Below are 230,792 nucleotides of genomic sequence, written 5' to 3'. Positions count from 1 at the left end.
ATACTGCATATGGATGGTACTACAGCAGGTAGCTATATATACATACAGTCAGAATATGGAAGTATCTTTCCTTCTTGCAGGTTGTCAGGAAAATGACTGTCATACCTTCAACACAAGAACTACAGGCAGTGCAGTAACACATGGCACAGGACAGATGCTAGGCACTTCCCGTGATGCACAATGCCTGATGGCAAGGAATCCTGGTGGGCCAAGGACAGGAGGCTCTTGTTCCCCCTCTGATTTCCCCTTACAGCTTTAGATTAAACTGGTGCTGACAGCTTGCCCAGTGTCCATTTGCCCAGCCAATAGCTGTGGGCAGTACTTCTGGCCATGAAGCACCTCCTGAGAAAGGAGATAACCTCCCTGTTTGAGAGCATCTTTGCCTCTGGCATTTTTTAAATAGAAAACAACCCTGATTTTCTCCTCACTTGCCTCACATAATCTCAAGATATAACACTCCTATGAATTTAGAGTGAATGGGAGGGGTTTGCAAATGCAACAAAAGGCTACAGGGTTTATACAGGATGTGATTTGTGCTTCAGTGACAAGACCATAAAAATCACCCTGTAGTCACCTCTCACTGATGCATGGCTCATTTTGGAGCACTGACACTGGAATACCGAAAGATACTTTTTAGACACCCAGGAGATGCCTGTTTCAGAGAATTCCAGGCTGCTGTGCTGGGACTGATCACAAGGAACAAATCCCAAAGCAGTTGAGGGATGTCCCAAATATCACAACTCGATACGATGTGTGTGCTCTGGGTTGCATAATGAAGGAACAGCCCAAGCAGCTGGCCCCTTCCCAATGGCCACACTCCACCCCAGATATTTTCTGGGATGAGAAAATTATCCTTTGGCTATTTTTCAGCCTGCTTTTCTTAGCATGTATTTGACACGTCCTCTGCGTTGAGAACGACAGGACACCTCGTGAGCGGGTGCTGTGCTGGCCTTTGCAAGCAGGCGCGAGAGCTGGCAAGCAGCAGAAACCCATCAGGAACTGGAACCGTGACCAGGAATGTCAAAACTGCAGCCTGTGCAGCGTGGCTGTGATGAAGGTTAATGTGTGTTGCCACCACCTTTGAGGTCAGCACTGGGCTCACTTTAGCAGTCCCAGAAATAGATGTTCAAGTTTGACTGAGAAGAGGGTTTGGCTCTGATAGATCTTGTTTAGCATTCCCAGGAGAGGAAGGCAGATTCTTTCCTTTTTTCTCTTCCTGCCTCTAACCTTGAGTTGGTTTCTGTGGGAAACATTAGTGGCATTTGCCAAAAGAGCTGCCACGGTGAGCCAGATGTCCTGCTGCGTCACAGAAGCCATACATACATGTTTCTTCAACCTGCAAACCCAGACCTAATTCCAGCAAAGATGGAATTCCTCACTGGCAAAACTAGGGAAAAAGCCCAAACAAACCCCGAGTCGAATTGCTTGAAAACAGTAGGACACCTAGTGGATTTATAGGGAATATCTTTAGCATTATGAGCAACATTTTGCTATTGGCAGAACCAACCATGAATATATTTATAGAGGAATCATTGAAATATCAGGGTTTCTATTTAATAAATTGATCTTGTTATAATTGGTACAGCCTCCAGATTGCCTGAAGGACTTATTGCACCCTATGAAAAAACAATGAGTATTGTCTGAATGACTTGAAAACAAATGATTCTGGGGAACTGAATGGATCCCAATGTCTGGGAACAGGACAAAGGGTATTCTGCCAGATCAAAGCCATTCCAGTTGTTCCATCTGACAGCTGTTTAATGATCTTAATGAGCAAAGTTTTATAGTCTCAGCCTGACTCCCTGGAGGATTGTACAGCTTCACATCGAGCATCACCATGCTGAGCACAGCCAGCCCCTCCGCTGGATATCTGAGAAATGAATGAATTGGCCTCAGAATTCAGACTGCCTTCTTCATTCCCCAGGGCTGATCTTCTGGATTCAAATTAGAAGATGATGGGATGAGCAATGCTTGCACTGCTGTTGTTGACATTGTATTTGTCTGGTGGTGATACCAACATCAAGCAGATTTTGACCCTAGACTGGAAATAAAACCCTGTGTCAGGGTGTGGTAAAAGGAAGAAGATTTTGAGCCATGTCTCAGAAATTATGTATCTTGGCCAGCACTTATCCTGGAACTGCCAGTATTATCTTGATAATATGTCTCTGGAGGCAGCAGATGCAGACAAGGAGATGTGTGTTGAGTCCAAAATGGATGCAGGAAACTGATGACTTCATTTTGACAGTCATCGCAAGAATCACCAAGTCATCAAGTCTGTTATATTCGATTCCTGTTCCCAAAGCTTGCTGAAAACTTCCCTTCCTTTCTGCTGACCATAATAGTGTCCTACAGAAAAAATGTCTCCAGAGGATAGTTAATTTTGCTGGAGCTGCTCCCCTCCCACTCTTCCTTCAGTGCTGCAGAGATCCCTAGAGAACAGAAAACTGGGATGAGATTTGATTTTGGATAGGTCCCCATTCAGAGCCAGGTCCTTTTTGATTCCAACTCCAGGGTTAGGAAAGAAAAGGTTGATAGAGAAAATCAGTTTAATTGGGTCCATTCCTTCTTACACATTCTTTTCTTTTTAGAGCTGTAGAAAAATAATATAGTGGATGCTGGAATCCAAGTGAGTTATCAACAGAAAAATTCCTATCGACTCTGTGCATTTGCATTACTCTTACCTCTGGCTAGAATTACCTGACAAGAAAAACTCCCTGTACACCACAGACCTTTTAATTTGGTTCAGGGTTTGGGCTTTTTTCATATCAGCAGATGGATTTTATATCTGAAGGGGTTTTTCTTCTGAGTGACATGTCAAACTGGGGGTAGCGAGTGCTCTGCTTTTCTCCAATTTAGCAGCTGGATTGGAAAGCTTGAATTATCTCTGCATAATTGCAATGATTCATGGATTGTTAGAAAATTGCAAAGTATTGATTGGATTTCCCCCTGAGGATATATTTCTCCTTTGATAAAGTAGGTTCTGGGGCTTCACATTTGTCCTTTCTGCCTTCTGCCCCTGGGGAAGCCAGTGGCTCCTTTCATCTGGGAAACAGGAATTTGGGTCAATGGCCACTCAAGGACAATTTTGAGTTATTGTGATTGCCATTTCCTAATCTTTCCCTGAGTTTCGAAAGGTGATGGGCTTTACAAAGGGTGAACAGGGATTTCAGAGCCAGAAAAGCAGGAGCCAGCAGCAAATACTGCCCAACTCTGGTTTACGTGCTTCTGTTTCTGTATCAGATACCACTGGTGTGTTCTGGAAAGAGACATTGACCTTGTTGTGGGAATGCTACAGCCATCAAGGATGGTGGCACATTTCCCCCTTTATTAGGCTGGGATTTCCCTTGGGGTCTCAGGAGTTGGTGGCAGGAGAGAAAGGGGAGAATAAAGTGAGAATCAGGGATGGGGAGAGCCTGATGCACAGCCCCTGGGGCTGAGCAGCGCGTTGCTGATAGCCCTGACACACATCTGCACACTAATGGTGCTGCTGAGGCAGAAACTGGGACCTTCTTGGCAGCTGCTCCAGAACAGCCCCATAAATATGCAGTTATGAGTGTGACCTCTGCTTCTTTTCTTCGCTAAATTGAACATCCAAGGACCAGCTGAGTATCATTCCTTCTGTATGCTCCAGTTGCTTGGAATGTGCTGCCTCCATGAATAGCTGTCTAAGTGCAAACTGAGGAATTACAAGAGAGCGCTAATTCAAGGTTTGCAATGAATTTAGTGTTCCTGCAAGGATGACACTAATGGCAATTAATGCAGCAGAAATGCCAGTGCTGAATGATGGTTCTCACATTAAAAGCTGCCAGTCGAAGAGCACACAGCCCTCTGTTATTTCAGGCCTGACCTCTGCTTTTGGTCATGTCTCATACACATGGCAGGTGTCCCAGACCATCCCATAATCACAGCAGCACACACCAGGAGAAGACACAAAGAAAGAGCAGAGCTGCCAAAATCAGTCTGCACTGACAGTGACATTTCCTGATGGTTTGCATATTCTCATCTGGGGCTTGCTAGAACAGGAGCAAAATTAACCTAGGACTGAGCAGAATATAAAACTTTATAGAATCACAGAGTGGCTTAGGTTGGAAGGGACGTTAAAGCTCATCCAGCTCCAACCCCTGCCACGGGCAGGGACCCCTTCCACTGGAGCAGCTGCTCCAAGCCCTGTGTCCAACCTGGCCTTGAACACTGCCAGGGATGGGGCAGCCACAGCTTCTCTGGGCACCCTGTGCCAGCACAGGGAAGAGCTTCTTAATATCTCATCTAAATCTCCCCTCTTTCAGCTTAAAGCCATTCCCCTTGTCCTGTCCCTACATATCCTTGTAAAAAGCCCCTCTTCAGATTTCTATTAGGCCCCTTTATGTACTGGAAGCCTGTTAAAAGCTCCCTGCTAGCTCAACACTACCTGCGTGTCCTGCTGCCTGTTGATTCTTGTTTAGATGCAAAACTCTTTCTGCTGTTTCAGTTTTCACCATGAAGAACCTGATTATAAACAATCAAATGTGTTCAAACAGGCTTAGCTAGAAATAACCCCTGCTGCTGCTGCTGCTCATCTGTGTGCCAATCTGCAGAAATATTTTGTTATGATGTATGCTTGGTAAAAATGTCTCTGCTGGGTAATGTCTTAAGTCCAACAAGTGTTAGTGCTACAGCAATGTAGGGGTCTTGGTTTTTAGCTCAGCCAGAAAAGCCTCTGTCCTCACTTCATGCCCTAAAGTCTTGCATAGGACAACCCAGTTCCAGATGAAGAACAATTTGGTGCAAGAGGAAGTAACACTTACACACATGAAAAGTATGAATAACGGGGGTTTTCAAGCTCACAAAAAAGTCCAGCCCACAAAGGGGTGAAGAGCTCTTACAGAAAAATGACCAAAAATACTTTGCTTGGGTTATTTTAATATTTTCTAGCACCAACAGCAATTCTGGAGGATGAAACCAGGCCTCAGAAACATCAAGTGAAAATGAACAGCTTTTAACAACAAAGCTCAATGGAGAACTGTATGTGGGATGCGAGATGGACAACTTAACTACAGAGTTAGAAATACACCCCAGCCTCCACACATACAATGTCCATTATCAATTTTAATGCCCTACTCAATGCAGAAGGATTGAGAAGGGGAACAGGAACAGGATGAGCTTTTTCAGACCCAAGATTTTGGGTGTTCTGGGTTCATCTGGGGATAAAAAGAATGAACCCAAAGATGACTCAGACTCCTACACATCTCTCTGCTACACTAGGAGGTTTGTGCTCCTGCAAAGTCTGGCCTTGCATTGACCCTAGGGAACTGGCACATGCAGTTATTCCCATGGGACACGTGGGACAGGGTCCTGGGGGTGCGAAGCTATGAATGGTCAGTGGGTTTTGTGCACCTACAAGAAGCTGAAGGTGCACAATCTGCCTGGGCACACCAGAGGCTGGTGGCAGGACATGAGCCTAGACCCTGATGCTCCAACCTCACCTGTGTGCTCCTGGTGACACTGTGTTCCTGTGCTATAACACACTGTGACATCACATGTCTTCTAGTGCTTTGTTTTCCCTGCTCAGAAGCTCTGAGGCAGTGTGAACTATGTATTTCTAAGCGCAGAGGATCATGTTATAGCCTGTTATTGCTCTGGCAGATGGTAACTGATGCACAGTGCTGCTGCTGGAGCTCGGGGGTTACTTTCCATGCACAGGAATGATACAACAGACACTGACTGCAGAGATGGTGAATGTACTGCTGCTGCTAACAGCAAGGTGGTGGAAAAAGAGCCGTTTTATGGGCTTTGGTTTAATCATCTGGACACAAGTGCTATTTTTATCCTCTTCTATTTAGGTCTCTAACCTGTGCCAAGGGAAGCTGATGACAAAGCTGGTGTCTCCCACAGCACAGGGGCAGATGAGGAGAACTGCCTCTGGGGAAGGGAGAATGGGGGTGGCAGCAGTGTGATGGTGGGGAGGGGGCCTGCACTTGTAGCCCGTTTGCACCTTATGAGCTGGAGAATCCCAGGTTGGAAGGGACCTCAAGAATCACCTGGTCCGTTTTGTTAGGCAAAGCCTGACCTAGACTAGATGTGCAGCCAGACCTTAAAAGTACCCAGCATTGTGGAAATTACCACTTACCCGAGGAGATTATTCCAAAGGCTGATCCTTCTCATTGTGAAAACTGCTCAATGGCATCTCCGACACCTCCACCACGAGCTCCGCACACCCTCTCAGCCCAGTTCCCAGGATGGATCTGTCTGACTGGGAAGCTTCCCACCAACCTGCCCAAGCTCACTGTGGCTGTGGGCAGCTGGGTAGAACCATCACTGATCTGTGCAGGTGGAAGGGCACCCGTGTTGTGGCTGGGGATAGGGCTGGTGGGAGCAAAGTAAAAGCAGAGGCGAGGGGTGATTTCCGTACCTGTGGTGGCAGAAACCTGGGAGCGTGTCCGGTCGTAATTAGCGCAGAAGACTCCAAAACCAGACGGACGAAAAGGATTAGGTTCCACCGAGATTTGAACTCGGATCGCTGGATTCAGAGTCCAGAGTGCTAACCATTACACCATGGAACCGCTCTGCCACCACCTCCTCCGGGCCGCCACTAATCCCTTGGCAGGGGCTCTGCCGCAGCCAGCGCACCCATGGGGCCGTGACCCCCAGGGGACGGGGTCCTTTAGGGTCCGCAACCCCACCGGAGCCTGCCCGGGGCTCCGGTACCCCCGGTGCGGGCCCTTTAAACCGGGGTGGGCGGGACAGCAGCTCTAACCCCTCCCTTCCTCCCTCCCTCCCCCGGAAGCAGTTTTGTACCGGAGCCTCCCCGTCCCGGAAGCACCTGCCGGGGGGCGGGCAGAGCGCGGGGGGCGGAAGCGTTGCGGCGGCTGCAGGAGGGTCTGTCTCCCGGTCCGCACCATGGGCACCCGCGATGATGAGTACGATTATCTGTTCAAAGGTAACGGCAGCTCCGTCCCGGTGCAGCCGGAGGGGTCACCTTCCGTTGGGGGCCCGGCCTCCTCACGGCTTGACCTTCCCTGCGGTGTGGGTGGGGTTGGGAGCTCCCCCGCCGCTTCAGCCGGTTCCTACGGGGAACGGGTCCCGGTTGCTGCTTGCTGAGGCCGTGGAAAGGCCCCTGGCAGCTCTCGCCACAGCGAGGAGGGGCTGCGCTTCCGCGGCCGTCAGCGGGCACTGATCGGGTGTCCGCGGGGAGCCGCTGGGCCCGGCAGTGTCAGATCGGGGCAGGTTTTCCTCGCCCTGATCTGCCTTGTCCAGGGCTCTGTGTTGTGACAGAGGCGATGCCAGCCTGCTGGGGTGGCGAGCACAGCGTTTGTGAGGGGGCAGAAGGACTAATTCCATCTCTAGCTATTCAACGGGGCTGTAAAGTGAGTTATGGACGCAGCGTTGGTAGATGATGCAGCTAATTTATTAACGTAGCGTTATTCACTGCTTGCTGTATTCCAAGCCCTTTGCGAGGGGGGGATGTAACTGCTGTTTCACACCCAGCAATGCTGCGTCCTGTCCTGGGTGCCCAGCAGAGAGGGGCAGGAATTCCTTATTTTCCAGGACTGATGCTCCTCCAGCCTGCATCCAGCTGGGTTAAAGTGTTGCAGGTTGTAGTTAACTACTCAGGTCTGGCTCCCTGCAGAGTAAAGTGCCAGGCTGCCGTGCTGGTTCCTAAAGCATGCTGTGAAATGTGTATGGAACAGCAGCTGTGTTGAAGTTGACTATCCAGTTTTGGAAACCCTACTGCAAAAGCAAGCAAATTATTGCTAAAAAAGGTGGTTTATTGTGGTGTGGTTATATGTTTGAATTTAGGACCTTAGGAGTAGTGCTCATTACATTGCAGTAGTGAGAGACTCTGTGGTTGTCATTGTGCAAACAACAGAAAACATCTGTGGGGTTTTTTTCCATACTTCAACTCCTGTAATAACTTTGAGGAATTAATTGTTTCCTTTTGCCTCTTTCATCCAATTGCCATGTGGAAGGTGGTGTTATTCCTAACAATAAATCAGTCATCCGTACGGCTGTTAAAATCAAATCAGGAAGTACCACAGGCCAAGCTTTTCGGCTTGCAGCATTGGCAGCGGCCTTCCTGACCACTGGTTTACTCACATTGAGCAATCTTATTGTAGGTACTTATGAGTTATCAAAACCATTGCAGCACTTTTACTGGTTCATACCATTCTGTCAGGATGCTTATAATTAATGTTTGGCTGTCAAGGCCTGGGAATGTTGGTGATGCAGTTTGTTGGGAGAGGTCCTGGCTTTCATTAGACCTGCTTCCTTATAGAATTAGAAAATAATACAGCTGGGATCCAGTTTTATAGAAGCATTCAAAGCTAGTTTAATATATTGCCCCTTCTAAAGCTTTTTCTGCTTAAAGTAGTTTATAGAAGCCTTTGGGAGCACAGGGAATGCTGTAAAAATGGTGTTGTGAAGATGAGGGATTTGGGTTTTGCAAAGCTAAAGTAGACTGCAGGAAGTTGATGCAATGTCACATCACTGGGATTAATAGGACAGCTGAAATAACATAACTGCAAGAATAATACAAATCCTGGAAACTTTTGTAGCTTCCCAGAGGTTCTAAACAAGCTGTCAGCACTCTGGAATGCTGTTAAAATTATTGAGAGTAGGTCTCTGAAATGAATGTCCCCTCAGCCAGGCTCTGGTCACAAAGGTGAGAGGTAGGTGAGAACTCTTGGAAAAGGAAACGAGAACTCAAGGTAATGAATAATTATTAAGCTGATGTTTGAATGGGCATATCCATTTTGACCTGGATATTGTAGATTTAGAAGATGGAGAAGAGAAAATAATATTGTGATAAATAATAAGGTGACACAACTTTATAAAAATTAAACCAGTGAGTGATAAGGGCAAATAGGGGAAAAGTCTACTGTTTGTCATAATTTCCATGGATGTCTGTAATACTGCTTTTACCGAGCAGCCGGCAAAACCAAAAGGACATAAATTCCTACAGATATATATGCAAATTCTGGAGCAGTGCATTGCCATAAATACTATAAATGGGTCTGAAAGACTGTGCAAGTTTAGAGAGGAAGAAAAATGGCTGTTGGGGTGTTTCAGTGTGATGGATAGAGTGGCAGTTGTGAAGGTATTGCATGTTTCAAGATCAAAGGGCCTGCATCTAGACAGATGCAATGATTAACCTGTTGTGTTACACATAATATTTCTCAGACATCAGTTCTTGACAGTCAGATGGGATATTGGTCTATAAGGACATTAAACCCAGTGGGACAGTTCTTCTGGGTTTATGAACTCGAAGGGACATGGTAGGTTGGTGGGACTGAGTTCAGAGCCTGATTTGATTTAAAGTAACTGGGTGATATTTTCTAGTCTAGCTGTCCGTTACTACTCTCGAGTTGAACTGCCATGCATCTGTTTAGGTGAGAGCTCTGGTTTTGTCCTGACAGCAGCTGTGTGTCACAATCTGGCTGGTGGGTGTAAGCTGAACCCACCTTTGCTACTTGTATGATAAAATCACAGCTCCTGTTACAAAATACCCCTCTCCTGACCCTGTTGCCACACTTCAGCACGTGCTCAAGCCTAAGCCTAGCTCGTAAAAAGACAGCTCCTCATAAATTATTCTTGTCTAGCTACACGTCTTTGTATTCTTCCATGCTTTTGGGGTTTAGCTGAGAGCAGTGCCCACTGTTCCCAGCACTGCACTTGAGGAAATACAAGACCTATGAAGCCCAGTTTGAGGAAAGATAATTTTAAGGATTTTACTTTATTACTTAATAAGTTAAGCCTGGCTTAAATGCAGGAACTTTTTATACTTTTTGATTTCTATACTTTCAGTAGATGAGTAGTTATTAAAGTAACCCTCACTTTGAGAAAGTGTCTTGTGTTTTCTATAGACTAAAGCCAGAGAGGGTTATGTCTGCACCGTGACCATCTGGAACTCTGGACCTGAGATCAGACTTCTCATTTCTGAATGCAGACCTGACTTGTGCTGACATTCAGCTTACAGTTAGGGAAAGCACCAGTGTCAGCTGTTTGCTTCCTACTTTGCATCATGTTAATTTCTCCAGCTTTTCCCTTTGAGATTGAGGAAATGCTTTGAAACTGGACTTGTTGGTTTGGGATTTTGAAATCCTTTTGATGTGTTTTGTTTAGAGAAATTTGTGGGGAAAAGCGCTTGCAAGACACCTATTGGCTTTTACAATGGTAGCAAGCCTTTTGCTCTCACTTTTGTGCTATAATAAACCTCTCAGCTTGGCCATTTTACTACAGAGGTGTTTAGAGGCCCAGTTTTGTGTTATGTATAGCCTGTACAGATAACAAACAACCCCTACCCAAAGTGAATTTGAGATGCTCGTTCCCTCTATGACAAGAAAAACAGGGGAGCACATGAGAGGAGGGAGGTTAATGGTTTACCACCATCACAAGGTGCAGAACCAGGTCATCTTATTCACATTTCCTTTAAACTCCAACTGAAGTGGGCAGGAGGAGATGTCCATCAGCAGATTCTGCATGGAGATGTGTCCAGGCTCTTTATTAATATGCCTTTTAACAGCAGAGCTCAGCACAGAGACAATTGGTTTTAGGCATTTAATTCTCTAGCACTGATGTACTTGTTTTAAATTGGGTAATATATGACTTGTATAATAACTTGTACCAATGACAATACAAGCTACTGACAGTGGACTTCCTATTTTCAACCTGATTAGGTTGGAAGTACCATATTTCATGGGATAATTAAAGTATTTTCTAAAAATGTCAAGTAAGTTGGAGGTTTAACAGAAATTAGAATGGGGTGAATGAGATGGAGTGTTGGTGAAAAATTAATCATCCTTTCTTGACATAGTTATCAATGGCTTTTCAGGGAAGTTAGGAAATTGAGTTCTTATTTTGGTCTACAGAAATAAACTGGAATTACAGAAGGAAATTCAGACAGTAGCATGGACTCTTTATGCTCTTATTCTATTTCTCTCCACCAAATCCTTGTCTTAAACCTCTGGGGTGGTGAATGCTATAGTCAAATGCATAAAATTAAAGAACATGGGTCAGTTCAATACTTGCAAACATCACTAAACCAATAAGAATTACCTGCCTGGTAGTAGTCTCTCAGGGCAGGGAGATACTTTCCATGACTTTTGGGATGTGCCAATGCAAGTCTCTGCGAAGCTTCCTAAGGTGCTGCTCCTGTAAGGGAGGTGCTGGTCCAAAGCAGGTTACTGATGGAAGCTTTCAAGGCTGTGTCTTGTGGCTGAACTTGCTTAAGTATTTCCTCTGACCCTTCTTCCTCTGCTGATGTAGTGAAGGATTTTGCTGACGAGGAAGGTTAGAGCACAGCCCTGGAAGGGCTGAGTGCTGATGAGAACTGTGATCCTCCAAAAGGGCTGGGGTTCAGGATGTAAAGCTTTCTGCCTGGGGATTTATGGCAGTTTGGTAAAGTAGGCATTTGCCAACTTAAAGCTAGAAGAGTTAGGTCTGATCACAGGGAGACTGAGCCATCAAGGTGATATGGTCAGGAAAAGGTGATTCCAGATCCAGGTATACCTAGTAGAGATGCAAATATGAAAGTCTCTGTATACGTTACAGTTAGAATGATGTGTGCAGTTCTTTTCACTGTGTGAAAAAGAAACTGAAAAACTTGTAGGGTAAATGTTTTGGGAAATGGACAGTCTGTTTATAAGGAATCATTTGAGCTTATTCAGCTCGTAGAACAAAGCCCAGAGATGTGGCTGCTTTCTGTAAATACCCCAGCATTAACACCTTAGGGAGAATAAACTAATAAGCTAATGGACAGTGCTGGCACATGAACACTGCCATGAGCTGACCACTAATTTCTGCTGAAAATTAGGAGGCAGTTTCTAACCATTAGGAGTGAGTTTTTGGAAGAAAAGCCCAATAAAAGTGTGTGTGCAGGAACAATTAGCTTTAACCTGGAACTAGATAACATAATTTCCCTCGCAGAAACTGAGTGCTTGAGATAGGCTGGGACTCAGTCATCCAGGATCATTCCTACTGTGTTTCTATGCTAAGAATGTAATGCATGGGAACACTGGATAGTATAATTTATCAAAATGAGGTGGTTTGATAAGGAAAGCAAGATTAAAATTAATAATACAGTCTGAGTTAGGCTGTGATATTTGCTCAGACTGGCAGGAGACTTGGGTACCTGCTGACATTGCAAACTGTTCTTGTCCCTGTTCAAGAGGAACTGCAGTGGCCCAATTCAGTAGAGGAAATAGCTGACTCCAAAGTGGAAAGTCTAATACTTTCCCCTTTTAACTGGGGACATATTAATCTGGTGCTGGAAACCATTGAGAACATAAGCAGCATGGGATTCAGACAAGGTAAGGAAAAAAGAGGAATTAAAATAATCTATTGTTAAATATGAAATATACACTGAACAACTTAACAGGTATATGATGCTTCCTGTGGGAAAAGGAGATTATGTATGTCGGTTGCTTTTCTTGTTCAGAGAAGTTTCTGGCTGCTGTCAAGAACTAATGCTGGTGATAGCAGGACTGCAGTATGCAAAGGGAGTTGGTAACTTTTGCCTCTAAGGAACTTGTTGTTTCTAACACCTTGCAGTGAATATAAATATGATGTTGCCTAAACCTGCCAAAATAGTCTTGGAGAACTTATTTGTCAATGAGAGAGGAAAGCAGTGGCAGTTTGCCAGGTGGGGATGATGCAGTTAGATGCCTTGTCCCTGCACTAAGTTTATTACTGTTTAGCATCTTATGTGCCAGCAAAGCTGTTCAGCTGTGTGAGGGCAGCCAACAGTGCTGACCTGTCACACAGGACAGCAGAATCCTATTGGCGTTCAGCATACCTGCTTGCCACCTACCTGCACTTATGATCTTCATAAACAGAAGTGGTTAGCAGAGCCACTTGGGGGTTTATGCAACCTCTATATCTTGGCCAGCTGTGTGCTGAGTCAGCTGGCAGAGGAAGATCTTTATTGTGATGAAGTGTTCTCCACAAGGCCATGTTTGAAGTGAGCATTTGCTGCAATTCTCATTTTAGAGAGGGTGTTTAAAAGGTGCTGCTCTGCCCTTGCAGTCAGAGAACAGCCCATTTGCCAGAACTGGTCTGCATTGTTTAAACAGAAGATGCTGTTTGAAGGCTGCTGTGTGGCACAGCAGCAGATGGGAGTATTTGCAGTGCTAGACTAAAGCTCTGTGTGAAGGTTTCTCAGGTGATTGAGGACTCATTTCTCTGTTGTACCACACAGTCTTTAACACTGTGTTGCAGTGACTTAACTGCTACGTGCTGGGTGTAATGGAGCAAGTATTCCTGTTGGGTTTTTCCAGACTGGCATAGCCACAATGTGTTTTCTGTCAGCTGGGTGAGCACTTGTTTGCTTGGACTGGTGTTGATTCACTGCTGAATTCAAGTTATCAGCCTATCTTCTCAAGGATTTTACTTGTCCTTTTATTACCTTTCATTACTGGTTTGCTTACCTTATCTTTAAGGGCATGAGATCATCCTGAGAGGCTCCTGCTGGTGTGACTCAGGGTTGTGAATGTCTTTCATCCAGTGGCCTGCATCTTGGTAATGAGTTTTAAGTTGCACTTAAACTTGCATCTTTCAACTCCACATTACAGGATATTGCAGTGAGCCCTCATGATGCTTTCCTTCCTTGTAGGAGCTGGACTTTAAACCTGTCAGTCTCTCGTCAAGCACAGCTGAATCCTTCCAATTAGTTTGATTGGCAGTGGTGCTGTGATGAGTCAGACTGAAGTGGATGTGGATGGTGGCTCTAATTCTGAGGCCCAGCAATACCCTGGCAGCATTTTAGAGCAGTTCAGGCTGGCCTGAAGCAGGCAGGAGTTGCAGCAGCAGTGATGGACTGCAGAAGGGTAGAGCGCTGTGGCTAACACTGTAACCTGGCCATTGGGGTGATGGTGATCTTGTGATTTTAGGGGTTTGGTTCTTCTATTCACAAGTTTTTCTGCCCTACAGGGGAGCTTCTCTTCTGCAAAGGTGTGAAGAGAGTAAAAGGAAGGCAGAGGCTGCTGCTTGCCCTGGGTTTTGGACTTCTTCAGCAAAACAGATTGCAGTTGTGTGGTGTGGAGTTGTTTTGTCTTTTAGTTCTAGTGTTAAGATGTGAAATTCAAACAGTCCCTGACTGTTGCAGTGACAGCCGTGTATGCTCTTCCCAGAGGAGCAATGTTCTTCCATGCTGGGTGAAGGAGGCTGGAATGTCACAAAGAAAAATCAAGTCTAATGTCTGTTCAAAATGCTGGTGAATGTGGCAGCTCTGGTTCTCTAGAAATATCAAGACTTGGACAGCAGATCCATGACGGGGGTGGTGGTTTTGCCATGATTTTCCTTTGTGTTTCATTCAGGAAAATGAATGTTTATTGCAGGTGATTGTCAGTGGCTTACCTACATCTGGAATCTGATTCTTATGTCATTTTTGTCTTGTAGTTGTACTTATTGGAGACTCTGGAGTAGGCAAGAGTAACCTTCTGTCTCGGTTCACTCGCAATGAGTTTAACTTGGAAAGCAAAAGCACCATTGGAGTAGAGTTTGCAACAAGAAGCATTCAAGTTGATGGGAAGACAATAAAGGCTCAGATATGGGACACAGCAGGACAGGAGCGATACCGAGCGATCACATCAGCGTAAGTGACACCTTGTGTGGCTGAAGAGAAGCTTTTGCTGAGGAGGGTGATTTTGAGCCTTTCTGATTCTTCAAACTGCAAGCAGGGGATGTTTGTGTTTTATTGTGTGATACCCACAACCTGTGGTGGAAGGAAGGTTAAATATTATACGGATCATAAACTTGATATAGTGTGTCCCTGCACAAACTGATTCATTTCTCGGTGCTCTCATGATTTGTAACTGGAGGCATTTCAAGTCTAGAATGTAAGAGTTTGAGGGACTCATTTCAATGCAAGCAGTTGATAAGGTGGTGTCAGTGTTCACCAAGGTTTTATCAGTGGTAACCTAAGACCAGAAACTCTCCTGTAGCACCGAGGAAAGACTGCTCACTTTGTGTGCTTCTTTGACTGGAATAAGCCAGCATAGCAAAAGCTGGATTTAGGTAAAGGTGGAGGTAGTTGTGGGGTGGGAAATACAGCATGTTTCTTTTTGAATGATAACTGTGCCTCTCTCTGGTCTGAAAGGAGACCAGCCATGGCCTTTTGTAAAGGGAATAGATCACATTGGCATTTTTATGATCCAGTGAGTCATTCTGAAGTCTCACTATGGGCTGTGCCTGTACTGCTCCCACAGCAATGGGTGGGGAGACTTTTCAGGAGTGGCTCAGAGGTTAGAGGTGATAGTAGCTCCCTAGAGATTCCAGAGCTTCATTTTGGGATGCAGGGTTCTCCTCACAAACGTGTGGTTTGGCTTGCCCCCAGACGGTGAGCTCTCCTGGCTGCACTGGTGGTACTGTGGCATAACCCCACTTGGAATGCTCTGCTGCACTCTTTCAAGTCCCACATAGCCTGTATCTGGATATTTTTTTGTATAGCTGTCTTAGTAACAGCTATTTTCCATTGTTGCACAGTAACTTGTCTGACTTGTCACTTTGAATCATGATGTTTCTTGCTGGTTCTCTAACACATCTCTTCGCCCACAGGTACTATCGCGGAGCTGTAGGGGCATTACTGGTGTATGACATCGCCAAGCACCTCACCTATGAGAATGTAGAGCGATGGTTGAAAGAGCTGAGGGACCATGCTGACAGCAATATTGTAATCATGCTTGTGGGAAACAAGAGTGACCTGCGCCACCTGAGAGCAGTGCCTACAGACGAGGCCAGAGCTTTTGCAGGTCAGTGAACTCAAAGCAATTTCCTACTGCAAACTATCTGGGAATCTTAGATATGCCAGTGTGCTGGTAGGAGGAAAAAGTGCTGCTGGTGATGTTCCTCAGTTCACAGGCTGGGGTTTGCCTCTTGAATTCCATCAAAAAGAAGCCTTGTAAAACATCCATGCTGATGTTACAAGAATCAGCCAGAGGCACTTTAAGATTTTATAACATCCCTATAAAGAAAGGATGCCTGCAGGTGGAGCATTGTCATTCCCCCATAGGGCTATTACTGTTAAATAGCTGCCATCAGATGCTAGCAGGTGGGAGGTGGAGGAACTTGATGAGGTTAAAGGAAATCCAGGAATCTTCCTCACTTAATTCTTGGAAGTGCAACAATTCTCACTTTCAGTGATGCAGGAAGATGTGCACCAAAGTAACACAGCACTGGGCTGATCCCTGTTGGTGTTGGGTGCTGTTGCTTTCAGAGCATGTAAGGAGGAAAACCCCATGACTTCTTATACACTACGAATGTAATCTGGTACAGAGGTTTTTCAGATGAGAAACAGATATGTGCTGTACCCCTCTAATTATAGTGTTTCTGTCCACACAGAGAAGAATGGTTTGTCATTTATTGAGACGTCTGCTTTAGACTCTACAAATGTGGAAGCAGCTTTCCAGACTATTCTGACAGGTGAGTCATCTCCTGCCTTGTGTTTCAAGGGGGAAGGGCAGAAGGCTGCTCAGGATGCAAATAGGCAATTCTTTGCCTATGAAGTGTTTAAAATTTTGCTGCTCATTCTTCACAGCTGTAGGATTTCAAGCCCAGTTTCAAGTCACAGTTAAAATGCCAGCCTTGAACTCGGGAATGGATCCTTGTTCACTTTGATCTGCCCCAGGTTTCTAGTCAGCCTCAGCCTAGCTTACCTTTCAGTTTCCCATTTGTGTATGGTAAGGGAGTGCCCACAGGAGGGACTTGTCTCATGCAAGCAAAACACCCATTGTTTATCAGAGGAGAAGCCAGTCTAGTTTGTTTCCACCTTTAATGGTGGTCATAGCATCTGGCACTGGAAAAGGGATGAAAGAGTAGAGATCCTCCCTTTGAACAATGCTGCTACTGGTAGTATGAGACATAGCGACTCCTGAGCTGCAGGGTAGTTGCTGTCATTCCATTAGTAGTCCTGGCTGGACTTTTGGCCTCTGTAACATGTGATAGCAGGGAGTGCTGTGTCATTTATGGTTTGTGGATAAAAGTACTTCCTTTCTGTTTAAACCCTTAAACATTTTCTTAAGGACACACCAAAAAGGACTTTTGAGCCATACTGGAACATGCAGTGAGGAGACACCTAGGAAGTTATTTACTGTAATAAAAGTATAAATTCTCTAGCATTTCCTGAAATGCTTTATGAACAATCTAACAGTGGAGAGAGTTGTTAGGCTGCTGGAATATTACCTGCCTGTGTGCATCTCTTTCTTGTCTTATCTTAGTTGTAAGAGTCCTCTGCTAGGTTCTGGTTCTACTTTGGTTTTTACAGTGGGTTCCTAAGCAGTAGTGCTCCTGTCCATACGCTGGCAAAAAAGTGTATGTTAGATGAATAAACAGTATGCAGGGGTGTTTGTCATCTTGCTGCTTCATCCAGTGCTGGGACTAGAACTAGAGCTTGAGTTGGTTTCCTCCTTAGCTGATCCATGTGGTTCCCTTTTAACTGCAGCATTGTCATTTGGCTGTAATTCAACATTGCACAAGTTTATAAAGGAAAAAAGGAGAAGTTATGGTGGCTTACACATTTACTCCCTGTATGACTAACCACTAATGCCATCAGAGGGTGGATGGCTAAGGAGTGGCTCAGTGTGATGGTATCTGGGATGCCTTTCTTGCTTTCTTTACCTGCCTAAAGTCAGCCCTATCAGAAATGCCTGTGAATTTGAGCATAGGGATTTTTTTCTCAGGACAAAAGGCATTTTTGTTGCTTATATATAACTGCTAAAACCTGAAACTTCTTCCTTTATGCATGTGCCCTTTGCTGCCCCTCTCCTCTCATTAGCACCTGGACTGTGCTTTGAGGTCAGATTCTGGCTGAAAGCGCTGTGTGTAATGTAAAACAGCCTTGCTGCTTGCTCTTAAAGTTTTCGGAGCAGATCAGAGCTCTTGGATGAAGGTTTGTGAATTAACTCATACTTGTTCAGCACCAGCACTAATAAAACAGAACTGGAAATGTATCACCTCCTAAGGCAGCTGGCAGGCTGCCCTAGTCAGTAGGAGCTGGTCACCTAATTGCCTCATCCCCTCTTGGGCTGTTCTGTTCTCTAACAGTGATGCTGAAGAGGTGGAAAGTTTCCTGCATGCCCAGGGCTGTGTGTTACTTCCATAGAGCTGTGTGAGGATCAGATGATACGCTGTGGTTGCCATGGGGAAGCAGTTCACCTCTTGGGCACAGGCTAGGCTGTTTCTTTATCTCTCCTCCCATGCATCCAATTGTACTTTTTATTCACAAGTTATTTTGGATTCTAATGGGTTTTTTCCTGGTTTAGTTTTCCTGTAAGGGAGGGCAGTCTGCAATGGGAGAACAAGCCATTAAAACTTGCCCTTGGTGGACTCTGACAGATGTTGAGGCCGTTGCTGTTCCACAAACACCAGTGTTCCCTGCATGTTGCTGTGATGGCATTTTGGGTAAAGAGCTCTTGGGCATGTGGACAGGCTTCTTGTTGAGGAGGGGCTGGCTCAACCGTGCTGGAAGAAACACTCCTGCTGATTAGTGGGCATGTGGCTCGCTCCAGACAGGAGCTCCTGTTTCAGGGAGATAAAGACCAAGTAAATAATGCATTAGCAGCAGGTTGGCTCCATCTGGGCTGTGACTGGCATGTTAAGGACGAATGTTCTGCCAGTAAACTTCTTGATAACACTTCACAGCTGGCTTTCCTCTGTTAATGATTTGTTTTGAAGGAAAGAGGGGAGCAGTCATCTGAGGAATGTGGGTTTCAGAGTGACCCTGCGGAATCCTGGATAGCCTGTATTTGGCAAGGCTGCCTCCAAGCATAGTGCCTGCGGGTGGAACACTTGCTGTCCTTTGAAGAAGGAAGCTGGTAAAGCCATCAGGCTTTGCCACAGGCTGCACAGAGGTGGCTGACAGAAGGGGCAGGGCATGCTGCTGCACCAGCTCTGCTGGTATTTGCAGTGCTGGGAACTGCACTGCAGAGATATCCCATGCTGCTCCTAATGCCCTGCACGCAGCTCCCTGGGTCTCATGAGCAGGGTGTTGTAACTAAGGTCTGTAGCAAAACTCCTTTCTTCTGCAGCCCTACTGAAGCTGGTCTGGTTGGGTCAGTGTTGGAAACTTGCAGGAGGAGTTCCCTTGGAGGTTTAGTGTGGTCTGTGTTAGGCTTATCCACACCTCTGTTCTCAGACTAAACCACTCTGAATAGATGGCTTTGGGCGTGGGAAGTAGGAATCCCTTCTAGTTAGCACAGCTCAAGTACGTGATCTGCTGCTGTTAGAGAGGAAGAATGGGGAGAAAGCTTTTCTTTCCTCTCCCTGTACTATAGAGGACTTTTAGAGGGGAGTACATCTTGCATCCATTGGGCTTCTGTGGGACATGAGCCTCCAGATGAAGGTTTGGGGACGTTTTCCTTCTGTGACTTAGAGTAATGGTCCCTATCCAAATTCTCCTGTTACAAGATGTCTAGACTTCAAGGGCTGATTGCTGTGTACACAAAGCTGCTTTGTATCATCTGGCAAATAGGAGAGACTGGTGTTATAATCCCAAGCACTCCGAGCATTCACAGCAGGATAAAGCATCCTTAAAGTAAACTGGAGTCTGCCTCTGTTCCCTGCCTGGCTCTGTGCTGTGTGTTCCAGTGCTGGATTGTGCTGCTTTTTCATCTCTAAGGAATCCCATCTCCAAGGAGACAACATCACAGAGCATTAACATAAAAAAATCTAGGGATTTCCTCTTTGTTACCTGGAAATGAGTGAAATGCTAACGCAGGCTGAGCAGACAGGGGCTGGGCAAGCTCCTCCTAGGCAGCAGTGGCACTTTTTCCCAGCCCTCTTTCAGGGCAAGGCCTGTCTCACACAGTTACCAATTATGCAGTGATGCATTCTGCTGAATGTACTCTTAATAAGGTCTCATTCATTTACTGAGCAGAGCATAAAGTGTAGTGTCTTCATTAAAAAGCACATGTCTTCATTAGCCTGGCATTCCTCTGTACAGGCTGGTTTCAGTGTAGGCTTTGCTGCTGGGCATTTTGCCTCCGCAAGCGGAGGTTTGAGCTGTTCCCACCTCCCTTTTCACACCATCCCAGCTGTGTGTGGTGAAAGGGAGTGCAGCTGATGCAGGGAAGGGCAGGTTTTAGCCATTAAGGCTTTCATCTGTGTGGCTGCACACAGGTTTGTGCTGCAGAGGAGGGACAAGCAACACTGAGCAGCGAACTTGGGGCTGATGGAAGCTGATGGAAGCAGCATGGCTGTGGAATTTCCCTGCAGGACAGTTGGGGAAGTGGGGATCATGGAGGTAGTTCCCAGAGTCAGAAGGGACAGACCCTTTATGAGCAGAGCATCAGCACTGTTAAGATTGGTTTTGAGGCTTCATGGTTGTTTGCTGCAGGTCTTTGCTGTAAGGTGAGGGTGTTACACAGAGTTGTAAGTCCTTGCTTTACAGGAGAGGAGGAATGTGTGACAGCTTCTGTTAGGGACTAGTATGAGCTTGCTCAGGAAGTTCTCTGGAAAACGGAGATTTGTTGCTGCTGCAAGTGCTGCTTGGGATTTCCCAGTAACACAAAAGTGACAAGAGCCTCCTGATGAATAGGAACTGGCAGATTCTCCACCTGGAGCTAAGTCAGGTGTCTGCCTTGAGCTGGGGCAGGGTGGTGGCACAGGGAAACTTGTCCTGAGGAATGCAGAGCAGATCCCTTTGGCTGTGCTCCTCCCACCTCTGCACACAGGCACTCTGCTCAGCTCAGGGCCAAGCTGATCTTTATCTGTGGATTCCCACATGGGCTTTTGCAGGTGGCTTTAAAGACCTGGTTTCATGGGATTCACTTTAGCTGTGGAGTTGTTTGTGTCTAAGGCTGTTGGAGAGAAGAGTGAACTTAAAAAGGGTGAAACCAGCAAAGCCTTTTACATGTGCAGGGCTTGTCTGGTTGCCTCAGTGACTTGATCTGTATCTGGATGTGTGTGTAAAACCCATTTTTCTGGACTGTTTATCCCTGTCTGAGCTGTCAGCTGGGAGGCCCAACAGGCAGATTCTTTCTAAGTGACACTTGCCGAGGTTAATGTTATTTGTAGAGCCCATGGATACAGCACAGTACCAGAGAGATGTGTTTTGCCATGTGTGCAGCCCTGTTCTTACTCTTCCTGGGGAGCTCTTAGCCTCTCTTTATTGGCAGCTTAAATCAGTGCAGGCTGATTGTGTCAAGGGCAAGGTTTTGAAGCCTTGCTTGTCAGGGACTCTTTTTAGCCATCTCTTCCCCTTGTAAAAGCAGGTGCTCAGCTGTGTGATCAGCTCTTGGCAGCAAGGAGGATCTCTGCACCAGGTTGCTCAACTTCCACTACTGAAATGATGTCAAGATGTGCACTAAGCAGCAGCTCATCAACATTCTGAGCAAAAACAACTCTTAAATGACAAATTCCTGGTGGAAAAGATGTGTTTTGGTGCATAGTCCAGCAGGGTGTGTGTTTGGGTGGTCATTATCCAGCTGATAAGAGACTTCAGACCTCCAAAAGCACTTGGACCTTTGCTTTGTCTTGCCAGAGTTGTTTGTGCTCTGTGCTCTTCCCTGCTCTGCAGCAGTGAAGTGCTGACACCCTTGTCAGCAGCCTGGGCTTATCTGAAAGCTGTGACACTGAGCTGGAGCGTGCAGACAGGGAGCAGGCATCGACTCCCAACTGCAGGGTTCTGCTGCAGGCACTGCTGATGCACCAGCTGCCAGCACCCCTGTCTGGTGTGCCAAGAACCAGATGTGATGCTGTCAGTTCGGGGCTGTCTTTTTGCTGAATCTGAGTCACTTTCAATCTCTTCCATTAAACTGAGGCTCAGCAAGCTTTTATTTTTTTAAACTTTAGTGGTTTTAAGACTCAAATTCACAAGTGAGTTCCCCGTGTTCTATTTTTGGTGTCCCTTTATTTCCTTTACGGGGGTGAAGTGCTACGCACGCCGTACTCTTTCTTCTGTGCAGCTGAAATGAGTGCTGTCGTAGCTGCTCCGAGTTTCTGTTCAGCACAACAAATCCCAGGAAACAGGGCAAGGCTTTCAGTGCAGGTGTGCAGAGCTCCCCATGTGCTGGGAAAGGCGCAGGAGTTTAACCCCTGCTCCCTGATTTATGCTGGACTCTCTTCATCCGGAACCCATGCTTCTTCTCCATAGATTTGAAGTTCAGCTACACCAATGCAGTGAGTGTGTGGCTGCTGGAGGGGCTGAGTCTCCTCTTTTGGGCCTCAATCAACCCTTTCTATACACTTAAAGCTGCTTGGATAACAGGGGAGGTATTGTATGTGATAGGCATGCTGAGAGAGAAGAAACTGCCCTTGCAGTCCTAGCAGGGAGGGAAGTTACGAGTGGTTCTATTTAATCCTGTTTATGGATATATCCGCAAACGTGGCCACTGTCCTCAGAGCCTTCCGAGCTATGAGGAGGAATTGCTGGGGCACAGGTTCTGGTTTGTAGCAAAGAAGTTTGTGAATTCTGGCTCTTATCAAAAGGGAATTACAAAAGGGAGTTGTTGAAAAACTCGGTTCTTCTGCAAGAATACGTTTTTCTAGCCATATAGCATCACAATTGAGCTTCCTGTGCCAGCTCCCGTGCGTTACCTGTATAGGGCCAAAACTATAGGAAACCCTTCTACATTTTCTGCCTGCTTTCCCCCGAGCTGACTTCCTGCTGGTGTCTGCCTGGTGTGTGTGTGCAGTGACTGCCTCTTTCTCATCCTCCAGAGATCTATCGTATCGTGTCCCAGAAGCAAATGTCGGACAGACGCGAGAACGACATGTCTCCAAGCAACAACGTGGTTCCCATTCACGTCCCTCCAACCACCGAAAACAAACCAAAGATGCAGTGCTGTCAGAATATATAGAATGGCTGGTTCTTTCCTAACAGGCTGTGTATATTCCCCAGGTCCAAGATTTAAATATATTTGTAATTCTTGTGGTTCCTTTCCTGTGTTTAGTTACTGCTTATTCCTTCTCAATTTCTTCATGTCTTAAACACTCCGATTTCAGTGTTTATAAATCTCTTACTTCTATGTGGCTGCAGTATTTTCCCAACACCGACTTGTCGGTTTGGGGTCAGTGAATAGTTTGGAGCTGAGCTGATCTCTTTCCACCATGATGCCCGCTAGTCAGAGCACAGACACCTTTAGTGAGCACTAGAAGATGTTATTCTGCTCCTCCCAAAGCGATTGCTGTCAGGTTAGCTGGGGAAGTATCTCTGAGCAGGATCATCTTTCCTTGACTTAAGGTGTTGCATACTGCATCTAAAGCTTGGTGAAACGCCCGTTGCTCTGAAGTGCAATTTTAATGTAAGTTAAATGTTTTTGGCTACATCTTCAGATAGTCAAATTAAGGATATGTGTTGTTTTTTGTTTTAATAGAATATTATGGGGGAGAAAAGAGAATTTCTTGCCAAAAAGCAGCAGGGTTCTCACTACCTGTGAATGAGCTTTTGTGGTTTGGCACCTGCTGCAGAGGAGGTTGTGATGTGAGGCAGAGCTGTGGGAGCCTGGTGGGAAGAACGTGGAAGTACAAGCTGTGTAATGGATTAAGGGTCAGGCCAACACTGGAACTTGCAGTGTGGTTTTGTGCTGCCCAAGACTTGGCCTCCACAGTGCTGGTGGTGTCAGGATTTGAGGATGCCTTTTTTGTCTTTCATGGAACTTGAAGGATGTTGTCACATTATTACATGTCACATTTATTGATACATGCCACATAGATTAGTATAGTCAGTGCTTGATTAACTTGCACAACCAGGTCTGAGTTTTCAGTTCTGTTTCACCCAATATTTCCAAATTATCCCAGTGGTTTCATTCATGTTCTTTGACAGAAACATCCAGAGTAGTTTCCTTGCTGGATGGCTTCCCTCTGTGGTCAGTGGCTCAGTACAAATCATCTATTGGATCAGCTTGTTCAGGGATATGTGAACTGTGCCTTCTGTCGCTGCACTTGCTGCATCTCGCTCCATACGTGCTCTTCCTTAAACATGCCATTAATCCTGAGATTTGGGGGCTATGGGCACTGGCTTTCTCCAGGGTTTAAAAGAACAGTTTGTTGTATAAATGCCTGTAGTTATTTATACAATCATGGGAAGTGTAAGTGGCTAGAGGGGACATTTCTCAAGCTCTGATAGGACCCGCTTGGAGCATCCCAGTCTGGGTAGGCACTACCAGCTGCGTTCCGTACCCAACCTTTCTGTCTCGCGGTGCTCATGATGTGTAAGGCACACGGAAGGCATTGCTGTAGTCGGTCACTTGTGTTTTTTTAAATCCACTTCTCCTCCTGGTATTAGTTCTGAAGATGCTGGTTTGATCTGTTTGTAAATTACTTTGTATTTTATGCATGTACTGTACCTTGATCCAATATTATTATTATTTTTTTTTAGATTGATTTAAAATATATTCGTTATGATTCTAATAAAGAATTACAGGGGACGACTCAGTACAGTGTTGGGTGCACTTTGTGGGAGAGCTGGGATTTAACCTGTTGCTTTTTACTTACTGGGAGCTAGTAAGCTGCTTGGAACAGGCTGTGAGAAGACTCTGAAGACGCTTCCTTCTGCAGCAAACGCAACTGCAACGGAGCCTGTGGGAGCACAGATCCCTGTTGGAGGCTGGGTGTAAATGCTGTTTCCTTCACCTCACAGCCCTGGGCAGCTGTGAAACGGCTGCAGGAGCTGTTAGACAAAGTAAGAACTCTATTTTACTCTGTATTCCCCCCACCAGAACTTTAGACTTAACCATAAACCAGGCCTTAGACAGGTTTTGCTGTGCAAACCCTCTTGCAGCACTTAGGAACTGCTGCAGCGTGGACCATTACATTTTCAGGCAATGGTTTGTAAAGCCTTCCTAAGCCATCGACTTCCAAAGCAAAGTCAAATGGTGTGTACAGAGCTGTAAGTCCTCACCTGTTAAAAGCTTCACCCTTGTGCTCTGGGGTTCTGTGCTGCCTTTTCCTGACCAAGCGGTGCTGTGGTGGTGGGTCCAGGGACACTGCTGGCACATAAAGATGCTTCACAAAGAGCTTTGGGAGAGACAGGGCAAGACATTATTCCATCTGAACACTGACCCAGCAGGGAGTTGTTTGTGTTCAGCTGCTGATTAATCATCCCTTTCCATAATACTGGCATTACTTCTGTACTAAAGTGTCTCTTTGCTAATAGGAGACAACCAATTATAACAGAAAATGCTTTGGGGCCCTGGAATGAGCTTTGTGAGTTTCTGGGAACTCTGTATAATGCTGTAACATTGGCTTTACCTGCCAAAAGCTTTTGCTATCATTGACGCATTTGGAAGTCCCAACCTTCACTGTTATGAAGCTGTTCAGTGAGTGTCAGTGGTGCTGGTGTTTGATGGGAGTTGAGGTTCTGCCTCTTAAGCAGAAAGGACATGTTATTGTTCTGATTTAAAGACATTTTCATTCAGCTACAGCTGCTGATTCTATCAGGTCAAACCTGATGAATTTCCAGCCTCAAACAGCTTATCGAGTGTGGCTTGTCAAATCAGGAGGAGATTACATGCTGGCCTTTAGTTAACAAGGTTTCTAGAAATATGAAGTACAAATATTGGAAGGGCTTCAATGGGTGGCAGTGCTCAGGGCTGCCTGGCATCCTTAACTGAAGCTGTTCTGCTGCAGTTCTGTGCTCCGGAGGCATTGATGAGGCTCCCTGGCAGCGCTGTCAGACCTGCCACGGTGACTGCTGGTGTCCTGCCTCATCCCTGCTGTGGGCAGGACAGTGACTGTGCTGGTCTGTATCCTCCTGAAGGCACAACCTGATAGTGCCACAGAGCACTGGAAACCAGAGCCCTGGTGCTCTGGTAGGTATGCAGGAGCTTGGCTGGGTTTGTGCATTGCTGGCGTGTCTTGCTCAGCCCCACTGAGGTTAAACTGCTGAGGAACTGTAACAAAGATAGAGGCAGAGCCAGTTTCCTTTTGTTTTAAGGCTAGAATTAAGGTCCAAGCTGCAGCTGAGTCACAGCACTGTGGTTTCTGAGCAATCCTGTCTCTTCTGGGTGAGAAACCTGGTCCTGGGGGTGCTTCCATTGAGGGTGGCAGCCCCTTTGTGACCAGTCACATCTGGAGCACTCAGACCTGAACAGGAAGCTTCAGTCTGCAAAGGAGGATGTTGGAGAAGTACACACTGAGAGAAATCCCATTTATTTTGTACAAGGTGGGATACCTTTGCACAGTGAACAAATATATTACAAATCTGTCTTGCCTTAAAAAAGTATTGCCATTTCGGTGCCTGTTCGAAGCTAATGCTCATGGACTAGGTGCTGGGTTTGTTGTCCTCCTGTTAAGCTCTATGCACATCATTGCATTTGGTGTGAAAATCCAGCTTGGAAAAAATAATGGAGCACAATCCTGCTCCCTGGAATCTCATTGTGAACTTTACAGCACTGCAGAGCTGGTGACCAGGCAGCAGCTTGGGCTGCTTGTGCTTGCTGTTGGGTCTCTACCAAGAGAGCTCCTTTGCAAACTGCCTTTTCTCGGGATACATCTGAGGTAAGTCTTTCTATTCCTGTACATAAACTATATCCCTACTGGCCCCACAGAAGAATTGTCTGCTCACATCTCAAATAAGGCTTTCCTGGAAAACAAAATCACTATTGCTGCTCAGTCATTGCCCCCATGCACACATGCAGCATTCAGGTAACTACGTATGCATTATCCTGCAGGATGAAGAGCTGCTGCTCTGGAGGGGTCCAGAGCCCACACAGCCCCATCATTGGGGCTCCCCATGCCCTGATGGGAGCGTGTTGTGCCAGGGCTTCCATCCCCACCAGGGTGCTCTGAGTGATCCAGCACTTGATCCTGCTGTGGCTCGGAGCTGGGATCACGTCGTTGCTCCAAGCTGGAAGTCTCTGACCAATCCCCCAGGCCAGCAGGAGGTTACACCAGTGGTCATGCTTTGAGCAAACTGAGTGGTGCTGGTTTGGGGCTCTTCTGCTTCCATCAGACTGGCGACTGTGCAATGATGGTGTGGTTTCTACTTCAGAGGCAATTAACTTGCTACTTCTGCGTTTGCCTAATCAAATTACATACTGAGAGTTGATACTACTTCATGCTCAAAATCTACAAGGAACTGCTTAACAGCAAGGGTTCTACTTCCTAGGTCAATAAAGATAGAAAATATACTCATGGTGCCTTAGTCCAAAACTTCACCATGGCCAACCCCTTGATAATCCCTTCCCAAACAGCTGCTGAAACACAAACCCCAGTTTCAGCTCAATTTAATGACATTTCAGGTAGAATCATCAGCAGATAAAGATGCACTACATGGTAATGCACATCAAAGTAAAGAGGGTCAGAAATGGCATGCTGTAAGGGAAGCGTGGTGAGATGGTTGGTAATGATGGGCTGGAGGAGGGGATGTGGCTTCGCTTTAGGAAAGGAAACCAAACCAGGGTTAGTCTGTGCAAACCTGCAGTGTCCCAGGGCAGGAAATGCAGGTGCATCAGTCTGCACTGCCTGCCACCTCTGGTGGCTTTATCTGACAAAATCAAAGCTGTACAAGGGAAATTAAAGCCTATTTGTGCCAATTGGAGGATTTTATACCTTGTTAAATCTGTGGTAAGCTGGGTGTGAGCCCATTGTTGAATCCCAAGTCGTTAGCAAAGACCAGTGGATATTTGCCAAACTGTTACATTTTAGAACGTGCACAGACAGTGTCTGTGTTAATGTTCCTCAGCTCAAATACCCTGGTACTGAATAGAAAGATAAAAATCTCCGTGCTAGTTACCAAGCATGATCTGCACAGGTTGCACATGAACATGGCAGCAAATGGGGTTTTCAGACAGTGAAATGACAAAGTTCCCTGCTTTCATTCAGAAAAACGTCCATTTCCATGACAAAGAAGTAAAATATATCCCAGTGTGTTCCAAGTCACTTTGTTCCCACCAGTAAAAGGGTTCTTGATGTAGTTGGTAGAAATGTACATCTCTATGTCCTTCTACTCAGCATGGGTGTGTGTTTATTGTACAGCAAAGCCAGGGTTAGGATACACGCCACGGAGAGTTTCTGCCTGGAGCACGTAGACACCTTCCTGGGGTGCTGGACTCCAGTCACGTGTGGAGGAAGTTCTCATTAGGTCCTGTTACCCATATAAAAATGTCTTTATAAATAACATCATGCAGCAGCAGTTGGCCCAAGCTGATGTTGTGTTACGTTAGGTCCTTGTGTAAGACAGTCTGAAGTCCCATCAGCATCCTGCAGCGCAGAAAAGGATTGTCTTCTCTTTTGCTTCCCCAGTTTGTGATTGCAGCACAGTGCACCAGTGAAGTTCATCCTTTTAAGACTGCTTGTCCCAAGATGGCCCGTGCGTTGGGCTGTGCCTTACGGGGAGGAGGTCATAGTGACCAGGAATGTGACTGTTCCTAGGCAGGTCGTATGGATTCTGGAGGTAACTGGCACTCCGACCACGGGCGTCTTGGACCACGCTGACAGTGGGCTCTGGGGAAGCAAGGAAAGTGGGGTTATGGTAACCTGTAGCACTCCCAAGGCTAGTTACTCATGTGTTTTCTCACTCAGCTTCCCAAATCATCTCATCTCCTCCAGCACATGGAGCAGACCAGGGAGGAAAACACCAGAGCCAAGGGCAGGTGGTTCCCAAAGCCCTGCAGACGATGGCTTCAGAACACCAACACTTCTGCTCTTGCAGTGTCCTGCAGCTGGACTGCAGCAGTTTAAAACAGAAACGTGACAAGGAGTGGTACCACACTTACATCCCCCAGCCTTGCACAAGCCCCTATCCAGGTTTAACACAAGAAGGCACAGGGCTTCTCCCATGGCCGGCACCTCCCTGCACTGTGCCATATCCATGTTAGGAAAAGGGGAAAGGAAACACACCAGCATTTGCAATGAACACCCCAACAGCCCCTCTGCCTCCTGCCCCTCTTACCAACTTCATAGATGTTCTTATTGGCGGTCGATGAAGTTGGCATTTCTGAATATGGGGACTCCCTGTGCCCAGGCGATTTCATTTCCACGTAGCTGCTCTCGGAGTGTTTGCATGTTAAAATGGGGGGGTCTTTGATGGTGGCGTAGGGGTTTTCGCTGCTGTTCAGGGAACAAGTGCTGGAGCTGCACACAGATTCTTTCATATAATCTGCAAAACAAGAGGGGAGTGGCAGTGTTAGTGCCATGAGCTTCCTTAGGTTAATTCAACCTCTGCACAAGTGTGGGGGGGACAAGGGGGCCAGGGGGTAAGGAAGATCCTCGAAGCATCCAGCACAGGCACCCGACGCGTGTGCTCGGGGTGGATCCAGACCATTGCATCCACACTCACTAGCAGGAGAGAAATCAAAGCCTCAGTTTTCCTGTAAAAGGTTCTAGTTGTCATTTACTGCAGCATGGAATTGGAGCTGGCATCCTTCCCTCCCTCCCACTAATGCCTAAGGAGTTCTAACCCCGCTCCACATGGCTGTGGTATGTCGGTTCTGCCAGCAGCACCTTCTGCTGCTCCCTGGCCTGTTGGGCCAGCTACAGGGTTGGTGTCCGGGGCCTTGGGTCAACATCCAATGCCATAGGTTTGAATACAGAACATTTCCAGCAGGCTTAGAACTGCATCAGTGCAGTGCGTGTCCCCTGAGAGCTCTGGTTTCTGGGGCTATCCAGCACCAGGAAAAGCCAACTTCACATTCCCACTGCCATTAAGACTGGGAGGAGGCTGCTCCTGCTAGTGGGGAACACTTGGGTTTCCACAAGGGGAACAAGCCTCCATCTGAGCCTTGCTTTTGCTTTGCCTTTTACTTCCCCCCCTTGCTGTCCATAATCTACTGCTCCTCTCCCCTCGGCTGGAGAGAACAGGAGATGGTGACAGAGGAGGCACTACATGGGGAGAACAGGGTTGGTGTGAGAGCTGTAACCACGGTCTCTGAGTGCCCCTGGCCTGGCCATGCCAGCCTGCTGCAGGGTACAGTGCCAGTCCTGCTTTAAACATAAAAAACAAGAGAGAATAAATGGACATTCAAGAACGTGCCATTGCTGCCGTGTGCATCCTGCTGGGCAGTGCCAGTAATTTAGAATTAGAGCGATGCAATGAAAGATGAGGCATTTTCTTGTGCTGGGTTACAGTACAAAGGCAGATCCTGGTATATATGAAATACTCCCGGTGAAATAGCGGGACTTGCAAAATAGCTGCAATCCCAGCTGCCCCCGCTGTCTAGTATGGGAGACAAAAAGAGAAATGCAGGTTAAGAAATAGACAGACAATAAGATATCGCTTCTCCTTTACAACCCTCACCTCTGCGCCTGTGCTCCCCGACCTCCTCACTCACTCCTTGGCTTTGCTTCACTCCTTGCTGTGTTCTCCCTCCCTCAGCTCAGGGGTTGTGTCTGTGTGTCCATCATCACCCCAGGCCTGGTGCCCTTTGCCTTGGCTCAGCACTGAGCAGGCACCCAGAGCAAGGTGTCAGGTCATGTCCTGCATGAGCTATTGAGTTTCTGTGCTCTGATTTCAGTGATGGGAGCGAATCCTGTGAGCCCTCAGCAATGAGGGTGAGTGAAACCAGCTGTGGGAAGCTCCACCTCAAAGCAAACCAGCTGCACCATGTGGGACCATCAGGGACGTGAGGGTCCTGGCACCAGTGCAGTGTTTATGGAGCTATAAACTCCTCCCTTGAGCTCAGCCTGGGTGACATGAGCTGTGCCTTTGCTTCAGAGTTCGGTAGAGCACAGGAGACAAGAACCAAAGCCACACAAACATTCCCAGGCTGCAGGCACTAGGGTTGGGCCCTCCAGCTTTCCCAACCCCATCCCAGTATAGGCACGTCAGTGGAAAGCTGTCCCATCCTGTCCTTCTATTGAGCAATGGAGCAACCTAACAAGACCAAAGGCTTGTGCACATGGATGAGCTCAGCGGTAGCAGCTTTTCCTAGGTATGTAACTTAAAGGAAGGTGCTGCACAGTCCGGGCTTGGTTGGTGTTTAAAGGTGAGCAGACAATAGGTGAAGATTAACAAATGCTATCATAAAATGCAAGTCTTTAGGCTAAAAATGCCTGCATGGATGGGGCTGTTCCTGAGTGCCTGGGAAGGCTGCACTGCGGCTGAATGGTTCATGCAGGTGAGGAGCTGAGAGCTGCTGGTGCTGCCGGAGGCTGGAGCAGGAGCAGCTCCAGGGACACGGCCCAGAGACAGACTCAGCCCTGAGGCTTCTGTTCTGAGACAAGGAAAGGCTCAGCTCTACCTGAGGTCACAGCTTCTGCTGGTTACTGCAGGTAGGAGAGCATGGGCAGCCTGGGATAAACCAGCTCTCAATTCTGGGGTGTGAGGACAGCAAAAGGGAAGAGAAGGCTCCTGAAGGGGAGACCTGAGAGCAGCTCCAGTGCCTAAAGGGGCTGCAGGAAACCTGGAGAGGGGCTTGGGACAAGGGATGTAGGGACAGGCCAAGGGGAATGGCTTGAACCTGCCCGAGGGGAGACTGAGCTGAGCTCTTAGGCAGAAGCTCTTCCCTGTGAGGGTGCTGAGGTGCTGGCACAGGGTGCCCAGAGAAGCTGTGGCTGCCCCATCCCTGGCAGTGCTCAAGGCCAGGTTGGACACAGGGGCTTGGAGCTCAAAACAGAGCTGAGCCCTGATTCATTAAATGTAGTTTATAAACCACCATTGGCTGCTACAGCGACAGGGGGATGGTGACACATCCTGCTCCTGCAGTGCTGCAGGTTAGTGGCTGTGTGGGTCAGTACTCATCTGTTCATGGAAGTGGGGACCCCAGAGCTGGCCTAGGCAAAAATCCCAGCACATCCTGCACTTTAGTAAGTCCAGCTCAGCTGCTTCTATCTCCCTAAGGTAAAATGCACCTGCAGTGCTGCTGGGGCTGACATCACCTCCCAGGCAGCTGCCCTGGGCTGGAGCCACAGCACCAGCACTTCCCTTCCCAGAGGAGACCAGTGAAATCCCCCTTGGGCTGCACAGACTCATTTGGCCTCTCCTAAGAGCTGCTTTTTCCCAGAAGATACTGGGAAACAGCACGTCAATTCCCACTGACGTAAATGGGAATTCTGTGTCCAACTGGGGACTAGACCCTTTGCTCTGCATGCAATATAACTTCAGAGCACCAGTGGGTGTGTGCCAGTGCTCTATACACCAGGGAGCCCTTAGCCACAAGATGTGTTATGTGCAAGATCACAGAGAATTTAACCCTCAAGGATGTAGAAGTGCCTGAGTTACTTTGTTATGGAGGGGGTTTGGGGGTAATTAAGAAGTCTGGCATCAATTTAACCCAGAACAAATGGATTTAGGAAGCCTCAGCTCAATCACCCTGTAGGACTCGTGTCCATGCTGCCTCATTGTCCCCCTGTGTATTGAGCTCTTGTGGTGGTGCCAGAGCACTCGCTGTGAGCACCCCATCAGCTGGACACACTAGAGAAATATGGGGAAATACGGATATGGGGAATAGACTCTACTTTTGAAGTCCCTGTCTCTGTGTTGCTGGATACCAATCACCAGACCCTTGAAGGTTTTAGTATTGATACCAGGGACTGGAAATGTACTCGTTCCTCCCACAGACCAGGTTCCTCTCTGATAATCCCCTGGCATCCTGATGCCCAGCCTTGGTACCTACAGCCATGTTTGAAGTGCTAAGGCACTATGATGCATGCAGGTGAAACACGTTCTCCTACTGTTTAATCCCATGCATGGGTGTCATTCAGGGTAGCGTGCCTTGCTGGCTGCTGTCATTAACCTGGCTAACCTCAGCTGCTCTAGGACACCAACACAGCAACATAGTGCTGCTTTCTGGAGTGTGACACAGCTGTGACACATTCCTGTCCACCAAACAAATGAACCACACTGAACCAAGCCCTGCATCTCTGAGGCAAGTGCACCAGTGTTTTGAATGGCTGGGACTTTGCTGGCTATCATGCAAAGCCTGAGGCTGCTTCAATCCACCAGTGCATCAGCCCTGGGACCCACCATGTGCCCTGCTGGCAGAGCATCCCATGCAATGCTCTTGGCTGGGGTCAGCACCAAACACCATTTTCAACTGCAGGGCAAGCTTTCTCCAGTGAGACCTAGCAGATACTGATGGGAAAAGACATCATCTTTAAACTGCATTAAAGTAAGTAACAAAGCACCTGCCTGCCAAGTGTTCTTACTGACAGAATCCAATTGTTTGGGACTGGGAGTTTGTTTCATGTGAATGACCCAGCTTAGAAGATACCTTCTCTCTATCCTTCATATGAATTTAGCTAGGCAGGGCCAACACAAGACCTCGCAAGGGCAAGGAGAGCTGCACACTGAACATGGGGCCCATCACCCAGCTCCTCCTGGCTGCCTGAACCCAGAGCCTGCCCTTCAAACCCAGCTGCTGGAAGCCTGTAGCCATCCAGGGGCAAATGCTCCTGAGACATCTCTGCCAACTGCCTGCAGGTGAGGTTCAGAACCCCCTGGGATGTCAGGTGTGTTCCTGTGTCCCCAGCACCCTGCCCCTGACACATCAGCCTCCCTGACACGGCTTCCAGGCCCAAGTGTTCAATGTACAAGTGATAAACATGTAAAGAAAGTGGCTCAGATCCTAAATAATGATCAGATTGTGCAGCAGCAGGAAACACATTTCACAGTTTGCTGTTGCTGTGGTTCCTTTTCTCCCATTCTCACTGGGGTGCCCTGTGCTGTGTGACTGTGTCTCTGGATGGGGACTCCTCCTGCATGTGTTCAAAGCAGCTTTTTGACTTTTTAAGCACAGGAATTTAGTTGAAGCTAATCTTGAAGTGCATAGTTCCATGGAAAGAGAACAACCTGCCTGACTAGAATAAGAAGAAGAGAATCATTGAAGGAGTTGAAACCAGTGGCCTGAATCAAATCTACATACATAATCTGGTTTTATCGGGAAGGACTTTGCCATGGATCAGTGGTTTCCTCTAGCAAGCCTGGGTGTTAAGGTGATGTTTTAGCAGTATTATGCCACTTTATCTTGTAAACAGCAGCTACAAAGTAGTGTTCTCTAAGCCTGGCTATAAGCTGCTCATTGCTTTTTATGTGCACTTTCAATGTCCCTTGTTAGCTCAGGTAAAGGTCTTGCTCAGTAACACCTTGGCCATAGCAAACCAGTGAGTGCCTTGACACCAGCCCTGTGTGGAGGCACCATTTCCCCTATTACCTAGCTGATACCAGCTCAAGGACATTGTGCAGTGTTTACCTGCTGGGCTGAGGGAGGGACATTCCCAGCTGGTGTGTGCAGACACAACAATCTGGGATTCAGATCCAGGACTTCAGCCTGAAACCTGCATGTTCTGAGGGAGACAGGCTCCTTGCTCCATCTCCTGTACCACAAGCTCAGTGTGCCAAACCCAGCCCAGACTATCAGGAGCTCGTGGGGACCACTGTGCCAAGTGGCCTTGAAGTCCATACCAAGCTGGAGTATGCTGAATGTAAACCTGGAGGACAACTGAAACGTAAAACCACTGGGCCTTGTGCTTGTGACTCATCTACAAGCCCTTTTTAGAGCTGCCCTGGAGTCAATGCCCATTAACTGCTGCGTGCCGGCGTGACTGGTTAATGTTCTGAGTGAGGTCTTTTCTCAAGCTCTGCTATAAATCTCTTTCAGCAAGGCCATGCAGCAGGGTCAGCCTGTTTTCTATGGCTTTGTTTAAGCTCTGGAGAGCCAAGAGCCTTACGGAGCCACAGCTTAGGCAAATGCACCAGTCTGTCATCAGCACCTGCCACCAGGAAGCCCTGTCCATGACTAATGGGTCCTAAAAGAGCTTCCCCTGGCCAGACAGCTCCACCTGCACCTCCAGTCCCTGCAGCAGAGCCCTCCCTTTATGTCTCCTGCTGCTTTGCTGAGGCAGGAGCCTCCAGCCTAGTGAAGACTTGAATCCATAATTCATGGGCCCCAGACATCTGGCTTGGAGTCAGCAGTGCTGCCAGCTGAGTGTGTGCTGTAGGTAATGGCTCTGTCCCTTCCTGCCTCTGCATGGCCCCACTCCCGGGTGCTCAGGTCTCTCCTATCTCACCTCTTCTACGACACCCTCCTCAAACTCTTTGCCAGGGTGGCTGCAGGCACTGGATACCATACCTTTGAAGCTTTTTTCCATTATGTATGTGTTCTGACGTCTATCCATCCCACAAGCACCTGCATGGAAATGATATATAATGGAAAACAAATAAATATTTATGTAAATTGGATTGCGTTGACGACTGAGCAGCATATATTCTTTCCCCTAAATTGTACATCAAGGCCCTCCTTTAGGGAGGCTCTTAAGCACATCCTCAGCTGTAAGCATGCACTCAGTGCAGTGGGGATTCTGTGCATGCCTACAATTATGCATATGCTTAAGAGCTTCCCTGGAAGGGAGGGCTTTCCTGATGCAGGGCACTGCTCTTTATCAGAGCTACCCATCAGGAGAACAGCAAGAAAACACCATCTGCTGGGATGTTCATTACTGAAACACTGGGTTGGATTAGTAGGAGGCTAAACCATCTCCTTCCAAACTTGAGTCTGCAGGTTCTGTTACATTACCCTGTGGCCAGTTCTAGGCTTTGCTTCATTGTGGGTAGTATGGTATTTAATTCAGTCTTAGATTCTAAGGTGTGCACCATCCTTCTCTATTACCTACTATGGTTTGCTTATCAATATGCACAGTTCAAGAACTGATGTGACCACAGTCCCCAAGTGACTACAGAGGCCTGAAAATGCAGTAACTGAGAACAGAGCTGACAGCAAAGACTTCTGCCTCATGCAACTTTGTCCCTTACAGAAGCAAAGATAGAAGGGGATGGGAACCTCCACTGCAAATGATCCTGGATATCAATCAAAAGGCAAATCTAATGGAAGCCTTTAAATCTTTTTAACTATAGAGTCTGCTATTTCTTACTGACTAGCAAAATCAACACAAATTTGGTTACAGAGATAGAAATGTCCTTGTGGCTTATGGGATTCCCAATCAAGTAACTAAGTTATGCTGGTAAAAGAGCCCTGCAAAGAGCATGTCCCAGAGGTCTCCCAGCTCTTTGTCCTTGCATGTCCCCTGGTCTCTATAGAAGAAGCTGTCACCACCACTGGCAATGCTGTACCGGTCCCCTTTTCACAGCACCTTTGCTTTTGTTAAATAAGGAAAATCACTACATTAGACAATAAATGTGTTACTGGCACATCAAAGCCACCCCCTTACAGAGTGTCCACCCCTGAGCACAGCAAAAGGGGCTGTGGTTCACAACTGGCTCTCTCTGATGGGGCTCTTGCATTTCTAGCCAAGAGTGACTGCCCAAAGCTTTGGAGCACCTTCTGCTTTGTTTTCCATCGCTTGTCCTGAGCCAATTCCCAGACCCACTCTGTAAAAGCAGCAGCAGAGGGCAAGGCTGACTGGGTGGTTTGGGCACAATGGGGAAGCTCTTTCACACAGCAGTATTTGCTGTGTGCTTTTCTTCTCTCCTGCATTCTCTAGGGCAGGGTCCTGAGTGAAGAGGATGGAGCTGATTCATCCTTTGGCTCACATCCACAACGCTGGTGCTCTCTTTCCCAGCAGTGGTGCTCCCAAAGGCCATTCCTGGTGATCACACATCCTCCTGGCAGGGCTGAGCAAACCCCCATTGACAGAACACCCAAATAGGGCAGCTTCACTGGAGCCTCTGGTAAGCAGCAGCTCACACCACACAGCAAGGCTGGAGTGTTGGTGGGCACACAAATGGGCTCAGAGGGTGAAAGGGGCTGTATCCACAAAGAGAAAGCAGCAGCAAGGAAATAAAGGAAACCCAGACTGACCCATGGGAAGGTGCATGGGACACAGCATTGCTCAAATAGAGCAACAGCAACATGGGAAAGACCTTCTGGCTTTGGAAGGCTGGGATGGATAACTTTGCTCAAGATCATGAACTTTAAAACACTGACCAGCCATTTCAGAGTTAGAGACAAAGCAAGGAGCAAAACACACTGGTGTATCCTGTAGGACAATGTCCTAACTGCTGGGGATTAATTTGATGCTTAGAATAAGGACCATGAGGAACAGGTGATTTATGGAAACAGGTTACCCAGGGAATGGTTACTTGTGCTCACTGCACAGTGCAGCCCTATACAAGAATGTTGCATCTGTTCTGAGCATCCTCATGAGATCTTTACAGGAATGATCCCACTGTGACCATGAATACCCAGATGAAGGCTGGAGCCTTGGGGCTGCTGTGAGGCCTTAGCGATATCAACCAGCACTTTTGGTGGCTTGGAGAGGAAGGACTCCACCTTCTGAGCATGTTTTGTCAGCTCAGCTCCCTGTGAGCTCCTGCCAGCCCTGTTGCAGATGTCAGACACGTATGTAAGGGCTCCTGCAGCCACAGACACAGTGATGTCTGCTCTGAGTCAGCCCAGACTCAGACCCTGCCGGAGGGCAGGTGCTGTGTGAACACAGGCTTCAGCTGAGTGAACCTGACTGCTGGTTCTGAGCTGGGCAGTCCTTGCTCACCCCGAGCTCACTTCAGTGTAGCTGTAGAAAACTGAGAATCCTTCCTATGGGAGGATGGCTCAGAGAAGCTGGGATGCACCTGCTAGAAAAGATAGATACAGGCAGGGTTGGTGCTGCCTTGGGAGGGCTGCACAACCTCTCAAAGCCCTTCCCAGCCTGTTCCCTGTAATTCTGCCTTTAGTCTTCTTCTATGTCTTATAATTCTGTGGGTTTATGACCCATTTTTGCCTATTCATTGCATTCCTCAGGAGGTGAAATGAATAATAGATACGTTACTTTTTAAACTGCAAAAGCAATTAATGTGGAAAGGGCCTGACCAGGGCAGGAATCTGGCTCTTCAGGAAAAGCCAGGTTTAAATCTGGAGTTAAATTATGTGTGTGGTGAAATCACAGTCTTGCTTGGAAATATTTTCCCCACCTTTTTGGCTTTGAGAAGGATGCAAAGTCAGGTCTGACCCAAACTTTGAGTCACTCGGGATGTGCTGCAAATCACACTCCAGGCTCTGCTCTGAGCACTGCTGTTAGGAAAACACTACAGATAAAACCAGTTTTGTCTGCAGCCCGCTGAGCCCAGCACTGCAACTAATGAGCATAACAACCTTTTCTGAACTCAGTGGGTGGTTTAGGACATTTGACTTGCTTGGAAGAGGAGCTGGAAGATGGACTCTGTAGTTGTGTAATGCAGGCTGGGCTGGAGGAGAGAGGTTAGTCACAGGGCAAACAATTCCGGTTCTGCAACAAGAGACAGTGAATAGGAAATGCAAAGACATGGCATTCCTTGAAATTAGTAGGACTAAGCTGCATTGAACACGTAGTGACACATGGCAAAGGTGACAAAGCTGCCTTTCCTTGGCACCACAGATACCCCAAACCCTGGTATCTCAAACACTGATCCATGAGAATCACTTGTGCAATGTGCTCATCACCAGACTCCATTTAACAGGTATGATTCTCTCTCTGACAAAGCCTGATATTTGAAGCTCCCAAGGAAATGTGCCAGCAGTAAAAATACAGGTTTTGTTCTGCTCCTTGCATTTCCCAGTTGGGAAGAACCCAAACCTGGCAACCGAAGTCCTGTAAAACAGGTAAGATACCCCCTTGGTGCGAGCAGCCCTTTCTCTGCTCCCTCAGAGAGCATCTTTCTTTCTTCCTTTCCCTTTCCAAATGAAACATCCAAGGGATGACTCCTGGCTGAGCAAAAGCCAATGATGCAAACTGGGAGCAATCAAAAGGTGATTTCCAAAGCTGTAAAAGCACAGCCTGCAAGAGTGAGGAGAGCAAAGAGGGGTTAATAAAAGCATTCATGTGCCTGTTACCTGTGGGATTGCCCTTATGAGATACACAAGCAAAGAAGAAGTACGTGGTGTTTCCAGAAAGCATCCTGTTGACCCTCTTATAGACACACAACTAAAGACACATCGCTTGGAAGTGAAGAGCTGTGGTGCTAAGCACACAGAAGAGGGCACAATACCCCCCATCAGCTGAGCAGCAGGGCTCTGCTTCTGTTAGAAACAGTCTCCTGAGCTGCCAGCCCTGCTCCTGAGTGAGTAGCTTGGGAGTAAACTGCTTCTCCTGCTCTTGAAGATCAAAGTGGATCCAGCATGGAATGGAGAAGCAAGTTTGTCCCCATGAAAAGAGTCCCTGAATCCTTATATCCAGTCTGAGCACAGCCATGACCCTGCGAAGTGAAGGTGTGCTGCAGATCAAAATACAGAAGGCGTCAGCCTGGGATAGGTCTGGACCACATCCAACCTTGAGCACAGATCTGATCAGAAATGCCTTGCAGAGGTAAAGGGACTTAAGAAAACTCCTTGTGCTTGCAGGTTTTAGCAGATGAGTGGTTCAGGTAATTTTCACACAGATATTCTGATGATTTCCTTTCCCCCAGCTCTAATTCATAGTTATGACACTTGCAATTCCTAGCAAGCCTATAGACATTCCTGTGAGCCGGCTTCATCCAAAGATCCTGTTCTTTGGCACCACTGCCTCAGCCAGGGGAGCTGCTGGCTGAAGAACCAGGCAGGTGAGCTCAGGGCTTCCCATCCGCTCCCAACTTGTGCACATCTCTCTATAATATTGCATGGGGTCACAGCAGAGGAGCTGTCCACTTCCATTTTAACTGTTTTAACTGAATCCAGCTGCTATCCCAGCTGGAGCATCACTAGCATAAAAGCTAAGGCTAACAGTGGGATGAGAAGGTGCTTCCTCTAACTCTTCAGTACCTCCATGCATGATGCAGCTTAAAGGTTGAGATCCCCCATGTGAACTTAGTAGGCTTCACTGGTATTACCTGTTTACAATTCAAAATCAAAGTTTTTAGCTTTCTTCTGAAATCTGCACACGTCAGTGGAATCTGCAGCATTTATTTCTGTGGGATTACCATGAAATGAAAACATTTCACAGTGAAAATGAGCAAGAATTCAGCATTGTCGAAGTCAGCACAAGTGATTTTCATACTGAAAGGGAAGAAAAAAATCTCTCATTGTTACCAATGAGTGTGAAAAGAACATTTCGGAAGAAGAAAACAAGGAAAAAATGAATCTGGGATGCAAAATGCAATGGAAAAATCAGTGACTGTTTTGCTTAACTGAAGTATTTATCACTTCTACGTCATTCTTACAGCAAAGGCACTTAGCATCACTTCTGCTACTGAAAGAAAATGCATGAATGCAGGACAAATCTGGCACTCAGGGAGTTCCGGATACTGCAAGATAAGAATGAAGCCAGTGAGCAAAGCAGTAGAATGGGAAAAAGAAAATGAACTTGATTTGAGGAGCATTTGGAAATCCTCACTCCCCCCAGCTCTCCATGGTACATACAGAGCAACACAACAGCAGTTCTGCAGCTTGTTGTACAGAAGAAAACACTAATGGTTGATAATGATGGAAAAGGTTTTGCACTGAAGCTCGACAGGTTTGTGATTTTCCTGATGCAGGGATCTTTGGAGCTAGGCATGGTGTGTGACCAAAAGAGCAGTGACAAGATGTGATGCATGGTGATGCCCTGGCTTAATTCTTTTGCCATGTGAGCTGTGAGATAGTTGATGTTAACAATCCCATAATACCAGTTAATACTGCACTTTCCATACTGCAAATTGTCAGTAAGGTATTAGTAATCCCAGTAAAGGAAAGGGCAAATGCTTTCTGCCACTGACAAGCTAAACTCCAAGCGCTTAGATAGGAAAACAAATAGCATCCAAAGCACCAAGTCTGGATGGGTTTGAGACAAGAGCTGCTAAAAACCCTGTTAAAACTGAAGCCAGGGAGAATGAACTCAGAAGGGGCAATTAAACTTCACTCTTGGCTTGTTTGCACTGGCTGGGCATTCAAAATTGCCTGGAAAATGGCCACTCTGTGATTAACTGGGAGATAACAGGGTGTATTGCATGCTCCAGCTCCCACAGAGGCTCTGGGTTTATGGACACGCCAGTATGTGGTGCTGGACTTTATTAAGCATGGAAGGGAAAAAATAATGCCAAATTTGAATTTTTAATGTCCTAAGTTAGTCCTTATAAAACCATTTATAGAGTAGTTGATAGTGATTACACAGAGCAACTGAGGGAGGGAGATTAGAATGAATATTGGCTCTTCTTTCCCAACATGTGGTTTGTGGTAAAAGAAACCATTTTCAATACTTCATCTTTCACTATTGGCAGTTCTGACTGTGAGATAAAGAAAACACCAATATTGGTCATTATGGTTAATGCCTTTATGAAAGGCTGACTTGGGTTTGGAATCGCTCTAAAGTCTACTAAAGTGATTAGATTGTTTAAACGTTACTGACCTAGTTCATTCAGATAGCTGTAGGGTCTCCAGTCTGCAGTTTCTCTGTCAAGGGGTTTGTTACTGAGCTGTTCAAAAAGTATGATAATGGGTTAATGCTGAAATAAAGACCGTTCCCACCCAAAACTACAGCCCGAGGATGGCATGAATCAAAATGGGAGATGACTGTTACCTTTGGCCTCACCATTTCGGTTCTTTAGCTGTATGAATCTGACAGTTGTTCACTAGCATTAGGGAAAATCACAAAGGAAAGTCACTTCACCAAGCAATGAACATAAGCATGCTGGAAAACAGATTTCCTTCAGCATCCAGGGATCACGACTGGAATGCTTGTGAGCATGGAGTGACAAGCTGGCAGTTTCAAGACAACTAATGGAGATGGATGGATCAAAACCACCTACATAAGCATGCAGATAGGAGCTGTTTGGAACAAAGGGGATTTGCTAATACATCTGTGTATTTATTTAGGGAAAAGAGACATAATGGCTACAAGATTTCTCTCAATTCAAGGAAAATAACATTGGCAATAAGGAAGCATGAAGCCCAGTGCAGATCTGCCAGCAAAAGTGGAGAGAAGTCCAGGGCTGCCATCCAGATGCTGCTGCTGGAAGAACACCTCTTGCCATGTGGCAGCTGGGACTGTGTGTGTGCCAGCGTGGCAGTGCCATTGGAGGAGGTGGCACTTGTATTAAGCACATGTGTCAATGTGCTCTTCAATTTCCTGCCCGTTATAGGAGTCTCACTTGAGCCAGGTAATGCTCAAGCACAAGAGCAGAGGCAAGGGCAGTGTCAGCCTCAGGGATGGGGACTTGGGGTGAGCTCGCTGGAGCATTTCCTATGGTGGTCAGCACAGGGAGAGGGGCTGCTCTTTGGGGTGTGTGGCTCCACTAGACTGGGGCACCACAAGGCGTATGGAGAGGGGCTTTTTACAAGGACATGTAGGGACAGGCCAAGGGGCAATGGCTTTAACCTGGCAGTAGGGAGGTTTACATTAGATCCTAGGCACAAGTTCTTCCCTGTGAGGATGCTGAGGCACAGGGTGCCCAGAGAAGCTGTGGCTGCCCCATCCCTGGCAGTGCTCAAGCCCAGGTTGGACACAGGGGCTTGGAGCAAGCCAAGTGGAAGATTGGCACTGGATGGTCTTTAAGGTCCCTTCCAATCCAACCCAATATGTGATTCTGTGTGATCGGGTGAGTCCCAGCAAGCAGGGCCTGTGAATCACTGTCGTTGCTGAGTTTTCCACCTCAGCATTTTCTCCTCAAAACCCACATGTGCTGGTCCTGAGGATGTGTCAGTTCAAGAGCTAATCCCAACCCTGTCTCTAAAAAATTCAAGTTATGAAGCCATCAGTGCTCTCCTGGGTCTGCTTCCAAACTGGAAAGCTCCTGCCTCTGTTTCAGAGGGCTCAACCCTGCTATTTTACTGTATTTATAAGTAAATGAATAACAGTAAAGGCAGTTAACATTGAAACAAAGCATTCAAAATTACCAAACCATTTCATTTTTCCTGATGTCTCATTAATTTTTGCTTAGCTTTCATAGTAGGTTTTAAGACCCACTGATGTACTGAAGTCTATTGGTATATAAAATCCCAGCTGGTTCCTAGGGTGGGAAGCACTATGCAGGATGCTGTGCAAAGAGCCCAGAGACCTGCCTAAAGGAAACACAGCCAGGGAGGGATAAAGGGGCTGTCCCATGTAGGAGCTAGGTAAGCTGCTCTGTGCCACCATAGCTAAAGTGGTTTAGCCAGTTGAGTGCTGCAAGGAGCACACCACAGGGAGTAACCGTGTCATGGGAGGTGGAGAAATGCAGCAGGGAGGAGAAATGCTGGACCCAAAGAGGGGAGGAGGGCAGGGGCTGGGCAGCCATGCAGCTCCTCTGCCCCTTGGTTTAGGCAGTGACCACACTGGGGAGTGCTTAGGGTCAGGGTATCTCCTCTGGTAAAAACTCCACTATAAATAAGGCAATGGGGACCAGCAGGATCCTCCCAACCAGCTGCAGAGGTCTGAAGCCTCTCCCTTATCTCCAGGGAAAGCATCTGCAAATACTCCTGTCTTCCAGGAACACCACATTTAGGACAACTACACTACACATTACAAACTGGCCACTGACATTTAGAAGCTTTTATCTGATCACAGAAACTGGGTTTCATCTGGGTGAAGGTTTGTAACAACCAGAGGCAAACCCCTGCCCTCACTGACTGGATCCTGCTGATTGAATTCCCTTGACTCAGGATGCAGGCAGTGGTCTGGGGTGTTTTTACACCAAATGTTATCTGCCCTGGCTTAAACAGACACAGGAGAAACCATGGTGTGAGCACAGCAGGAGACAGCACAGGTAGAAAAGACTGTGCACATACACACACACACAGAGTGTTGGGTCTCTACAAGCACCTGCACAGTATTTTTAGAGCTATTCAACTGAAGATGTACACAAATAGGATTCATCATTTGTAAACCATGTAACTGTGCTCCAAATAGGCTGAACTTCAGCCTGGAAGAAAGATTCCAGACACACAATCAGTGCAAATACACCAACCATACACACACAGATGTGTGCATATATATACATATATATAAACATATAGGTATACACACAGGTACACACAGAGACAGATTAATGCCAGCAGACTGAAGGAACCCATTTCAAACCCATGTGAAAGCCTGGCTCCGGCTGAAAGAAACCCTGCTGCTGCAGAGCCACCGGCACTGCCCTTGAAAGAAGTGGTTCTGTGCCCTGCAATGTGTGGGGAGTGAAGCCAAATGATCACATCAGTCCCTTGTGGCCCCATAGCCCTTGAATCTCACATCAGACTGCAGCAGCAGAGCAGTTACATCTTAGTCCCTCATCCTGTTCCTTCTCATTTTCTGTCTCCATCTATTCCCAGTAAGGTAACGTGTCATCAGCTCATGGGGCACCTTTGCACCAGCCACTGTCCGCAAGGACATGCCCAGAACAGAAAGTGGATAAAGCTGGTTGCCTGCAGCATTTCTGGGGCAATCCTTGCCTGAGAGCAGTGGCTGTGATTGCACATCCTTGCCCCTGGCATGGACTGTGCATCCGGCGTCTCCCAGTTGACAACACAGGAGTCATTCCTTCATCATCCAGCAGTTCCTTGTACTTCCCCAAAGCTGGGAACACAAACACTGACACCAGATACATGGGATGGGTGGATGAGGCAGTCAGAGCAAACAAGGAATGGGAGCGTGAGGAAAAACAGATGGGTTTGTAACGTGGTTATGGGGGAATGAAGCTGAAGTTCCTGGCCCAACACCCAGTCCCTATAAATCAGTGCAGCCCCACGAAGGGCACTGGCAGTTTCCATCAGCAGAGCCCACAGCCTTGGTCTTCATTTCCAGACCTCTGGAAATCCACAGACACTGATTTCCAATCCAGCTGCACCACTTAAATCACATCTATTAAAGTCTTGGGGTTTCTATTAAAAGCTGTAGCTTTGCAGGATTTATAAATCAGCTCACAAACCCAACATTTGGCATGAAGAGCTATGGGCTAGAATTGATTCTTTTAATGAAATGATTTGGGGACATTTCTAAGTTTTTCAGAATGCAGTCATTAGGAAGATATGTGATTATAGCTGTCTCTTTGTGCTACCATCATTTCTTAACACACTATAATTTGTTAACATATTTTTTTTTACGATACAAGATACTTCCATTTTTAGTGTGAAGCAAAATTGCTTTTTCTGGAGGAAAAAATACTTCATAGTAAATTTATCCACTAAAAATCCTAGCTTTTAATTTTAGCAGTTTGGTTAAAACTACCTCATATCTGGCAACTCTGCCTTTAAGATCAACGAGATGCTAGCATGAGTAAAGCCAAATCATTACCTGCCCGTCTGAAACAGCCGGATGGATCCCAGTGACAAGCTGGTCACCAACGTGCCATTTGTCAATGCTTGGGTTTTTAAAGAGGTGATTAGGTAAAGAAGTGCTGGCAGGAACTCCATCCTCCTTTATCCTCCAGGACAGCGATCGATAAGAGTTTTACCATCAATTTCCTGACTACTGACTTCAGGTTTCCATGGTCCAAGCCCCTGTTTCTCAGTGTTAGATGGGCATCCTGAACACTCTGCAGCAATTCTGTATTTGCAGTCTTTTCTCCTTGGACAAGTTTTAGTTAAAGGTACTTTAATGATACTTTCTGTGGCTGAATTCCTTTTTATTAGCTGGGTGACATCCAGTCAGACCATATCCAACGACCTCTGTTTTGCAGCTTCTAATTTTATGTGAAGTCTTTGGTAGAATTTAGAACTTCTTTTAATAGATGGGGATCTGCTGGCTTTAAACATTCAGGACATCTAATAGCAATTGAATTTTATGATGTCTGTAGAAGCCAGCAACACCTGAGCTGTAGCTGTGATGCTGTTCTCCTTCAGCAGGGAGTGAGGGTGGAATTAAAAGCTCTGCAAAGGCACAGAGTGAGAATTCTCCATTTGCTTGTGACACACCAGGGCAGCAGCCTCATGCTTTAGACAGAGTATTCTTCACAAGCTTTGGCAGCCCTTTGTAGAAGTGAGATATGTGCTTATGTTCATGCACAATTAGAATCTCAAACACAGAGCTGGCATTGAAGCATGGGGAGCGGTTCTGTGAATGGTCCCACTGACCCCTCTTGGATCAAAACAGGTTCTCAGCATCTGAAAATCTGGTCTCCAACTCAAACAATGAGAGCTCTGATGTGAAGACAGGTATGGAGTGAGTGTGAATCTCTATTTATCTGCTTTGGAAAATTTTGGTGCAGTAATTCCGTGGCACAGTTTCACTTGAGTTCATGTATGATGCTCTTTGCAGTGTCATTATTACTTGCACATGGCATAAGAATAAAAGCCAAAGCTACTTGCAGGAGCTAATAAATAAATGCCAGATTTTGGCTTCACTTAAACTGATAGTAAAACATTGACTTCGGCAGGGCCAGCATTTCACCCAAGCTGCCTTTGCAAGCTCACTCACATGGAAAAAGCCTTTACTTGTAGTGAGGTGCTGCTAGTTAAAACTTGCCTCTGCCTCCTCCTTAACTCCAGTGACAGTTCTGTTGGACCTTACACAGAGACAAAGCTCAGCCCTGCAAACTCCTGCTGGCAGCTGGAGCAGGCTTTAGGGACATAAGGCTGGCAGGGCTTTGATCACAGAGTCCCTGTGTCCAGCCACCTTTTACTGCAAACACCAGGCACATAATCGCTTTGATGGCTGATCAAGCTCCATTTTAACTGTAATCCGATTTCTTTGTCCCATTAGGCTTACTGGGAAACTATTCCAAAATCTCACTGATCTGATGTTAGAAATCTAATTTCCAGCTTCGATGCATTCATGGCCAGTCCATCCTCATTTGTTCTCATGCCAGCTCTGTCATCTAGCTCAAATAGCTCTTCTCCCTCCTAGTGTTTACCTCTCCGTATTTATAGATGGCAATCAAACTCCCTCTCAGCATTCATGTTGCTGGATAAAAGAAGCCAAGCCTTTTTTAGTCTCTTCTCATACGCTCCCCCTTATCCTCCCACTTGCTTTTTTGCCTGCATGTGTTCCAGTCTGAGCACTCCACTAGCACAACTAACCAGCCCTGTATACACCAGGAGGGTTTTAATGCCTCCACTCACACTTGTCTCTCAGCAACTTCAAAGATTTTACCTTCAGGACATGCGTAGGGTCCTGAGCAGTGGCCAAAAGTCTGTCTGGCACAGGGGAAAAGAGGAGGTGAGATACCTCCCACTGGTCCTAGAAGAGACGCAGGGAGGCTTGGCACTGCTCCCTTCCTATGAAGACAAATCCGTCTCCCCAAACTGTGGTCCTCAGTGCTATGCTGGACCTTTTGGCTCCTGCTATCTGCCATCCTCACTCATCTCGCTTCCCCAGTGAGGTACACACAAAGGAACAGAAGAAAAAACCCCACAAAGAATAACAGAGTGGGTAGGACACCAAGGGAAGAGGAGAGAAAGGGCAAAATAAGACACAGAAAGAGAGGACAAGAAGGGCAGGGGGAGCACATGAGAGAAAAAGCCTTCTCACACTGGAGCATGGCTGCATCTCCCACTGCCCTGTCTTTGTCCCTTGTTCAAGCTGTCTCTCTGAAAGAAGTGATAGAGGAATGGCTCCAGTCCATTGCCTCAAGGCATGATCTCCTTTGAGCATAGGGAGGAAAACACATCCAGGGCTCTGGCTCAGCAGTTCAGAGATTCCTCATCCTGCATCTGTGCTGGTTCCTTTGTGACCCCAGCTGGCACTAGAAAGAAATGAATCCTCCAAGTACAACTTGTGCACATTTCCCTGAGAAAGTGGGAATGGCACCAGGCAAACTGATTTGGAAATGAAACTCGTTAAGGCAGCCATTAGGGGCTTTATGTGCTCTTTTGTCTTACTTGGCTGGAGAACTGCATAGACAGAAGCAGCTTATTTTTGGCCATCCTCAGCTGTTCAGTACTGTAAAGCATTCTCATGAATAAGTAAGATGGTGGGAGATCTACAGGAAATATCAGGCCATATATTTTGGTAAGTGCCCTGAAAATACCACACCAGGACAACCTGATCTGACTGACTGCTGGTAACAGTACTACAGCAGGGTGAGCAGCCTCCAGGCTCGTCCAAATGCACCACTTGGGTTTTAAACCTTTTCTGCAGCTTAATATTGGAAGTAGCTCTGTGACAAGAGGGCACTGCAGGCTGGGAAACCAGGATAGGTGCTTGCTTTGACCTTTCCTGAATTCATCTAATTGCTGCCACAGGATTAGTGGTCCAGATCCACACTCCTGGTGTTCATCCTAAATCTGACATTATGAACGTTTGCACTTCCAATTTGGGGAACAAAACTGCACGATGCAAGGGGACCACCTACACTGGAAAACGTATTTACACACCTGTCTAAACTTCCCTTGAGAAATCTCTGGAGCCAGCCTTTTTATTACATTTTAATGAGTTTTTCTTTTAATAACCAAGGAATGACTTATAGGAGCACATGGAGAAATATTTTTGCATTCCCTGTCTCATACAATAGTCTTTTTTCCTTTGCATTAATCTTGTTCTCATGGCTTTCCAGTTAACAGAGCTACACGTGGATTAAGGTGACACAGCCTGCAAGTACCATCAGTTTTAAAGCTGACAACCTTGATGGGATCAAATGCATTTTCTTTTTCCTCTGCTCCCTACCCTTTGCCCCACCTTGGCTTATTAAGGCTCTAAAAGGAAGAGCTGTCTTACTACTTCCCATATCTGAATCTATTGCTAACATGGTGAATCGAGTGACAGTGCTGTCCATGAATGGTCCTAAGGAATCAATAGATACATGAGGTAAGTAACTCCTGGATGTTTGAGCAATACAGTCTGAATAGCTCTCAGAATGTCCCTGGATGAGAACAGTGCTCAGAAGCACCCTAGGTACCTTCTTGCATCTATCTACTTGTCTGTGTCTGCAGGGAATTTGTGTGTCTACCAATGTGGGAAACAAAGCAAAGTTAGATTTACTGACTTAATGCTGCATTGATTTACTTTTGTTACGTTAATGCTAATTACTCTAGTTATTTATCTTCTCTGAGAAGCAAACATACCTTACAGTTGCTAGACACCTAGCACTATTGACCCAGACAGGCATGTGCTGAACTCCAGTTACCACGCAAAGGGATCATCAAGACACACAGAAAGCAGACATTTTTGTGTCTGTTAGAGCTCCCATGTCAGGAGCTGCTACACTGGGGTTTGAAATGCTGGCAGACCAGAAGATCCAACAGGCATTGCTTTGCTTGATTTCCTTGAACTGATAAGAACATTGCTACAGTGGGGTGAGATGATATCTACCTTACTGGAGCTGTTTCCATCCAGATTACTGGTAAAGAAGCGTGAAGTCACACCACATGAGAGAGTGTGGTAGCTTGGATTGGAAAAGCAATGTACACTGCCGCTACCTTGAGATACATCTGGGGAGAAAACAAGTCATCACAAAGTATTTTGGAAGCCATTATGATTCTTAAGAAACTGAAAGCATGGTAGAGATGATCTAGTTTAGAACAATTTGTTAAGCACTGGCTGTTACTGCACATCTGCAGATGAAATCTACCCTGCATTACCATGGTGTGAATCTCGACTATTAACATTACTATAAGACAAGAAAAAGCAAATTATTTAATTAATACAGTGTTATCTTTTTGAAGGTCTTAAAAAGTCATTCCTGGCAGTCCAGCTGCTTTGCCAGGTGAGGGAAGCAATGCAAAACTCAGGAAATGCACAGTCTGCAACACAGTTTCTTGCTTAAACACATATAAGAGCTACTGTTGTGAATAACCCTTGGAGTTGTGAAACAATTAGTTTGCTATAAAAAAGGTAGTTAATGTTAGAAATTCAGGTGCTATAACCATACCAAGGAGTCCAAACCATTTTACTTAGCTTTTTGTGCACTGAAAGGCAAACCTGGGCAGTTACAGTGTTATGCTTAGAGACATTTCATCTGTTTCCTCACTTTAACTTACCAACACATTACCAAAGAAAGTAATTTATCAAGAAAGGCATCATATTTACACTGGCACCTCTAATGAAAACATCAATCCCAATCAGGTTCCAGCTTAATAACGAATCAATAAATAACAAACTGATAAATATTTCAAGGTACCATCAGAAGAAAGGATGAGAAGCAGCATCATTTGAATAGCCAAGCCCTGTAAGAAGTAAACCACCAGGTTTAATAAACCATGGGCTTAAACTGTAGGTGGAAAGGTTAGTTACAGGAAACACCTTCACATAGAAAGGGTAAGGAGGTGCTGGGGTGGCTGCTTGTACCCATCACCAGTGATGTCTGACGGAGGCTGGCAGCAGATGGGTGAGGAAGGACATGGACCTGGCTGGCACTGCCTGCGGGAGTCACCATCAGCATCTCCTTGCTCTCTGCGTTTGCATTCCTGTGAGCATGCACTTTGCTTTGCTGACATCTTGTGGAGATCTAGATTTAGCTTAATTTACTGCAAAATATCCCGTTTTGAATAAGTGGTTTTATCTGCAGGGTGTCTGTTCCAGAACTGCTCTGGCACAGAGCTGAGAGGACACTGCCCAGGCACATCCATATCTGACTGAGCATTTATTTTCTGCTGAAACATGCAGAGCCATTTCTGAGGTCAGCTCTATCTGGTACCAAGCGCAGAGCCTTTTAGTACTATTTTCTGAGACTGCTGCTAACAAAGTATCTCTGATTAGGATGTGATTCCAGAGCTACAGCCACTGCATTTAACTGCTTTTAGCTAGCCACTGGCCAGCACAGCAGCCAGGCTGCCAGGGCTCTGCCATCTCCCCTCACTATGACTGTGTGATATCTGCAGTAGAATTAACAAGAAACAGATATCTCTTGAAATAATGAGAACTGGGGCTGAAACCCAAACTCTGTGTGCCCATGGCAAACACAGCTGCTCACAAACAGCCTCGAACCTGCTAAGGAGGGCTTGGCAGCTCCCCAGGGGAGCAGAGCTCATCCATCCTTCTCACAACCTGCGCTCCCAGTTAAATATAGACACTTGAATCCATGTCTTTCTGCTTTGTAGGTGAGTGTTGATGGCTGAGTCACACCAGCTCTCAGCTCTGCCTTCCCCCTTCCCTTATCTGTCAATGCCCTCTCTCAGCTGCAGGCAAGAAGGACCAGCTCCAAGGAAGAGGCACAGTCCAATGCCTTTGCCGCAAGATAAGGGCACACATGGACAGTTCCCGTGAGGCAGCTGACACATTACAAGTTCACACCCAGCTTATCTGGCCCTAGCTTGTTTTGTGCACCTGAAATGAGCAGGAGAAGCATACCAGCCTGTCCTACTAGGTAGCACATCACTGAATTAATGAACCTGAGCTCGTACACAAGGCTGCATCACCAAAAATCTTTTCTTCCTTCATTGCATGCAGCACCATACACTCAGAATTACTCCTTCTACACAGTTCCATTTGGTCGATACTTAAGTACCTACCCAGGCTGATTTACCTTGATAGCACAGTCCATTTTCTACACATTTATTCATGAAGCTCTTATAACTGCTGGCTGGAAATACATCACATTCAAATCTAATGCTATCCCAGTTTAAAAAATAAAATAAAGCAACCCACAAAACCCTCTCTGTTCTCAAGGATGAGAATTTTATTCTGCTCTGAAGAGCAAGCAGAGACTTTAATGCTTAAGAGAAAGGAAATGATTTAAATTAAACCCAAAAAAGCCCAAAGGTTAATGTTAACATGGGGAGATCAGTCCTTGGAAGGGATCCATGATGTCTGTGAGCCCCTCAAGTCTGAGGCTGTGCTCCATGGAAGATCCAGGAGGTCTGGATGAAGGGCAGGACACTGCCACTTGAAAGACTGATCTGGTGCTCCTAGCAGGGCTGGAGGGTGACACCAAGAGCCCTGGTCCCCACCCTGCAGTAGCAGCAGGGCAGGGAGGTGTGGATATTGGGCACAAGGCCAGCCATGAAAACAGGGAATAAGTAAGCACCCTGCATGAAATACACACCCAGAGAGCTCGAGATGCAAAATGGAACTGTTTTCTTCTTCAGTATCTTCTCCATCCATACAGGGTGTAAGTGGGGTGGCCGAAGATTCCAAGCAGGAAGGTTTGCTGCCACATCCTACTATGCATCATATGCAGATCATTTCTGTAAACATCTTGTCTAGAGTGCAGGATCCATGATGCTCTATTTAGGTTTTGGCTCTCAGCATAGGCTGAGAGTTTAAGACTTCGGTAACACCTCAAGCATCACCTCAGCCCATAACCAAGTCTCTGTGAAAGTACTGAAATGCCTGCAGCTTTCCAGCACTGCTGCATAGTTTTCCCTTCTGTCCCCATCTCCTTGAATTAAACAACCTGCACTTTAAAACCTTTGGTTGGGTGCAGTGTACTGTTCTCGTGCTGGGGAGCACCATTTGATTTCAGGCTCATTTGGGAAGTCTGCTGTCAGATCCATGCACTGTGTGGTTGAGCTCTCCCAGTGTGGATGGTTTCTCTTTTCCACTGGCAGAGTGTTTGTTTTGCTGCCACATCATTCATCCGCAAACACAAAAGACTCTAAGGGCTGCCCAGGGGGTTCCTCTTCCTTATAATCTCTCTCACACACATGCATGGATTATCAGCATCAGAAGAGCTGAAGACGTAGAGACCAAAAACATCCTCCAGAAATAAATTAATGTGCTGGAAGAAATTACTGCCTCCAGGAGCCAGGGATCTCTGTATGTGACTCTATTCAGAAGCAACAATAATAACACTCCCCTAACAAGAGTAAACAAGCTAAAGAACAACAGTGATGGCTCAGGCTTGCCATAATGGTACAACCCATACAAGACTGGATACTGCAGTCTTTGCTTAGGTGGAATTCTGCTGAAGTCCATGGGTTTGCACGGGATTATATTAATTGGACAAGTACATCTTCATAGTATTCTGCCCTTAATCCACATAAGAAACTCCAGGTGAAGGTTGAAATTCCTGTTACCTCTGTGTAATTGCTACTGTCCTTCAGCATGGTCTGCAACCCACAAATGCACACATGCACTCATTTACACATGTTGTTGCCATCCACCCATGCTGTGAGCCTCTATTTCTTATCTGTGATCTTGTCTCAGTATCCATCTGCCCATTTGTTGATGGGGAAGATGCATGTCAGCACCTCTTCTGTCTTTCTGCTCTACAGAGGTGAAAGGCTGAAAACAGCTTAGGTAATGCCAAAGCTGGGAAGGTTACTGATGGGTAGAGTGTTTCAGTAGGGGAATGCACTGGAGAACAGTCAGAATGTGGCAGGGAGCTTTCAGAAACCCTTGTCTAGAAGCTGTAAATACCCTCATAAAACAGACCAAAACTTGAAACAATACTGATACCTGCAGACAATTTATAATGGGATGAAGAAGCAGCAGTGTGATTTCTAACTCAGTCTTCCTCTCCAAGATCTCATGACCTCCAGGGATGGCTGACCCTACTCAGCTGCAGCTTCCTGAGTGATAAAACTTCTATTGCTACAAGGACTGCACAGAGAAAGAAAGCAGAAAGAAAAGGCCCAGTCTCTGCATCCTCATCACTGACTGAGATGAAGAGGAAGGAGGCATTATCCAATTTCTTTCAAGAAAAGCCCATACAGCACCACTGACCTTGTGCTGTTCCAGACTGCAAGGACCTGGTTCTTTAGGTTTTTTATAAACTGAGCTGACACAGAGCAGCAATATCACAAGGGCAAGAATTAAATTCATTGTCGTTGCCTAAGGTCCATAAGAGATCCCATGATCAATGCAGCTGAAGGATGCGATCTCTCAGATACTTATGATATATCCAGGGATTCAGCCATCCCCAGATACCTGTTTTTTCCTCAAGTATTGAAGTATCAAGTGGCATCAGGAGCTCTGGGATAGGTGGCTGCACCTGAAAGGAATGTGAAGAACATTGTATAGGGAGATGCAATACCCACAAAGACAGAACCTGCAAGGACAGTCCTGGGCTGTCAGCATTTTCAAACGCAATGGCTTTTTCTCTGTGGCTGAGGAAGAAAGTCATTTCGCTATGATAGCTTCAAAGGATGAGAGAATCCTTCCTCAGCATTAACCCTTATTTGGACTTGTGCAGAGTGTTAGGCTGGGGTACCATCAGGTTGATGTGGAAGTCTCCATTCATGGTAAAACATGGAGATAAAACCACTGAGGGATTTGTCCTCCCTTGTCTGAAAGGAGGAGGTCAATTCCTGCAGTCAGGACCTCCCAGCAATATTCCTCTCCTTATTCTGCTATTTCGAAGTTGTGCCTCTGAAGCATGCTGGGTTACACATACATTAATGAGAAAAGCACAGCAATAAATGAGGTGTAGCAGGCTTTGTAAACAAATGGATACAGTGCCAATAGGAAAGGAATGGATCGCTGAGGAGTCCAGAGCATTTTTCCATGCCAGTGGCTGCGATCTGCTCTCGGAACTCGGAGCCTCGCCGCTGCTGAGATGTGCCACAGTTGCCTTTTGCATGTTCATGGTCTGGCTCTTCAAATGCTGTTGAAATGACAAATTTCAGGCCAAGCTGTGCTGGCAACTAGCCGAGGATCAGACAAGCCCTCTCTGGCAGCACTTGCATCTATTTCTTACCCAAATGGGCGGCTTAAGCAAGGGCCTGCAAAGCCCAAATTAAAAAGTAAGAGGCAATGGGAACAAGTCCAAGGTTGATCTTTTATCCCCATCTTGTAGCTCTCAGAAAAAAAAATGCTCTAGTATAGGCCTGAGTGGTCTAAATATGAGTTTAGTCAATGGTGTTCAGCAGAAAGCCCCCGATGTCCCCCAGCAGGGAGAGATCAGAGGAAACAGGAAGGAGGTGAAGCCATCTCATGGTCTGGCATCTTATCTGAGACCGGCCACAGAGGAATGAAGAGAATGACAGTGTTAAGATGGAGATCTTATCCTCCAAAGTTTACCCAATCTGCCAAGAAGAGCTGCCCTCCACAGCAGTACCAGAAGATAGAAAGAAGCAAGAAATGTGGTGTCAGTATGATTTTGTATGATCTTAAAGAGCCTTCCTCTTCTTCTTGCCTGCTTTCATCAGCTCCTGTGAAGAAAATCCACACCAGCTGCCTAGATGATGGGGATTGGGCTGCACACAGAAGGAAGTGACAGCAAATAGGATGCCTCAGATCACTAACTGCAACATAGACAAAAATAAAACCACGCGATTGACCCATTCAATTCCATTCCTCAAGCTAAAAAAGTCTTCTGAGGGTTTCACAAAGGGAAAACTTCTCTGTACTGCAACAGCAGCCCATTTAAAAAGTGGGGTTGATGTATTCCATGCAGTATATTTCTTACTTAAGTATATCCTGTATCAGATTAACTAGATTTTCATATATAAAGCAGTTATATTTGGTTTCCTGTCCCTGTTAAGTGTTAAATGATCACAGTATTCAGAAGAAGAACAGAAATATCATTTTTGAGGCTCTATAACGCATTTTATACATCACAGAAGCTTATATTTCTCCAACATACAGAAATGTGAGTCTATATTTGATTAACATAAAAAGACCCTTACCAGAAAGTGAGTAATCTGTATTAGTCATCCTCATGGCTGGAGTATAAGATACACTTGGCATGTCATGGCCCTTCTCCTTCTGTTTCCGTCGATACCACACAAACAGTGCCAGCAAGACCATAATAATTAGAAGGAGAATAATAATTCCAATGATTGCTCCCACTGAGTGCCTCTCTGATCCAAGAGCAGGGCTAATTTTAGTATAGGGGTTTAATTCTTCCATCATAAGAGCCGCTGTTAAAAGTAATTCATAACACACTGTAAATTGAATCATGCATTTCATCTGTGAAACACTATTTCTTTAAAGCAAGTACATCATTGGAAGGGGAGAGAGAGAAAAAGAGAGAGATTTTACAGGCAGAATTTCACTGTACCTTGGTCACATCGGATTCCTTTGAAGCCTGGACTGCAGTAGCATGTACCTGTGACATGGTCACACGTAGCATTATTCATGCATTCACATAGTTGTTTGCAACCATAACCAAATGTTCCTGGTGAGCACTCTGGGAAGCCAAAGAAAAGATTGGAAAGAATTCTATTTATTTCAGGAATGAGTGAAATGCTTGCCATGGAATATTCAGTACAGAAGTCTCCCTGGCTCCAGTGTCTCTAGGATCCTGGTGTTGGATTAGTAATCTTTTAAAGCAGGAGATAAATGTCCTTAGTGTACAATTTGGGGTATTACTTATTGAACTATAACTTCCTGCAAAAGTCATCCAAGACTTTACAAGGATGAAACCAATAATAGGTAGAGAAGCTTTAAAAGCCTAAAAAATATACATCACATGTACAGAATTTAACAGGGCAGGAGCTCAGAAGCTGTAGACAACATCTTGAAAGAGCATAGCATTCTGCACCAACCCTGTGTATTTGGGGGAGTTGGAAAGCAAAGTTTTAATGTACCTCTATGTGAACACAATAGACTTTTACCAAATAAATCTCACATGCTTTCATACTTATCCCTACTAGGGCTAGAAGGTGAATATAACATTGCAGGTAGAATTATAGAATTGAGAATCTGAATGGTGTGATTTGCTCCACTTCTGTATTAGGGTTCCTAATATAGGAGAAATTTCTATCCTGTCTTTGTATTTCTATCAAAGACAAAATGATTGAACGTCCAGCTGTGAAATTTATTCACACAGTTACCATGATGGGCTATTACAATAAATCTGTAGGCAGCTTACTATACTTCTTCAGGCACTGTTCAATAATAAATTGAAAGAAACAACTTCTGTCACATCCTACTTGCTTCTATGGAGAAGGCACATTACTGAATGCATGCACACTTCCAATGGTTCTTCTTTGTTTGTTTTAAGATGTGACTTCTTGTGTGTCACTGCAAATGGTTTGCATAGCATGATACCTTCCCAATGTCAGACTCCAAGTAACTTATAGCAGGCAAAATTTAATATTAAGTAATACACAGTAGCTAGTGTCTGTATAATGATTTGCAGTGTATTAAAGTGATGTCTCTTTGTTCCATCTGCAGGTCCTCAAACAAGGAAAAATAAAATTATTGCCATTAATGCTCACTTTAGTATTAGCCTGTAGCCTATTTAAAATGAATGAGGCCTAAATTTTTGGACTGCACCACAGAAATGATAGCTGCATTTAGGCATTTCATCTGCAATGCAGTGTGACTGCCCATTCAGCAGGATTCTGTGAAAGAAGGAGCCTTGATGAAGAGATGCTTCTAAATTAAATAGTAGAAGAACAAATAATTACATTTGCAGTATGGAGAGAAAACCTCAGGCTTTGTGCAAAGTCAAATTATAAATGGAGCTTCTTGTGTAAATTCAGCTACAATGCAAGTCTGCTGTGGAACTTTTTATCTTCCTGGTTTATTTCTGGTTGCAGTAAGGGTGCATGCAAATTCACAGTAAGTTGGGCACTTACAGAGTTACAGTGGTGCCAGATGTAACCCCCACATGAGCATGCAAACTTGGTCCTGAGACACATGCTTTGCTGCGTGCAAGTATGTGCAGAAGAAAAGATGATCATGAATTGGAACTGGATGACCTTTAAAGGTTCCTTCCAACCCAAACCATTCCAGGATTCTGGGATGCAGCTTACATTGTTCTATTCATTAGGTACAAGTTGTTTGGGAAGGCTACATCCAGTCAGCACTGAGTGCAGTCATCTGCTTTCACCTCACCTAACTTTAGGCTGGAATGGAAAGGCCTAATCTGCAGGGGATTCACTATATTTCTTTACTCTTGGACTGTGCAGCATTCAGGAGATGCTGCCTTCTCCCCATGGATTACATAAGGTGCTTGGGGCTGCTGCCTTGCTGACATCAACACCTCATTTACGAGCCTGTTTCTGCAAGGGATTCTGAAATACACCCTTCCCCCACTGGAGCAATAGAAAAATGAAGCCATGTTGCTACTCACTTTGCTCACATTGTTTGCCTGTAAATCCCGTCCTGCACGTGCACTGCCCAGTGATGTGGTCACAGTCTGCTCCGTTCTGACACTGACAAACATTGGCACAGTTCTTCCCATAAAAAGCAGCTGGGCAACCTTTCAGGAATCAGAATAAGGAAAGACTGAGAAAGAAGCTGAAACACCAACTCAGATGTGTTATCAGCACTAAATATGTAAGCCTATAAATCTACGGATGTTCAGCCTCTGTATATTTAATAACATTTATTTGATCATCTAAATGCAGATACTATGACAGCCAATATTCTTGAAGTAGTGTTTCTCATATCTTACAGAATTGCCTCTTAAATGTTTCAGAAGAACAAAAACTTGACCCATCTATACAAGCTGTTTTGAAGAACTGAGAGAAGATGGTTAAACAGAAACTCTGAAAGGCCAGAGATCACTCAATTACTTGCAAGTGAAAGAGCCTTCTTAAAAGGCTCACCTGAGTTTGATCTCTTTTGAACAGAGCTATGATTCTGTGATAATTTGGCTCTAATAGGATGAGAAACCTCAAACATTTTCCCAAATCAGACCACATATACGAGGATTTTAACAAGTAGAGACATTGACTGGGCAAATTCTGACAATGAATCAATAATCTAAATGGTTGGTGCCTCTTTTATCGAGTGCCAAAGGCATAAAACACCTTGGAGAGCTTCAGGACTATTTTTGTCGGGGTGATGTGAAGGTATCCCAAGTAAAAAGCAGGTGGTTTAACAGGGAAGACTGCAATACTTGGAAGAGACACGAGGTAGCAGCACATACTTTGACAGATACCCTGGCACAACAGTGTCTCTGAAAGGCTTACGCTGAGTGCAGTAGAGCCCCGTCCAACCATGAGTGCATCTACATTCTCCATCGTATGGGCTGCACATTGCTCCGTTGTGGCAGTTGCATGAATGAAAGCAATCAGGGCCCCAAAAACCAGTGGGACAAGCTATGAAAATAAAAAAGATTTGTCAGCTGACAAAGAAAGCAATGATAGTGTGTTAGTGCTGCGGAGGAACTACAGTAAAGGGAGGACCTGTGAGACACCAGCAAAGGCAGAACTTCGCATTGCAGAGCTTGGCACGGCTGCAGCAATTCCCTGATCATGACCAGTTCTTCCAAGCCAATGATTGCTTTGAAACCCAGGTGCAAACCTACACCTCACCCACACTGTCAAACCCTGGCACAAGGAATTCTTCCAGTAGGTTGAGGAAGGGGATTCTCCTCCTCTACCCCACTCTCATAGAACCCCTCCCTGCAAGTCCTACATTCCCTAACACACGAAGGATGTGGAGCTCTTGGAGAGAGCCCAGAGGAGGCCACGGAGATGCTGCAAGGGCTGGAGCAGCTCTGCTCTGAAGCCAGGAGAGAGCTGGGCTGGGGCAGCCTGGACAAGAGAAGGCTCCTCAAGGGGAGACCTGAGAGCAGCTCCAGTGCCTAAAGGGGCTGCAGGAAACCTGGAGAGGGGCTTGGGACAAGGGCCTGTAGGGACAGGCCAAGGGGAATGGCTTTAACCTGCCTGAGAGGAGACTGAGCTGAGCTCTTAGGCAGAAGCTCTTCCCTGGGAGGGTGCTGAGGCGCTGGCACAGGGTGCCCAGAGAAGCTGTGGCTGCCCCATCCCTGGCAGTGCTCAAGGCCAGGTTGGACACAGGGGCTTGGAGCAGCTGCTCTAGTGGAAGGGGTCCCTGCCTGTGGCAGGGGTTGGAGCTGGAGGAGCTTTAAGGTCCCTTCCAACACAAACCAATTTAGGATTCCCTGTGTAGGTCAGGTGACAGGATCAGCTCTTTGCTGTAGATGTGCTCTGAGAACTACTGAAACAGCAACCCTTGACACTACATTACTCTCTGTTCTCTATTCTTGCTGGCTTTATCTGTGAAGACAGTTTAGACAGGGTTTAAGATATGGAGGTAATTTAATTTTCTTTTTGATAGTCTGGAATTCTTGCATAATAAAGCACAGCTATTCAGGGTTTACTTTTGCTATGCCATCAACTACTAAAATGACCACATTCTGTTGAAGCATAGAGGGCTACTCAGGTAAAAATGTAAAGAAAACTTCTTACAGTACAAATTCCCATCCACCAAATCAGACTGCTTTTGTTGATGGGCCTAACACTAAATTAAAATCTCCAGGTCTATTATATACTTCAACAAGTACAATATTAATACATTTTCAAAAGTTATTTTAAGCCTCCCTCCAAAAGTGAATGCAGTAAGTTACAGTTATTAGCACCAGACTAAAAGATCTAAAATGATGATAACCCTTCAATATATAACAACTATATTTTTGCTTTAAAAAGCACTTCCCATTGCTTCCTATTAAAGACATGAATTAATAAGGCACTGTTCCCAGGAAACCTGAAAGTACAGAAATGGTGCCTATTTCCATGTATGCCATTGGCTCCAGTTCTGACAATAAACGCAAGTTTCTGGCGTATGACAGACATCTCTAAAGCCAGAATGAATAGAAAAAGCCCTGCCGTGATGTCAGTCAAACAAAAGGTCACTGAACTCACACGACGTAAAGCTGAACAGGGTTTGGCCTCAACTATTCATGCTATAAGCAACCAGAAATAGTTTTACAATGCCTTTGTAAGCCAGAGCTGCAGGGGCTGTTAGTGTCTCCACAACTGGCTCTGGAGTTGGAGCTAAAATTACCTCCTTCACAGCTCCGTCTCCCGGTCATTCCAGGTTAACTGGGATGGAGGGAGGTCTGACTGAAATAGCTCAGTAGTGGAGCCAGGTACGTGAGGCCAGGTGCTGGCAGGAGCCTGGTGTGAGGCCAGGTTCACGTTGGGAGATTTACTCTTTCTTTACAAGAAGGTAACTGAGGAAACAGCCAGGTTCCCACTTGAATCATCCAAAATACAAAGCAGCTATTGCCAGGTCCTTCCGCCTGCTAAACTGGAAATTGGTGCTGCTGAACTGGCCTGCCTCTCTCTGTAGGAAAAAACCATCCTTTTTCAAGGTTAACAGCACTAACAGTCATTTCCCAATTACATGGCTAAATATAATGAGGAATCTGTAGAGTTTTCTGTCTTTTTTTCACCCTTGTTTTTGAATGACAGCAATATTCTGCCTGTGGAAGACACACAATAAAAGCAAAATTACAGCCGTCTGTTTTTATCCGATTCCTACTTTATCACTTGGAGTTTAATATATTTTCCTCTGGAATGCTGTCTAATATGCTAGTTGTATCCAGAATATGAAGTAACATTTCTGAATGATAGGATATTGCTTCCCTCTGTGATCTATCTTCAATTAAGGGATGCTCTCAGGAAATGACACTTTGGGATCAGCAAATGCCAATCTTCTACCTGGGCAATTTTCTGGAAGAAATACTCCATCCCTCCAAGCCCACACTGACTTTTACAATTAAATTACGTTTAATAGAAATATTTTGGCTGCCTAATTTCTCTCTTCTGGGGGCCTGGTACATGAAAACATTTACTGGTTAATAATTTCTAATGTAATAGCTGAAAGAAAGTTCCTTCAAAAATAAATAAAAGAGAATTCAGCTAGAAATTAAAAGGGAGCATAGAGCTTTCTTCTCTGATAAGAGCTTGTGACCTCCCTTTCCTGCAATAGCAGCTAGTAACAGCTTCTGCAAATTCCAAATGCAGAAACTAACTCAAGCCAAAGCTAACTTAGATTAATTAAACGAAATAAGCCATAAAGAGAGTAAGGCACTGCCTGCTCTAATACTGCAGGGATTTCCCCAGAAGCTGTCTTTAACTTTCAGAAAACACTAAATGGGAAAATATGTTATTTTAAAAGTGGAGATAGAAAAATAACCCTTTGCTTACTCTGAGAACAGTCTGGCCCTATCCAGCCTGGAAAACACTGACATGCTCCATCAATCGGATTGCAGGTCCCGTTCTCGGTGCACTGACAGACCTCAGCACAGTTCTTCCCATATTTTCCACTGGGACAGACTGTGAAAATAAAAAGGCATTTTACTGAAGGTTCTTCATAATGAAGATGAGGAAGTCACAGGGCTTAACGTTAAGCAATTAGAGATAAAAGCAATCACAACATTTTTCTTTGCTGAAGCCAAATGGGCAAAGTTTGTCTGGAAAGAAGGAAAAGGCTTAAGGTGTTTAAGACTGTTTTGTTCGCTTACATGTCAGGCATAAAAACAATGGGAAAATGTCATCTTGAAATCCATTTTTCTGCTGGAAAACCAATCTAATATCATTAGGAGATTACAATTATTAAAGAGAATTATGGAAGCATGAAGAAAAGAGAGAAAAAATCAGAGAAAAGTGGTTATTAACAGAGGAAGAAAACAGCAAAGTTGAGGAGAGTTCAAGGCGCAGCAGCAAACACAGGGAACATGGCTGGAAGGGACTGATGTGGGCACTTGCCAAAGGATCCCTTAATTCCTGAAATAGGGTCCTAGGCTGGCCCAGAGGATTACAACCTCAGCAATAAGAAGTACGAAAGTAGGAAAGGAACATTTTACTCTCAGTATCAGCCTTGGGAAGAAGTCTCAAGAAGATGAAGAGTAACAGGGACTCCTACCTTCAGGTCTGTCACTAGAACCTATCTCCCTTGTATCGTACAACTGATAGTGCCAGCAGTAATGGACCAAAAGCTGCTGATACTACCACCCAGTGTGATGGCCAATGTCCAAGCCATGGGTATTGTCCTAGAAGCCCAGTGCCCATGAAATGGCTGATGTCAAGAAAAGGCTGAAAGAGCCATAGAACTGCAATACTGGGCATGCCAGACTGCCTAGCTCATCATGGTCCTGATTCCTTCTAGATCAAACAGCGGTGAGACCTGAAATTGCCTTTGGTAGTAAATACACTAGGCTTTGCTGAAGATCATCTTTCAGCAGTGCTGGTGGGAGGCAGGCTCCCAGCATCTCACAGATGCAAATCACGCTGCAGAGAGTAAACCAGGACTAAAGCTGCCTCTTCCAGAAGTATTTTTGCCATGTAAGTCTGGTGGAAGACTACTCCCACAAATACAGCACATATCCAGTTGCTGAAATGTCATGCTTGTCTATTGGCATCTGTTCACCTATTCCTCTCCAGCACCCATTGCTGCAGGAAGTGTTCAATTAGATTGTAGATGTGGTTTTCAAGGATATATATGTATTTGACTGACAGCTGTTATAGATGTGCTACACCCTAACAAAATCAGCATCTATTCCTGTTTGTCCACCTAGCTTACTCCTGAACTTGGAAGAAAAGTTTCTTGAGAGTCATCTTGTAACAGCCCAAGCACAGTGACATAAAATTAATAGACATGGAGATCTCCATCCTCCCACCAACTTACTGGAAATCTTTAACGCTAAAGTTGATGGAAAGCTCTGCTCAGTAATAAATGAAATGTTTAATTTCTGTGCTCTTATTGGCTCTGTTCCCTGACAGAAACAGATGTATTTTCAAAACAGGATAAAACATATAGTCCATCTTTGCAAAGGATGTAACAAATGGAACTGGACTTGTATCCTGGTAAGTAATAGTGATGTCAAAAAAGTGATTAAGGCACCTCCCTGAATTATGCAGCTGTTTTACCACTTCAGCCCCTCTCACTTCCTCATAAGTAGTCTCTGCAGGTGACCTCAATTTATCCTGACTATGAATCAGCCATAGATTGAAATCCTGAGCTGTGATTCATTTGCTTTTATACAATGTGCCATCCTCTACTCTTACTACGACAGAAACCTAAGAATGTGCACGCTGTTGTGTTCTGCGTGCATTTCTATATACTATGGCCTTATCTGTGGGAGTTGATAAAGTTGGTTTGGGCTTTTAAATGGTGTGCTAAACAGAACAGTTCTCTAACTGAAAAGAGATAAACCCAAACACAATATACAGATAAGAATGAAAAGAACAATACACAGACACAAAGAAAGAGAAGAAAAACCTCCATATCACAGGAAGAGCAAAAACTGAAATGATCCGGCAGCCTAGGTTCTCACATGTGCTACACCACTATTTACTTCCAAAGCTCTATATAAAGCAGTTCAATGCAATATTTTTATTGCATCTTTAAGATGGAGACAGATAACATCACTTACGTGAAGGCTGGATTTTTTTATATGTACAAAAGGAAATAGTTCTCAAAAGGCTTCCTTAAAATAGGAGCTGATTTGCACTGCAGCATGGAATGCTAATGAATCAGGGAAAGATTTGTGGTTCAAACACTGGTGCAACAGGCATACTTAGTAAAAGAAACACTGGCTCTGCACAGTGAGAGCTAGCAGAGGGGTTCCTATGTGTGAGCACCTCTTGTCTCAGTGATATAGTATGATGCTCTTCAGAATGTCAAGGCAGAAGGATTACAAAACCTGTCGTGCCAGAATGGTTGTTCTCATTAATTTCAGTACCCAGGCACATTGACTCTCTTCTAAGGAGGTGAGATCCAACCACAAGCACTTCTTCAAATGTCTCAAACATTTTTAAACAGAGCTGTAGAGTGAGGACTAATACCTCTTTCTTCAGGAGCAATCTGGTTGTACAATGCAGCTCGAGATGTTAATTAACTATAAAAGCCCAGAAGTGGGACTCCAAAAGTCCCCGTGGGATGTCAGGTGTGTTCTAGCAGCGATAAGAAGTTATTATCAACCCATCTTGCTACCTGATTGTGTAAGATATTCAGAAAACAGCTGCTTAGTTGTTTGCTGCTCAGAATCCTTAGCACAACCACCTCAAGCTGTACAATTTCAGAGGTTACACAGCCCTTGCACGCCTGTGCTGGTGATGGAAGAACGTCCCTGCTGCCAGAACAGAGACAGCACAAGGAGATGAACATTCAGAAGTGAAATCCTCCTTTCACATTTTTCTGATGGAAAACATTAATTAGCATTTTCCTCTCTCCAAAATAAAGTTACATGTTAACTCATTCTGACAAACTGCAACACAAATTGGTTTTAATTAGGACATGAATATTTTACAATTAATTTGGTGGCTAGATCAACATTTCAAAGGGAAACCAGAAGTGCTGAACATCTGAGCAAAAATAAAATAGTTTTCTTAAGAGGATAATTAGCCCTGGTTACGCTTTGAAATCTGGCTGACTTCTCCCAGAAAATGGACAAATTCACTGAAATATGTTCATTTTAACCAGTTAATTGCTACCATGTTTAGCTGGCTATGCAGCACGGGAAAAGGAAAACATGGTTATACTTAATCTGTGTTTAATGATTTTGTGTAAGTGCTGTCTGCAATTCCTACCTCAGTGAAAAGCAGGTCATTAAAAGGTGTTAGTTCGATCTTTACAGGGATGGTGACTTCACGAGGGCAGGAGCCATTACAAATCACCTCCCTTAAATCTGTACATAGGGAAGTCCTACAGCAGTGTGTAATGCAGAATACTGAAATGATTTTGGAGGCATTCTTAGGAGAAAACTGAACATAAAACTTATGGTTAAGAGCAGACTGACTTTCAAAGGCACAGAAAGGTGATGGGTATCAGGGGGACCTGAAGCTACTCTTCAGCTATGGAAATTAACTCACTTTCCCAACCTCATCCTGCACTTGTGTCTGGATGCATGTGATTTTAGCTCTTCCCAGTAAGGTCCTAGACAGCGTAAATAAGGTTCCATGCATTAACTGGGTGTTTGGGCTTGTGAATCTGTATTAAGCCTTTACCTTAAGTAGTATCTACACCTCTTACATAAAGATGTCATCAATACTTAGGATACAGTAGGCTGAGCAGAAAGGGAAATAAAACCATTGGATGGCTGATATATTTGCAGCAGGTGTCTCATTCCATATTCATTTCAATACAGAGCAGCAGACCTGTTTTATTTATGAAAGCAGGAGCACATCATATTTATGAAAGGATGACTAAGTAACTATTTGCATTTTCCCTCTGAAGTAAAGAATTTCTTATGATCTAAACTTCTGAAATAAGGAAAAAAGGCAGGGACCTTGTGGTTGGTCACAGATAGAGAAACCTGGGAAAGGAGGTGGCATGTGGGGGTCTGGGGTTCAGTACCTTGGTTGCAGAGAGCACCAAAGAATCCAGGCAAGCAGTCGCAGTGTCCTGACACGTGGTGACAAGGCCCGCTGCTGTGCACACACTGAGGGCAGGGCTGGCTGCAGTGGTGTCCAAAAAAGCCAGGGGGACAAACTGGGGACGACACAAAGTGATGAAGTGAGCCATCACAGGGTTTCACATTTCCCATTGCTAAGTGCTTCAGAATTCTCTCTCTTAATCCCAACCCAACGTTTCTTAATTTATAAAACCACAATTTTGTGAACAGCTGAGGTTAGGAATCTTGTTGGAGTATTCCATGTTAATAAAGTGTGAGCTCTGAGTAAAGCTCTCCTGTGGTTCAGACATTCACACCATTCTACCTCATGCAACTCCTTGGCTATTAAATAATACAGCAGAGCTCTCTTAGCAGCTTCTCCCTCTTGACACTAGTTTGAGTCTTTGCTCCAGCTAAACTCTTTTACAAAACACAGGAGTTTAAGATGTTCAAGACCTCACAGTCTACTGGCAGATATTGTTAATAACACATATTCCACAGCTTTTATGACAGGTAGGAAGACAAAGCCTCATACCTGTACAGACAACAGAAACCCAGAATGCCATTTCCTTTGGAAATTAAGCTAAGGAACCAGAGAAGGTGTTATTAAAACCTCAATATTTTATGTCTAAACAATTTGTCAAAGGCTGATTTCTAAACATATTAGGTTCAATGGTGTGTTAAACTGGGACAGTCAGTTTATACATGCCATTGCAGAGCACCATCCACCAGTGATGAACAGACTCTAAAAATGGTAATTACAGTAACAGCATACAAAATCACCTCATTTGCATCAGTAATCACACCGGATAGCTGACTAAACTTGTCATGAACTGTATGTTTAATTTGATTAAAACCTGGATTGAAATTATTATAGAATTTGTACATAAGGTATAGTGCTAAGATTATGGCTCACTCTCTCTTATAAACGCATATTGTTGCTTCAAAGCACATGTAGAATGAAAAACATTGACTGTCCAAACATTCACTGCAATACATAAGCTCAAAGGAATGTTAAATTGCTGTAAAGTGACTGTAAAAATGACTTTATATGTTTTTATTTTTCCTCCTGTCATTCTCTGTTACATAGAGGTTACTATATCATAGAGGTTCTATTTCTCCACCTAAGGAGAGTTTTTCTCTTGATCTGTCTCTTCACAGAGGGTGTCAGGTTCTTATGCTACTGCAGATTTCCAGCTGGAGCTTAGCTGACAGGCTTGTTGATGATGCACAAGCTGTAAAACAACCTGGGTCATTCCTGAAGACGTTTTTGAGTCCTAAGCAGTAGACTATCCTGGTGTCTCGTGTAATCCTGATTACAGACACAACAAGTTGGAGGAGCATCAGCTTCAGTCCTAAGTTATAGGCTAAATTCTGTTTCTGAAGAAATCTCCAAGAGGAAAATGTGACTCTGAAAACAAACTTAGGGAGTTAAAGCTACCTTCACCTACAGAGGTGTCCTCTTCACAAGGCAGTCTGGATCCTGTCTCCCTCAGAAGAGGTGGAAGGAAGCTGAATTCCCTGACTATATATTCACATAGAGGCATTCCAGCAACACAAGGCAAAAGCAGAAGCATCTACAGGACCTCTCTGTTGTCACTCCAGTGGGGAGGAAGATTTCTCCCCATTAGGTTCTCAGCAAATATGCCCATGGAGCAGCCTCATTACTGGAGTTGCAAACTAGGGACACACTTTGCCTCTTGTAGCCTCCATGCCATCAGCTGATAACACTAAGCTGGGTTTTTTCACCTCAGGAAGGTCAGAAACCATTAACTTCTGGAAGTTTTGCACTCTTAAGGTTGCAAATTTGTAAAACAATTTCTTCCCCAATTCCCTGAAGCTCTGAGCACCACATTTTAGCCTTGGAGAGACATTTTACAGCCATATAGATATGCTGAAGCACCTGGAAATTGGGGGTTATAATGGAAATGCTTATAGGCTATTAACTACAGCAGTGCTAGAGGTCATCGTTATAATGGCTTTAAATAAGAATTGTCAGCTACAAATTATTTTGAGAGATGAGTGTGTTTGACTGTCAAATGTAACTGGTGAAATCAAAGGGGATATTTGAACTGGGCATGCAGGATATCTCCCAGGAAGAACAAGAGCTGCTGCAGAACAGAAAGACAAACCCATTTCTTGTTTACACAGGAAGATGGTTGAGTGTAGTTTGCAGCAGTGATTAAGAGTCCCTAAGGGGAAAATACAGCTTCCCACATAGAGCAAATGATAGGATTTTTATCTCCTTGGCACATTTTAATATGTGACAGCAGAACATCAGACAGGAGCTATTTCAGGCTGATGTGTTTCTGGCCTACAAGAAAACATTGTCTTGCTATTTTGTCATTATGTGATGGGTCACAGCTAACTGTGTTTAACAGCTATTCTGTACTTCACCATAACTTAACTCTAAGTCTGGTTTTGCCCAGATCCTGCCAAGTTTGGTATGTGAAAGTATTCATCCTTGCTAGCTTTTGCCTTTAGGAAGCCCTGAGCTAAACCAGCTCAGAAACCTGTGTCTCTGTCTGGCATCACAAATGAGAACTTCTGCCTCTGCTTCTGCCACCACATCTGCTACAGTCTGCCCAGAGAAGCTGTGGCTGCCCCATCCCTGGCAGTGCTCAAGGCCAGGTTGGACAGAGGGGCTTGGAGCAGCTGCTCCAGTGGAAGGGGTCCCTGCCTGTGGCAGGGATTGGAGCTGGATGAGCTTTAAGATCCCTTCCAAGCCAAACAATCCTATAACTCTATGATCTATGGAAAATCTTACTTCTCTGGCACAAGGGTCCTCTGTATCCTGGTGCACACTCACAAGTGCCATCCTCTGGGGAGCAGGATCCCCCGTTCTCACAGTTACAGGAGATGGAGCAGTTTGGTCCCCAGCGGCCCTGGGTGCAGATATTGTCACAGTGGATGCCTGCAGATGTAAAGACACACATTAGGTTTCACACAGCTTAATCTGCTCATTGATCAAAGAAACATTTGGCTGGACTGATACTTCATAGTACATCACAGAGCAAACAAAGAAGCCCGGAAAGGAAATCATTATCCTTTTATCTGCTTAATAAAGTGAAAATTAAGAAAGTGCCAAAGAGGTGAATTCTGTTGGTGTTATTGGGCTCCTGCTCAGTCCTTAGCACCATTAAAGAAACTCTTCATGCCATCTGAGAGATGAAGGTCAGGAATTGCTTTAAAGTCACAAGATGCCTCAAAAAACTAGTCTGGAAATATGCAGTTGACTGAAGCCTGGTTACTTAACTGGTGAGTTGGAAGACCTAAAAAGAAAAATCAGGGTTCTGCAAAAACATGTCCAATATTTGGATTCTTGAACCTATTCAGTTCTGTGTTATGTATGATGCACTTCCCAACAGAAAGTGCTGTGGGTTGTTATGCACATACCCCACATCCACCCAGAGCTCTCTGAGTTCTGTTGTGAATGGAGTTCTGGTCTAGCAAACGGCTTTGTGTGGGCACAGGCTGATCATTTGCGTGTTAGATGGAGACTGAGACCTGACAATCAGCTCCCAGTGATTCCCAAGGTTGTTGTTTGATATTTATTATTATGAGAAGCAAAGCTTGGAAACACTGGAAGAAGCACACAGCCAGAAAGCTTAACAAGAAGATTATGGCATTGTTTCAACTGGCTTTAACTGGTGACTTTTAAAACCACCCTTGTGCCATGGCTTGTCACATACAGATGTATCCTAAGGATTTGACCTTGCGCACCATAATTTGTCCAAGAGGCTCTTACTCCACTGGGATAAGACAGCAGCAGTGCCTGCAATTAGCAGAGCTATTTGCATGATCAAGGGCTCCTTGGACTGAAAAAGCTTTGCAGATCATGAACTAGGAGAGACTTTCAGCAGTGCCAGCTGCAGGGAGTGGCAGCAGCAGCAGCAGCACACGGTAGATACTGATAACAACAGAAGAAGTGAATCACAGGCTGGCTTGAAAATCTTCCTAACAACATTACCACACCAGGTGCCTTACAACTGAAGCGCAGAGATTTGATGGCCTACACACACCCCAGCTAGGCTTTCAACATGAAGATGTTCTTTATCATCCATGCACATGTCCCCACTGCATAATGGGATAAATGCAGACAAGGGCTCCGAGAGCCCCAGCCTCAGCCAGAGGTTGGATTAGCGCCTTGCTAAGGAGAAATACAATCCCAAGTAATTTCCTCCACCTCTGATAACTTCATCTGGATGCTACAGGTAATGGACTGTATTTGTGAAGCTGTGATCTGTACAGCCACCAAACTTTGAGGATTATTAAATCAGCTAAAAGTCATTATAAACACACTTACAGTGCAGTTTCAAGTTAGTTTTATAAATCTCTGAAGTTAATACAGTAAGAAATACTGCAGAGCCAAAATTTCCCTTTTCTGAAGATTAATCACACAATTATAATGTCCCTTCCTAGAAAATCTTGACCAAGTCTGGCAAAAGTACAGTTTGAGATGGGGTTTCTAGTAGTACATGATCCTAGCTTTATTTATGAAAAGGCATGGTCCATGCTGTGGAGCTTAATAAAAACCACATTAAAATGCAGTAAAAACATAAAACAAGCTCAATCCCTTGATATCTAAGTAAAAAATTATGGGAAAAAAAAGTAATGAAGAAAGAGGCAAGGAACATTTGTGTTAGCAAAATGGAAAAAACCAATCATTTTAACACAGTTTTCCCCACTCCCTTTGAAATCAAACATATCCTTGGATTACTTAAACAGTAAATGCTTTGTGTGTACATTTATGTAATCCATCTACAGTACTCTGTAATTAAAAACTCATACAATAAATCGTCAATAAATAAGTGTGCTTGGTATTTATACAGCCATAGATGTGATCATTTACAGTTGTGAGAGTCTCAGCGTGAGCTCCCAGAAATGGAAGTGAGACACAAATGTAGAAAAATGTGCATCCTTTCCTCTTGACTGCAGCATTAAAGCCACAATTCTCTCATTGTCAATGGGCTATTTATACGTGGAGACAATTAAACAGCATTATTTCTTGTCTCTTCTGGCAAAGTTGGGGGAAGAATGACATTGGCTCCTTTCTCTTGAAAGGTAGCTGCATTAGAATGCTGTGGCTGTTCTGTGCAGCAGCAAAGTCCTTCCTTTAGTAATGAATAATGAGGGATGTCTTCCCGCTCCTAACGAAGGCAATGAGTCATTGTGAAGCCGATTGTTGTAAGGAAATGTAGAGGAGGGGGAAGAGGAAACCTTCCAGAAGACACTGATAGCCATTATAGCACTTATTTATTTGTACATTTTCAGAAGACAACCAAGAAGATGCCGCAATCAATTTTTATTACTTTGTATTACTTTAAGTTAATTCTCGTGGAAGACTTCATTTTTTGGAGGCTCCTACACACACTGAATAGCAAATATAAATGAGAAATTCAAATTGCATCTGGACATGCATATCCTAGGGAACTGTGCTAAAATAAAGCCCCTAACTTGAAGCATATGCATGGGGGGGGGTCTATCCCTCCCAGCTACTTTACAACTGGAGTCAGTGAAGCAGCAAGCAGCTTTAATGGAAAACTTTCATATTCACTTACAGAACTTGCTGATGAACATTTCTGATAAGCAATTAGTTTTCCAATGCCAGAAATACAAACAGATGCTGAAGTTGTCACATCTCTGTGGTCTCATGTTACAACCGTGGGTTTCTGACTTATGAACAAAATCCTTGTTTCACAAGCATGCTATAGAATTAGAAAGACAACTACCAGAAGAAGTCCTTGAAGCTGCAGGAAGCGGTTCTATACATAAACTCTATTGCCTAGATACCAGGAAATTATCTTACTGCCTCAGGCTGTAGTTCACAATTGTAGATACAAGCATAAAATTACACTTTCAAGACCTTAAACAATGTTCTGGGGGTGAATTGTAAATGAAATTCACATAACTGACATAAATTTATAGTTATCCACTGTACGTGGGCAAAGGACATTCACGCTCTCATGCAATAAGGCAGAGCAAAGGCAAGAGCTGAGTCTGCTGTGGGTTTTAACTCAGCCTGTGAGACGGCAGCCACAGAGCCTCCACATCCTGGTGTGGATTCAGGGTACTGGATTCCTGCAGACACTGTCTGCTCTGCAATAGGATTTCCACTGCTGCCCTTTGGACTGCTCTGTACATGGAATGTAGCAGGCAGAGCCAGGAGTGGCTTCACTCCCCAGTCCCTACACTGTCATACTTGGCTCACACATCGGGTAGGAAAAGCAACACAAAGTGCCTCAATTGCTGTTGTGTATATTATGAAAAACCCAATCTGGAATGAACTGAACCCACCAGAACAGTCATGACTCCTTTATGGGACAACTACATGGGAGAGCTGTTCCAAGACCTTTCTCCTTAAGGGCCCTTCCAGGACTTTTTTGCCTTTTACTACCAAGTGGTGAAGCAGCTGCTGTCTGGGATATCAGGAATACCTGGAGTACCTCTAACCCAGACTTCCCGAGGGTGAGGCAATCAGGTTATGCAGGTATCTCCCAATGGAGAGCTGAAGATTGTACCTTGAAAAGGAAAGCAGCAGGGATAGAGGCAGAGGAGGAAGCGGGTCTGGCAAGAGCACTGGCTGATGGAGACTCCTCAAGTCACGTATGCTTTATGGTAGTAATATATAGCATATATTGTAGTCCAGTTCTGCTGCACAGAGGCCAGAGGTATGTGTCTGGTCACTCAGTGTGATATAAGCTGGTGTCTGCCTATATAAACCAGTACATTTTTACTGGATGAAGTTAGCTCTTGGTATTAAAAGTTACAAATGGAGCTGTGAAGGATTTAGCTAACATCCACACAACCATCATGAAAAGGAGCAAGAAGAAAGGAAAAGGGAAAAAAACAAAACCCAAGCTGTACAACTGGGATACAAGGTCTCTATTGAAGAGCTACTTCATACGCTGTGTCCATTAATAACCTTCAATGGCTTCCTTCAATGCATGTTTGTCAAAGTAATGCAGATTTAGTACTGCCTCTAACTGTACCATGCTGAAGGACTTTGAAGGGTGAAATTCCTGAAAGCCAGACATAAGCAGAATTCCCTTTTTCCCTTTCTCCAGCTTACTTGTGCAATTGCACTTGTGCTTGGGGATTACGTCTCTAGATCTTAATAAAGCCTGCCGTTGTTTCTCTGCCTTGTCTCCAGACAGCTGGAAACTAATACTCCAACCACAACAGAAGAACAAAAATGGGTGGAATAATGAGAGCCAGTGGCCTATTTTTGACCACTGCTATCCCCTTGACAGTAGGCTCTGCAGCAGGGCCTGCATGCTGCCCAGCATCTAATTATTTCTCAGGGATGCAGGGATTTGATAAATTATAGGACGTGGCTTCCTTCCCCCTCCATGTACTTCAATTTTACATCTACCAATGTACAACTGTAATTATTTCCCTGAATAAGATCTTCAGCTCTTTTTTTTCCAATAGACACAATCTAAAGACAGATGCAACATCAATTAGCAATGACAGGAATGATTCCAGTAGACATCTGAATCCAACACAAACACTGTGCTCTCCTCCACCTGTCTTTCAACATGACAAGAAGTCATAATAATCTCTTATTTCTGGCATTTGAATAGCTTTGGGAAAAAAAATGCTTTTTGTGCATAAATAGGCACTGGATTTATGCAGCAATCCAGGGGAGGCCTGGAGTTTGGTGAGTCACGCTTGGCTTTCATCTGGAATGCCTGGGAGATTTGGTCTCTGGTACTACCAAGTCCTAATGGTGGTTTGTATACCTGTTGGCACAGTGCACTATGGCAAAAACACCGGAGTAGCAGTGCTGATTCAATAGCACAAAATAGCTTAATGATTACAGCTGCAAGGCTATTTTAGATAAGTAATTGCAGAAAGTGGGCCCGCAAACACTTAATGGTACTGAAATGAGGTACGGGAATGTATCACTGAATGTGATCTCTAGATTTCTATAATCATATGTCCATATTTTCCTTACCCTTACTCTCTTCTCTTTCCCCAGTGTTCTTATTGCTGTTACACTTACAATTTCCCTATAAATTCTATTTAAATCAGCTTGGTGCTTGAGATGGGATCAGTGTGCTTTCCTTAAGGATTATTTTGCTGTTTCAGTCTGTAAAGAGTAAAAGGAAATTCAATATGAACATAAGAAAGAACTGCCCGGTTACCTCTGGATCAGCTGTTCAGAGGTGTTACAACAGTAGACGAACAAGAGTTCATAAATAATACTTGATGCTCTTCTATCACTTCTTGCATCTTCATAGAGATTCCTACCTGAAGCAAACCCTGCAGTATTTGTCTCAGATCCAGTCAGAAACACCACAGCACAGTTCATGACAGCTCAGCATTTAAGGATGCTGAAGAACAAGCAAATCTGCTTGGGGAGGGCAGCAGAGAGAAGAAAAACATAAAGGGATCTCTCATAAAATTAAATGGAAACATTAAGAATTGATGGCTGCTCATCCAGTCTGCAAATAAGCTATTTTTGTTTTTATATAGTGAAACCAGTCAACAGAGATAGCAGCAGCCACATTTACATTATCTATGAACTTTTGTGCTGTTAAAAGGCTTTTCTAACTGATTTTTTACCACATTGGTGCAGCAGAGCCCATACCTTGCTGGGAGTTGCTCACCTGTGGGCTTCAGAGGGGGCAGCTGCTGGGGGTAACAACCCATCAGTCTAAATGAAAGCTGCATGATCTGGCCCTAAATTATGAAGAATAAGCCTTTCCCTGCAGCCAGTGAAAAACTCGAAATTGTCTCTTCTCTCATCATTGCATGGGCGATTTATGCACCCATTAATGTAAGTGTTTTTCTGAAAGTAATATACTTAGAGCCTAATGCACCTCTGAGGAGCACTAATCGTACCCCTATTTTTAATTATCTAGAGAAAACTCCAGATATGAATCATCCAACATGGGGAATTTATGCAATAAAAGCTTTCGAGGCAAGAGACCTACCTCGCAAGAAATGGAATAAGTCAAAATGTTTGCTAGAATTAAGGATCATTCTGTTCCCTCTGCAATAGGATATTCTCCAGGGTGCACTATTGCAGGAAGAAAAGTTGCCACTAGCAGAAAGAGCAGATTGTGAAGAAACCAGTACTAGAAGGAGTCAAGTCTTGTCCAGTCTTGCCTCACCTTTAGGACGCTTCCTTCCTACTACTTCTCAAAGTCTGGACATGGTGTTGGGCTGGGAAAGAAGAGAAAGCTGGGAAGATCCAAGCAGACCTTCAGCAGGTAAACAGGAGGGAGGAACATGTAAGTGGGACTAAAAACATGCTGCTTTCCTGACTTCTAAACATTCAAGCCCCCAAGCTAAGCCATGAGCTACAAACACAGCTTAGCAAGAGCTGTTGTACACCTGAACCTGTGCAAACCTATTGCGTTTAATAACACTGACTGAAATCCAGCCTCTGCTCCTTTGTGTTGAGCAGAAAGGAAGATGTTTACAGCATTTGTCCCTGCAAACACTTTCACCAGTAACATATAAATACAACACTGTAGATTTCTGACTGTTTATTGAATGATCTTTTCCCTCTTTCACACTCAGCACGCCAGCATCCAGTATTTAGTCTGCTGAAACGTTCACAAATCATTTTCCACCACTTCTCGCCCACATTTATTTGTAGGTGAAGGCATTGTACACACAGCCTAGCTTATATATAGAATGCCTCCATATTAAAATGGAAAATGCTTTAATAACTAGCGTCAGGTTTCATTTTTTTAGAACCATTAAGTTAGCATTATCCAGGATGCCATCCAAGCTGTATCTTTTCATGGGAATTTAAAAGCTGTCCTTTAATAAGTGAAAATAAATACAAAGATGAATGAATTTGTGCCTCTTCTGTGTTTATAAGATTAACACCACCATCATATGCGTGCATGCTTACTGCAGATTCTAATTATAGTCTAAGGGGCTCATCCAGCTCCCACTGAATGAGTGGCAAAACTCCAACCCATTTCACGGAAGGTGAAATACACCCTAAAGCTGGTGCAGGACACACACAACTAAACCTCACTCAGATGAGAATCTGGAGTCCCCTAGATATCTGCCAAGGACTGCATAGACATAATTAATGTCAGGACATCAATGAAGTCTTTGATATAACTTCATAATTCATAATTTTGGAAAATTAGGCCTATAGCAGCAGGAACCATACTTAAAGGTTCCTGTCAAAGAGAGAATTTTTAAGCACAGCCTGACATTAAAATCTTATCAACTCACTTGAAATTAAGTCAATGAAAAATTAAAGCTAATTTCTAATAAGCTTATGTTACATTCATAGACTAAAGGGCACTTGTCGAATCCAGAGAATAAGCACACCTTTTCATATGGAAACGATCTTCCCATGTGAAAGACAGAGGCCAGAAGAGAGGCTAAAAGGAACCATTTTAGACTGACTAAAACTTTTTTGTCTGTTTAAAGCTAATCGAAGGATACAGAATAATCACAGAAATAGAATATTCATTTCAAAATCTGGGATAAGACTGCCAAAAGTAATCAGTGCAAAACATGGTTTAGGTAATGGCATTAGACATCTACAAAACACATGCTTACTGGGAACTCACTATTACTCCATTCAGATATTTTAGGCTGCATATTCCAAACCAAGAGAGAATGAAACAGTCTGATGGGGAAAAAACAAAACCCAACCCATGACACTGTGGATCTCCCCAGCAAAAACCCTGTAGGGGCATAAAACAAGTCCTAGATCTTTCTGGTTTTAAAGACACACAGAAAAGTCAGCTACCAATTATACCAGCGTGCTCTTGGAGTTGCTCTATTAATGACAATAGAATTACTTTGTCTTCAACCTAGTACAACTGAGGAGAGGATCTGGCCCTAAGATTACGAAGTGGACAGTGCTGCAGTGTAGGGAATGTCATATTAATATGAGCAAATACATTTCATGGAAAGCCAGGTGGAAAGTTTTTCTTTTTCTTCAGTGATTTACCACCTTCTTGCACAGAACTCGGGGAAAGTGAAGTTAAAACCACCTTGGAGCTCCCTGTCAGAACAGTCGGTGTTCCTTTAGAATTCAAAAAGTCCTTCCCTTGAGTAACAGCCTTATCACTTTGACTGAATTAATGCATCTGCAGGAGGGAAGAAACATGTTTCTGTGTTTGAGTGACAGTGCAGATGTCACTTGCAGCCTGCAAATTCTCACAAACGTGAAGTCTCATTCCTCAGAGCTCACCTTATCTGTGACCAACCGACGCTTCCCAACCCCATTAACTCCCCTATACAATCACATGTGAAAATCCCGACAACTCGAGGCAACCACAACTACTGTACAGTATTCCTGGACATGATAAGAGACAATCAGAGTTTATGTTGCTGACAACGTAGGAAAGTTACTGAGGTTGGAAAGGACAGTGAAATATGTATTTCGATTTCTGTATGTAACAGCAAAGAGGAAAGCTGCTCTTACAAGACATGAAGGTGAAAAATACCAACACAATAATAAGATGTTTCTTCCTTACCAGCATATATAATTTTCATACCTGCATGTGGCATCCTGATTAATTAAGGGAAATCTATGAGGGGGTCTTTTATAATAAACCATGGGATGCACCCTGTTGTATTTTTCATCTTAGGTCTACTGTACTATCCTATTTCCCCCAAACCTATTTTTGGGATGTTAAAATCTACTGAATAAGCTTCGGCTTTGGCTACTCAGAAAAGCCTTTGAGTAAAGGAGTTCAGTGGGTAATTGAGATAGCATCACAACTACAGTGTTCTATAAAAAACAGGGTAGCACACAAAAAAGAGACAGACAGAACCGAGATCCAGATAAGACAGCATTTCAGATTAAAGGCATTCAGATAAACAGGATTTTAACTGACCTTAACATTTACAGGAATGGAATATATCCCCCTGCAGATTGCTTCCTATTTAATCCCACTGTAATATCTGAAAGGTTAACAAAATACACACTGCCACAATTAATTTGAAGCACATTGACTCGTTACAGGGAGGAAATGAGCTTGCTGTGAATATCAGCCGGCCCTGTGGCTTTCCTATCTGCAATCTGCTGTCCGACTGCACAAGCGGACGGGCTCGGGTCTTAGAGACAGGATGAGCAACGGCTGTGTCTGGCTTCCCAGAGAGCCCTGCTGACCTGGTCAGGTCAAACATAAAGGGGGCATCTCCCAAAATCAGAGGGCAGGGCAGCAGCTATGATCAACTGAATTATTGGTAAGGCCATGTAGTAGTAGCTAGTTGGTGTCAGTGAGGAAACATGCTGCCATCAGCTGCCTTGAGGAGAAAGGACCAAGCTGACGGGGGCTCTAACAGAGGAACGTTGCTTCCCCATGTCCTCCCTAGCTTCTGACCCACAGAGCAGGGCTACCAGGGCAGCTGGTCCTTCTTCATCATGTTTCAGTTTATTTGTTAAGAATAAGGAACCTAATTGACAACACTGAATAAATTGATGACCTTCTCCTTGTTGCTGAGCACTCAGGTGAGGAGGTTGCACCTGCGTCAGTTGAGGCTGATAGCTGCTTCTGTAGGACCTATTTGCTTGGAAAGAACCTCCAGGAAATGCTCTACCACGCAGCTTTTCCACACTTCTATTCTCTCTGTGGATTCAGTGTCGGCAAGATCCCTACTTAACCAAATGCAATTAGCGTCGAAGCACTCCATTTTCAAGCAGTTTCATTTTAACCCGAATGCACACAAAATTAACACCTCTTCCACAAAGGACAAGTGTGCTGGGAGCTTAAAGGTATCTGTGCACACACACACACATGCACAAAGCTGCAAGCACAGAAGCCATACATACCTAAAATGCATTGCAGAGCTGGAGTAAGAGACCTTATTAATCTTTAGACAAGCGTAATCAGTAAGAGTTGATCCTGCTGTGAGCTACATTTTTGCTTTTTAACCTAGCAATAGATATGAACATGTCTTCTTTTGATTTTAAGGGATATATCTATATTTCTATATATATATTTATATATACACATATGAAGTTATGCGTATGCAGTACTGGTGCAAGCTGGAGAGCTCCAATCAATGCAAGGCCGAGCCCCTGTTGTTATTGCAGCTGACATTTGCTTCCCATGGAGGAAAATTCAGCTCTGCATTGAGTCAGCAGGTCACAGATCTGGTTTTATCCCACATCTGAACAAATTTCACTTTGTCTGGATCGCATGAGAGCCTTTTGCCAATGTGGTTTTGGTCTTTTCTGTACAAATGTTATGCTTGCCTTGCTATCTACAAAACCATTTGTGATAGAATGTGTCTGTCTGCCTAGCTGGGTAATTTTTCCACTTGCAATTCCCCACTGAATTGAATGGAACCTGTATACGCATGTCTTCAAGCAGCTTGCTGCCACTGTGCTCATTTATGCATACAGCTGGTTTGCACAGCTCTGTGATCTCCTGGTTGATATGTGGGAATCTCTTCATCATCTTCCCATCTGCCAGGTACGCTCAGCTCCTGAAAATTACTTCCCCCCAGCTGCTACACATAGAAGGGCATTGTCCTGAATAATAGTGTTGATGGTGGCAGTCATAATCTAGTAAAAGGATGGTAGGCTGCTATTAACTTACATTGTATGCATTTTTTACACGCCTTTCTGTTTTTCCTTCTTCTCCCACTCTTCCTCCATGCTCCTACCATCTATCAGTCTCTGCAGGTTTATACCAGTAACATCTCAAAAACCACTTTAAAGAAAAGGGGTTCAATCTTTCCTTGATCTTTGCATAAAACACTGACATCAAGAAGGAGTCCCACGTGTGGGATGAACATACAGAATATGCTGTTTCAGATGAAGTTTTGTGGCTATTAGGATCAGAAAGCCATGTGAATTCTCTGTCTGGTGTGAGTGGGCAAGAAAAGCCTCAGATGTTCCTCGAGCCTGAACTTTTCTGATCTTATTCAGGCCATGCCTAGTTAGCACCAAATTCAGAAAGCAAAACAAAATTAAGCCCGAATTATTTATCATGTCATGTTTATAAAATGCACTGCAATAAACATCTTGGCCCAGTTCACAACAACTACACATAAAATCTTGCCTAATAAGGAGGTTAAAGAAGGACACCACAGACATTATTCTTACCTTCAGTTGGAGTAATTTGTGTCTGCATTTGATGTACATTTACAGATGAGGATGGGAGTAAATACAAACTATTTGTTGCAAATACCTTTGAGGAGAAGCCAAACCTTTAGTCTGCACCATCTGCAAAGTGCATTTCCTCAGGTTTCTTCTGGAATGCTATATCCAGAAAACGTGCAATAAACGTTTAGAGGAAGTGTGTACAAATATATCTCTTTAATTTACTGTACTTTTAAAGACCATTTCTCCCTTGAAGAAACCCCAATGGCTACAGGGAAGCCGACCAACTGCTTCTCTGATGATCATCAGTAATGCACGGTAGAGTTTTAAAGCCTGATAGATGGATATATTGATGGTGAAGAGGCTCAAAGAAAGATGAATGTAGCCCAGTGAATGAAGAATGCAAGCTAGAGTAGAAGATATTAGTGAGCTTATGAAATGGATTTTCTTGGGGGAAAAACACTCTTTTCAAGGATACCTGCCCACTATCTCTGAAAAGCGCCTTTGTTGTATGCAGTGTACAACTTTCTATTTTTGCATTTCATTTAATCCTTCAAAGTTTTTTCCCATTGTACATTCTAGGTTTAATTTCACTCCATGCTTCTAGGAGCTGAGCTGCTGTGGCAATATCCTCTCCAACAGAAATAGAAGGCATGCACTGTTTAAGGTGCAAATGAAGAGGTAAGCTGACAGTATCCCAAATGCTGTCTGCCTGATCACCTGCCTTGCTCCATATATTCTCCCAACTCGTCCTTGTTGGGAAAACAAACTTTCCAAATGAATTGTTGTCAATATAAATGCATTCTGACTGCCAGTGCCACTGGTGGCTCTGCAGTTATGGGCAAGAATCTAAGTTTATTTCTCTCTAGGGCCTCTACAGAAAACTCAGGGAGATTAACCAGTATTTTAGGCAGCTAAGTGTGAAATACTGGTTGGGTCAATAACTTGCCCCTGCTGCTGTTCTGTCAGCTGTCGAAAGCTGGCAACGAGACATGTCAGTGTGGAGTCAAGTACAGGTCTTATCGTACTGAGGCCTCTAGCCTGGACTCTCTGACTTCTTGGAGTATTTTTCCCTGTGTCTGTGTAATCACAAGAACTCCTCAATGCTCAAACCAGCACTGACCTGCTCTCCAGAACGACCCTTCTGCTTGACAAGAATGGAAAACAGGAAAAGCATAAAGACTTTTTGTAATGAAACTGAGTCTTTCGTGATGGAGCAGCTGTAATGACTCATTCAGAAAACACGTCTGCATCACCAGGTATGATGGTCCCAGGATTCACTGAACCACAACTGCACCCCCACAGGAAGGGCTATTCAAGGAGAAAATCTCTGCAGGATTTCCAGATGATCTGCAGCCCTCCTGAGGATTCTCTTTATGGAAGGCTAACATCTGGTTCCAGTTTTGGAGCCATCTTCAACTAATCTGAATACAAATTTAATGAATGCCAGTTACTGTCACCATCACAAGTGATTTAAATATGGTTAAGTTCAGCTGATCTTGTCTCCATCTGTTATTCAGAGGTTTGCAGTCACAAGTCCAGTGCTATAACTGATGCAATAAGCCAAGCAAAACAACCCTTCAAACCCCCACCAAACAGCAAAACCCCCAAGGTTTTACCTGTCCAGCCTGCAAGACAGCAGCAGTAACCGGTGACAGGATCACACCCATCTGCATGGCTACAGTCACAACGTTCACTGCAATTAAGACCATATGTTCCATCCTTCCAAAAGAATAAATACAAAAGTCTCTCAGTAATCAGTTTTTTGTTCTAAAATGTGCAGAATCATCCATCATGTCCCTCAATGCTGAGTTGCATTTTTTAAATTAACATACAGGGAGGATAAAAACAACTCAGTGCGTAACATTTCTATAGAGAACCAAATGAGGAATCACTTTAGAAAATGATGTTCAAGCAAATGCAGATAACGGAGCAACAGCTCTGATATAACACAATGCAAAATAGAACACATCTACTTGACTGCCAGAATGCCAATCTGTTATTTACACATGATTTCCTTCAGCTACCCACAGACAAAATGAGACACTGACCTATTGTACATTCAGAAAAGCTATGTGGTGTGTGGCTTTTGTGGGTGCAAAACCCCTGCAGTTATACTTACAGGGCATGGCTGGTCACAGTACTCTCCTTGCCATCCGGGTGAGCAGAGACAAAAGCCATCAGCTGGCCTGCAGGCTGCTCCATTTGTGCAGTAACATGTCTGGTTACAGTTAAGACCCCAACTTCCACTTGAACATGGAATAGAGCAATCCACTCCTTGCCAGCCTAAGGAAACATATGAGAGAAGATCTGGGATGTTTTGATGAAAAAAGCAAGGTAGAGACAGCAGTTTGAAAAGTGCAGATCTTTGATTCTAGGGCCAGTTTCCTCCTGATCTTGGTGTAAATGGGGCAAATGTCTTTAAACTGACAGACGGTAGATATAGATTAGACATTAGGATGAAACTCTTCCCTGTGAGGGTGCTGAGGCGCTGGCACAGGGTGCCCAGAGAAGCTGTGGCTGCCCCATCCCTGGCAGTGCTCAAGGCCAGGTTGGACACAGGGGCTTGGAGCAGCTGCTCCAGTGGAAGGGGTCCCTGACTGTGGCAGGGGTTGGAACTGGAGGAGCTTTAAGGTCCCTTCCAACCCAAACCAGTCTGGGGTTCTGTGTTTCTATGATAAATTAAGACTATCTTGGAGTCAAAGGCTGGCCCTTTTTTCATGACCTCCCAATGTCATCTGCTAGCATCTATACATACAGGAGGGTGATATATCACTGTGTTGGATGTTCACTAGATTCAGGTATGGCTCTCTGGGACCTGCTTGGACAACACAAGATAGTGCAGTACTGTCTGGCAGGGTAGAGACCTGCTGATCAGTGAGAATGCAAGAAACTTGTCATTGGATGCCTCCTGTTTCTTACCTCATATTTTTTTGAGAATGCTGTTTAATACAAGAAGCTATTACACCTGAAAAAAAGACCAAGGCCATCATTTCTAACCATTAAGGCTCAAATCTTAACTACCAGCTGCACAATGGCTTTCATTACACTGCAGCTGTATGTAATGGAGTTGAGCAGTAACTCATGGTTTATACACCCTCATTAAATGGGGTTCTACAGTGATCCATTAATTCCTGTTGGAAATGCCAGATTTTATCGTTATTTGCCTCACTTTTGTTTTAGGGCTTATGTATGCCACACAGGCATAGCTCATGTTGGGATTCTGGGGGAGGGTACTGCTACACAGGGAGCAGAAGAGACACCGTGCTATGGAGCAGTACCAGAGTTCTCAAGTAATTACTGAATACATGGCTTATGCTCACTACCAAGCAGACAAGGGAATTATGGACATATGTGGGAAGCAAAGCTGTTAGTCTTGCAGGGATACTCTGGAGCAGGGAAGACTTCCTGTTTCCCTAGATAAAAGACAGCCCCATCCTGCAACCCCATGTCAGCTCAGGAGACAGAAGGTACCTGAACATTTAGATGAGGTATTAGGAAGCTCTTCCCTGGGAGGGTGCTGAGGCGCTGGCACAGGGTGCCCAGAGAAGCTGTGGCTGCCCCATCCCTGGCAGTGTTCAAGGCCAGGCTGGACACATGGGCTTGGAGCAGCTGCTCCAGTGGAAGGGGTCCCTGCCTGTGGCAGGGGTTGGAGCTGGATGAGCCTTAAGGTCCCTTCCAACACAAACCAGTCTGGGATTCTGCTGCTCAGGTTTCACTGTGTTAGGGCACAGGGAGGACAGGGAACTGAGGATGGCAGCAAGGGCAGACATCCAGAGCCCACTCCACAGTACCCAAGTGCAGGGTTGGCAGCTGGGATCAGTTGGAGCTCAGATCACCAGGAAAGCCTGTGGGAATGAGAGCAGCCCAAGCTGGAGGCAAGCAGTCTGCAGTCCAGGGTCAGGCCTGCTGAGGATAGCCACTGCTGGCCACAGCCTAGTGCAATGGGCTATAGACTAGACAGAGCCTCTGCCCCTGGCCCACTTGTGTCGCTCTGGCCATGGAGGGGAGAACATGGAGGGGCTTTTGATTCTTGGCGAAATGGGGGTGCAAAATGATGGAGATAAACCCCAGCAGCCTGGGGATTGCTCTGCATTTCCTCCAGAGAGGAGCCACAGGTTTGTGAGCACACTTAGTTCTGTGACTCGTTCTTGCAGCAGAGCAGGGAAGTCTGGCCCCTGTTCAGGGCAGAGACAAAACATCCAGTCAAGCCCCTGTTGAGTTTTGATACTTGGGCAGACTGTTGAATTACCGACAGGCACAATAAAATAGTGGAGTTAGTGACTGCACAGCTGTGCCACTTGAAAAGGGGAGAAGCATCGATGCCAAATTGCAGACAATTGTTAAATCTGAATTTTGTTTACCTTCTTTGCAATAGCACAGACCATCCACAGGGGAACACGCACCATCGTTTTTGCAATTACAAACTGATGAGCAGTTGGTTCCATAGGTTCCTGCCATGCAGGTAATGGTGCAGTCATCTCCCTGCAAACCAACAAACAGAGTCAGCTCGAGGAACTGGAATCGCAGGAAATTCCCATCTCTGCACAGGGAGGCTTTCTCTTTCGAAACAGTGAACAGAGTGTTATGAGCTGATTGCTGAATCTTCAGCACTTGAGCAGTTACCGCTGCTTCCCATGATTATGATGCAATTAGTGCTTTGATTGACTTGGAGGAAAGGGACAAGTTTCTGGCATTCATTCAGCAGGAGGTGGGGAAGTTACAAAAACAAACCTCCTAGAACAGATGTCAGATCATTAAGCAAAACACTTACAAAACACTAATCACAAAATATACAGTCTGAAACTGTGCAAAGATTGCTCTGCAGTTCTTGGAAAATAGATTCTAAGAATAGGGCTGTTAAAAAGCTAAAGGAGCTCATCCCTCCTCATCTTCCACAGGTTGGCAGAGAGGAAAACTACCCAGCAGGTGCATTAGACCTGTTTGATGCATGGCTGGTACCTGCATTTGTTTTCAACTAATTTGAATGAGACTGTGGCTTTAGGAAGAATGCTCAACAAGGAGTGATGGGCATGTCAGAGAGAGGAGGCACACAGAGCCAGTCTCTGTCCTGTATGTTACAGAAACAGAATATTTCAACAGTAAACTATGGTACTGTATGCACTAATAAACTTGTGTGGCTGAGAGACAGTTCTTGCTAATGTTGTTGATCTGATGAAACAATGACATTAAAATTGGAGCACAATTCCTTTAAGCCTACTCACTGTGTCCCCTAGTCAGTTCTACATACATCAGCATATACAATTTGTTTCTGCTTCCTTTTCTTCTATGTGTAGTCCTGACTTTCCCATCACAAATTAGCTCTAGAATTTACTTTTTCAGTGAGTCAAACTTCAATAATTTAGTTCTATGTCAGAGAAAGCTCTCTTATTCCAAAGTTAAAGAGTAACTACATTGTACAGTGTGACCTATACCATTGCTCAGGGGAAAAGATCCTGGTCGAAATGTATTTTTAGCAGGTGAGAGGCTCCACTGTTTGATAGGAGGACCCATTTATCAGGAGATGAATGCACACAGTGTCAGCTTCCCTATGCCATTGCAAGTACCTCCAGGAGCCTGTATATCACAGCCTCAGACACTGAGACAGTAAAAGGAAATATGAACAGATTCTTGAGCACCATAAACCCCATATGCTTGCTGTAGCAGTTCTGCCTAGCACCAGGATGACTCAGCCTATTTTATACTAAAACCTTTGGTTTAGGGGAAGTAAAAGAAACGGATAAAATCCATGTTGCTCAGAAGTAAATCCTTCAAGTCCCTGATTTTGAGTGAAAGCAGTGTTTGCAGAAGATGCTATCTTTGACCTTGGTGGAGTAAAACAAGTTCCCCTGAAAAGGCCTGGCAGTAAAAGATGCTGTCTTGACAGGCAGAAAATCCAAAGCAGGCTGCCCCTCATTACCCTGCCAGCATGCCTACAGAATGAGCTTGGGAACCCAGAGCCGGGCAGGATGGCAGAGGGGCATTCAGTCTCCACGCCTAATCAATCCTCTGCCTTTCTCCTGTGTGTAACAATTAGACAGCCAATTAGTGCCACTTAAAAAGCCACATCTTGTGTGAATGAAACTCCCAACTCATTTCATGTACAACACAGAACTGCTGGTACTGGGAATAATTTCTATGACAACTGACCTTATTGGAATTTGAACTTGTGATCTGGAAGTGAAAGAAAATTCCTTTGAAAAGAGAAATAGAACAGAGTGATGTGGAGCTAAAATATCCCCTTGGAACTGGAAAAGTGCCTTGAAGATGGAAGTCTGAGAGACCAGAGGAGGTCTGGAAAACTGGAGGTTAAGAAAGGAATGACCAGGTTGTACCAGGCTTTGAGCAACCTGGTCTGGTAGAAGGTGTCCCTGACAGTGGCAGGGGACTGGAACTGGATGAGCTTTAAGGTCCCTTGCACACAAACCATCTTGTGTGTTCTATGACTCTATGACTAACGAAACCAGCATCTGGGCCATGGGTTGAAGCAGAAGGTGAATTTCCAGTTCCTGACTTTCTGTGACAGCACATCAGCTCGTGTTATGCAGTAAGTTCCAGCAGGCCTTGTGCACAGCAGGCTGGTGTGGATTCACTGGTTTTCCATAGGCTCACTCTGTATGGAGTGTACTCAGACACAAACACTTTGGGCATCCCAAAGAAAAGATGCTGTCCACCAGCTAAATATCAGGGTGCTTCATCTTTATTCCGCATGCTTTTGAGTTTTGGCCTTTGTTTTAATGTACTATACTTTATGCACTAATAGGGGGTGGTCATTCCAGCTGTCCACCCTACACACACTTACTTTGCAAGGAAACTTTAACTGAGGAAATAGCTGGCTTAATGAGGTTTCTATCACCGGGTTTGACAAGCGGGACCTTCAGAGCTTGCCGAGTGACAACTGCCAAATACACTTCACTTCTTAATTACATAAGAGGAAAATGCACTTGAACTATAGCACTGGCTCTAAGGTTTTATTAATTATAAATGCACACCTCGTTATTAACATTTTGAACTTGATTTGGGAGGGTGACCTATGAAATGAAATGCATTCAGGTATTGTTAAAGAGATGGAAATTCCACTTCCCTCTTGCCACCTGCCCTAGTGAACAGGGCTGCAGTATACATCCGTCCAGTTGTTAATGAGGTATATGTTCTTTCAAACTGATTTCAGCTGCTGTGTATTGAATCTCCACTCTTGCAATCTGGTACTTTATATTTCTATCTATTTAGTAAAATTAATCAACAGCTGTGCTCCTTATGTTGATTATTCTTTCTTCTATTAAGATGGGGAGGTTAATGAGAGTAGTGAAAAGCCTGGATGTGGTGTACGTGATAGGAAGGAGTAGCTAATTCAATCAAATGTATACCCCTGAAAATGTTAACGCTATATTAAGAAGTCTAGCTATAAATAACTTGGTATTTCACATCTCTGTTTTCCAAGTCAGAATGATCCATATGGACATCACAAACTTTCAGAAGTGCTTTGCTTCCCTCTTCATTTTCACTCAGAAAACCTAGTTTATCAGAATATAACCCTGAAATCTATCCAGTGTACTAATTCCTAATTTCAGGGGTCAGATCTGACTCTAACATAATGGAAAATTCTCTTTATGGGAAGTGGGACTGGGGCCAGCTCCAGTAAATGCCTGGCTCCATGTATGAATGGGATGTTAGGGCCCTCTGCTTTGTACTTCACCTTCCCAGTGTGGGAGGTGGCACCTCCCAGCTGCTCAGAAGCAGAGTGAGCCTCTTTTTGTTAGAACTCTGAACCTGACAGGAGTATCCCAACATGGCAAAGATAAAGGTGGGGGATCAATGATCCCTGGGACCTTATAAAGTCAGCTTTAAATCAAAGTGAATGGTGGCAGTAATATAACTAATACCACCCATATGACCTTCCATACCTGGAAGTACTTCAGAAATACTAATTGTTGCTAAAACCAGATGACAGACCTTTCTAGCACCACGAGAGGTTTGGGCATACAGTTGTTGATATTGTTAATTCTCCCCTATATAGGGAGGGTTAGGCCCAGGGATCCAAACTCCATTAATAACTCAGTCTACCAGCTCACCATCCATCAGCATCAAATATTAATAGACTCGGAGGGCCAGCTCATACATCTTTCTGGATGGCAGTCAATAACACGTCTTGTTTCTGTTCAGGGAGAGGGGATCATTTTCTTCCACAGAAATTATTGTTGTACAGTATTAGTAGAGCTTCCAGACGCACTGCTGCTGCCTTAGGTGTTAGCTGTGTTAACAAGCTCCGGATACTTCACAACATGTATTCCCTGGATTAATGTTGTCCCAACAGATTTGCCTGTTTCTGTTAAATGTACATTCCTGCTGTAAACGATGACTGACTCCCTTTAAAATCCTTTTTCAGTGTTCAATAGAAAGATTTCTATTTATTCCTGTACATTTGGGATCAGGCCTTTAAATCTGTGAAATGCACTTTGATAGGGGAAAATAAAAGGTATCCCAGGGCATAAGGGGAGTTAATAACCCAGTAATGGTCAACACCACCTGGCAACGTCTGCACCCATACCTGGGCTGTCTCAAAGTGTGATTATTTAAGGATGGGGAATTAAGGATTTCAGAAGCAGCTACGATCTACAGGCATAAATTTGCCTTGTGGGGACTAAAGCCTCCTTGCACTGAAGTCAGTGGCAAAACAGAAAATCAATTTTTCCAGGCCTCTGCAATGCAGAAGAGTAACAGGATGTTATTGAGCTTGGCCTCAAGTTGGCAAGATAAAGACCAACGTGACAGGTTTGTTCTTAAGGTTTAATCTGTCAAGGTGTTGAAACTCCTCAGCACCTGTGCAGATTGTGAGGGGGACTGACAACACTGGAAGGCAGCATGTTTGAACCTTTGTAATCTGAAGTGTGACTGACTAACCTGAGATTTTTAACAGGGTATCTGGTTCCTCCTTCTCCCACTCCTCACCTTTCTTTGTGCCAGATGAATGAGAGGTGCAGCACCTGCCACCAGCCACAGCGAAGCTCAGCGCTGGGTTCTCAGAGCTCACAGCAATGGGCATTATAAATAGAAAGAAGGGCATGGTGCAGTGCCATATGTATGCAATGATAAACAGATCAGAGAGACAAAATGCAGTTGCTGTTTGTACCTGATGTCTGTGTGTCCAGATAAGCTGATCACTATGGATTTAGCACATAAAAGTATATATTTATGTGTACACACATTACATGGCACACCAGTGTGCTGGTACACAGTGCTTGTGCACTGATGCAGATCACAGATACAGTTCTGTATATTTACTTATTTAATTGTGACATTTACAATTAACCCAAAGTGGTTCTCCACAAACATTCCCTCAAGGTAAACATATGGTATCCTGCAACACAAACCATCAGAACAAACTAATTTCCTTAATGGTGTTCTAGTGGAAATTAATGTGCTCTTCATAAGCATATTAACAGCAGTAGGAAACTTCATACTTTTACTGGTCTTCTCCTCCATCCCAGACTCAAACATTTATTCATGACCTTACTACACAGCATCTTTACTTTCCCAGACATAATGATGTCCTCTGGCAGAATTCCCTTCCCCTCTGGGTGTTACTAATTACTCCCTGCAGATGCTATTATTGGTGGTAATGACAAAATGCAGAAGAAAGGTTGGCGAAGGATCTTGTGCCCCACACAAGCCAAGCGTTCAGTTTGCAGGTCATCACTTTTGTTAAGAACTGACAAGTGTTCCTTTATTCACTTTGCAGCATTATACAATGTAGCTGTGCTAAAATTTGATATACATCTAAACCGGCACAATGAAACCACTGATGACCTTATTCCATCTCCTTTTCCTTTTGCCCTTCGCATGGGAGAAGATGGGGTAAGGTGGAAAGGATGGGAAAGAGCTTTCTTATATTTATGAAGTGACTTTGCAACTCCTGACTCACCCAAAGAGAACCAGGCAGCCCTGAATGCTGAAGTCTGTCATTAAATCATAAAGAGCTTGAACATCTGCAAAGCCTTCCCCAGTCTGCACCTCAGTAGCATCACAGTCCTCTGCAAGTGTACTGTCAAACCTGGACATATCATAAGGACTAAGCACAGCTTCCCCTGGGAGTGGGAAGAACTTGCCCCTTTGCTTCCTAAAGTCTTACAAGGATTTATAAACATTTACAAATGGATGTCAGCATTTTATTTCACCTCTGGCTTTGTGCTAATATGCTAATTCAGGGAGTAAACCTCACAGTTAATGCCAGGTTCAAAATCAGTCAGCCTGGCACTGATTTGCAAAGTGGGTGTTTCATCAAAAATATCCAGCAAAAGATGCACACAAACAAAATGGAAACTTTATTTAGAGAGTAGTAAGTAAAAATATGATAAATAAGGCTAATTTTAAATACTTACAGTACTTGATTAATTGCTCTTTAGTTTCATTTTACTGGTTAAAGCCAGAGCTGGGAGCACTGACACTGAGGGGAGTAAAAGAGCTGTGGTTTGTTATTTTCCAAATCGTTTGTACAAAATCAAGTTGAACTTGGTAGGTTCCTATTTTATAAACCCAAATATATTTGCTGCTGCTGGTATGACACATGGGGTTTGGAGCAACAGTTATCTATCCATCTTCCTAGAGGAAACCTTCCCCATCACGTTGACATTGGGAAGCCTTTAGCCACAGCTTAGGAAAGCCTGTGATTAGGACTTTGCTACCTAGAACATGATTTGTACCTATCAAGATTAGAGAACTTGTGCATCCTGTCAGTGTGGATACCATGTATACATACATACAGCTGGAATTAACTGCACAGATTTCCAGATTTCTTTTCGTGCTTTCCAGCACAGTAAATCCCATCTCTAAGGGTTTTACTATGGAGGATGCAAGGATTTATGTGTCTCAGGAGTCAGGCACTGCACATGGCTCAGGATCCTTTCAGACTGGGAATCCAGGGCATGGGCCCTGAGGTCTTGTGTCTGAATATGTCCCTATCCCACTAACTCGTGGGAAAGAGGAAAGGGAAGCAAGGTGCACTACTGGCAGCAGAGCTGCCCTCATTCCAGGAACACAGGGTTTTTTTCCATAGAGTATTCCATGACCCATGTACAGTAAACCCACACAGGCAAACTAACAGACACTGTGCAGGACAGGTATCATCTCTGGAAGCACAGGGTGCACAGAATCTCACCACTCCCCTGTCCTCTAGCATCTTGGCTCTACCATGCTTCATACATCCAAGAGGAGCAATAAAACCGATGGTGGACTGGTGCTGTGTAAGAACAAAGCCAGTAAAGTCCAGCTTTGTAGGCTTTTTTTTGCCTCAATGAAATCAAGTGAAGACAAATACAAATAGAACTCCCAATACAAAAATTGGATTTTGCATACTAAACCTCAGCAAAGCTGCAGTTGGATTTCTGTCAGTGAGCTCTTTAATCCCCCTCACCACCAGGGAATAGTTTTCAAGTTTCCACTACAAATATGCCCAATATCAGTCAGTTATATGCAATTAAAAAATCCATTCCTCCTGTTCAAGCCACCTAAATATGGGCATTAAAAAACAAGAAAGAGAATTCAATAAAGAGAGCAAGGGGGGGATTGCACCCTCCCCTCTGCTTCCCGTAAATCAAAGTAGCACTGTTGCTGGCCAGAGAATCTACACTAACTTTACAACACTTGAATATCTGCCTGGTTTAGTATTTGGGCCTTAACTGCAGAGCACTTCAGTGTCAGCAAGGCAATGAATACAGCATCATATAATTAAATGTATTCACCAGGAAAGCAGCAAGGAGAGTAAAAAAGATGATCATCAACCTCTGAACATGATTTTAACACAGTCAGCACTTTTCACCTAATAAAATATCACAGAACACATTTATCCAGGAGGGACCTCTTCCAAAATAGGAGATTGGGTTTAGACTGGCTAAAACAACTCCTGCATCATTTCGTCAGGTGAGATGGCACATCACACCTGAGAGGACAACCTCCCACAGGCAGGCTGTGATGGAATACAAGCAGCACAGCCATGCACAGCTCAAGAAACATGATGGAGGTCAATGTCCAGCTAAATCAGATGATGTTCAGAGCTTGGCCAGCCCCAGCAGTTGGCTACAAAAGGGCAAGATACGAAAATAAACTTCTAATTCTGCAGGAGATTGTTTATGGAGCAGATATTTCAGGTGGAAATGAAAATATCTATAATACATGGGTTTAGATTTAGTTAATGGGAAGACAGATACTCCCACCTGGAGTACTGCATCCAGCTCTGGGGCCCTAACACACGAGGGACGTGGAGCTGTTGCCTCCACAGACAGAAGAAGCCACAGAGATGCTGTGAGGGCTGGAGCAGCTCTGCTCTGGAGCCAAGAGAGAGCTGGGCTGGGGCAGCCTGGACAAGAGAAGGCTCCTGAAGGGGAGACCTGAGAGCAGCTCCAGTGCCTAAAGGGGCTGCAGGAAACCTGGAGAGGGGCTTGGGACAAGGGCCTGTAGGGACAGGACAAGGGGAATGGCTTGAACCTGCCCAAGGGGAGACTGAGCTGAGCTCTTAGGCAGAAGCTCTTCCCTGTGAGGGTGCTGAGGCGCTGGCACAGGGTGCCCAGAGAAGCTGTGGCTGCCCCATCCCTGGCAGTGTTCAAGGCCAGGTTGAACACAGGGGCTTGGAGCAGCTGCTCCAGTGGAAGGGGTCCCTGCCCGTGGCAGGGGTTGGAGCTGGAGGAGCTTTAAGGCCTCTTCCAACACAAACCAGTCTGGGATTCTATGGTAAATTATCAAGTCAGGTCAATCATGTCTGTGTCAGGAGGACTACAAATATACATTATGGGACCAGCTGGACAACCAAGTCCTCTGTTTAGTTAAAGCAATTTAAATCCAGAATAGGGCCACTTCACAGTTATTCAGATGAGGCTGGGAGCAAACTCTCATGATATTTTAAACTTAAACTCTGGGGAAACTATAAAGGCTTTAACATCTGTGGGGTTCATTGCTGCTACTATAATCAGCTTTGATCAACTGCTAAAGTGCTCCAAAAACCATGGCCAGATCACAATTAAATGTCCCCAAAGGTAAAATGGCCCTGGCATAATGTGTGTTATTTCAAGTTAGTGGAAAGTATTTACATGCCTGAGAAGGATACACTTGGTACCTTGGTACATACACAAGGTACACTTGGTACCATGATGTACTCAACAAGCTACTTTTGTCAGAACCACAGGACAGGAGTTAAAGATGTCAAAAAAGTGCAGTCCTTGAATACTGCTAGTAAAGACAAACAGAACCTATTTCCTCTGCCTTTTTTAAATGGAGGGGTCTGAGTTGGAGTTACCACTATAGGAAAGGAAAGATTTTAACACACTCTGTGAAGTTCCATCATTTTCCTTCCCAGATTTGGGCAGAACAGATCAGTGGCCAACTGAAGCCTGAGCCATTTGGAACTACAGAGAAGCATTGCAGTGCAGTGTACCTCAGAGTGAGAATCCAGAGCAGGCCATGACAATTCTGCACCAGCTCTTTTATTGGAGTACCCTTGTCTGGATATCAGAGATGGTTTCTGCTCTGCCCACATAGCCTGAGTGGCACAGTACAAGATCTACCTTGTAGAACAATTGTGGCCTCCTGACTTCTTTGCACTAATAAATCTGGGCTCTGGCTGACAACTCTGAGCAGTTCTGCAAAAAGGACATTAGCAAAACCAGGAAATGAAAGGTATCATTTATCCTTTCAGCCTCTATGACATCCTCTGGCAAGAAGATCCACAGTTTAATTATAAATAGAAAGGAGAAAAATTATCTTTATTTGTTTGCTTCAAATCCACTGCCTGATTTTTAATTGGGCAACTTCTTATACTGTGATAAATGGTAAATAGTAATTCCTTCTCCCCCTTCCCCTGTGGTGTAAGAGACCTCTCACATATCTACCCTTGGTGACCCCTTTTCTAAGCAAACTCATCCCACTCTCTTATTCTCATTTTATGGGAGCCATTTCACAATTTAATTACGCATTCTGTGAAAAGCACTATCTTTGTCTTCAAACCTGCTGTGCAATCATTTAATTGGCTGCCTCTTGTTCCTGTGTTATTAGAAATAGTAAATAACTATTCCTTGTTCACATTCTATACACCATCCAGAGTTCCATAGACCTCTATCATATCCCTCCTCAGCCATCTGTTTTCTGTGCTCAGTTCTAGTTATCACGTCATTCTTTGTATAGAAGCTGTTCCATATAAAAGATGATCTTTGTCACCACTCGCTACTTCCATTATACCCTTTGTAAGCAGGAATCAGCCAAACTGTGGGCAGGAGTTTGAGATTTAGATATATTATGGATTTACACAATACCCAAAAAATGTTTTTTTCCAACCAGTTTTGTTCTCTTTCTGATCATTCTCACTGTTCTATCTGGCGCTCTGGATTTGTTTGGGTTTTGACCTGTGCTGAGCATACATTTGAGCTTTCCACAAAGCTATCCACTGTGATTGCCTGAGCTCCTTCCCTGAATGCCAGGAATTAAATTAGGACTCACCTTTTGTGTATTTACTTCATGTTGTTTTCCTGTCACTTGTTACTCTGCATTTTCGAACACTGAATTCCAACCTACTCAGTTGTGCAGTAACATGAAACCCTTCCTCAAATTTGCTGCTGTCTTTGTGTTTGATCATCCCAATAGCTGTGCACTATTTGCAAACTTCCTTTCCAAATCCTTCTCTTGCTCTGCTATACAATTAGGGTTAATGCCCAAGCACAGTCCCAAATCTAAACTTCTCTTCCCCACACACTGCACTCACCAGCATGGTCCCTGGCTGAGACCTGCACTCTTCTGTAACAGAAGCTGCCAAAAAGAGCAGTACATCAGCACATCCCTGAACTCTTGTTCACACAGACAGGATGGACTGTGTCCAGAAGGAGTGAAAAGTGCTGCACACAGCAGGTATCCCCAGCTGGTCTCTTGCTAAGAGCACTGAAGCCACAGAAGCCACAACGTGGATGGAAAATACCCAGGTATGGGGCTGATGATGCATCCGACAGTGGTTCTGAGCTGCATGATCCACAGGTGAGAGGCTCAAAACAAAAAAGCATCTAGAAAGGCAAAGATACATCAACTTCAAGCTAACAGGGTTTGTGACGTACCTTCTAAAGGCTGGTAAATAACCTGGCAGTCATATACAGGCAGATAAACAGATATCCCCCCTCAAACTTCCACAGATCTTCCTAAAGCCAAAAACCTTCAGCAAAAAGAGTTCAAAATCTGGTACAATTTCAGTTCCTCTTTGGCATAAGAAAACACAACCAAAATTTTCCATTCATACGCATCTGACTGTAAAGGATAAAGTCTTTTCCTTTGACAGTGTAGTTAGACAGAAAATACAATGAAAAAGAAACTAACCTGTGTGTTAAATCCTATGCTTAGGTGGTTTTAATGAAGTCAGTTTGCAATCTGAACTACCAGGAGAGTCAGCTACCAGCACTTTTATGCATAGATCCACAGATAGTGTGGATAAAGACATACACATTTTGAAGTGTAATAGATGAAAAGAGACACTGTTATTGGCAAGCAGTTTATTCCCCTGCAAAATTCAGGTCAAATAACTCCGTCTGAACAGAATATTGGGCTCTGCTGATTCTGAATGAGGCTACAGGAACTGAAATGCAATTTGGCACAGCCACATTGCCAATCAAGGATAAAATAGAGGAAGTATGTCAACTAGCAACAAAGGCAGAGGCAGTCAGGCTTTCTGTATGAAGCTGGTTCCTTTGGACCCACTTACGAAAACTTTGGAGTTACTCAGGTAAACAAAACTGCAACAGAGCCCAGAAGTAAAAGTAAATACAAGAAAAGGAAGAGACCTGGGATTTGCTCACAGTTCTTATCAACATGGTGTGTGACTGAGTAAGTTCTCATTAGTAGAGGCAGTCACTGAGGCAAACTCCACTCTTGTATATCTGGGACAATCCTACTGAAGCTAGCAGTTGTGTTCAGGCAAACCTGGGCTGACAAAGTGGAATTTGAACTGTCACAGGCAATCTCTGAAGCTTTTACATTGCTGAGGGAGCAAGCAAACAAAATAAAATAGCAACAGGTCATAAAAGCATCTAAAAAATGCCACTGAATTCAAAGGAAGGGATGCATTTTCCACAACTGACAGACACCCACCATGTCTTGTGCATCCAGTGACCTTGTTAAATACACCCGTACAATAGATCACCTGCTCAAAAGCATACAGCAAATGCCCTGATGTGAGAGAAGACCCTTCATTAGGGCTCGTGCAGCCAGGTGCTGCCATGAATGCTGTCAGGTTTAGGAAAACACAGGCTCCTAAATGCTGCGGCTGCCGGTGCTCCAGCTGGAATGTCTAATTGGTGAATAGGAGCTCCAGGGGGAGAACACCAACAAGCCTAATAGGCAGCAAGCACCTGGTTCATTGATATAAAAGTCAATAGTAGAGCAGCTTAGGCTGAAAGCCTGTGAATACACAGGTGGCCTTCCCATAATGATCTTCCCTGTTGGGATCTGAATGTAGGATATTTTCTCCTGTAACACAGCAGAGCTGGAAGAATCCATTTGTGAGTTGTTATCGAAATAATGGTTTTAGACCACATCCAGTTTCTTTGCATTGAGGTGATGTTCATTGTTGCTTAGTCTATGTGTGGCAGGGCCACCTCAGATGTGGATTGACTTCTCAGAAAGGTACCTGCCATTTAAGAGAGATGCAGAACAATCTGGATGACTTGCAAGGCTTGTCCTAGAATCATAGAATCATGGAATGGTTTGGGTTGGAAGGGACCTTAAAGCTCATCCAGCTCCAACCCCTGTCACAGGCAGGGACCCCTTCCACTGGAGCAGCTGCTCCAAGCCCCTGTGTCCAACCTGGCCTTGAGCACTGCCAGGGATGGGGCAGCCACAGCTTCTCTGGGCACCCTGTGCCTCAGCACCCTCACAGGGAAGGATTTCCTATGAAGGGTGCTGTTCCAACAGCTCTGAGCACCTCCGCTGCTTGTCCTCTGAAAAATTCCTATGGGGGCTCTGAAACAGAGAACACAGCCATGCCACCAAGCTTGACTGAAGCAATGGTTTGTGAAGGTAAAATGGTACAAGAGCTCAGTCTGCCAGCAAATTTGCCAGTCACTGCTGATAGAAATGCAGTTTGTGATGTAAGCACTGATCCACAGTGAGCTGGACTGAGACCAAAGTCATTTCATGCAGGCCACTGCACAGCTAAGAGAAGATCATTTTCAATCTGCACTGACCTGGCCTGGATCAGCCCTAGTAGCCCTGGGATGCAAAACTTTATAGTCTGTCACTGGTCCCAGTGGCCTACAAAATCCAGCCATTTATGTACATAAATATGTACTTTTGTATGCATGGAGATGTGGGTAAGAAACTTCAGAGGTCATCAATGGAAAGGGATATCAAGATGCCACTCACAGGTAGTTTTCCTCTAGTCTATAAATATGCAATAATCCTGATAGGTACAAATGATCCCTGACCAGCTCTGTTTATGTGAGGAATGCACCAAAACACTGCACATGAGATGTTCTGAATTCATGTTAATGAACTCAGACCTTCCACCATGCAGCCAGGCTGAGGGGAAAACTTCAGTACAACTGGGACGTGACAGTTCTTCCCTTTCAAGAACAGTTTTCCAGCTCCCTCTTAATTAGGCTGTATGGAACAGAGTGGGTCTTTTGTTGCCTGCTTGAGATCCACTTCTTGCTTCACATTCACTTGTGAAGTAATTTATAAGCTTAAGAAAATTGATCAGATGGGTTTTCAGGTTTATCTTCCTGTAGAAGATACGAAGAAAATGCAAGTTTGAAGGGCAGTGCATTCCTCAGAGTCCACAGCCAGGAAAGGGGGATCTAGGACACAGACACAGATAGCAGAGGACCTGATTGTGTTACTGTGACTGATGGTCTCACTAGTATTCTCAGATTAATCCACTTTTCAAGCACCATGTGAATAACATTTGTAACTTTTCCTAACACAGTTTCCCAGGGCACAGTTATATATTCCATTTTTTGAAGTTATTTTAGTTGAATTTCCTATATCCCAGTCTTTCACTTCACCCCCAGACCTAAACTTCCATCAATATCAGTTATCAAAGAGACTGCATTTCCTTCTTGCTGACTTTGGCAAAATGAACCCCTCCAAACTGTACAGAACACACTGAAACTTCCAGGTCTTTTTGCTGTTTCTTTAGGTGCATCCCACTACTCTCTTTGTAGCTAAGCTGGGACTGTCCCTCTTGTGCTGCTTCTTGCATCACCAGTGATAGTTCACCTTGGGCTGGTTTTGCCTCTCTGCTGCTTGTGTCTCTATACTTAAAGGCTAGCTGAGGCATTAGTCCTGGCTACAGTAGGATATTCCCAAATATCTTAAAATGAAGTCTACTAAGAACTTCTGAATAATTGAGGGAAAACAGGAAAAAAACCATAAACAGGAAAGAGCTCCAACTCTAGGAGCATGGGAATCAATTTATCCCCCGTCATGACTTAATAATTCAGTCTTTGTTCAGGCAAAATCCTTTCTTTTTAGGGAATGGATGCATGGTACCTTTAACCTGGTTGTGCAGGGAGGGGGTTATGTGAATTTGAGGTCCATGAGCCTGTCTGAGTGTCCTTTGTTGGCAAAGTGTCACAGGAGACCTGATAGAGAGACAGTGTTCCTACAATGGGGAAGGAAAGGCTAGGGGACTAAGGATATAAATCTGTGCAAAACAAGGCTCTTTTAGCCCCACTACTTAAGAGGGCAATTTATTCTACTTCATGGTATCATAGAATCATAGAGTCATCAAATGGTTTGGGTTGGAAGAGCCCTTAAAGCTCACCCAGTTCCAATCCCTGTCACAGGCAGGGACCCCTTCCACTGGAGCAGCTGCTCCAAGCCCCTGTGTCCAACCTGGCCTTGAGCACTGCCAGGGATGGGGCAGCCACAGCTTCTCTGGGCACCCTGTGCCAGCGCCTCAGCACCCTCACAGGGTAGAGCTCATCCCTAAGAGCTCAGCTCAGTGTCCCCTCTGTCAGGTTAAAGCCTGTCCTTATATACCCCTATAAAAACCCCTCCAGCTTTCTTGTAAGCCCCTTTAGGTACTGGAAGCTATTGTAAGGTCTCCACAGAGTCTTTTATTATTAATTAATAATTCCCTTACTGTCAGCTACAGCCCATGCTCAAACCCATCTGCATAGCGAGGATGCTTTATCCTTACCCATCACCACTGCTGCCAGCCATTCACAATGGTTTTGAGACACTGGATTATGAATACAAACAGGAAACCAGTGAGAAGAAAATGCATCTTCCTTGTGCATCTAGGTAATTCCTGAAATGAGACTGGGCAAACTGTTGCTGTTGCCTGTAATACTCCAGTTAATTGGACAACTGCTGTGCCAGAAAAGCTTTTCCTCACCTCCAGCAAGTAAAATTTATACTGGTGGTTGGTAACAAGAACATCTTGATAAAATGGTTGAATTTATTTTATAACTATAAATGAAAAGAGCTCTTAACAAAGGGGGGTAACTGATATGCTCTGTAAATCAAGGATAAAAGGACATGGGCTCTATTGAAGATTTTTTCCCCTCGTCTTCTCTTTTTCAACCTTTTGATGAGCTGCCCTGTTGCTCTGAAATGAGCTTCCACTGAAGTACTTCTGGAATTATCTCAAAGAGAAAGGGATCATTTAAATGAGTTAAAGCCCCCAGACCAGATCTGCTATCTCCAACCTTTGGTTCATTTGGTAGATGAAGAATTTAGTGGAATTTATAACTAATTTCACTACTAAAGCAGAGGCTTATGAGACAAAGAAGTCTCATTCATTTTTTCCTGCTTCCTTCTGAAGCGGGGAAGGATGATACATTCAGAATAAAGATGAAAGCAAATATGTAGAAGAGAGGGAAGAATCTGATAAATTTGTACCTTCAGTGTTTAGAAAACACCTACAGGCAACGACTCTTCCAATTCCTCCAGAACCACCTGGGACTTCAGTCCTTCAGGGAAAATTCAATTGAAGATGAGATAAGGAGTTCTTTTCTATTTACCTTTTTTCCCCCTTTCAGACAACAGAGAGAATTTTAAAGGTGTAGGACAGGACAGCAGGCTCCAATTTTCTTTTAATATAGAGGGAAAGATTGGTTTATTCTCCTCTATTTTTTTACTTCAGGGAGCAAGAGATATTGTATGTGCCAGAAGGAAGCCGCCCATGGCTGCAATGTTCAACACACCAGACCTGTAAGTTCCTTATGACCTCTGTAAGTAACACAAAATTATGGTTCTCCTCATTTCTACACAAGGGGAAATTGGTGATCTTCCTCCCTGGGTAGGCATGGGGTGGACTAAGGCCAGCCTGGCACTGTGTGGGGTGTTTGCACTGAGATCATCCATTAGCAAGCTTGTCATACAGTTCCTGTGTGTCTGAATAGGTTTATAGCACTATAATATACACCTGTTTTACAAAGTACTCAAGCTATTGCTGACTGCGTGTTACATGGACTGACTTCTACTCCAGTGTGCAGGCAGGCTGTAAACTCCAGTGTAAACCTTGAATGCAATTTGCACCCCTGTGGCAGAGAAACCATTATGCTGAGGAACTCTGGCATGCCAGATAAAATTGTGGACTTACAGAGCCAGATTAAGTCTGTGTTTCAGTCCTTAAGTGCACAGATGCCTACTGAGCTCAGCTGGAGGTATATATGCATACATACTTGTATAAGAATAAACTTGAAAGGTATTGCTTTATTATGCTTTTAAAATCCAATTTTGATGCAACATCAACAGCAGATGCAAATGGCTATAGATGCACAGGACTGGGATATACCTTGGAAAGTCTTAGGGAATCCGAGTGACATTCCAAGAGATGAAAAATCTTCTGGAAGAGGTAATCACTGCTATAGTTTCCATTCTTGCCTGTACTGTGATTGGCTTGCATGGGATCTACCAGTATACCCAAGGAAAAGAAGAATGTCAGAATGGATTCTTTCATTTTGGTGATGAAGTGCTAGCTTCGCTTGCCAGCATGCAGGGCTCAATAAAAGCAGACAGGCCTTCAAAAAATTGCAGCATAAATAGATGAACTCTTTAAAGTAATATAAGTTCTGTCATCTAGAAGTGAAATATAGACCTAAGTGCCCACCAAAGTAAAAGCTGACCGCACATTCTGCAGATAAGTGTTAAAGTTTCCTCAGAGTGTCTTGGCTGAGAGATGTTTTAACTACACATTCCCTTGCCACAATAGACAGAAGGAAAGCATTTGAAGTCAAATCCATTTTTCAAAGGAAGAAAACAAAGCATCCATAAGGAAAAATAGCCTATCACAGGGTGAGGTCTCCAGATAGGCACTCTTTTGAGGGAAACTGCAATTAGCTGTGCAATAGGGAAGGTGAACACAGCATTTATGATTTCGGTAGCTAGAATGCTGATAGGGACGTGCAGGGGGTTGGTTTCAAGATTGCCTTATGAGACAGAAGGTCAGGATTCCTGTGGTCTCCTGTCATATTTAATTCATATCCTCTAGCTTTCTTCACCATGTTTATTGAATTACAGGAATAAAATTAAATGAACCAAAGACAAAAGAAGAGAGGACATGGACAATCCTGATTTCTTTTACGTCCTTATTGCACAGCTGATTTCAGTGGGCTTGTAAGAGAGCATCTTAAAGCAGAATTTGGAAGGAGGGAAAGGTACAATTTAGTATAACCCCTCTCCCTATGCCCATAATTGCATCCAAGTAATTTATTGCAAGGAGCAACTATTTGCATGTGGGAGGAGGAATCCATTTTTTACCAGTCAAGAATCTCCCTGTATAGTTTTTAAGGCTAATCTCTGTGTACTCCCTGTGTGTGTTTATCAGATTCCTTCTTGCCACAAATGAGGTGGCAGTAGAATGGCTTTTCAAAACCATTCTTTAGAAAAGCATCACTGGCAATTCATCACATAAGTACTAAGAGGCAGCCCTCAAATACATTAAAAATAACAGTTTCAGGGAAGTACCCTATTGGCATCCTTATAATGATGATTCCCTGCAATCCTCTTAGCTAAATTGATACAACCTTTATCCTCCCTTCCCAAGTGAGATGAACAAGCACAGGGTTTCCAACAGGCCTGCAGCATGCAAGCCTCCTCTACTGCTGGAGCATGTAGGGAGGAGCTCTAGATATGGTCCAATTATCCTGTTTTTATTGTCCTGTATAGTGCCTCCAAACCAGGCTGGTTTGGGTACAAGTGTGGAGCACTGATTTCTCAGCTACTTCTTCCATCAAATCTACACATAGTGTCTGCACTGTTGTTTAGACATCATACAGTTCAAACAGAACAATCCCCTGGTGCCAGAACAGTCATATCAGAGCAGTCAGATCAGAGCTTCACACAAATCACCTGCATCAGTACCCAGTAACATCTTTATAACAGTGTCATCTGGGTTTAGAGCTAGGTATGTACAAATCTTGTTGGCTGAGGCTGACCCAAAATACTCATCAAAAAACGAATGTTTTGAAGTTCCATTCAAACCTGCAACCTCACCAATATTTAGCCTTGGCATTTGAATAGCTGGAAATGTCACAGCTAATAAATAATGTATTATTTTCTGAGCTACAATGTACATTTTTATTTTAAAGCTCAAGTCTGTTTAACTCCCAAAAATTCAGTGTTCTGCTCACGTACATGTCAACCTATGGGATGGCCATCTTTCCACTTAATACATTTAATAAAGGTGACCAGATGCTTTGTGTTTTTAATGGCTTGTTCTGCATCCCAACAAAATGTCCCTGTTTTGGCTGCGACTGCAGATGATTCATTCTGAAACCCAGCCCAGATGCCCTGACACAGCCGAGGCAGGGCACAGTCAGAAACCAAGCCATCTGTGCAAAAGAAGTGGGCTGGAGGAGTGCTTTGTCAGGGGAAGACTGTCATTTCTTTGTCACTATGTTTTCGAGGCATCCAATAACCAAAAAGTCCTACAGATCCAACCTCTCTGCCTTTGCAGTTAAATTGTGCAATTATATCCCATGTCCCATCGTACTCTCTTCCTTTCCCCCTTACTCAGAAACCCTTCAGCCTGCTCTGCTATGCTCATGTGTAGATCAAATGTTTCTGTAAAACGTAAGATGTTGCTTCCACTTTTGTTCTTTCCAATCATATGGCAAAATTCCTGACCCTGTAGCTGCATCAGCCAAATCTCATGCTAGAAAAAGCAAGAGGGATTCATTTATGGCTTTTCTGGCTAATTAGCTCAGCCCAGTTCTGTATTAGCATCACTGTTGTCAGCACAGCCAAAAGGGACATCCTGCATTCGTGGTGCCACTCGCTTGCAGGCTTGCCGAATTCAAGGGCAAAATTCTACCTGCAGGCAAAGCTCCCCGTTGGCTCAGCAAGAGGCAGGCATGAATATTTGAAGGCAAAGCCTGGTCTGGAGTGTGTCATTGAGATAAGCCACTTCATGCCTTGAGAGGGTTCTGGCCCCACAGCATCTTTCTCTTGACCTGCAGGCTGTGCTGAAGCAGTGCTGACACTTCTCCCTACCCAGACGCTGGAGCACACAGCAAGAGGGTGGTGGGAAGGAAAGGTTCCTGTCAAGTTTTCTTTACAGCCTATGTTCTCTAGCATTTGAAAGAACCATTGCAACTCAAGTATTCTGGCATGCATACGAATGACAAATAGGCTTCAGAGGCAATAAATTAGCAATTTCAAGGCTTTACTTCCCCTCATGGACTAATTGCCAGAGATTATAGTATATTATGAGAAAGCAATGATACTAATGCCTAAATATGCTTCAGTGATTATAGAGCTATCCTCAATAACCAAGCTGTTTAAATGTCAATGCAAGAAAGCTCTTTATTATGAGATTAAATATTATTTTGAAGCAATAGGAACTTCCCAGGCTTCATGCCTGCAATAATACTGTCTTGGAGCAATATATATTGGACAAAATATGGGCTTTTTAAAATGGGTATGGTGAAGGGTCCCAAAATATTTTTGTGCTGCAGACTTGAACAGCATTCCTGATAAGAAAGAGGATTTTGATATCTTTTTATTTTGCATTTGTTACTAACATGCTGCTGCCTTCATTCCTCCACCTTATGTTAATACCTGCATATCACCGCTGTACAGAGAAGATAAATTCTGTTGTTTGTTACTGCGAGGGAATCAAAGCTCCAAGCCCTTCTTTTTTCACATCTCTAAGTACTACTGTCTTGCACAGATGCTTTTGACAGTCCTACCCCTCACACCTAAATAAATCTGTTTATAGCCAGCACTGAGAGAACTCTTGGAAATGAGACAGAAGTTCCAAATTTCAGGTTCAGCTGTTGACATGAAGCAGAGAGCAAAATTTGTGTCTTTAAGCCATAACTCCTATTCCACAGTTCTGGAGATGACAGTTGGTGTGGATTTAAAATGGAGTGAGGCTGAAAAGCCTGAAAGCATTTAGCATCCCACTGATCTCCTATAGGACTCCCACACACTATGGATTCTTGTCACACGGCTGCACAGTCTTCTCCTATAGATGACAGCAACATTATCACCCCTCAAAATAGGACAGTTATTTTCCTAGCAAACCCTAAACACTGCAGTTGGTATGATGTCCACCAGGTCTCATAACTGCAAATCAGAAGAGTTCCAGCACAGAAAAAGATCATAATATCTCACGATCCCTAGAAGCTGAAGGTACCTATTCATCTCATTTTGAGGTTGTAACTTAAACCAATAGAGGGTAAAGCACATGTAGGAGGCTGCTAAACATCATTGGAAGTTCTAAATATATTCTAAAATAATAAAAATGCCCTATAAATATAAAAGCTTGGGGAATGTCTTTGAATCTGAAGCTTGATTTCTAGTAAACTTAATAACTAATAATTACTGTAACAGTAGAGAAAACACCAAGATAGGCCTGTGGGGACAGAACAGGTACAATTCAGGACATGAATTGCAGAAGGACAACTGCCAATGAAGTTGTGGTGGAATTCCCTCTTGAAAATAATTTGTTTTGTTTAGGAAGTATTGTTTCTTAAGCATAGCCTGCAGATCTCCTCCATGGTGTGCTCGAAGTGAAGAGGTGCTTCATACTTGGATGACCAGGGAACTTACCAGCCAGAGTTCCATTATGCCCATCTGTAGCAGGACTGGATACCTGGATCCATGTCCTAGCACCTGCTGCAACCTGGCTATCTTTAATCTTGGATTTTTGTTGCTTCCTCTTGGCTGATTTCTTCAGCCATTTTCTATCTCGTCTATGAAATGTAATGCTTGTTTACCTCAGAATGTCTGAAGCTCTTTCTGATGCTCAGGTAAAAGACACCTGCCATGTATGCTCAGAAGAGACATAAATTGCTCTATCATTTACACCATTTTCAAAGATCTATTAAAATCACAGTGTGACTGACAGGGAACATGCTGAAAGGCCAGGAGAACTCTTGCTTCTCTCCCAGGCATACAGTAATCTGACTTCTTTTTTGTTTAGTCTTGCTTAGACTATATGACTAGAAACCATGTTTTTATCCTTACAACAGTAATGAACTTACAATACTAATGCTGAGTAAACTAGAAGTAAAACATTGACACTACTCAATGTGGATTTATAATAGAATAGGGAAAAATTAGCTGCATTCACCCACTTTGATGCAAATATTATTTGAAACCAGATTAAATTCCTCTTTTCTGAAACGCCCCATTATTCTCAGCTCTCACTTACCATGTATCCCGGCGCACACAAACACTTCCCAGTGATGCTGTCACAGTCTGCACCGTTCTGGCAGGGGCAGGTCAGCTGGCAGCCTTCACCATAGTACCCAAGGGGACAGGTTTCATTGCAGTAGAGTCCAGCCCAGCCAGCTTTGCAGCTACATTCTCCAGACAATGGATGGCAGCTAGTGGAGAGAGACAGACACCAAGGAGATGAGAACTGAAAGAAAAACACAGTCCATAACCAAGAATAGGGCTGAAAGGGAGCTTAAAGCTCATCCTGTTTCCACCCCCTGCCATGGGCAGGGACACCTTCCACTAGAGCAGGTTCCTCCAAGCCCCTGTGTCCAACCTGGCCTTGAACACTGCCAGGGATGGGGCAGCCACAGCTTCTCTGGGCACTCAGTGCCAGTAGTAAAGAACTTATTCCAAATATCTAATCTAATTGTGTTCTACTCTAACTTGTGTTTTAAAGTGAGTGCCGCCTCAGCAGAACTTTTCAGCAGGGAGTGGTAGAAAGGAAAGTGCTTTGGAAGGGAAAAATCTCATTGGGAAAAGAGTTTTGCAGGCAATATTTAGCCATAGTGAACAGAACTGATCACTACCTGAAGCCTTGGGATTAATTGGGGCAGGAGTCAATAGGAGCCCTGGGACTAAATCTCAGCTGTGCAGGGGAATGAGTCAAGTTCCATTCTGCTGAATAATGAGCATTGCAGCCCAACATTAATCTTCTGGCTTTCATTTCTATTCAGACAATTCCACACTGCTGTGAGAGCACACAGAGAGAAAAGTAGAAAAGAGAATGGAGCCCAAAAAACTGGACAATGCCTGGTCCTTCTGTATCTGCTGCGTGGCAGACTTGACTTACTCCTTTGTTCCTCCTGCTATGAAACAGTTTATTCACCAATTTCTCTCTTACAAACAGAAATAGCTTATCCCAGGTTTTCTTAAGGCAGTTACTTCCCACAGCAGGAGCCACACTGAGGATGTGCTGGGGTCAAGGGAAGGAGGAGAAGGCTGGAGATGTGATAAAGCTCAGTTTGATGAGGTGAGGTTTCCAGGGGATGGGAGGGGAGAGTACAAGGAGGTGTCCAGTTTGGGGAGATGAGGTGGTCAAAAGAGAGAGAAAGGAATGGAGAGGGAATCTAACCTTTGGAAAAGGACCTCACACTGTGTAAGGCTTCACCTGAGAGCTCAGCATGATCTGGGTGCCTCTGCAGCACGAGGTTGTTCCTTAACAGCACTGCCTAGCCCTCAGTGAGAAAGATGAGGAATACTACTGCTACAAATCAGATTTCTTTATTATTCTCAGAACAAGAACAATAAAGAAAGAACAGGGTTCTACAGAGTGGCACCTCTCTATGGACCTGTCTCCTGCTTTCTTACCTCATAGAAACTATTTATTGTCCTTTATGATTATTTATGGCTCTGGTTTAATACCACACACATGACTGAATGGGTTCCTTTACACCTATAAAATTAATATTGTATATGTTAATTTTCAAGGTAACCTCATAAAACGTAATTTCCAACTATGTGTCTGGCAATGACTGGTAGGAGAGGTTACTCATATACTGTTGTGACTAAGAATGATCAGATTTTGTGAGTGTCATATGTTTCATCATAAATAGCATTTTAGTGACTAATTAAAACAATTCATCAGCTTAACAAACTACCATCCATGAAATTCTTCTGACAAAGCAGTCCCTGAAATGATGGTTGTTCACAAAGCACCTCTTAACATTCAGATGAAAATAATAAATGCTCGTTTTTTCCCCCCTCTGTGTCTATTAATCATCACCTAATAGGAGCAGAAAGCTAAACATTAAAGAACTACTCTAAAGTGGATTTCTTGTTTCTCTGTTTTCACTGCTGCTGCTCATATCATACACTTCTATGAGAACTGCATCTGTTGGCTCAATTTAATCTTTCAAAGGTAATATATGATCATGGCAGTCTGAATCAGCCTGTGACAATTCAATTGAACATACTATACTCAGGGAGAATTTTGACTCCAAGGTTGTCTCCTTTTTGCATGCATGCAAGCTCACATGCACTAAAATGAGAAGCAAGAAACAAGTAGGTTTTGTGGAAGAGTCTGCAGGAGACAGGGGCCTTGGACTCCAAAGTGCAGGAGAAGGCTGAGACCATATTCTGCCTTGCTAAAGCCTTGTCCACTCTTTCATGAGGCTATGAGCTAGGAAAAGCCCAGTGCAGATGTTTGGGTCCCTGCATCCATAGACTTCCCACTGAACAATTTTGTTACCAGCCTGAGCATATCAGAGTTCTGGTTTTCTCCTAGGCCAAGCACTTGCAGTCTTTAGTGCTTTGAAATATTTGTCTTTTGCTGCCTTACAGAGTGTTGGCATTGTAGGATTAGGAAAAAGCCTCCACATTAAACTCCAGAGTTATGGTACCCATAACAATAGTTCTGGATAGGTAGCAGCAGTTGGTGAATAGACTGTACAGCAAGAGAAGGGAAACTTCTCCTTGACAATAGCAGGATAAATCTTTCCAAAGCATTTGTCAAGCCACACAGTAGCACACACTATAGTACTATGGTAGCCTAACAAGCAAAAGGATCTCAACATAGCTAGGTGTGAAATGAAGCTGCAGGCTGTGTCCAGCCAGGAGACCCAGGAGACTTTCTCAGACACAGAGAACAAAATGCCCTGAATCAAAACCACTTGTTTGACACTGAAGGCGGATGAGATTTAGATGTCACCAGCTGTTCTTGTCCCAGCCCTGTCAGTGAATCCCGTCCATGTATCTCACTCTTTCTGCCTTCATTTTTCCCATCTGTAAAATGATGATCCAACCATCTATGCATTCAGACTGCCCAGTGAACTAAATGCTAGTTGCATTGAGGCATTAATGGCAAAGGTATTAGGGCAAAGAATATGAAATACAGCTAGAAATGTGAATTACTTGTATAATTCCTTCCTTCCTGCTCTGGATACCTTTCTAGGTCTCATGAGTCCATGGAACACTTTGGCAGCACAGGTTACAGCATACGTAAGCACTTCTTCATGCCACTAATAAACTGGGATCAAGAAACACACACAGTTCCTCCAGAGAAGGATCCCTGAATGCATGCATAAGAGGCCATCCTCCCTCCGACAGATCCCAGAAAGCAAACCCACTCTTGAAAGATTTTGGCAGTGTTACACATGAGTATTGTGCATTGAATCTTAACAACTTCTATTTCTTCAAATCTCTTGCATAACAGGAAGGAATCGTGTCGAAACCCTAGAGTGAACGCAAGCAGCCAAGTGCTCCTCTGGCTCTAGGCCAGGTAGAGGCAGAAATGAAGCTGTCCACCACGCACAACACGGCAGGAGAAGGAGATAGTTCCATGGCTCTTGCTGCAGTTTGGGAACTAGAATATGGTCCCTGTTTTTTGACCCACATTTACAGCCATAAAAGAAGCTTTATTTTTAACTCACTAGCTGAATTGAAAAACACAAAGTCTTTTTTTGACCTTTAAATTTTTTAAGCATCTAATTTTGAGGAAATCTGAGGAAACTGGGTAACTTTCTTCAGGCAAATTGGGAGAAGAAATCCTTTCAACAGCACAGTCTGTTCCAATTGCTGAATTTGTTCTCCACACATCTTTCAGCCAAAACAACTTCTTCCCAGCGAATTTCCTGACTTTCTGTTTATACACTAGCATTAATCATCTCATCTTAATTAACAACAGCCCTAAACCTTATTTAACAGTATTTCCTGCCTTTTGGCGTCCATACTAAATCAGCCTCGTCCAAGCACGTTGTTGACTTGGGTCAAGGCAAAACTTCGTGTAAGGTACATGGGGTTTGGACCTTCAGACTTTTCAGTGTTGAGGCAATAATTGGATACATCTCTGGAGATGTATCCATTTCATTTCATTGTCACAGTGTCTTCCTTCCCTTCTCATGTCTCTGACCTGGGAAAGACATTACTAAAGGCATATGGCTCTGCATGCTGGCTCCTCAGCATTGCTCACTATTCCAGCTATTCACTTCCCTCTCTGCTTTTCAGAAGAGCAAGCCAGGGTTATGCCTTTCTGACTATTGTAAAGTGGGCTTTTTGCATAGGGGGATTTTCGTAGGTGTACCCTTCCCTGTGGAAGGACAGGCCATGTCACCAACACATTCTAAACTACATAACTCCGCAGTTGTTCAGAGGTTCCATACAAAGTGTCTTTCAGCGTGCTTTGATGCAGAAATTATTGGATGATGCTCTTCAGCCATTACTATGCAGGAGGTTAGACTAGATGATCACACTGATCTCTTCAGACATTAAAATACATCTATGAAAATAGAAAAGCTGATTGTGTATTTCTTAATGCTCCTCCCCAACCTGCTCCTCAAAGCCTTTAAAACTTCCTATTCCAGCTCTTGAATAACTAAATCAAATGAATCAAAAGCACTGACAGAAATAAGTAAGCTTCCATCACCTTCTTTCAGTGTTTATATATAATTATCCTGCCCACCAAGGTATCGCTACAAGTAGCCAACAGTTTAAACTGCTTCTAGGGAAAATAGATGGCTGTCAGTAAATGAATCACTTTGGAAGACCAATTCCAGTCATGACAAAGATTCAGCAGAAGAATGGGAGGAGATGGGTGGGAAGTGCACTGTATGGGACTGGTAAAACAATCAGTGCCTTTGGAGAAGGTCATTTTCCATCAGCTCCGACACTCCCTGGCTCAGGAATTGACTGCACTCTAAGGAGCTCATTGAAAAGTGGAAAGCTGAAATACCGTGGATAAATGAAAGAACATTTACTGATCTACAGCTGGCAAGTACCTCTTTGTTCCATAACAGCGGGGATAAGATGTAGGGAAAAGGGAGATTTTATCAATGGAGAGACTAGACTCATTTATTAAGGAAATGGTGATACCATCTGAGCAGAGGAGGCTGCCAGTGAAGCTGATGGAACAGTGATGGGAGGGAAGGCATTAAAACATATCTGTCAGGCACATGGTGTGTGAGAATGACCATGTGCCCAGAAAAGAGCTGCAAGAGGATTCGATCCAACTTGAGACCTCATCCTTCTCCACAGCTGGATTGTGCCAGTCCCCTCTTTCAGGAAGGATCTTCTGGCAAACCCCCAGAGCACCTCTTTGAGTAACCCAGGATGAATTCCTGCACCCTCAAATCCAAAGCCTTCCCCCACTTAAAAGACTTTTACTGAATTGAACCCTTAGCTGAGAAAGAGCAGCCAAGCTCAGCCCTGCCAGTGGCCTGCAGTCCTTCCACTCTGTGTCCAGCTTTACGGGAAAACAAGCACACAAGCAGCTTTCTGCAGGCCAGGAGTTGGGGTGAGGACCAACACATCAGCTAGTGTCCACGAGTGCATTTTCACCCTCCAGGTCACATGAAGAAGAGCTTTCACAGTGGAGCAGGTTTTCACACTGTGTGGTGTGATATGCAGGAATTCATACCTTAGCTCACTGCAGTAACTCCTGACACCCCTATCCTTGGTACAATACAACATTAGCTGTTTGCTTTATGGGTATTACTTTTTTTGGCCACGATTTTGTGATACACAAAATAATCAGGAGTGATAGAAGCCTGTTGTACAGAGCTCCTCTGAGGTGTCAAACACTGGTTCCTTGCAGGCAAACCCAGCAGAGCTGGAGCTCTCCGTAGAGGACTCGTATCATCAGAATTACAAGGCTTTTAAATAAGCCATTGTGAGCTTTGACTTTCAGTTAAGCAAAGCCTCACCACTCACAGCTGAACTTGAATCCACAAGAAAGGTCACTTGTTTGTTTCCAAGACTGAGACAAATGGAGTCTATCTCAAGCACACAAACAGATTTGCCTGAAGTGGAGGGGGTGTGTGAGTGTGTGTGTGCATGCACACAAATTAGGTGGGATTGCTTGCATGCATAATTGAGGAGAGTGTTTGTATTTTCACAGGCTGCAAGACTGCAAGGTAGGTTTGCCATCATCAGCAAGGCAGTCAGGTCCCTGCCTGTCTGGTTGGAAACTGAAGAATGTCCGTATCAAGGGCAGATTTGCTTGGGCATCAATTATCCCCAGCTCCCTCTGAAGCCTATACCATCCTGACTTGGCTATGAATGCCTAACGTTAATGGACAGAAAACGGAGGAAATCAAGTGGGAGCTGAGGGACTCAGCAACTTGCAGGCATGGCAAGGAAATGTGGGCACTCTAGTCCAGCAGAATAGCTCAGGCCAGGGTGGTTTTGCTGTCCACGCTCCCTTTATTGCATGTGAGGAAGTAAGGAATCTCCAGATAGCAATTCCAGCAGTCAGTAAACAGGCAAGAAGTTACAAAAGGTAAAAAGGAAAATAAATAATAAGGAAGAGTCTTAAGTTCTTTTTTTCAGGGTTTGAAAAACTTATTCAAGCCTAGAATGGGAAAGTTAATTCAACTGATCTCGTGTTAAGTGCTCAAGTCTGTTTGCGGTTCTAGCTCTTAGTAGTGAGAACCTCAAGAATCAGGTCCTAAAAAAAGCAAAAGGCAATAAACCATCAAAACCTGACCTTTTAAGTGGGGTTATTCCATTTTAGGTATATTTCCCTGATCTTTATCTTCCTGAATATTTCACATGTACGCATACTGAATGGAGAGCAAAAATAGGCGCACATGAGAAATCTACTTTGACAATGTCAACGTTGCTCCAGTTCCATAGGCTGACTTGAGGATATTGATTTCAGTCTATTTATACATCTGCCTCAAGTGTTTTCAACAAGGTAATTTGCCACCAGACATAAACTGAAGCAAATTAGGTTTCATTTTGAAAGTCCCCTTGCTGTCTATGGATCTAACAGGAAAACCCATGTCATAAAAAGAGACAAAGTGATGGATTTGAGTAAATATATCCTTATTTTTAAACTTCAGTGGGACATTTGACATACATATGGGCATCGTATGACTATTCTTATGCCTAGAAGACTACAGCTACAGTATAAGGCCATATGCCAGGTTGTTTCAGGCTGTAGAAGAACTGTTTTGATGGTTAACAGATACATGCTTAGTAGCTGGCTGGACTGAGGCTCATGGTTCCAAACCTAAGGTCACTTAAGTCAAAGGTTGCAAGCCAGATGAACTGTGTTCTTAATTAAAACTAGAACAGAAAAGGGAGTAGGTGTAAGTAAGTATATTCCCAATGCTTTTATTTGACCAGTCCCCGCACTACTGTATGATTCAATGTACGTACCTGAGAGTGTTGGTGATATTGCAAGGACATCTCTTGTTGCATTTGAGGCCGTAAAACCCTTCTGGACACATTCTTTCTTGGCAATAAATCCCTTTAAATCCAGGATCACATATGCATGCTCCATTTACATGGTAACACTTTGCACCATTCTGGCAGTCACATCTTTGTGTGCACTGAAAGCCGTATGTCCCAATAGGACACTCTTCTTGACACCTGCAATGAAGTATATGAGACAGGATCCAATCAAATGCTGTAGCTTAGTCTGCTTCTGACTTTTACCCAGGGACGTTGTTGTTGATGAATGAAGTACAAAATTATTGCTCATTTATTTGAGTAATATACTGTGGATGATGATATCAGTGGAGTGGTGCGATATCTTGGGCACACAAAGTGCTGTTAACTGAAAATGCATTAATCTCTTTCCAATTATATCCTGCAAAATTTGCATTAGTTAATATTACCTTGGTTAACAAAGTGCATTCTTGTTTCCTGGACCTTGACAATCCCATTCATCAACCATAAGAAATTGATAGGGAATAAGATACTTTATAAAAAAACCCCCATCTCTTTGCTTTCTCTTTATTACAGAAGGCTTATACACCTTCTTTAAAAGCATATGGTCCTCTTAGTGGTAATGAGGATTGAAAGGGAATGTGCTCTATGAAGTAATAGTGAGTAAAGTGCTCTCCAGCACTGTGTAGTTTTACTTTCCCTCCATGCTGTCACTGCACCAGATTTATACCAACTAGGAGAAAATAGACTCCTTTGTCTTTTTTGTGTGTGTTCTGAGTAACTAAAGCTCAAATTTGCTTTTCATCTCCTACTCCAGGGATGCTCAGTAGTATAAAACCCCAAGACAAATCACTTTCATGCTCCTTAGTGTAGTATGTTCTCCAAAATTGCCCACATTTTTAATATCTGAACCTGCAAACACTATACACAGATTGCTTTAAATTGCACCTTCCACGCACTGTTCAAAATATGTCCCTACTGGATACATGATGAAATCTGCCAAAAAGTCTCTTTCATTGTCCTACACAACCAGTTTCAGCATTCCTAATGTTTCCTACTTTGAAAAGCCCAACTAAGGTCCTACAGAAAGCAGCTGATTCTGTGCTTGACACAATTCAGTGGTTTCAAGATTCTGCAGCGAGTCAGTCCTACAGTTTACATGATCCACCGTGAAATACAGAGAGACCTTTTCAGTTAATAACAAACAGAAAAAGAAGCCCAGAAAAGTGCAATTCCCTTATCGCATGGATGCCAGATATTGGAAATTGCCTATCAGCATTAATTTAATCCTGAGCATTGATTAAAGTGTATATTGTAAACTCAGTGGATAGAGGCAATTGTTAAATGTCTTTCTGCAGGTCATTTCACAGCTGGCAGGTGAGAGTTAATATAATGATCAGTAATAAAAGATTAATGTGTGGTGCAAGCCAGGCAAAACTGCAATGAACACAGTCAGTGTATAAGAAGAGCATTACTTTTGCAGCTTCAGATGATCACAGTTTGCTAAAAATAACTGAAGAAAACAAAAGGCCTAGCTAGTGATTTAACTGCAGCAAGCATCCACATAGCTACTAGTTACACATCCAACTTCAGGAGTTCAGACTGGACCCAAAGAGAGAGGAGCCTGGGACAAACAGGAAAGGAAAGAGCCCAGGGAATCACCAGTGGCACTGGCTGCTCTCCCTGCTGCTCTCAGGGAAGTTCAGCTGCAAAGGAAGTAACCTACAAAGAGTGGGTAACATTAGGACTGAAACACTCAGAGCAAATGAAATGCAATGAAGATCATATTAAGATGCCTTATGCCTCTGCTGCTGTATACAGCTCTACTAGTTAGCAGGAGAGCACTGTACCCAGCGAGATGAATACTCAGTCAATAGTGCACTGTATCATTCTATATTTATAGAAGATGAAGCATTACCTAGCAGGGAGAAAAGCATCTGGAAATGAAATATTGACGACCTAATCTATTTACATAATTAGCCTTTTCTACTAACAATTTAACCAACTTACTTATTTGGAGATCAAGCAGCTACCGCTAATGAATTTTATACAAAGAATACTAATAATGACTCCTCTGGAACATAAGAATAATCACAGCAGGAATTAGCTTTCTACTTAAACATCTTTCCTTTGCAACATATCAATCTAATGTGTCCATAGCACCATTAACACCCAGATACATTGTTCAATTAAATTACAAAATGAGCTGCTAAGCCCTAGTTATGTTTCTTGTTTAATTTACATTGCTTTCTGCCTATCTGGGGACATTTGTATTATAATATCCACTGAACTTTAATATGTACTATAATTATTTGGGTTGGGATAGGATAATATGGCTGTCACCTGTAGAATTAATGAAAGCAATTTCAGAAAATATTAAGCATGAGACAGCCTGTTTAACAGATGAACTTACCCCACACACCTACATTCTTTCCAGATATGTTTTCCTCACACAATAATGCTGTAAAAAGCATTTTAGGCTTTTCTGTTTGTTTATTTTGAAACCATGCTACACTTACGTAGCACACACACACACTAAAAGCCATCCAAAACACACTAACCTGCAGATTGCCATCCTGTAGAGGAAAGATGCAGGTGCAAACACAACAACAACAGAATTAGTCTGCTCACAGAGTTATAACAAACGTGCTATTTGTTCTGTGAGCTTTAGTTTCAACAGCAATATAGAAAACAAAGTTCAAACAGTATGTTCGCTTTTCCTGTCAGCTGCTCAGCTCTCAGACACCCCATCCTCAGCTTCTCACTGCGCTTCTGCTATTATTCCTTTCCAGTTTGCAAAACATACATTTATGTGACACAGGCAGTCATTGCAGCAGAGCACAAAGCTTCCTCGAGTTATTAATAGTGTTTGCTGATTTCCTAGATACTCAGTGCAGAGCTCCTTCCTGGAAAACAGGTAGGGAACGAAGGTGGCAATTACACTTGTAAGTGTATGGACCTTTATGACCATTTTATCCCCACAGATATTTATCTAAATATATGTTCTTCTGCACAAGACAATGATCCCTAGCATTATTTAGGACTTATTATTTAGGAGCTAAAGTGTATTTACATTTTTATTGTGGTTATTCAGAATACCTGTTATTCTGAAGAAAAATTTTGCAGTGCCTTGTATAATTTAATGGAGAACACTACCTTGTTGTGCAGCAGCATTCTCCTGCTATACTTGCAATTACACTGTAACACTGCAACACTTGCAGGAGATCCAGAGCGTAAAATAGACTTTAAGCTACAACAGTGCTGACTACTCTGTCTCATTGTCCATGCTGTATGAACACCTAAGTAGGGAAAGCAATTTAGGCTTTTAAAGACCTTGTGCCCACTGCTGTCCTCACTGAAATCAAAGGGCAATGTGCCCTCAGCAAGCTGTAGTTAACAGCAAGGTAAGGGTTTGTGTGCCTGTGGAGAACAAACCATCACAGGCAACATGCTGTCCCAGCCCAAGTGAGAGGCCAGACTCCAATTGAACATAATGAGCCTAAGGTTTCCCTTCCCTACTTGAAGGCTGATTAAAGTCTGATATATAAATATGTTTTAACCTTCTGAGAACCCATTTGAAAGGTGGGAATTTCTAGGCTAATGCAGCTTCTTGCTGCTCTAGAAAAGCTTTCCAAACTGACAGTTCACTGAACTTTCTTCTGCTCTCATTCATCCCTCCACTCTCCTGTGTTTCTGCTCTTCAGCCTCTCCTTTCAGTGTCTACATTTTACTTCCCTGCTCCAGGAAGGGGTAGGTGAGCTTGCTACTTGCCACCTCCTTTCCTCCCTCCCGACATGAGTTATATTGGCAGTTGAGCAAAGAAGCTGGCTCAGCACTGGGCTGCTGCTGGGAGCTCCTGACAGCTCTCACAGTGTTGATTCACCTACAGCCAGAAATCAACCTAGGTCTGCAATAATCAAATGAGGAGACTTAGAGAGAGAGGGCCTGTGTTAACTTCCTGAGCATGGCCAGCACTTGGGATTGACATGGGGACAACTGGGGACTGTGTAAGTGTCCAGGCTGCACTATTGCTTCCTCTAGTGCAACTGTCTCCAAAAGGAGAGAAAGAGAGAGCTTTTGTTGGCAATGGCTCAAATCACTGTCTCCAGATGGAGGATGGGGGAAGAGAGACTCCCTGATGTCTTCTCCATTAAATTAATTTGAAGTAATTCATATTCCCACCATAGTCAACCACGTGCAAATCCTGATGTCACCTCAAGATCCACCTCCAATGACCACTGTCGATAAATGGAATGGAGGAACTTCCATGTTTAATGGGGAAGAGCACATCCTTCTGAGCCCTGAAGGTCAGTCTCTTTGTGTGTTATAAAGACCTGATGATTATACAATGAAGCAAGAAATAAGAAATTCCAATGAGCAGGGCTAAGCCAACATGTGCTGCAATCCTATTTTGACTTTGCTGTGTAGTCATTTTGCTGAATCCATGACACCTTTGTAAAACAATATTATCACCTCCTCTGATGGATTTATGGGTGAAGGCTCTGGTTTATAAATTCTGAGGATTTATCACCTTTTGTTGGTGCCTGAGATGGATCAGTGCTGCAGCAGCACAGAAGGGGCTGAAGGAAGCATTAAACTGCTGCCTTGCTCACTCTCAAGGATATTAATTTGTATAAATACAGTTCATTTACATATCTTGTAAACATGCAATGCTCTCTATTAAATTTATCACTGTAAATATCTAAATTAAATGTAATCCATTAAATTTTAAGTTATATTAAAAAAAAACCCTGTAAGTGAAGAGCAGTGCCAATAAAAAGTAACAACATTATCACATTTATACTGCTCGAACTGCTTCAGAAGGGTAAACCTAAGTGGAACAATGGGAACATAACATCATTTTTCAGAGAGTAAGATAGTTCTAGAAGGGGTATCAAGATTGCCAATCCATGGTTAAAAGTAACACCTTTTGGGGTTGATTTTTACCTGTCTCCTATATAGCCAGCTGTGCAGATGCATTTTCCTGTCACAGGATCACAGTGTCCTCCATTGTGGCATGGGCAGTCCTGGCTGCAGTTAATTCCAAATGTTCCAGGAGGACATGGCTGTGCACACACCAGCCCCTGGTAAGGTTGGAGAAAGAGCAATAGTTCAGTCAACATTCATAATGCAGTAAATGTTTATATGCAGCTTGGATTTTTATTGCCCCTGGTCAGAAAGCCTCGCTTCAACCAAACACGAAGGAGACCAAATACAACTGCTGGAGACGTCCCCTGCTGCTTTTCAGATCCTGCCTACTTCATCCCTTTACTCTTACCTAGCCTCATCTCTTCAAGCAGCACAGAATGGTACCAGCCTGCTACCATGTCTGAGACATGGAGAGGACAGCACAGGAACAGGAGATTGGGATAGCTGCAGAAAGCCACCAGTGATGATATAAAAGCAATTTGACTGTCCACATCAGCAGTGCAGTAGCCTTGGCCAGAAAAAGTGATTTTGCAGTGGACTATCTGCCTAATCCCCAAACACTGCCTGGATGCATCATCCAACATCCTCCCAGCCCCTAATCCCCAGCTTTGGAGCCACATCTCAGTCCCTGACCTCCTTCGACTCCACTTTTTGCTGGCCAACTCCTTCCACCAAATCCCCATCTTTAAGCTGTTTCCTCCTTCCCCTCCCTGCTTAACCACCCCTGAAAGTCAAGGAAAGACAGACTGTCACTTTTGGTTGTGCTCCCTGGCACTGCTCATAAGGAAAAGCAGTTGCTGGACAAGACTTATTCCAGCTGTTCAGCCCCAGGGTAGAGAATGCTCATCATAGGCTGCGTCTACAGAGAATTTATCTGGCAAACTCAGGTGGTTTTCCCCCAAGTATCCCATAATGTCCCTACCAAGCATCAAGGCCTTACAGGGATTTCCCTACACTTTGTTAGAAGTTGTGTGAATGTTTTTTCATGTGAACAAACACAAAATCTGAGGCTGGCACCCAGCTGAGGAACTTCAGCCAAAACAAGTCTGGCAGTGCTGTGATCTGAAGATGGGGTCCTATAATGGGAAAGGTTTGGCGACTGCAGCCAAGTGGTGCTGCTGCCAGTGCCATGCACAGTGCACAGTGTCTGAGAGAAACAGTGGGGTTCTGTCCCTGTTATTGCTTTGTTTTAATCTCTCAGAAGTCTTATTTCCCCACCCAAGCCCTAGGGGCTCTGCACTGTGAACAAGTCACGCATTAGACACAACTCACACAGAACATAAGCCAGGAACATAATAGCTGCTTTCTTGCTAAAACAGTTTGGGAAGTTTAGCAATATCAACAAGCCCAAAGTGGAGAGGCTGCTCTTCAATGTAATCACAAAAGAGATACTTCAAGCCTTTCTCAGTCAGTGATAGGTGGCTCCTGGGCTGTTAAATGGTCAGGTTGGCCTCAGATCAAGAACTTTCAGATTACAATGTTAAAAACCTGGTGTCTCTGGACTTGAGTGATACACAGCACTATAGATCTGGAAATGGAAGTGTCCGTTTATCTTGATAATAAATACTTTCTCTCTGCACGTCGTAAAAGCAACAGGATTTCTATCAACAAATGATGAGAAAGCAATACTCTGTGATGCATCCCCCCAGAGCTGTGAGAATCTTTAGGCATACTTTTTGCATTAATATGTACTAAGGGAATCCAAACCATCCCTCTCTGGAGGATCAAATGTCAGACCAATGTTTCCTGCTGCTTATACATCTAATCAGTAAAGTTCACCCCATCAGCACCTTTTTTAAAGCCCTGATCTCATCAGCTTCTGCTTTTGACATTATTTCCTGTATTATTACCATTTTGTAGCATAGAAAAGATTTTTTTTCTGCTCCATTTTCTCTCATTCCCATGTTTAAAATCCACAATGAAAGGAAGAATAGACAAAAAATACAAATTACACTTGCTTCATAAAGCCCAGAGGCAACGAGGAAGAAGTGATTGGCAGAATGCGTTGTATTAACATGACACCATGATGCAGAGCCTTGAGGATGGGATCTGGGACCCAAACAGGGTGTACTGCCAGTGACAAATGTTCTGTCATGTAAGGGAAGATCATAACTTTCCTGAGCAGGGAGAGACTCCTTCAAAAGTGCTTCTGAGAAGCATCGTAAATGCTAAATTTAACTTTTCTCCCTAGCTCCTGAGAGTGGAGAACTGAATACTGCAAATGAGAAAGATGTATAGAATTAAACCTGTAAATTGTTAATGAGGCCCTAAAGCAACCACCCGCCAACTCCCACAGCCACAAAGACCCAGAAGTGGGAAAAGCCCAACACTGGAGTGGTCTGCAAGCCACATTTTGTTGACTGGTTCACCAACATCTGCTGTGAGCCAAAATCCTCTTGGTGGAAAAACCACGGGACAGTAAAATCTCACAGGACACAGCTCCTATAACTCGTCGTGCTTCTGGGAGAAGCTGCACTGGGTGGGAGGAAGCAGGAGGAAAGAAGTATTACAAGTCATAGAAGAGCCAGGCTTTGAAGATGACAGATTCAAGGAAGAACCTGAGAACCCAGAACTTCCTCCTATTCAGCTTACTGCCTCCTCTTGCAAATCCCAAAGGCAGCCAAGCCCTGAGGGAGCTGAACTGCTGTTAATAAGCCTATCCTAGGAAAGGATAGAAGTTGCAGCTCACCCAGCAGCAATAAAATCCAAGTATAAATCCAGGGAGAATTCTTTCCTTCCAACATGATGGTATATTCAATACAACCATGCAGTCTCAAGCCTCGAAATCAGCAAGTAAAATTCCTGATGTCAAAGCAAGACTATCCATGGTGTGAAATAAAATGAATTCTGTCTAGCAAACCCATCTCGCTTGCTCATTTACAGCCCACTCATGTCTCACTTCCCAAACCATTCCCACCACCAAGAGTTAAAAATATAGCATGAAAAAAGCATTTTCTCTCTCTGTGCGTCCTGGATTACCAGCTTTTCATTAAAACCCTGGAGGGACCCTTTATAGTTAAAATCTCAACATTTACAAGCTGAATGCTTTTACTTATAATTTCAGTTTCTTTCCCCGGAATACTTGATCTCTCTCTTCAATTTTAAGTTATGCTTGTTTCAAGCATCAATTGTTAACTGTGGGGTTTCTCTGGGGACAGAGCAGCCAACAACACACTTTTCAGGAATGTCTCTCTGCGCCACTAAAATGCAGACAAGAAACTCCAAGCTGTAAGCAACAGGGCAGAAATGTGCCAGAATACATGACCATAGGTGCTGTGCAGCCCCAGTGCTGTGGCTCTTCTTTAGGGTCTGTGCTGCATCCTAAAGGACCTCTAAAAACTTCCTGCTCTCTTCTGACTTCTCACCTCTTTAGTGACTTTTAACTTAGCAAAACTAGAGAAAACTCCTGATAAAATACAGAACAGGAAGAGTACAGTAAAACAAGTCAGATCCTGAGAAATACTGGCATCAGAATCGTTGAATCCCAGACTGGTTTGGGTTGGAAGGGACCTTAAAGCTCCTCCAGTTCCAACCCCTGCCATGGGCAGGGACACCTTCCTCTAGAGCAGCTGCTCCAAGCCCCTGTGTCCAACCTGGCCTTGAACACTGCCAGGGATGGTGCAGCCACAGCTTCTCTGGGCACCCTGTGCCAGCGCCTCACCGTCAGGTGGTGATATCTTTATATTAATCACTTTATTGATCACTTGGAGGAGTAGTGCCAGAATGGACTGATCAGCCCTCAGAGATATGTGAATTGCTTCCTTCGTGCTTTAGCTCCAGTACTCTTTAGGAAAGAATCTTTTCTCTGTCTCTGAATGCCAGTGGAGGATAAGGTACCACGCTCTTACATAGAAGTTACGCCTACTTTGTCACTTGAAAGAGAACAGCATCACCACCGTCTTTGCCATGACTGGCCAAGTTAGAGACTCAAACTCTCCAGTTAAGAGATTCTCCATACACAGCTTTCATCAGAAATTATGAGCAGCAATCTGCCTCTCACATATTCCTGCCTGACAGCCACCAGAATCTCATGGTTGGTACTTTCAAGCTGAAAGTAGTTTTGTGATCAAATGGAGGCAGCATTTGCTCTACTAATCTACTAGAAGAACATGAACATCTCTCTCTGCTTTGAAATGTTTCTACATATGCAAGGCCACATCAGAAGCCACGGCTGTATGATGATCTTCAGGGTCTTCCACATATTAAAATACAAATCACAGCATTTGTATGCATTAAAATCCAGCAAGATTGCCAAGAGACTAATTGTCAGATACAGGAAATATGCCAGGAAATGTAGTACAGCTAAATGGTGTGTGTGGGCCTGTGAGACTTGGCAACCCCCAAGAGAGTTAATTATTACATTATTGATAAAGTTGAGGACTTTTAAAATGTTTGGCCTTGCTTTCTTGACACAAAGGATTAAAGGTTAGGACAATTTGCTCTCTGCAGTACAATGCCTGATGCAAGCAAATCTATTGCAATCAATGGGAGTTATGCCTGAGTAAGGACAGGACACTGAAGCAGTCTCTGGTGCTGTGCATAGTGCTGCTTTCACAACTGCCCAAGCCACTGAATTCCCCTTCGCTTTTCCCTCTTTCCTGAAGGGGAAACAGGACAGTGACTTCAACAGTGTCTGAGGCTGCAGGGAATATTCAAGGAACTAATTCAGAGACACATTCTCCCATGTAGAAATGTAATGAGTAGAATCATCATAGAATCACAGAATGGTTTGGGTTGGCTCATCTAGTTCCAACCACATGCCAAGGGCAAGGACATTTCCCACTAGAACAGGTTGCTCACTGCTTGGCTTACTATTTGTTTAACACTGTGATAGTAGCTACTTAGAGTGGTGGCCTGTCTATGTCAGTGCTGTGCACATGTAACAAAGGTGGTCCCAATTCCAGAATTGCTAGAACCTTGTAAGAAATACACATCACAAGTACAAAGGGAAGGCTTCTCCTGAGACAGTGAACAATGAACTTCCTATTCCTACCTCTAAATGAGTATGAACAAAGTACACACCGTCCATCCAGGAGGACAGGAGCACTCTCCAGTGATGTGGTGGCAGACTCCTCCATTCTGGCATGGGCAGCGCAACTCACACTGAGCTCCATGGCTGCCTGGGGGACAGCGCTCTTCACAGCTTTGTGGAGGGAGAAGAAACAAAGAAGAAAGAGATCATTGAAAACAACTCAGAGAACACAGTAAATGAGGAACATCCACAACACAAATCATCATGGGAGTACTTATGTATGTTATGAAACCTCAGCAAGCCTCAGCTGGCATTACAAATTATCCAAGATTTCTTTTATTTCAGCTGGATTTATTTATGTGCCATGGGTTCAGGGCAGTGTAAGGCTGACATATGTGTGTAATGTTTATGCACATAAACAGGACATAGTCACTACTGTGTTAATATTTAGTAGTGACTAAATGTTAATCATTTAGTCATTACTAAATGCATTTAAGTCACTACTAAATATGTATAAGTCATTACTAAATACATTTAGTCACTACTAAATGTTAACATTTGCAGTGTAAAACGGACTGGCAAGAATTCAGCATCATTTAAAGGCTATTTAAGCTCATTGGGTCTCTCTCAGTATTCATGGGAGGCCAGTGTAAGGTTAATCCCTGCAAAAACCAGTGTCTCCTACGTTTGTACATTGGTGCTTTCCAGTATTACTTTTTCTTATAACCCCAGATTCTGGAAGTGCAGCAGGTTCTTCCCCTAACTGACTACTCTCTGATGAAGACGTTCCTACATGTCAGGGTTGGCTCTGCATGTACTGCTGAGAACTAGCATACTAATGTCAATGGGACCACTGTAATAGTCAGCAGAGGCTTTAGCAGTGAGAGCTTCCAGGACTGAGGTCACAAGCCTATGAGGAAATCAGGTACTAAATAAAATATTCAAGAGTTCTATCACTTATTTCTGAGGGTTAATATGATCTTTATCTTTTCCCTTCCCCTTTATGCAGGTCAACAAACAATATCAGACTGCAGGAGTCACCTGTAACAGATCTCCAACCAAATTCCAAACTGAATTCTCTTTTCCCCTTAAATAATTTTGAAACCCATAATTACTTGTGAAACTCCTGAAAGCTCTCTAATGAGAACTGATGTTACCCTGGGGGCGATGTGAAACAAGGAACTATTGCTTGCTGTCCTAAAATTAATATGCAGATTTTGTGAGTCCTACTGGTAACCCTTCAGTGTGGTGGATGGGCACTCAGCTACATGATTCTTGTTAAAGTTAATAGGAGTCACACTGCTAAATCCCTGCTCACTATGCTTAAAATTTACCCCCTAGATAGTAAGCTGATATAGTTAGCAGCAGCGCTTCCTCAGTTAGATTGAAAGTCAAATAAACTGGGGATGCTAAGTCCCATTTGATATTGCATTGGACTGTTAATGACTAGAATGTCCAATTGCTTATAAAAACATAACTCTAATTTGGGTTGTATTCACATACTGAAATTACGAGCAGGTACAACTGTTGTACAAGCTGGAAGATATAATGGATTTTTAAATTCACTTTAGCACTACATTTTATTTTATTATGCAGATGGGTATAATAAGCAGCAAAAAAAAAAGAGATTGATTTAGTCTCAAATTCTGTTACCTGATTTCTAGGAAAGGAAGTGTACAACACACAGACTGTGTGAATTTTGCCATTGCATTAAAAGTGGTTAAAGTGGGGTTTAATGATGCAGAGTAGAATCCACCCATCACTGAACTTACAATACCCCGGTGTATCCGGGAGCACAGTGACATTCTCCGGTCCTGTGGTCGCAGGTGGCTCCGTTATGGCACTGGCACTCAAGCTGGCAGGCCTTGCCATAGGTGCCAGGGTCACAGAGCTCCTCACAGCGCCAGCCTCGGTACCCATCCGCACACACACAGGCCCCGGTGATGGGGTTGCACAGGGCCTCATTCTGACACTGGCAGCGGTTGCTGCAGTGGGGTCCCCAGTGGTCGCTGTCACAACCTGGAAAACACAAAGTCATTTACAGGGTGATTAGAAGAGTCCATCACAAGCATCTCATCCCAGCCCCTTGTGCTCAGCTTGGGAAGCAGGCAGAGGCTCCGTTCATACCAGGAGCTTTCTCCAGTTACCCCCCCTGCACTTGTATTACATCTAAATTTGAGGACTTCGTTTAACACCCTTATTGAATCAGGAACTAAATCTTTTAATATCCTGTTTCTTAGTGCTCTGATAGGAATGAATTTATAGAGGAATCAGATTCAGAGGATCACATCCTCACTGCAGCGTATTTAATTGCAGGCAGCATGGCCACTCAGATCTTGTAGATGGGATAACGTCATTGAATACTGTTTCTTTGCACTGTTCCCATAAGATAATAAATACGATAATCAAAAGAAGAATTTCTTTGGTGGTGTTTCTGGGAGTCTGGGGGGGTTTCTTGGAGCAAGGAGACAGTAGGGAAGACAATAACACTGGAGACGGGATTTCCTGAGGATGACCAGGCTTAGGGTGAACATGTGGAGTGTAGATGTCAGGTAGCTTCTGTGCTGATATAGTTAGCACTATACTAGCATTATACTAGTACATACAACAGTAGTATGTACATAAAACAGTACGTACTAGTGATACAGAAGGACCCCAAGCCCTACAGCCAATGACATGGGGTAAAGGTTCCCTATGGAAACCATCAATACACAGTGAGAACCCTCCACATTACAATCCTGCCTGATCCCTTCTCCTTGTACATGAACCATAGGCAGGATAAGAGAGGGAAGTCAGCATTATAGAAGCAGTCTGGTCCTGGCTTGCTATAAAACCAGCAACTGGCACCTGCAAAGAACCCATTTAAGATGTACACATACTGAACAAACAGCTCAAAGAAGCACCCAGAGGTTAAGCTTTTCTCAGTAAACTTACATGACTTTAAACTGACAGAAGGGAGATTGAGATGAGATCTTAGGAAGAAGTTCATCCCTGTGAGGGTGCTGAGGTGCTGGCACAGGGTGCCCAGAGAAGCTGTGGCTGCCCCATCCCTGGCAGTGCTCAAGGCCAGGTTGGACACAGGGGCTTGGAGCAGCTGCTCCAGTGGAAGGGGTCCCTGCCCATGGCAGGGGTTGGAGCTGGATGAGCTTTAAGGTCCCTTCCAACACAAACCAGTCTGGGATTCTATGATTTGCAGAAAAGGTCGCCCACCCACCACTCTGTAGCCTTTCAATACAGCTATGTCAAGGGTGAAGAAAATCATCATTCTAATCAGAACAGAGCTGCTGGCAAAATCCCTTCTGAAGACGCAATTACAGATCATTTTCCAGGTACAACTGGTTTTGATTATACCAACAATTCTGCTAGCATAAAATCCACTGCCGTGCAGGGCACCAGTGTCTTCACAAGCTCTCTATTTGCCAACAAGAACGCTAATCCCCAGGTGATGCTGCTTCTATGGCCTGGATCTCTGCTTCCAAACTTAGCAAGGTAAATGTAAAACCAACTTAATGCTGATGCTCTTGTCCTAGAAATTTCATAGCTCTCTGCTTCTACAGTACTTGGCTATAAACCCACACTGGGTGACTGTATCAGTTAATGTTGGCAGTATTTTTGTCCTTCTTGAGAAGCAGGTTGCTCACTGCTCACTGTGAGGATACTGAACAGCAAAGGAAGAGAGGCTTCACTCAATTTGCACTGCTGATTGCCAGTTTACAAACTTCTGTTTCTTGAGCAAGTGTTAAAGGCTAAAATAAACCCATAAGAAACCAATTCCAGGGTCTCCAAAAGGATCTTCAGGGTCTTACAGGATGCAGAGAGATGGGTTCACATCCTGCAGAAAGCAGAACACGCAGCGTATCCCTGTGCCTAATCCTGGTCCTGCCTCACACAAGATGGTTTATTGCTTTGCCTCCTCTTTCCCACAGCTGTAAACAGTGATGATAGTTCTGCACTGACACCACTGGGAGCCGAACAAACAAAATCTTGCTCTTTATAAGTCTTAAATTATTACTGAGAATCTGTGGAAAGAGATGATCCATCTTTATTTCATATAGACACTTGCTAAGGCTCTGTAAGCCTTCTGGGGCAGGGAGCAAATCTGCTGGAGCTGATGGAGTTTCCCAGCAATTTCTGTTCCAGAAACATTGATTTGTTTTCTGCAGAACTTGAACACCAAGGGATGCAGTTCTGCACCTCCACAAGGGGTACCCATCTGAGCCACAGCCCTTTGCATGGGGAACTGGAATGTGGGCATCAGACTTAACCCTGCCTGCTTCAGGGACTTGGTTCCTACCTCATCACACCTCGCTTTGAGACCTGACTGCCAGACTGTGGGCTAATACAGTTCCAAATGCAATTAATTTGTTTAAGAGGAATAAATAACACTCATTAGAACATGTGAATTATATCCTTGATCTTCTATGCCTCAGGTGAGTGCTCCACTCATCAGATTTGTCTGCTCTGTTTGTGTTCTTCGCTTTGCAAGAACGTGGAGCAAGAAAATCTTTTATAAGAAGGGAAAACCATTTCCCATCATCAGCTCAAGCATCTTATTTCACGTTTACAGTGTCTGCCCTAAACACAGCTCCTTTTATGTAAGTCAGTCTCATTTGAACTCTTATTTACTATATATATATATTTGGTCACATGCTTGTTTTCTCCCTGTACCAAGTTTCACTCCAGAGTCTAGCCAAAGGGAAGAGCAAAATGCTGAAGAAAAGAGGAGAAATTCCTCTAATTGGTTTTAAGATCATAAAAACCTGAATCTGGATAATAAAAGAAGCCTGCTGTGACCATAAAACCAGCTGGCAGTTAGACAGATTCTTCCACAGGCTTCTAAGTACAAGACATCAGTGAACACACGTTGCAACATTCAGTATGTTTAGACCAAAGTAGCTAGCCCAAATGTTTTAACTATCTGTGAAATAAAACAGCTTCACATACCAGATAGCTACTCAGAATGTGAATTTCATGGGGATTTACTAAAGAAAGGACATAAAAATGAGGATTAAAGTACATCTGAATGCTCATGGAAGAAACTGAAAATATAGAATTACAAAAAGATGGGGCTTGTACCAGGTCTCATTTACAATGCCTGATGCAGCCTTTACACTTCTTAGGCTTCTTTTTATGTTCCTAAAACTAGTAGTAGGTTTTGACTACAGTTCTCTAAATGGTTTGAAACTAGAATCTTGGTGTGTGTCTAACCAAGGTGAATATGCTGTGTACATCTAACAAAGGCGAACACAGTGTGTGTGTAACCAAGGTCAACATCCCGTTGTGCCTCTAGGGACAGGATCCTATATACACACCGACAAGTTGGTCTCTTCTAGATTTAAGTCTTTTCCTCAGATGGAAAAGGTTTTCTGCTTTCAGCTATCAGTCCAAACCCTATTCATTTCATGCAGTATTAGTTCATCTGCTGCCACTTAATTGCAAGGGGAATTGAGTATAATTCATTGGCAATGTATTAGTGTAAAATCTGTGATACTGAAATACCATCCTCACCTGGTTTTACACTGCAGCAATCTCACATGAAAATAAGATTTTTGTTGCTGAAAGTTTACCAATTCCTGTTGGCTTTCTTTTCCTGCTTTCCTTTAAGTCCCATGTTGCAGTGAGAGTCTGTGGAGCTGTATGTAAATTCTTTACCTATTTGATTTCATTGGGACATTATGAGATGCTTATATTGAGATAACTCATATACATCTGCACTGTGGTAGCCTCTGTACCTTTACAGAGGTAGACAGACACAGAGTTGATGATAAGCTAAAGACAAGTACTTCTCAAACAAGTAATTCCACTGAGCTCAACAGGACCACTCGTGTGTGAGACTACTCAAGTGTGTAACTAGCGGTGAGACAAGGGTCTAGTAGTTCCTGTTAGAAACTAACAGGAGAAAACAAAGACTTCAGCAACCAATACATACTTTTTCGATACACATCAGAGTGGTAAATCCAAGCTGGTGTGTTACAGTGATTCCTGTTTCAGAGACACAGGGCAAAGCAGCCTCAGAGCCATGGAAACTGCTGCACTTGAGGATCACTGGAATCCCTTCTGTGGCTGCAGAGAGGCTATTTTAAAATAGAACCCAGGCCTAGCCCAGTCTGGTCCTGCTCTTTTTCATAGTCCCTGTGTGCTACTATAATGGAGATAAATAATAACAGCAACACCATGTGAACAGAAAGCTGATTAAAGCTTACGCAAGTGCTACACTGTAAATGCATATGCCATTAAAAATGTCAAAATGATACAGAGACCTTAACTATACCATCAATAAGAAAAGCAACCTCAGAGTGGTGATGTCAGGGAGGTACAAATGCTCCCTTCAGACTGCATGGATGTCAATAGCAAGAGAGATGAGTCTGAAATAGCCAGTGCTCCCCTGGGAGATGCTACATTAAAGGGAGCTGCCATATTTCAGGTCACGTGTGAACATTCCCTGGCAAACATGCTAACTTCCCCACTTTTTCTCCTTCAAAAATATGACTGGAGATCAATTGCCACCAATAAAATGAATGTAACTGTAAAGGACGATGCTGGGTGCCTCAGCATAATTGCAGGTGTCTACATACACTAACATGATGGCTGAAAGATTCATCCCTCATGGAAAGCGTGCTCAAAACAGGACAGTTTTTCTTCCTCTCTGCATCCTTACCCCTACTTGGAAGCCTCAGTGAGGGCTAATTGCAGCCGGCTCTATCTACCACTATAGTAATGCATGACATCCCATTACCAGTTCTGTCCTGTGGAACGCCCAAGGAAGACACACTGGAAGTGCTGCTTCACTCCCTGCTAGAGGGTTTTACCCTCTAGGAATGGTCAGTGTGCTGTGTTCTGGGTCAACAGAGCTGCCCAGTACTGAGCACAGCAGCACAAGGCAGCCAGCAACAGGGCAAACACACAAGTCTGAACATTTAGCAGGTAAATAAAAGCTCTCCCAAGGAAGAGATGACATTTATCAAGCAACTTATCTCAACAAGAGAGAGTCAAAAGTGCTCTTCCAGTGCTTTTCCACCCCTGTGCAGATACCCTAAATATAAAGACATCTTTTGTCACAGCAGCACCAGACTGTGGTCTTAGGGTTTATGATTATGTTGTTCTGGTTAGCATAAGCCAGTTTGTGTCCGTTTTTATTGCTGTGTTCTGGGTGTTCAAAGTCAGCAGCACATCTCATACAGAAGGCACAGCTGAAAAACACTGAGCGGTTGATTTTCCCAGCCTCAGGACTCTGGATCCTCTTTGGCTGATGGGATGTTCAATGCATCCATGAATGAAAGGAACTTTTGGCAAATCTGATAATAATTTGTCAATAACCAATCCTCTGGAATGTTTCCAGATTCCTTTGAAATGCTTAAAAGAGATATTAGCCTTCAAAAATGCAAAGAGATAAAAGAGCGAACTTGGTAAATCTGGGAGGACATAGTGAAACAGTGGTTATTTTGAATTTATTTTGGAATTAAGACTATATAGCTGTACTGTAGAATAATTGTATGAATATCAGTTGAGGTGAAATGCTGCCCAAACTCTGTGTGGGGTTATTTTTCATCTAATTCAGTTTTGGAATCCAACTGGCTTTTCAATGGTTGGCCCAGCTCATGCAAAGCAGGCAAAGAAACAGCAAAAGCTACAGCACATGCTTGGATAAGAAAATGAAGCAATCAATTAGCTTTTTATTCCCTGCACTTAGTCCAATAGGAGAATTATAACCCCTGTATTGAGCTGATGTCAACTCATGGTACAAACATGACTCATTCTGGCACAGCTCAACACCTTTGGAAACAGGAGCCAAGCCTGAGATGGGTGTGAAACAAGATCTCTGAAGAGGGAATCCCCTTATGACAACAGTTCACATCACTTGGTGTTTGGCTCTGAGCAGGGCCGTGTCCCTCACGTCCTGGCACTGCAGGTTATACCAATACACTTGTAAAAGCATGGGCCAGAATACTGAAAAATCACTCCCTGATCTGCTCAATTGTAACCCCCCAAATCCCATTTATCTTACAAGATTGTTTAACCTTTGAATTTCTAACCCGTATTTATGGATGATGCTGTCCTCAAAATTACCTACATTGTCAGAAGTACCCTTCGAAGATGTTCTTAAAAATGCTTAGAGACCAACATTCTACTTCTGTGATTTCAGAATAAGCTGATTTTCTTCTTCATAACCATATCAAGACACTGACAATCTCCCATGAGACAGCATGTCTTGCTCAGGTCTTACAAACAAGAGAGGTCCTATACCTGTCAGGGCAATGAATAGGTTGGATTTCCGTAAATAAATACTTTCCTAGGGGCAACCAAGTTACCAATGGATTTTAATAAACAACCCTGCTCCAAATATAATTTAGATTACCTGAACTGTGTCACAGGCATTTAGTTGGCAGCACTGGAAAAACCCAAGGTCAGGCTGGACAGGCCTTGGAGCAGCCTGCTCTGGGTGGACATGTCCCTGCTCATTGCAGGGGGGTTGGACTAGTGACCTTTAAAGGTCCCTTGCAACCCAAACTATGCTATGATCCTATGATTGTTCATTTTCTTCTGTAAGAAGCTTTGTCCAGTCCCTGACAGGTTCTCTATTACGCAGAAATTACTGTCTCCAGTTTCAGCTTCAGGCTCACTCACTCTGTTGGTTTGAGGAATAGAGGTAAGGGAATTCTAGCTTAAATTTTAGCTTAAATCAGTAACCTGAAGCAGTAGTTCTTCCTTGTTAAAGTACATTTTTATATCCTTTTCACTGACAAGCTGGGACACCTTCCATGTATAAAGCAATAGCGTGAAATCCAGCTGAGCACTGTCCCACACCCAGGGGTGTGCTCAAGTGTTCCCTGGGAAAACCCACCTGTACTTGATTGAACCATAAAGAACGCAATTTGAAGACACTCAGAGCCACCTCTGGGTAATTCATTACCTCCATTCCTCAAAGATTCCATCTGTACTGAAAGCAATCAGCAATTAAAGGTTTCAGATGCTTAGCAGGACTTCTCTTACAATTGTTCCTAGTAGATGCCGTGGGCCACTGGCTGTTTAATCTCCATGTAGTAAGTGGTCCACAGAGATGGTGAGAGCCTTCTACTCTTAGGCCATTACCCTCATGTCAGAGGTTTGTTCTAGTCCATGCTGATGAGCTGTCTATCAGCTTGGTGATACCCTTGAAGGGATTTTTCATAGCCTTTCTTTTCTTTTTAAGGAACAACAAACCAACCAGGGACTAACACATATAAATAAGGCATCTGACTTATGAAGCCAGTGTCACAAAAAGAAGAAAATGTCAGATTGAAGGCTGGAAGAGCAGCAGTAATTCAGCACTTGAGCCTATGAACTATGATATTCTCTTTAATTATGTGAGCACAGGCTACCATTTACATGCCCTGGCATTTTCTGTCTTCTGAGCTTGTAGCTTTGCAGCCTTGAGGTTCCTAAACATGGGGCCTGATTTTCCGAGCCTAAGGACTCTGGATCCTCTTTGGCTGATGGGATTTTCAATTAATCCATGATTTAAAGGAACTTTTTGGCAAATCTTGTTGTTTCACACCCATTTCAGGCTTAGCTTCTGCACATATAAATATGTAGTTGTAAAACGACCCAACCAAGTGGCAAAAACCTGAGGTCAACCTGAGGCTGGCAGAACCTGCAGTCAATCTCCTTTTCCAAGTTTATGGAGCAGTCTTCATCAGATACAAAGGAAAAGATGGGACAGGAACATCAGCCAATTTTTCTGTAAATGGGTAGATTATTGCTCACAGGAGGAAATGAATCTAATTTTGTGTTTGTTTTGTGTTTCTTTTTTCTTAGAGACAGAAGAACAGCTTTTCATCCTTCAAGAAAGATTGTACTGATTCTCTCTGAAGTTCATTGTCTGAATCAGATAAGCAACATGTGGCTGGTTTAGGCCCTGATTTAATCTCAAATGATGATCTCATTAGTCATTGACTTTCCAACATGTGGTACCTAATTCAATCACAGCACTTCAGTTTATTTAGTATCCTCTGAGGAAACATTTTCCTTCCAAAGTAATCCTTGTTTAAAGAACATTCCTCCAGTATTCTGTAGGATGCTTAGAACCGTTACCTATAGCTGTACACTTCTATTTTGGGTAAGTGAAAACAAAATCACTGTAATTCAAAGAAAAGTTGGGTATTTGGATGTCAGCCTCGTCAAATCCTGTAATGAACTCAGTATATTTTGGAAGCAGCAAAATGGGAGGAACAACTTCTACTCCTGACAGATATCAAAGTGTTGCATTTTCAGAATTCCATCATGAGCTATTTTGACAGAGGCTTCAAAAGAAGTGAAAATTAGAACACAAAAAAAACCCTGAGAATATTTCCTATTTCTTTTTGCAGAAATTACTCTTCAGTTTAATGAGCCATTAACTCTACTGACACTCTCGATGTTACCAGGAGTTTGAAAGCATGAAATACTTCATAAGGCAGCAACAACATTCTATGCAACACGAGCATTGTCTTGGTAGAATCTGTTTAGAGAAGATGCTGCATTCTTAAAAATGTTTTTTTAGTGTCATATTAATGGGAGGCAAAGTCTGTTCTTTAATTAGAGTTTTACTGTGGTGAATTAAAAAATACATGGGCAGAGTATCAAGAGTCTAATAAAACTAAATGAAGATATGATCTTTCCTCTGTATGAAACCCAGCAGTCTTTGCTCTGGCAAAACTTGCATCAATACTTCATTATTATTGTCTAGGACAGGATTGCAATAATAAGATCTGCAAGTAACTTACTTAGAAATTCTGATTTCCAGCTGGGTAAGACATTCTCTCTATCTCTCTCAACATCTATAATGGACTTAGATGTTTTCATTGACTATCTCATTAAATCTTCCTGTAGCATGTCTGCACAAAAGTACTGTCAGTTTTGCCTTCACAATGGGGTAGAAACACATCTGGATATGCCTAAAACACTGCAAGATGGGTACAGAGGAAGGATCCAAGCACCCTTCAACAAAGAAGTGTTGGAGAGGCTGCCAGAGGGGCTCAGGAGTGGCAGCAGCATTGCTCCAAGGTGATTCAAAGAAAACCATGCAGAACTTGAGGCCTTTTCACTGGGGATTAGGAGCTGTGGATACACCACCTGTGCCTGGTGGGAAACAGTTCAAAGGCTTACAAAAAGCTATGTGCAATATCTACATAGAGCTACTTGCTATTCTAAATAGTGTATGGTCTTTAGCTGAGTGCTTAGCAAGGCAGGGTTGTGGGAGGAGGAACAAACCCTCTTTCTCTTCTCAGTACATTAACGCCTGTTGACCTTGATCCAGTTGAGAGCAGACCCATAGGGCCAGACTACAGAGGTTAGGCCAGGCTGGATGACCTTCAGTCACAGCCTCAACAACCTCCCTGCACCAGGGCAGGAGAACATTGCCTGTCACCTGAGGAATCCACCATGCTGAAAGCAATCTGATCCCCCCACTGAAGTGACCTGTGCACCTTCTGTGACTGCAGAGTGGTGTTAACTGTGTAGAATCAAGTGGGATCAACCCCTTTTGGCAAAGCTCTCCGGGAGATGTGCTCAGCTCTTTATTTTTCACAGCACATAAACTGAGCATCGGAAGGTCACCCTGCTGATGTTTTGCCAGATATGCAATATACCTTTATTTGCAGTTAAAGCACTACTTAAAGAAGAACAGCTTCTTGTCACTGAAATAGCGAGTGCTGGAGAGCAGGTTCCTTCTCATTCTCATTCACACACAGGGATGTGTCCCTTCACCTTTGGCTGTAGGTCAACATGCAAATTGACATGAGGGAAAAGACTGGCTGATCAGTGAGTAAAATGGTACTGTGAAGATAAGCAGATGGAAGAAATGCTACAGTTAGCTAGCCAGCTTCCAATTACTCCATAAAGATTCACCTTCAAGGGGACATATAAGCACATCCCATATGAGTAGCCTAACACACAGGACTGACTCATCAGTCATTTCTAAGGTGATCAATAAGCAATTTATTTTATTGCATTAATATGGAAAACCAAAGCAAACACTGTGGATTGTGGTACTTCCTTTTATTTCCAACAGTGTAGTTGTAGAGTAAAAGGAACTGCTTCTTCCCCCTCACCACAATCCTGTCCTAATATCGACTACCAGTGCACTGCTTCTCAGCCAAGTAATATCAGCTTAAAGGATGTTCTGCCCCAGTAACAGAGTGTAGGAAAAATCTCACCTTCTCTAGTGTGAATTCTGTTACCTGAGGTCTTTGAGAGAGAATTACAGCACCAGAAGGCCTGGTGGCCTTTGAAATAGGGGTGTCTTTTATACCTAAAACAGTTCAAAGGCTTAAAAAAGAGATGTGCAGGTATCCACATAAGATACTTGCAGTTCTCTTTTCTTCTAGGCATACTTGAATCTTCATACGGCTCTTTAATGTTACCTAATGTCTTCAAGATATCTTAAATATACTGCTGTCTTCCTCTTATAACCCATTAATAGTAATGTCCTTTTCAGGCACATAAAAAGAAACAGGGTTTTTTTCAGTCTTGCCCTGTGTAAGTCAGTAAAACCAAGAATATTCACTCATCGAAAGCACATCATGAGACTCAGCACAGTCTCTGCAAAAGCTTTCTTGTATTGGCCAACAGAAAATAGGAAGTCCAAAACTGTTGGGGAAGAAAACGTGAAAAGACTGAAATACCAGAATCCTCTAGTCATCCTCTTTTCATGTCACTCAGGCACTGAGGTGCTGGATGTTCTGTTAATAAAGAGGTAATCAGAGAGGTAGACAAATACAGTGTAGCTTAAATCCCATGAGTCAAAGCAGGGATGGCTCTAAGTGGGCTGGGGATAGCAGAAGACACACACCCCAGAACCAGGAGTTTTCTGCAGTCAAATCCCCATGTCCCTAAAGCAGCTCCTTATACTGCAACGCTGCTGCAGCACTTCTGCACCACTTCTTTAGGATGCTAATGCTGAGAGAGCAAAGCAGCCACAGGTCTGCTAACCTGATCCAGCAGTTTATACTCACATCACAGCCAGCAGCAAAATGAACAAGCCCTGAGTGCTGCCACTGTCTCCCTATGGTTCCCTCTGTGTAGTAGTAGGGCTCTGGCTTCATTCTGGAGAGCTAGGCAGGAAGACAAAGTCTTGCCTCATAAATTATTGAGATTAGATGTCTAAACCTTGATATTCTATTTTGACTTCTGCACATGTTCAGATGCTGTTCACTGAAGCGCAAATTAATGCCAATTTCTAAAGCAGGAGTTGCTCTAAACTGGGAAATGAAACTTTTTGTTGTGATGTTAAAAACAGACAATCCTTAAACTGGTTTACATCTTGAAAAATAGGATGATCAAAACTGTTCACCCTCCCAGGCAGTTATGGGTTTGCTGAACTGAAATGTTTTGACAAAATCCCAACCGTTGGAAGCGTGTGCTTTCGGAACAGCTTCACCCAGTGTGGATTGCTGCATCAAGCAAACCTCAGGCAGGCAGAAAACACTAAATCATCACTCCACTGGTTCTTTCCTCATTGTTTACCAACAAAGTCTTAGTGCCTCCAGTGTTATCTGTGGGTCGGCTTCCAAGAAAGCAGGAAGATGTACACAGGAGCTCAAGTTTGGTCCTTGGAGGTTCAGTCTCCGTTGGAGCAGTCCGAGGAACTGCCTATGAGAAACAGCTTTCTCTCTGGATTAATTGAATTTCTCTCTTTCTTAGTGACAACTGCCACTGAAAAGGAAAAAGCAAAACAGACATACGTGCATTCCTGGCTGGCTGGCAGCAGGGAAGCGAGCAAGATTTTGCTGCAGGAGAGCACAGCATCTGTTCATTAAGGTTTTAAATGCCAGGTTTCCTATAAGTTTCAGATCCCTACATTCTCTCAGTGGCAGCTGAGCTGTACTTCCAAAAGCCACAAAGAAAAAGAGAAGTTTTCAGACATGACCATCATCAAAACTCTCCACTGACCATGACAAGCACCGTGGAGCCACTTCTGTGGACTATAATGACACAGGCTTTCTGTCGTGGGTTAAGTTAGTGCCACACGGAAAATGACATTGATGCCACAAGCTTAGGGTTTCCTTGGCTGAGCAAGGTTCTCTGCTCACTGCAGAGTATCAGAGCAGAGCAAACACTGCAGGCACACACCAAATATTAAATAATCAATGAGAAGCAAAAGACATGAGCCCAAAGAAGACCACTATGCTTACTGGTAAACAGGAGCTACCCAGGCAAAGGTTGAATACTGCCTTGTAGACAAATACTGCCGGTGTAGATGGGGATTGTGTAGTAGATGGTGATTTAGGAATGCTGCTGACACAAATACACAGATCTGATGACACAGGAAATGAGCATCCGTTTGACTTCCCCCCACCTTTCAGAAGAATTTACTAAATATAATTCACCCTTTAAATATTGAAGGATATCTGCAGAATGTTGTTGTTTTTGAAAGGGTTCTTTCCTGACTGGATTTTCCTCATCAGGCTTAGTAATCAAGTTGTTTTATTTGGAATGGATAATTATTAGTTGAATAATTAATTATTCAGAGTACACTGCTAACTAAAATTCAAAGTATGCTGCTATAATAAAATAAAATTGACAATATGCAACCATTCGGGTTCAAAATTGTGCACTAAGATCAAAATGTGTAGGGTTTTTGCACATTTAATAGAATTGCTGCCATCATCAAAGTCCCATACAAGCACTGACTAATTCTCATGGTCCACTGATGAGCTAGAAAATATACTGTATCACCATTCTATAGAAGGGAAACTGAAACGGACAAATTACACTGAACTAAAAAGCTACTCAGAAAATAGTTGTAGCACTGAGACAGAACAGCTCCAAGTTCTAAGGTTTAAATTTATGCTATAAATACTTTATAGTGTGTTTCTTCACTACATTTATAATTCTCTGATGAATTAAACATATGAAAAATTATTCTTTTATGTGTACCGATATTAATTTAGAAAGTATTTCTCTGTTTCTCATCAATAATAGTGTTTAAAAAGTGTAAAACTGGTATAGGCAACATCACTGGTACACAAACAGAAGTGGTTTGGTGCAGGACGTGAAATGTGAACATCCCGGGGAAGATACCCAGCCATGAACGCCTGTTAACTCCCCACAAACATCAAGGAATCATGGAATGGTTTAGGTTGGAAAGGACCTCAAAGCCCATCCAGTTCCAACCCCTGCCATGGGCAGGGACCCCTTCCACTGGAGCAGCTGCTCCAAGCCCCTGTGTCCAACCTGGCCTTGAGCACTGCCAGGGATGGGGCAGCCACAGCTTCTCTGGGCACCCTGTGCCAGCGCCTCAGCACCCTCACAGGGAACAGCTTCTGCCTAAGAGCTCAGCTCAGTCTCCCCTCTGGCAGGCTAAAACCATTCCCCTTGGCCTGTCCTTACAGGCCCTTGTCCAAAGCCTCTCTCCAGATTATTTATGATCTCCAGATTTTTGCCTTCAGCTGGTTCTAGCTCGGGCAGTGATACCAAGTGACACTCAGGCCACATCTACACAGAGCTGAGCAATGTGACTGTGGCACACACAGACTTGGGCTGGCTGCAAACAAGCTTGGTCAGGCATTACAGCAGTGAAGCTTCAGCTAAGCTGTCTTTAGCAGGGGCTGGGTAAGACCCACTCGAAACCCATGTTGACAACTTTGCTTAACAGCTCTTGCTACGCTTGGCTTCAGTAGGACCAGGAATGGGGAAGGCTGGGTCAAAGTAACAGGGCTGTCTGCTGCAATCACCCCTCTGACTGCAAAGCACATTCAGACTTAGTAAATGCTTATTCAGCCTAATAAAATTCTAATTAAAGCTGGCTAAACCAGTAATCACTTCTTTAGTCAAAAGAAGGCACAGCCTGGACTGCACAGAAAAGGGGCACCTCCTGATCCAAGACTTTCCCCTCTGTGTGAAGCCCATCAGCTTGCATCAAAAAACCAGAGAGAAACCAAAGAAAACCCTTAAGTCTTTGATTTACACAAATGATATATAGCAATTCCATAAAAAGGCTTCACTTTATATGATTCTCTCTCCTGATTTTACAGGTCCCAGCTGCCCTGTTCTCTCTATAAAGGATTCTTTGGCCACAGCTTGTTTCTCTGTATTTTCTTCCATCACCATTACCACTTCTGGTGTCCTCCCTCACTCGGACTCTAACAAAACAAAACCCAAGGTAAGTCACACAACACTTGCTGCAAGATTTCCCACAGACTGTGCTGGGACCTGCTAAGCTTTGTTTCCCCATCTGAGTCACAGAATTAAGTTCAGCAAGGCAGGAGATCCAAATGGCAGCAAAGCTGCACATAGAAAACTGCACACACAGAGAGTGCTGGAGTTTCTGCAAGTATTTTTCAATTCAAGATTGTTAAATGTAAAAAGAACTGTGTTCATAGTGTACCAGAAGGACATGGCCTTATATAGAGACCTTGTGGCTAGCGAGGTTTAAAAGCTTTATTGTTCCATATCTTGCATATATGCAGACTCCGCTATTTGGCACATCCTTAATTTCTGTCAAACTAAAAGAATTCGAACATTTTCTGTCAGGGAGCTGGTGTAAATCTTGAAGAAAGCTTAAAAAAACCTTCTACCGTTGACTCATTTCACTCATTCCTAGGCAGATCTGAAAGAAGGAAGGCTTGAAAGCAACATTATGAGCCCAAGAATTATCAACTCTTGAAAGGCACACCGAAAATTACACTGGGAGATGGGTATGAAGGTAGTAGAAATTATTGGGTCTGTGCACTTAACAGATTAAGAAGGTGACTTCCCACTGAGACTTGAGAACACAGGTGCACATAATTTGAAAACTCTGCATTTTTAACCTTTTCAATTTGCTAGCAAAGCAAGGAAGTTGTTGAGAAGCTGCAGTAAACATGGGAATTCAATCAGCTTCTGCCAGCCTCTATCTCCTGACTCTCTGATCCTTTAACCCAACAGGTCAGTCGATCATGGAAAGTCTCTTTGGCAATGAGCAATAAGCACCTGAACAGAGTTGAAAGTAACAGGAACACCTTTTTAGCAGCTGCCTAATCAAATCTCTTCATTTCCTGCAATGGGGGCTGCAGCCACCAGCGCCCATGGTCATTGTTGACACCAATGTCCTCTTCTCCACTCTTCCTCCTAGGTACCTGTGTAGAAGGGCTAAAGCCAACTTCTTCATAGCAGTCTGGTATCAGTTTCTGTCCATTTTTAGATACAGGGCCCTACAACCCACAACTGATAGGTGATAATGCTTTTTGCAGAAGTTTTTACAGCATGCCAGATGTGAACACAGATTTCAAGGTGTTACTTTTACCTGCTCCTGTCAAGAGACTTCAGTTTACCTCTTAGACCCTGTGGACTGTTAAAACAATTCTAATCTCATAATGCAAATACTCTGAATTCCATTAAAATCAAAACACCACTTGACTGCCAAGCAACAAGAAGCACATTTTATGCATAAACTGCCTAATTCCACCTTCTAAGCTTCTGAAAAAAACAGTAATTGAAGCTCATCATAGCTACACCTAGAAAGATAACCTTGGAATGGATTTCTGCCTGCCCTCCAATTACAGGCAAACCACTGTTTACATCTCACTTAAGGCAATAGGACCCAGTAGTGACATAGGGCTACTATGCTGACAGCAATGCCATAGACATAACGAATAGCACAGCAAAGACTTAGAAGGCAGACACACTAATTAAAATCCTGATCCACAGCCCACTGAAATGACAGCAAAAGACACAACTTGTTTTCCAAATGTAGCCTTATAACCCAAATGATCTTCAGACTTGTTCCAGCAACACAGTCTAGCTGCCACCCACAACATATTGACAGGTTGAGTTTCAGTAAAGAAGATTTGAAACTGTCAATCCAAATCCCTGTTTTCCTTAAGTCTAAATTATCATAGTGTTTTCCTTGTGGGAGATCTTCAATATATTCCATTTGGAGCACAGCTCAGCCCAACCAGAGCTGCCAGCATCCCTCCTCACAGGCTCTGACTGCTCGACTACATTCACCTTATTTTACACTATTTACACATGTCCTGTAAAGTTCTTTATTGAGACTGAGTTTTTACAGCTTAATTTTAAGGCACTCAATAGTTGTGCTCAAAGAGATCTGAAAGCTCCATTGTCTCCATATGTTCTCAATTGCCAGTAGGTCAAAATCTACTTGCTCAGCCTGCCTGAGATACAACGGGAAGCCTTTGGAATTAGGGCTTCTAGCAACTCAGCTTCTCCTGATTCTTGTGCAAACCACTCAATCTGTCTTGGCATTTAAACTAAAGACGTTTTTATTTGCTGTTACTTTTGACTGGCCTTGGAAATGTACTTCAAGGAAATATCGTTATTGTAAAACACCCTAAAAAGCAGTTGTAGACCTAGAAAAACTATATGAATTTGATCACATTAATCTTTTTCAGTAGCACATCTGTCAATAATACTTTGATAATTTGCAGTGATCTAAATAATACAGCAGTTAAATCTGCAGAGCAGTGTGTTTTACCTTCAGAACCAAGGAATCCTTAGTGCTGTTTTCCTCTCAGCATTTCACCACTCCATTAAAGAAGAAAACACCTCCTGTTTTAATTTATAGCAATCATAATCAAATAGCTGAGGGCTTTTTTCCCACCCTCAATATTATAAGTTAGACATAGTAGAGCAGTTAAGATTTTTATTAGGTTTTGATCTTGCATTTTGTAGAGAGTGGGGGAATTATTTCTTAAGGAGATGGATTTCCAGGTTGTCAGCTCCTTACTGCACACTAACAGGGAAAGGTGTTCCTGAGAAAAATAAGCAGATTAGAAATATAATAACAAAGGTGCCAGAGCTTACACAAATAAAGTCCATTACAATTCACAATGGGCTAATGAAAAGCCATTGTGCAACACTACAAAAGTACGCTGTGACATCAGGAGCTACCAAAGAGCCTGCTGGCAGAAATCAATGGCAAAGCTTCTCTCCAGGGAATACTTGCACATTCTGCTCCTAAATCTCACTGCTGTGTACAGGTTTTTGAGCAAAGCTCAAAGCCATTCATCTGGTACGGCTGGTCCTCAAAGTCTGCCATTCATAAGTCAGCATCTACAGAAACCAAAAAGAAATGCCCAACATATCCCAGAAATAAGCAGAGACATGGTTTCTGTTGGTAGGCACAGACTGGCTAAGGACCACATAGGGCAGCTGTCTCAGATCACTTCATTCTTACGAAGTTATCTTGTTAAGACTGATTCTTACCAACCAATGCACCAGTAAGTTCTTTCCACATTCCAGATTTTATCTTATTAGTGACCAACTCATTTTAGTAATCAAATCATCACAAGTTTGATAAAACTATAAACTGGTTTACCACCAATAAGCAGTTAAAGTACATTATATGGTACAGCACCACCAGTCACACATCTTCCCTAACCAGCCATTCTTTTTGCCTTCATGTCTTTCTTAGGTGTGAAAGCTCAGAGCAAATATGTGGCTGCAGGCTGAGCAAACCCCAGGAGTATGGAAACCCAAAGCATTCCTGCACTTTGATGCTGCTCTCCTCTACTGACCATGTGCAAGTAGAACTGGAGGAGAAAACATGGGATGGAAAGTGTTAGACAGAGAAAAGAAAATCACTGAGAGTAGGAGCAAAGGAGAAATGTATGTTAGGAAAGAAAGCTGAGGGGAATAGGTTTAAAGAAAGAAAATAAACCCCACACAAAATCCAGACAAACCAGGGAGAAAACCAAACAGCTGAAAGGAGACGTGTGCTCCTGCTGTCCTTGCAAAGAGCGCTGCCAAGGGCTCCCTGCTTTAGTGTCCCACATAATATGTCCCTGAAAATAATGAAGGTCACCAGCACATTATAGGAAGTAGCAAGCAATGAGTAGCCCATTACAGCCAGCACAGAAATGATCAATTTGTTTATCCTTGTTAACCGAACACAGATAACGATGTGCTAAGGGGATAGCGGCATCTGAAGACTTCCATTCCCCAGCCACTTCCCCTCCCTGGTGACACACACAGAACCCTGCCTTGGGTCCGGCAGGGAATAATGACTAGCTGTAATAAAACCAAGAGCTGCTGCTTGCACATCCAAAATCTAATGCCTGATTTCCTGGCAGTTGCCTTTGCAGGGGTTTATAAGTCAATTTTTGAAGCTCAGGACAGCATTAACAAACTGACAAGTGCCACCCAGTCACGTCCGTACTGTCACAGTTATTGAGGCCTCTGGAGAGAGTGTCAAAGAAATAAAGCCAATTTCTTTTTTTGCTTAATTTGTGTCAATTGATTTCCTATTTTTAATTAATAATTCTAATTATGATGCGGCAAATTTACCCAACAGACACAACTAGTTTAATCAGCAGGTATTGATTGTAACAGTAGAATTATCCCAACGTTTCTGACACCATTGATTTTCTGCTGTGTGACTATAAGAAAACAGAAGCTGGACTGACTCTGCTGTCTGCTCACTGTGCTGATGATCCCTGAGCTATGAATTGCTGCTCTTGACCCTACAAATAAAAATACAGACATTATCTACTACTTCAGCACTTCAGAGAGGGAATCTGGTGATTATGACAGATATAAAGTTCAGTCTCAGCAACAGTAGCAGGAAAATGAAGCTGGTAGGCACCGAACTGAAGAAGAAAGCAAACTGTAAGGCAACAGTTAGAAAAGAATTTGTAAAACTGAGCTAAATCATTTGCTTTAGGTTCCTAATTTGTCCTAATCTTGGACAGCCAAAAAACATCTTTTAACTTTAAGCACATGCTTAAATATCAGCAACAGCCACTGCTGGCTCCAGAACTAGTGCGTGGGGTGAGGAAGGGAATTTATAGACAATGCATAGTGTGGCCCATGCTGCTGTTTAGCACCTTTGCTGGAGGCACTGAGGATTCCTGCAGTGCTCTGCTCATCAAGCTCCAGGTTCTGCAGAAATGATGCAAAAACCTCACTTCTAGTGGCACAGAGTATTTTTAACCACTTGCAATCTGAATGCTCCAACACTGAAGTGTAAAAAGCTTCGCAGCAATGAGATCTCCCATGTGCCTCAGGTATAATGGTGTGGCAAGGAATATGTCTGCAACGGGATGGTGTGTACCAGCTATCAGTTCTCGCCTCTGACTGCCTTACTTAACAGCAACCTATTTCATAGAATCATAGAATCACAGACTGGTTTGGGCTGGAAGGGACCTTAAATCTCATCCAGTTCCACCCTGGAACTGGGGGGAAGAACCTGTGCCTAAGATCTTCTCACAGGGAAGAACTTCTGCCTAAGAGCTCATCTCAGTCTCCCCTCTCTTGGGCAGGTTCAAGCCATTCCCCTTGGCCTGTCCCTACAGGCCCTTGTCCCAAGCCCCTCTCCAGCTTTCCTGCAGCCCCTTTAGGCACTGGAGCTGCTCTCAGGTCTCCCCTTCAGGAGCCTTCTCTTGTCCAGGCTGCCCCAGCTCAGCTCTCTCAGCCTGGCTCCAGAGCAGAGCTGCTCCAGCCCTCACAGCAGCTCCATGGCCTCCTCTGGACTTGCTCCAACAGCTCCACATCCCTCTTATGCTGTCGTCCCAGAGCTGGACACAGAATGCAGGCGGGTTGTCCCCAAAGGACAGCAGAGGGGAAGAATCTCCTCCCTCAACCTGCTGCTCACAGTGCTGGGGATACAACCCAGGACATGGGAATGGGGATGGAAGAACAATGCAGGTGTTGCTACCTGAAGGCAATGGAAAGGCAGAGACATGTCACATCACCCACCACTGGCAACACAGGTCAGAGTGGGCTTTTACCTGAAGTGTAGGGAGGAATGGCTGGGGATTGGAACCAGCTTTAGCAGAGAGGTGTGAAAGGGAAACCCTGATTTCTAATCTAATCACAGACTAATGGAAGATAATTTCCCAAGTTCTCTCTTACTTGGTTTTCACAACAGTTGACAATGCAAGCAGATTTAGCAGAAAAGCTGCTTTGGTAGAAGGGAAATCACCGGTAATAGAAAATATACAGTGTTTCCTATAGCTGTTAATTCATATTAAACATTTTCTGTTTCTGTTTACTCAAACTATAATGTGTCCATTATAAACATGTGATTATGTTAGTTAGGGTTTTAGCCAAAATACTTGGAAGAATAAAACTGATGGATAATTACAGTAACAGTTATTTGTTCCCTGCCAGACCTGCAGTAAAGCATGCCTGCCTGCAGAGTTACGTCTTTTTAAGCCCCAAAAGATAAGCAGTACACATCATACACTTTGAATAATGAGAAAGATTTCCTATGGCCAGCATTTCAGAGCTGGAAACAGACTGTGGTTTGATATAAACCATATCTATTTATGTAAAATGGGATTTTAATTGGAGCTACTTATCCCCGTGATATAAATGAGGCAATGAGAAATGATGGATGCACTCTGGTAATTGTTGTTACACCACCTTGCAAACTACAACACAAAAAAATCTTTCATGTACATAATGGCTGTTTAAATTTTAATACGATACAGAACAGCACTTCAGCAGGCAAAATATTAATGCTACATTTGGGGCAATCTTTATGTTTAAATACAAACCGTATTTAACTGAAAAAATCAGAATCCATGAGGAATGCTGGGTGGATTTGTTGAAGTGATAAATAGATCTATTTTGGAAGCACACAAAAGAAAGTAAAACACGCGTCAGCTAGTTAGTTTTTGCAGTGGGAAGGTACAAGCATGACACAGCATAAGCTTATTGTCTCCCAAAGTATAAAAAGTAGCACTACGTTGGATGGTGTGGAGCTATATGGTCTTAAAGTAGACACTGCTGATGCTTCTTTATTCCTACTGAACAGCAAAGGTCGAGGGTGCAAACCTGGTTTCTGTTCTTTATTATACAGAAAGAATAGCCATATACATTCTTAATAATTGTTATACCTATGGGGGAAGTAAAGCCAACCTGCTCATTTAAATGAAATGAAGATTGGGCACTAAACCCACCCTACTCTTCTCCTCCCACTATGGAACAATGCCGCACCAGCACGTACAAACACACCAGGTCTCTCCGTCATGGCTGTATCCCACTTCCAGGAAAACTGAACAGCCAGTAAGGCTCAAAGAGGCTATTGCAGACTACAAGGCTTGAACAGTGCAGACACCAAATGCAATAGTGCAATTAGAGATAAGTCTTCTAAAGATAGAATAAACTGCAGAAAGGAGTCTGTCTATACCAACTGATGCATCATTTGTCAGAAAAGGAACATCTGGGCTAACCTGGAAAATATGCCAAGAAGTTGCTTGCAACAGAGGAGTGTATTGAATAAAAGACCAAAGCAATCAAGACCTTCTGTGGTTATAATCTCATTTGTGCATTGACGGTATTTCAGTCAATAGACTGTCATGCACTAGCTAAGAGTTGCATTGTAAAAATGTTTGGACTATCATATCAAATTTAATAGCTGATGCTTTACAAGGTCAGCGAGTGGAATCATTATTCTTAATAGGGTGAGTGATCAAGCCATAAATCCAGTAAAAATCAAATTTCACTTTGGTGTCTCCTATAAAACAAAATGAAAAAAATAAATTCAATTCATAAGTCTCATCATTTCTGGTGACCAGATCCCATTGTGTCAGGAAAATCAGTGGCCCACTCTGCATGTAAAGCATGATCTTGCCTTTATTGAAATCCATCTCGAGTTCTCAGTCTCTCTTAGAGGAGCAGTGATAATGAAAGGGAACAGTCAGGTTTGGAAGGGGTAGTTCATAATTCTACACAATTATCCTGAATGTTAATATTGAACTAAGCAAATGAGAAAGCAGAAAAGGAAGCTCAGCTCATTCTACCCCATTTTACCAGCTGCAGCTCAAGCTACACAGTGAGAGCTTTCCAATACATGCACTTAATATGCACCTGCATGGAAGCAGGGTCAACAGAGTACATGGAATGGGCCAGACTCTGTCTGTCAGGGATGTCAGTACCAATGATTTCTTTTGTTTATTAAGCCTTTCAGTGAACCTGAATCAAGAATGAGAAATGGAATTAAACCCTCACATCATGTCATTTGGTTTCAGTTTGTGTTATAAACCAACTGCACTGTAAAAGAAAGCAGGGAACAGGGCTCCTGACTAAGAAAGAGGAGTGGCTGGTCTTAAACCATGGCACGAACTCATCACACTGCACATTTTTGTATCACATTGGAAGCTTCAGAGTATCATTCAAGTGTCTGCGTTGAGTCCCTTCCCATTGTAAATGCAATATTAATAAACCATATTGAGTTCCCCTAAACAATAACGGGGAAAGAAATAAAAAACCTAAACCCCATCTGTCCTAATTCCACATGGACCTTCCTAACCCAGCTTTATTTATCTGCCAAAAAAGAGGAAATATACCCAAAGTAGGCAATATTAACAAATTGTGAAACATGGATCAAGGGCATTTTGCTTAAATCCCTGATTTGACCAGTTCAAGGTATGTCCCTCTTGTATACCAGTTATCACCTGGATAGAGGGTTTAGCAACTAACTCTAATTATAGAGATGTTGAGCAGTGATTTTTGTAAAGGGAGAGTTAAGCTGAGAAGAGCTTCTTGACTAGAAGCCAGTGTGCTCAATCAATGAAATCATCATAAGAGACAAAGAATCAGACCAAGGGTGGAATGCATATGAGAATGTGAGGCTGATAGTTAGTACAACTGAACTGTCACCTCAGTGTAGGCTGGAATGTGGCCATAGAAGCAGATTGATGGATGAATTGTGCTCAGCAGAGAGCAGCCTTCAGTGAATTGCTGATAAGATCTTAAAATACATCTCACAATATTACAAGCCAAGGTGGAACTGCAGCCTCTGCAGCCTGTAGCTCAAAAGCCATGCAGGTCCTGCTACCTACTTAGCCTCAGGGGGCTTTCCTGGTCTGAAAGAGGGTCTTTCCCTGATGTTCCTGGGATGGCTGTGCAGTGTTAGTGAGATGTTACACAGCAGCTCATGAAAACTGGAAGTGGAATGAGCTTAACGAGCTTGGAAAGATTTGGATGAGTTTGTGTGACTCAAAGATGCTGATTTCCCCTGTAACTACTGTTTTTCTAGATGACAACTTCATGTCTGGTAATTAGAGGAAGGAGAGAGTCTGACTGGAACCGCTGCAATCCAAAGGAAATAGGCACTGGTGGGATGTGAAGGAGAGAGTCTGACTGATACCGCTTCAATCCAAAGGAAATAGGCACTGGTAATAGACACTGGTGGAATGTAAGGGATATAAGGCTAAAGCTGTGTGGTAGGCTGGTTCCTGGGTTCATAGAGGCTATGATATTGCAGAGCACATATGAAGAGGAGATGGATGTCAGAGAGGTCGCTGATAAAGGTTTCTTTACTGTGTTTAGCCATTTAAGCCTTCTGTGTACAGGGGCATTTTGGTTTAGGCTCCCTCAGTATTAACAGAGATAAGGAACTACCAATCTTCATGGCACATAGAGCCAAGCCCTAAGCAGATAGTGGAAAATTCATTGTGAATTCAATAGGTGCCTACTGAATGCTAAGGAAGAGGAGGCCTCGGCTGCTGTCATGATCCTCTGGCTTCTAAGCTACACTGGTGTAACTGGAATCAAAAATCAGTGTGTAAGTCATGAGAAGACATGAGAACTTCCTTCATTCCTCACTTATGAAGTTTGTGCTGTAAGAGATGCGAGGCTCATTTCTGACTCACACAACCAAGGAATGGCTTTACAAGTGATGATAAAAAACAGTATTTTTGGAATAAGTCATCCAAACAGAGCTATTTTTTTCCCCCAGACTGTGTCCTGGATAAGAGTTACGCCAGGTGATCTCTATCAGGCATGGACCAAGCTCCCACCTCCTCCTGAATAGTGCAGTGCACTCTAATTAAAATTTTGGGTAGTAAGTTTGCTTTTTATAGTGTGTAAAGTCCATAAACCAAAGCCATTTATAGAGCCGTCCACTAAACCTCATACCCCTTTAAAGGCATGGTGAGATCTTCCCAAAACCATTCTCATATTTCTCTTCCAAGAGATTTTAGTGTTGGTGATAGATAGCCAACCTGAGAGCAGGAGGAAGAGCAGCTCTTAACTTATCCATGAACTTGAGCTAGCACAACGAGAGGTATAAAAGAGTCCTCAAAGCTATGTGCCTCCCTTCAGGGTGACAGTCGCCATTCCTTAATGTCCTTAAGCTGCAAGGAAAGAGAATGGCTTGCAGCATGCAGATGCACAGGGCTGCAAAGCCCTGTGTAAACTTCATTGAACAAATGCAAATCTTTCTGCTGACCTAAGCTGGCTTTGTTAAATCCAACACACGGAACTGAATTCAGATGCATGGAAATAAGGTGTTGATTTTTTTCCCCTGGAAATCAAGCTGGGCTCAGTTCTGAGGTCTTAAAGCATTTGTGTCTCCCCTCATGCTGCCCTCTCGCCTCTAAGAGATACCTCATCAGCAGAAAAGGTACCACATTTGCTCTTCATCACTTCTTCCCTTAGAAATCCTCCTCTGCTGCAGCAGATGAGAAATTTGGCAGCAGGGAGGAAGCAGGTGTGCTGAATGCTGCTCTCATCATCCCTCACACTGATGACTCTGCCTCATTAGTTAGAGCTCCATCAGTAAACCAACCAGGGTATGGGGCTGGTATTAGCCTGTGACTGCCCAGGATGCTTGACTGATACCATGCTGTTAGGCCAGCATGAAATAGTGTTTCTTCAAACCCTGCCTATGTGCTACACAGGGGTGAGCAGAGCCTGGGGACTAAATCCCATGGGCAGGCTGGATGTAGCCAGTTTGTATATGAGAGGATGCTGGATTGGAGCTCTATGGATATGACTGAGTTTGTGCCAGTTAACCTCAGGGTCAGAAAATCACCTGGCCCAATGATGTACCCACTGTTCCCTTGGATTCCTTTGTTTGACAAACCCCAACTATCATCTCCTGCTTATCCCCAGATCTTCCATCTCTCCAAGCCCAGGTTGCCTACAAAAAGCACCACAAGCCCTTGCAGATAATACGGAGGTAAATTTCATCCTCCCTCTGGGAATGTTAAAATGATTTGTCAGATAGTTTAGATCCCTGTATGAATGCTGTGTCCTCGTCAATACCCACCACTGTGCCAGTTCTTCTGTCATTCACAAATTCTATCTGCAGTGATTCTGTATTTACTTCTAGATCTTGAATGTAAATATTGATTATACTACCAGAAGCCCACCAAAAATACATGTGATGATTATTCCACATTGACAGCTGCTTTTTGAGATCTGTCATTTAGCTTGTATTTCACTCTGTAATGCACAGTATTGCTAATTGTGTAGTGCTAATTTCTTAATCCAAATATCCGTCAGAACTGAATCAAACATGTTATAGAAATCAATTATATTTGCACAGCTACCCTCATAAAACTAGCAACTAAACCTGTGATCTCATCAAAGAATGAAACCAGGTTTGTGTGGAACAACCAATTTCTTGTGAAAAGCTAAACCCCATTTTAATTTCCATCTTTCAATTTTTTATCGATCCAATCCAATTAGTATCATAATTTATTGGTTTTCCTCCTGGAGTTAACAACGTCTTGTCCAAAAGCTGCTGAGCATTGTGAAAACATGCAAGGTTTTGCTTATTTTGTATTAAAGACACTTTCCAAAGTTCAAGGACACTCTGGAGGATAAAGATGGAGAGCTTGCAATAGAGGAATCCGGAACAGTGACTTAGCTGCTGGACTGGCCTACCAAGAAAGCCCAGGGGGAAGAAGGAATATCTGAGTCATCCTCAAACCCTCCCTTTTCCAGGTCTCAAGCACAATTCAAGGAGCAATGGGGAATTGTTCACATGCTGCTTTAGCACAGGTACAGATTGATTTCAAGCTGCACTGTTACACCAGCCTCTTGCTCCGCAGCAGGACTTGTCAGAAGGCATGAGAGGACCTCACTGCTTGAAGGGCAGGGCAGAGAATAAATAGCACAGGTTACTAATATGGGCATCAGCAGCAAAGCAGCTATTGCTTTTTATTCCAGCTCACTCTTACCCTGTTTTCACAAAGGACTATGATTCAGATGTAAGTTGCTGAGATCCATTTTTAATATCTCCTGATCAAAAGTGGAAGCTTAAATAACATGTAAGGAATGACTTTGATATTAAAGAGAGAGAAAGAAGAACAAATAGCTTAATTTGCTTCTTGTCTTTCTTGGCTTGGGATTTTGAAGCAGATGTTCATATGCAAACACCAAAAAAACCCATCTTCCATCCAAGTCTGAGCACATTCTGCATGGTTCAGAGATGTATAGTGAGGACTGCAACTGTGTGTATGCTTCCTGCTGATATTGTCTTAGGAATGTCACAGGCAATGACCTGTGTAAATTCCCTGAACGTGGGACATTAAAAAGGAGAGGAGAAATCTTTAAAAAGGAAGAAAGTATCTGAAATAACCCATACTCACAGAACATGTGTGTGTGATTTCAAGCATATCCATAGGTCTAAAGAGAGGAAAAATGAAGATTGAGTATCACAGTAAGATTTTAATGATGGTCTTGGGAGAAAAAGAAACAAGAGGTGTTTAAAGAAAAGGGCTGATTTCTGGATATTAAACTGATGAGCTACAGGGTAGTACATGTAAAGCTTCTCATACACAGGGGAAAGAGACTCTTCCTATCGCCCAATTTCTAAAGGGCTGGAATGTCAGATTTTCAGGAGGGCTTTGATTCTTTTTGGTCTGTAAGGAATGTGAGGGAACTGAATTATGGAAACCAAAGCCAGACACAAGGGACAATAACCACAATCAGCACAGAATCACACAGGAGGATATGTGATGTTCCACACACCCACATCAATGCCTAACCAATGGAGTTCACTTCCGCCCTGTTCCTTTCAACCATGGAATTACCACTGATGTAGTATTTTCTATGGGTTTATGATTTTTAAAATGCTTTTTATACATTTCATCTCCACTTCTTTTACAAGAACCTGAGGAGGACCCCCCAGAAATAGTTGTCAACTGTCTGTAATGAAGAGGAAAGAGGAAGGGGAAGCAGACTGAGTATTAGCAAGTAAAAAGACTTCAGGTTTAGATATAAATCTGGGGTGCTTGATGCCACAGCAAGACAATTCCTGTGCTCCTACCATTTAGAAGCCTGTTCATGTAAGCATGGCTATGGATCCAGAACATAGAGGCATATGTTATGCATGTACATATACACATCTTAATGGATTTCATGGAGATATTGTCAGCTATCTCTCTGCCTTTATTTCTGTGGAACCTAAAATGTACCACGGTGACTTTAGTGTTTCACAGTGTCCAAGCACACCTCATGCAATTATGTCCTTGGACCTCAGGGAAGTCTAGTCACAGCAGTCACATTCACCATCATATCAAGTTACAGGCCAAATACCTCTTCCAAGTTTGCCTCTAAATATGTCCAGGTTTTATATAGGAAACAAAAACATTAAATAGTCTCTGTGCTTGGACCTGCATTGCTGGAACAGTATCTGCTATGCACCAGCTGAGCATAAGCTGAGTGCAAAATCTGGCCCTTCATACAATGGGATATATTTGGTGCTGGGTCCAGATAAGAACAAAAAAGCAATTGTCTGAATTTAATCAGCTGGTGATAGTTGGCAATGCAAGAAGTCTTTATGCAGGTCTTTATGTGTCCCAGCAATAACAAGAGTATTGGAATTTATATCCAGGAGATAAGAGAGCACCTTGTCACTCAAGCACAGCTAACAAGGGAAATTCTATTTGGTCCAGACATGCAAATGCCAAATGCTTAGTCTGGTTATTATTGTAAATTCCATTTTTACAACGTCTTATTTTTAAAATGGTCTCTTAATTGATTTTTAATTATATTTTTCAATGACATTTAACTACAAGTGCTTTGTAAATATAGCCACACACACACAAATACATTGAAGGAGAAAATACCGATACATTAGAGGTACTATCTTCATGGACTGCACTAAGGAGAAATTCTAGTGCTCTCTTTAGGGGTTTTGCATAATGAAGTCAGATCAGATTTGTTCTGGGTTTAAGTGGGCGCAGTTCTACCTCAGGCAGCTGATGCCAGATGATACACAGCATCAAACCCATCAGCACGGAAGTGCACTGCACTTCCCTGGCAGTCAGACCAGGAAGCCTGAAGCACTCTATGAATCAACTCAACTCCCTTGACTCTGGCTCAGCATCCCTCAGGTTTGGGGTCCAAAGCACTATGTGTCAGCCAAGAGAGAAACCATGCACAGGGAAAGGCTGGAACCAGCACCCTCAGCTCCTACCAACCAAGGCACCCTACATTAGCCACTGGATTTGTTGGAAACCACTCACTGTTGTAGCTGCTGTTCCCACTAAGCTCTAGGCGCTGGGCTTCCCTGGCCCATCAAAGGTGGCCCTTCCTGACATGGGATGGGGAGAAAATGGGAGATGGGACAAAAGGAAAAGATAGACATGGGAGGATACAAGAAGGGAAAGGGAGCATCTGTAACTGAGCTCTTCCAACAGCTTTGTTACACACGCACACTGAGCACACTTAGGGCTGTCAGTGATAGCTTTGCAGTAGCCCTAGCTGGCTCCAGGTCAGGCATGGAGGAGCTGATCCACAGGGATATAGGTTCACATGAGGGCTGCAGAGCAGGCAGGTACCCAGGTTTGGCTGTGCTGGCTGTCCTCACCCTGCATGCCCAGGCAGCTGGAGATTTCAACACACCTGCACTACAGATTTTCCTCCTTCCTTTTCCATTGAAAATGCCACTTTTTTGAAAAAAAATATATTTTCTGACTGCAAAACTCTATTTTTTTTAACAATAATCACTATTTTTCTGCCAAAGGTGCTTTCTTTTTTCCTTCAAATTCAATTCCCCATAGAAAGAACATGATGGCTATTTTTGTAAGTAAGTGCTATTGATACATCTTACAGAAAATCAAAATGATAATGTGAGAAATACCACTTCCTGGGCATTTTTGTAAACACTGTATAATAACCTGACTGAAGTCAGCAGGACAACAAGTGAAGGTCCCCATACTTTAACTTGTATTTGCTGACAATTCCCGCACACCTTTACATGGCCAGGATGTATCATTGTTATTAGCATGACTGTAATTTCATTAACAGTCACAGAAGCAGTGGAAAACACTATAAAACCCCAGAATTTAGTCTTTATCTAACTTCCAAGCTTAACAATTACAGCAGATGCATAGTGCTTTTGTTGTGGAAGGGCCTGATTTCTTTATGTTGTGGAGCTCATCAAACCCACAGGACTGGGGAATGACTGTATTGATCTTGGAAGCGATTCACTCCTGTGCAGAAATGCAGCACAAGCCTGGGTATCACATAAATCTTGTTTAAGTCCCATACTGGGGAATAAAGTGGCACGCAAATTACACATTATGCTTACAATCATGCTCTGTTCCTAGGCATTGCTGCTCCTGAGTAGACTAACAGAGGTTGTCCAAATAATCCCATTCTGCAAACAGGGAGACTAAGACAGTGAAAGGAGATGTGACTTGCAGAAGGTCACCCAGCAGGAAGCAGAAGGGCTGGGCTACATCAAGGTGCCAGAGCAGAGATCTATCTTCTGTCCATTGCCCTTAGATGTGGTACAAATGTGTGGTCAATGACAGCTTCTGCCCCATGAAAGGTCTTATCTAAAATGCCTCTCACAAAGTCTGCTTGCACAATGGGAGCTGGGTGCTCATCACAAACTGCTTCATTAATTTATGTCATTTATTTTGATTTTAAGCAACCTGATAGAATTAAGTGTTGTATATGTCTTTCATAGATAACTAACATTGGTTTTACCTTTTTCCCCTGTGGATATGTATTTTACACACTCTTTCATCTTTCAGCAGCATTTCTGTTCACCCATACTTCCTCCTATGGGCTCTGAGGGAAAAGAATGTAACTGGTATCCCTTTCCAGCCTCTAATGAAACTAAGGGTCAGATTATGTCACAAAGTGAAGACTGATAAAGTATCTTTGCTGACAGTTTTAAAACTTCAAGAACACAGAAATGAAGCAAAAATGAATTGGAAATCACCGGGGCAGCAATGCACACTCAATTCATTCACTAAAAATGCACATGCTACATGTCATATGTGTCCCAAACCCTAAAGAACAATGAAAGTGTTTGCTAACAGCTAAACCAAGCTGCAGTATGTGCTGTACTTCTGTGGCTCAGCAAAAGCTGGCTGTAAAATAAACTGTGGGTATATTTTAGGGAACTACAAGTATAGTTTCAGATCAATCCAGTCCTGAAGCTGTGCTGGTACTCACAACAGTTATGGGAAAACAAACCTGCTAAGGTTTCTTGCAGCAAGGATAAAACCCTTCCTTCCTTACAAGCTGGCCCTCTCCTTTTCTGGGGAAGCACATACATCACTGCACAGGGGATCCAGCAATTCTCTGTAGTTTCAACTAAACATATATGCACCTGTATATATGAAAGGTTCCTTTCTCATTTGGCCATAAAGTGCCCAAGTTGCCATTTAAAATGTGCATAATTCCTCACCTAATAGTACCCCCATGAATATCCATGTACAAATCGTAGTCACAAGTGCATGTTCAGTGTGCTTTACTATTCTTAACTGCCAAAACACGAATGGTTTCAAAATATAAGTGTTGGGTTTTGGTTTGCAAACTGCCTGCTCAGTTCCGTTCACAATCCCATTTTAGCGTGCGCTTGGCCACAAGACAAACCTAACAACAAGCCTTTGAAAAGATTTTGGGATGCAGGTTGGTCTAACAGCAGGGAACAGCAAGAAATCCACTTCTCCTCAGATGGATGAAGTGGCAGAAAAGCAAGGTAGAGCAAAAAGAATCAATTTGTCACGACCAGGAAAAGAGAGACGAAGCTTATGTTTTCATTTCTGATACCTAAACTGGCAAAGCACTTGAGAAGCTGACATTTATTGATCACGTAGCTCCAAAACAATACCAGTGAAGTTTAGAGCCCACACAGGCAAAAGACATGCATTAAATACAATGGAAAAGTTCCTAAAACTGCTATTGATAGAAAAAAAAAGGAGAAATAAATTCCATTTACAGACTTGGCATGTGTATGGGAAGCATAAAGTCACTTTTACCAGCATGAAAGTGCTGGGATTTTGCTATTTCACAGCATTTTCTTTCCCGTTAGATTACCACTTTGAGATGCAGAGTGGACGTTGTGCCTGTTAATGTCACTGGCCTCAATCATGCAATCCTTAATCATGCAGAAATCCCTGAAGCTTTGCCCATGTAAGAATTACAGCGTTAGTGCAGATTGACCCCCGCTGCCTCTCTGCTGCAATAAAACTCTGAGACCCTTTTGGATCATTACCTCTACAACTTGCCAGAGGACATGGGAGTGTATTTATGGGCTTGCTTTCTGGTTTTAATGAAGAGTTGAGGCTTCATCCAGTGGCTTTACTGGCCAACACAGAGCAAGAGAAATAATCTAAACCAGATACAGGGCTAGGAAGGATTACTTGTCCCGGAATACATCCCTTTGTCCACCAACTCTGCCCCCATGGAGAGCAACTTGCTAGACCTTGTTCAGCCATTGCCAGGATGCCCTTCTCTAGAATATAAAAAACAGGCTTCCTTAATGGTGTAAAAAGGTTTTAGGTTTGTTTAAGCTCTGAAATATGTATTCAATGCTCAGTTTGCTTGTATGGCTTTTAATTAGATCAACATTGGTGTTCTGTCTTTGCAGTGAAATTGGAAACTGATATAAAATCAAGCCTACAGAACATTAAGCATTGCAGTGACTGGAGTTGTTTTTCATGGCATTTATCATCTCACTGCTTGTTTTTCACAATGACATCTCCAACACAATTCTCTTTTAACATACAATACTAGGTGAAAAACATTAAACACGTTCACTGGCAGAGGATGGCTATTTATCAGGGATGAGCACAATAAAAGCCATACCTACCCAATTCTGAGCTGCAATTCACTCAACTACATAACTCAGCATTAAAGGGGAAGGAATATCCATCTGGGACACTTCAGGCAGAAAGAACCTTAAAAAACTTAGCTTGGATGTGAACATATAGAGGACAATGCAAAGAAAACCACATTGTGTGCTTGGGTGACAAGCAGAATGATGGTGGTGTCCCTCACAATTGACAAAGAGGTAGGAGACAGGGCACAGTGAGAGAAGAGGATGCAAATCCTTCTGTTCTGAAACCTGTGAGATCTCCAGACAGACACCTAGTTGAATGTTTCTTGAAATGACATGATGTGTAGGCAAGCACATAACCAAATGAAATTATGTGTAAGTGGAGAAGGGAAGGAGATCAAAACTCATTTCAAGGCTGGGACAGCCATCATGGTTGAGAACAGCTGATAGGGAAAGGAATGAGGGTGATAGCCAAGGGCTTGGCCAAGAGAGGAGAACTGCCCCAGACTGAGAAGCCTGTGACTGCACTGTAATTCTTCCCTGTGAGGGTGCTGAGGCACTGACATAAGGTGTCCAGAGAAGCTGTGGCTGTTCCATCTCTGGCAATGTTCAAGGCCAGGTTGGATGGGGCTTGGAGCAACCTGGTCTATGATTCTAGGAAAAGAGGAAGCAAATGTTCAAAACCGTAGCAGGAGGCATTAATTATAAACTAATCTAAATTATTTATTATCCTGTAGTTGTTTGCCCTCAATCCTGAAGTGACAGGTGGTGAAATGTGTTCTTAGTTGCAAGCAAAGGCCACTTTCAGGTGGGGCTTCAGCCTCCAAGTGATCTTGGAAGCTGCTGCATATCAAAGCCAACCCAAGACAGCTGAAATTATTCTCCACTGAAATCCATACAAACATTTTGATAATGACAAATGCCATACATCATTAAAGTACTTTATTCATGCTTTATTTACCCTATTTTTGTAAACAATGATAACGGAATAATGAATGGGGAAATATATGGGGTTTGTTGTCTTTGTTCGAATTTCTCAGTGTGAGAGAGCAACATGTGTCTAATTTTTTGTATATCCTTGAACAGCCTGAAATGACAGATTGGCCATAATCTGTTATAAAATCTCAGTGCCAGAACATGACAATAGATAGCACCACAGAGTGTCTTGGTTATCTCAAAGGGAATAATTTAACACTAACCAACAGCAAAAGGGTGACCCAGTTCGGAGAGGCCTGGAGAGAGATACATTGCTGATGGCTCCAACCATGTGTGGCTACACGCAGGCACAGTTAAAAGGCAGATTAATAGGCAGTCAGGTGTGAGGAAAAAAGCCAAGGAGCCTACTGTGGACCACACGGCATTTATCCTATTTTGTAAAGCACTTTATGAATTAACCTAGCCTGGTCCTTTTTTAAACAGTGAGCATCCAAAGATTCACACCAGCATTCCTCCAGCCTGATCTGTATTCCAGAACAGTACTGCTCACATAAATCTCAGGGTTGTTTTTCACTAGAGAGTGAAAGGCAAAAAAGAAAAGCTCCTGTTAAATCAATAGGCTGCATTGCACACCACAGTATATGAAAGTAATAGTGCTGCGCTTATCATTTGTGCTGCCACCGACTAATTGCTTTAACTTGCACTTCGTTATCCTCTGTAATATGGTTACAAGAATAAAGAATGACAAATAAGAACTGTTACCTTTCTACTGGCCAGTCTTTACTCACAGGGTGAGCTCTCTTTCAAATGCATCTATCTGGGTGAGTAAGATTTACCAGATTACACAGTGACTTAAAAGGTTTAATACAGGCAGTGATGGAGAGCTGCCTTAGGAAATATTTTCACTGGCACAGTTTTGGGATCTAACACAAAAAGGTCTTTACTGCTGCTTTTGTACCCACCATGGTCTCCCTCAGCTCTCCCTGCATTTAAGTCAGCAACGCTGGCAGACAGAAAACTTGATTCCTATGAAACACTTAACATGCCTTATGTCTTCCTTGAATCAGATCTTCCAGTCATTCACACACCAGAGAGGTGATCTGATTCCTTTGATGTTAAATTAGGTACCATAACTAATAAAGCTGCCTGTTTTGATTATCAAGCAGGAACAGGCAAAGAATATTATGGATAGGGCTCTGGCAAGAAGGATAAAAGTATCTGGTCATTAATGTGTGTCCTAGTTAAAGAAAATCCTTTGTTGCAGCAAAAAAGAGGAACTGTAGAAAATCTGAATGAAACATCCAATAGTCACATTATGACCACCTGGTCTCTGGTGGTATTCAGAAAGGGAAGAGGAGCCTCCTCATCCTCTTCTGTTGCTTCTAAATTCTCTGCAGGAGACCAGTTTTCTCCACTGGAAGTAAAGGATGTGCACAGTGTCAGAAGGAAGGAGAGAATAGGGAAGCCATCACTCTGAAGCCTTTATTTACGTGATGATGCTCAAACCCATCAGTGTTCCTATGCAAAGACCTACAGGCTTCATGAGACACTGCAATGGAAATGCAGGAGTTTCACTAATCAAATGAATGCACTTATAAATGACATTTTTTAACCCCATGGTACCCTCACATGTGTCTCAAAAGTCAACATTTACATTCACAAACATCACTACTATCTGTCTACAACAACGGCCATAACTGCATTAAGGCACACATAAGCATACTGACAACCAGAGGGGAGGAAGCACAAAAAAAGCCTAACAAAGAAAAATGCTGCTGAACCATTTCTTTTCCAAAGCCTTCCATGCCATGTCTGAGGTAATGAGTTGCCCAGTGTGTACAGTTACAAAAGCCATTCCATAGTAATGGCTGGGAGGTAGTTTCCATCCTATCCTTAACACATGCTGAGCTCTCGCATAAAATGCACTTTTCTAACTCCTTCCAGAGATTTTCTCTCTATTTTTATTTCACAGACATAAGATGCTCTTTTTATTTTCTGCTTGCTTACAAACCAATTATGATCAAGAATCTCCCTTAGAAAACAGCACTAAGTGTCCATAATTACGTGTAAACTAGCTCTAAGTATTTAAGGACCACAACAGTACAGAAAAGTAAACCTAAACATGACCATGAATCAATGTCTCATTTGTATTATTTCAAATACTCTGCTAGTTAAAGATGTTTTGAATTGGTTTATGATTATTATAACCTCTCTGATAGTTAAATCAATCAAATAATCATTGCTGTAGTTCATCAAATAACCATCTCTAGAAAGATGGTACTTCCCTTGCATACTACTAAGGAAAAACAGCATTTCTTTATTACATACATGATTAGTTAGTCTTAGGATTGTAGAAATATGGTGAAATAGTGCCTTGGAGGTAGTAGTTAAATATTTTTGCATATGTTTGCAGAGTTTCTATTTTTCTTAGAAGGAAAAAGACATAAATTATAGGGCACACTGTTACATAGTCAATGGCATGTATTGACTGCAATATGTTACTCAACACTGCTTCATACCAGACATTTACATACACATCTAGAAATTCAGCCAGCATTTTCTTCTTCACAATTACACTGTATCACCCTGATTTTGCTTTTTAATTTCATTAAACCAGCCTTTCAGAAGCCTCCTCACATCTATGTGGATACCAGCTTCTCTGTGAACAGCATTCAAAGGAACTACTTGTCTTAGCACTCTGCTGACATTATCACAGTGAACTGCTTTAAAATATCACTTCTAACTGTAATATTAGCACAATAAAATGGTTTAAATTTGCCTGCTGTGTCTCAGAAATTGCCCTGATGTTGAATTACTTCTCATAGTACATTAACAATTATTTCAATAATTGTCAGGAGCAGGGATGGACATTTTGATCTCCTAAATGGAGATCACAGCTCCAAGGACATATGCAGTTCATTACATTTCATAACTCTTGGCTCTAAGGTAGGTAATGAGGAAGACTTATACCTATATATCAATTACAAGTTTATTGTACTAAGCGCTCACAGGATTAGAGCATCTGCAAGCTGCAGTGTTATGCAAAACTCAAGATCAAGGCTTCCCATGCAGTGATTCCCATTACTGCATAATAAAGATGAATGCAACCCAGTGTTGCTCAGAAAGACCGTTAACTAAATGAAGAAAGCAGTTCAGTGACTGTGGAATCTGTACAGGAGCCAAATCGAACTCCCTCGCATAACTACTCAGAGATGCAACACTTGGGCAGCTGCCCAGGGAAGGAAAGAGAAGAAAAACCAAGTCTGCCTGCGTTTTTATTTCTCACTATGAGCCCATGGTTATAAAATCTAACTAAATACTTGATCTCTGTATATGTGCTGCTCCAGACTCTTTAACCCATGTATTTTTCAATATAGGGCTGCAATTGAAATGCAGGCCATGTTAAGTGCATTATGATAACTTTGCAGTTAGGCATACAACATATTCCTACTGAATTTCAGTATGGTGCAGTCCAAAGTGAAAAGATAAAAGGAATTCAGATGATGAAAACTCGGTGGGGGTCCAGAATCCTCAGCATGTGACCAGTCAAGAAGCAGAGATCCAAATGACCTGGCCAAATCTGCATAAAGCTTTTCTGCAAACGTACATGGATTCCTGCAGTAATCACTCCATCAACACATGGGATTGTATCCCCACCTCTCCCACTCTTCACTTCTGCTTGCAGAAGACTTGCATAATAAGTAGAAACTGCATTTGCAATGTACTATTTTTTGAGCCTTCAGGATGAACGCTGTTCAGCTTGACTACCTGGTGGATGTATTTAATAATGCATCAAAAATACGTATGTATTTCTGATTCTGAGACGAGAAACAAGGAATGACAGTCTATAAACATCAGCTTGTTACACAACTTTCAAAATACTAAGGGCTGAACACTACTGTGACCTCTGCATTGCACAAAGTAGAGAATTTGGCATTTACAATGCATTCCAAACTTGACCCATCACTAAAAGGAAGTTTACCAAGGAATGCTGGCATGAGTTGTTAAGAAGCCAGTATGGAAAGGAAGGTACATTTGGTAACCAAAAGTGAAATCCTGGTCAAACTGAAGCAATGATACATGAGACACTGAACCCTCTGAAGAAAGAGGCTGTGGTTATCACAGCTGAATGTGACTTCAGAAACTGTTCCTGGACCACATGAACTGCATGGCTGGGAGAGTCCTCTGCCACGTACCACTCAAGTACTGCTGCCTGTGCTGGGCTACACTGCCAGGGTCCTGGGTGCACTGATGGGTTTCAATGGCCCTGCCCAGCCTCCTTGGGACCACCACTACAGCCCCTGCCCTGGACCCACAGGTTCCACTTCAGCTCAGCCCTGGGCTGTCAGGTCCCTGCCTGAGCTATGCTGTAAGGGTCTTTGTTTCCAGCTCTGTACTAGACACGGCTCTGTCTGGCCATGAACCCCACTGATCCCTAGTCAATGGGCTGATACCGCAGCCTGGACTCAGATCAGCCTTGTCACCATGGACCTGCTTGACAGTTGCTGTACAGTGCTCAATATCTTGAGCAGATCTTCTAAAACAGAAGAGCAAGCATATGTCACTTTATATGTGTCTGTAGGAGATTCAATATATTTTGATCAATCACTTTCTGTGAGCTCAGAAATTGAAGACTTGAAGTATTGGTCAGCCACAGAAAACCCCACTCTTTACATAGTAGAAATCAAAAGGGTGACAAAACCAGGCCTAATCAAATATGGCATGTATTAAAGTGCCAACATTTAATGCTAATAGACTCATTACAGAGAACTCTTTCATCAGGAGGGGCACCACCACTCACTTGTTGGAAGACATACAGTATACTGCAGATTTGTCAGGATATTGACAAGCAAAGAAGGCATTAACTGTAAACTCTTTAAAGTCTAGGCATGTTGTAGGCAGCAGATCTGAAAAGCTAAGAAATCAGAAAGAAAGCATCCAAGTAGTTCTTCATAGCCTTGTTACAAAATTAGGGATGCATTTCATATAGAATCATAGAATAGTTAGGGTTGGAAAGGACCTTAAGATCATCTAGTTCTAATGTCCTGCCATGGGCAGGGACACTTCACACTAACCCATGTCACCCAAGAGTCTGTCCAACCTGGCCTTTGCTCAGTATAATGGTTCCATAATTTAAACTGCTAATGATAATTTTCACTTAAAACAGAGTTAAACTTGTACATTTCTAAAATAATGTATTTTAAGCCATAGGTCATTTGTTCATGATAATCAGTGTGTGACATCACTTATGCTAATGTTAAACATATGGTCAAATCTAATACTACGTTATTTATTGCTGGATTATGTTACATAATCCATGTGCAAAGCATACAAGAAGTCAAGAAGCTGAAGCCTGCACTTAGCTATATTAATTCTCTCAAGTGTGATGATATTTCATTGCACCTCTTAATAGCCAAATCTTTTCTGCCTCTCAACTGCTGCTTGGCAGTCTGGATAAGGAAGATGTGGGTGATCCATTCCTGTAGCTGAGATCACACTCTGCCTGCAAGTGCCTCACCAGATGGTCAGCATATTGCATTTTCCCCTTGGTAACATCCTTTTTTTTCCCTGCATCTGGAACTCAAGTAGGAAAATACTTCTGTTGTTTCCTATGGTGCTGAAGGTGGGGACGTATCCTCAGCTACTGCACAGCGCAGCTACCCAAGGCTGTACAGTACCGTGCTTTAAGCTGAGATAAATCTGAACCTCAGCTTCCTGCAGTCTGTTGATTCACCAGTCAGGTAATTACTGTCACTTTGATCAAGAATTTCTGCAAAACAATTGCTTATTTGATCTCAGGTGCTTGAAGTGCTGCAGATTCTGTTCCCAGATTGCTTTGAAATGGGCTTTTAACATACTCAGCTTTCATCCAAAGATGTTTCTATCAGATGATGAAAAGGTTTTCCTGACCCTGTTAAAACTTCTGGATCTCTTCCTGCCTCTTGTCCCCTGGTTAGGGTCATAATCCCACCAAAGTCTGAAGCTGATGCTGAGTTTTTGTGTCTGAGCAGAAAACACTGACTCATCCCATAGGTTACTGGTGGCTCTACAGCGAGTCCACTGAAGTACCAGCAGTCCCCACGAGGTCACAAGTGTGAGCTGAGGAGATTGTATTCACTTTATTGTTTCCTTGCTCTGAGCACTGAGGAATGTAATAGCTTTTTAAAAATCCTGTGTTTGCATTAACTGATAATGTGTTCTGGATGGAATGACTTTTTTATTGTAACGTTTTAGCAACGGCTTCAGAGCTTTGAAAAGACATCATTTTAATATGCAGAGTGTTCACCTCCTCAAATAGCTGGTACTTCTGAACACTTTACAAAAGAGTTACAAATGGTCCTGGTAGTATTTTAAGAGTTCATTTCCAAGTGTTTCCACTGTCTTTAGAAAACAACATCTTCATATCACTGATCATTCTGGAGACTACATTATGAAGATAACTTGGCAAATAGCAAATTCCAGTGTGCTACCTTAAAAGTGACTGTGGTGGGTTCACCCTGTCTGGATGTCAGGTGCCCCCAAAGCTGCTCTATTGCTCAGCTGGACAGAGGAGAGGAAATACAGTGAAAGGATCAGGGGTGAGATAAGGACAGGGAGATCACTCAGCCATCACCATCATGGGCAAAACAGACTCGACTTTGGGAAATTAGTTTAATTTAGTACCCGTAAAATCAGAGAAATAAACCCAAATCTCGAAAACACCTTTTCCCCATCCCTCCCTTCTTCCCAGGCTTAACTTCACTCACAATTTCTCTACCTCCCCAGCAGTGCTGCAGGGGAACAGGGAATGAAGGCTGTGGTCCATTCATCATGTGTTAATGAACAGTCTGTTGCCTTGAGCATCTCCTCCCCTCCTTGTTCACTGACCTTGGGGTCTGCAGAGCTGTTGCTCTCACATGTTCTCACTCCTCTCTTCTGCTGCAACTGCCATTGTACAGGGGTTTTCCCCCCCTTTTCAAACACATTATCCCAGAGGCACTGCCACTGTCACTGGTGGGCTCAGCCTTGGCCAGAGGTGAGTCCATCTTGGACCCTGCTGGCCTTGGCTCTGGTGGACATAGGGGAAGCTTCTGGCAGCTTTTCACAGAAGCCATCCCTGTAATCCCCCCTACCAAAAGCAATACAGTGACTGTCACTTTTTAAACAGGCCACAGCAGTCAAAGGGAAGATCCATACAATCCAGAGAAACAAATTGCTTACTCGCTTCATTTCTATAATAAAAATTAGTTGCAGAAGAAAATCTTCCAAAGCTCTTCATATCAGGAATCTAAATCTCATTTTCAGAAGTGATAGAAAGCTTAAAAGCTGATGCATCACTGGCTTTAAGTGTCTGAAATGTTTATGCTGCAACACATGAGATATATCTCTGCTGGTCTAAATTAGGCAGCTCTGGCAGCACACATGGGGCACTAGCAAACTGCTGGCTGCCAGGCCACACAGACAGCAACTGGTAGCAAGCTCTTCCCCCTTCATCTGCCTTACTAACAGTGTCTTAACTTAGTAAGTTAGATCTAGTTTGCTTCTGCATACTCATACCACAATCATGTGCAGAGATAGACAGATTCTACATCAGTTTTCAAAGTGCAAAAGAAGACTTCAGAGAATTTCACCCCAGTTATCCTCTCTTTATGTCTCTCAATGAGGCCACATTCCTCTTCCCCTTTTACAAGTCTGCAATACTTTCTTTTCTCTCTAGACCAATTTTGTTTTGTCTATAAACTATTAGCTTCAAGGAGTTACACCAGAGTAACACTGATGTGCAATCAGAATATAAACCAGTGGGAATTGCCTCTGTGTGTTCTCATCTAAGCCACTCTGCCACTCTCTCCTTTCCCCTTTTTTTCCCACTCACTCCTAGTTATCCCTCTCAGACATCTTCCAAATCCCTTTGCTGGGTTTAGTATTTAACACAGAAGCAATGAACCCATGGAATTCTCCTTTCATTACTAGAGTGTTATAATAGCAACTTTACTCAGAAGTAGTATTTCATTACAGCATCAAACCTGTTCCTGGGGAGGAGCACAGTAGCAGTATTTTTATTTATAGGGAATAAATAATCATTTGCAATGAATTATTTTTAACTCTTGTTTTAACAACATCAACACCAGCACCCCTAACTGTGTAACCAGCACACACACATAGAATCATAGAACAGTTAGGGTTGGAAAGGACCTTAAGATCATCCAGTTCCAACATACTCTGAGAAAGGGAAGGGATAAAATCCATATATTATATCAAAGAAAATAAACCCCAAATCCACTCCAGAAGGGGGAAAATGACCCTTTGATCCGCTCCAGGGTTTCTATATGCACAGGGACTTAGAACTGTGAACTTTCTGCACTGTGGGAAGGGAAACTCCTGGATTGTCAATGGCTTGAACAACACATCAGCTTGGAGATGCAGCAAACTCCCAGATAAAGACCTTCCAGTGATGGTATTTTGCATATTCAAAAGCACAACAATATCTGGAGAGCTCGATTTGCTTCAAGACATTTAAGATTCCTCTGATCTCTATTCAGCAGGACCGCCAGCACACCTAAATAAAATTTACATTTGCATGTGCCAGGCAATGGAAAATGGTCTCGAGAAAATGACTTTAAACTCTGTAAAACCAACGTAAAATGTACTTTAAAAAAATCTATCTAAAAGAGACAATTTGGCAGTGCAGGGTGAAGGGTTTATTTGCATGCACTTCCCCTGGCCCTCTAATTCAAACGTGGCTTTTCTAAACTTCTCCTGCATTCATCTCAGAACCACATCCCATAAAACCTACAGACCATCTACCTTGTCTTGTAGGGCAGCCAAAGCCTCTTAACAAACAATGGCCAGGGTGCCACTGTCATTCTCTACATGAATTCCAGCTGAAGTCAGTGGGAATCTTGCATAAAAGATCAATGGGGGGTATGCTCCCAAACAATGTTTTCTTCAGCCATAGGCTAAGTTTTTGGTGATGGATATGAGTTCTCATTGCTGTTGACAATTTTTACATACCTAATTAATTCCCTGAGCTGCCCATTAAACCTTCCTGCAGAGCCTGGAGGTGGCATTTTTGCTGGAGACAATTCAACCTATTGCATATGTGTTCCTATCACTTTTTAATAAAACAGGCACTAATCTTGACATCTGAGTCAACAGGCATTTCATCCCAGAAGAGCAGGATAAAGGTGACAGGATTGGATGGAAAGTAGTGTTTTTTCTATACAGTACTTGGAGAGCTTGCATGCTAAGGCACTGTATAAAAGCAAAGCAAAACTTGCTTTATGTTAACCTATACAACGAACTAAATAGACTTCTTGAAGGATAAATAAGCAGGTAAGACACAGTGATACAATTCACTGTTACTGATGATGATTTAGGCTGTCAGCAAAGCCAGAAAGCCCACTGTCTAGATCCCTAGAATACTTTGCTCCCAAGGGATGCTCAAGCAACATGCACACAATCAATGGGCTTTTGAAAGGTTGCTCATAATAACAGCCCTTCCTCCAGCCAGACAATTACCCATATGCCTAAACATGCTTAAAACCATTGCTATTCAGAAAAGGATGTGATTAATTTTAAGCATGTGCTTAAAAGCTCTGTTGAACTAGGTTAAGGGAATAGATGTTGTGAGCAAGGAGGACAGGCATAAAAGTGACTACAGGGCTGGTTTGTGTTGGAAGGGACCCTAAAGTTCATCCAGTTCCAACCCCCTGCAACAGGCAGAGACATCTTCCACCAGACCAGGCTGCTCCAAGCCCCTGTGTCCAACCTGAGCTTCTATCATTCCATGATTCTATGGTTCAAAGCATGTTTATAATAAATTTATTTTGGCAACAATCTTTATGGAAAACCCAGGTGACCCCAGGACTGAGCCAGGGCCTGGTGTGCATCCCATGGAGTTTGGTCAGTTGGTTTGCCAGTCTGTACTAGGGACACTAAAGGGACCAGGGACAGACAGGATGCTCTACTATTGAAAGCTGCTGCAATGTCTAAGAGACTCTGTCTTTTGAATTCTCCCTGCAGGGAACACAGAAGAGGGACATAAAACCTTCCATTCAGTTGTTCAGTCTTCATTGTTGCAAAGATAAAGTAGCTGGAGAGGAGCTGGAGCCATTTAGCAATTAACTGACATTTTAAAAAACAATTCTTTTGCAACATTCAGGCAATTCTTTTTATTATCTAGTTAATGGTAGCACTTACTGAAGCTAATTTTATGTGTAATAAAACTTCATTACTATCCTTTCTTCTGAGAGAAGGGGTGCAGAGGACAATTGGAATGAGAAACATATGGTTCCTTATACTTTATCGGTCATATATGTGAAGCATCACAGGTATCTACAATATTCCTCTTTCCTTTTTCCCTTCTTTTTCTGGCTGTGTAACTGCTGTACTCCCATGTCAGAGGTCACCTATTAAATCCTACTCTTCTCTTTTTTCTTCCAATCACAAATCAATGATGAGGACAACAGAAGGTTAGAGCCTTATTTAGAATAGCACTGATGCTGCTGTTTGCTTCTTCAAGGTCTGCTGAGCCTCTCTCAGGCAGAGACTCCAAAGCAGCATGTTCTAAATCAGCAAAACTGGGTGCTCGCTGACCCCCCGATGTGCTGCAGTGCAGGAAAGATGGATGAACTGGGGGTCCAAGCTGCCCTGCTCCAGCCTTCGGGTTCCTGCTGGGTGCTGTCAGAGCAGCAACGGGTGCAAAGATGTAAGGAAAAGGAAGGGTGAGCAGGGAGAACCGTGACAGCCAAAGGTGACAAGATGACATGGCTTTTAATGCTTTTGCAATCAGAGTTTTTCTGCCAGCCCAACTCAATCCAAGTGGGTTTCTCTCAGTCACTGCTATTAGCTTGATAATGGATATATTCAGAGAGAAGTGGACAGATTGGCATTTCATACGGTATCGATTTTAAAGCATGAAACTGAGACTGATCTGCAGAGCACACGTATTATTTTTTAACGCAAAAAAAGCAGAAAGAAACAAACCTGGACTGCTTCTGCATAATAAGCTTTAAAGAAAGCATGGGGACTTCCTCAGTGGGAAAACTTCAGTCTGTATCAGATCACTGCATAATTTAGGCAGACTTCATGGCTGTTCCACCAGTCTCATCCCACAGTAAACAATGCTATTTTATACAGGCGAGGAGTTACAGGCAAACAGCTATGGGTTTAGGCTGTCAAAGGTTGTCCATTGACACTGCTGAGGCTACATCAGTTGACACTCACTCAGGAGCTGCTTGTATCACTTCTCTGTATGCTCAAACAAAAGTATCTGGACTGTGTGGAAAAGGCACTTATTAAGATATAAACCACTCTTATCACAAAGAAAGATCATCTGGAAAGTGCTGGTAAAGTCTATTTTGGTCTTTCCTTTTCCTACTTGTTCTAGCAGGACAAGCCAAACTCAGCTGCCACTTGCAATGCTGCAAAGAAAACAAGCTGGTGTAAATTGCTAAAACTCCATCTGGGGCTGAAGGTGCTAATTTACACCAAGGGAGGATCTGAGCCACTGCCTAATTTTGCTGGTGTTGCTCAGCTATAACCCAAAGTAGGATTTCTTTTTTCTCTCTATCTTTTGTTTCTATTTAAGTGGAAGCAATTTTATGAATATGTTTAACAATGAGCACCCCAGGGACAGCTTGGTAAACCAAGCAAGAAAGAGAAGAAAGAAACTATAGATCTGTTTTTCAGACATTCCATTGTATGCTCAAGTCAGTGATCATGTCTTTGGGCATACCACATCCACGCTGCGACGGGAACAGACATTACCTCAGTGCAGAAGTCAAAGGCACTAAATGGAGGAGCAGCACTTCAAAAAAGCTTGTGATTTGGACCCAATTGTTTTCCATCCTTTGTAATTACTTTAACTTTCAGCATCAGTTTTTCCTGTGAGCAGCTCAGTAGCAAATCAATTTCCCCTTTTCCTAAGAGAGATCCTGTCTAGGTTTAACTAGAAAAAAATGCTATGTGATGGGGTATTTCAGATGTGTGTTCTTCGTCTGAAAGCAGCTTTATCCATTATTTTAGCTGTAGGTATAGTCTGTATCTATCTCCATCTCACTTTCCACATACAGGTATATTTACTCTACTATGCATGTGGTAGTATAAGAGGGAACTCAAGAATCCCAGCTTTTCACTGTGATATGCAGACCTTTCTTCTAATCATGGGATGGCTTAAGCTACAGAATCCTGTTTCCAATGGTAGAAACCATTGTAAAGCAGTTGCAAACTATTTTAGGTAGGCATCATTACTATCTCAGCAACGTGCATTGATGGATTCATGACAACATGGTTATCTCTAGTAATTCTAGCAAAACACTACTGCATGTCTTTGGAATATCTTTGGGAGAGATGCTTCTTCTGAAAAGCATGTGGCACATAAAGGCTGCAGGGCAGAACAGCAGTGAAGTGTGAAAGCACTCAGCTGGGGCAGCCAGAGGACTGGGTCTGATGCCAAACCCACCCTGTTGTAGTCTTTTAGCCCATGTCGTAGGACTGGATGTTCCTTCATGCTAATTCAGTGCAGTCTTCCAGCATTTGCTTTGCTTTAATCACATGCATATGCATATGTAAACTTGGCCTAGGATGTGCTAAATGCTTTTCTAAATATGGATGAACTTCGGAATTGGAGCTTTATCACAGTCATATTCCCACCTTTGTGAAATGTAAGAAGCAGTGGGAGGTGCTTTTTGCTTTGCAGTATCATAAAAATACAAGGTTAAAGCTGGCTTCATGCCTATTGTACAGGAGATGATCTGAGAGCCTGGAGTTTAAAGAGAAGTGGCTGACCTACTGTGAAACATGAATAATGCCCCACATTTCATTGCCTTGGTCTGCCCATCAGAAGGCCTTCTCTGAGATTTAACTATTGTTTTTCTATTTCTTCAGTATTTTCAGATGAAAGGTGCTAATGTCCCAAACATCCTTATTAACTGAAATTCATTGCCTGGTTGGAAGATCTGAGCGCCTGATGTTATCTGAGACACACTGAGAACTGTATTGCTTCACAAAGTAAAAGGAACTGTGTTACACTTTTCAAAGAATCTCGACGTTTATAGAGCTGAAAGAATGCTTTGAAAAATACATTTTTAATTTGAAATTAGACTTTTTAATCAAAGTGGTAGATTGCAGCAGCTACACCAAACCTAAATGCGTGACTCAGTTCCTAGCGCGGATGTTCTTTAAACAGACGAGTGAAGTTTCAGCCTGAAAGTTGTCCTTACCATCATAAGTGCTTTCTATAAGTACAAACCAGAAAGGAAACCTTTTAGGAGTGAAGATTTGAAGTATATCCTTTGCATCAAATGGTGCTGATAGTTTTTCTCTTCTGTTTTATTCCTTTGGGTTTGCTGGGCACTTAGAGCCCCTCTAGTACTTGTGTCCATGAATTTGTTCATCACTGGTTTGGTTTTCTGACCCTCAAAGAGGTCAGTAAATGAGTTTTTATAAAATAAGTTTACCAGTGATACATACTTCATGCCAGAGAAAAGAATTAACTCTTCTACCAATAGTACACATGGACACCCCACATCACCTCACACATATAAGCTTCCAGTGATTTCCAGCACTGGACTGGATCCTCTATCTGCCCTTCTGCTTCTTCCTGTTTCCCTTTCTTCTTTCCTTCCTCAAGCATCTGTTGCATACACCAAGAAGGAATTATTGAGCTGTTATTCTGGAAAGGCAGGGCTAAAGAGCATGAACTCTTTTGTACAGTGCAACTTCTTGGTTTATGCAGCTGCTGTGATGATTAATTAGTTAATGCTATGAAATCCTTGGAACATGAAGGTATCCAGCTATATAAATGCAAGTATCCATTAATTATTATAATGTAAAGTCAAGCAGAGGGTGAGTCAGCTAAGAGAACCAAAACTCTAGTATGTAATTCCAAACATAGAGCAAAATTCACCAGATAAAAACAAATTTTCCATGTAATATCTTCACTAAATCTATTCAATTTTGATCAGTGGGAATGTGCATAGAACAGTTTTGCAGCTGGACCAGTTTAACAGTGTCTTCCGCATGCTGACTTTAAAAGTGCTATTTTGTTCTAAGCAAACCTTAGCTGATCCAGATACTTCAACATTCATGACCCAAGCAGTCTCTTTCAAAGTTCTAATTGTTAAAACATTCAAGCTCTCTATCCTGTGCTAATGGACAGAAGGTGAACTGGTGCTGGGCAGCTGCTTCTTGATAATAATTATCCCAGTAATTAAGTTTTGCCATAGCTGTTACAGTAAGAAACCAGTTTTGACATTTATAAGAGCAGCATTATGAAAAGCTGAACTCAGAATTATCTCTTGATCATAAGCCTAAAACAATTACAGATGTTCTATTGATGTATGCTGTAGTCCTCTTCTCAGCACAATAATTATCTTTTAATGAGCCCACATTAATGTAAATTGGATTCATCAGGAAATAAATTTCCCAATGAATGTGAGGCACTCTACAGGTAACCTTTCATGAAAGCAAAGCTAATACTGAGCTTGATCATTTGTGGACTAGAGCTTTCCGTTCAGGATTGAGACAAGGTGGATCACATTGTTCCTTGAAGGTTTCATAGAAGGAAACTGAATATGTCACTTTTGTAAACTTTTGCCTTTGGTAAAGGATGGATAATAAGGCACATTTTATCACGGTTCCTACTTCTATCATGCCCTTATTCACCCCAAAGTGTCATTTGTGCCATGGTACAAATAGTGGGTGTCTCAGTTACAAAAGCTTCTGCTCTTGGGTTATTCCTGCTAGACTGATCTAGGAATACCTGCTGCCCTACTGCTCTGTTCTGTATCAGCTCTGCCACGCTCTTAAATGTCTGGAGTTGTCTAAACATCAAATTTCACTGAATAATAAAGATCCTGCCTTGTACCAACACACATTAAAAAACAATTAAAAAATCTTATGAATATATATAATAAATAATATGTCAATTTTAGAAGAGACTGAACAGGTTTTGCCATAAGTCTTCAAACTAAGACCATAATGAGTAGCTAAGCACATGCATAGTCAGGAAGGTGTCTGCTGGGATTCACTAGGATAGCATGATACTATCCAATTTTCTAAAACTTTTCTCTATTCTTTACCTAAAAGCTATTTATAGGGAAGACACAGCTCAAGGTAAAGCTGGGGTTGGAACTGAATATGGGAGGGAAGCAGATCCTGAAGGATTCAGCTTGGGGTAAGTCCACCTTTGCTCTAACAGTGAAATGCTGACAGTCCTGATTGTTCCCACAGTCCCAAATAAAGGAATGGGTAAGACGGGGGGGAGCTTGTCAGAGGAAATTCAGCTCATCGGTAGTTGTGTCCTCGTATTTCACTGGGCTAAATATGGCACACACACAGCTAAGCTTCAGTCTCTGCCCAAATAAGTGGCTATCAGGAGCCGAGGTGTGAATGCAGCCTGCCCTGATATATACTAGCTAGTTCTCAGATGTTAGACTTGGCTGCACCCAATATTTACTTGGACTCCTGTGTGGGCTTGTGCAGTTTATGCTAAATCCCCCACATGTCAACCAAGAGATGTGGAGAGTACATGTACATACCCCACTGTCACAGAGCCTGGCTGCAACACAGACATACTTCTTGTCTAAGTCAGAAGGCAACAGATGGCTAAACCCAAAGAGAACAAAAGGGAACAAGGAGACTATCTCAGTTGGTGACAGGCTCACCAGTGCACTGGATACATTACTGTCATCAAGCTTTTTGTGGGCCTTATCTCTATGCCAGAAGAAAACAAAAGGTCTATGCGTTGCTTCACATCTATTTTGAGCACTGAAATGTGATTTCACAGGTATACAGGCTCATACTGGCCTTCCACAGAGAATGATTTTCTCCCACATTAGAATATTTAAACTAATATTCATTCAATTATGGTGACTACATTGGCTATTTCTCCTCCTGAAGAAAACAGACCACTGAAATTCATCAGGATAGATCTAGTGAAATGCATGCAAATTGTGTACATACATTTACACTCTCACAGAGACTGCAGAAGTCTCCATTAAAAAAACATTCACTTTCTTACCGCAGCATTTGTCTGCAGATTCTAAATGTCAATATTATCCCCAGTGAGAAGCAAAAGGAGGTTGAAAGGTTGGTGGGTTTAGAAAGCCAATTGCCATCCGTAAACTGGAGTTATGGACACTCCATGGCTTTGGCAGCAGCGAGGCTTGGGAATGCTGCAGGCTTAGGTCTAACTGCACAATCCAGAATTCACAGAGACACCTTTTGTATTCCTGTGATCATCACAGCAATGAATTCATGTCAACGGGAAGTACATCAGTAAATGAAAAGAATATTCTTTAGCATTTATTAATCATAGACCCCTTGAAATAAAGTGGAGAAAAATCCCTGTGTAAAACTGACTCTTACAGATCAACCCCCGTTTTCATCAAGGACTTGGCCAATATCATGAGTGCCCATCACTAAAAGACAAGCTTGAAGTGGTTTGTTTAAGATGTCATAAATAAGAAGTAGCACCCTATTTGAAGCAGCAGTGATCACCAATTGGACTCCATTTGTTGCATGTCAAAAATGGGTGTTAGTCAGAAACTCTCACTCCCACTTCCTAGGGGAACCTGAACACCCGGTCTTCTTTGGCACTAAGACAGCAGAGTGATGGAGCAGTGCAGAGGTTATGTGGTAGGCTGTTGCTGAATATTACCTGAATGGGCCTCTGTGGGCAAAAGAAAAGCACAGAAATGCACTAGTCATTCAAAATGGGGACACCATTCCCTTTAAACACAGCCCTTTACCAGAACAGTTTCATGAGGATATTTGATTAATCTTGGATCTTTGATACTTTCTAATATGTCACTCTTGCTTTTTAAGCTTGGCTTTCTGAGTAGACTGCCAATAAATAAGTGATTTTCCTCACCAGCAGACTACCACTTGAAGACAGTTTGCTATGGATGAAGGGAGAAGGGATGTGTTGACAGTCACAGATACCAAGACCATATGCTGCCTAATCTCATCCTGAGCACATACTCTGAACCTTATGAAATCTATGTGATATTTAAATGTATCCACACTACACAACTCCAGATCCATCAGATTTCTTGCTCCACACATATATCCACTTTGCTAAGGGTTGTACAAAATTAGACCCTGTGGGGTAGGTGGTTATGACAGTTTGCCTAGTGCTTTCAGTGGATTTGCTGAGGTTTTCCTAACTGCCTGAGACCAGAGTTTTGATCTCCTGCAAATTGAACAAAACAATTCTGACAAGTTTTACCTTGTCTTACCAAAGTCATTGGGTATTCCAACAAGAGTCTGAGCTGAAACGATGCTGAACTGAAAGCACTAATAGTGCAAGATCTGTAGTGGAAAAGATCTCTTTGTTTGCTTACTGGAATAGGATTTATATTGTCCCTGGGTGTCTGTGCCTGCTGCCTGTCCCCCACCCTCTTGTTTTAACTCATTGGCCAATTTCAACAGCCTTCAGCAGACTGGCAGATTATCCAGAAATACTGCAGTTCTCAGGCTGCAGATAGACAATGAGACAGAAAAGGATGATTTTATTACTGCCCTGAAGAAAAGAACCCTCTCTCTAAGCACCAAAGGATGCACATGGGATTAACCACTTGGAGGCAAAGGTTTTAAATTTTGCCTCCTGATAATATAATACAATACCGATTGCAACAAGTGCCAGCTCCTGACTGGGGCTGCACAGTAAATATTCATATCAACATGTCCCTTGTTGTCTATAGATTAAGAATAGCAGAGGTGGGGTACCATTTAATAAAGCAGCCTTTCCATAATTACATTACAGGAGGATCACTGCTCCAAGTGCAGCCCAGACACCAAATCTGTCTTTGCCTCTACTGAGATTACAAGTGTGACAAGTGTGATTTGGAGAAACACACCATGATGTTACAATTTCATGCTCAGTTTGCCATGCTTACAATCAGGCAAGAGGAAAAAAAGCCTTCAACTGGTAAACACACTAAATTTGCTATGGAAATCACTGAGAGAAGATAAATACAGAGTCCTACAATGTCATTTTTACAGTCAATTTTCTCTCTGTATCTGAAGTTTATATCAAAAGAAGAGAAATTACATAAACATTTCATCTGGACTGTAATAGTACTAAATTAGGTGCTCTGGAGATTATTCATATAATGTAGATAGGCTGTCAGTGGCAAATAGGAGAATTACAGTAACATTGAAAGAGAATCCTCCCTAATTCATGTACAGTAGTGAGAGCTTATACAACTTTCAAGTAAACATTTTTTACAGCTGTTTAAAGCAGCTTCACTGAGCAGAGTGTTGAAGTGATGGAGTAGTTCTTTCCCCTCATACACAAACTTCTGAAGACACCTGAGGCACTTTAATGTTAAATCTTAGCTGAAGTTCTTATATCTCTATCATTTGACTGAGGATACTGAACCACGATGTGGCAAATGAACCAGCCCTGGTCCCACACAAGGTCCATTGGCAGAACTTGCACTGGAGTGAAGCAGGTTTATCCCAGTCATGAGAGGCAGTCATCTGCTCCAGCTATCAGAGACATTCCCTCACAAGACAATGTACTCAGCAGACATATCTTCAGGATTCACATCTTGACCACTGAACACACAGCAGAGATCAGCCATTCAGTTCATCCATCACGAAAAACTCATGCTTGCTTTCTTGTTAGGATTCCAAATTACAGGGCTGCAATGTACTCAATCGCTATTCAGCAGGAAATAAGGAATTCTGGCACCTGCAGGCACAGAAGTAGCAGCAGGAACAGCCCTTCCTACAGCCCATGGCTTGCTAAGTCATGTTCCTTTACAGTCTTCACCTGAAACATCTTTCTCCTATTAACTGCTATTACAGCAGGGGCAGATACACAACAAGTAAGACATTACACAAACTGTACTTCAAAGGCCTGATAGTGCAAGTGCAATATTTTCCTTAGATTCATTTTATTTAATGCTTTCCCTAAAAAGGATGTGTGATATTTATTTATTTATTCTTCAACTAAGTGCTTTGAGACTTCGCAGGTTTCGTTCTACTGCTTGGTGACCTTGCTGCTCCAGTGAGTGCAAAGGCCATTTGAGAAACAAAATGGGTAGAAATACAGGTATTAATCAGCACAGCTTACTGAAAATGAGCATGTTGCACAGGGCCAAGCCCCTAGGAAAGGAAAAAGTCATGACATTTCTAGGAATGCCACCGGGAGCTGTGTGGCAAACCTCTGAATAATGAGATGAAGAAGTAAAATGAATGTGGTTTGGGTAGCCTGAGGGGTTCAAGAAAACACAAACTCCTATCTGAAAGAAGAAACTTGCACAGAACTTAACTGTGCATTCATGTTCTAAAAGGGCTCTAGCACAACTCCTGTTTCCATTCAGTTCTGTTCTCTACTCAGATCTTTTCTAGAGTAACATCTCAGGACCACACCGTCTGCCAGAGGGAAGGGCGGAAGGTAAAACCCCAAAGCCTCACAAGGGAGCTGCAGGAAGGGGCTCAATGTAAAATATTAAGCAGGGACACACTGGAGTCATCAAAGCACTTCCCACTGCTCCCACTGAGAGGGCAGCCAAAGAACTACACTTCCCAGCACAGCAAACTGGATTTGATGGGTTGAATCCCTCTCTAAGGGCTGCACTGCACATTATACACTAGCACATGAAGTGCTATTAATACAGTGACAGGACATTTAACTTGTGAGCAAATAACCTGGACTACAACCTGTTGTTGCATGACTTTAACTTTAGAACCACGTCATGCCTGGAGCACTATGTGCAGTGTTACTGCCATCAGGTGCACATCCCTGCAGTAATTGTTTCTGCAGCAGCAGTCCCAAGGTGCAATCTGTAACCTGTGCTAGATCATGGCCCTGCTGTGAGAGAACATTCCTTAACAACCAGCTGCAATTAGAGATGAATAACAAATTCAAATGAACAGCCATCTGATTTTACAGATCTCATCCTCACAAGACCATCCCATCTTCAAAAGCTCTTGGAGGTTTATATATACACACATCCAGAAATTGATTCCAGCATCTGAACAAGTTAATTGGTTCACAACTTTAATGCAGGGTAAATTTTCTTTACTGTATCAACTGTACACTGCAACGGAGATTAAATTAAGGGTGTTGTAGCAAAGCGTAGACCACAGTTTATAATAGATTTATAAGCAGTGTATGGCCATGTTTGTCTTTTCCTTTATTTCCTCATAAGCGATGCCATTATAGCTGCTATAATTCCTATTTACTTGACTTCTAGGCTGCTGGCAAAAGCATAAAAATAGATTTTGGGAATTTATGTCACACATGTGCTACAAGAAGGCAACAGAAGAGCACAGGTAAGATTGATTCAAGTTTAGAGCCAGGGTTTTTCTTATTCATTTTCATGCTAACCCTGTTCCCCAAGCAGAGAAGTTACCCACCTCGCTTCCCAGCCAGCTAAGGACCTGCAGGTTCCACCAAGCTAAACACAAATGACACGGTAACTGTCTGTCTAACTTTGGGCTTAGCTTTGATACAGAAATTGGAAGACAACACAAATAAATTCCTATAGGAATGCTGCTGTATTCCCAGTATATTCACTCCCAAAACTTGATTTGAGCTTGATTCTAAGTCAGAATGTACTGCATGAAGCAGTACATCTCCTTTCAGCTTCAGTTTGAGTTCACCTAACAGCAGCTAGAGAAATCAACTCTGGCTCTGGGAAGGGATCAACTAATCCATTGCTGGAGTCATTGGATCTGTATCAGTGTGGGATCTGGACATCCAAGTCAAAAGAACAGTATTTCAAGTGTCATTTCACAAGAATAATACCCCAGGATATTGTTCTACCTGTGAAGAAGGCTTGGAAGGATGGAATTAAATTATTACCTCTTATAAAGGGTATCTATTTACAAAGGCAACTTCTGTTTTCACACTTGGCCGATGCAAAACTGTGCACTCATGACATGCTAGCAAGTACTGCTGGTAGGCCCCCTGTGGATGGTCCCTTGTGCAAGGTACTAATAGTGCAACCATCATTCCACCCACTTTTCCTTTCCTGCCCACTTTGTCTGTTGAGTGACAAATCAGGAAATATTCATTACCTCCATGTTATGGGATGTTTGCTTTAAGAGGACTTTCCTTCCACCTATTATAAATGTTCATAAATCCAGAGTGAAATATTCAATAAAAAAGAGAAGATCTGTAGTTATAGAGAAGAGCTCAAATAAAGTTCATGGTTTCTAAGTAATGCAGCTTTCAATTACCATACCCTTTTTAAACTGTGAAAGATGTAATGTTAATCAAACATGTAATTTGCAAGTGTTTTTCTTTAGTAAATGTCATGTACAAGTAGATATTTAGGATGTAATGCAAAAAGTAATTGCAGTTGGATAACTTTCCATGGTAATATTTATTTACTTTAGAGCAGACATGAGTATTCCTGAAAAAGGAAATGAATATTGTGCATAAAATCATAACCCTCCTGAAGTAAATTCCAAACCTTCCATTGCCTTCCAGGACTGGAATGTCACTCAGTTTAGTGTGTTAACTAACCCCTTTTCTTTCTTATTAAATAAGAGTTAAGAAAGGAGTTAGCACAATGGAGCTCTGTGGATGAAATGTTCAGACTCTGTCCAAGGCAAAAATACCAACTGCTCCTGATGAAAAGTGCCTGAAAACCAGAAGAGTGGTAATGGTAGACATGAACTCTGAGGGCAGAGGTCCCATTCTCTGAGAGCAGAGGTCCCATTCTCTGAGGGCAGAGGTCCCATTCTCTGAGGGCAGAGGTCCCATTCCAGGCTCCACTTTGGTGACTGTAAGTGTATCATGTCGCCTTTCATGGTCTCATGATCCTTATAAATTCCCATGATAAGATTTTCATGGGAGCTGCTTCTTCTGTTCAGGCACCTACATCAGGGTTACAGCACCCAGAAACTTTTGATGTCAACCCAGATATCTAAATCATTGTCACAAGTGAGTCCAGATATCACTGGGGTGTCCCTCCTGCTGTCACTAGGCATAAATAACAATGAATTGCTTTATAAGGCAAACAGCCAAATTCAATCTTACCAAAAAATACATTTCTACTTTAAATAAAAGGGTGTTCTTTACATACACCAGCCAGAAACCAACTGATCTAACTAACATGCAGGGATCAACAAGAGCGTGTTTTAAGCTGAAACACTGACTGAAACAGCAATGCCTATCAAGAGACTTGGGGAGCTGTCAACAAGATGAGGAATTGGATGCACCCAGTATGAAAACAATCTTTACATTCATGGGAAGAGGCTTCATAATGGGACATCCTGCACTGTGAGCTGCAGACTCTCAACTGCCCATAGAGGTCAACACTGTGGCTGAGTTAGTAGTTAGAAAGTAGCTGTGAAGTCCTAAATAGGGGCTTTCATCAGAAAACAAATGTTCTTTCAGAAATACTGTGTCAATGGCACATCTCAAACTTCTGCAGCATCCTCTTAGGAAGACTAAAGGCTCTGTTCTGCTTTCTGCAGTTACATACACATATTCCCCACCATCACCACCTTTGCCCTTCCCATGTATTTTCTACAAGACATGTGCAGTTTATTAGCTACTGAGCAGGCAGTAATCAAGAGCATCCGAGGTGGGAAATTGGATCCAGGACATAGGGGCTGAGGTTCACTTGAGTACCAGTCCCACAAAGTGAGGAACAGGGTTTTCTCTTCTGCCAGACAACGCCTGTGGTAGGGTGATGTACACCCCAGAACCACTCGAATTGTATTTGGCAAGCAGGAGGCAGCTCCAATGCTGCACACACGATGTGACTGGCTTCCTGGTACATGTTACATGGTTCATGCTGATATTTTCATATAAATAAACCAAACATCATTTTTTCTTAACATATCACAAGCTACAGAATTAAAGGGAAGGCAACGCTCACAGTGAACCCATCAGCCAGCAATTTGCCTCCACTTCTTTATGTTTTCAAAGCATTTTCCACTGTTTCCTTTGCCTGGAAAATTGGTTCTTTTATCAAAGCAAGCTATCAGCTGGCTTTAGTACTATCTACGTTAGATAAATATATGGTGTATTTTAACACATTTTTCATTTACTTCTAGGCATTTGATTCTCTTATTTCCTTCAAAACATGTTCTATGCTGTTTATATTCCTGAGATTGGAAGAACAGGCCACTAGCTACGTGCATTATATTTCCACCCTTTTGAATGTAGCAGCTATGTTTGATTTTCTTCAAGTACACTGTAGTGTGACCAATCAATCTGCTACAACAGAAGACTCTAGAGAGAGCAGCAAAAGCTACATGCCCTTGGGGCTCAGGGATGAACGAGTGACTGACCACAGTGGTCCAAAGGAAGCTGAACTTCTCTCAACAAGAAGTAGGAGGGTAGGCTATGTTCTAGACCAATGGATCTAGATCTATACAAGCCGAGGGGATCAACCAGCTGTGGAACTGCTTGTCCCCTAAGTTAACCAAAAGAATGCAAATATGTGTCTTCCTGAGTTCACTAAAGCAGCATGGGGAGTGCACACCCGGCTCAAGCCAACATGGAATGCAGATAATGAACAATGAGGAAGGTACCTTTGCAGAGAGCAATGAGCTGGAGCTGGTTTCAACCCACAGCAACTGGGGAGGCAGTGACATGAACACACTTAGAGACCAGTAACGAAATTCATGTTTGTGTTGTGATTCAATGGTTTACTGCAATCGCTACACTCTGCTAATTTACACTTGCACTGTGATTTAAGTGCATTGCTGTATCACCCTGATACATCAAAGCAGCGTGTAACTTCAAATAGGTGAATTCTGCATTAAGCATTAAAGCACGCAATGTGCAATACCTGCAAGAACCTGGTCAGCATCTCCTGCGCTCTGACCTGCACCCCCTTCACCTTAGCAAGATTTATGAACAAATCTTGCTAGCAGGCCAGGTTTCACAGAATCACAGAATCATAGAAGAGTTAGGGTTGGAAAGGACCTAAAGATCATCTAGTTCTAATGCTGTTTTAATCTAGTTTCACATGCTGTTGATTCAGAACAAGGCTGGCAGACTATCTGACTTCTCCTACATGAGTGTACTAACATCTGCACACTTTGCTCCTATCCCCACTGTGGTTATTTCTTTCCCCTTTGCTCATCTTCTCTGTGATCCCACATTCATCATTCTTGCAGAAAACTGTCTGGTTTGGGTGACACCAGTGTCCTGCTCCAGTTCCACTACAGCAGGACTCTCCCATCCTTTTCTCTTTTTACCTACACAGCTGCTACTTTCTTTATCAGCCAATGCTAGCCATAGCTCAGCTAGACTTTTGGCAAATCACTCTTTATACAAGATATCCCTAACATACTTTGACTTCTAAGACATAGTTTTGCCCTTTTTTCAGTTTCTTTTCTATTCCTTGCAGTTCTCTTCTTAGCTACCAGCTCTTCCTTTGATAATTAATATGAAACTGTCTCCAGGGTTTCCAGCTACAAGTATCTCCCTCTTAAGCTTAAGTTGGTGATTCCTGACAGTCGACTCAGAACCTGGACTTCAGGACATCTACTATATGAGAATTCCCAAGTGTTCCAGGCCAACAGACACTGCAGATGAATTTATTTAGTTTCCAATCCTAACTATTCTATGATTCTATGAATGTTTGTTTTATATATTCTTTTTTCCCTTTTGTTTCCCTAGGATTTAAATGAACCCAACAGTCATTATTCAGCCCGACGTTATTTTCCATGCTTGGGTCATTTATTCTGTCTTCATTATCTACCAATACTACATCTGAAATACTATTTTCCTGGTTCAGTAGTCTGTTGGCAGGAATATCTAGTATTTCAGTAACACTTGTTCTCCAAAATATATCGGAGAAATTAAAGCTTGGAAACGATACAAGTCCTCCATGTATTTCTCTCTGTAGTAACATTTGACAGGCCTCTACACAGAGCCAACTCAAGAGCTAACCCTGCAAACCACATTTCCAGCACTACACCACACAAAGCTCTGAGCAGCCTTTCCTACAGTGCTTTTGACCTAAACAGATGTTGATGTATCTTTACTTTTATTTCTCTGAAGCCAATCATAACCCTACAGCATAATGCTACCCAGCCAGCTTAACAGTATTTTATCTATAAACTATGATAAAATGGCTCTGTGCATTTTATAAACATATAATTGCAGAATTCTGTAAGAGAGTCTATTACCTGTTTCACAGATAATGTCTCTTTGCACACAGCATGTGGTGAAGCCTTTAAAACTACAGACTGTGGAAGAACTGAAGAGTCTTGCCTTTGTAAGTGCTTGGGACTCTGAATAGGTCTGTGCAGAACAAGTGTCTTATAAACAGAAGGAACTGACCAGATCTGTGTGTGCAGCTAAATCACATCATGCTTTCCAGGCTGGGAAATTTAAATTCCTCAATACAGAATCATAGAATCCCAGAATGGTTTGGGTTGGAAAGGACCTTAAAGCTCACCCAGTCCTAACCCCCTGCCACAGGCAGGGACCCCTTCCACTGGAGCAGCTGCTCCAAGCCCCTGTGTCCAACCTGGCCTTGAGCACTGCCGGGGATGGGGCAGCCACAGCTTCTCTGGGCACCCTGTGCCAGCGCCTCAACACCCTCCCACAGAAGAGCTTCTGCCTAAGAGCTCAGCTCAGTCTCCCCTCTGGCAGGTTAAAACCATTCCCCCATGTCCTATCTACTATTCCCTACATGTCCTTGTAAAAATTCCAGCTCCAGCTCCATGGTACCATGGGAGCAGGCATCACTCTGTTCACCTGGCAGACGATCAGCCTCTGCCTTGCAGCATGAGGTTTCCATCCTGCATCTTACTGAGCGTCTTTCCCTGGCACTCTCTGAGCAGAATCAATCTGAAGGGAGGAATTCAACTCTGATCAACCAAGGACAACTTCCACAAGGATGTTTTGATCAAATGATATCAAATCTATAGGATTGCACAGTGCAACAGTTTGCAAACATGGCAGGAAAGAATATTTTCTTGTTGCAAATGTAAGTAAAACATTTCCATTAAGCCTAGGGGAGATTTGCATGCACACGAAATACAAGATCAATCTACGACAGAGTTTGACATACAAGGACTTTATGTTTACGCTTTGGCTGATGTTTAGCATGCTGCAGTGCAGCAAATAGAAAAGTGTAGTTGAGCTGTCATGTAAGATAATTGATTTTGACAAGGCTACAAGTTAATTCATCACTATTTTGCAACTTGTTTAGAAATTCTTTGCAGCAATGTCCCAGAGGACAGCATGTAATCGCTTGTAAACTGAAATTAGGTCCAGAGTTAAATATCATTAAATCTCAGCTACAGCCAGAGCTCAGCATGTGACTATTAATGTGTTACCTTCCCTATTATATCAAGGACACAACCATAGCAAAGGTTAGGAAGATTATTGCTCAAAGTTGCAAAGTGCTTATAACTAGAGAATTAAGTTGAGACAGATTTCCAGGCAGCCCACAAATGGGTGTAGGAGAAAAGCCACTGAAAGAACACCTAAAAATCATTAATGTAACCATGCACTCACATTTCCATCAAATCCCAGAATGGGTTGGGTTGGAAGGGACATTAAAGCTCATCAAGTTCCAACCCCCTGCCATGGGTAGGGACACCTTCCACTAAAGCAGGTTGCTCCAAGCCCCTTCCAACCTGGCCTTGAGCACTGCCAGGGATGGCGCAGCCACACTAACCCTGAGTGAAATAAAGAGGATTGTGAAACCTCATCTTTATACTGATATAACCAAATTAAATCACCACACACGTTTGCCACTCAAATATGTTACTATATCAGAGTATGAAGGATTGGTAGATACTTTAAAACTGTATGCAAAGACCATATTGTTTGACAGTTTAATTTGCGACTGTTAAATATCAATTGCTGAACAAAGGAGTGCATAAAAATTATATTGGATACAAATAATTCTACCTCCCTACAACTAGAAAGAATATTTGCATATTCACTTCTCTCAAGACACAGTTAAAGACTTTACTTTCAGGGTCTTGTAGTAATTTCTACCAGAGTGAGGAACAGGCCCTCCATACCCTTCAGTGCAATATACAGCCTCTTCTTCTCTGAAGAATTAACCACACATGGCAAACAAAGAGACCTCTCTGTGCATGTCTGATATCCAACATACAATGTAAGCTGGTTCTCTAGGAACTAACTTGAGACTCTTCACTAAAATCCATCTTATTTTTCCAAAAGATAGTACATTACGTCAGAAAACCTTCTTAATTTCACTAATTACTTTTTAATGACCAGAAGCAAACCAAAGACACGAGGTAGGTGCCATGTGCCAGCAGACTCAGTGCAGAGGATGGTCGGAGTCAGAGAACTAATCATCCACCTGTGCTCAAAACCTGCCAGCATCTGAGCTTGGTTTGGGCTTAATTTCTAAAGAAATGGAGACTCTGTTCATTCTAATTATGGTTGTGGAGCAGGGACACCTGTACTCAAAAGCCACTCTCCAAGCAGGCTCAGATGGTGACTATGATGCTTGTCAGCAGCAATGCCTGATTCTGCAGACAGACCTCAGCCCATTACTAGCACTAAAGTGAATACAAACCCTCTTGTGCTTTATAGACCCTTATTTCCTCAATTTTAGAAAATGCCTCATAAAGCCAATTTATAAATGTCTCTTTTTTTCTTTCCCACTCTTCTCCTTCCCCCACTTAAAGTTCAAATATAGAGCTACATTGCTCGAGTCCCCTGGGGTGTCAGCCTGGCATCCTTTGCAAATGTTGAATTCAAGTAATGCAGATTACATTAAATAAGTGCTTCTGATTGCCCTCTGTTTTCCACTATTATGTGAGAAGGAGACCACAATGTGACACTGGAGGCACACTTGGCAGTTGCCACTTGAATAGTGACTCAGCTAAGAAAGTAACCACACTGAATCAATGTTATTTGGATGCATGGCCTGAAAAAGCAGCCTGTCATTTTGAAATACATTAAAGGAATCTTTTTGCTATATAAAATGGTGTTGTTGGCTCTTAGCCAGGCTACCTAAGCAGCACCAGGGCAATCGAGGAAAGACAGGGAATAACAGAGAACTCGAGGTACTAAAATCCTACCACTGCTCTGCTTGAGAGCCATTTCCTTGCTCTGTTGCAACATCTTCCTGTAGGAAAAACAGTAGGCAGCTCCTTGAAACCCACTTTACTCCCTGCCCAGTGGATATGCAATCAGGAAGGCAGCTCACCATGCAGAGCTGCCAGCTCAGGAGGCCAATTCTGAAACCAGGCTGTGGCCTCTGTCTGCCTGTAAGGCAGGCTGGGGGTGAGAGCAAAGGTATCTAATGCACCTCCACCCAGGAGTAAGTTGGCATTAAGGGCAATAAGGGAGCAAAGAAAAAGAATGGATGAAAGCAGGAGGCAAGAGAAAAATGAGATGTGAAGGAGACAGTAAGAGAACGAAGAGGGACATGGGAACAGAAGGCCTGGATCCAGCATAAAGGATAATCTCTGAACTTCAGCCTGCTGTGGTAGCAGCATCTCATGACCAGGGTACTTGAGGACCTGGTGATGCCAGCCATGCCTCGATAAAAATCCCAGTTCCCTTCCTAATGAATTAAAACCAGCCTGCTTTCTACCCTCTATTTCCTTGAGAGACAAAAATGCTTTAGTAATGTGACATTGGTCACAGTGAGATCGTTTCTCTAATGAGATCCAGGACAGCACACAACCACTAGAACAGAGGAACTGAATCATGTTTACGGTGTCCAGAGAATCAGCGTGTTGAAAGCGTGACATCAAAGAGTGGGTGAGTTGGGAGAATCCAGAAAGCCTCATTTAAGGTGCCATTCTACATTTACCATTAACTGTCAGATGTCCCTTTGTTAACATCAGGGGGGTGCATATAAAGTATTCTGGTAAGGGAGACTCTGGACCTTAAAAAGACTGGCAGAGCCATCATCCAGAAGGTAATTTCTGGGATCACATAAATGATGTCAGTGGGAGCACTGGAAGCAGAGAAAAGACTGGAAGGAAGCTGTTTGCATTATGCTTTTGAAATATAGTTCCATTAACTACAGGTTAGGCCAAGGCTAGTTATACACTGATGCTTACATATTTACATCTTACAGGGCACGTAGTTGTAATATTACATATTACAAGTGCACGTAGAGGTAGGACATAGGGGAATAGATTTAAATTGGCAGAGGGGAGACTGAGCTGAGCTCTTAGGCAGAAGCTCTTCCCTGTGAGGGTGCTGAGGCGCTGGCACAGGGTGCCCAGAGAAGCTGTGGCTGCCCCATCCCTGGCAGTGCTCAAGGCCAGGTTGGACACAGGGGCTTGGAGCAGCTGCTCCAGTGGAAGCTGTCCCTGCCCGTGGCAGGGGTTGGAGCTGGAGGAGCTTTAAGGTCCCTTCCAACCCAAACCATTCTGTGATTCTATGAGTCGGTTTAAATGCAAGTGTAATTACTAACTCAAACAACCTCTTTCTTTCTCTTACAACCAAAAAATAACCCAAGTGTAACTTTCCCTGTACTCTACATTTTCTTTCTGCAGTTTTAAAGCTTTTACACATTTACAGAACTCTTGTAGCTGGGTAGCACTGACCGGCTGGGGAGGTTTTGGTTCTTTAAATCTTATCAAAATAGTGAATCTCTGCAATTCACTTCAGAACAGTGCTGGGCATTAGGAAGCTAATGTACTGATTAATTTACCTAATTACAGTAAAACAAACAATCCTGCAACTGAGGCTGGTCTGCTCACTTACTTAAAGTGCAATTACAGTCAGAACTGCACAGACAGAATCAGCTCATAGATATCCGAGGGGTGGCCCACACTAAACATTTAAACACTTCTTCTGGTCATGTTCTGGTTTTCAGGTCTGTCTCTTCTGAAATATCAGAGACTGGTTTGACATTTGATTTCCATTTCCGTACTGAAACTGGGAAAATACGTGGCTCTAGAGGAAGACACTGAGAGAGAAGTAAATAGAAGCTAATCAGTCATGGAGTGGCTGGATGGTGATGAACGTGTTTCCTATGCAGTGTACAGGGGAAGTACATTTTCTGTGCGGAGAGCTTACACCACATCAATTAACTACTGAAATCTCATTTAAGATGGACAGCAGCTGGATCTCAGTCCTATTCTGAGGTCTTCAATGAAATCTAAGTGGTAGAGGAATGTCATATTGTCCTCATGAAGGACTGAGCACTGCTGGAAATGCTCAGTGTACAGGTTTCCATTCTCAAAGTAATCTTTCAACAAAAATGCTGTATACCGAAAACTCCAAAACATGTCCCTCCTGAATCCCATTGTAATGGAAGTATACAAAGAAATTCTCAATAATGAAGAAAAATAGGATTTTTAACCTAATTCACTATAATTTTAACTGGCCTTTCTTGAATGTTACAAAACTCCCAATTTCATATGTAAGATGAATGACTCATGTACCTGTGCTGATCATTGCTTATTTCATTAAAGAAAATATTCAATTTCAGTACAGAAATGAGGAAATTCTGTGTTGTGCAACAAGCACAGGAAGCATCATAGAAAATGGTACTGACAGAGCCAGAATATTTCCTGCTGTAGACTGGTACCTGCTCTGACATCGAACTTTATCGTTTCTATTTTACTCTAGCATGCTACACTGCTGCTCCTGTTTATTAATGTGTGAAAGACGTGCAGATAAAGTAGAATTTGGACTTATATCTGCAGCAGAGCACTGTATGGCAGCTTTTAACAGCAAATGAGGAGTGGAGCCATCCTGTACCTTCATTTCAGGAGCTGTCTGGTTAAAAGACAACTGAAAGGATCATCTTCTCAAAAGACAGTCTTATTACTGGATTGAAACAATTTGTTTTTATGGCTTATCTAAGTAAATAACATTAAACATCAGTCATTTTTCTCCTCTGCTCTTCAACTTGAGAAGAAAACATTTAAACTGAGAAATGGTTTGGTTAGTCTGTAAGCCCTGCTTCCACTGAGAGCTCTGTTGACTCCTGAATAAGCCTGATAAAAATATAAGCATCCAGTGTAACAAATTCCTGATAGTGCTATCTGAATATGAGGCTAGTTTATGCACCAAGAGAGGATCAAAGATCTTGGTATCATTGGTAAGTAAATGTAACAAGACAATTAAAAAGTACTCTATGAAAAATTTAAAGGAAGGAAGAATTGTCCATAAGCTGATAGCAAGAGAAGACACTATTTGCTTTACTGGCCTTTTTTTCTATAGTTTGAATAATTTCAGTTTCAGGACTTTAAAGCCTGCAGGACTTGCACAGGGGACCGAGCAGGGCACAGAATAATTTAGAAAAAGAATTAATTCCTATTGAAAACACAGAGAGAACAAAAATGTTATTTGAGAATGAATTAAATGGAGAAATAATTAGTATTGAATTTTAAAAGCTGTCCTCAAGAATTACCAAGGCAAAGACAAAAATGATATGATAGAAGAACATTTACATGTGTAATGCCATGTGGGAAAGTCAGCACATTTAAATGTTCATGCACCAGATAGTAATTAAAATTGTCCTAAGTAGCTGCAGAGCCAATTCAACACTAAGCACAGAACACACTTGGATCCATCCATCCATTCACCCTGAGTGTAAATCTCTCTAATCTGACCTCATGGTTCTCATCTTGACTCTGCCTCCATATTTCTTCTTAACTGGGTTAAAGGAAAACCAAACTGGCCATTGAAAAATAAAGAACTAAAGAAAACCCTGTATCTTTCAAGTGGAAGTGACTTCCTTCCTTGGCAGGGCACTAGCCACATAGTCCCATTACTGGGATTTCCAAACCATACCTGAAACAGCAAATGCTAAGATCCTGAGAATCAGTTGAGACTGAAATTTTACATAACAAAGCCTGTTTTCCTGTGTACAGGTCTGTGTTCTATTTCCCTGCTCTCCTGTTATCGAAATGCCAGCCTAATCCATGAAATTCTGTAGAGTTTCATGCATCTTTGCAGTATCTGCAGTTCCTTCTCTCCACGTCCCTCCCTTGCAACACCTGCTGAGTATTAATGCCATCTAACACTCTGCTCTATCAAGACAATACTTTATGCACTTGCAGGAAGTTGATGGCTTTGAACTCTCTTCCAATCTACCAGATGTAGAGGGACTGGTCAGAGCAGGAGATACAAGGCACACATGAAACTACCTCCATCTCCTTCTGTAATCAGACTAGAGAACATTTCTGATGAGAATAATTGTACCTATAACAAAGAAACACCTCAGAAATGTTAAATATTGAGCTTAAAGATCTGAGTAACGTGGCTGAGTTTATGTTGCCATTGCTATGAATGCAGAATAATTCCACTTGTGTAGTTCTGTATTAATAAAACTGTGATCAAAATGTGATCCAACGCCCTCCCAAAATGCAAGATGTCCTCTGCAACAACAAAGCAAATGAAGCAAAAGAGAATGCAAAATAAATTAAAAAAACATTGGCCTTGCAGATACAAAACCAAGTTGGGATAAATATTAGTGCTGATGATTTTCTTTCCATTATCTACAATGTGTTTTTCTTCACAAAGAGGTTTAATACCATCTATCACTCATGTAATGGATGAAGCGTGAAAGATGCCTTCAAGCAACTTAGCAGCTTGGCTGTGCCTCAATTTGTCATAGTCATACACAAAGAAAAAATGTACCTCCTAATACATTCAAACGTGTTGCACCCTCCAAGAACACCCCAACATCTGGATATCTAAAATACAGTCTGCAACATCATGACTGCATGTCAAAGTAATTAATTAACATCACTTCCTTCTGCCAGATAGGACATACATTTACTACAGAGCACACAACATTTGCTCTTTCTGATTTAATAAGAGCACCTATTTCTTCTGCAGCAGTTTTCATCTAGACTCCAGTATCACACACAAAGGAGGATAGGCTCCCCATTTTATGAAATAGCAAATAGAATACAAAGAGGGAAAGGAATATGTTCCAGAATGATGCAGCAGCCCAGGAACAGAGCTGGGAACAGAGCCTGAATTCTTGAAAATGAGTGAGGAATTCCAGTACTATACCCAAAATCCATCCTGTCAAGAGAATTTCCATGGCATTTCAGGATTTCAAAATGAGAATACCCACATAATTCTTTGGATAGGTTCACCATAATGAAGTCCTGCTCTCATATGCAGAAGATTCCCACTGGCTTTTAGACCTGCTACTTACATATTCTGTGTTTTCTGTCATATCTAGCAATTCAGTGAGCCCCTTGCTCTGATTCAGAGATCAACAAACTTATAGGAATAAAAGAATTCATAGAATCATAGAACTGTAGAATAGCTGAGATGGAAAGCGGCCCTGGGGATCCTCTAGTTCAAATCCCCTGCTCAAAGCAAGCTACATTGGAACAGGTTGCCAAAGGCTGTGTCTGGTTGAATTTTGAATATCCCAAAGGACAGAGTCCACAGTCTCTCTGAGCCACTAGTCCAGTATTTAATCACTCTTGCGGTAAAATAGTCCCTTAATCCTTAAATGGAACTTCTTGTATTTCACTGGTCTCAGTAAGCTGTGAAGCTAAGCACTCCAAAGAGGCCTGAAACACAGCTGCTTGTGGTGGTCCCTGGGAGACCCAGAACTGGGCCACCATCATCAGATCCTATCAATAAGCCCAATAACAAGACCTTCCTCCCAATATACTTGTGAATAAGCTCTGACAAAAGTAATTCTTCATCTGATACTGAAAACAAATTGGGCTCTGTCCTCAAACTCATATTTCAATATGTATGATAACCCCATCAAGTCTGGAAGGAAGTTACCAACCTTTACCAGTATCCCCAGACTGGAATCTAAGGAATTCAAGCAGCTTAAATTTATTCTAGAAGGTGGAAATTGTATTTGCAGAAACCCATGTATTTTCTTACTGCTATCCCAATTGAACTAGATACTATGACATTGGGAAGCATTATAGACAGGCTAAAGCAGATGATAAAATGAAGACTTATTCTGGGTTCCCAGGAATTCAACAACCGTATGTCATGTCTCCCTGCTTCCCACCCCTGCAGCAAACACTGGATCTCCGTGGAAAAATGGACCTTCCATGTTTATCCTCATGTCTTTCTACAAGCCCTCCTTCTCTTGCAGTTTGTTGCTAGGCTTTGATATTTATATAGGAAACTATCACTGCAATCTAAGTGAGACAGGGGATCAGACACTGGTCCTCTCCTGCAATCCATTCTTATGATTTACTAATACTGCACATAACTAGAACACTGCAACTCTATACACAGCACTCAGGAAGGTGGGATTTAAGCAGGCAGGAAGGGTAAGAAGTCCTTGCCTCTATTACTACTGCAAATTTACATTGTTTCATCTTCATGTTTCCAGCTATTTCTTTTAAAATTCGAATTTTGCAGGCTAATTTTACCCAATCTACCCTGCATTTGATGCACATATTTGTAAGCATTCCATAGCCCAGCAGTCTCTGGCCTTTACATGAATAGGCACCACATCACAGGGAGAAAGCCATTGAAAATGATGAACTGTAGAGACTTTTTTCCTGAATGACCACCCTCCAAGATCAAAGAATGAGTGTTTTATCTCTCCTTTCTGGCTGATGCCCACAAAGATCTTCCTGATATAAAATACTCTCAGTAATAATACAACACATCATTTTGATCTGGCATTTACTGTTGTTCCTAATGGGGCCCAAATCCATCTAGCACAACACACACCAAAGCTATGAAAGCAGATAGAACTTCCTATTACAAAGTAGCTATGGATGAGAATCTTTCTCACAAGCTTTCTCTTTTTTACCTTTCTTCAGTGCAATCCTTATAGTTCTTTGAGCACAAATTTATGTGTAACAGTAAGTCTCTTTATTTTACTCCACAACCCAGCAACTCAACATACATTGTTATTATCTGATTCTACTCATCCTTTAGGTCACTGATCATATTTCTTGAGTTCTTGCCATTACAAAGAGGCTGACATGCATAGCTGTGACACTTGGGTCTCTTCCCAGCTTCCCTGACAAATGGCCTTCGCCATCCCTTCTTAAAGAAGATTCAGATCTTCGTAACTCCCATTTTCACTCCCAGACTTCCAGGTATTCTGCTGGGTTAACACAAGCATGTTTAATAAAGAAAATCCTGCAGTTTCTCTGCACTCAATCCAGTCTTTCTGAGCTCTAAAGAAATAAATGGAGGATGTGCTATAGACCACACATTCAAGATGATTACAAGGTATAAGGAAGGGTTAAGTCTGAAGGTGTAAAGTATTCTCATGAGTACAGCAATACAAGTGACCTTTTGACTGCAGAAATTTTCCTTAATGTGCACAATTTGTGGTATTTCACTGCACATTTTTGTCAGTAACAGAATAAAACCTCACTGTTGAAAATTGCACTTTCTTTGCCTGCTCTATACTTCCAGGGCAAGAAAAGGCAGTTTTGGCAATTGAATGGACTATAACTTCTAGCATCCCACTTCAGTACATTGTGTTTAAACATTAAGTAATGTTTATTGAAGCTATAGTCCCGATGACTACTAGAGAATAGATGTTTACATCCCTTCATAAACACTTAAACAGGTTTCTTTTCCAGTACCAAAAAAGAAAAATGCCACTTTAACCAGAACACTTCACTTCTAAATCCCTTTTCTGGCAGGTTAAGGCCATCAGTTTGCAAGAATTAGGTTCTGTCTCTCTTTACTTAATTGTTTGCATGACAAAAAGCATCTCAGCTTTCCCCATTTGAGTCAATTCCTGACAGGTTGAGTTTTCCCTTGCCTTTACCATTGCCAGTCCCTTTGTCCTCGCACATTCACTGTAATCTGCAATGATGCCCTGGCTGTGATGTTTCCCACCATCATCCTATCTCCTTTCTTTCCACTTACTTTCTTATTTGGACAAAACCTGTAATTTGTATTGAGTAGAACCAGCCAGTAACCGTCTGCTCATGAAATTCTTGGTGCCTCACATGCAACATAACATTCATTTTGCAAAACATCTGAATTCAGCTGTTCATTGTCTCAAGCCCAGCTATCTGCCCACTAAGCTCCTTTCCTATCCCCCGCTGCTTCTGGCTGAAGTCTCACCTTGCTTATTTTTCCCCAAGAAATTCCTTCTTTGTCATGTCTCAACCTTTCTTTTCCACTGCCTTCTATTCCATGCTCCCATGCACATCACCTTCCCCCTGCTCCTCTTCGATTTGGCCTCTCTTCAAAACTACATGCATGTAAGCGGTGGTTATGCTACAAGCAGCCCCTCTGGAGGGTCAGGTGGGATGCTAGCACACCATCTGCTCATTTATTTCCTTTGGTCACAACATCTTGCCTCATTTTGTGTGCTTTTCCTTACAGATAACCATAGCCCCTCTATGCTCCCTGCCAAAGCTAGATTAGCAGTGAGAGCAAAACGCTCACCTGTGAGCAGTAGTGGGAAGACTTTGATCTGCCAAAGCCTGGATGACAAAGCCCGGTCAGATACGCACTTGTTACGTCCTCTGCTATTTCATTATTTCTCTTCACATCACTAAGGCAGACAAGCAGTCAACAAACATTCATTTCATTGGGGAAACAAAATAACTGCTCCTGTGGCAAACCCTTTTTCAGTGCTTTTTAAGGACTACAAATAGAATATCAATGGAGGGGTCGAGGAGGCATTTTTGTGAGTGTAATTTAGGAGAACAGGACTTCTCAGAGCAAGTTCTGAACATGTTTCACTTCTAAAGGATGCTGTCACACTTACAATAGCACAAACAATGGTAAAACAAAGGAAACTCTCTGAAACTTTCTCATTTTACACATAGAGATTTAAGGTCATCATGTCTTTATCTTGGTACTGAGAAGATACTAGAAATGCAAGTGATTGTAAGTCTGTAGTAAAAAGAAACTCCAAAGAAAATGTTTATCTAATTTTTACCTGTACATTGGCACATTTATCTCTAGGCTTTGCTCTTATTCTTACACAAATATATTATTGACATGGAAATATCTTTTAAAGCCATAAATAACAGAATTATTCCATTGGGCAATGGAATAGACTGGCATTATCTTTCCCTCATTTTAAACTGTCGTGTTGCATCACTTCTGCAGATCTGATCATACATCTCTAAAGTTAGTAAAGCTGCCTCCAGGCTGTGTTTTAAAAGCAACCCACCCAAGACCCGAAGGCCAGCAGCACATTACAGCTACATTCATCTTTAGCAAAGATATTAATTGGTGGTTGATTTCTCACCAACACCACTTGCAGCCTGCCCTCCTTTTCCAGCTCTGTGAGGGGCTCAGTAAATCCACATGAGAAATATATTCAGCTCCCATGGGAATCAAAAAGAAATAAGGACTACCCACCTTGTGGGGGTTTATTTAAGATCACACAAAATCAGGGTGAGGTCAGGGGAGAAACTTTAGCATGGAACCTTTGCCTTTAGCAAAGGCACTGCCTATACTAACTCCCAGGTCATGGAGCAGGCATAGAAAAGGAGGGGACACAAACAATACAGACCTCACTTTTGGAAAGCTGGTCAGTACAGCAGCCAAAGTATAGCTGAAATACACTCAGCTGCATCCTTTGAAATCAAGTATTTCAGTATCTTTGCATGTGGATGCTGGATCTTACAGCTAAACAAGACAATCACTAACAGAGAAAGCTGAAGATCTATGTGCTTCCTGCCTGCAGTCTTCCCTCCTATGCTTGGCCATACTCACCCATGCTGTTTGAATGAATTCTACTGACTCTGCCTCAGCTCTCAGATACCACTACACAAGGTTTGTATCTAACATAGGGTGATGAATGAGTGCTATTTTCTAGCACATTTTACCTGCTGGAGATCTGAAGTCAATTTCAATTCTTATTTCTGAATGAAACCTTTTGTTCCCATTTTGATTTCATCATTTAAAGGCTGCCTAGGTCTTGCACCTAGGAGCAACAGCATCTTCTGAAAACTCCCGAGACCATGGAGTGGGTCCTTCTCAGCTGTAGAACACAGCTTTGGAGACAATTTCTTAACCCAGAAGACATCAGAGCAGGCCTGAGGCTCCTTCAGGCTCAGAAGCTGTGGCCTCAGCCTGCCAGAGCTCCCATGGTATATTCTGATACCTAAGTGCTGGACAGTGAGCTGAGCTCTGATCTCTCCAAGCATTCCTTAAGTACCTCATGACAGCTAACACAGAGACAAGTGGTTAAGAAGCTTTCCCAAGGACCACTATACCTTTTTTTCTGCCTGTTAGTAAGCAAAAACCCCAGGAATACCTTTGAGTGGGTGTCCACAGCTGAGATTTTTGCCTGTACTTTGGGAGAGGGAATTCTACTCTTTTCTCCAAGTGACAGCTCTTTAGTGTCCAGGCCATAAAATTATACCAATGGTACTTCTAAACTGATCTAAAGTCTGTTCATTTGTGTAGTGCACATTTAAAGCCACGTTATTGTAAGATGCTCCAGCAATGAAATTTAGCATCAGCAATTCAGTTCATTAAAAAGGGTATTTTAGTAGGTTCTTTCTTTTATAGCTATTACCATGTCTAAAGTGAGAGAAACCTCAGTCAGATTAATAAAACTAACAACTTGTCACAATACACTGCCATTCTATGAAGTCTCCTCTGCTCTCACCAGTTCAGCAGCCTAGGAAAGATGTATAGGAGCCAAATTCCCCCTTGCAGAACCACACAACACCTGGACAGGAATGCATATAGCCCATTCAGGACTAGTAACCATGGTTTCATGTACTGAAAATTACCCTTAAAGTGTAAAGTTTTAGTCAACCACCAAGCCATTCCCCAGATAAGAGAATAGTTGCATGATAAAGTTCACTTCCAGATGTGGCAGGGGTTCTCAGAGTACAATGGGGCTCTGCTTCGGGAGGGCAACTATTCTGTTCAGTTACAATCACCTCTTCAATTGTCTTGCTTTGGTAGAGAGCTTCCATGTATATCCTTGTTTGCTCCCGAAGGTTCACACCCACTTCTCTTATCTGAAATCTAAATGTCTTTTTGCACTCCCTTTCTTCTTTGGAGAAAGGCTCCAAAATCATGTTGCTGCCTTAGGCCAATATAGAAGACAAACTCTTAGCATGCAGTAGCCTCATCAGCAACTGCTTTGAGTACAAAAGGGAAGCATGGTTTTAACAGATTACCTGAATTCTATGCAAATATTCACTCCAGTACATAACTCATTATAAGTTTATCTCTTAAACCAAAGCAGCCAAACACGCAAAAAACTGGATGCTTTAACAGAGATGATTGTGATAATATTGTAATAATTACACACAATTGTGCAGACTTATCCTAATAACATTACACCTTTTTCCTTTTTTAATCTTTATTAGACAGCTGAATGCCTTTTACACTACAAACCTAAGCTATTTTCTTAGCACATCTCTATCTTCTGGTACTCATCTATGTGGCAGGTCAAAAAGTCATCTCTGTCTAGGAGTAAGGGGTATGTTCAGACCCCTGACCTGTATATTGTGCTCAGCTCAGCAGGAGACCTGGCACTGGGCTGGAACTTCTCTTTCCTGATGAGCTAACAGTGAGGTTAGTTCACTGAAAGAAAAACCTACCATTGCTCAGCCTGGATGAGTCTCAGTAACTCTTGGTCCCTAAATGAGATCCTCATCAGTGTAATTTCCTGTCCCATCCTCCCCCCACCCCCAATCTCATAAGTTCCAATTTCAATAATGACTTAAGCTTTTATCTAACTTAGGTTAGTCATTATTGACTTTCGAAGGTCTATTCACACACATGCAGTACACTGCTAGATCAAGCCTTATGAGCAATGGAACACGCTGGAAGACAGAACTCCAGGGACTGAAGCAGCCAGTCAGGGCAGCTCAATAGAGTCTTCAAAGCCATTCAAAAGAGGCATCTCAAAGGAGGGCTGAGACTGCTGGGAGGAAATGATCTGCCACTACCTCAAGCTTTAGATGTAACCAGCTGATTTAAGTCCTTTCCCACACTCCAGCAGGGAAGATGAAGGCAACAAGTAAAGGGACACAGGGTGTTGAATTCCTATTTTCCACTTACTTTGGTACACAGGTTAGAATAACTGGCACCTGATCTACTGATCATCAATGAATCACACAGAAGTAGTATAAAAAGCATTTTTTTCTCAAAGTAAATCTTGGATCTACTTTTTCTCTTCCAGAATCAGCTGTTGCCCTTTGGCCCTGATTACTGGAGGAAAAAGCCAAGGCTCATCTCTCCCATAAGCTCTCAGCACCTCCAAAGCAGTTAACTTAGAGAACCTTAGAGGATACAATCATATCTCTCATAGAGCAAGGAGAAACCAACACAAAAAAATGGAGTAGATACTAACAGCTTTAGCAAGAGACAAAATATTCCCACCAAATGAAAAATGATGGATTAGCCCAGCTTAATGCAGCCAAATTATCTGTGTAAAAATACATACAGGACATGCTGCTGTGCTAGTAACTGCACTGAACAGCAGCTTGTGTTTACATTTCTATTCCCTGGATACAGGCTGTCCTGCGTAGGCTGGGCCCATGAAGATGGGCTGTGCCAGAGACTGCTGAACACATGCAACCTGGGCACGCCAGCCCAGGAGCGTGGGCCCAACATCCAGCAGAGGCAAAAATTAAACACAAGCTGTTTACCTGATTGCACCAGCTCCGCAGGGATTGAAGGGAGATGGGTGTTTCTCAAGTTTAAGGAAGAGCAAATGGTTGGAACTGAAAGACAGAGAAATCTATTCCACTCTGTAATTGCTACAGAAAGATCTTTGTATGAGCCTCACTGGAACTTGGGTTTATACATTTGCATGTCTTTGCACAATGTAGCTGTCACTGAGTCTGCAAATCACACTAAAATTAAGCTGCAATTTGAGCTTGGGTTAAATGAAAAGCGTATTGAAACTTTAGTCCAGGTGCTATAGATAAGGAATTCTGTTTCAGCAAAAGCAATAATTAAATCTGGATCCCAGTGGAAGTTTCACAACTTTAAACAACTTTAGAAACTGCACCTGAACTCAGCAGCTGGAATGACAAATGAAAAACTTTGGCTTTCATGGAAACAGGAACACTGTACCCAGTTCTGTCACCTCATCTGGCAGACACTTCAGTACAAACCCACAGCACAGACAAATTCCCACACAAGAAACAGGGACAGATGTCCTTCAGGGACAGGCTCTGAATCAAACTCATTGCCCACTAACAGTTTAGGACAGCTGAGGTCTACCATCTTTGCATCTTTTTGATGCCTTAGTGGTTTCCCAGTCAGCCCTATCCTAAAAACCTGAGCATAGAAAATCAATGATTCCAGCAGATCAGTCCCTGATATCAGGCTGAATTTTGTTTGAGCCTGTATCCACAAACCAGGAATCTCTCCTTTGAGCTTCATTTCTGTTTCATTTTAAGAATGTGAAGCCAAAATCAAGCCCCAAAACACCACAGACTCACTTTAAAATACTCTGGTTTTCTCCTGAGATACCTGCCATTGCTTTCATAGCTTGCTGAGCGATCCCCTGTCAGATTTAGCAGTACCTGCAGTCCTCATTCATCACAAATCTTGGAACTGAAGCACTCCAGCTGCTCCAGGGCTATACCCTTAAATGTGATCTTACTGTGATGTTAGACTTTGCTGTTGTCATGACCTTGGCTATTTTTGACAAAGAGATAAAGATGAAATAGGCTCTTGCTCATAATGACAGTTTGTACAAAACATCCTTTCCAAAGAAGACTGTGTTATCTGTATATGTACATTACTGCCCAGCCTATGCCTGGCTGCAATGCTGTAATCAGGGGACATAGCATGAAGGAAGATGGTTTGGCGTTGTTATGCCAACACCTCCTTAAGTACGCTTTAGACAAGGACTCTATTTTCTCCCCATCCCAACAGCAAAGCAAACATTTTGAAACCCACTTTATTTTTCCATTCTAATCTCTGTGTTTGCTTCCTCTGAAATTTCTCAGACTGACACGCACAATTTTGGAAGGTTCTTGCTTTTAATTCAGGCCTCTTGCTCTGAATTTTCTTTTTCCTACCTCTTGTCCACTGCTTTGCGAATCCCTTATTAACCAGAAAGATTTCTGTGATCTTCTCTGCAGTGAAGAGTGCTCATGAAACTCAAAATGGTCTCCAGTGATACTACCTGATGGGTTTTCACATTTTGCATGAAAATCACCTTATCCCTTAGGGGCCTGATGAAAGAGATACTCGTTTAGATTTCACTGAGATCTTTTGAGCTGTTTCTTCTAAACTGACTCAGCAACCTCTTAAACACCTGCTTAATTTAAAGCAGATGACAAGCCCTACTTGTGTGTCAACTTAAGGATCTGCTTAAGTGCTTTGCTGGATTGGGGCCTAATGGCGTGCAGATACAGATGGCTGTTATCAAGACCCAGAAGAGGCCAGGTAACCACCAACAGTCAATTATATCCCTAGCAGAACTTCAAGGCAGTACATCATACTGTTTGAAGTTAATTGTTTTGAAATAATTGGACAGGTGAGCAGGTAAGTTCACAAAGAGCATTTGCAATTTCTCTTTGTATTTAAAACACCACAACAGTGCAGACTGCATGGACAAAATGGGAATGATGTTATCAAAACAAGTTAAAAAGGAAGGGAAAAGGTATGGGTTTGTTTTTTTCCTAAAAACTTTTCCTTTTCATTTCTAGCATCATTAAACCCTTGAAAACATTTTATTTGGGAGCTTCTTTAGTTAATATCTCATTACTTCTCTTTTTATTGTTATGGTAATCAAGCCTTAAAATATTGCAGCTTTATAGTATGAAATCAAGGCTAAGCCTGTGGGCATCGACAGATGTACCACAGCATGCAGTAAAACACAGGTACAGAGGCATGCAGAGCTGAATATGGCACAGGGCTTTTTTATAATTGTTTAGTAATTCATCTGAAGTTATTTTAACCTTGACAACAGCTGAACTCTAACATGTACCACAGTCACTGGAAAGTTGTTCCTAACAGCAAGCCACATTGTCTTACAAGATGAGTTTTAGGAAAGCATGAAAGAAAGTCTGAGAATGAGAATTAAGGTGTTTGGATGCCTTTCAGCCTGTAGCTGTAACTATTCACAACATTCAACTCAGTATATTCTAGCCAAGGGAGAATGGTAGCACTGGGAAACTGTGTTTGACACCAGAATCTTGCCTCCAGTTGGAAATCTGTGCTTGGGGGCAGAATTCAGACCCTCTCCTGGCAAATTACACACCAAAAATAGAAGCACTGGGGTCTGACTTCTGGTTTCAAGTGACATGTGGACCTTGTGCTGGTGCTCTGCTTGTGGTTGAATTTCACCCGTCAAACCAAATGAAAGTTATCTAGATAACTTTTGGAAAGTTCTGATGGTTTTGTCTGCAGGGTGCTGAAATACAACCTCAGAAAGAGTGAGTGTCCCTAGATCTTTCCCAAATGACAGCAGACAACCCCCAGTGTCAGGTCCACTTCTCAGCACTGTTTGCAAGAGAGAACATTCAGGAAAAAACTGCAGCTCCTGGGAGATTTTGTAAATTTAAAGGGAGTGTTTGGGCAAGCAATCCCCTTCCCAGTACAAGAGTTTCAAACAGACAACATTAAAAGCAGTATGCCTGAGACTTAATAAAATCACTGATACTGAGGAGCATCTCAGAGAGTTCTGTAGCCTCAGCAGGAGCTGGGTGGCATTTGGACATCAACAGCTTCAGTTTACCCACAGCACAGCTCTACAGCACCTCTCATAAACATCCAGCAACTGACATTTGTCACTGCAAACACGTAACCTTCATAGCAGGCACCCAATAGTACTGAAGGAAGAGGAAAAACACAGGCACAGGTATTACATTGTTCCAGAAGAAGTGAAAAATGTTTCCCACATTGTTACTGAATGACAGTAAAACACAACTCAATATGTGGATTATCAACATGTCTGAAAAACCTGAGGCAAAGGCTCTCAGCTTCTCTCCCAGTAACAACACACTGCATTCAGCTGATATCTGTTCTATACCTTCTAATTTAAACTAAGTCTCCCAACAAGAAGGAGGCCAGTCATCCAGCTTTCTAGCATCAAGCATAAAGGTGTGCAGCTCTCAGCTGCAGCAGAAGCCAGTTCTGTTGGCCATTCACACTTATGGGCATTCCATCAAACAGTGCTTGTCGGATCAGACCTTAGGACAAGCATATGTCTTATATAGCATATAACAGCACATAACAAATGGAATGGAAGACAATGGCCACTACAGGCCAGCAAACACACTAATTACATTAATAAAAATGAAAGCTTAAATTTTGAAGCTAATCTTGGGCTATCATTTATAAAAGTTAACAGGGCATATTTAATTTAGGAATTGGCTAACGCTTCTCTTGCCACTGCTGAAACCTCATAAATGAAATATACTGGATTGCTGCCCAGTGCGGAAATAAAAGTTATGAATAATGTTTCTATCTCAATCATTGTCAGTGCTTTAATATTCCTAATTACTTTAAAAAGCTAAATATTCAATATAGGAAAAACCTTCTTTTTCTTTTTATCTTCACTTTCAAGTTACTGCAATTTAATAAGAGTCACTGGGTAGTTTTAGTCCATGAGACCATTCTGAGCTTTGACATCTTATCCTTTCCTCTTCATATTTACCAAGAATGGAGTGCTGTTACTCTACCTGTGTACATAAATGTATGCATCTGTATGGTATGGCCATGTTGTCACAGCCTTTTTTTACTATTAGAATTTGTAACTTCTCTAAGTGCACTGTACAAATACCCACTGGCTCTCAGGTTAAATATATCTACTACTAAAAATAACCAAAGGATAAAATGAGTTCCTGAGATCCTATGTAATATTTTACAAGTTTTCTTTTTTAAAATATCATCATAGTCAATAGGCAATGCTGCCCAATTTTCCCCTTGTCTACATTGCCAGGTAATCCCAAAAGGTTGCTTCAAACCCCAAAGGCTGGCCTTTCTTTCTGCCCTTCTTCCCTTCTTCCTCCCTATTGTCTTTTCTGCTCCGAGGGCAGCAAAGCTGCAGACAAGCTACCAATGACTTGGCCAGAGAAGAGTCTGTCCCATTGACTTGAGCCTCTGGAGGTGTTCATCCCCTGTCATATTCAAGTCCTATTCCCTTCTAATGCCTCCCTTTATAGATCCCTTTTGTTATCTTTTTGCCTGGTAATGATGTCGCTTTCTTAAGATCCCAATCAATTTTGGAGAAAGGCAGGAAGTAAAAGCGAAATGAAATGTTCATTCAGTAAATGACTCACAGCATCTTTCTTGATGCAGTTTTATTTACTTCCCTGACACACAAACAGCCTTCATTTAACAAGTTTATTTCCGTTACATCAATAAGGTATTGGGCCTGTGTTGCACAACATCTTTGATGTTTGCACTGGGAAGAGCACTGCCTGCTTCATTCCAGCAGGAACTAACCACAGAGACTTAAACTTATCATTACCAATTAAGACTTTGACATACACAGCTTCACCAGCTGAACGAATGGAAAGCCTTAAGTGTGAATTAATTTCCTAGCCAAAGGTGCCAAACTCCTACCTCTAGCATTTCCCTAACTTCTGCAGTATGGATAATTTAAGTTATAGGTTTCAAGTCAGAAGGGAAAATCTGGGCTGCATGAAAAGTCAATGGCAAAACTCCCACTGGCTTCAACAGGACAAGGATTCTGTCTAAAGACAGTGCTTTCCAAACGACTCCAAGTACTCCACACAGTATTTAATGAAGAATGTGTTGTATTAAAGGTTTAAGAGAGCAAAAAGATCATAATAGAGCTATATGATCTGTATTGGTATCCTAATAACAGGAGTGAAAGCATTAAGAGCATCAACAGACAGCCTTCATTTTTCCACTTAAAGCATCCAAGTTCTAAGGCTACTGCATTATTTAAAGTCTTTTTCTTTCCCAGCAGCATATATCTTCACCACATGATTGTAAATCTTTACTCACCACTAGAGCAATCAGTACCTCCCCATCCTGGTTCACAGTGACAAGTGTCAGGAGAGACACATCTTCCATGCACACACTCCTCTGTGCAGAGCGCTGTTTGGAAGAAACAAAGCACAGCATTGTAAACATAGTAAGTGGTTGGTAACCATACACTTAACTATGCCTCAGAGAGCAATCTTTTGTTTAAAAACATTAAACAAAGCAAACACACACAAAAGAATTACTTGCAAGATTTAATTAATACAAAGTGACCGAAATAAAGTGTAGGTTTCTTGGCAGCAATAACTCATCTGTCACTTCAGCCCTTCCAATGAAAACCTCTAACACCAGAAATTACTTTGGTTGGCAGTTTTGCTTCGTAATAAAATTTTTACTAAACTGACACTTATTATTATTATATTACAGAATATCAGCTTCTTGTACTGCACTCAAGTTGCTACTTTTCATAAGATAAAATGGAGCTCAGCTTTGAAAGTATATTATGATCCAAAATAGATTTGTAAGAATATAGCTCAAGGAAATCATTTCACCACACGATGCAGTAGTTGTAAGTGCAGCCTTGTCTTTTCAAGGTCACCAGTTTTCCATAACTACAGTGTTCTGTATCTTATTTGTCCACTTTGGATTATTGAATGCTCAGTATCCTCAAGGTTCAGACTATGAAAAACTGGTTGGTTTTACTGTCTCCCTTGCCAGTTGCCTAGAGATATACACAGGAGAATCTTCTTTTCCTCTCATTGAGCAGCAACAGCTCATAGTTTTAAGACTTCTCCTGTGCTGTTGCAACATCTTAGTTCCCAGTGTATGCTGGTATGCCCATCACATACAAAAAAACCTGGACAAAAACCACTTTAAAGGCTGAACTTTATTGCTTACTACCTTGTTTCCATTTTGCCACCTAGGACATTGCCAAAAACTCAGCATGTCAGTGATTCAAACTGGATGGTTAAATTGAAACATACAATTTCCATCTAGACTAACATGCAGGAGTTATTAATAAATATGATGTAGTGGCAATGAGATCACTATATTAAAATATATACACACAAACATAGATATCATACATATGACTTATTTCATATATAACCTATGTTTTTTATCCTGTGTTTTCTGATATATCCGATGGGAAATGTGAGCATTGTGCTTCCTTAACCAGGAACTGGCTGAAGCCAGACTACAAAATACTTACACCAAGACAAAGATTAATTCATTTCTGTCTAAAATGAGGCCAGTAAAGCTGATTTGGGAAGTAGCTTTGTGTTGCTGTACTGAAAACCCAGCTGCACTACCCAGTTCAAACCTCCTGGAAGTTGCACTGGTCCTATGTACGAAACACCCTGTTAGATCCAGGTCCCTCATATTCCACAGTGTCTTGATCATTTGAACAATACCTGATGTGTTTGACATTCTGTTTGGGCTACCAGATCAGATCACACCTTGAATCCATGCTTATGCTGGCATCAAAGCTGATGGGAACATTCTGCTGCCTATTCTGAGTTTAGGTCATCACACCAACCCACTGAGCTATTCATGATGTATTTAAATCCCACTTTAAATCACAAGAGAACTTTCAATAATCCTATGGGACAAATCTTCCTCCTTTTTATCCATCAAATCACATGAGACCAGTGATCAGAATGTTGTCTCATTAGGACGACTCCAAGATCTTTCTAGATTAGTCATTTCCTTCCTAGGTTTGCTGCATGTCAAAAAGGCAATTTATCCTTATTTCATATCTTGTGTTTAGATAGCATTGCAGAGGGCATGAAATATTGATAGCTAATTCTCCAGTCACTAATTGTTCTCATCTTTTGGGCATTTATTTTACTTGAGTTAGAGTTTCTGAAGATATGAGGCATCCTCATCTACAGCTGTAGGATGGAATTAAAAATGGGATACTCGATAAGCAGGACTTTAAAGTAAAGAAATCCACATCTTCATGCAACCATTTTAAAATGGCTGGTTATCCAGAACAAGTCCTCATAAAGAACAGCCACATACATTTAGGTTGTTATTAAAACTGAAGTGTGCTGAAAGATACACAGCATGCTGGGATAGAGATACTTTGAAAACTGTGCCCTCTATAGCTGTATCTGAGAATACAGTTCTCATTGATGTCACTTACAGACTAGTTTTACAAGAAGTACAGAAATCAACACTGAGGTTTTCCTGTTGCCTGTGTGGACAATTACAATAATAAGTCTTCCTATATGTAAAATGTGCAACTTGTTATTCTTTTAACCAGGCCAGGTTCTCAGCTCAAGGCAGAGGGCATTGTCTGTGAGCAAGAAGGTTGATGGCGACTGTTTCTTCGCTCTTCCAAGTAACAAAACTCCTGCTCATTATTGCTATATATGTATTTAGTTTAGCCACACAAACATATTACACCTTAACTATGTTAACATAAATATGACAACTAATTAAACTATTTAATAAAGTTCACTTAATCACCCAGCTCTGCACAGAAGTGCTGCTATCTGTAGTAATGCTCCAACCCCTTGAGACATGTGCTATGTGAGACTTGCAAGCAAGGCTCAAGATAGTATTCCTCATTCTAAAGCAATCATAGAATCACAGAATGGTTTCAGTTGGAAGGGACCTCAAAGCACAGCACATTCCAACCCGGTCTTGAACACTGCCAAGGATGGGGCAGCCACAGCTTCTCTTGGACACCCTATGGCAGCACCTCAGCACCCTCCCAGGGAAGAGCTTCTGCCTAAGAGCTCATCTAAATCTACCCACTTCAGTTTAAAGCCACTCCCCCTTGTCCTATGAGTGATAGGAAAGACACAAGTACTGTAGAGGACTGCATCTTTGGGTTTAGGTGCTTTAGGTGTTATAAGTCCCACATAGCTGCAGATGACAATGTTTAATGAGCAATTAAAGAGTTAAGTACAGTAAAGACACTCCTTGGAACTGTGAGTTCTCTCATCTCTGTTTATAAAATTGCTAAAAGCAAGGTAAAATGAAATAAAGCAGCTATAAGCTCACTAGCAAATAGTCATTTAAAGTTGTGAAATTACACAGGACTAATCTTATACATCTGGTTCGCAGAAATCCCCCCTTTTTGAAAGGGGATGCTCTGATATAACCCATTTTATCTGAAGAAGCAAATAAGCAGACTCCTGCACTGTCTGATTCCACTCAGGCCTGTAAAGGTCCATATAAAGGTCATATTAGGGTAAAACTCTGAAGTTTTACCATAGCAAATAAAATTGTGAATCTCCCCTATTAAAGGGAAGTCTTGCCTTGCCCTAATCTTTAGAGTTTAAATTAATTTTTCATTCTATTAACATTCAACATAATAGGATACAAAGGTCCCTAAGGCATTCTTCATAATATACTTTGTACAGTGGTTTGCAAATGATCTTACTAGTTAATGGAACTATAAAAATTACTTGCACATAAAGGTCAAGAAAAATAAAGATAAGTACATACTTTCTGACACTGTCCTGTTCAACACTCGGCTAAAGGCCCCTGGAGTAAAGAAAACTTGTACTAATGCAGGGAGTAGAATTCCTCCTAGTATAATAAACCCAAGCAATTCAACCTTTGGAATTCCAGACTTTTTATGTCTGCATTTTCCCTTGACCAATTCTCTTGAACAACCAAGCACCTCATTGATCACTTTATTATTAGCATTCTTGGCATGAGTTGAAGATCAGCTTGTAGTTTGATGCAGGCTGGTAATAAAATGACCTACATCACAGCCCTGCCAAAATGCCATCTTAGTAGGGACGCATTGAGCATGAGTTATTTGGCCATACTCAAGGTTACACAACAACTGCTCCTTAGCATGGAATACAGTCAACAAAAGGGTGCTGCAACGATTCATTTGATGCTTATCAATTCTTTTATAATTACAAACAGTGGGGGTTTTTTTTAAGTATAAGGTCAATCCTCAGGGAAATAGACCTAAAAATTAAACTCCTCACACCTGAAATGACTGCATAGATTTCTCTAACACTAGCACTTATTTTTTAATTGTTGTCCTGAAGTTGAATTCAGGTGCACTAAATGGGCTGTCTGTTTCTCTTATCTACAAAGGGATGAAATAGCCAGGATATGGCTGTTGAGGAGTACACTGCTAAGTGGAGCAGACTCTTCTGGAGATACTTTCATTGCAGAGTTACTTCAGCTGAGAGGCACCAAAGTTGGATTATCTCTGTTCTCCTTGGTGCTGCATTCCTGTGTGTGGACCCAAACTAGAACTTTGCAGGGTTTACTCTGCTCATCCCCATGTTATCAACCCATTGACTTCTTGTGCTTCATTACACAATGTAAGTAACACATGCACCAGTTACCTTCTCAACCTGTTTCCTAGAGATAAAATGCATTTGGAGAAGTTTCATTCTGTGGGAATAAGTCTGGACTGACCCCTGTGTGTTGTGCTTGCGATGGAATGTGGTGACATTTGCAGCGGTGAAACTGGAAGAGATCACACCCAGCACATCCCATCTCTTTCCCACCTCAGCTGGTGGAACTCTGTGGTGCTAGACAAAGAAAATATCTTGGAAACAAAGAGCAGTATGAAGTCTAAAGGAAGCCAGCGCAGAAAGCAGGACACCAGCTTCATGAACTGCTCTCATTCATAGCAGTGTGATCTGCTGAAGAGACATGCTGGAGCGTTCCGTAGTAGCTGGAGTTCCCTGGGCGCTGCGGGCTTTCTGCCCAGGGATTGTAATGCAGCCAGGAGGTGACAGAGAGCATAAATAAATGTAGATACATTATAATAATGGAAAACATTGCTAAACAAAGATAGCAATGCTACTATGTGAGAGCATCCTACACAGAATGAATGGGTCTGTTGTGACTGCACACATGGCACAAGGATATCGTCCTCAGACTGCATGTTCTTCCAAATCCTTTCCTTTTTCTGCCCTCCCTTAAGCAGTCTTTGCCTGTATTTCTTCACTATACACTGATCTCACCCAAACTCTGATAAATATCATTTGTTTGCTGTGAGCCAAAGGTAGTCCTGTGTTTTTTTTGTTACATTGCTAGTACTCTAATTTCAGGTCATCTAATCAGTTTGCCCCATGCTTGCGACACGGTGTAACTGAAACGAGGACAAGCTTGATAGTGTTGGACTATACAGAGCAGAAGATTAATAGAAAAAGTGATGTTTTCCTTCACCATTTCATATGTGTCCCTGGAACAACTTGGGTCATTTTAGCACACTCCTCCAGTCCCTGTGCTGCTTTTAGGGGAAAAAAAGATGATTCTTGCAGGTGAACCACCAGTTATCCTATGGCCAGTGGTTTCAGATAATGCAGGGAGGTCAAAACAGATGAAAAGAGATGAAAAAGATGCTTGCCCCTTTTCCATTAGGAATCTCTTCACTCAGGGCCAGTCTGGTGTTTCCATCTTAATGTACTGGCCTAAATCCAGGGTGTGCTGAGTCTACAGTATTGGCTTCATTAGATAAGCCTGGAGTCAGCTTTTGGCTAGATTTTCTTAGGCTGTGCTCAGGAAAGGGGGAGTTGATAGTGGAAGAAAGATGACTGCAGCTAATGCATCCAGGTGGGTTTTCCTCATTCTTAGATTATTGCTTTGTTGCTGAACGGAAGATTCCCTCTGTAAATCACTGCTTTTCCGTCAGGAATCACACTGATTAGATGGTTTCCTGGATAATTGTTCCAATGAAGTGGGATAATAGTTCTTTGCATTGCTTAATGTCTGATTCTATGGTCATCACTCAGGATACATCCATTAATTTATCCCCTTGGATAGCACTTTAATACAGGGTTCATCAACTTTAATTCATAAAGGTATTAAGAGATCTCAAAGCCTGCTAGCAAGCCTTATTTTTCATCTCCTTCTTGGTACCTCATGAAAATAGTAACAAAAAATACAAACCCAAGGAGATCAATGTGATCAAAGGAAAGATGAGACTGATGCAGATCATGCAACAGTCATAGGTTGCAAGACCAGCTCCTTTTCCTGCAGGTTCGGAATAAGAGGCTATGCACCTATGCAATCAGAACATAATCAATGGTCTTTCTTGTCTGGGACTTGGGGAGTCTCTGACCACTGTGCCTTGGTGAGATATTGATCTGTGGAAGGCAGCAGCTAGGTTGTGCTATCCTCAGTCTTGACACCCTGCCAAAGCTTAGGGAGCTGGCTATGCAGGAGACAACCTGTGAACGTCTAAGGTAAAAGGACTGAGGAGACACATTTCAAGGAGCAGAATCTGACATAAGTTAATGTCATCACTGACAAAATACCAGTAAATCCCTATGTGAATCTGCCAGGGGGTGAAGAAGCATCAAATCTAAGATAGTTGCAGCTCAGCTTTCTAGTACAATGTGTGGCTCTGATGAGTAATGTGAAGGTGAACACAGGGTCCCTCATGTTCTTATCATGGCTGAGTGTCCCAAGCAGATGACATGGGCTAGATTACAGGTCTTAGAACAATTCCAGCCAGACCTCAGTGTTTCAGATTCTCAGGTCTCACACAGGAGGGATGCTCAAGTTTCCTGATACTGGAGAAACTGGCACTGATGAGAATCTAGTTTAGTCTGTGTTGTGATCTATTGCCTGCTGTAGGCCTTACTGTAAGGAATGGCTTGGGAAACAGACTGTGCCAGGGGAAGGTCAAGGTAGAGGAGAAGCAGCCACTTTTTCTATGTGCCCTCAGAAAAGTAAGACTGGTGAAGTACTTTTTGGGATTGCAGTCTAGTTGGTTCTGAGGAACAGCTGAGCTGAAGCAGCACGTCCCTGAGATGAGAATGGCATCGCGTTAGTGACCATAAGATAGTGGCAGTGACTGTAATAGAGAAGAAGGTTAGAGCCCTGCAAACAAAGAGGTTGATGGAGTCACACATTTAGCAAACTCTTTGTATCATTTTGATGCCCCATTGACCTTATCTGCTCTTGTAGAGAGAGGGAAGGGGAGATAGTACTTACCATTTAATAATGTTTGAATGAGAGCTGAAAAGCAGCCTCCTAGTAGCAGCAAATGTCAGAAGAGCAGAACTGGGGTCAGGAAGCTGAACCACTTTGTGTTTGGTTGTGTGAGTAGCTGAAGAGCTCTGCAGTACTTCAAAAGTACGAAAAAGGAACGTTGGGAAGGCAGGACTCTGAGCACTGAAGTGCATCTGCCCTGCAAAGTGGGCAGGTTCCAAGGCTGGGTAAAAGCAGCACTAATCTGTTAGTCTGTAGATAAATTCTACAAGGCAGTTCTAGCAAGAGGAATGACTGCAAAGGCAGGAGGGAGGCAAGTTTCAGAACTAGGCAAATTCTGCACTGAAGGCAAAGCATCTGTTTCATGCCTGATTCCAACAGATTCATGACCAGTGTCACAGAGAAAAGGAAGACCTCAGACCAAGGCTAGAGATGACAGATCACACAGGGGTGTCTCTTGCTCATCCCCAGTGCTCCATAGGGATCATGAGATACAAGTACTCAGGCTTGCTCTGTGGGGTGAAGAGCAAAATTCCACTTTGAGGTGAAATCCTGGCCACTATAAGGCAGTCACACTCCCAAGTCACTTAAAATGGTTAAGGCTCAGTCTTTCTCACTGCCACCACAGAAAGTGAATCTGAGCCCACAGAGAACACTTTGGAGATCAACTAAATATTGGTAGTGGTTGATCATTTAAGGCCTGCAAATGATGTTATACATTTTCTGCCATTGCTTCAACTAGAAATAATCATTGCATTCTACCACATTGAGAGGAGAGACCTCTGCTGAGATCAATTCTGCTGATCAATGTTCTAATACAATATTATTCTGTGGGATAATTTCAGCATTTAACTTTTTGTGGTAAATGATTTCCCATTGCCTCACTGCAGGGTTCACAACAATCATTATCACTAGTTCAAACTCTTAATGAGGTTAAGAGAGATCCTGAATCAGCAGAGCAGAATCTATGACCCAGGAAAGCTTTTCCCCTCCTGTGCCCTCTGCCTATTCCTTCCACTTTGGTAAATTGACCAACTCTTTGCAGCAATTTGTAGAAAATACATTTTCACTGGTTAATTTTCTACTGGAACTTGATTCATCCAACCAGCAAACCTAATGATAATTCCTCTGCAAATTGTGCTTTGTATTGCATCTTTAGAAATAACATTTCTCTCTTTTCCTAAGTAATATAGAAATACTAACATCTACTCTTAGGCATTGTCTTTCACTCTACAGATGATCTAGCAGACCTCACTCCACCAAAACTAAATGCAGTCAAATAGTGTTTGTCAGCAGGAGGGTCCTGTTTTCTTTGAGGACAGAAGAGGGAAAAAGCAATTCTCCTTTGTCAAAAGCAGTGGAAGTATTCCCCAAACATTCTGTTCTTAACCTTAGGGGAATTAGGTTTTGTTATCTGAAGGAAATTCTTTACAGGCTGGGGAATAATGGCTTAATGGACATTTTAATGGCTTTAAGATGAAAGAGTGGAGACTGAGATGAGCTCTCAGGCAGAAGCTGTTCCCTGTGAGGGTGCTGAGGCGCTGGCACAGGGTGCCCAGAGAAGCTGTGGCTGCCCCATCCCTGGCAGTGCTCAAGGCCAGGTTGGACACAGCGGCTTGGAGCAGCAGCTCCAGTGGAAGGGGTCCCTGCCCATGGCAGGGAGTTGGAACTGGCTGAGCTTTAAGGCCCCTTCCAATCCAAACCATTCTATGAATAGAGCAGAAGCTCATACCCAAGATTCCTGGGTATTCCTGCCAATATATGGAGAAGCAGCCAAACCTACAAGGAGAAAAACATAACCTGGTCTACCAAACCACCTGTAATGGCAGTTACTATCAAACAACACTCAACAGACTGCTGAAGCAATGACTGCTCTCCACTCTGGAGCATGGGTACCTTGATCTGCAATTTGGCCTCTCCAGGAGTTGTGCTGGAATGGAAAGTGAGCTTCCAATTGGAAAGTACAAAATCAGAAACTAGCTAAAAGGGAGAAGTCAGAAATAAGCAAACATTTCCAACATAGAAAGACTGAAGCAATGTACAGCTGAGGAAGGTGAGGAAGGCAAGACTCTCAGAGGTGCTACAGCAGACAGTGAAAGACATGAGCAGGACTTTGGCCTAAAAAGCAATGCAAAATAACCAAGTTATCTTGCCTGGTTCTCTGGAATCACCCCAGAAGTACAGTACTTGCATATTTAGCTACAGGTTACCTCCCCTCAGGGCATTAAGTGAATTTCTTTGTGTACAGATTCCATATTGCTGTTCCTCAGAAATATTTCCCATTGGATTTAGTAGCATTGCTACATGCCCATAGATCTCCGATTACTGACTTGCGGGTCTCATGCCAAGAACGTTCTATTTTCTGTCAGTAAATGACACAGCTCCACTGCTGATTGATTTTCATAGGCAGAGACTATGTGCTATGTAACAGAGTGAGGATGGGTGCACCTCAAAAATGTTCCTAAAAGATCATAAGCAGATAGACAAAGACATCTGGCCTGCATGATACTTCTGGCTATCGTTGCTGAGTGATGCAACACCTAATAAAACTAAATTACTCTGATTCTCCCACATACATTTTAGTCCTGTAGCACATTGAATAAACTATTGATTTTTTTCAAACAAAATCTTTCTTCATTCTTATTCCAGATTTCATCAAGCCAATCTAACAATAATCCTTTCTTTGTTTCTCCCCAGAATAGGATGAATATGGACACATTTCTAAAGGCAAACCCGTCATCAAGGCCAGGCTATTGGATGGCATGGGCCCCAGAGGGCCAGTGCTTTTCAGACTGCATTGAAGATCAAGCTACACACTCCAAATGAAGGTCACCCTGATGAAATCAGGGATAGGAGTACAGTCTGTTTGAAGATCATGTTGTGAATAAGCTACAGTAACAGTACTGCGGATGGAATATTTAAATGCAGACACTTTTGACTCTTTTCACATTTCAAAAGGAACCATAGTGATGTCTTTCAGAGCAACTTAGGGAAAAGAACTGCAAAAATGACCTCAGGAAATAAATTGTTGTGTAATTATAGGGGCTGACTTTCATCCCAAGCCACTAGACTAAACTTTTCTGTACCCAGCTCTAGATTGCAGATCGACTCATTTAGGATCAAGTCCAATTTCTTAGTAATGTCTAAGTGCTTAGAGAAACTTTCTACTAATGACACAAAGTAAAATGTACTTCACGATTCCTGTGATTCACACTGTTGTCTGAAAATAGAAGATTGGATCTGAAAATAAAAGCTTACACCTCCATTATCAGAAGCTGCTGAAGATGTCTACCCTTTACTAGAAGGTAAATGTTACATAACATTTGCATAAACACAACTATTATACAGTATTTGGTGGGAAAAAAGATCATTTTGGATACATTTAATAATGCTTTTAAAAGAAATTCTATTTAAACTGTAGATTCTCCCAACCAATGGCACCTGTCAATGCAGATGTAGTGATACCAGATCCTAAAATAGTACCAGTGACTTGCTTCAGCAGAGCTTAGATGTGCACTACATTGCTGTAACAAAAAGCCTCCTTTTGTTGCTTATTATACTGAATACCCCGTTTAACTTCTTTATAAATTTGCTTATAATGTGTTCCACAGACAGTTTCTTCTTTTTAATCAGAAAAAGAGCTCTTTATTTGACTCCATTTACATACTTAACTTGAAAGCTTTTTCAAGTAAGGCTATCTTTAGTGGGTTTGCACATGAATTTCTGGGCATGACAGTAATGAAAGTAAATCATAGTATTCAGCAAGGAAAAAAACTTGATAAAAAGAAGGAAAGCTTTGGGATTAAATACATTGAAAATACCTCTTGACTTAGAGCATCAGAGAAAGTGAGGTTTGCCAAAGTGAATGCCTGGGTTACAAATACAGAGCTGAAGATAAATTATTCAGAAACGTGCAATGGACTGGAGTTTCATGATACATTTCCTTGGGGAGCTTTAGGAAACCTTCAGCAAAGTGAAAAGTATGTTCAACAATACACAAATATGAAGTGAAATGCTATAATGCTGTAACAAAGAAAAAGAGGATGTCTATGTTAGCAGTCAGAGTATCTGGTTCTAGAGGAGGCATCCATGGCTGGTTTCTGCTATCTCATTAATACTTTTACACTGTACTACTAGAGTATTTAGTATTAACAGATGATTTTCAAGCTATCCAGCCAACATCATCATCATCTTCTTTCACTAAGAATAATCAGGGAACCAAAAATGAACACTGATTTGCCAACTGACTCTACTGCAAACCTGAAATGGCCATCTATGTGCCCTTTGTTTTCTTTTCTCTCTTCTTCCACTTCCATTTTCCTTATTAAACGTTTTTTAATCTCAAGCCACAGGTTTTCTCTTTCTTTCACTCCTCCTTTCCTGTTCCACTTTCCCACCAGGGGAAGTGAGAACAGCTGTGTGGCTCAGTGAGCGAGCAGATACTGGGTTAACCAGTGTGGTTGACCAGGTACTGGGCTATGCTATTAGTCTATTGTACATCCTTCAGACATTCTCCCTGTGGTATGGATTCACTTTTATTTACACATTCAATCTTACAAGATGCCTAGAAATGAGGAAGAGTGGCAACTGGCACTTACACTTTACTCCAGTCAGCAAGGAATCCACAGAGAACAGTCCCCCCCATCTGACTGATGGCTTCCAGACACCTGGAGTTAATGTGGGACAAAAACTCTAGAACTGGTCAGGGCAAAGTCAGGGGAAGCTACATAAAGGCCACCTAGATTTAGGTAACTTCTTTTCCTCTCCATCTCCCCCTCCTTTCCTATGTCTTCAAAGCACAAGGGAAATAAATCTGTTAAATAGGAGAAGGATGTAAAGGAGTGGTCAAGAAAACAACTTCAAGTTTAAACATGTGTTTCATTTCACACATCTGTCTTCTTTCTGACCCTATTGATTTCAGTAAGTTAACCCAGCTCACCACACATCTGGACTACTAATGAGCAACATCTTTTGGAGAGAAAAAATCATCTGGAGTTCTTTGCCTCCATTATCTGATAAATGGCCAATATCTTCTATGGATATACCCTCAAAACCAGTGCAAATCAGCATTAACAGCACTGAGCTGTATTAAAGCAGAAAGAGGAAGAGAATTTTCAAAGGGAATCAAGACATTAAAGAAGATGTAGAAGAGTAAGGATGAAGTAACTGAAGACATCCCTGCCAGCATGGTGGATCTGGGCTGATTTACACACCTAGGGATCAAACTGCTAAAAACTGGGCAAATGAATGGACTAAACTGTGCATGGCTCTTGCTCTGAATTCAACAATGAACTCACACCTCTGATTTTTGTACATTTTTTCTGATTCTCTTTTTTCTGATCCTGCTGAAGCTCCCAGGTATCCAGTCCATTACCACAAGTACTGAGTAGCTCTGGATCCAGTGCCTCCTTCTGTGTCTGCCTTCCCAGTTGTTTTATACCGATCCAACTGAGATTGCCTAAAGCAACCAGAAAAGCTTTTTTACTGCTACACTTGCAACAGTCTAAATCTTTTTCTAACTATAATGCTTGTGTAATTTTTCCTCTGATATTTATTAAGCCCTTTGAGACATTATGCAGCTTCAGCAAACCTTTCCAACTTCATGCTACCTTCATTCCTTTGTATGAACATTTTGTTTCTCCTCCTTCCCCTGCATTTCTTGCAGAAGTCTTTCCCTTATTTCCTTACTACTCCCCACCAGCATCTTTGCAAATCCATCAACATCCAGAAGCTGACTGCAAATGTAAAATGATGGATGAGAGATGAGAACTGATTTTTTCACCTTCTCAGCAAAGAGATCTCTCCATTATCTTTAGACTAAACCGTAACTCAATGTCTTTATCTATGCCACAAAATGAGCTGACCTAATTGTAAGGCTTTCTCCCTCTTCCTATCCTACCTCCCAAGATGTTCAGAAGGAATAAGCAAAGGTCTCTACTGTTTGCAAGCTATGGCCTGCCCTGCTGTGTTCTGTAAAATGGGGTATCAGGCATTGGTACACAGCTCCAATGTTACACCCGGAGTAGGGTAGCAGGAGTTGAATGCAAATAACCAGTTCTGCTACATACTCCTTCTGTTGCTGTCCTATCAACCCACCTGAACGTTCAGCAGAAAACAGGGATTCCTCCCAGTCACCACACATTGGTAATAATGTTGTTGCTAACATGACTATGACTACTACTATTAAAAGCAGAATTTCTTAATTCCTGTACAAGATCCCCTCACATGTGAATGCAGGACTTACATTATCTTCCCCATATTCTTCACTGGAAAAAGATGTATGAGGTCGTCTCAAATGCATATAAAAGAAGAAATTTCAGAGTCTCCTACTGTCATTTCAACTCTATAATTAATAACCTTATATGCAGAATGGTCTTTCCGCACCGTTTTCTTGTACGCATACATCCCAAATCAGATAGAGAAAAGGAATGTCCCCTGATACAAAGTATCTATGTACTGCTAGATCATTTCCCTTAATTTATGTTGCATTATTGATGTACAGAATGCTGTACTTGAATTATGTAACACTAAGGCTCTTACAGCAAGCACCAGCTTTAATGTGTGTCTATAAAGATAAGAAAAATGTATTTCCTAAGTCCAGCAGATTTCAAACAATATATTTTCAAGTTAGAGGGATGCTCATCATGAGGAATTTAGCATTGAGGTGAGAAGGGAGGGGGACAACATTCCTTCTAAAATGTTAATGAGCTTCTGCACAACAAAGTGAAAATAATCAACAAATCTGACATATGAACAAATGTTATGAATATTCAGGAAGTTTAAGCCGCTGATTCAACAGTCTTGTCAGAGTGTGCAACTTCTGCACTGATCACATAAGCCATTATTTTTCTTTTCATCACAAGTACACTCCACTGCGGTGTCGTTGTAACATACACATTGAATTGCAAGGATTGTAATTCATCCAGATGGTAGGATGCTCTGGCATTGTTGTTCCTATGGTACAGATGTTTAACAAACCAGCCATATGGCTCCAATGAGATGGCCCTTTCAAAGATCACAAAAGCAGCCTTGTAAACGGGAGCGCAGTCCTGAAGTATGAATGTTCCTATTGCTACAATCAAAGCATACATCATGCTATGAAGCTGGTGGGTCTGATAGAATTGCAGGATTTATGAAACATTATTTAAAACCCTTAAAAGTATCAGGTCCTAAATCTGCACAATTTCACCAAGTCAGCTATTAACAGAGCATTCCTCATTGGTTTTGAAATTCATTAAAGGTTTCAGACATAGGCTGAAAAGATGGGTATATAACTACCTGCAAATATAATAATGTCCAAGTGAACCATCACTCTATGTGACAAACTGAGACCCAACCAGTGAGACCAAGAATTTCTCCATCAAAAGATTTGTCAAAGTCAAGGAGCCCTGAATGATGGTTGTGGCAATTGTAATGGGGAAAGTTGAGAAACAGTCTGAGATCAATAATATCTTGGCCGAGAAAGGAAAGACCCATGGTCAATCTATAACTCTACTGAATTTTGGCAGGTTTGAATGATAGGTAAGTGGTGCCAGTAAGATTGTTTAATCGCTAATCCTGTCATTATTACATCCTGTCACATTGCATAGATTTAGACATTAGAAGAAGAGGGTAAGGTAGCAGAGTGAAAAATAAAACTGTTAAAAGTTAAAATATCTCAATCTGTGAAGAAAAGGTGAATTGCCAACTTTGTGTTTCATGCTGGGTTTTTTCTGCCAAGAACAGCAGATGTTGCAGTCCTGTCTTCCTTTTCTCTGATACTTGGGTCTCTGACCCTTTGTTACCTAGAAGAAACATCTCTTTTATATAAATCTGTTGTGCAAGAGTAAGATTAATATGGACAGCCTGAACAAAGCATTCGTCTCCCAGACAAAAGTGTGCCCATTTAGTACACAGGGAATCTTTCCACCTGACGTGTTCTTAAAGGGAAGCATTCTATTACCATCTACTCAACAAGTAAAAACTACAGAAGAGCCACATAATATTCCTTTTCTTGTTCTTTTCTTTTGACCAGCAAAGTGGTCAGAGATGCTTTAACTACCCCAGATCCTAATCAGGCAAGAGCATTTTAAAACATCCTTATGCAAACCTTGAAGGGCAGTTGAACCCTGTGGTGGTTTAAGAAAAAGATTTTCTGCAGTTTATGCATTTGCTCTGCCAGAAGCTTACCTTAGCATACAAAGTACAGGCAATCACAGTTGCTCTGATTTACTACCCGGCTTGTGCTGTTTGTTTTCAGGGACAGCTCAGTGAAAAGCTATGTCATGTATGAGAACATTCAGAGAAGGGGAATCAATTTGCAGAACTATCAGAATGGAAGCAACCATTTTGAAGACATCAATGGAAAAAATATGCAGATGTGTATTTGCAGCATTTTTCAGGTGGAATTTCTGGAATACCATTACAACCCCAAGATATTCCAAGCCTTTTATGGGCACAAAGGCAATTTCATAGCCCAAAACTGCCTAGCCAAAGTGCTAATGAACTGGCCAGATGTATAACTTACCAGCCAACAAATTATTTGACCTTGTGCCTGAATTCCACATTTTCTGGGGCAGCAGCATATCCAGAAAGGCAAAGAAAACACCAGAGTGGCAGAGCAAGACATTCTGCGTCATCCTGATTACATAGAACTGAGGGTAGATTTTCTTAGACCAAACCCATTTAGTAAGTCCCAACAGGAGGACAAAGATAAAACTGTATATCTGACATTCCTTTTAAAATAATAAATGAGAAGGGAAAAGATCAAAACAGTCACTGAAAGCCTTCATTCCTGCTTTAAAATCCAAGAAACAGTCATTAATAGAGATTTAAACTCAGCCTTCTCTAGTCTAAACATGTCACTGTTAATTACAAAGCTATTTAACTTTTGCAAGAAATAAAGACTGCTATTAATGAAAGAAGAACCAATTAGCCTTTAATCTACACAATGTTTTTTAATCAAACTTTCTTTTGATCATCAGGCTCACTGCGGGATGTATTCTCTCCTCCCCATGTTGTAGTGGCTTCCATGATTGCTAATGGAATAGATTTTAAAGGGCTGGCTGGGTTTGGAGAACCTTCTCTGCAGGGCTGGAGCTTCCTTCCCTTTGTGGCAGTGGGGCTTAGCAGAAGGATGCTCATCTTGAACCATGCTGCCCTATGGCAGCACAGGAAAGTGGGATGATTTTGATGGTGTCTCCTCGCCTCCCTCTTGTAGCTGCTGCCATTAAAGGAAAAGGCACTGAACATGTCTGCAGGAATGTGGGACAGTAGTGCTAGACTAGCTTGGTAGGCAACAGAAGACAGCATCAGTTTAAGGAAAACAAACAAGTGGGTAAGGGAAGGTAAGGAAAGAGGCAAAAGCAGGACAAAAAAGGAATTCGCTGCTGACTGCAAAGAATGATGAATGGAAGAATTTGCTTGTTGGCACAGAAATATGTTGTGAAAAAAGCCAAAACAAAACTAACAGGACAAGGGGTCGGTGTGTTAGAAACAGGGAGTATGACATGAAAAGGATCACAACAGCAAAATATTGGTGAGCCTTCAAACTGCTGGTTGCAGGGTCAGAGAGATTCAATGAGGTTTTTCAGTTGGTTGATTGGTTTTCCTTTGTGGCTTCTTGTGGTATCAAAGCAGTAAGACCACGCATCTAGAATCAATCATGATGGAGAGCTCCTTCCTTTACATCATTTCTCTTTCAGCAGCATTTGCTTCCCAGATCTCCCAGGAAGGATAAATAAAAGATGGCCTTTGAGGCATGTACTTCGCATTTCTGACCATGCAGATGATTCAGTGTAAGAACCTGACTCCTGCACATGTGAACCTAAATACCACCTACACTGTTTCAAGCACACAACTGGTCTGACCAGGTACCTGCTGTCTGTCCCGCATTAGCAGAACTCTGGTTTATGGTCTGTGCTGTTCTTTCTCTGTAATATTTGTCTGGCAGCAGCAGGACTCTTGAGGATTAATACTAACCAAAAAGCACTTAAAAATAAATGTTAACATCCTCATAAAATCAGAAGCTCTGCAGAGATCTGTTGTCATAACCAGTATGGCAATTAAAAAACAGAAAATAACAGACATTGGTAGATTGCAGAGAGAAAAGTGAAAATAAGTATGTTCTGTGCCAGACAGGATTTTGAGTCACAAAACCAAGTTGGTAATAAAAGTATGTGGAGAAACTGCTGCAACGATATTGACCCTAGAGAAGCTTAAAGGTAACTACATACTTAACATAGGAAGGGCTTCAGCAATAAGTCATATTCAATGCTTTTCAGAACTTGAATAACAGCACTTCACATTTCAAAAGATCAAATGATTACTCCTTCTGTAAAATCAGGCTAATTCTACCAGCCTTATCTCAAAGGGCTGGCAATTTTGCAGAGTCCAAAGCCCCCTCAAAGTAACTGTTCGGCATAAAGGTCATTTAAAATTACATTAGGGTCTATTCATGTTTCTGAGGTGCTTCTGTATTACATTTTAAATACAATATAGTTAGTCAGATAAAAACACCAACACAGCTGGATACAAATAGCTTTAAAGCACTGTGTCAAGATACATAAAGTTAGCTGGATAATTGTATTACTTTAGTATCTAAATTATTCTGTGGCATTTTAAACCTGTCTATAAAATTTGGATTCTGATATTTATCAAAACCTTCTTGTGTTTTTCTTGTCATAATCCCATTCTAACAAGATGTAGACAAGAGATTCCCAGCTCCGCTTCCTGAGCAAAGCTGCAACACTGATAACACACAATATTAAAGTACAAGGCATTTTTAACTAACAAAGCATTTAGGTGTTCTTGAATGATCCATTTCACTTCTTGTCCCCCTCAGACTGACCCAACACACTCCAGAGCTTTTTATTGACTTAGACAGTGCAGATAGGACAAAGTTCTGATATTTGTGAAGCTTTAAAAAGAGCAAAATCATTGACAGGAACTGTGAGAAGTGCTGAGATTTTAACTGCTTGTACCTGAACTAAGAACTTTCCAAGTTAAGAGGCAGAAACTTTATGCTGCTTAATAAACTCTGTGACAGTTTACATGTAAGTGTGGTTTTAGTTCCCCTAATTCTTTAACATTAGTACATACTTAGGTAAATTGCTCCCCAAAGTATGGTCTGATTCAATAAAGCATTCAGGAACTTCATTAACAGCCTCTCCAATGATTTCAGCAAAATTTTGCTTGGGTACTTGGAATACATATACTGAACTGACCTGAACTGTTCAGTATCTGCAACCCTGACTGAAATCAGTGGGATCTGAAGGTTCTGAGCAGCTCTGAAAATCAGCCTTTAATATTACTACTGCAATACATCTTTAATGTACCTACAGCTCCTGCAAAAATTACTTTTAATTGTCAGATCTGAAGCAAAGCTCTGTACATACGTATGCAGTAGTCTCCACTTTCGTAATATCCAGGGCAACACTGCGATCTTCGCCGATACATAGTTCTTAGTCCTCTTCGATAGGCTGTTTTATAACTTATTCTAAATGGCAAGACAGAAAGCCATTTGACAATACAGAAAATCAATGCTTACTGTTGGAATTATATTTGTGTTAAATTATAGTAAGGATAGCATTCAATAATTATTTAAAATGCATGAAAGCTTTTGATATTAAAAGCCACAATAAAAAAAATCAATATTTGTTTTGAAACTTGAAATATAACTTGTATTATAAACACAGTACTCATGACAGTCAATCACTGGAGCTCCTCCTAGGACTGCTACCTTAAACCATTTCCCCAGTCCTAAAACAAGGGCAAAGAGTTTCTTTGAGAGCAGATGATTCATTTCTGCAAATCAGCAATGTCAGTTATCACCAGTGGAATGAGCAGAATCTTCCACTGTGTCAGTGCACTACACAATCCATTACCACAACGGAAACTGTTCTCGCTACACAAAATGAAAAGTTAACCCCAAGTGATTTCTTCCTATTTGCTAACCCTTCCAAGGCACTAATGCCTTGCAAAATGCCATTAGAGTCCCAGTGGAGTATTTAAAGCATGTTTTCTCTACTGCAATATGTGGTCTACAGAAATGGTTTTAAGCATTCTGTAGCTTCTCTAGACTTATCCATAGAGTTAGCAATGATACTACATTAGAAAAGGAATATTAACGGACATATTATATTATATCATATCATATTATACATTATGTTTATATAACAGCTTTATTTATGTTAGTTTATTTGAAATTACCTAAACTGAATAAAATCTATTGTCCCTCATGCTAGATAAATCGATCAAATTTACTCTGCTGCATTCCAGTCTATACAGCAGTGCAGAAAGCTTTGCTCCCTGTTCAATTCCATACATCAGAACACAGAAACTAAAAAGCAAAACCCACAGTCAGACTAGGATAGTGCTGAACAATCTCTCTGCTACTGAGAGTTAAGGTACCAATTAGCTTGCTAAAACTCCCTTGAAAGATTTCGAATATTAGTGGATGTTTGTAGGATCCTTTTGTATTTGGAACTGGAATGAATTAACAGCAATATCTTGGAGCCTGGGAAAAATTAACTCTTGGTATCAGTGCTAGAAATGGATCCATCCTTGTTTTACCAGATATTCTACACAGATTTTAGTGCATTATTTCAAATATGGATCCATTTGTAATTATCACTAACCCTGAAGTATCCGATTCTTCAAGATTTAGGAGCTTCAGGGACTTCCTACCATAAACCTGGACATGTGCTAATCACTTGGAAAAGATAACTGGTCATGGTTGGTCATGCAAGAATCACTTCCAGTCCATGGAAGGGCAAATGGCAAAGAGACATACTCCTGAATGGCCCTGTAAGGGACTGACTATCATTGACCTCACCCAAATTTCAGGCAAAAAATCTCTCTACTTCAAGCAATGCCTCTAGAATTCCAAACACCCTGGCTATTGCGCTGAAATATATCTTTCCATATCTATATTACAGTACCACAAAAACTTGCATAAATAAAAGGCAAAAAACCATAAAATTTTGGGCAATTAGTTCTTACCTGTGTCTGGTGCACTTGAACCAGTTCAGTATGTCAGTACATCTTGTATAATAGATCTGATCAAAAGGATGAGCATAAGACTCCTGGACTGTCACAGCATAGCTAGGAGTAGACAAAGAAAGGAAGTGAAAGGCTGTTTGTTGCAACCTGAAAAGCTTCAGTTCCCTGTATATGCCAGTCACCTAACTTCGGTATGAAAAGAATTAAATCAATAATCTCAGAAACTTTGGGCATTATTACAAATCAAGAAAGGGCTTCCTTCAGCCATAGCTCTTCCTGAACATTCTGGCAATGCTGCTAACTTTGGCTCCATAACAGAAACAGAGGTTTCAGTCTGAGTAACAAACCGTTCCCTTCTGGAAAAAGGACTAAATTCATGGTAGTTTGGACGGTGAAAAGGGTATTTGGTTGACTTAATGCTGCACATTTTAAAAGAGAGTAAAGCACCATGGTTTTAAAACATCCCAGTTGCTTTCCTGCCTAGGACTGTCAATTTTTGCTTGTACTCCAAAACAGCAGTGAAGAGTTTGTGTTAACGTAGCAACGCTGCATGTTGCCACCATGATGGGATGCTGATACATCATTTTAGGATGAAGCAGCACCACTACTTCAACTATTGGGAGCACCAATCAAATAGGATCATTTATAAAAGATGTTGAAGAGTGTTTATTCTTCTGCTGGACAAGTTCAATCCTTTTAATCTGTAGCAGAAATAACCTCAGAACTATGTGAAACTTGTAATGTGAGTTAACTGGTATCTAGATTTGGAACATACAGTTAGAATGGGATTAGCTCTCTTTGTACAAATGAATGGATAGAAACCAAAACCAGGCGAGTTGGTTAGAAATCACAGAGCTCCAACAACAGTAAGAATTCATTAATCTCCTTCCCAAAACGCTATTTTTCACGTATCAGGTACTATATTAATTGCTATGATTATACTGAAAGTGTCTGGGCTCCTCATGCGACAGAGGAATACAAAACTCACAGACTACTTAGGGTCAGTCATTTTAGAACACTACATTGCCCTATAGTGAGTGTGTGCACTGTCCAAGAGACTCAATCTCAGGTTCTGATAACAAGCCCAACTTTATCAGATCTACGATATCTTTGGAGAATGATAGTGAAATCATTCTAGACAGGGTCAAGACTCAGGAATTAGACCCTCCGAATCATTCATTATATTGATTGTTTTAATCCTCCAAGTGATCTCCTTCTTGTCAGTGGGACTGCTGATGTGATTAAGCCCTGTGAGACTGCACCCACTAGGTAATACCAAAATATTTGCTTGGAAGGTCCGACTGGCTTGAAATCGAAGGCTGGACTGTTACTGCCCTGCTTGTCATGCCCCTTCCAGACAAGCCAAGATTCTACAAGATGTTGCTTTTGCCCTCTGTCACAGTTTGCTGGGTTTGACAATAATGATTTTACTGCCACTAATGGCAAAATGTAAAATATTTACATTGCTCATTATTAACACAAAGCAGTAACACTCAGAAATCTTGATTATTATTTTATGATGCCAGTTGTTATCCAGCAATTGCCCTAACAATCTTTTCCCTTTGATTTATTAACATCTAAGTAACAAAGTCATCCTGGTCAGTACAACCAATCAATTTTGGTATTTAATTTTTGTCTCTCCTTGATTGGGTCTCTGGGTTGCTGACTATCTTCAGACAAAATCAATATTTTATTCCTGTGCTCTGAATGCACTTCACCTCCCAATACAGACTGCAAAATCCTCTCCTCTCTAGTTTTTGCTTTGCAGTTGCAAGAAACCTGCAAACAACCCTCTAAAATCAAACTGCAGTGCCATTAAAATATGACTCCATCTCTGCTCTTGTTAAAAGGGTTCATTTTGCTAAAGTGGACAGTAATTCATATTTGTGTGAAACTAAACTACAGAACTAGAAATTTAGTGAGTTAAGCTTAAGAGTACAGGAACTTCAGCCTCTGCAAACAGACCCTACATGACTGTGACCCCTATCAAAGATGGTGGGTTTCTATGTATTTATAAGAACTGTCCTGCACAGATCCACTTTTAGGATGAGGACACTGTAACAATAGAGAGAACAAGAATTACCAGGGCCTTTAGTTCTCTGTGCTTTCAAGTAGATATTCTTTGATGCTGACACAAATTTGGCAGATAGTCACAAAGTTCAGGACATAGAGAATAAACCTGCATGGTGCAGCAGGAAGGGCTTAAAAATGAGTCAAAATCTCTAATAGTCCTGCTTGACCACAACCAGAAAAAAGCAAGACAGAATAAGGCCACCATTTCTCTAGGTCTCTCCATGATAAATGAAAATACCTGTGGAGTGCTCTAGCTGAAACCATGGAGGAGCTTTCCAAAGTGCAACTGAGCAGAGGGGTATGTAGTCTATATACAGCTCAAGCTTTTAAACCAATTCTTTGGGATGACCCAAATTCTCAAAGCTGCTCAGAAGTACTATTTATGTCTTGCAAATCCATGTTCTTTTGTGAGGCAGGGTGGCATTTAGCAAATTGTGGCTCTTATTTTGCCTTTTGTATGTACAGATCTGAACCGGCATGTTATACATTACCTTTCCCAATGACTACAAACATTCGGATCATCTGGGTTTAGGGACAGAGTACATTTGAGCAGAAAAGACAGAATAAGCCCTTTTAGAATCCACTTGACCAACATATGCGCCACCATTGTTGTATCTGGGTGAAGAAAAGAAAGTACAGCCATTAAAGACAATTTTGAAGAAAACATCCTTCTGGGCCTTTTCACCCTTGCTTTTGTGCAAATCCAAATACTGGGGAGTTATTTACAAATTCAAATACTTCAAAAAGCAATCAGCTAAACAGCCAATGCATTCTGAAAGGAATTTATACATTTAAAGCTGCTAAGCCTGATGAATTTGATCATTAAGCTACCCAAGACACTGATAACCCCAATGATTCTTTGAAAGAACATTGCTGCTACTGATCATTTTTACAGCTGTCTGTAATGACAAAATAAATTACTGAGGTATTAAAACAAACTATACTTCCATCAGCCTATAGGCAAAAGGAAGAATACCCAAATACCCCCTTTGATTTACTTAAATGTGTTTTACTTGTGTCAATATAGTATGCTAGAGTTCAGCCATAGGCTCACTACATGACTGAAGCAAAATCAATTTGCTTTCTAACTCTCAGATGGGGAATCACTTACAGTGGCAGAGGTCAAAATATTGAGTCATTTTATGCAGAACACCAAAGATTAAATAAAAATATTTGCATGGAAGTTGGAAACAGATTGTATAAAATTTATTAGCTGTGGTCTCTTCATCGTGTAACAGTTCATCTATTGAATGTACTGACTTATACATACTTATTGCTCATTTGGGGCTTTGAAACCAAAGCCACGGCATTTGCCTAGAGGCCCCAGTGATGTCAGTCAACAAAACGAAATAGACAGGAAATAGGAAGCTGCTTTTAAATGTAACTTTACAGAGGTGTTAATCTGTTAAACATTAAGACAGTAAAAAATATTTGAAAATACCCATTTTAGACATTCACATCATCACATAATCCACCACTGAAATCAAAAGTCCCAGAAATTATTCCTGGCAACAAGACTGCCCTAAAAATAGACTGAAGCTTCATATGATCATCTAAAAAAACACATGGCTCATTGCCTTATGGTCCAGAACAGCAAAAGGGAAGTTAAGAGGTTTGCTCTGCATGGCACTGATATACAGCCCAGCATAAAGAAGATGTCACAAAGCAGAATGAACAGTGGAGGGACAGCCAGGAAAGCTGATCTGAAACTACCTCCTGATTCAAAGCCTCCTTAGCCAGTTCAAGGACACCCATTACCTTTAGTGAATTTGAAGTCAGGATCCCCATGGGAGTAATAGCTCATCTTTTGAATTATTCCTAGAGCTCAGCTAAACCCAAAGATAGGTCTTAAGCCATGTAAGTCATATTAATGTTAATTAACATGATAGAATGCTAATGTTCCTCATGAAATGGATTTAAGCCTGGGAGTACCATTCCCCACCTGCAGGCTGTTTCAAGGTCCCATGGCAACAATGCAAAAGCTTACTCAGGAAATTAAGAGGGCTGATGGCATGAGAGGCAGTTCTGTTTATTGAAAAGACACTCACTACACTTGTCCTAGACATGGAGGAAAATGTCTTGATGGGGCTGACCGGGAAGTGCTCATGGGACAGAAGTTCAACAAACCTAATGTTCAAATCCAGAGCTTGAGTGCAAATTCAGCTTTCTTTTAGCATAGCATGTACCAACACATGTGAACTATGAAGTATGAGGCTCAACAAAATGACAGACAGGCTTTTAAACAAAAAAAGTCTTCAAAAGATGCCTTTAACGTACTAAAGTACCTGCCATTTGAATAATACCAAAGTGCAGAGGACAAGGTACTGAGTACTATCTTATAGGTTGCAATTTAACCCCTTTCTTCATTCTCTAATTCTTTGGTTCCTGGTAAGACTGAACAAATTGGACCAGAAGAAAGTCTATTTCTGATCAACAGAAGTATCAAAGCAAGGGTAAGGCAAAGCCACTTAAGGAAATACAACCATTAACAGAGGGGGTTCGAAATCAAAACATGGTTCTGTGCTCAGTTTGTTGACTTCTAGAGAACATCAACAGCCTGGGTTTATCCCTAAATTAATTAGAGGCAGAAAGACAGCTTGATGTCTACATTAAGAGAGCTAGCCTCTTCACATTTAAATAAAGCAGCCCTATATTTGAATTGTGTAGTTCTTAGAGATGTCAGCTTGTTCTTAGGAAAACAAAGTATCAGTTTGGGTTTTAAACCAAACAAACACCAAAGAATTATTTATACAACTTAACAGCACACAGAATAGTTGTTAGTAATGTATTTGAAAAAGGTTCAAACTTGTTTTCTAAACTTTGAATTTTAATATGAATTTATTATCTGTTTAGAAATGAACTGCTTTGTGCAATTAATTTTCCAACTTTGTAAGTCAGATCGTATATCAGAAACATCCAACTTGCCACATAAAGCGGAACCTCATTCATCTCAAGTGTCTCTTTTCCTAAATCATATGAAATATTTCACTTTGATCACTGTTAATAGAAAAGACCTCATACCAAAATGGAATGGTTGCTATTACAAGATTCAGAATAAAACTCTAAAAATAGGAACACATATATTAAAAACCAGCATCAAAAAAGACTCCAGTAATGACATTTTTTCAGCTTTTATTGCTCCCCACCATTGCAGAATCATGGAATGGTTTGGGACAGAAGGGACCTTAAAGCTCATCCAGTTCTAACCCCCTGCCATGGGTAGGGACACCTCACACTAGACCATGTTACAAAAGGCTCTGTTCAACCTGGCCTTGAATAGTGCTAGGAATGGGGCAGCCACAGCTTTTCTGGGTGCCCCGTGCCAGCGTCTGAGCACCCTCACAGGGAACAGCTTCTGCCTAAGAGCTCAGCTCAGTCTCCCCTCAGGCAGGTTCAAGCCATTCCCCTTGGCCTGTCCCTACAGGCCCTTGTCCCAGGCCCCTCTCCAGGTTTCCTGCAGCCCCTTTAGGCACTGGAGCTGCTCTAAGGTCTCCCCTTCAGGAGCCTTCTCTTGTCCAGGCTGCCCCAGCCCAGCTCTCTCAGCCTGGCTCCAGAGCAGAGCTGCTCCAGCCCTCACAGCATCTCTGGCCTCACCCTAACAGCTCCACATCCTTCTGATTTTGGAAGCCCCAGAGCTGAAGGCTGCACTCCAGCAGGTTCCGATGAAAGCAGAGAACAGGAGGTAGACCCTACATCCTGCACTGTGTTTAATGTTTGGAACATATTCTCCAAGGAGGCAGCATCAGCTTTTCAGGGGGATAAAGCCTATACCTTCATTAAAGATGCAGCTTTTAACAGGAAAACAAATGGCACAGAGCTTCTCTGTGCAGTCCCTACATGGACTCTAACTTTTTTGTCTTTCCAGGCCCGATTTTTCTTTTCAGGAGTGAAAGAAGTCAATTTAAGTACAATTTGGCACGAGAGAGGGGTTTTCAGTCCAAAATACAAGCTGGTGATTTCTCACAAGTGTCTCCCTCTCTGCTGATTACAACTGATCAGGTTAGATATCTGATACTTATTGAGCCATTTTCACATACCTCAGTGAAAGAATTTCAGTATTTCACCTACAATATTGACACAGATCACTGGTTCCAGGACAAAAGAAACACACTTTCAGTGTTAAGCCCCAAATCTTATCTGTAAAAAAACTGGTAGGTGGCAAGTCATTGATTTATGTGCCTGTGGATTCACCTCACAAAAATCTCTGTTGAGGAAACTGTGCAGGGGTTTGCAAGGAGATGGGGAGATGGAGGTGATAGTTTAAACTGGACAAAGTACATCAGAGTGTGGACAAAAGCATGTTTGTTACTCTCTTCTAGAGTTTGGACAACACAAGCTGAGGATCAGAGTACCACTCGAGATTAGACCTGCGTGCAGAGAAAATAAGACCCCAAAGAATCCTTGCTGGGTGAAGGAAGTATCCCCTTAAGCCTTCTCTAGGTGTTGAGTACCTGGTTGTGGGCAATATTCTTGGGAAAGAGAACTACTGCATACTGGCATACTGGGAGTAAAAAGCAAACCAAAACCACAGGTTACATTTCTCTTCTGTTTCCTGGGCTGACAGACTAGAAAACTTAACTAAAAATGACCATTCCTGTTGAGGGGCAGTAGTGACACGTCTCCTTTTGACATCCCTGTCACAAAAGGTTTCATAACATGACTTCAACATGAAATTCAGACAGAATTTCCAGCCCATGACAAAATTGTAAATGGAATGGTTTTTTCTCAGTTTGGCATGGAATGAGCCTGGTGTCCAGCTGTAACAAGGGAAAATATTTACAGAAGTGTCTTTCATCAGCATGCAATATTCTTAAATCCTTATGTACTTTTGAAAATCATTCCTTTCGGTGTCTAAATGCATATGCAGTTTATTAACCTGACTTTTCTCCACAGATTTCCGTTTAACAAGGAGCCATGTTAAAAAAGTCTTACCTCAAAGTGCTAAAATTCCTAATGGATCCTGGCTTTACAGACTCTCAGCACATGAAGACACGGAGCACGTTAACAGGATAGCAGACAAGAGCTCCTCAGACATCGCTTGGCCCTGTGAGCAGTCAGTTTGAAAGAGAGAAAACATACTGGGTCAAAGAAAGTGTGGTTGGAGGAGTGGGAAAAAATTATGACAGAAATTATATATATTTAGAATGGTTTATCTCATAAGATAATTGTGTTATACCAGACCACAGAGCACTATCCTGTTCTGAGCCAATAGCAAGCGTCTAGGATGGAGTGGAAGAAGATGGTTGACAGTAACACATCCCTTTTCAACCCTTGTAGCTTCCAGCAATTTGCAACTTCCTCAGCCACAAGTGGCAGCAAGTGTTTAATAGATTTGATGGGTTCTAGTCCAATAATTTCTCTAATCATTTCTGATCCATTAAAATGTAAATGCCAAGCTCTAAATCTGAATTTTCGTGTAACATCCTGGGATGGTCTCACATCTTAGCCATGGATGGTATCAAATACTTCCTTCGGTTTTACATCTGCATCCTCAATTATTTGATACATCCTCACTCCTCTGTTAGAAATCAATCATTGATTCTCAGACTTTGTTTCCTGTTCTTTCCTATCACATAAACAACGTTTTATTTACATACAGATGATTTCTTCTGTAATATCCCAACAAAAAAGTTGAGTTTCTTTCAGGAAGTTTGATGAAAGATCTTGAAAAAGCCCTCCGGAAATCTAACTGGATCTTGGTGATCCACATGTTTATCTCAAAGTGCTTTAACAATTCATGGTGCCTTTACAAAGCCATGTTGACTCTTCATAAATATATTACATTTATCAAGAGATTCCCTCATTCCATTCTTAGAGTTGCTACCAAATAAGAAAACGGAGGTGCATCAAAATTCAAATCTATTCTCATATTTGTGTGTGAGCAATTGAGGAAAATGCCAGATAAGAGTTAAGTCAGAAAACAAGAAGTTGGATTTCACTGAAGGAGCATTAAAGTGACTGAGTGTTTGCTGATTACACTATTTTAGTCTCAAAGTAGTAGCAAGCTTCCAACAAGCTGCCCTCAGTGGCATTCCTTCTTCTCATCCCATCTGAAATTTTCACCATACTTTAGGCAAGGGATCATTTAAACACTCACTTCACTTGGCTCTCCATCAGATTTTATTCGAAACAAGCTGTTAGGAAAGCTAAATGAGGCCATCAGTTTCAAAACTGATCGGGATTTTTTGGATGCCTCCACTTATGATTAATAACTTGAGA

At 42.7% G+C, this 230,792-nt stretch overlaps 2 protein-coding genes and 1 non-coding gene across 4 annotated transcripts; 1 reads left to right on the top strand and 2 right to left on the bottom strand.

Annotated features, from left to right (window-relative positions):
• Window positions 1–6,467: 6,467 nt before the first annotated feature.
• On the bottom strand, window positions 6,468–6,539 carry TRNAQ-CUG (transfer RNA glutamine (anticodon CUG)). Its single transcript has one exon. It is a non-coding gene; the product is annotated as a tRNA-Gln (tRNA).
• Window positions 6,540–6,782: 243 nt separating this feature from the next.
• Window positions 6,783–24,342, top strand: RAB11A (RAB11A, member RAS oncogene family). 2 transcript variants are annotated; one of them, XM_034066022.1, is made up of 5 exons: window positions 6,783–6,916; window positions 14,371–14,566; window positions 15,529–15,722; window positions 16,312–16,392; window positions 22,627–24,342. In XM_034066022.1, exons 1-5 carry the CDS (start codon window positions 6,877–6,879, stop codon window positions 22,764–22,766), a joined length of 651 nt encoding a protein of 216 aa, XP_033921913.1. In that variant the 5' UTR covers window positions 6,783–6,876; the 3' UTR covers window positions 22,767–24,342. The 2 variants fall into 2 exon arrangements, with proteins under 2 accessions (XP_033921913.1, XP_030904510.1); XM_031048650.2 differs by lacking the exon at window positions 6,783–6,916 and adding an exon at window positions 12,084–12,284.
• Window positions 24,343–26,933: 2,591 nt separating this feature from the next.
• MEGF11 (multiple EGF like domains 11) lies at window positions 26,934–229,552 on the bottom strand. The gene is made up of 25 exons (XM_013128970.3): window positions 229,506–229,552; window positions 225,065–225,188; window positions 222,501–222,602; window positions 220,895–220,995; window positions 202,614–202,706; window positions 124,011–124,257; window positions 122,289–122,409; window positions 117,285–117,421; window positions 112,326–112,538; window positions 105,163–105,337; window positions 83,897–84,017; window positions 81,655–81,818; window positions 81,152–81,254; window positions 68,253–68,399; window positions 65,449–65,583; window positions 61,299–61,427; window positions 58,314–58,442; window positions 57,470–57,598; window positions 55,448–55,576; window positions 55,074–55,307; window positions 48,877–48,995; window positions 41,077–41,143; window positions 34,917–34,973; window positions 28,802–29,008; window positions 26,934–28,353 (listed from the first exon to the last, which is right to left on the bottom strand). The coding sequence occupies exons 2-25, from the start codon at window positions 225,178–225,180 to the stop codon at window positions 28,193–28,195; spliced, it is 3,336 nt and encodes a 1,111-aa protein (XP_012984424.2). The 5' UTR covers window positions 225,181–225,188; window positions 229,506–229,552; the 3' UTR covers window positions 26,934–28,192.
• Between the last annotated feature and the right edge of the window lie 1,240 nt (window positions 229,553–230,792).

Source organism: Melopsittacus undulatus, chromosome 9, assembly GCF_012275295.1.
Source record: "Melopsittacus undulatus isolate bMelUnd1 chromosome 9, bMelUnd1.mat.Z, whole genome shotgun sequence".
Lineage (NCBI taxonomy): Eukaryota > Metazoa > Chordata > Aves > Psittaciformes > Psittaculidae > Melopsittacus > Melopsittacus undulatus.
Note: the sequence above shows the minus strand (reverse complement) of the source record. Positions and strands in the feature narration are given on the sequence as shown.

Coding starts and splice junctions, on each gene's coding strand:
- MEGF11 (XM_013128970.3), bottom strand. CDS start 225,180: ATGGTGGCGCATATGTTGGTCAAGTGGATTCTAAAAGGGCTTATTCTG. Junction 81,819..83,896: donor TCTGTGCTATTGCAAAGAAG/GTAAACAAAATT, acceptor ATGTTTCCTTAG/GCTGGCAAGGAGTGGATTGC. Junction 28,354..28,801: donor TAAGAACATCTATGAAGTTG/GTAAGAGGGGCA, acceptor TTGCTTCCCCAG/AGCCCACTGTCAGCGTGGTC.
- RAB11A (XM_034066022.1), top strand. CDS start 6,877: ATGGGCACCCGCGATGATGAGTACGATTATCTGTTCAAAG. Junction 15,723..16,311: donor CGAGGCCAGAGCTTTTGCAG/GTCAGTGAACTC, acceptor CTGTCCACACAG/AGAAGAATGGTTTGTCATTT. Junction 16,393..22,626: donor TTTCCAGACTATTCTGACAG/GTGAGTCATCTC, acceptor CTCATCCTCCAG/AGATCTATCGTATCGTGTCC.